The sequence below is a fragment of the Mytilus californianus genome, unplaced genomic scaffold (assembly GCF_021869535.1).
Source record: "Mytilus californianus isolate M0D057914Y unplaced genomic scaffold, xbMytCali1.0.p SCAF_2, whole genome shotgun sequence".
Classification (NCBI taxonomy): domain Eukaryota; kingdom Metazoa; phylum Mollusca; class Bivalvia; order Mytilida; family Mytilidae; genus Mytilus; species Mytilus californianus.
The window spans coordinates 56170953-56375387 of record NW_026262668.1 but is presented as its reverse complement, the minus strand read 5'-3'; the positions used below and the strand labels follow the sequence as shown (position 1 = coordinate 56375387).

The 204435-nt window shown below is 32.7% G+C and overlaps 3 protein-coding genes and 2 long non-coding RNA genes across 8 annotated transcripts; 3 read left to right on the top strand and 2 right to left on the bottom strand.

Moving 5' to 3' along the window:
- Positions 1-23295: 23295 nt before the first annotated feature.
- Positions 23296-24212, top strand: LOC127728999 (galactoside alpha-(1,2)-fucosyltransferase 2-like). The gene has a single exon (XM_052236574.1). The coding sequence runs from the start codon at positions 23296-23298 to the stop codon at positions 24010-24012; it is 717 nt and encodes a 238-aa protein (XP_052092534.1). The 3' UTR covers positions 24013-24212.
- Positions 24213-52988: 28776 nt separating this feature from the next.
- LOC127730081 (galactoside alpha-(1,2)-fucosyltransferase 2-like) lies at positions 52989-126782 on the top strand. Of its 3 annotated transcripts, none has more exons than XM_052238133.1 (4): positions 52989-53055; positions 120269-120490; positions 123301-123336; positions 125367-126782. In XM_052238133.1, exons 2-4 carry the CDS (start codon positions 120388-120390, stop codon positions 126392-126394), a joined length of 1167 nt encoding a protein of 388 aa, XP_052094093.1. In that variant the 5' UTR covers positions 52989-53055; positions 120269-120387; the 3' UTR covers positions 126395-126782. The 3 variants fall into 3 exon arrangements, with proteins under 3 accessions (XP_052094093.1, XP_052094092.1, XP_052094095.1); XM_052238132.1 differs by lacking the exon at positions 52989-53055 and adding an exon at positions 112151-112966; XM_052238135.1 differs by lacking the exon at positions 52989-53055 and adding an exon at positions 113039-113048.
- LOC127730093 (uncharacterized) lies at positions 87330-95621 on the bottom strand. Its single transcript, XR_007994963.1, has 2 exons — positions 95329-95621; positions 87330-88135 (listed from the first exon to the last, which is right to left on the bottom strand). It is a non-coding gene; the product is annotated as an uncharacterized LOC127730093 (long non-coding RNA).
- A 25213-nt stretch (positions 126783-151995) lies between the features above and the next one.
- On the bottom strand, positions 151996-162319 carry LOC127730090 (uncharacterized). Of its 2 annotated transcripts, none has more exons than XR_007994960.1 (3): positions 161490-162319; positions 161005-161148; positions 151996-152537 (listed from the first exon to the last, which is right to left on the bottom strand). It is a non-coding gene; the product is annotated as an uncharacterized LOC127730090 (long non-coding RNA). The 2 variants fall into 2 exon arrangements; XR_007994959.1 differs by lacking the exon at positions 151996-152537 and adding an exon at positions 158589-159130 and having other exon boundaries at positions 161490-162318.
- Positions 162320-168329: 6010 nt separating this feature from the next.
- On the top strand, positions 168330-176736 carry LOC127728998 (myb/SANT-like DNA-binding domain-containing protein 3). The gene is made up of 3 exons (XM_052236573.1): positions 168330-168346; positions 173511-173887; positions 176708-176736. The coding sequence occupies exons 1-3, from the start codon at positions 168330-168332 to the stop codon at positions 176734-176736; spliced, it is 423 nt and encodes a 140-aa protein (XP_052092533.1).
- The last annotated feature ends 27699 nt before the right edge of the window (positions 176737-204435 follow it).

Here is a 204435-nt window from a genome sequence, read left to right as displayed (position 1 = left end):
TCGTCCGAAGACACATTGGTTTCCAGACAATATCTTTAGTTTAAGTGAATGGATCTCTATGAAATTTTTTAAGAAGGTTCAATACCACAAAAGGAAGGTTGGGATTGATTTTGGGGATGATGGTCCCAACCATTTAGGAATTAGGGGCCCAAAAGGGGCCAACAGCAAGCATTTTTCTAGTTTCAGGATATTAACTTGTGTATAAGTATTTTGATTGCTCTGAAATTGTACCACAATGTTTAATACCACAAGTAGAAGGTTGGGATTCATTTAAGGAGTTATGGGGCCAACAGTTTAGGAATTTTTTTCAAATTTTTTTAAGGAATTCATATTTTTTTTCAAAAATTTTTAAATTTCAAATTTTTGAAAAGTTTAAAGAAGAAACTTTGAATTGCGCAGTATTGGGCAATAGATTTGTAAGATCTTTGACCACATTTATTTTGTGTCAGAAACCTTTATTATGTCAAAAACTTGATCACAATCAAAATTCAGACAGTATCAAGCTTGAATATTGTATCCAAATTTGCCCCAACTGTTTAGGGTTGGACCACTGCGGTCGTATCAGGCTGCGCTCAGCGAAGCATTTTATTTATATTTTCTTTACGGTTGCAACAATCATTTAATATTTATACACCATAATTTTTATACGACCGCAAAAAATTTTTGCGGTCGTATATTGGTATGACGTCGTCGTCTGAAGACACACTGGTTTTCGCACTCTAACTTTAGTTTAAGTGAATGGATCTCTTTGAAATTTTACCATAAGGTTAAATACCACAAAAGGAAGGTTGGGATTGATTCTGGGGGTTATGGTACCAACAGTTAAGGAATTAGGGGCCAAAAAGGGGCCAAAAATAAGCATTTTCTAGTTTCCAGACAATAACTGTGGAATGGTGTATGGATCTCTCTGAAATTATACTACAAGTTTCCATACCACAAAGGGATGGTTAGGATTTGCTTTGGGGGTTATGGCTCAAACCGTTTAGGGATTAGGGGCAAAAAAGGGGGAAAAACAAGGTTGTCCTGGTTAATGGACAAATACTTTAGTACAAAACATAATTTAAAGCAGTGTAAGGGAGATAAATCAAATACATCATTGAAATTATCTCCCTTACACTGCTTTTAAATTATGTATAAAGTAATGGTTAATGAACAATTAAGATAATTTAAAACAGTGTAAGGGAGGTAATCCAAATACAACGTTTTGGTTACTTCCCTTACACTGCTTTTAAATTATGTTTAAATAAATGCATATTTATAAAGGAAGACCAGTAAAAATATCTGCAAATGTTGCATCTTTTTTTTTTTACAAAAAAATCCATATGAAAGATTTGACACTTTATTTTAAATTCTATTATAAAATAGATTAAGTTAGCACTATGGTAAATTTAAATGGGTAATTATGGTTGCAAACTCCATTGGAAATTTGAATTGAGATTATGACCATATCTTGAGGGAAAGAATTTTTTGGGGGAAAAAAGGGGAGGGGTAAAAAGAAATTGTGGGGGGTCAATTTTTTTCTCATTTCAGATTTCAGAAATTAAAAAGAATTATTCTTCAAATATTATTTTTTTTTCAAATTTCAAATATTGAAAAATTTCAAGAAGTAATCTTTAATTGCACAGTATGGCGCATTAGATTTGTAAAATCTTTGACCACATTTATTTATTTGTTATGCCGAATCTAACTGTGTATTTAGATTTTTTAATTTTGGGTCCAGTTTTCAAATTGGTCTACATTAAGGTCCAAAGGGTCCAAAATTAAACTTTGTTTGATTTTAACAAAAATTGAATATATGAGGTTCTTTGATATGCTGAATCTAAACATGTATTTAGATTTTTGATTTTTGGCCCAGTTTTCAAGTTGGTCCAAATTGGGGTCAAAAATTAAACTTTGTTTGATTTCAACAAAAATTGAATATATGGGGTTCTTTGATATGCTGAATCTAACCATGTATTTAGATTTTTTATTTGTGGACCCTGCTATCAAATTGGTTCATATTGAGGTCAAAAGGGTCCAAAATTAAACTTCGTTTGATTTCATCAAAAATTGAATTATTGGGGTTCTTTGATATGCCAAATCTAACCGTGTATTTAGATTTTTAATTTTGGGTCCTGTTTTTTAAATTGGTCTACATTAAGGTCCAAAGGGTCCAAAATTAAACTTAATTTGATTTTAACAAAAATTGAATTCTTGGGGTTCTTTGATATGCTGAATCTAAACATGTGTTTAGATTTTTGATTATGGGCCCAGTTTTCAAGTTGGTCCAAGTTGGGGTCCAAAATTAAACTTTGTTTGATTTCTACAAAAATTGAATATATGGGGTTCTTTGATATGCTGAATCTAAACATGTATTTAGATTTTAGATTTTTGGCCCAGTTTTCAAGTTGGTCCAAATTGGGGTCCAAAATTAAACTTTGTTTGATTTCAACAAAAATTGAATATATGGGGTTCTTTGATATGCTGAATCTAACCATGTATTTAGATTTTTTATTTGTGGGCCCCGCTATCAAATTGGTTCATATTGAGGTCAAAAGGGTCCAAAATTAAACTTGTTTGATTTCATCAAAAATTGAATTATTGGGGTTCTTTGATATGCCAAATCTAACCGTGTATTTAGATTTTTAATTTTGGGTCCCGTTTTTTAAATTGGTCTACATTAAGGTCCAAAGGGTCCAAAATTAAACTTAGTTTGATTTCAACAAAAATTGAATATATGGGGTTCTTTGATATGCTGAATCTAACCATGTATTTTGATTTTGGACATTGGACCATAATAGGTAAATTAAAAAAATTCAAGTACTTAGACCACATTCTTTCTGTGTCAGAAACCTATGCTGTGTCAAATATTTAATCACAATCCAAATTCAGAGCTGTATCCAGCTTGAATGTTGTGTCCATACTTGCCCGTTCGACCTCTGCGGTCGTATCAAGCTGCGCCCAGCGAAGCATTTCATTTAGACTATTACACATAAATAATAAATAAAAGTGATGTTTCACAATCATTGGGCGCTACATTTTGTACTTTAAGGTTTATTTGTTACAATGTTTTCTTTCACGTCCGCAATTTTGTGGAAAGTTTTGAAGCTAAAAATAGAGCACAAATCCTTAAATAGACACATGTATAAATAGTACATGTGTATGATTTGAAGAAGTTATGCATGACATATTTTCCTAATAAAAGAACATTCAGGGGATCCTAAAAGGGTTTTCTTAGTGTTGATTCATATGGTTGTCTCCTCGAAGGAAATTGTTATATATATGGTTAAAAAATTATGTACCCAAAGTTGCATCTCAAATATAGAATAGATCTGTTCTCAATTCTATTTAACTCCTAAAACTTTAAAGATCGAGAACGAGATTCTATTGATATCATACTATTCTACTATGTAAAAAAATTAATGTGCACACACACTTTCAGTACCCAAAGTAAAATGAAAGTCACGTGGGGATTCAGTGCTACTAAACAACACCAGGCCACAAAAAAAGGAAAGACATCTAGTGATATCCATTTGTGCATATGGACTTTAACAACAGAACATTTCTAGCTAGCCACTAAGAAAATTGCACCATACTCATTTTCAGTGGGAATATGTTACACAATCTGTCAGACAGTTGAATTCGATGAATAAAAGAATGGCTTTGTTCATTTTACCGGCATCAATTTTATCAAAAGGAATGGTACGAAAAATGGCTAAAACTGGACTGGAACAGCGTCACCTAACATTGGCGTATGAATTAACGTGAGGGATCTGATGGTGTTGCCAATCTCCTCTCTGAACTTTTTTTTTTAAAACCCAGAGTCACAAAAGACAGAAAAATTAGAGCTTCAGTTACATCTTTTTTTTAAATCAGGACATAAGAATGATTTCTTTTTGATTTTATTACTATTTTTATGTTCATTAACCTACAAAGTCTTTCCGTCTAAAATAATTAATTTATACATGTATATCTATATTGAACATATCGGTTTTTTTTTTATATAACTTATACTTTCATTTGAAATACAAGTCCATGAAAGAGGGTCTGGTTGGGGTTTACAGAATACAGAATAATGGACAAAAGGTGCAGAATATTAGGCAAATACAATAGAAAATAGAAAAAAATAGAGAATAATGGGGTGCTAAAATGTAACGAATAGAGAATACTGGTAATAAAAAATAAAGAATTAATAAATGAAGAACCCCTACAGAGGCGGATCCAGGGGGTGGTCACCCGGTGCACGTGACCCTCCTGGGGATGCCAAAATTTGTGCACCATGTATATTTTATTACATAATTTTGATTAATTTATCAAATTGTCTATCACTTGATTACATGTTCTTTGTAAAATCATACATGTTTAACGATCGTTAATGCAATTACTTTTTCGATTCCTTTGATGTGTAAGTGTGAAACTGAAGACATAGTCCTCAGTCTTAGATGTTTTCAGTTGGTAGGTAATCATTTTACTTATATAAAGTTTAAATTTGTATGGCAACTTTTTGACTATTCATGGTTTTCTACTGTGATGTCAAATTTCAAAATATTCAAAATAGTATTTTTTCGTTTTTGAGTCTTGATTTACATTCTTAATCCTATACCCCTCTTCTATCAATTGTCTAAATATTCGGGCATTTTACATTTTTTGTAACCTTTACCCTCTGTCCTTCAGGAAACGCCACGAATCAGCCCCTTCTGAAGTACGAACGACTCGTAATAGACCTAGCTTTGATACGAGCAATAATGGTGATATAATATTTTGATATATGTCCCTGAAATAATCGACATTTTTTAATCACATATTCCGGTGAAGCAACATTAAACCCTTGATTATTGTTAAGCATATCACCTCTTCGTATATGTACTCCTACTAAAAAATTTTATAGCTGATACATTGTTGAATTTATGGAGACTTTTGACTTCATTTTTTCTGAACATTGTTCACAATTTCTACACGAAACGAGTGTTGCTCTATCATGTCGTTTGTATAAGGAAAGAAATATTTCAATGATTGTAAATAACGCCGCAATTTTGAAATTTCCTTTTGGTTTAAAATTTATAAGCTGTTATCGCATTTACATGGACGTCTTTCGTGTTGCTTGGGCCAAATAAATATATGACTTCTGGTATATCTGTAGACTTTATACAAGACAGTGCTGTGGCGGCTGCGCCCTCAGGGGAATAACCTTTCAGGATAAACAGTTCCGGATATTCACCTACTGGCCATAATTGTATATTATACACATGTTATAAATAACACGAATTTAATATGTTATGCATTGATTGGATCATGGCCTTATTAAGAAAATAAATGTGGTCTTGCTTTTAAACAAACCAAAGAACAAACAAGATCTACGCTGTGAAGTTTTAAGGAAAGGGGAAACTAACGCATTCTGTTTACACAAGCAAACTTTAAGGTCATATGCATGTAGACTTATGGTCACTTAAACTTCTCCAGTCTCGTATTTGGAAGGGTGTCTGTTTTATACACACTCACGTCTTATCGAAATGCGAACATTCATTGAATGCATTATCCAGTCCCTTGTATGTTAACGTCTTAATGTGGGCGAAATATTTGACACTCGACTTAATAAAGCTAGTAGTCTACACTAGTAACATGGAGATGGAAATCCGTATGATTAATTCGCCCGCCACCAAATCTTCGGTTCATCCAAGTAAATATTACGTCAGTACTTCGATTAAACAACCTCTTAATAATATGATGAGTTACTTGTACATGTAACCAGACTCAAGCTAGCGAAAAATATAAGCCAGCGAACAATAACATGTATCAAGCTAGCGAACAATAAGCCAGCGAAAAATAAGAAAACGCGCCAACCTGATCATGCCTAAAAACCGAAGACTTGTAATAAAATGAAACGTCCTTTGAAATCTGACGACAATCATTTGCAGTAGGAAGACGAAATGCAATTCATTTTAACAAATACAAAATTTATTAGTTATTTGTTTATTTAATACAACTTTTGTTTAAAGTCGGGCATCTAAAATTCCTTTTAGCTTACCCGTTCCCTTTTTAGTGTTCTCTAATTAGAGATAGGTTTGTCGTCTTTATTACAGTGAAACAATTAATTACAATATTAGTTCATACTAAACTAGTGTAACGATAAAATTAAATCTTCTAGCTTATATATGCGTTTAAGGAAAAGAAAAATAAACCAGATTTATATTGGAAAGACTTTAAGTCAAGTATTTTTTGTCAGATTTTCAATTGAAATAAAAGCTGATAACTATATACGCAGTTTTCTTTTTTTTATCAAGGAACAAGTCACTTTTTTAAATTATTCAAAAGTATGTCAAACTGGTAATTTATTTATTATATTTCGATAGGGAGGGTGATTAGTGTAAGAGTGACACACAAATAGAACGAAAAATGAATTGATTAAAGATGTTGGTTAGTCTAAACGACAAAATTTAATGAATCTAAGATTATTACAACTTTTCAAATAATCACAAATGATAGGCAATGGCCTAAGGTTGCCTGGACCCAATGACCTAAGTGGGTTAGATTACGGATCTTCTACAACTGAGGTCAAAAGTTCGGGTATTGAGACCCTACCCCCTTCCAATTTTAATTCGTTAAAAATTCCCTACGGCAAAGCTTTTGTACACACTTGGAACAAATGATAGACAATGGTCTAAGGTTGCCTGCACCCAAAGACCCAGGTGGGTAAAGTTACGGATTTTCTACAACTGATGTCCACAGTTTGGGTATGGAGATCATACCCCTCCCAACTTTAATACGTAAAAAAATCCTTACGGCAAAGCTTTTGTCCACACTAGGTTCAAATGATAGGCAATTGCCACAAGGTTGCCTGGACCCAAACACCCAGGTGGGTAAAGTTACGGATCTTCTACAACTGAGGTTCAAAGTTTGGATATGGAGAACCGACCCTCTGACAACTTTGATATGTAAAAAAATCCAGGCAACCTTTGGCAATTGCCTATCATTTGTACCTAGTGTGGACAAAAGCTTTGCCGTAGGGACTTTTTTATGAATTAAAGTTGGGGTAGGGTGACCCTACCACCTCCCAACTTCGGAGATGAACCGTTCCCCGATTATCGTTGTCATGTTAATCTGAAATAGTTTATATTGTTATGATTCCACCCTGTTCTTGTAAATTCGAAGCAGTACAGGCTTAAGGGACTTGCTGTTTTGAAAACCTGTAATAATCTTTGATTTGAACATTTTGTCGGTTAAATTAGCCAAAATCTTCATATCAATTCATATATCGTGCTTCTTGTATGTTACTGTCACATAAAACACATTTCCTTTTGAAATGTAATAGACAAATTGCAAGTTTTCAATCGTACCAAAACGAAAACTGTGGATATTTATTAGCTTTTACTTCAACTTATAAAATTCTGAATGCAAAATTCTGTACTTGACGGTCCAAAAACGGTATGTATCAGCATGTGGTTTAATTTCATCTTTACACTAGATAAGTATGGTCTACTTTTATTATTTTTTTTTCATTATTATAAAGACAAGCCGTTTGTTATCAAAGGTAATCAAAAGGGAGAGGAGTAGTAAAAATCAATTTTGAAAATCCTATAAGAGATGCTCGGCTGTCAAGAAAAATTATGTTGTTTTAAATATATATATGAATAAAAATTCAATTTTGTCTTCGTGAAAATGTATAGCATTTCGTCTTCCTACTGGAAAGGATTGTCATCAAATTTCAAAGGACGTTTCATGTTAATATAAGTCTTCGGTTTTAGGCGTAATCAGTTTGGCGCGTATTTCTTATTGTTCGCTGGCTTATTGTTCGCTAGCTTGATACACCTTATTGTTCGCAGCTTAAGTCTGGTGTTGCTTGTATCATGTATTTTGTAACAGCTTGGTTGTTCAGTACTTATAAATAAGAAGATGCTTATTTCCTTTCATTTGAATACATAAATATATATAATATAGATTATAGATTATAGATTATAGATACAGAAGAATATTATAACATTATACTACTGTTGTGTCTCATTTGGATAATTTTCCTCACAAGGATTTGCGGTATTTGCTGTATTTGCATAAGAAACAGTAAGTAAAACATTTTCTTTAATGATTTCTAGTTGAATATTCAAAATTTGTTACACTAAATGGAAAACTAATCCAGAAAGCAATGAATTAAATGTCCAAATATTTCAGGAATATTGTTTTGTTTTTAGATTGGATTAACGAACCTATGTGATTGTCATTTTAAGGTTGCACATATCGGGAAATGTACTGTAACAAATATCAAAACTATTTTAATCAAAAATTGTTATACTGACTGTCACTACTTGATTCATTATGCTGTTTTGTCTTACTTTGATACGGATTGGCCAACCAAATGAATGATAGCTCATTTGTGAATAAGTCAAGATGCTAGTAAAATAATTTTAAAACTTTTTGGAAATCCCGTTAACATGTTCGACATAGTCAAGTCTGTAACATTTCTTTCATTGTTTTTTATTCGAGTTTTAGTTAGTGAGGAGACTCCGTCTTCTTTTCGGAATATATATTGTTTCCAGTTGCCTGCTTGGTTTAAGAAATGAACATTCTCCAATTCATTCAATGTGCTATATTATACAATTAGAAACCTCTTTGACTCTTTAATAAATTCAAATATATTTTAAATAATCTTTCATTTCCGTCATTAGCCATAGACGAATCACCGGAGGTTAGGATGTTCAAATTTAGTAGAGAGTTCTCTGGTAACCAGTTCAGATTATTATATCGATTGATTCTTATATAAACATAATTAGGACATTAAAAAGCAGTAATATGAATCTTCACGCTTATCACAACATCGACTAGACGGATCTGAAATAATATTGAGTCTTTCAAGATCACAATTAAAAAAAGAAGCTGATCATCTTAGTTCAGTTAAAAGGATGTTGAGTTTACGATTTCGAAATTCATAATATTTGGGTACTTGGGCTTTTGAATTCATTTTAATATTTTCGAATTCAGTTTTAAATTTACATTAAGAGTCAATGTTGCGTGTACCATTGAATGTAAAATTAATTTCTGGAGTTTCAATGTACGAAAACTGCATAACTTCAGTTTTTTTAAGGGTTAAAGGACATCAGCCATTTCTTAGACCAATCGTTCAGCTTACTCAGGTCGTGACGAATAACTGATTTCATTTGTGACGTGTCACGACTAGAGCAGCTGAGAAATGTTTCATCTGCAAATAATCTACACAAAGGGGTGAAATTTTCAGCAATATCATTAATAAAGATAATGAATAAGAACCCTGTGAGATACCAGCTGAAATACTGCAAAGCTCTGACGAAAATTGTTTAATAACTACTCGCTGTTGTCTGTCGTTCAAGTAACTCTTAAACCAATTCAATAATTCCTGTCCACACCGTATGAATTCATTTTATGTGACAATCCTTGGTGCCAATTTTTTTCTCGAAAGCTTTAGAATAATCACAGAAAATAAAACAGCTAATTTCCTTATTGTCGAGTGAATTTAAGATATAGTTGTAAATTTCTAAAAGCTGATGAACCGTTGGACGTTTTGGAGAAAACCAGACTGGCATTCACATATTAATTTTATCTATTTGAAGGTGATTGAAGACATGTTCATAAACAAGTCGCTCCATTATTTTTCCTACACAACTTATAAGCAGTATTGGTCTATAGTTAGATGGTAATGAACTGTCTCCTTTTTTTTAAAAGCTATTACATTTGCAGTCTTCAAGCAGGTTGGAAATTGACAAAATGTGAAACAATTCAAACGAGAAAATCAACGGTCTGATTATGACAAAGCAATAAAACGCAACAAACGACAACCACTGAATTACAAGCTCCTTAAATATGACAGGCACATATAGAATGTGGCGAGGTAGGACATGTATGTGAGCGTTCACCCACCACCTTACCTTGAACAGTTTTGTAACAGCAAAACTTAAGAACATACGGTAACATTCATCAGTTGAAAATGATATGACTCATTAGAATGGCACGAAGCACAACAACAGTTAGTTGAAAGCCAATAACAACTTATAAATAAATCATGTCCTCCCAGACTATTAAAAGTATCAGTAAATGTCCAACAGGGTAAGTGTAAAGACGCCATACAGCATCTGGGAAGAAGCCTGACCATGTGTAATGCCAAACTATTTGTACATAGCATCGACAGGATGTAGGACCATACCTTTTAATAACTACAAGTCAGCATTCAAGGATTTTTCTACTGTGTTAAGCTGGTAATTTTTAAGAATGTGTTTTTTTTAAAAACAAAAATTGCATTTAAACTACGGATTCTATTAACAAAATCACAGTAAAAACTGGGAAATTATAATATCTTTTTTTCAATGGACGCATAAGGTGCCCATATGAAAACAAATCTACTGTCGATAAACGACTACCGAAACGTACATAGATGTCATGGAGAACATAACTGCTTTGATCATCTCATCAAAGTTTCAATAAGTATATCTAACATTTTTATCCTTGTCATTAAAGAGAAATACTGTAGATATTTTTTTAGATTAAATAAGAAAACTTTTTGTTTTGATAAAATTGTGTGGAAGCATAGTGTAGAGAGTCGAAAAGTCATAACTGTCAATCAAATTAAGAGGACAATCAAAATAACGTTATTTATCTAAAAGTTGGATTAACACTCCAAAAATAAATAATTTCATTATTTTCATATGCTTTACTATAAAAGTTAACAATAAGGTTTTTTTTTAAATGGTAGTAAGGAAACTATTAAAAGGAACACAAAGATTAGTTGCAGAACCCTTACTGGAAGCCATGCGCGAAATGAAACTATATTTGATAGGGTTGTTTGTAGTTTAAGTAGCCAATACATAGTAATGACCTTCAAATGTTTAGAGAAAGCTGAGATGTGGTAATTATATGATTGTCTACTATAAATAAACTCATCATAGCTAGATACCACGCTTAAAATTTTGTACGCCAGACGCACGTTTTGTCTACAAAAGACTCATCAGTGACGCTCGATTTAAAAAAGTTAAAAAGACAAAATAAAGTACGAGGTTTAAGATAATTGAGGACCCAAAATTCCGATAAGTTTTGCCAAATACAGCTATGGTAATCTTCCTATGTTAGAAAATCCTTAGTATTTCGAAAAAAAAATTACAAGTTTGGAAACTGTTAATTTATAATTGTAACCATATCAATGATAATTCATGTCATCACGAACGTGCTGGCTACTGGACTGGTTATCTGACTCTCCGAGGAACGTACAGCCTTGACTGTAGAAGAATTATTTATAATTTCGTTCTTTAGAACTTCCAAAAAGTATTCATGTCATACCCCTACCACGTCGCTGGCTGCTTTGTCGACCGGTTTGTGAAAACTTGTAGTTATTATTATCCTATAAATGGGCCTATTATTAACCCTTTTATTTATTACTTTAAAAAAATGATATGCCAGTAACCACAATATTGATACAATTTTCAAGTAAGAATTAAAGTTATAGTTTATGAGATTTCTTCCGTATACACCATTTCTTTAAAGCAGGAAAGAGCATATTAAACGACATGACGAATAAAGTCTACTAGTCCGTATTTCTTAAGAACTGTTTACCCCGTTAGATGGCTCACGTGGATGTTTTTGTTCAATGTACGTATTAAGACTCGCCCCTACACTAATAAAATCGGATATTAACAAAAATCATAGATACAAAAAGCAAATTTTTGAACATAACAAATCTAATTAATGAAACTAATTACGTGTATTTGAAATCATATTGAGCAAAGGAAGGCGTAATAAAACTTTAATGGTAAAGTCGGATTAATTTTTGTTTACATATTTTTTTCTCTCTCCAAAAACGTGTTCTAATGTTTATCTGTAGGAGTATGCCAAAGATACATTGTTGGTATGAACCAAAGTGTTTCATCTTCAATATAAGCCATATAAGAAGATAAATATTTCGTACAGTATTGAGATCACTATATACAAAAGGAAAAGTAGGGTGCATGTCATTTAACAAAAATCAGATATTGATAAATAAGGGGTCATTCTCCGTTTTGCATTTGTGCCAATTATTTTTTTTCATTAAGATTCAAAATGAGAATAATTCATCTGCAACAATTTATAGGTAAACCCATACGAAACTTTAGTTAATGCCTGTTCCGTTTTTTCTCTGTACCCTCTTCCAGCCATTGCCTCAGTTGCTTTCTGTTGGGTTATCTTTTAGAAATTTTTGCTTTAAGGTAGCACTATACAAAGATTTTTTTTACTTCCAATCTCCAACCTTTAAAGTGATGTTACTTTCTTATGACTGCATACAAATTAATAAAAGAGGTATATAAAGATAGATAAAAGATTAATCTTTTAAATGAATGCAATATTTTTGTTATGCAATCATTATGTAATCAATTATTATGCAATTAATGGCAAAATCTTGGTCAGTTCACTTGAATGAATTTAGCTCTGACATCTCTATAACTACACAAGAAATTTAAACGTTATCTTAATCAACACAGCAGGAGCTACAAAAGGGTGTCTCAAATTATCGCTATCGTATTCCATTCTCTCATAAATCTGTAATTAGTGTAAATATCCTTACCACATAAAAGTAGAGATTATTTGATTAGGTGTAAAATTTGATCTATACATTCTATCCAAAATCTGAGACACCCTTTTGTAGATAATGGCTCTAGGAACAACATATTATAAAATCAACCCTCTCGGGGTATCCATGAAGAAGCTAATTTCAATTGAAAGTGGAAATTTCTTGTAAAATTTTGTAGACACAGTTAAAATTATAATTAATTACATAATTGTTGTATAATACTAACATTGTATTAATTTGAAAGAGTAATCTGTTAGCTATCCATAAATACCACTTTTATAAATTTTCAAGCATTATAAAGAAAGTTACAGCATTTTAAAACTGGGGAGTTGGAGGTATACAATCTTTGTATTGTGCTACCTTAAATGAAAAAAAAACCCTTTTGAATAAACTATTGTCGTCTTGAACATTAATCATATATAAATATATAATATGTCTCTGATCTGTCAAACCAAAGAGTCAATCAGGTTCACGATTGCTTTCCTTTAATTGAAGACAACAATTTGTTACCACCTACATGTATAAGTAAATCACCATCGCCACTAATAAACTATTATTATCATCGTGCTTGTCTACATGCACACACACACACACACACACACACACACACACACACACACACATATATATATATGTATATATATTGTCGAAATCCGGATATGGTGTACTAATTTCTGCAAATTTTGGTTGCGGTATACCATCTTTTCCGCAAGTTTATTGTTTTCTGTTTGGTATTAGATTAATAGTTAAGATCCATTTTGTTACATCTGGTGATCCGTTTATATGGCAATCGCCAATGGCAGTCAGCAGGGTTTAAGAACATCCGTTGTTCGACCTGCTAGTCAAATGCGTTTTGTTAAAATATACTTTTCATTTTTTTTTGTCTTTTGGAAAATGTTGTTTGTGCTGTATTTAGACCCCTCTAACAAGAAATTTGTTTTGCATGCACACGTATAAAAATTGAGGTTTTTATCTAACGCAATCATAGGTTTGAACGTTGTTTTCAATTTAGACTTGTTTATATTTTTTCGTTTGGGCTTGTATTATATTTGCCTTAGGGTTTATATGATCCGTTCATCCTATTTTGACTCGTCAAAATTCAAGAGTCTATCCTAAATTGAGGTAAATTGTTGGGCTTTCCAAATACCGTTTCAATTCCTAACATCACTGAAGAGACATTATTTGTCGAAATCCGGATATGATGTACAAAAAACCTTTGCACCTTTTGTTTGTGGTATATCATCTTTTCCGCAAGTTTATTGTTTTCTGTTAAGTATTGAATTTAAAATTAAGATCAATTTATTACATCGGTGATCCATTTATTTGGCAATCGCCAATGGCAGTCAGCAGGGGTTAAGAACATTTGTTGTTCGACCTGTTAGTCAAATGAAATGCGTTTTGTTAAAATATACTTTTTCAATTTTTTTGGTCTTTTGGAAAATGTTGTTTGTGCTGTATTTAGACCCCTCTAACAAGAAATTTGTTTTGCATGCACACGTATAAAAATTGCGGTTTTTATTCAACGCAATCATAGGTTTGAACGTTGTTTTCAATTTAGACTTGTATATACAAGTACAGAAAGCTGGCATTAAAATTAACACAAGCATATCTTTCTAGTTTACAAACCACTTACATACAAATACAAATTTCAAATTCTAATTATATTTTACAACCTTATGTTTTTAAGTTCATATGCTATTACTGGTTGTATTAGAGATTTACGAAAAGATTCGGCACCGACTGTTGACACTGACTTTGACAGCTTAAATGAAAGTGGTCGCCTCAAATGTGAATTTTACGGCGCACTTGATTCATAAGGTTTTTTTGTGCAAATAAAACCAATCTATTGCTCCACAGGTAATAAACAGCAAAAGAGTTTTCTTAATAGCACAATTTAATCTGTTGTATCGTCAAGCTCATAGACATAATATATGACGCCAGATAAGTACTTTTGAATGATTTTCTGCAAATACAATGACATAGTGTACAAAGAGAAAAAAATCCCGTTTTCTGATAGAAATATTTCCTGTTCCACAGATACTAAAATAAAGGGAAGTTTAGTAAACAAGCCGGGAAGGGGGAGCGGACGCATATAATCAGTGCTGATAAAAATTACTTGAAAATGTGTGCCAACCAATTAGTCTAAGAGGCTTTGTGGCCATTCTGACAACCTTCATGGTCTATCGGACACCTTGCAGTTTTGGCGGAGGATCATTCCAGAAACATTTCTACCATCTAATTTCATACCTACATTTCTTAGTTTTTGACGAGATGTCGACCGCTCAAAGGATTTGATGGCAATTTTTAAAATTGGATAGGGCTGTCACATAAAAAGTTTGTAGTGAACCAGAAAAAGAGCATTCCTATGCGGGTCATTTAAAAAAAAATATCGAAATTGCAAAATTGAATAAAAGTAACTATTTTTTAAACCATCCTCTTTATGATGTCTATCCTGTTACTTAAACTATAGTAACAGGATAGACAGTAACAATATAGACACATTTCAATATTTATGAATGCTGTTGTGAATTAACTATACTCCATTTGTTGTAGTGATAATGTTCTTCTTCTGCGGGCTTGGTTTCCAACACATAATTGCACTTTTCACAAGTATAATATTGTTGTCATTTATTTTGTTGGCAACAGCATAGACATGACAAAAGGGTACGCAATTATTTTTTTTACTCAAGATTTTGAATTCTTTTCTCTACATTGTGATGTAAGAAAAGTGTTGTGTACAATTCTAAGTATCTTTGTGCTTTTAAATCATTACTGAATAGTTTAATATCCAAAAGGAAAAATAATTTACCGGTTGATCTACTATCGGTAACAGAAAAGACATGCATTTCATGAACGTCGATTGAAATTAGTTTGTAAAAAAAACGTGTTACATAGAATGATAAAGAAACTGTGATTTGTCATTAAAGTTAATATTTACATTCTGAAATAGTTTATTTTGCAGATTTCAAGGCAATCAGAAAAACCAGCAAAAAAATAATATGAAATTTGTTACCCTGACTCTGCATGTACGCACATACATTACGTATAAAACTTACTTAAATATTATATTTAAATCTCATATCAATGGATCTAATAAATCGTATTTATTAATGATTTAAAGACTCATAAATGCTACAATTTTTCATCTAAACACTTACAACTACGTTTTTCATTCAAAATAAAAACTTTAGACTAGGTGTTCTGATTTTTTTAAATGACCCATACATAAAGTTAGGTTCAAATACTTTTCAAGCCTGAAAAGACAACGGACAACGGATGCCTAGTGATCATGGCAATAACTCGTATACCTTCAAACAAAAGGGGAATACGATTTGTGAAATTGTATTATTTTAACAACTTATTGTTTATTCTAACAGGTATTTGCAACTTTTACCTTGAAATGCAAATTGTTTACTATATTTTTTTTTAATTTTGAGACGACCCCCTTCATTTTTCCTGTCGGAGTTGGTGAAAACAGTCGATACCGAGACTTCCGTAAGGTCGTGTGATTATTTTCCTAAATTGCAACACCAAATTCAAATATGCACAAATATATAGATTGCTAGAATATAGAATTTTATGATCTGTGTGTTATAAAAATTTACAGATCTTTGCACAGTATCTTGTTCTTTTTGTAAATCCATTTTACAAAAAAAAAGTAATTTTGTTGCTATTTGTAACTTGCTTAATTTTTCTAGTTATTTACTTATAATTTATTCCATACAATTCTCTTTAACTTTTGATATTTGTATGATATACACTTCTATTCTCAATGCTCAACGGAAAGATGGACTACATCGTAGTATAAAACAGAGTTCTTTTCTACAAAAAATATAATCGTAGATACAAATTCCTTGTTTTAGGTCATGAAAAACCTGACTTTAAAAATAAACTACACCGATTTCAACAATTAGTGCACCGAGGATAATCTAATCAAAATGCTGAACTTTTTGATCAACAAAACATTTCTTGATTTTGGTGGATTGATATTTCAACAGACAGTCGGTATGCCAATGCATAGTTATTGTGCGCCACTATTGACCGATTTGTTTTGTACTCATATAAAACAGAATTCACACAGAGCCTTCTCAAAAACAAAAACAAAACAAAAAGCATCTTGCAAAGATCTTTAATTTCACTTTCATTGTAGTAATGATGTCCTGTCACTCAATAACCACATTTTAATGAGTGATTACACCTCATATATCCAAGTGCACTTGATATTAAGGATACTGCCGAAAGTAGAATGTGTCCTTCATATCTTGATCTTTTCCTCGATATAGACACCGCTGGTCAACTTCAAACTAGGATCTATGACAAACGTAACGGTTTAAACTTTCCGATTGTCAACTTCCCTTTTGTCAGCAGTAACAAACCCTTTGTTCCATCGTATGGCGTTTATATAACTCAGTTAATGTGTTACGCTCATGCATTTTCACACTCTACGGAATACATTAACAAGGGTGTATTCCTGACATAAACTTTGCTCCCACAGAGTTATAAGGATGACCAGCTGAAATCGACACTAAATAAGATTGAAGGTCACCATTACACATTGGTTGACCGATACGATGTGTCAGTGTCTCAACTCACTAGCGACACGTTTTCGCGGGCTTAGATCTTTAGTTACTAGTATAGTCGTCTGATATGTAATTATACAGATTGTACAATATTCCCGATTGTTACATGCATTTTGACGGAGTAGATTCACATGCAGATGAGGAACGCATATCAGGAGATGCTTCCCCTGTCGACAAGCCCGGTCTCGTTCCTTTGGGAGACCATGCGATTCCATCTGTTTCTTTCTGTTTGTTACCTTGATTTTTCTCTTCTTAGTCGATCTCCGTTATTTGAACACCGGCAAACTACTGTCGTCTTAAATTGGAAAGATATAATATTGTAACAAAGTTTTTATATCTTTTTTAGATTCTAACCAAAAGATAAATACTATTTAAATATCGTAATTTTAAAACTTAATCTCATTCTCTTTTCTGTTTATCATATGACATATATTTATGAAGTATAATATGTAGTCTATAAATAGTATAATAAACTAAACTTTCCCAGTAACAACAATAGTAATGGCTTTATAAATACCAAGACCATCTAATGTTCGACACTTGTTTAATTATTAACGTATACTATAAGTTGATCGCTTCGTGTTATCCGAACACCTGTATTTGTATAGTATTTTCTCTTACATTTTCAGATAATTCAAGTGAATATCCACACCAACCGACAGTAGCAAGTAAAAAATGACTGACAATAAGGTATGATGGTTCTAACATATAAGAAATATATGATAGAAAAAATCAAAACCGTACTCCGCGTTTTATATCACAAACACGTATAAACATAAAATAGTCATGAAATAATAAATGAAAGCTGCACTTCGACCTCTAAAGATATCATTTTTTTCTTTCATTACATCTTTTCAAAGCTCATTTTTTATTACGACTTATTTCTCATAAAAAACTTGACGTATATTCCTCTTTAAAACGACGTTCTTGGATGCAGCGGAACAATCAATTATTTGTACGTTTATGTACTCATACCTCCACTTCCATCCATTTTGTCTTTCAAAAAAGGGGAATTATGTTTTCAGATTAACATTTATTTTATTAACCTTATTGTTCTTTCTATTGTTCAAGAACAAAATTGGACGCTTTTTACAATTTTGATTGGAATTTTCGTTGGTTTTTTGTCTGTTTTTTATTCTTTTCAAAAGAATCTTTTTACTTATTTTCGTAAGTTTTAATGCGATTAAATTTCATTCACATTTATTGACTGACTGTCCAAGTAATCAATTCCCTTGTTCACTCACAACTGTCTTTGATTTAGAGTCTTCTAACAGGTACGGCCTATAACTCGAAAATATATGTATTGCACTACCATGCCGTCTTCAGCAAATTTACTAAATGACGTAAATAATCAAATTGAGCGGTTTTTTTAAATAAGAAAATGTGTAATGATTGCGTATGAGACAACTACTCCCCAAAAGATCAAAAGATCAACGGACAAGAAGGCAAATCACTACATATCAGCGTACTGCTTTGATATATTGAGAAAAACTCATTCCGTATCAAAAGCTTTCAAAGGCTCTGGGTAACAAAATATCAAACAAAACAACAGACAAAACTAACGGTCTGACCTCAGTAAATTGCATTAAACGAAAAACAATAAAAAAAATTCTAATGTTATAAATGACTTACTTTTTAATATTCTAATGATTTGCAGATAATGGAGATTTGCCTATTGCATGTATAGTTTTCGGGTTTAGATTGTGTTCCCATTCAATATTAAAAACTGTATAACAATGCCATAAACAATACCTTATATATCCGAGGTCTATACAAGAAATGGCACAGGTGCAATACAACATTAAATCAACCGTTAAATCAATTAAAAAGGGCTCCATATCTAAACCAGTACTCATAAGCAAGCATAAGGTGTACATAACACATATATAAATGAAGGCAAATAGAAAACTTAGACAACACGAACTCCTACACTGAGGCCAGGTGATCTTGATGAGAAAGTATATCTTGTCTATATTTGAAACTATCAGGAAATCCTGCATTTCTCAAACCAGTCATAGAATAAAAAGTCATTAGACAAAAGGATACAAAAATGACACTGGCAGTTGCCAAAATCATTGATTAATTGAAACCTGTGAGAAGCGTATTCCATGCTGATATTCATTTACTTCACCTTTTATACACAATGAATTCGACGACAGCATACCACTTAAAAAAATATTTTTTAAGATCATCGGAATTTCATAATTAAAGGATTACATCTGAAGAGGTATATCACAAACATGATCCTATCTATAAATGATTAAAAATTTTGTTGCTCAGTCTTTAGTTTTCTGTGAAGAGTATTGTGAACATGTTTTGTAATTTCGTTGTCTTTCGTTTTTTTTGCCATTGCATGGTCAGTTTCTCTCGAGTTTTGAATGTACCCTTGTTATCTCCCGCTTCTTTTTTGTCTTATCTCGTCAATGAAACAACTATAAATACTAAATTTAAGACATTTGGTGTTGATGACATGTAGTTCTAGTATCGGGACGATGAAGCGCTTTACATGTCATAATTTAATTGTATTTTATGCACTTCTCTAGTGTTGAGGACTGTAAGGTTGACACATAATTGTGTCTTTGTTGTGCTGCCTCATTGGCATGTGCTTTACATCTCCTTCAAGTTGTATAATTATTTTGGAATATGCTTTGCTTGAAATAAAATGAAAAATAGACGCTAAGCATTTAAATATAGATCCATTCAATATATTGGGATTAAAGCATGAGACGATATAAGTATTTTATTGCGTGTTTTTTAATGTCTACATCGATGACTGATTGACATATGTTTGCAGAACTTTTTCAAAGTTGTTGCATGGATATTATATATCAATAAATCAAATGCATAGGCCAATGAAAACCTTTATGACAGTATATACAATATAAATGTTCTCGAAAAGAAAGTTTTAATTTAATCTTATAAAACTAACTGAATATTTTGAAAGATAACAATAAAAACGAGGGTTTGATTTTCCATCCATATTAATGAAAACGAAGCATCAACTATGAATCGATTGTATTTAAAAATCAAACCTTAAACAAAACGTAACCTGATGTAGACGAAAATGATAAATTCCATGCGTCCGAAGTGCTTTTCTGGATTCACTTTCATCAGGAACGCTTACAGCCAAGGATGTATAACTACCTAGTAAACAAACGAGGAGCTTAATGACCAAAAGGGACCTACAATAATAGCCAAATCCATCTTTTCAACTTTCCCCGAGGAGGTTAAAAATACGCTCATAATATATAAAATTCATTTTGTAATAAATGAGAATATTTATTAAAATAAATTAGAATTTCGTAGGCTTGTGTTTTGGTGGTTTTTTTTTGAAAAAGTCATATCATATACACTTTATTATATACCTCAAGTAAATGTTTTCACGTGACATGACATAATACATTTAAGGGGTGTGGAAAGGCCTATGCAATCCTGACTAATATCGATATCCTCACGGATGGCTGATACAGCACGATAGCCATTGATCGTATTACACATATAGTTTACCTGTATTTAGCACTAAGTATATAAAAAGAAATACACGACATGCCTTTGACATGTATGGGAAGGTGTCACTTATATAATATTTTGAAATCTGGCATATGAGAAGAGTTTAATTTTCGAATTTAGGTTTGTATATTTCAGAATCTTTGTTGGAACGTGAGCAAAAAACCTTTTGCATGTAAGTTATACTATATAAAGCTACTATTAGTTAAATGTGAATGATATAAAAAATATAAAAAACAACAACAAAAAAACAATCAGAAACATGATTAAAATTTCAACTGTATTATGAACAATTGATAGGTCTTTCCTTTTCATATTGTAAAATGTATGTTTAAATAGACATAAATTGCATTGAAAAGCTTTAAAAACACACATAAAAAACTTTAAAAGGATCCAAAACACAAAACTCGTTATCTAGGACATGACCTTGACATTTGACCTTATGACCTTTGTCAAGGTCAATTGGCCCTGATGTCATTGCAAAAAGACCCAATAGGTCTAGCGCCTTTGATTTAAGAGTTATAACTAAGAATGTTTTTGCGCACACCGTTAAAAGTAAGGGAAAGGTAAAATATCTTCGATCAAAATATAACAAAGTTGCCCCTTAATAACTTGAACATTTTCCACTTTTCAAGACTTCTGTTAGTATAATAGTTTTTGAGATTTTTCCATAATTAAGACATGGTCATCCTAAAAATTTAATCTTGCAGCATTTTCATGGTCATATGAGTTGATGATCATTGGTGATAATCCTAGGTGTTTACGACTAAGTAACCAACCGACATCGGTTAATTGTCAAAGGGGCATAATCCTACCAATGAGTCTTGATTTCCTATCATGATTTCCTTGATAGAGGGTTGCTACTTACAAGGAAGCTATGAATCCAAAACATCCAAGTGGTAAAGGTTAAATCATCCATTCGTTAAATTACGGACGCAATCACGAGTTGGTTGACCGTTATGGAATATCTGTTTCACAGATGAAGACGGATATGTTCCAACTGTCCCCTTTTCCGCGAATGTGACTTAAGAAATCAGAATGATACCAGGTTTGTACTTACATGAGCAACACGACGGGTGTCACATGTGGAGCAGGATCTGCTTACCCTTTTTGTGTACTGTTGTTTGTCTGTTGGTCTTTTCTTTTTTTAGCCATGGCGTTGTCAGTTTATTTTCGTCTTATGGGTTTGAATGTCCCTTTGGTACCTTTTGCTTCTCTTTTTGAATCTTTTCGGTTCAAATGTTACGAGAAACCAGGGTATGGACCTGAACAAATTCCAGTCTTTAGTTTTTTCTACCTATTATGGTTACGGTGTTCATCCTATAGCAAGATTTTTCTGTTTTGGTCAGATAAATCTGTATCGACAACATTTTATGACTCACAGGGTAAGTTCCTCCGGAATCGTGATAGGTATTTGTGACACCGATACAAAGTGTGAACCTGAAAGCGACATGTCTTACGGTTACGCAGGGGAACTTTGTCAAAGTTTGGCAGAAAAAGAGTAATAATAATTAAAAGATATACAGTAAGGTATTTTGTTTTTGGAAAAGAAAAGACCTTAATTATACAATTTTTTTTTATGATTGTGTCGATCAACGGATTACTAATTCTTGGTGAAAGAGTATTTCAATGAGACCGACTTACTGCTATGAATACCCTTATGAATAAATAAGCACAACATGTTGTGATCATTCAATTAGTGTCCTTTTGTAACCAAAAATGGTAACAATGAATTATTTTCCGGTGTTGACACAGACATGTTCAGTCAAAATGTTCGTAATATTTTTGGAAAATATGCTGCTTCTCCGCTAAATCTGAAGCATTTAGGGAGTAAAAAAAGTCGTATCGGTAAGGAGTCGGAATGATTTGGCAGGGATGCTTGATATGGTATGGGTTTTTCTCAACATTGAAGGCCGTACGGTTACCTATAATTGCTTACATCTACTTCAATTTAACTTTGGTGGTCAGTTGTCTCATTGGCAATCAAACCACATCTTCTTATTTTATATTGATGTCTTCTTTCGGAATGTTGCTTTGTTAACTTGCACGTTAAAATCCGGCTCAGCGTGTCGTCGGTCTACTACGAAACAGTGTTCATTCTCATTCCACCTTAATATGTTCCTGTCCTGGTATATGTTTGTAATATTTGCTATTGGACGTTAAACACAAATCTATCATTATTATCATTAAATATTTTTAGTGTGTGTCAAAAATATTCAAAGGCAATTACATGGTAAACTGAAGCATATCACGAGTCATTTAAAATGCAAAACTAATAACCTTTCCTTCACAAAAAAGAGACACGAAATTCATTATGTTACAGATCTTACACTGATGTCAAAACAAGTCAAGATATATTTTTCAGGTTGTGTAGTTTCAGGCGTCATATACATATTGATTGTGAGTGGTATACAACTTTTTAGAAAATTTCCGATTCCATTGATCTTAGCAACAGGGAACAGTTCGCACATAGCGAAACACATAATGCGTGAGGACAAAGAAACCATGTCTTATGAAAGAAACAAAACAACATCCGAAAATGGAGGAACTTCTATAAGTCGTAGAAACTACATTTTGACACATAATGGAGCGTTATGTCCTGTTTTCGAGCAGCGTTTGGGAAATAATATTTTTCAATTTGCTTCTACGTTCGGAATTGCAAAGTCTAAAAATATGACTATCATTCTAAATAAAAATGCAAAGGTAAACAAAGTTTTCAACCTGACTATTGAAGTGAGGAAAGATACAAGCGTTTGCAATAGTTTTAAAGTGAGAAACGAAAAACAGTCAGCTGCATACGATGACAAACTTATAAATTTTAATCCAAAAGAAAGTTTCAAATTACGGCGTTTCTTACAATCATGGAAATATTTTTTTCATTTTATAAAGGAACTGAAAGAGCAACTCACGTTTCGTGTAGAAATTTTGAATAATGTTAAGAAAAATATAGTCAAAATTCTCAATAAATTTAACAATGTACCGAGCTATAAAATAACATTAGTAGGTGTACATATACGAAGAGGTGACATGGTTAACAGTAGAGGGTATAATGTTGCCTCACCGGAATATCTGATAAGAGCAGTCAATTATTTCAAGGACAGATATCAAAATATTATATTTATAGTTGCATCTAACGACATGCCTTGGGCTAAAAAATATATGCCTTCTGATATATCTGTAGAATTTATACAAAACAGTGATGTGGTTGATATGGCAACATTGGCATCTTGCAACCATACGATTATAACAGTTGGGTCCTTCGGTTGGTGGTCTGGATGGTTAGCTGATGGAGAAGTGACATACTTCAAATGGCCAGCTAAATCAGGATCAAGATTTGAGAAAAGAATTAATTACACTGATTATTTCTATCCAGGATGGATTGGGTTGTAACATGTGTCTATTAATTCAAGTATGTATGTATGTTTTTCTAATAACACAATAGGGTACACGAAATGAAACTCATCTAGACAACTAACGATTGCTTTCACGAAGCGTTAAAGGGAGCCTTATTTAAGTTATAAAAAAGAAGACGTTACACTTGTTTTTATTATGTATTGTACTAATTCCAAATTTCATCTCATGACGATATCTACATGATTTGATTCGCTAGAAATTGTCTTTGATTTAAAATTGTTTTCTGAGAGAGAAAAAATGTAGCCAATATAAAGAGGGCACGCTGTAATACTGACTGATAACAATCGACAATTGTATTCACAGTCTGTATAAGATCTCTTATTAAAAGTTACACTTTTAAATAATATGGCTTTCAATAGCTATTTGCTCCGATTTATTATACTCTATTAAATGTGTTGATCTTTATACAACTTAAAATCATTGTGTAATTGGTTGTCCAGGCTAATTTTAAATACTAGTATTTAAACATTAAAAACATGGGAAAAAGTACTAACCGGCAATAAGAAAAACCAACAAGAGAGAGAAACAAAACATTATCATGGCAGATAATAAAAACGACGATAGGGAAGCAAGCCCACAACCCATTTTACGAAAAATTAAAGATTAAGCAACACGAACAGGAAGTGAACTCAGTTACTAACGAATGGTTGGTGATTCTTCTGAAAACAATAAACTTGTAAATTTAACTAACGTATTTGATCGTTATTAAAAGCAAAGTATTGCTTTGCAAAAAACAGGCGTTTGTGACACTTAAAAGTATGTCATAGTTTCTGTACGATTTTTTACGATTTTAATTTTAATTTTGTTACAACTGCCACCATACGTCCTTCCAAAACGGTGTTCATTTTGATTATTTTCTTTTTCTTGATATAGTAATCAGTAGAACACGTTTACCTCATGCATATTTGTAAGGTTCTTTTGGATTTTTTTTTCTTAATTTTAGAGATTTCCTGCTTATTTGTTTGTCACGAGTATACCCGTCTGATATTCAGGAGTATTAATGTCGCCACTGTTCTATGTATTGGATGTTTTCACTTACCCTCGTTCACTGTTTCGCTTTTTATCTTTTTTCGTTATCCGTCTTTTTCTTTTGGCTTTATTTAAGCTCTGAAATTTAATAATAATGTACTTTAAGTACATCGTCATGAAATGGTATAATTACTTTCAGGATAAGAATATTAAAAAATATTCGGAAACTGGCCCAATAAAACTTAGCGATGATTCACAAATTACCACACCACATGGAATAATAGTCACGTTTGTTCAATCCTTAAGGGAATACGATACAGTAGCAGGGGCAGATAATAACGTTTTCAAAACTGTTCGTGTTGTTTTCGCGACGTTGTTAATCAGAACGTTGTAATTTCGCGAAGTTTCTAATAAGAACGATTACATTTCGCGACGTCGTTTTAAATGTAGTCACATTTGCGGAAAATCCAGTGACGTCACAAATCCGGTTGCGCGAATTTGAAAAAAAAGTACCTGCCAAGAAAATCGGCCATATCATGAAAATTGTTATAGTCATTCATTAATATTGAGGTCAACAGTATTAACTTGAAATGTGAAGAAAAAAAATTAAATCCACATTCATACTCTTGTATATGTTTTATTTCATATAGGAAATGAATAACAGATATGCAAATAATGATACGTCGATGAGACAGAGAGATCTATATATAATATCTACACCATTTGGAAAACTGTATGGAGAATTGTGCAAATAAATTTAACAGAGACTATCAACAAAATGACAAAATAACATGATTAATAAAGACAACGCATCATACTGCACCTGACTTTGATTAAGTACATTAAAAAGTTTAACGGCATTTTTAGAATTTAACCCAGTGGAATACATATGTGTATGAAAAAGAACTGTCAGTTTAAAAGACACAGTTATAAGCCCCGTATTATAGACGGAATGACGGACGGACAGACGGACAGGTGTAAAACAATACGCCACCCAACTTTCATTTGCGGGGGTATAAAAATACCCTGAAGACAAATAAACTTAGGCAACTTATCTATTGATACAAAATCATGCAATTTCATGATCTAATACCGACTGCTGTACTTCCTATGAAATGTTAAACTACACCGTAATGGACTTTATTGAGACAATTACGACATGAATTTGCTCGAAACAGCTCTAAATATACACCTTTTTGAACATGTTCAGAGTAGTTCTAAGCTGACCCGAGTTAATTTGGGTATGGTTTTGTGTTCATATAATGCCTATATAGTAGGCCGATAGTTTTCTTGATTGAATTGTTCACATTTTCATGTCTGGGCTTTTTAAAACTGACTAAACAGTGAGGCTTTTTTTTTGGTGAAGGCCGTGCGGTGACCCTTAATTGCGTTTATCTTCGTAATTTGAAATATGGTTGATAGTTGTCTCATTGGCAATCATACCAACTGTCCTTATTTTTATATTATCCCACTTACTTGATAATTGTTTCATATTTTGTCTTGTTGGGACCTTTTGAATAATTAAAAATATGCCCAAGCTGTGTTGTCTGCATGAGTTCAAGGACTAATGTCGGACTGAGATGCAAATTATTTTTTATGCCAACGCCGTAGCGGAGGGGGCATTAAGTTTTACCCTTGTCCGTCTGTACGTACGTACGTACGTCCCAAAATTGGTTTCCGTTCTCTAACTTTAGTTTGCCTCAACCAAATGTTATGAAACTTATACACAACGCTTATTACCACAAAACACAGATCAAGTTTGAATTTTGGTGGCGTCACTCATTCTAGAGTTATGCCCCTTTACAAATGGAAAAATTGCTGAATTTTTCGTTTCCGTTCTCTAACTTTAGTTTGCCTCAACCAAATGTTATGAAACTTATACACAATGCTTATTACCACAAAACACAGATCAATAGATATAAGAAGATGTGGTATGAGTGCCATTGAGACAACTCTCCATCCAAGTCCAAATTTATAAAAGTAAACCATTATAGGTCACAGTACGGTCTTCAACACGGAGCCTTGGCTCACACCGAACAGTAAGCTATAAAGGGCCCCAAAAATTACTAGTGCAAAACCATTCAAACGGGAAAACCAACGGTCTAATCTATATAAAAAACGAGAAACGAGAAAAACTTATGAACCACATCAACAAACGACAACTACTGAACATCAGATTCCTGACTTAGGACAGGTGCAAACAAATGCAGCGGGTTTAAACGTTTTAATGGTACCAAACCTTCACCCTTTTTCCGAAACAATAGTGTAACATCACAACATAGAAAGACACACTATAAAATATCAACTGAAATAGCTTAACTCAATCAAAGGACATATTAACACCATTGAACATACACTGAACAAATAAATTTGACCTATGACACAATGTAAATACAAAATAAATAATCTAAGGGAAGAATAATAAAAGTAACATGTTATATCGGTAAGAAATGTTAAACAATTAAAGAAAAACAATATGCTCGAACAAAAATATCAGCTATTTGCACTAACTTTAAACACAGGTAAATGAAAATAATTTTGTTGTTAGGTATACGTGTATATAGTACCAATGGAGAAAGGAAATATTTTTACAAAATAAATAATTTTGATGTTCATAGTACGAAGTGAAAATTTATAGTTATACCAAACACTTATCAAAGCTGGTATATAGACCAGATATAACCCTGAATAACATTAAATAACAAAAAAGCAATACAATTAGTATCAACAGGTCAAATAAACAAGAAAGTACGATTTGAGAGTACTCGCAGTTACTGACAGCTAGTTAAAAGCCAAAACAATTAATAATAAAAAATCATGCATCAGAGACTAAAATCAACTAAAACACATCCCAGGGATTTAGTATTTTAACGTCATGGACAGTCAAAGAAGACATGAGAAGTTTGAATTTTGGTGGGGTCACTTTTACCGTTCTAGAGTTATGCCCCTTAACAAATGGAAAAAATTCTGAAATATTTGTTTCTGTTCTCTAATTTTAGTTTGCCTCAACCAAATGTTATGAAACTTATGCACAATGCTTATTACCGCAAAACTCAGATCAAGTACAAATTTGGGTAGCGTCACTTTTACAGTTCTTGAGTTATATCCCTTTATAACGTTATATGCAAGCGGGGGCATCATCTGTGTCCCATGGACACATTCCCCATTTATTTTTATTGTTATTATTATATTTTGATTATGAAATATTTATTTTTATCAAATTTATCTTTTTATGTTTCCGAACATTTCTTTTCTAAAAGTAATTTACTAGAATACTTTTTGTATCCAGCATGTCCAAGATTCGTAACAATTCATAAAGGTTTGGCAAATATTTTATGCTATTTTACGAGTAACCAGCTTTAAAAATTTTAATGAATAATATCATTGCTTTCGAAAAAAAAACTTGGCTATACCACTGAACTTGACAGCGTAATCATGAACGGCGGGAATGATTTTACGACGTTATTGCGATTAAAACTTATTTCAACGTAGTTTAGCGCCCTATTGGCAAACGTCCCGTTTGCAATTAAAAATCAAAGTTTATTGCTTTTATTGAAAAATCAAGCACATGGACCCCCAGTTTTTTCTTTTGCAATCAATCAAGTAATATTTAAAGAACACTCCGCCAAAATTTTAAGAAAAAATCAACGATCGATTTTTTTCTGCACTTCTGAATAGACGCAAAAATATTGTCAATTTCTTTATTTCACTAATAGTAAAGTAAATTCAGAAAACAACAATTTTGTTTAACCTTAAACTTGTTACAGCATGGTCATGCCATGGATCAAGGGAACATTTTACAAAAAACCCGGTTAAGTTATGACTGTTCGTTCAAAAGTATTGTAACTTTCTTTAAAAGTCCTTTTTTATGAAATTTCAGGGTTTTCCCTTCAAATATGCAAATTTCAAACCAAATTATCTCAAAAAGTAAGTCATGAAGGTATATTTTTCTTTGCATATTTCAAAAGTACACATCGAAATTGACCTTCTACCAAAATTTCAAGAATAAATCAACGAGGGATCTCTACTGTATCGTATGCCCTTAAATGAATAGTTTTATTTTCTAAATATATTTTTTTGGAAAATATTAAGTTTATCATAAAATTTTAATCACAAATGAAGATAAGAGTTTTACACAGAAATGTCAGCAAATCGAATCAGATATTATATTAGAATGTCGTGATTGTATCTGGTTTTAATCTATGTAATAAATAGGTACCAGGTTTTTACATGTATTATACCTACACGAAATGTGGGTTATCTACATATGTAAATGAGACTCAAACCCAATGACACATAACACAAAATGACATCAAGAGCTAAGGTGCCCTCCTTGCAGATCAGACGGATAAGAACAATGGCTCTAAAAACTTTCAAGATTATGTACAATATAGCTCATGTGTGCTTACAAAATTTGGTGATTGTTAAAAAATCTAAGTATTCTTTCAGGTATGTAAATATTCTGGATGTGCCACAGGTAAAGTCAACCCGTTTCGGTAAAAAATCTTTCAAATTTGCTGCCGCAACTTTAAGGAACAGCCTTCCAAACCATTTCAGGCCTGAAAATAGTTTTTCACATTTTAAAAGTCTTGTTCAGTCCTGGAACGGTTTGGAATGTCGCTGTTCTGCTTGCAGATAACTCTTGAGCTGTTTATTATTTATGTTGCTTTTTGTTGCTTTGGATTAGTATTGATGTATTTCTTCAACAATTTCTTATTTATTTAAATTTTAATTTCTGACACATATTTCCAGAAATTGGGTAATCAATGCATGTTGAAAATATTCTGTTCTTTGAAATTTCTAGATCTCAAAGCATATACTATAGTTCTAAACTTTTTTTATTTGATTTTTATAAAAGTAATCTATTTATTTAAATAGTTACCATATTTTTAATCTAAATTTTTAAACTTTTATATAGGTAAAAAATGTTTTACTTTATTCTGAATTTGTTGCTTAATTTTTATTGTATGCTATGTGTGTGATATTCAACATTGTATTACAGGTTGTATTATATCTTAGACTGTTTTATGTTATGTATATGTTTTATATTCGGTCAAAAGCTCCTTAGAGCTTGTGTTGTATATTTAGCTTATGCCGAATCAAAATTAACTTTTCGTATCTTATCTTATCTTATTTTGGTTTACCGACACTATAATGATCTTTTGTGTAAATTACAGCTGCTATGACGTGAGGCTTCTGGTGAGCTTTAGGTTAATCTAAAATTTCATTTTGTTAATAAGTACTCCATATTCTGTTCTACTTTATATCTGGTGATTAGCCAATAACATTGTTTTGCATTTAATTTTATGATTGCTGATTTGTATTTACTTGTTATCTACATGACAATACAACAATTAGTGATTACAATAGTTCATACAGTAGATAATATATGCAGAGAGATTCATCAAAACATGTAAAAAATACTATATTTATCTCCCTTTGAACTGTAACTTAGGCACATATTGTCATATGTGACAGTCGTGCAGCATTATACATGTATGTATACTATACTTTGTCCCAGATGTGACCAGCCAGACATATACATTTATACTTTTAATTGGCGAAGAGAATACATTCAGTTTGTGGAAGAGAAAGACTACATGTTACTGAAATGGATAAGTACCAAGGATCGATGCTTATCTAGACAAGTTGAATGGTCATTGTGAAAAAGTATATATTGCTATAATGATTAAATTTAATAGGAATAATTTTGTCAGTAGCATGTCTATCTAGTTTTTATGTTCAGGAATAATTTGCAATTGATTAAAGCCGAAAACATTTTTACGTCCTAACTGGAAAAACATGCTTTGGGTTTTTCTGTTGATAGGAATAGAGTCACAAACGCTTGGGGGGGGGGGGGGGGGGGGGGGGGGGGGGTGGACTGTACAACAAATACAATGATGGGTTTTGAATGTACAATTTTCAAAAGTTCTAAGCAAAAGACTAAATATAAAAATAAGAAGATGTGGAATAATTGCTAATGAGACAACTATCCACAAGAGACCACATGACATAGAAATCAACAACTATAGGTCACCGTACGGCCTTCAACAATGAGTAAAACCCATGCCGCATAGTCAGCTATAAAAGGCCCCGAAATGACAAATGTAAAACAATTCAAACGAGAAAACTAACGGCCTGATTTATGTACAAAATAATGAACGAAAAACAAATATGATATACAGCAACAAACGACAACCACTGAATTACAGGCTCCTGACTTGGGACAGACACATACAGAATGTTGCAGGGTTAAACTAGTTTGAAGGTATGTATGTACATCATTCTTTGTCCCAGATGTAACCAGCCAGACAAATACATTTATACTTTTAATTGGAGAAGAGCATACATTCAGTTTGTGGAAGAGAAAGACTACATGTGACTGAACTGGATAAGCACCAAGGATCAACGCCGCAAATTATTTACCATGTGCCAAGTCAGGAGTGTCATAGGGTGTTATATCATTATTCCTTGAAGTCATTTTGGGGAATTGACTGTTAATGGCAGGTCGTCTCTTTTAAATTCATTCATTGTTTTCTAGACTCAGAGAAATACCCCAACAGTCTGACCAATATTCCAACATTTTTCTTAAGTTATGTGGCAGAACAAAGTTTTGCAAAAAACTTACTACTGAGAATAAAATTTTACTAGTCTGAGGCATCGGACCAGTGGCTAATGGTGCAGACTGCCCATAAGTTATAATCCCTTTTTGCAGAAATACCATTTTTGTAAAGAGAAATAAAGCATGCAAACCGAAACAAGATTAGGGTCACAACCATCTTCATTCGGATTTACTATTTTTTATAGAATATTATCATGAACATATCTTTTACATGTCAAGAAATTTCTTATTGATATTGATATCATATGTAACAATTTTTTGAACAAAGCAGAACCAACAGGTTGGAACTTCCCAAATCATGAGCAGTCCATCTTATTAATGTGAAAATTAGGAAATTTTTTGTTGGAACTTCCAAATAAAGAATTATGGATCCAAAAAATAGAGGAGATAAACATGATAAACAAACTAAAATAGAAATTAATGGGGTGCTACGTTGTAAAAGTAAAATTCAGAATGCACACTAGAGACAACATCAAATGGTTGCCCCTCTGACTATATCAAAATTGTAAACTATTAAATCATAAATGTGACAGTTGGAACCATGAAATGGTGGTAGCATGTAAGAGGGTCTGGATGGGGGGTCCTTCATTTCTGTTTTCTGTTTTTCAGACCAATTTTTTCTATACTTTATACTTTTTGCCCATTATTCTCTAATTCTTTATATATTTTAGCACCTAATTATTCTCTATTCTTTATTTTTTAGGTCCACTTTTCTCTATTTTTTACCCATTATTCTCTATTCTGTAAACCCCCATCCACACCCTCATGTAGGATTCAATTCATACAATCTGACGTCGTATTAGATTATAGAATAAGGTTCCAAATCTTCTTCTTTAATACAATGTATAGAGGCGAAAGATACTAAAGGGATATTCAAACACACTGACAATGCCATGGCAAAAAAAAAACAAAAAAAACCTACGAAAAGACAAACAACAATACACAAAACACAACATAAAAAATAAAGACTGAGCAACACAAATACTGGGGGTGATCCCAGGTGCTCCGCAAAGGTAAATATACAACATATATATACCATCAATCAGGCTGATAATAATTAATTACTGCTGCATGCATGGCCTATTTACAAAAAATAATCAATAAAGTAAAATAAAGCAGTTTATGTGTGCTTTAATTAAAGTTTTTTTTGCCATTCTCAAATTTTAACATACATCCAGTTCTTGGATAAGACCTCACATCTTTATAAAAAATATTTGTAACTTATGAAGTACAAAGTTTATGATTTAAAGGGGCATTAGCTACGAGATATAAAACAATAAAAAATAATTTTTTTTTGTTCAATCAATAAAGAAAATGAAATAGTGAAATAATAATTCGGGTTAAGCATCGAGTTTGGTTCAATTTTGTGAAATTAAGCTAAGAAACATCGCTGTTGAATTATTCACTTGCAAGTTAATAATTCGACCTCATTGAATCCTTATTCATATGACCTTCAATTTAACCCTTTAGCTGGAGATGGGTTACGCATGAATACAGCTATCAAAAGGAAAAGAATGTCAACATTGAAAGTGAAACAAGGATGAACCATTTGGTTCACAAAAAATCATCAGGTAAAAACGATGATAAAAATTCTTTTTAACCTACAAGATGAAATCAAACCAGACCTAGAAATCCAATTGCACGTGGTCGCTATCTATTTATATTCATATTTATGTTTATATCGGGTTTTAAGACCGTCTTCGGAGGTCATCTGGTTGGTCAATTAAGTGACGCCTAGACAAAAATACACACGAAATGCTGATATATATTATCGAGTTCATACATTGTTAGTTGTTTATTTTAGCTATAGACTTTTTGTAATTTGGATATATGTTTTAGTATGTTTTAAATCAAATGTGAGAATTTGAGTCAAATCTGTGAACATGAATTTGACAGCTAGTGCCCCTTGAAGAAAATTTATAAAAATATGATTTTACAATTTCATCATTTGATTAGATCTAATGAACAAATAATGATACCAATTTCAATTGAAATACTATTATAGTATTGACCCTTTGCCATGACAATAACTCTATATATTGAAGTTGTATACATGAAGTCTTGGGATTTCAGATATTTTTTTCTAATTTAACTATGTCCATGTCCTATTTTAGGAGTTGTAAAGTTGTATATCATATTCAAATACTTTCAGTTACCGGTAGTTTGATAATTTTTGGTCAACTAGATCTATTTCTATATTCATTACTGTAAATTCAGAAATTATTGTGTGCATTAATTATCGAGAATTTTGTAGAATGGACTAAAATGCAAGATTAATTATCATATATAATTTCATTATAAATCTGCATACAGTTATATGTATCGGAAATAAGAATGCGAAGTCTTATTATTGTGATACTCATTCAGTCGCATTATTCGAATTGATAAAAACCGGCAATAATTTCTGAATTTACAGTACTTTCAATTAAGAATTGACACACTATATAAACAGCTGTCTATCATTTAAGACTGTATGTTGCCCTTTGGAGATATCGTTTGGTTATCTTTGTTGATTGGTTGCTGTTGCAGTGATTTATATACCCACGTCATCTCCTTTTATCCATATAGATATGAAAGTGATAAGGCAATGAGATCAAGTGGATCAACGTCTTCCACATTATTATATATATTAAATATCAATAAGATTGAGAATGGAAATGGGGGGATAAGTCAAAGAGACAACAACCCGACCATAGAGCAGAAAACAGCCGAAGGCCACCAATGGGTCTTCAACGCAGCGAGAAAAATCCTGCACCCATCGGCGGGCCTCAGCTGGCCCCTAAATAAACATGTGTATTAGTTCAGTGAAAATGGACGTCATACTAAACTCCAAAACATTTAAATGAACTAAAATTAAAAAACATACAAGACTTACAAAGGCCAGAGGCTCCTGACTTGGGACTGGCGCAAAAATGCGGCGGGGTTAAACATGTTTTGTGAGATCTCAACCCTCCCCCTATACCTCTAGCCAATGTAGAATAAAGAAACACACAGCAATACGCACAGTAAAACTCAGTTTAAAAGAAGTCCGAGTCCGATGTCAGAATAGGTAACAAAAGAAACTAAGCAAAATGACAATGATACATGAAATAACAAAGGTCTACTAGCAGTTACTGATATGCCAGCTCCAGACCTCAATTAAACTGATTAAAAGATTATTTCTTCATCATATGAAAATCAAGCACAATTCCTTCCGTCAGGGATTTAGTATCATACTAAATATCAATGTCCATATAAATTGTTGTCTGGGTTTTCATTTATGCATGCACGTTCTATTATTATGTTTTAGTTGATTCTTTGGGGCAAAATGTTGTTCCTTTTCATAATTCAGCTAAATCCATTATGATTTGTTACATGTACAATAATATACATTGTACGTGTATATAGTATATATATATAGAAATATTGTTTGTGGTGAGCCAAATTAGTAAAAAAAAAACACCCTGATTTCTTTTATAAGAGTAAGGAGATTTTTGAATGATATTGATACATGGAACCCCAATCCAATCCAATTTTGACTAAAATGTTCAATTTTTCAATGTTTGTTCTTTTCTAAAACCGACCCTTTGTATAATTTATCTTTTAGCATGCGAAATCCCCATCCAAAATATATTATTTCTACAATCATGACAATTATAATTCTGCTGATCTGTTAAAATACTGAAACAATCACAAACAATGAGCCATCACACAATTGCATTTTCTCTGCTTAAAATTAATGCTTTAGTAAAGTTAGTACACCAACTAGGTGTTAATTAATAATGGTCAACCAGCTTACACAAATATAATATTATAATATTTATGCAATGGTTATGTTTGTTTGTATTTTCCCCCCTGAAATATGGTTAATTGAAGTTTTTCCACAGTTTTTGTAAAGCATAGTGTGAAGTAAGTCATCCCTGCCAAATAAATCATGACCATAGTTGTATATATTTAGACAATTAATTTCCATTATTTCGGTAAGCATTATCTCTTAATTTTATTTCGGATCCATCTTGCTATTTGCCAATAACTTATAATTCCTTTTTTAAGAAATGCAAATACTATTTTACCTAAAACAGAAATGATCATGTGACATGTGAAACGAAAAGATTTGGGTGGCCACCATTTTCTTTCGTATTTACTTATCAGATGCGGATCCAGGATTTTGAAGAAGGTGGCCCCAAAGAAGGCAGCTCTAGGAGTTCGACATGTTAAAAGTCTTTGCATTTACCATATATGTAGCTCAATAAAGGGGGAGGAGGTGGGCACCGTGCCCCCCTTAAATCCGCCTCTGCTATTTATCATGATATTTTACGTGGTACTGTGTATCTTTTACATGTTATGATCTTTTTTGTTGATATCATATTGTTACAGGCGAGCGAGTAGGGGTCGAGTGTACTTTTAATTCAGTATAGATTATCGATAGTGTTCCTCTAGATAGTCTTGTTTTAAGTGTAGTTGGTTGAATCCAGCATGATCATATATAAATGAATCCAGCGTAAAAGAATGACTTTTATTCTTGTCCAGTATGTATTTATCTCAATAAATAACTCATATAACAGCAATAACATAGTTAGTATAAATTAGAATAGTAAGATGCTGGCCTTCCGAACCCCAAATGTAACTTAATATACATATATCTGCAATACTTTATCCTATCAATCATACTAGTTCAATAATGAGAAAATGAAATATACTTATTTCATTAAATTACGGAATTATAGAAAGTTGTCAACGTGGTGGGATATCGTATCTATACATCTTGAATAATTGTTATAATTTGCCAAAAACTACTATTGGAATTTGTAAACATTGAACTGGTTCCGCATCTTGTCTAAATATGAAGCCACTTCCTGTTGAAGACCTGCGTAAGCGGGAATATTTGTAAAACGGTATTTGGTTCCTGGAAGTCTTTGATCAAGATTTTGGTTCAATATTCCGAAAGATGTAAAAAGATTAATAATAGCTTGATATAGAACTTGAAATGCTATTGCATAGCCTAAGGTAAAATAGCTTTATATCGAAATGCATCCTGTACCTAGATAGCTTTGTTAACTTGAAGGTTTGTTTGGTTTTACGTTCTGCTCAGCTTGACAGCCAGATACGATATGCCGAAGTGCTAGTGCGACGCTGTATTTATACTTGACGGTGGAATACATGCGCGACTCACAGAACTGAAAATCTATTATAACTTTGAAATGAAAACGAAAACTATGGCTCATGACACGAAAAGGCGTTATAAATCCATAAAATCGCGAAAGTTTGCCTTTATTTCCAAAAGACAAGTGACATATTAAATATAAACCTTAAAATTCCATACTCGTAGCCTTATCACCTACGTTTCTATCTGACGTCATTGAAATCACAAAATAGTTCCTTAACGGCGCTTCACAAAAACGTACTTAACGTAATTATTTCATATTATTCAGCACCCTAAACAATAAAAGGAAGGCCAGCAAGTAATTTGATTATATCTTAATAATATTTTTATGTATTATTATAACTTTATAAAGAAGTACCGTTACCCGGAAGTGACCAATCATTGGAATGGCAACTTCTAGTACGTAAACAAGCACTCGCCACGATGGAATTTAAAGGGAAATCTACCCCAACGATGTGTCAAATTACACTCAGAATGAATGAATAGGTAACAACAAACATGTTTTATAAACCCCTTACCCCCTGAAAGTGTGAAATTAATGTAGACCCGTGAAAATCGTGATCGAAGTGCCTGTTCACTGACAGTTGAATTTACCGCTATTCTAACTTGATAATTTGATAGACGTTATGTTAAATGTTATGTTATCTGATAAAATGGTACAAGTTATGAAAATATGCAATTTGATCTCCCCAAATTGAGTTTGCCAAAGTTGTCTTAGTGTATAAAAATCATCTAAGACCGTTATTTTTCAGGTTTTCAGATATTGATCCCAATAAAATTTTGAAATATAAAATGTGTTGTTTCTTTGTGATAATTATCAATACCCATTTATAACACTTTCCCCACCCAATAAAAAAAGAGTTCTCCCGAATTCTCCTTTGTATTATACAAATGTTAATATATATGCAATGAACTAAAAGCATTCATGAAAACACAAAAGAACAATAACAATATTAAAATTTGACAGTTCTAAGTCTCTCTGGATAATCTTGATCTTTATTCTTCTTACTGATGGTCGTCGTCAATTTCGATAATATGAAAAGTGTCTAAAGTTAATTTAGTATCATTTGTCCTTCTTAACATCTTCTGATAATCTCAGAGGTACATTGTCTAACAGTCTGACTAAGTGGTTTGGTGGTTTCGATTGGGTAGCAGCTTCCAGCATAGTGACCAATTCCTGAGCTTCATTCCCCACAAGTTTACCGAGACATATTTCCTTCATACAGCAGTACCTGGCAAGGGAAGCATGGCATACTTGTCAAGCACGTCCCTCTCTTCTTTGACGGTGTCGGCTCCATGCTCCCTTGCCAAGGTCATGGCGGCAAACCTCCAAGCGGTTAACTTCTGGTCGGCTGTCAGTTTCCTCCAGTCCCTAGGTGGCCAGAACATTGGTGTTGGTTTAATCGAAACCTGTAGCCTTTCTCCAGTCCACTGTCTCCTCCCTGGTGGAAATAGGGGCATCCCTCCTGCCTTCAATAATGTCTCCGCCCTCTCTGATAGTGAAATTTTGGCATTTTCTTTCTCATCTGTTTCTATCTCAAACAACTCTTTTTGGCTCATCATGATAATTCGCTTGTCCGATGTCCCTAATGTTTCCTCCTCTTCCTCCTCGTCCTCGCTCAGCATGGGTAAATAACTAGCAGGCTCTTCATTGTCTGGCTTCTTTAGAGGGTGGTCTTTGGTTGAAACTGGTTTAGGGTTGTTTGATTTTTCTTTTTCTGCTGTAGGTACGTCTGCAGTTTTCTCTGAATGTTCCTGGTTACTGGTGGTGGTCTTGGCTTTTTCTGATTGTTCCTTTTCTTCTGAGTTACTTTCTATGTCATCTACCTCTCCTATGGAGTCCATGATCTCATACTCCGGCTCCTCTCCAATATCTGACTTGCCAGTTTCTTCCCTTGTTGGTTCCTCAGCCTTCATCCTGGACTTAACTTCAAATGTCACTTTTCCCCTAAAAAGCTTCCTGACGTGTCTTTCTCCAATCCCCAGCGCCTTGGTCACCTGATTTAAGGTGTGTTTGGATTCCGACAATTTCAATTCTGATCCAAAAGTTTGTGGCAGCTCACGGTCTATTTTTGAAATCCCCATTCTTCTTACTAAGTTGTCTTTGGCCCTTGAGTCCTCCATGACCCAATGCACCATTTCCACCTTAAACCAAATCTCGGCAGACGACTCCTTCATTCTGAGATATGCGATGTTCCCTCTAGAGGATAAGTCAATCCTGGCCACTGTTAGTTCTGGGAAGTCCACTAGAGGCCTAGATGGACTATACTTCCGTTTCCTGGAGCTGTTGGGCTGCTCACTGGCAACGGCATGACCCAGTGCCTTCTTCCACCCTTCTTCCCATATCTTTTTACACTTGTCTGCTCCCTCCTTCTTGTTGGCTTCCACCCATCCCAAAAGTGATGCCCTGGTCCTGATAGCAATAGTGCTGGTCCATTCTGATGGTTTAATTATCTGTATATAATCCTCTGGCCGCTTGGCCAACCAAAATCCATTCGGCTCTGTAAAAAAATCCCCCTCCAGTAGGTCTAATGTAAGATCGTTATGCTTTCTTTTACTATGCTTAGTCAGCTCTGACATTCTGCCAAACGTCCTCTCACTGTCCACACACCATGGACACACAACTCTGCATACTGAATGTTCTGAGATGGCATGGGTCTTGAGGTCCTTCTTTTTCTCATATGTCTCAGGACACAACCAGCATTTTGTAGAAATCACTGAACTCATTCTGAAATACAAGGAATACTGCTATTAATTCCCTGTATTGTTTATACAATAAGTTAAAATCCTCCCCCCGTCCCGTTCTATAAATGTGTACATGGAAGGCCAGCATCCGTAGGCAAGTAAACTCAACTCAAACCATACAAATAACACCAACAAAACAACTGCAACTCCAAAAATATCTATAACTGTTCATATCCAAAAATAAACTTGACTAGGCTCCTCAGTAGTCAGTCAGGATCCCTATCCTATATCTCAATGATTTGACTAGTGGTTGGCCGGACCACCCCCAAATCTCTCTCCGACAGATCTGTCATAAAAATATATACTGCAGTATATCCCAAAATAAAAGTATGAACAGGTACAGAATGCTGAGGACCTTTAATATTCCTCCAACATTTAGCCAACTGGCTTATCCAATTGCTGGTCGTTATTTGCTTCCTCCAAATCCATCATTCTCCGAAATCCGCTTGCCCACGATGGAACATTCCTCCCTTGATACAGTGCTAAACGATCCACATGATAGACAGTAGACGGCTGCCTCAAGCTTCTCTTTACTCGGTAAGTAACATCATCTATTCTTTTTTCTATTATAAATGGTCCTTTCCATTTTGGTGTTAATTTTGAGCATATTCCCTTTTTCCTTATTGGGTCATAAATCCAAACAGCTTCCCCCCTTTTAAAGTATCTTTTCTTTGCATTAAGATCATATCTCTTTTTCTGATAGATAGAGACCTTTTTGAGTGCGTTTCTTGCAATTGCATGATTTTCTTTTAATTTATTTTGTAGGTGTGCCACATAGTCATCTGGCGACCAGGTTTCTTGTATTTCAGTATATGGCTGTGGAATCACAGCCTGAAGTGGCAAAGTTACTTCCCTTCCAAAGAGCAGGGAATTTGGTGTCCTGGAAGTAGATGCATGTACAGAAGATCTGTATGCCATCATCACCTGTTGCAGATACTGATCCCATTGGTCTTGATTTTGTTTACAGTACATTGATAGCATTGAAGCAAGCGTTCTATTAAACCGTTCCACGCCACCATTGGATTGTGGTCTGAAACTCGTTGTTCTTGTTTTATGAATGCCAAGTAGTTTGCACATTCTCTGGAAAATATCGGCTTGAAAGTTTCTCCCTTGATCTGAGTGTAATTGAAGAGGGGCTCCAAATTTTGTTACAAAGTGGTCAATAAATGCAGTACAGATATTTGAACTTTCCTGATTTGGTAGGGCTATAGCCTCTGTCCACTTGGTAAAAAGATCTGAGATGACTAAGATGTATTTATTGCTTCGTTTTGTTAACGGAAGTGGTCCAAAAATGTCTAATGCTACTCTTTCCATTGGTTCTCCTGAGACGTATGTACCCAAAGGTGCTTTGGTTGATTCTTTCTTGGGTTTTCTTGCAAAGCAACTGTCACATGAACGGCAATATGCTTGAACATATTCCTTCATGTTAGGCCAATAGAATCCATTCTTGAGCTTTTCCAGTGTCTTGTCCATGCCTAAATGAGCAGCTGATGGTACATCATGAAAGTAGTGTAAGATCTCTTGTGTTCGACTCTTAGGAACAATCATTTGTTTTCTGGCTTCTTGACCAATGTTTGTCTCAAACCTCCTGTATAAAACTTCTCCATGCGTTTCTAATCTGTCCCATTGTCCCCAAAGAGTTTTTAATGCTGATGTTCCACTAGAAATTCTTTCCCATGGTGGTTTCTGAGATCCAGCTTCAAATGCAGCAAATACTTTCCCAATATTTTCATCTTCTAATTGTTGTTGTCTTATTTCCGATGATTCCCAACCCCCTAAAAGTGTCTCATTGTCTTTTATTTCATTCTGTTGCTCCTTGAGTTCACTCCTTGTTACAGCTCTGATATTTCCTGAAATTAGCCCTATTATTTCAGTGATATCTGGAGTTTCATCTGCTTCAGTGAGAGGTGTAGCAAGGTGTTCAACTGTCTCTTTCTGTTTTCTACAGGGTGTTCACTTTCCTCCCTAGCATTAACGTTTTCAGCTTGATTTAAATCCTCTTGATGTTTACATGACTTACATGGATTCCTTGACATTGCGTCAGCATTTGTATGTTTCCTCCCTGCTCTATGAGTAACTTTAAAATTATATGTTCCTAATGTCTGAAGCCATCTTGCTACCTGACCCGTAGGATCCTTCAGACTTTGAAGCCAACTGACTGCTGCATTGTCAGTCCTAAGTAAAACTGGTCTACCATAGACGTATGGATGAAAATTCTTTAATGCAATGATTACAGCTAGTAACTCCTTTCGAGTTGTACAGTATGAAATTTCGTGCTTATTGAGTGCCTTGCTCATGTATGCAATAACATGCTCACGACCATCGTGTTCCTGTGAGAGAACAGCTCCTACTGCGTAATTACTGGCGTCTGTGTCCAAAATGAAGGGCTTATCTGTAACTGGGTAAACCAATATTGGCGAAGTAGTCAGTGCTTCTTTTAGTGAGTTGAAAGCAATCTGGCAGTTTTCTGTCCAAATGAATTTTGTCCCCTTTTCGCATGCCTTATGTAAAGGTCTGGATAAATCAGCAAAACCCTTAACAAATTTCCGGTAATAGGAGCAAAGTCCTAAAAAGCTCTTTATTTCCTTTGCATTCCGAGGGACTGGCCATTTTTGAACTGCTTTTATTTTCTCAGGATCGGTTTGAACTCCATGCTCTGAGACTACATGCCCAAGAAATTTGACGCTTTTCTGAAACAAAATGCATTTAGAAGGTTTTAATTTTAAGTTGGCCTCTCTCATTCTCTGAAATACATGCTCTAGCCTAAGTAGCTCTTCTTCAAACGTTGCTCCTGGAACAATTATATCATCCATATACAAGAGACATTCCTCCCACTGTAGTCCTCTTAGTACGTCCTCCATTAGCCTTTCAAAAACTGCTGGGCTAGTGGCTAAGCCAAATGGGGTAACTGTAAACTGAAAGAGTCCTTGACTGGTCGAAAATGCTGTCTTTTCTCTGTCATCTGGATAGAGTTCTACTTGATAAAAACCTTGGTTTAGATCCAGACATCCGAACCATTTGGCTCCTGCTAAAGAATCTAAGCAATCGTCCACACGAGGCAAAGGATAGGCATCCTTATTAATTATCAGTTCATTTAAAGCTCTATAGTCCACACATACTCTTGTACTTCCATCCTTCTTGGCTATAAGTACTGTCCTAAAACTCCAAGGGCTGTTTGATGGTTCAATGACTCCTCGGTCCAACATTTTGACTATTTCCCTTTTTTCTATTTCCCTTTTACCCAATGGTAGCCTCCTAGGTGCTTGTCTTATCGGTAGTGCAGTTCCTGTATTTATCCTATGTTGTACTCTATTAGTCCTCCCTAAATCATCGGCTGATTTTGCAAAAACGTCTGAATATGCCTGAAGAAGTTCCTTTAGTTGTTGCTTTTCCTTTTCTTGTAGATGTACAATACTTTTGTTAAATAATTCCTCAATATGTGATGGTAGCTTGTCTGAACTGGTTCCTTCTGTTCCAATGTGATTGCATACTCCTACAGCTGGCATTTCGTAGTATGACTCACATACCCCTATATGTTCCTTAGCATGGACAGTAATTGGTTCTTGCCTAAAGTTAATTAATTGGACTCTAATGTCTTCTTGATGTGGATCCAAAATTCCCCTAGTTATGTTAAGTTCTGTTTCCTTTTTCTGAGTTTTATCAACGTATCCCAGTGGTCCTAAGTGTTCTGCGTTTTCTATTAATACTGGAATGAGCATTTTAGATTTTCCCGGCAAAGTGACTGTCTCCTTTGCAATGACTCGGCATATAGCATTATCTTCTCCCCCTATCCAGCATTGTATATCTGTATCCTTGGTGGATAGTATCTGTCTCTTATAATCAATCTTGTCTACATGATCCAATAGAAAATCCTGCCCTTAGATCGCATCCTGTTTGATATCACAGACAAGAAATTCTGTGTTAAAATCTGCTTTCCCTAAAGTGAGTTTTTGTTTTAATGTCCCATATGAGCATAAAGGATTGCCATTTACATCAAAAAGTTTATATGTGCTTGGTTCTAGTAATGTGTTTTTCAGTATATCAGCTAACTGTCTGTAAATTTTATAATTTAAGATAGAGGAGGTTGATCCATTATCTATTAATATTGTCAAGGGTAAGTTTTGTAGGTATCCTTTTGCATAAAATCCATTATCCCATATACCACATGTATTTCCCATTTGTCCTATCCTAATATTGTGACTTAATTCCTGTGACCGTAAATTTCCCACTGGTTCCCGGTCTAACGAGCCAATGGGGAACTGAAGTTTCCCTGGTTGATACTTTATGAGTTTCTGTTATCTTGGGCCTTGGAGCCTTGCTGTCCTCCAGCATTGTCATGCCTTGCATTTTCCTGTTTGTACCGGAGATAAAATGGACAATATCTACATAAGTGACTTGTGCTTTCACAAATGAAGCATTTAGCTTGCCTGTTATTTGTATTTCCCCATTGTGACCTTCTGGTATTATTTTGCCAAGAATTGATATTATTCTGTTTTGTACCTTCAAGCTGTGAAATCCGTCTTGTCAATCCATTAATGCTGTCTTGAAACTGGTTTTCTGGAGGTTCCTGAGAAAATTTAGATGCTTCTCCTAAATGGGTATCTGTTGTCATTCTGACACTGCCTTTCTTCTTATCTGAACCATCTCCTATTATAGCTTCATATCTTTCTATTACTTCTACAGCTCCTGCAACAGTTCTACATCCCTGGTTAGTACATTGGTATTTTACCTCAGGTGTAACACTTTTGTACAACTGGTTTAGTGCCAATACTTCTTGAGCCCTTGCATCCAGATCTATATAAGCTCTCTCAGCCATCTGGCGCAGATCGTCCGCCAAAGCCGCTATTGCTTCTCCATGGTTCCTTTTTCTCATTTCAAGACGAGAAAGCCATCTGTTTTGTTGTCTTGTGCTCCCAAATCTTAATCCTAACCTCTGAGTCAAAATACCGTAATCTCGTTTTGCAGTCTGTTCTAAACTAATGTAAAATGTCCTTGCTGGACCTCTTAATGCTGCCGCTAGCGCTAAAACTTTGTCTGCCTCCCGCCATCTCCCAAGTTCGGCACACACCTCAAAATGTGAAATATATTCCTCCCAATCCTCTCCTCCATCATATGGTTCAGGTCTGATAGAGACTGTGTGTGGGTTGTTGTATTGGAATCCGTCAGTATTCACCCCCCTTTGTCCTCTATTTCCAGCCATGCCATATTCTCTATTTACGCCTCCCTCCCCATGTGCATATAAATTTGCTCTGTGTTCTTCTAAAGTTTCATTTGCATCCGCAAATTCGGTATTTCTCTCATGCCTTGCTTCTTTTTCTCTCTCTTCTGATCTAAATCTGATTTCCAGATCTGGCGACTCGGCCATGTTGAGACTTAGACTGCTTTTAACCTAGATTTATATATATATATAACGTACAACAATTATTGTAATAAAATTAAATTTCCACCACGTTAAGATCCATCTTTATCGTACACGTTGACATATTGTATATTGCTATATAGTAGATAGTTGAATTTAAAAATAAATGTGAGGTTCGCATCCTGGATGCCACTTTGGACTGTGACATCCCACATCTGACACCAGTTTGTTACAGGCGAGCGAGTAGGGGTCGAGTGTACTTTTAATTCAGTATAGATTATCGATAGTGTTCCTCTAGATAGTCTTGTTTTAAGTGTAGTTGGTTGACTCCAGCATGATCATATATAAATGAATCCAGCGTAAAAGAATGACTTTTATTCTTGTCCAGTATGTATTTATCTCAATAAATAACTCATATAACAGCAATAACATAGTTAGTATAAATTAAAATAGTAAGATGCTGGCCTTCCGAACCCCAAATGTAACTTAATATATATATATCTGCAAGACTTTATCCTATCAATCATACCAGTTCAATAATGAGAAAATGAAATATACTTATTTCATTAAATTACGGAATTATAGAAAGTTGTCAACGTGGTGGGATATCGTATCTATACATCTTGAATAATTGTTATAATTTGCCAAAAACTACTATTGGAATTTGTAAACATTGAACTGGTTCCGCATCCTGTCTAAATATGAAGCCACTTCCTGTTGAAGACCTGCGTAAGCGGGAATATTTGTAAAACGGTATTTGGTTCCTGGAAGTCTTTGATCAAGATTTTGGTTCAATATTCCGAAAGATGTAAAAAGATTAATAATAGCTTGATATAGAACTTGAAATGCTATTGCATAGCCTAAGGTAAAATAGCTTTATATCGAAATGCATCCTGTACCTAGATAGCTTTGTTAACTTGAAGGTTTGTTTGGTTTTACGTTCTGCTCAGCTTGACAGCCAGATACGATATGCCGAAGTGCTAGTGCGACGCTGTATTTATACTTGACGGTGGAATACATGCGCGACTCACAGAACTGAAAATCTATTATAACTTTGAAATGAAAACGAAAACTATGGCTCATGACACGAAAAGGCGTTATAAATCCATAAAATCGCGAAAGTTTGCCTTTATTTCCAAAAGACAAGTGACATATTAAATATAAACCTTAAAATTCCATACTCGTAGCCTTATCACCTACGTTTCTATCTGACGTCATTGAAATCACAAAATAGTTCCTTAACGGCGCTTCACAAAAACGTACTTAACGTAATTATTTCATATTATTCAGCACCCTAAACAATAAAAGGAAGGCCAGCAAGTAATTTGATTATATCTTAATAATACTTATATGTATTATTATAACTTTATAAAGAAGTACCGTTACCCGGAAGTGACCAATCATTGGAATGGCAACTTCTAGTACGTAAACAAGCACTCGTCACGATGGAATTTAAAGGGAAAACTACCCCAACGATGTGTCAAATTACACTCAGAATGAATGAATAGGTAACAACAAACATGTTTTATAAACCCCTTACCCCCTGAAAGTGTGAAATCAATGTAGACCCGTGAAAATCGTGATCGAAGTGCCTGTTCACTGACAGTTGAATTTTACCGCTATTCTAACTTGATAATTTGATAGACGTTATGTTAAATGTTATGTTATCTGATAAAGTGGTACAAGTTATGAAAATATGCAATTTGATCTCCCCAAATTGAGTTTGCCAAAGTTGTCTTAGTGTATAAAAATCATCTAAGACCGTTATTTTTCAGGTTTTCAGATATTGATCCCAATAAAATTTTAAAATATAAAATGTGTTGTTTCTTTGTGATAATTATCAATACACATTTATAACAATATAGTAAACAAGTGGCTATATGATGAATTTGGCAAAGACAAATCATGATTAATATAGTATCTGAGGTCATCAAATGATTATGTGACATTATGGATCATTATTTTTGTAAACAAACTAACAAGACATAAGTAGAACATCTTAAATCATGTGCAATCCATTTTACTGGTGTTTTTTTTTTGCTATTTGATGATAGTGCGAAAGACAAGAATAACTGAATAACCTCCTCCTTTTTATGTTGTTGTTTGGAACGTTAGAAATTATTTGCAAAAATTATGTTAGGAAATAATGCTTACAATTGTCTACATGATATATAGAACAGAAGATAGAGAGAAAAACAAAAGTTGAAAAGAAGAAAGAATAGAAATTTATGACAGGGCTCCTAAAATTCAGCAAAGGACTGTCACACATTTAATCAGACAAACGGCAACGGCACATTTGACCGACTGAAAACCAGTCAGACCAAACATTTTTGAGGAAAATTTGTTATTGGTATAATCAGAAATTAAATGATATTCCCCAAAACAGGTTCTTAATTATACTCTGTATCCGCTTTTTAGCGCATGTTTGGTAAAAATAAATGTAATTTTAACACAACATTACTATTGACGGTATGATGCCTCCTTACGATATTGAAATTGATTTGCTTTGACAGGACTTCAACCGTTTGAGTCAAGGCAATTTTTCACCTATAGCGCACTAAGTACAGTATGCCTGGATGTATTTTCTCAAAACTTTACATTATTGTTCAAATTGATAAAAGGAAACTCCCTTTTGATTTTTTAATTTTCTGTTTCTCCGCTAAGAGTTACTGGACTTAAACCGTTTAAATTAGGGCAATATTTAACATATTGTGCACTTATTCCAATATGCCTGGATTGATTTTTTTAAAACTGAAATTTATTGTTGAGATTGATAAAAGGAAGCTTTCGAGGTTTGGAATTTTTTGTTTTTCCATTTCAGAGTTACAGGACTTGAATTGCCAAATTTATTACATATTTGTTGGAACTGATGAATATAGCACACCGTTCGATTTGAAAAAGTATCTAATATTTCATTCAAGAGTTATAGGCCTTTGACTGTCTGATGAAAATAGGACATTTTTATAATGTCATGCACTAGATTTGATATGCTCGGATCAAATTACTACAAACTTATCACTCATTGTCATTCCAGAGTTATGGACTTATTAACAACCATAATTGGCATAAAACTACATACTAAAATATTAATTACGTTTTTTGTGAGATGCAAGGATTTATAATCCTTGTGAATTGAAACCACGCAAGTATTTTTTTTTTCACGACCGTTTAAAATTAAGATATTTAGCTAACTTTGGGTACGCATCCCTGCTCATTGGTGCTCATACGTTACATATAATTTTCATAAATGTAATGACTGATCAAACCTGTGAGACATAATGCACGTATACATTACAATTTTAATTATATACTATAATTATTAGGAATAAATTCAGTCTCAGTTTTACCTTAACAATGAATATTCTCTTAGTCTGGTAGTATCTATTAATGAAATTAGATATTTTTTTACAGAAAAATCATTTTGTTTCATTTTCTTTCTGCTTTCCGACCACTGTGTTTTCGACCTTAGATAAATATTTTTAACAGAAATATCGTTTTCTTAATTTTCTTCATTCTTTCCGACATTTTCTAATGCTATGATTGAAATACTAAATATCAAATGATAAACGTTCAGAAATAATCAGTTTATTGTGGGTCATTGTATATCAATAAACTATTCCCAGGTTTATAAAATACAACACACACACAATTTTAACGCGTAGAGGGACCGTCTCAAAACATAAATTATATAATTGCGGTATCATTATACTTGATATTTAATAAACATTCACATTATTAAAAACATATATGTTTTGTCAAAAGGCAAATAGGTTCTAACATATAAATGATTTTAAGAATGCAACCTAGTCTTATTGTTTTACTTTCAAATCTACAAATGAACCGTTTGTCGGATTGTTGAAATATACAATGTCACGTTGTAGCCTATCAATAGAGGGACCGTATCAAAGACATAAATAACTACCTATATAAATGATGGAAAATTTTCGAGACGTTCCGAGAATCGTGATTCCGAGGATATCGAGTGGCCAATAGACACTTCCAAAACTCGCCAATATATAAGCGGGGGTTCACGCAATTATCCCCATTCAAAAGATTAATCTTTCTTCTTTCTTTTGGTTACTCATTTATGAATTTTAGAGCTGGAGGAAAGAAATTACATCAGTTTAAAGTTGTCTGATTGGGGCTGAAAAAATCTGTGTATTGTGCTACCTTAACTTTAAAAAGTTTGTATACATGAAACAAGATACAAACAATAAAGAGGGAATGGCAATGTAACATTTTAAGTTTTTTATTTTTACAAAACTGAAAGTGTTAACTGATGAACCATATTTTATCAAGTTTTACATAGCCCGATGGAAATTGAAATACCTTAATAATGAAATACATAAAAGGGGTTAAATTATTCAAGTTATAGAGGAAAGTAGTCTTTTAAGATGTGATAAATTTATAAGAAATTCAGGTTCGAATTGCTACCAAATATGAGTTTTTTTGTGCTAAAATGATGCTTATCAGGTTTTATAACTGGTCTTAAATAAGTAAAATAGGATATATATATATATAAAATGACTGAATAATAGCCAACGATAAATCTTACGGGGCGTTGGATCATATAAATATGATACAGTACACTACAATCATATATATATATACAAGTCTAAATTGAAAACAACGTTCAAACCTATGATTGCGTTGGATAAAAACCGCAATTTTTATACGTGTGCATGCAAAACAAATTTCTTGTTAGAGGGGTCTAAATACAGCACAAACAACATTTTCCAAGAGACCAAAAAAGTGAAAAAGTATATTTTAACAAAACGCATTTGACTAACAGGTCGAACAACAAATGTTCTTAAACCCTGCTGACTGCCATTGGCGATTGCCAAATAAACGGATCACCGATGTAATAAATGGATCTTAAATATAAATTTAATACTGAACAGAAAACAATAAACTTGCGGAAAAGATGTTATACCGCAAACAAAAGGTGTAAAGGTTTTTGTACACCATATCCGGATTTCGACAATTAATGTCTCTTCAGTGATGTTAGGAATCGAAACGGTATTTGGAAAGCCATACAATTTACCTCAATTTAGGATAGACTCCTGAATTTTGAGGAGTCAAAATAGGATGAACGGATCATATAAACCCGAAGGCAAATATAATACAAGCCCAAACGAAAATATATATATATATATATATATATATATATATATATATATATATATATATATATGAGGCTGGGGTATTTGATGTCTCAGTTGCACACCCCTACCAAAGAAAGATTTTAAGCCCCCCCCCCCCCTAAGTGCTGTTACATCACTCACTGTCCAAATGTTTTGGTTCCGTAAAGTAGATTACATTATTTCTAATATAACCTCCTTGGTACTGTTCAGCACATAGATGTTTAACCGAATTGAACTTTATATGTGCCTGTACCTAGTAAGGAGCCCAGAAATTCAGCTGTGTTTCATATTGGTTATTCGTTTATTACTTTGTATTTAAATCAGGCCACTATTTTTCTCGCTATTTTTCTCGTTTGAATGGTCAAACACTGGTAATTTTGGAGCCCTTAATAGCTTGCTAAAGGCAGTGTGAGCCAAGGCTCTGCATTGAAGGCCATACGGTTACCTACAATTATTTACGTCAGCAGCATTTGGTCTTGTATTGAGAGTTGTCTCATTGGCAATCATACCACATCTTCTTATTTTTATATTGATACATGTACATGTATATTGTAATAAAAATGTACAAGTACATGAAGTTCTGCATATTTAAAAATAAGAGTTGTATAAATTTCATATATGGTTTATATTAAAGAAGAGCTGCTAAATATCTAATACAGTGTAAACATTATGTCATATAATTACAACAGAGACAACAAGTCCAAGATATCTGAATATCATGCAATTGTGAAAAAGTAGTACAAGTTTTTTTGATAATATGATGAGGACTAATTATGTTTTTTATTACACGAGCATGAGCTCAAGGAACTTGTCATTTCCACATTCTCTCAAGAACATTGGATCAAATCTCCTGCTCGATTAATTAAATAAAATGAAGGATTTATTTTTAGATCAATGTAAAAATTTTAATTTCATCCAGAACAATTAATATTAGATATTTTCAGATTATTAACAGTATCATCATTGGATGTACATACACAAAAATCAACTACTTCAACATTATATTTACATTTTGTATGGCTTGAATCATTCCAAATGTGATAATGATATTTTGCCAAATTCATTTCATGTATAAAGACATAAGAGCATATTGTCCCAATTAGAAATCTTAATTTCAAACTTTTAAATGTTAAATTTTTATCATTTTGTACACTTTTTTCACATTTGAATCTGTTTTCTGGTTTTGAATAAAAAATTGCATCGTGAATAAAAAAATGATGGGCTGTTAAAAAGATTAAGTATATTTAACCCAGGTTAGATAGAGAATATATTTTGATTTCAAAAGCAGTGTTTTTGAGGCTTTTAAAGGCCTTTAGCTGCATGTGGATAAAATGTTAAGGTCATTGAGAAAACATCAGTATTTTCCCTATTGGACATAGAAGAGTGAAATTAATTTCAGCAATAAACCGTAGTTATTTTGTTTAACATCATACTTATTGTTCTATTTTCAACACATTTTATTTTATAAACATGTATATGTAAATTAATAAGGAACCGACCCAGGAAAAGTGTGGTAAATAAACGGTCTCGTGCAAAGTTAATTCTGCATTTTTTTTAAACTGATAAAAGGCCTTAATTAGTTTTGAAAAAATACCCCTTGTGGATGTTCATACAATAAAGTTTGTATTTACACTATCACTTCTATTTCAATTGAAATGGAACCCGACATCCACGAATTCCAACATCCTTATATAATTCATATCAACCTTTATTTCAATAAATTGTTGCATGAAAATATTTCATTCATGAGGGCATTAATATGTTCTGGTAAAATACTGGAACTGACTCGATAGATATATATAATTTTTTGCTTCAAACCATGAAAAACCCTAATGTAAGAGCAAAAAACAAGACCGTGATAATGGGTATGGCAGAAATTTCATGGGACCATTACAGTGCAATAGATGCAAAGATAGACATAATTCAAGTTGAGTCGTTAATAAAGGCACTAGAAAAGAGAGGTACCAAATATAACGAAAAACAAACTAAAACCATACAGAGGGGGTAAATACAGCCCAGAGCGATATAAAAGTCCAGTTGCAGAGAATTAAGATGGCAAGGGAAAATTCCTACACGAGTGAAAAGGACAATTTTACTAAAATAACTAATGAAGAAGAGGAACTTTTAAAAATGCAGCATGAACTTCAGAAAGCCACAGATGCATTAAGGAAGGCTTGTGGGGTGAACATTTTAGAAATAAATCAAATTCTCCAGTCTTTGAAAGAAAAAGAAACAGACTCAAATATATACTAGTATATGTTTAGTCAAGAATCTTTTGATGAGGAAATTGAAGAAAACAAATATCGCATAAGTCATCTGGATAAATTCATTGAATAATTTATTAGAAACGGTAAGGTTACAGTGTAACTCCGGAATGTTTTTATAAACTAGAGCTATTTTCAAACAGTCATTTAATCTTAACCATCAATTAAGAATTGATGAAAATCTTACCAAATTACAAAAAATGTATACATGCTTAAAAATTGATCAAAACTTCATTGCTCTTGGTTGAGTATTTAATATTTGAAATAAAAAACGAATAAAAGTAACATTCATTACAAAAAAAAAAAATTCTATTGGAAGTAAAGCGGTCATTTTTTTCAAATATAATTGAATTTGGGTTGCTGTCTTATTGACCTGAATCCAAAAATCATTTTATTCATACTGATAATACAAAGCGTTACATGCCTTTGTCACTGATAAACTAAAGGATGTGAATTGTAGGAATTTATCCCTTTGGGACCCTACATTGTAAAGCAGGTGGAAAATTCCGTAAATTTAAAAAAAATCCAATTGTCGAACAACCTTTGTGATTACGAACATTATGTACATGTACATGTACAATAATTTTATACGTGTAGAAAGACATAACCATTTGATTTTTGTAACAGATGATGTATTTTTTTTCAATGTTCAACTTTGTATACTGCTGTCACTTCTTAAATCGATAAATCAGCATACGTTCATGTATACATTTACTTCTTCATAACAATATTGTATTTCAACGCTCTAACATTTTGAGAGTCTCCGAGAACAGGTAATGCAATTATATATTATTTTGAACATTTTTTTGTTTTTAAAATTAGAAAATGTTAAAATTAGAAAATGTTAAGTGGACATTAATTTTCGATATTAGTTTCTCTTCAACTTCGTATTTGATTCGGCATTTAAACTGTTTTGATTCGAGCGCCACTGACGAGTCATATGTTTACGTAACACGCATCTGGCGTACTAGATTATCCGTCTGGTACCTTTGAAGACTTTTTTTCTGTTACATTTCACAATTGTGGTTATATTAATCTCTTGACTAATGTTTTATAAGATTCACTTTATTTATTCGTTAAAAGACAAAATTTCACAGAAAATACAGACATTTAAGGTACATACTACCAAAATGTGGCTACCATTGTGACCAGGGCAGCCTGTGACAACTAACAAGAATAAAAAAAACCACCACTTTTCAGTATGATATTAAACCGTCTCTAACAGTAAAGTGCTGAATAATATCATAATTATATAAATATACTATGTAAGCTTAGGGAAAAATATTTAGTACATGTACGATTATATACATGTACACTAGAGTAAAAAAAAGGATAAATACAAAACAATTCAGCTGTAATACTGTACAACTGAGTCTGCAATTAAAGATGAAATTTCATCCAGTGTCACTGTCTTTAATTCTACAAGGACAGTCAACATTTACATTGTCATTTCGGGGCCTTTTATAGCTGACTGTGCGGTATGGGCTTTGCTCATTGTTGAAGGCAGTACGGTGACCTATAGTTGTTAATTTCTGTGTCATTTTGGTCTCTTGTGGAGAGTGGTCTCATTGGCAATCATACCACATCTTCTTTTTTATATATGCAGAAGTTCAAAGGACACATGGCGAGTCTGACAAGATCATAAATTTTATCAATTATTAATTTATTAACTGATAAGACTCGAACATATCTGTTTGACCATATATGTTTCTTGTTTACATAAATATAAACACACTAAAATCTGATACTTCAATTCATATGTACACAATGACAACGTAAACTTTCTATTCTATATTGGTTTTTGAAATACATATAACGCTTGAAAAGATTGGGATTAAAGTCATATGAAATTTCAAATTAAAAATAAAGTCGATTATCTTTTATATACTTGAATGGCCAAGTTTTACTATAAAACAAGTGAACGTGAACTTTCTTGTAAAAGAAAATCCTTTATATTATCAGAATCTTCATAAATATACTGCTGTTGAATTATTGTCTTCTCGTAAAATAATTCGCCAACTTTTTCTTGTATGTTGTGACCTTAACTACGAGACCCCTCGTTAGAACATCGGCCACCGCACAGCGCAAGTGCGATAGGAAACCCGTGATGAAAGAATGTAAACAAAAGATAAATAGTAATAACTTATTCTTAAAGAACAAATTTAATACAACAAATCATTTAACAACTGTTAAGGAAAAGTTTAATTAACAAATGGAAACGCATGGGAAATATTAAAAAAAGAATACCATGGCACTTTCAGATCACTTTTTTCACGTGCTTTGTGTTGATTGTTTATCAATGTCACGATCCAGTAAACTTCAGCAACAAACTCGAAAGTTAATTAGCTTGAATTAACAATCACTGAATGAAATATAATTGTAGATAATACGTTATAGATTCGTAATAAATATTAAAAAAGAAAACGTGCATAAACTTTCCATTATCAATTACCTTTGAAAATGAAGTCATGGTCAAATTAACCATGCCAGACCCTACAAACTGACATTCCATACCCAAAATTTAGTGGTTTATAGTATCTGTGAAATAGACTTAACATCCAAACCATGAAAACTAAACATTGCCCAATGAAACATGAAAATGAGGTCATAGTCAGATTTAAAACCTCCCAATCAAACTTGTACATGTCGTACAACTTACAGGGCTCGACAATAACGCTTGTCCGGTACCAGAGGAAAAAAAGGTCGGACAAGTAAAAGCTAGATCAAGGTTGTCCGACGGGACAAGTAAAATCATTTTGTAGAAAATAAATTAAATCCAAGAATGCGCTTTGTAGATAAGGTAACAAGACAGTTCGGCACTGGCATGGAAACCAATCCTTCCATGTTTAATAGACAGTATGGCACCGTAGGAGACAATTCGTGACCAAACCAACCAGTACCTCATTTCCCTACCTTTTCTGTTGCTTATAATAAATATGATAAATTTTATTTAACAAAAATATTTTTTAAAATAAAAAATGAAGAAATTATTGACCATAAAATTCACAGAATCATATTTGATCATATGTAGACAAAACAATACTTGATTGCGTTTGAATAAACATTTTAATATATTAAAAACAAAGCTGTTTGTTGTAAGGCATTAATCATAATAATCAATATTTTAACAACATGAAAGACCAGGATACAAACCAAATGAGTGTAGACTGACAGGCCTACCAGACTGTGCCTCATGTGCAGAGTCTGATGAGACTTTGGCATTGATGAAAACTAGAACCTAAATCCTGTGACATGACTTGATTCAGTTGTTCTCGACTCATATTTTTGAAAAGGATATCAAGAGATATATAAATCAAATTCTATTCTTATGTTCATTGAATCAACTTAAAATGCAAAAAAGGTTAATATTAAGGTGGCTCGGCCCTTTAACAGTGTTCATATTTTAACGCATGTTTCTAACGACGAGCTCCTTGGAAACGGTCGCTTTGAGGGGTTTTCTCAAAAATAGTTTTGACGACATTGGAACGCGGGCGTGTATGAAAGCACCCTTTCCCGATGTCAACAAACCATGCAAAACGATCTACAAAACATGAAATACGTACGGTCAGAACTACAGAGTGGTTTGTTCATTTTTCACATAAAAAGGACAGAATTATACATGATATATTAAAGCATGACATTAAAAAAAAAGAAAATATAAATATTGACATGTACGACGGTATCTGGTGCGTTCGCTCCAACACTCACCCTACACGTTCGCCCCTTAGATCCGTTCGTACTCTATTTTCATTTAAATACTGGTTGAATATAGCAAAAGATATCTTTTAGATGTATTAGTATATATATATATATAAATGTATATATATATGAAAATATTTTGCCAATGACTCAACGTTTAACCGTAAACAAAGGATAGCGATCGATGTAAACAACTGCATGTCACCTTACGGCTTCATTGACGGATCCAACACTTTTTGTAAGGGGTGCCCACTGACTGACCTAAAGGGGGCCGCTCCAGTCATGCTTCAGTGATTCCCTATATAATCAACCAAATTTTTCCCACAAAAGGGGGGGGGGGGGGGGGGGCGGGCCCCCAGGACCTATGGATCCGCCTAAGGGCTTTCAAAAACAAGTAAAACCCATATAGTATGCTATTATAGTATAAAGGCATCGGGGGTTCATCTGCCCGCTATAAATAATAAATAAATAAATAATAATAAATAAGCGTTTTTTAGTGTCGGCAAAGTATACAAATAGAGTCAACATAAGCTCTAATGAGCTTTTCACCGTTTTATCCGTTTGGCGTATTATAACATTTTGTTACTGTCATAAATTTCTTTTTTACTTGAAATATCTTCATTTCCAAGTATTGGTGGGATCTTATTCTGGAGTATGTGAAATATTTTCCCACTGCAAAATTTTGATAATAGTTACGTATTTTTTATTTGCCAAAATTTTTGAACATAACAATTCCGGAGTATGTGAAATATTTTAACACTGCAAAATTTTGATAATAGCTAAGTATTTTTTATTTTCCCCAAAAAGTTTTTGGACATTACAATTTTCAAACAAAGACTAAATACTTGACAGTTACACATAACATTTTTATTTAAAGATTAAAATAGTATTTACTTTATCAAATAATGGGCACGAAAAATACATCTATGGCACGCCTGAACCACTTTTATAGATAATCCTAGATTATCTCAGATAAACTAGGATTATCTCAGATAAACTAGCATTATCTCACTATTTTACATTAAGCTCAGATAAATCGGGATTATCTCGATTTTTTTCAGATAATCCCGGTTTATCTCAGAATTTTAAGATAAACCGGGATTTTCTCAGCTTAATGCATATTTGAGATAATTCATTATATTCCTCACAAAATTAAATAAATAATTAACTGGAGAAAATCCGGGATTATCTGAAATTTCTGAGATAATCCGGGATTATCTGAGAATTTTGAGAAAATCGATTAACTGAAAAAAAGTAGCCAATAGAAAGCCACGACACATTGGAGGAAAATTTCATGGTCATAAGGGATAAGATATAGATACAATGGTGCATCTATACAGATAGAGAAGAAGCAAAGATTACGCTCTTACGGGAAACGTTTTAGAAGTTTTAAATTTCCAAATTTGATAAAAATAACAATAAATTATTCAGGATGTACATGTATGACAAGTGTGTCGATAATAATGAAGATCAGAGGGATCTAGAATTTAGAAGTTTGTCTTGAGAGGGTTTTTTTAAGAGAATTTGAATGTTATATCCGTATTTGTCTTTATGAAGATAGTGAAATATGTTACATAAATCTGGCATCCGCACAATTAACTAGGACAAATAACTAAAATGTTGAAATAAGTTAAGCAAAGTTGAAATACACCATTTCGAAGTTCTAATGAGTTTTCTTTTAGAAAGTTATAATCTTTAAAAAAAAAATATATCACGCGCCGATTTTCTTTCCTTAATTTTCCCTATTTAAAGAGTAAAATATGGTGCAGGAATTTATCATCCATTTATTGCAAAGTGTTACATTTTAGTACTTACTTGGTAAGTTGTATAAAGTGTTTGTTGTCAATTAGATAATCTAATCATGATAATGACAAATGCCCAATACCTGAAATATTTATTACCTTACAACTCTAACCGGGCTGAAGTACATTCACTATTCACTTTTCACTTTTCACTTTTCAAAATTCATGAATAGTGAACTGTGTTTTTTTGCACTATTCACTATTCAAGATTATTCAAATTGAATAACTGTGATATCTACTTGTATATATAAAAAAGAAGATGTGGTATGATTGCCAATGAGACAACTCTCCACAAGAGACCAAATGACACAGAAATTAACAGATATAGGTCACCGTACGGCCTTAAACAATGAGCAAAGCCCATACCGCATAGTGCAGCACTAAAAGGCCCCGAAATCACGAATGTAAAATTAATTTAAACTAAAATACTAACGGCCTAATTAATGTACAAAAAAATTGACGAAAAACAAATATGTAACACAGAAAAAAACGACAACCACTGAATTACAGGCTCCTGACTTGGGACAGGCACATACATACAGAATGTGGCGGGGTTAAACATGTTAGCGGGATCCCCCCTAACCTGGAACAATGGTGTAACAGTACAACATAAGAACGAGCTATAAAAATCAGTTGAAAAAGGCTTGACTCATCAGATGGATACAAATAGAAATACAGATAACAAAAACATAGAGTGAATGTACTTGTATTTGTACATCCCAACAACAAAAAGACACTACTGAGAGTACTTGCAGTTATTGACAGTTAGTTTAAAGCCAATAACAACTAATAAGAAAATCATGCATCTAAGACTAAACTGATTATCAATCAGTACACATGAAACATGGATTTAGTGTTAAGACGTCATAAACAGTCAGAGAAAAACATGACATCGTGCAATGCCAGGATACAGGAATCGACAGATTGAAGATCCATACAATAGGGTCGAAAGATACCAGAGGAACAGTCAAATTATGTATATGTATATAACAATAATATTTAGTTTTTTTTTAATTTACTGATAACAAAATAAATCATAATACACAAAAAAAATATTCAAAGATCTATTGACAATGTTGAATTTTTTATCTTTTAGAAAAAGTTTATTTAAAGGATCGATAGGTTGGTCTTTTTTTTGTAATAATTTTTATAATTCGATTAAAATTCTATCAGCTTAAAACGTTGAGGCCTAGTATTATATAGTATTATGGTTTAACGAGATAGGCTATTTGTTAGCCCTGCCCCTTTTACCTAGAATTATTTATTTTTGATCATTATCAATTGCATCTGAAATCAACTTCGGTCGATGATACATAATACATTTGATGTATATCTAGAAGCTTACGGTACAATTGTCGCACTTATTGTGTTACATATATTTCAAGGGGGTGGGATCCAACTTTTATTCATCAAGCTTTAAAGTGAGCATTCATTTCTTCCAGCATTCCTATATCGGGATGTCCATACTAAATGAAATCCGCCAGCTAAACGGTACACATTGTGCCAGGAGAGGGCAAAAGAACTATTATGTTTCAAAGCGACAATAATTCTTTTCTAAATCTCATTTCCAATTAATAATACTCACATATTTACACACTTAAACATAAAAAACATAGAAAAATATGAAAAGGCTACAAGAATTGATAAACACTAGTAACGAAAGTTTCGTATAAAAAACAAGGGGGGTTTTCCTCAAGAAAAATCTAAAAAAAGCACTAGGCTAGCATATAGAAGATCTATGTTATAGAGCGCCCGAATACAAAAAACGGCCGAACCTAAGAAAAAATACTTCAACAAGCACGTTACGATCGATTTTTGAACCCTTGAATCCCCTAATTACGGGTATATCCTCTATATATCCTAAGAAAGCTAATAGAATGGGGAACAAACCCGTTATAGTGAATATAGGGCACAGATCCGGTTTAAGGGGTAATGGAGCACCCGAATACCAAAAACGGCCGAACCTAAGAAAAAATACTTCAACAAGCACGTTACGATCGATTTTTGAACCCTTGAATCCCCTAATTACGGGTATATCCTATATATCCTAAGAAAGCTAATAGAATGGGGAACAAAACCATTATAGTGAATATAGGGCACAGATCCGGTTTAAGGTGAAATGGAGCACCCGAATACCAAAAACGGCCGAACCTAAGAAAAAGTACTTCAACAAGCACGTTACGATCGATTTTTGAACCCTTGAATCCCCTAATTACGGGTATATCCTCTATATATCCTAGGAAAGCTAATAGAATGGGGAACAAACCCGTTATAGTGAATATAGGGCACAGATCCGGTTTAAGGGGTAATGGAGCACCCGAATACCAAAAACGGCCGAACCTAAGAAAAAATACTTCAACAAGCACGTTACGATCGATTTTTGAACCCTTGAATCCCCTAATTACGGGTATATCCTATATATCCTAAGAAAGCTAATAGAATGGTGAACAAAACCGTTATAGTAAATATAGGGCACAGATCCGGTTTAAGGGGAAATGGAGCACCCGAATACCAAAAACGGCCGAACCTAAGAAAAAATACTTCAACAAGCACGTTACGATCGATTTTTGAACCCTTGTATCCCCTAATTACGGGTATATCTTATATACCCCAAGGAAGCTAATAGAATGGGGAACAAAACCGTTATAGTGAATATAGGGCACAGATCCGGTTTAAGGGATAATGGAGCACCCGATAACCAAAAACGGCCGAACCTAAGAGAAAATACTTCAACAAGCACGTTACGATCGATTTTTGAACCCTTGAATCCCCTAATTACGGGTATATCCTATATATCCTAAGGAAGCTAATAGAATGGGGAACAAAACCGTTATAGTGAATATAGGGCACATATCCGGTTTAAGGGGTAATGGAGCACCCGAATACCAAAAACGGCCGAACCTAAGAAAACATACTTCAACAAGAACGTTACGATCGATTTTTGAACCCTTTAATCCCGTTTTCGATATTCGGGCCCTTCATTATCCCTTAAACCGGATCTGTGCCCTATATTCACTATATAGCTTTTGTTCCTCATTTAATAAGCTTTTTTATGGTATATAAGATATACCTGTAATTAGGGGATACGGGGTTCAAAACTCGATCGTAACGTGATCTGTGGTGTATTTTTTCTTAGGTTCGGCCGTTTTCGGTTTTTGGTCGCTCGTTACCCCTTAAATCGCATCTGTGCCACATATTCACTATATAGCTTTTGTTCCTCATTTTATTACCTTTCTTGTGATATATAGGATATACCTGTAATTAGGGGATACGGGGGTTCAAAACTCGATCGTAACGTGATCTGTGGTGTATTTTTTCTTAGGTTCGGCCGTTTTCGGTTTTTGGTCGCTCGTTACCCCTTAAATCGCATCTGTGCCACATATTCACTATATAGCTTTTGTTCCTCATTTTATTACCTTTCTTGTGATATATAGGATATACCTGTAATTAGGGGATACGGGGGTTCAAAACTCGATCGTAACGTGATCTGTGGTGTATTTTTTCTTAGGTTCGGCCGTTTTCGGTTTTTGGTCGCTCGTTACCCCTTAAATCGCATCTGTGCCACATATTCACTATATAGCTTTTGTTCCTCATTTTATTACCTTTCTTGTGATATATAGGATATACCTGTAATTAGGGGATACGGGGGTTCAAAACTCGATCGTAACGTGATCTGTGGTGTATTTTTTCTTAGGTTCGGCCGTTTTCGGTTTTTGGTCGCTCGTTACCCCTTAAATCGCATCTGTGCCACATATTCACTATATAGCTTTTGTTCCTCATTTTATTACCTTTCTTGTGATATATAGGATATACCTGTAATTAGGGGATACGGGGGTTCAAAACTCGATCGTAACGTGATCTGTGGTGTATTTTTTCTTAGGTTCGGCCGTTTTCGGTTTTTGGTCGCTCGTTACCCCTTAAATCGCATCTGTGCCACATATTCACTATATAGCTTTTGTTCCTCATTTTATTACCTTTCTTGTGATATATAGGATATACCTGTAATTAGGGGATACGGGGGTTCAAAACTCGATCGTAACGTGATCTGTGGTGTATTTTTTCTTAGGTTCGGCCGTTTTCGGTTTTTGGTCGCTCGTTACCCCTTAAATCGCATCTGTGCCACATATTCACTATATAGCTTTTGTTCCTCATTTTATTACCTTTCTTGTGATATATAGGATATACCTGTAATTAGGGGATACGGGGGTTCAAAACTCGATCGTAACGTGATCTGTGGTGTATTTTTTCTTAGGTTCGGCCGTTTTCGGTTTTTGGTCGCTCGTTACCCCTTAAATCGCATCTGTGCCACATATTCACTATATAGCTTTTGTTCCTCATTTTATTACCTTTCTTGTGATATATAGGATATACCTGTAATTAGGGGATACGGGGGTTCAAAACTCGATCGTAACGTGATCTGTGGTGTATTTTTTCTTAGGTTCGGCCGTTTTCGGTTTTTGGTCGCTCGTTACCCCTTAAATCGCATCTGTGCCACATATTCACTATATAGCTTTTGTTCCTCATTTTATTACCTTTCTTGTGATATATAGGATATACCTGTAATTAGGGGATACGGGGGTTCAAAACTCGATCGTAACGTGATCTGTGGTGTATTTTTTCTTAGGTTCGGCCGTTTTCGGTTTTTGGTCGCTCGTTACCCCTTAAATCGCATCTGTGCCACATATTCACTATATAGCTTTTGTTCCTCATTTTATTACCTTTCTTGTGATATATAGGATATACCTGTAATTAGGGGATACGGGGGTTCAAAACTCGATCGTAACGTGATCTGTGGTGTATTTTTTCTTAGGTTCGGCCGTTTTCGGTTTTTGGTCGCTCGTTACCCCTTAAATCGCATCTGTGCCACATATTCACTATATAGCTTTTGTTCCTCATTTTATTACCTTTCTTGTGATATATAGGATATACCTGTAATTAGGGGATACGGGGGTTCAAAACTCGATCGTAACGTGATCTGTGGTGTATTTTTTCTTAGGTTCGGCCGTTTTCGGTTTTTGGTCGCTCGTTACCCCTTAAATCGCATCTGTGCCACATATTCACTATATAGCTTTTGTTCCTCATTTTATTACCTTTCTTGTGATATATAGGATATACCTGTAATTAGGGGATACGGGGGTTCAAAACTCGATCGTAACGTGATCTGTGGTGTATTTTTTCTTAGGTTCGGCCGTTTTCGGTTTTTGGTCGCTCGTTACCCCTTAAATCGCATCTGTGCCACATATTCACTATATAGCTTTTGTTCCTCATTTTATTACCTTTCTTGTGATATATAGGATATACCTGTAATTAGGGGATACGGGGGTTCAAAACTCGATCGTAACGTGATCTGTGGTGTATTTTTTCTTAGGTTCGGCCGTTTTCGGTTTTTGGTCGCTCGTTACCCCTTAAATCGCATCTGTGCCACATATTCACTATATAGCTTTTGTTCCTCATTTTATTACCTTTCTTGTGATATATAGGATATACCTGTAATTAGGGGATACGGGGGTTCAAAACTCGATCGTAACGTGATCTGTGGTGTATTTTTTCTTAGGTTCGGCCGTTTTCGGTTTTTGGTCGCTCGTTACCCCTTAAATCGCATCTGTGCCACATATTCACTATATAGCTTTTGTTCCTCATTTTATTACCTTTCTTGTGATATATAGGATATACCTGTAATTAGGGGATACGGGGGTTCAAAACTCGATCGTAACGTGATCTGTGGTGTATTTTTTCTTAGGTTCGGCCGTTTTCGGTTTTTGGTCGCTCGTTACCCCTTAAATCGCATCTGTGCCACATATTCACTATATAGCTTTTGTTCCTCATTTTATTACCTTTCTTGTGATATATAGGATATACCTGTAATTAGGGGATACGGGGGTTCAAAACTCGATCGTAACGTGATCTGTGGTGTATTTTTTCTTAGGTTCGGCCGTTTTCGGTTTTTGGTCGCTCGTTACCCCTTAAATCGCATCTGTGCCACATATTCACTATATAGCTTTTGTTCCTCATTTTATTACCTTTCTTGTGATATATAGGATATACCTGTAATTAGGGGATACGGGGGTTCAAAACTCGATCGTAACGTGATCTGTGGTGTATTTTTTCTTAGGTTCGGCCGTTTTCGGTTTTTGGTCGCTCGTTACCCCTTAAATCGCATCTGTGCCACATATTCACTATATAGCTTTTGTTCCTCATTTTATTACCTTTCTTGTGATATATAGGATATACCTGTAATTAGGGGATACGGGGGTTCAAAACTCGATCGTAACGTGATCTGTGGTGTATTTTTTCTTAGGTTCGGCCGTTTTCGGTTTTTGGTCGCTCGTTACCCCTTAAATCGCATCTGTGCCACATATTCACTATATAGCTTTTGTTCCTCATTTTATTACCTTTCTTGTGATATATAGGATATACCTGTAATTAGGGGATACGGGGGTTCAAAACTCGATCGTAACGTGATCTGTGGTGTATTTTTTCTTAGGTTCGGCCGTTTTCGGTTTTTGGTCGCTCGTTACCCCTTAAATCGCATCTGTGCCACATATTCACTATATAGCTTTTGTTCCTCATTTTATTACCTTTCTTGTGATATATAGGATATACCTGTAATTAGGGGATACGGGGGTTCAAAACTCGATCGTAACGTGATCTGTGGTGTATTTTTTCTTAGGTTCGGCCGTTTTCGGTTTTTGGTCGCTCGTTACCCCTTAAATCGCATCTGTGCCACATATTCACTATATAGCTTTTGTTCCTCATTTTATTACCTTTCTTGTGATATATAGGATATACCTGTAATTAGGGGATACGGGGGTTCAAAACTCGATCGTAACGTGATCTGTGGTGTATTTTTTCTTAGGTTCGGCCGTTTTCGGTTTTTGGTCGCTCGTTACCCCTTAAATCGCATCTGTGCCACATATTCACTATATAGCTTTTGTTCCTCATTTTATTACCTTTCTTGTGATATATAGGATATACCTGTAATTAGGGGATACGGGGGTTCAAAACTCGATCGTAACGTGATCTGTGGTGTATTTTTTCTTAGGTTCGGCCGTTTTCGGTTTTTGGTCGCTCGTTACCCCTTAAATCGCATCTGTGCCACATATTCACTATATAGCTTTTGTTCCTCATTTTATTACCTTTCTTGTGATATATAGGATATACCTGTAATTAGGGGATACGGGGGTTCAAAACTCGATCGTAACGTGATCTGTGGTGTATTTTTTCTTAGGTTCGGCCGTTTTCGGTTTTTGGTCGCTCGTTACCCCTTAAATCGCATCTGTGCCACATATTCACTATATAGCTTTTGTTCCTCATTTTATTACCTTTCTTGTGATATATAGGATATACCTGTAATTAGGGGATACGGGGGTTCAAAACTCGATCGTAACGTGATCTGTGGTGTATTTTTTCTTAGGTTCGGCCGTTTTCGGTTTTTGGTCGCTCGTTACCCCTTAAATCGCATCTGTGCCACATATTCACTATATAGCTTTTGTTCCTCATTTTATTACCTTTCTTGTGATATATAGGATATACCTGTAATTAGGGGATACGGGGGTTCAAAACTCGATCGTAACGTGATCTGTGGTGTATTTTTTCTTAGGTTCGGCCGTTTTCGGTTTTTGGTCGCTCGTTACCCCTTAAATCGCATCTGTGCCACATATTCACTATATAGCTTTTGTTCCTCATTTTATTACCTTTCTTGTGATATATAGGATATACCTGTAATTAGGGGATACGGGGGTTCAAAACTCGATCGTAACGTGATCTGTGGTGTATTTTTTCTTAGGTTCGGCCGTTTTCGGTTTTTGGTCGCTCGTTACCCCTTAAATCGCATCTGTGCCACATATTCACTATATAGCTTTTGTTCCTCATTTTATTACCTTTCTTGTGATATATAGGATATACCTGTAATTAGGGGATACGGGGGTTCAAAACTCGATCGTAACGTGATCTGTGGTGTATTTTTTCTTAGGTTCGGCCGTTTTCGGTTTTTGGTCGCTCGTTACCCCTTAAATCGCATCTGTGCCACATATTCACTATATAGCTTTTGTTCCTCATTTTATTACCTTTCTTGTGATATATAGGATATACCTGTAATTAGGGGATACGGGGGTTCAAAACTCGATCGTAACGTGATCTGTGGTGTATTTTTTCTTAGGTTCGGCCGTTTTCGGTTTTTGGTCGCTCGTTACCCCTTAAATCGCATCTGTGCCACATATTCACTATATAGCTTTTGTTCCTCATTTTATTACCTTTCTTGTGATATATAGGATATACCTGTAATTAGGGGATACGGGGGTTCAAAACTCGATCGTAACGTGATCTGTGGTGTATTTTTTCTTAGGTTCGGCCGTTTTCGGTTTTTGGTCGCTCGTTACCCCTTAAATCGCATCTGTGCCACATATTCACTATATAGCTTTTGTTCCTCATTTTATTACCTTTCTTGTGATATATAGGATATACCTGTAATTAGGGGATACGGGGGTTCAAAACTCGATCGTAACGTGATCTGTGGTGTATTTTTTCTTAGGTTCGGTTCGTCGTTGTTGGAGATGTTTTTGGTATTCGGGCGTAGTATAACATAGATCTCCTATTAGTGCTATTATTAGACTTTTCTTTAGGGAAACACCCCTAGTTTTTTATACGAAACTTTCATTACTTGTGTATATTACCTCTTCTAGACTTTTCATATTGATAATATTTTTTATATATAAATGTGTAAATTTTTGAGAATTTGAAAAGAATTATTGGCCCTCAAAGACGTATTTTTTTTCACTCCCCTGACACAAGGTGTACCGTTCAGTCGGTAGATTACGTTAAGTGTGGACATCTTGATAGTGAAGTGAGTCTGAAACGAATGCTCACTTTAATGCTTTATGAATAAAAGTAGACCGCACTCCTAGAAATATACGTTACAAACGGAGTGCAACAATTGTACCGTAAACTTCTAGATATATGCATAAGTGGGTTTTAGATGCATGATGCCCTATTTTTATTTAGAATATGTATATGTTACATTTATGAACGAAAATAAATATTTATTAAAATTTATATATATTTATCCCAATTTATGTATATCTATCAAAAGTTAAATACAGAATATTTGAAAAATTTATATTAATTAAATTCTTGGCTGCACTTTTTTTTTAAATTTATAATTACTTTTAAATACTGTTGATTGAATTTTGATTGCTGATTAGGTATAATTTGATGTCTTTGATATCACTGATTGTTGTATGAATTGTCTTTGGAGGATTAATAATGAAAATAACATTTTTCTTAAATAAAATAGTCAGTTTGGATGGGTAAAAGCACTGATGTACAAATAGTAAGGCATGAAAGGGAGATTACATAGATAACTTAGTCTTCAGTTGTTTTATATTAAATACCTTGTAGTCCTGAAATTCACAGAAACGTATTTCCTGGTAGCAGCTAGACAACATAATACATCATAAATAAATATTCGGCGAAATTGTAAACAGACTTCAACATATTCAAATACATACAGATAACTTAGTCTTCAGTTGTTTTATTTAAATACCTTGTAGTCCTGGAATTTACAGAAACTTATTTCCTGGTAGCAGCTAGACAACATAATACATCATAAATAAATATTTGACGAAATTGTAGAAACACTTTAACATATTCAAATATAAACACACAATGCAACATATATATGTAGGACTCAAATCTACAAAAGTGGGACGTCATGTCATCCCAAATCTATGGCAGATTTTTTATAATCCTAATCTATGGCAAGTTTTGTAATTTCCTAATCTATAGGGGTTTTTGTTGTTTCCAAATCTACGGCAAATGTTGTGCAAATGGAAAACAATGCAGTACATATGACCAATGACTTGTCTTAAACAAGTGGAAATGTACGGGAGCATGTCTATAAACATTCCATAATGGTTAACCAAACGTGATGGCAACCAACAAATTTCGTAAATGATGAATTCATATACCTTAATACAGACTTCAAGATTGAAATAAACGTTTTCTTATCTGTGCATGGTACCTGTTTAACCCATTCATTAAACCAACTAGTAAGTCTCTTAACAAACAAGAAGGCAGTTTTTTTATATTAAAGAAATAAATACAAATGAACAGTTTGAATTTTCACATAAATTTGTTTTCATCGTTAATACATCTTTTTTTATTTAATGACGATTTAAATCAAATTGGAATCCGGTAATTTCATCTTTCACTTTATAAACTTTGCCAGCCGTAGACAGTAAAATATTTACTATAACTCCTTTTCTAAAATATCCGGTACTGAAAACAGCGGTACCCTTATTCAACGCGGGTTTCGGCAGGTACAGCACATTTTGTCCTTCATCCAGATAATAGGCCAAATCTTCCTTTAAACCATCCGCAAATTGTCGTCGAGGGAAATACCTTCATCTGAAATGGTGCTCAAATCTATAGGTTCCACCATCGTTAGCGTCGGCGACGATTTAATATGGCGTTATTCAATTGTGACATTTATGTTACTTTTTTCCCCAGATAATTACGCAATTTAAAGATCTGCCATAGATTTGGAGAAAACAAAAATCTGCCATAGATTTGATTTGTTTGACGTTTGTAACGTCACATTTGCCATAGATTAGGAATCTGCCATAGATTTGGAACCCGCCATAGATTTGAGTCCTACATATATAATAAAATAAAAATCAGGGCAAACGAACTCAGGGCGAACAGGTATTAGGGCGAACGGACTCAGGGCGAACAGGTATTAGGGCGAACAGGTACTAGGGCGAACCGGAATCAGGGCGAACGGACCCGGATTCATCAAATGTAATGTTACGTAAAAACAAATAATTCAGTCTAAATATTAAAAAGGGATAGGCCTAACAAATATCTTTTCTCTTTATACCTTAATACTATATAATTCTATAGAGATTTCTACTTACGTTACTTTCGTTTTTGACTGCAAACCTATCTAAATTATCGTTTGCAAAATAATATTTATTTATTAAATGATTTCTCATAAAAAATATTTTAGTTTATGATATAGATTGAAAATATGGATGGGTAAAAGCACTGATGTACAAATAGTAAGGCATGAAAGGGAGATTACATAGATAACTTAGTCTTCAGTTGTTTTATATTAAATACCTTGTAGTCCTGAAATTCACAGAAACGTATTTCCTGGTAGCAGCTAGACAACATAATACATCATAAATAAATATTCGGCGAAATTGTAAACAGACTTCAACATATTCAAATACATACAGATAACTTAGTCTTCAGTTGTTTTATTTAAATACCTTGTAGTCCTGGAATTTACAGAAACTTATTTCCTGGTAGCAGCTAGACAACATAATACATCATAAATAAATATTTGACGAAATTGTAGAAACACTTTAACATATTCAAATATAAACACACAATGCAACATATATATGTAGGACTCAAATCTACAAAAGTGGGACGTCATGTCATCCCAAATCTATGGCAGATTTTTTATAATCCTAATCTATGGCAAGTTTTGTAATTTCCTAATCTATAGGGGTTTTTGTTGTTTCCAAATCTACGGCAAATGTTGTGCAAATGGAAAACAATGCAGTACATATGACCAATGACTTGTCTTAAACAAGTGGAAATGTACGGGAGCATGTCTATAAACATTCCATAATGGTTAACCAAACGTGATGGCAACCAACAAATTTCGTAAATGATGAATTCATATACCTTAATACAGACTTCAAGATTGAAATAAACGTTTTCTTATCTGTGCATGGTACCTGTTTAACCCATTCATTAAACCAACTAGTAAGTCTCTTAACAAACAAGAAGGCAGTTTTTTTATATTAAAGAAATAAATACAAATGAACAGTTTGAATTTTCACATAAATTTGTTTTCATCGTTAATACATCTTTTTTTATTTAATGACGATTTAAATCAAATTGGAATCCGGTAATTTCATCTTTCACTTTATAAACTTTGCCAGCCGTAGACAGTAAAATATTTACTATAACTCCTTTTCTAAAATATCCGGTACTGAAAACAGCGGTACCCTTATTCAACGCGGGTTTCGGCAGGTACAGCACATTTTGTCCTTCATCCAGATAATAGGCCAAATCTTCCTTTAAACCATCCGCAAATTGTCGTCGAGGGAAATACCTTCATCTGAAATGGTGCTCAAATCTATAGGTTCCACCATCGTTAGCGTCGGCGACGATTTAATATGGCGTTATTCAATTGTGACATTTATGTTACTTTTTTCCCCAGATAATTACGCAATTTAAAGATCTGCCATAGATTTGGAGAAAACAAAAATCTGCCATAGATTTGATTTGTTTGACGTTTGTAACGTCACATTTGCCATAGATTAGGAATCTGCCATAGATTTGGAACCCGCCATAGATTTGAGTCCTACATATATAATAAAATAAAAATCAGGGCAAACGAACTCAGGGCGAACAGGTATTAGGGCGAACGGACTCAGGGCGAACAGGTATTAGGGCGAACAGGTACTAGGGCGAACCGGAATCAGGGCGAACGGACCCGGATTCATCAAATGTAATGTTACGTAAAAACAAATAATTCAGTCTAAATATTAAAAAGGGATAGGCCTAACAAATATCTTTTCTCTTTATACCTTAATACTATATAATTCTATAGAGATTTCTACTTACGTTACTTTCGTTTTTGACTGCAAACCTATCTAAATTATCGTTTGCAAAATAATATTTATTTATTAAATGATTTCTCATAAAAAATATTTTAGTTTATGATATAGATTGAAAATATGGATGGGTAAAAGCACTGATGTACAAATAGTAAGGCATGAAAGGGAGATTACATAGATAACTTAGTCTTCAGTTGTTTTATATTAAATACCTTGTAGTCCTGAAATTCACAGAAACGTATTTCCTGGTAGCAGCTAGACAACATAATACATCATAAATAAATATTCGGCGAAATTGTAAACAGACTTCAACATATTCAAATACATACAGATAACTTAGTCTTCAGTTGTTTTATTTAAATACCTTGTAGTCCTGGAATTCACAGAAACTTATTTCCTGGTAGCAGCTAGACAACATAATACATCATAAATAAATATTTGACGAAATTGTAGAAACACTTTAACATATTCAAATATAAACACACAATGCAACATATATATGTAGGACTCAAATCTACAAAAGTGGGACGTCATGTCATCCCAAATCTATGGCAGATTTTTTATAATCCTAATCTATGGCAAGTTTTGTAATTTCCTAATCTATAGGGGTTTTTGTTGTTTCCAAATCTACGGCAAATGTTGTGCAAATGGAAAACAATGCAGTACATATGACCAATGACTTGTCTTAAACAAGTGGAAATGTACGGGAGCATGTCTATAAACATTCCATAATGGTTAACCAAACGTGATGGCAACCAACAAATTTCGTAAATGATGAATTCATATACCTTAATACAGACTTCAAGATTGAAATAAACGTTTTCTTATCTGTGCATGGTACCTGTTTAACCCATTCATTAAACCAACTAGTAAGTCTCTTAACAAACAAGAAGGCAGTTTTTTATATTAAAGAAATAAATACAAATGAACAGTTTGAATTTTCACATAAATTTGTTTTCATCGTTAATACATCTTTTTTTATTTAATGACGATTTAAATCATGCGGCAAATTGGAATCCGGTAATTTCATCTTTCACTTTATAAACTTTGCCAGCCGTAGACAGTAAAATATTTACTATAACTCCTTTTCTAAAATATCCGGTACTGAAAACAGCGGTACCCTTATTCAACGCGGGTTTCGGCAGGTACAGCACATTTTGTCCTTCATCCAGATAATAGGCCAAATCTTCCTTTAAACCATCCGCAAATTGTCGTCGAGGGAAATACCTTCATCTGAAATGGTGCTCAAATCTATAGGTTCCACCATCGTTAGCGTCGGCGACGATTTAATATGGCGTTATTCAATTGTGACATTTATGTTACTTTTTTCCCCAGATAATTACGCAATTTAAAGATCTGCCATAGATTTGGAGAAAACAAAAATCTGCCATAGATTTGATTTGTTTGACGTTTGTAACGTCACATTTGCCATAGATTAGGAATCTGCCATAGATTTGGAACCCGCCATAGATTTGAGTCCTACATATATAATAAAATAAAAATCAGGGCAAACGAACTCAGGGCGAACAGGTATTAGGGCGAACGGACTCAGGGCGAACAGGTATTAGGGCGAACAGGTACTAGGGCGAACCGGAATCAGGGCGAACGGACCCGGATTCATCAAATGTAATGTTACGTAAAAACAAATAATTCAGTCTAAATATTAAAAAGGGATAGGCCTAACAAATATCTTTTCTCTTTATACCTTAATACTATATAATTCTATAGAGATTTCTACTTACGTTACTTTCGTTTTTGACTGCAAACCTATCTAAATTATCGTTTGCAAAATAATATTTATTTATTAAATGATTTCTCATAAAAAATATTTTAGTTTATGATATAGATTGAAAATATGAAAATATTGTGTCGTTAGAAATATATATATATAATATAAGTAAAAAATCATGGATATTTTTGCACTCGTTTAGAAGAATAACAATTATCCCGTTAGTTTTCTCTTTTGAATTCCTTTTACATTTATGATTTATGCAGTATTGGATTTGCACATTGCTGAAGGCCGTACGGTGACCTAAAGCTTGTAATGTCTGTGTCATTGGCAATCATACCAATTTTTTCTAATTTTTATATATACAAGTAGATACTACAGTTATTCATGACAATTTAATAAACTTGAATAGTGAATAGTGCAAAAAAACACAGTTCACTATTCATGAATTTTGAATAGTGAAAAGTGAATAGTGAATAGTGAACGTACTTCAGCCCGGTACAACTCTATTATATTGTTAATCAGTTTGTTTTTTAACGACACGTGGCCAATGCATAATTAACCTTTAAACAAACGCTGTTAAAACGGGGTTTTGATCCCTGAAGGACGCCACACTTTGCAATGAATTAGATCTATATTTGTTAACGTTTTCAAATTAAATAAACTGAATGGATTTCTTAAAATTCTCAAATGGCTTTAATATTATTACAAACATAACGAAACGTTTATTTAACATTTTTTGCAACTTTTATCTTTATTTTTGTTCTAAGAAAACCTTTCTTGCTTGGTTAACTAGTATGTGTTGATTACCTTCACGAATTACTAAAGATAAGTCGACCTAATTAAGTATTTGTATAGACCTAATCAACATGATAATTGGTATCGAATATGATCATCGGTCATGCATGACATATTCCAAATAACGGCGCGTGTTATTAAACACTTCAATAACTTCTGAAATATTCAATTAATTTTATTCAAACAAAAATATTAAGATAAAAAAATAAATAATTTATCGGACGCATACCCTCATCGCCCACTAAAATATCTATTACATGTCCTGAGTGCACTCAGGAGGCCCTGAGCGGTTTTAAAACGTACCGCAAAATTATTACTTAAAATAATTTTTGTTGACTGTTAAATGAAATACATTTCAATTCATGGAGTGTCAGTGAGTTATAATATATTTTACAAATGAGGGCCCCACTTTGGTAGTCCAACTTGAACACATTGAGCGATCGTATATATGCAATCAGGAACAGATGTATCCACGAAATTATATTAACATTTTATGAACTTGCCTGCTTAAATAAATCATGTTTTAGTTATAACATACACTTTTAATGTACTATTATTTATAAATCAATGTTTAAAATTCACATATATGTGCTTAGATTAAAACTTCATGTAATATTTTAATACTTTATTCTTGTAAAATTTTTCATTAATAAATCCTGTTTAAACTAAGATTAAAATTTCATGTGTCATACGGTCATTCCAAGTGTCATTCGGTCATTCGTGTTACGTATCTCCAGTACTTCTCTATGGATAAGAGCTAAAACTACCAAAAACAAGTTCACCAGAATTAATCGAAAACTTCCAGAAAAGCTACTAATAAGCTTATACTCTCATTACCAACTTATGTAGCAGATGTTACTATCAACATCCTAAACGGAATACTACCAGTAGAAGCCCAACTACATATCCGAGTACTTGGACTATTGAACAACATCTGTAATCAGCCCGAAAAAAGAATAGATAAATTGCTAGCTGACGACAACTTAAACTGAAAAATAGCCAAAGTTCTAGTTGCGTGTCGCTATAAAACATATGCCCAAGAAGTACGATCTACAAAATGGTACATGGACAACACCGTCAAAAAAATATTATGGACCTCCAACATCAAGAAAACAGTACAGAGCTACTAGTCTAAGAGTAACTTCAGTAAACAGCAACACTGTATTCTAGCTTCGAAGGCCGTTCGGTGACCTATAGTTGTTAGTTTAAACATATTTTATTGTTCAAAAATGACAAATGGATTAGACACAAGTTTTTCAACTTAGTAACGTCTTCTTCTATTGTTGTCAATTTCTGTGTCATATGGTCTCTTGTGGAGAGTTGTCTCATTGGCAATCATACCACATCTTCCAATGGCATTGCACGATTATAGCCCTATTCACCAGCAAAAGAGACCCGGGTCAGTCATGCCAATCTAGTTTTTTTAAATACCAATAACAAATATTAATTATCATATAATTGAAGAATAATATGAACGTCTTCGTAGCATTAGATCTTTTACGATCCTTTTCACGATCTTCATAAACCAGTACGTGATCTTTCACGATCCGAAATATCAATTTTGTGTAAATATTTCTTTTTTTACCAAGTTTCAGATTATGTTTATACAAAATAACTATGAGAACCATTTGATGCATTCAAATAGAATGCCCTTTTTCGAAGAAAAATAGTTTATTTTATTGGAATTTGTGAAAAAATCATGTTTGTTTACATTTTTGATGTCACTGAAATGTCGAGGAGCAATATGCCTTTTGTTGTTTTGTAAAAACTATGTACTTTTAGAACTGGATTTTCTCACATACTGATCATAATGTTCGACCATTTTGACAGACAGTTTTATTTTGTTGTAAATTTGTCCGTGTAATTAATTAAATTAGATTATTTAATGACTTTTCATATGTCTTCTCGATTAAATTTCTTTCACGATCCGGTACCAGAGCTTTCACGATCGTCTCGCAATACTTGACCTCCGTTAGATATTTTTTCACGATCATTTCTCTCGATAAACCGAATGACACCCGTGTTAGCGAGTACACACACATTTTGTATTCAGACAATGTACATTTATTGTTTATATCCTACAATTAATAACTGGCGCTTTAAGGTTCGTGGCATATAAACTCTTATGTATTTAATTATTTTGAAAACAAAATGAAAATTATGTCTAATGAATAACCATGATGAAATAATGTTTTTTCCATAATTGAATCGTGCATTTGTGTATTGGATTGCTTAGTTGCCTTCTTTCTAGTGCTATTTATTTTGTTTACTGACAAATGACGAAATAACGCAATAGTTAAAATAAAATATTTTACAAAACTTTGTCACGATTAAAAAATTAAAACCGACTGAATGAATTTAAATATGAGAATTCAATGATAATCGATGTCGAAATTAGCCGTCAGTTTGTGTAAAAGAAATAGCTACCAAATTTGTTTATTACGTATGTACAAAGTATATGTATATTGTATATAATCAGCCCTTCTGTATATTACTTGTTTTCATAATTGATTCAACAAATTTCGCTTGTCCAGGTGTCAATAACGGTGATGTTCACACCACGAGTAGTGATAAATGACACAATAACAGCGATCGATCAGTAAAAATTGCGTGCCGTATGCTTAATGTCGCCCCTCCTCTGAAAAGGACTCTAATTTTTATATAAAATCTCGCAAAATTATGACCCATATTTTGGCACATACCCAGTCACCCAATAATAGGAAGTGAATTCGTCACCATCATGGTTTCAAAGAGAAAGTAAAACGTTAAACGCCGGATTCAGTATCGTCCAATTAAAACACTCGTTACATTGTTCTTTTGTATATTTAGAATCCGAGATAAACCTAGATTTTCTCGAGAAATGAGATAATTCATTATCTGAAATTGAGAAAATTAATTATCTGGAGATAAATTAGGATTATCTGAAAATCGATCAGAAATACCTAGATTTTCTTAATATTTTGAGATAAATCGGGATTTTCTCCAGATAATGAATTTTCTGTATTTTCTGAGATAAACTAGGATTTTCTCGAATTTGAATTAAGCTGAGATAATCTTAGTTTATCTGAGATAATCCTAGTTTATCTGAGATAATCTAAGATTAATTAATAAAAGTGGTTCAGGCGTGCCATACATATCTAACACATTTTCTCGTATCATGATTCTATGATTTTTGGAACTCTAGTCATATAACATGAGACCTCGGGGCCAATGTTTTCTATTTATGATATTTTCCATTTACTTATTTCGATATTTGTTAATTTTGCATTTTCTGTTGTATCTTTCAATATGCCAACAGAGTTCGCATTAAAAAAAAAAGATGAAATATCAGCGTAAAATATTTGGTTTGACCAAGTCGGGATTTTGCCTAACACATCCACAAGAATCTCTGATATCTCGGCCTATAACAAAATCAGACTATAACAAACTCGGCCTATAACATAATCGGCCTCACAAAATCGGACTAAAACAAACTCGGACTACTAGAAGAATATAAGTATGATGTTGGATGTTGTTTTCTTTATTGGAAATTAATTATCAATACTTAATTTGCAACTAATTATGATTTACAATTAATTAAATAATCATTTTGAACATTTTAGAAGCGAGTAATATAAATTACGTTAACAAAATATGTATTAAATGAAAAGTAATAATAAATTCATTTAATAATGAAAATCTAGCACTTATTTGTCTTTTCTGTATTATTATTTGTATGTCCCTCTCATTAAGGTCTTTCCTTTCACTATAAGGAAAGACTTTACTGTATTTCTTCTGATTATTATTATTATTATTATTATTATTAGTCTTTCCGTCAAACTTTCAACGACATTTCCCAAAAAAAGTACTCGACATGTTAAAATGATATTAGGTATCTTTTATCATATGCATATCTTATATGATGAACTAGGAATATGACATCATGCCACGTGTATCGTTGACACCTTTTTAATTACCTGAATTTAAACTAACTACTGGCACATGTACTGTTGACACCTATTTAATCACACAAAGTGAGAACAAAACTACCTGTAATTACTTAGCACATACTTACAACTTCTCGTCCAATCAAATTCTTTATAGTTGCCTTCTAATTTTCATAGTACATACTTTTCCTGTGTACTAAGTAACTATGCATGAATGACCACAAGGGTAAGATTTCATTGTATCGTAATCAAGATATTTAAAACAAAAATTGCCACTGGCTATTTTGAAATAAAATGCTGTGTTCCAAATTAAATTAAATAGTTTGTAATTAGTTTTCACGTTGATTTTTAAATATCTTGCTATTAAAATCTTTGGATCTAAAAAATGTTTTTGACAATTGCAAATTTCTTTCATTTAAATAAAGGGTAATACATATGGTTCTTTATACCTTGATTAGAGTACAACGATATCTTAAAATTATGATAATGTATCATCCATGCAATTACTTTGTACACAAAAAATGTGTACTATGAAACCTTGTGAAGGGAAATTAAAGCAACTTGGTGATAATTTTTTAAACTTTCTTAAGGAAGGTGATCTATTTCGTCATGAATTGATTGATTTATTGATTATTGGTTGCTTAATTTCCAGTGGCAAGTATTTCATGCATGTTCAGGACGATGTCGTGAATTGTAAAAATTATGTCTGAAGATAATGTGCCACCTATATATATATATAAACATATTCTGATAAATCTTTTAGTTTTTACTTTCAAATAATAAAAAAAAAAAAAAAACACAAAACCTATAATCTCTGATCTATTGGTAGTTGCTTTTTTATTCCTATCTGCTAGACTATATCTATGGGGACAAACTATCTATATGTTTCAAATTTATTATAGCTTTAGTTTTACTGTGAAATTAAAAAATGTTTTCAAAACATGTAAAGCTTCCACTGCAATTTAATTATTGCCTGCTTTTGCTCAATTTATTTTGTCATCTTACCATGTAAGAAGAACATGTATAGTAAAACACCGCTTTATATCAGTATACATACTTACACCAGCAGCTACCATCTTTTCATTCTGGAGTGAAGGGCCTTTTGAAATCGCATATTTTACAATAATACTAGTGAGTAGATTTACAAAACTTCGTTAATGAACTCCTTTTTACAAACACCTGTGATACAAGTAGTCAGCCAAAATAAACTATCAATAGACCAATTAAAAGGATTACTCGAGTAGTAAATATGTGCTAAATTGGATAGTCTATGAAAAGGTATATACTATGAAATTAAGAGCTCGGGGCAAGCCCCTCGCTCTAAATTTCATAGTATATACCTTTCCATAGACTAACCTAGACATAAAATTGTAATTAACTAAATATCCAATAACTTTGCAGTAGCAGCTTGTGTATAACAATAGATGTAATAGCCATTATGTCTATGGTATAACTGACGGGTTTTTTTGTGTTTTTTTTTAGTTTGATTACAATTCTTATGTAATTATAAGACAGTGTAGTGAATTATATGTTTCTGATCATACTTTTATTGGTAACGGTTGAATCCCAGCGGTTTGTGAGAAAAAGAAATCTCTGTTGTTTTTTCAATTTTACTCCACATCTATTTTGAGAAATATGTATAATAAATGTTTGCGTCAGCTTGCCTTTCTAAAAACATTGTATCTGTTTGATGTGACAATTTAATTTTAAATATAATTACTTTTCCATTAATAAAGAATTACAGATAAGTGAAATTGTAAAGAACCTATTCACTGTCAATCAAATTTCTCTTTGTTGGTATACTAATAATGAACATCAAGGATTAAACACAATACAAACATGCACACACGCCAATCATTAAAACATCTTTTGTCAATAAACATAACAAACGAGAAAATCTCAATAAAATTTCAAATAGAAGTAAATTATCCTCATTCAAAAATATCAAATTCAACTCATATAACACATATTTTAATGATGGATCTACATTTATTTTAATACATTTCTATATATTGTTTTTTTTTAAATATTTATCATTTTCTCATAAATTCGTATATAATTTTTTTATATATAAAGTTGTTTTTTTTTAAAGTCAGAAAAAAAAGTTAACAACAAAATCTACTAATCGTAGTCCGAGTTTGTTCAATATATTTCTGCATATAAATAGTGGTAGACCGAGTTTGTTATAGTCCGAGTTTGTGATAGTCCGATTTTGTGATAGGCCGATTTTGTTTTAGTCCGAGTTATCCAGCAGCGATCCACAGTCTACCGGTCAGTTCAAAACACTACCAGTTAAAGACATTAAAAAACAAAATCTATACTACTTACTAGGTTCAGGAAAAGTTGGCATTGAAATTTTAAAACTCCGAACCAGTACACAGGGACGCTATATTAGTCGGTGATATTGCCAAACTTTAACTTCTGTCTTACTTTTTGACATGCGTTTTTTTTTTCAAAAGGGAAGCTAATAAGGAAAGTTCTCGATTTTAAAAAAAATAAAGTGCAGTGTGTCATTGCGTCAAGAAATATATATGATAACTTTTTTAATGATGTGTGAACACTGGTTTGACCCACCTGCTAGCTGCAAAGAAACGTAATTATCGGCTTATGATGATAATATGGAGATGACTTTTAAATTTGAACTTTGGTGGATAGTTGTCTCATTGGCAATCATACCACATCTCCTTATTTTCATATCGCAGGGTATGGAAATATGACTTCCCTAATCTGACAGATAATCCCTTGCTATGACAGGGTGTTCATACATCTGGATGTATAAATACCTCGGAGGGGAGGGGGCACTTCAATGCTTAATTGATTAGGGGTGCCGCTGGGGACCACCTTTCTCATATAATTTATATTTCAAAAATGTATAACTTTTCATATATTGCGTAAATAAAAATGTAACCTTTTCCCTATAATGCTTGGGTTTCATTTAGTGTAATGTAAGACTAGAATACCAAAATGTTAAAAGAGAAAATTTGGTTGATAAAATCACACCCGGGAACACCAAGAAAGATGACAGACGAAGAAGTTATGGAAACTTTATTGACCTTATCATATATTTTTGATAGTTTTCCCGACCTATTCATATATTTTCAAGCTTGAAAAGGTGACCTATTCCAGCGACACTTCCTATCACCTTGAATATAGGAAGTGACCCCCCCCCCCCCCCCCCCCCCCCGAGATAAATACGCAGCCTCGTAGGGTAAAAAGGAGGAATTTCGTCCATACCAAGCATGCATTGTCCATTCATTTTCTAGTGGCAGCAGTCCATATAATTTTTGTGTTAACAAGAGTGCACAAGCTGAAATGTCTCACCTGCTTCACTAATCATCATTCATGATTGGTTTTATGTTGATAATCCTAAAGATAAAGTTTTACTACAAGTATCAGAAAAAAATAATATTATCAATGATTATGAAAATGATAAGATAAACCAATCCAGGCCAGCCTTACACAATGGCGGAACCAGAATTTTTCATGAAAGGGGTAGGGGGACTGCATAAGAGAGGCTTGCTCCAGTCACGCTTCAATGATTCCCTATATAATCAACAAATGGTCCCTCCCCTAAATCCGCCTCTGTTACAATCAGCCCATCAACCAAATATTTTGAAACATATATATAGTATGCCAGTAACAGACACAAAAGTGCACACGCTGAAATGTCTCGCCTTCTTTTCTAATCATTGATATTATGTTGATAGTCCTAAATATAAAGCTTTATCACAACTGTCACATAAACTTAACATTAACCAAGTAAACTAAACATTGACCAATGAACCATGAAAATGAGGTCAAGGTCAGATGAACCATGCTAGGCAGGCATGTACAGCTAACAATTCTTCCATACAACAAATATAGTTGACCTATTGCTTATAGTTAAAAGAAAAATAGACCAAAACACAAAAACTTAACACTGAGCAATGAACCTTGAAAATGAGATCAAGGTCAAATAAAACCTGCGTGACTGACATATAGATCATAAAATATTTCCATACACCGAATATAGTTGAACTATTGCATATAGTATTAGAAAAAAAAGACCAAAACTCAAAAACTTAACTTTGACCACTGAACCATGAAAATGAGGTCAAGGTCAGATGACACCTGCCAGCTAGATATGTACACCTTACAATCATTCCATACACCAAATATAGTAGACCTATTACATATACTATAAGAAAAACAGACCAAAACACAAAAACTTAACTATAACCACTGAACCATGAAAATGAGGTCAAGGTCAGATGACACCTGCCAGTTGGACATGTACACCTTACAGTCCTTCCATACACCGAATATACTACACCTATTGCTTATAGTATCTGAGATATGGACTTGACCACCAAAACTTAACCTTGTTCACTGATCCATGAAATGAGGTCAAGGTCAAGTGAAAACTGTCTGACGGGCACGAGGACCTTGCAAGGTACGCACATACCAAATATAGTTATCCTATTACTTATAATAAGAGAGAATTTAACATTATAAAAAATCTTAACTTTTTTTTCAAGTAGTCACTGAACCATGAAAATGAGGTCAAGGACATTGCACATGTGACTGACGGAAACTTCGTAACATGAGGCATCCATATAACAAGTATGAAGCATCCAGATCTTCCACCTTCTAAAATATAAAGCTTTTAAGAAGTTAGCTAACGCCGCCGCCGGTTCACTATCCCTATGTCGAGCTTTCTGCGACAAAAGTCGCAGGCTCGACAAAAACCATGAACATGAGGTTAAGTTCAGATAGACCATGCAAGACAGGCATATTTGTTTTTCATTCATCATTTGTACATAAATCATGCCGCTAGTTTTCTCATTTGAATTGTTTTAAATTGTACATTTGTCATTTGGAGGCCTTTTATACCCAACTATGCAGTATAGGTTTTACTCATTGTCGAAGGTCGTATGGTGACATTTAGTTGTTTATTTATGTGTTATTTGGTCTCTTGTGGAGTGTCTTATTTACAATCATATCACATCTTTTTACTTAATATTTCAATATATACATTTAATAATCATACCATACACCAAATATAATAACCTATTGATTACACAATGTAGCATGTTAAAAGAGGACTTACCATTGACCAATGAACCTTGCAAATGAGGTCAATAACAACTGCCAGACAGACATGTACTCCTTACATTTGTGAATCATTGCATACATATAGTTTATCTACTACATGTACTTTTAGTATTAGAAAAAACAAGACAAAAACACAAAAACATGACATTTAAAAATGACTTATTGCTAACAGTATCTGATAAACAACCCTAATCAGGTAACTTTAACCTTGATCACTGATCCATGAAATGAGGTTGAGATCTTTGTAGCAATCTATATCAATTTGAGTGGATATCTAAATTTACAAAACAATATTAATCTGGATCATTGTGATACTGTAAATTTAGAAATTATTGTGAGGTTTTTATTAATGCAAATAATGCCACAGGGTGAATATCTCAATAATAAGAACTTGCATTCTGATAACTGAATTATAGATCTTTATGCAGATTTTTTTTGTAATCGCAATTATTAAACTCGCAATTTAGTCCATTCGTCAAAAATCGCAATAATTTCTGAATTTACAGTAGGTAAAAATGTTGTCAGTTAATAGTGAGACACAAGTTTTCCCAGACAATATATAATTCTTTTGTTTTTTTGTTTGGTTGCTGTCTCATTGAACAAAACTGTATTTTATTTCTCCTTTTATCCAGAAAATGTAACTTTTGAAATAGAAACTGAATAGCATATGGATGGAAAACAAATGCCAAATGATGTAAAATAATTCAAGTTACAATTTAGGTCAGGGGTTGGTGAGGTAAAAGATGAGGCACAGACATGTGCATTTACCACAACTGCCACTTGGTATTATGTTTTCCAAAATTACAAATCTCATTAAAGACAACTGCATATATTGCAGTTTGCATATCATGATTTGTGTTTGCAGCAAAATTCACTACAGACAGCAAAAAAAATTAAAGTGACGCCACCAAAATTCAAACTTGATCTGTGTTTTATGATAATAAGCATTGTGTATAAGTTTCATAATATTTGGTTGAGGCAAAACTTAAGTTAGAGAACGGAAACTAAAAATTTTGCAATTTTCCCATTTATAAAGGGGCATAACTCTAGAACAATTAAAGTGACGCTACCAAAATTCAAATTGATCTGTGTTTTGTGGTAATAAGCATTGTGTATAAGTTTCATAATATTTGGTTGAGGCAAACTCAAGTTAGAGAACGGAAACCAATTTTGGGACATACGGACGGACGGACGTACAGACAGACAAGTGTAAAACATAATGCCCCCTCCGCTACGGCGGGGGCATAAAAATTAATTCAGCTCTATTAAAATTCATTTTTTGAAACATTTTTTATTTTTATTCATCAAATGTCTATGAGATCAAATTTATAAAACATTTATTAGCATTGTTAATTTCAATATACTAGTAATTGTTGACATGTAGGCATCATGTACATGTACAATTATTATCTGATCAGCTCTATATTTTCATTATTTTTATATCAATATTAATCTTCAGTGTTTTTTTATAAGACTCAATAATCTGTATTCATCATTGGGACAGGTAGGTAAAGTAGGTCCTTTTGATCTTGGACTTTTTTTTATGGATTTTGACAGTACCAAAGCATATAGTTCCAAATTATAATTGATCTTGGCTTCCTAAGTGGATTCTGACAACACATTGCAAATAGACACCAAGTGTAGATGATCTTGGGTTCTCTCATATGGATTCTGACAGTACTTTGATTATACATGTAGTTCCAAGTATTGTTGATCTTGGCTTCTAAGGTTGGTTGTTCTTAAGTTTCAGCACTTTACATATAGTTCCCAATTGCAAGACAAGATGATACTGGCTTCTCCTGTAAATTCTATCAGTACTTTGCCAATAGTTTCCAAGTAAAGTTGAACATTCCAGGATCTTTCACAACAAATCACTCCTTCCTCTTACATGTACTTGAAGCCTGAAATTAAATGTCAGAGTAATTCTGTCAGAAAATCAACCATGATTGACATTTAAAAGCACAATCTAATTCATACTTTAAATATAAAATGGAGAATGTGTACATGGGACACAGATGATGCCCCCGCTTGCATATAAAGTTATAAAGGAACATAACTAAAGAACGGTAAGAGTGACACTACCCAACTTTTTACTTGATCTGAGTTTTGTTGTAATAAGTAATGTGTATAAGTTTCATAACATTTGGATGAGGCAAACTAAAGTTAGAGAATGGAAATAAAAAAATCAGCAATTTTTCCATTTGTAAAGGGGCATAGTTCTAGAACAGTAAAAGTGACACCACCAAAATGAAAAAAAAATCAAATTTGATCTGTGTTTGTTGGTAATAAGCATTTTGTATAAGTTTCATAACATTTGGTTGAGGCAAACTGAAGTTAGCGAGCGGAAACCAATTTTGGGACGTACGTAGACAGACAAGGGTAAAACTTAATGCCCCCTCCGCTACGGCGTAAAAAAATGAAGAATTTGTGGCAACAATAATGAGCAAACAAAATAAAAGTACATGCACAGCAAGTGTAAATAGTGATTTTGTTTTTATATGTTATATACAGACTTTTCGGGGCATGCTGTTTCGCTGCCAGGGACAAGTTATTTCTCTGCCTAAAAATTCTGAAATGCAGCGGAGCTACATTTGCACCCCTCGTCAACCAAATCATGCTGAGGTGTCTTGTACCTTGTTTGGAATATGGGATACACAAATTTTGTATTTAAAAATACTAAGCACAAAACAATAATGAATTTTTCAACTCAAATGTATGTGTTATTTGGTAAACAAGATAAGCCCTACGTGTATGCATGGTATGTTTAAACCTGATACTTAACGTTATGAAATTTTTTATACCAAAGAGAGACAAATTGTGATCAAGATAAATTCATCAATAAAATGTTTACAAATTAGGCCATTCATATTCTCAAAAAAACAAACGAAACAACCCCATGAGCGGGTGGACAGGGGTAGGGGAACATGGGATCAAGAAGCGAGAAAAAGGGGTATTATATGCATGTCCGTTAGTAAGCCTGGTCTGAAGTGAAAATAAAAGTAACTAATTTGGTAGAAGTAAATCTAATACAAAAAGCCTTTGATCTCGTGTGAGTCACTTTATTTTTAAACAATAAAAATAAACTTAATATATCTTTATTTCATTGTGTTATCGGTTATAGAACTATACTAACAAAAGCATGATTTACATGATTTAGATTAAAGGAAGGGTACAAACAGACTCAGGGTGCGAATGTAAAACGTGAATTGGAGCGAACATGATTTTGGGTGAAAAGACAAGAATTCGAAAAGAGGGGGGGGGGGGGGGAAATGAATAATCTGGGAAATATATTTTGCCATTTTTTTGTCTGGGAGCAAGGGGGATGGAAGTAGAAGTTAGGGGAGAACATTTTAGAGTAAAAGGGAAGAGAAATAGAGGATGGGGAGTGGGAATAATGTTGGACTACATGAACTCCTGTCGGAGGGAAGTTATGCCTTTATATGGGATAAACCATTTTACTAGTCATTATAGACGTTAACGATAAATATTTTACTCCATTTGACCCTAACGTGGCTATGAAATTAGATTTTACGAATGACGATATAAAATCAAGACTCATTTGACGCTAACGGTAGATGCTGAAAATGACCATGCATCCCCTCCACTTTGTCTTTGACTGTTTGACACCGATATTTTTCAATATAGGCTATACATGTTCAAAACTTGCCAGTTAATAGGTTAAGCGTCAAGTAAACACATCAATAAGATACCAGCCATAACGATTATACATAGAACAGAAATTTAGCCCATGCAAGGTTTCAGCCGCAGTGATTTTCAACAGTAGCGAGTATTTTCATAATTTTGAGATAACCCCCCACTTTGTATTTTTCGTGATACTGATAACATTTGGCTGTCTAATATATTAAAATCTATGTTTTCTTATGTAAAGACTCTACCTTCATCGTTACCTATTCGCCACTATGTCTGTTATTCATGCACATGGTCGTATTTATCAGTGCAGTGTGCTGCTCAGCAATGGCGACCCTGAAATTTCTGTTGTCCGATTATGGCGCCAAATTAGAGGGAAGCAACTCGCGCCAGACAAAATTACCGTATTTCACCAAAATAATCAAAATTTCGCTTTTTTATAACAAACAGTAAAATGTTAATCACATTTATATTCAGCTATCGTTCATTGATATAATTACAAACATTATTTTATTCAAAGACATCAATAAAAATTCACAAGAAAGGAAAGTAATAAATGGAGTGCATTGAAATCAGGCATCATGGGGTAGAGGGGTTAAACAAAAGCTCGTAACTTTTTTAAAAGCCTGGTGACCCCCATTTTATTTTACCTTAAAATGCTCGAAAAAGTCATAGCTTTAACATATCCGTTTTTAAAAAAAATCTACCGGAGAAATTTTACGAAAAATTGATTTAACCAATATTTTTAGCCTTAAACTGAAATTAGAAAATGCCAAATTTAGACATAAATCTGAAAATAAAAGGATTTTAACGTCTAAACAACCAAGGGAAACGTTTACATTTCAAATTTAATTGTTTTTTCACATAATAATCATACTGACATGGTTCTAAAAGTCTTTGAATTTGATGTAGTCGTTATTGTTGTAAGGGTGGAAACGTTTGGAAATAGGGTCAAAATAGCACATTTCGCTTCCATTTGAGGGGAAAACGAGCCTGGTGACCCCCTTTTTTCTTTCCATTTTTGGATTCAGCATAAAAAAATCTACAAAATATGTGAAAATAAAAAAATTCTACCGGGGGTCCATATTGGGGTGAGCCACCTTAAGTTTTTTTTTGGACCAGTTACAATTTCATTCGGACAAGTAAGTTTTGATGTGTACTTGTCCTATCCAATATGCCAAAAATAGTGATCCTATACATGTCATGCATGTACTTGTACATGTAGTTTATAGCATCTGAGAAACATTGGGAAATAGACCAAACCACAAAAACTAAACATTGTTCAATGAACCATAACATTTTCATTGAGGTCAAAGTCTGATGCAAGTCTTGCAGTAAAATATATTCACCTTACAATCATTTCATACACCAAATATAGTTGACCTACCATTCCTACTGCTTGTAGTATCTGAGAAACAAACTTGACAAAGTAACTGAAATAACCTTAATCACTGATCCATGAAATGAAGTCAAGGTCAGGTTAACCCTGCCTGACAGACAATGAAAACAAGGTAAAGTGCAACGGACAAGTTATTAACATGATTAACAGAAACTTCATAACATAAAGAAGTATCCAGGTCTTTAAGCTTCTAAAATGTACCTAGTGAAGCTTTATACAAATAGGTTATGCTGTAGCCGCTGCCAGATTGTAATACCTATTTCTTGCATACTTCAACTTTTGTTGCGCAGGCGGGACAATAAAATTATATTTTGAAGTACATGGTTTATTTGTTTAATATGCTTGGGCACTAATTTAGGTTTTATTTAATTCTAATTCAGACTTAAAGTACAGCAAGCAGTCATTTGACACTAAACAATTGTGACGGACTACGAGAGACCCTCATGGGTGGTTAAGGTCTTTTTACACACCCTGGTGGTAGTTAACAATTGCAATGCCAACATAAACATGCACTGTTTTGTAAATTTCACTGAAACTAGAAATTCACATTATCCAAATTGTTATTATATTAAAATGACTGATTATCCACTAAAGTATTCATGAATTCAGATATGATACACTATTATTATTAACATTCACTGAAACTATGAATTTTCATTATTCCAAATGAATAATTATCCAAGGTATTCATGGAATTCAGATACAATGTATGATTGCACTATTAATATGCACTGAAACTATGAAATCTTGTTATTCCAAATTCATTATTGATATATCAAATGAATAATTATTATGATTATCCAAGTTATTTAGTCATCCAGTACTGTGGTCCTCCTTTAATACAATTTGTAAGTTTCCTATTTGTACAATGCACAATATTTTTCTTGTCCAATTTAATCCTAACATCACAAGGCATCATCATCATGGAATAATGCTGCAAGTGCTATTCATTATTTCCAAAAACAATAAATAACTAGCACAAAATAATGAATTAATCCACTGTTTCACAATGTGCAGCGCTCTATAAGAGTGACTCAGTGACATCTATATTTCCTATGCATCAAAGTGCACATGTAGCAGGCTTCATATTCTAAGTGGGAATCATGCTCAAGCCAATATGAATCTACAAAAAAAAATATACATTGAGACTCAAGTACAGTAAAATTTTAACTAACATAATACTATATACATTGTACGGTACTTAGAAGAAAGTCAATTACAATAACCATGATAACTGTATTTACCTAGATGAAAACTAGCAATCCTCATTTGATTGACAAAAAATTTCTCTGACTTATACAATTATATTTTAAGTCCCAATTTTAAAGAAGAATAAATCTTTTTAGGGGGTCTAAATTCTATATATTGTGTTGTCTTTTTTCCTACAGTAATGATTTTTTCACGTGTGACTGTGTACTTTCATTGAAGGGTTACTGTCTTATTGAGGCTCACACCATACTTTATTTCATCAATTCTTTAAAGTCAGACATCATGGACAAAGTTATTCCTCTCTAAAACACAACAGGTTATTGCTTTTGTTCATGTTAATATGAAATAGATTGATACTACAGAGAAAAGTTTAAGGAATGAAAAAAATAATTAAATAAATAAATGCACTGTTACCAGATTACTATATAGATGCTATTGACTTTCCTTTTGTCAAGTGTATATAATGAATAAACCTTTGTGATGTAAATGTAGAATCTTTGTCCTAAGGTTAATCAGGATAATATATATACTGTTCCAAGGCTCCCTGTTAATGTTTTAAATCCTTGAGTTTAATTTTACATCTTTTGTGTTACTCGGTATACTTTTTACTTATTACAGCTTGTATTAAATAATGCTTTGCAGCTCAGACAACACTTTCTTTATTTTATTTTAGTTATTTACCCAATTTTATTTTGATAAATCAATACTCAGATAACTTTTAAAATATGCATTTTTTGTATCCATAATAATATTATATCCTGCTGTTTCATATTTTTCTTAAATTATAATTTATTTTGAAAAATTTATCAAAATTTTAGAGGACAATTATAATTTGTGAACATCATTATAAAATCATCTTCAATATATACCCATGACAGTTTAAATTCCTCCCCAAGGCAATAAACTATTGTGTCTTAATCTGTATATTAGCTATAGCATGTATATAAGAATTCCTGATTATAACCTATCCAGTGTTAACATCCTGATTATTATCTATTTTAATTTAAACCATTGTGGTGACGTCAGCCTATTCATTTACCGTGGATTCTTTTTCTAGAATCAACGCTGCCTAAATCTGCCTCTGCCGCTGAAATGGACTCACCAAATTATATTCAATTGTTTCCTTTGTGTGCTTAATTGCATTAAGTTTGATTTGGTTAATTTACTGATTTCTGTTCACTAATGGAATTAATTTTAAAACTTACCTTTAATTTTTGTAATTTTTATATGCCTTCACGGGGAATCGAAACCCTTGCTTGAAATCTGTTATTTGTGACTGACATCAACACATCGACGAAACCTCTCGGCTACCAATGGGTTACAATTTAAATGTCTATTTTATATATATAAATAAACATCTGATATACATCGGAATAACGGACACACAGGGCTTGTACCTTTATATATACACATTAGGCAATAGTATAGTATAAGTTGGTAGCCGCAAGGTTAGCATGGTTAAGATCAATAGGGACCTGTCGGTTTAGGTTCTAATCCCTGTAGTCTCTCTGTTGTCTCAATTCTTAAGTTATCCTGATTTGTTTCTAATTTTGCATGTTATAGTGGTTATTTTTGTAATAAAAGCGAGTTTTGCCGTTAATTTTTTGGATTATTATTGGCTATTTCCCATGTTTGAGACAAAATTATTACATTCTAATTGTCAATTTTTGTTTTATAAATATAGTACGATTTCATCTGTTTTACTACATAATTTTACAAATGTTTGATTGCAAATTCCTATGCGAGAAAATTGTGATGTGCCTAGAGAGCTAGAAATTTCGGTAACATAGTGAATATTATATATACTGTTTAAAGTATGCTCTTTAGTTGGGTTGTCGTCTCTTTGACACATTCCCCATTTCCGTTTTCAATTTTATTAGAAATCAGTTCGAATATGTCTTATTTTGTAAAAAAAAAAGATAATATTCAGATTTCTGATAATATAAGATCTTTAACGGTAGAAGTGTTATATTTGTATTTTGTTAACCAATTAATTGTGATTTGAGATTTATCAATGCATTGTTGGACACGATAACATGGTTATTTAAACTCACTTACAATACCTTCTAATTAAGAAAAAGCTTTAATTTTGAAAAGAAATTAACACAATAGTTTAAGTTATAGATACAATGGATAAGCGTAGATTCATAAAAAACAAACCATTCGCCATCCGGGCTCATGGTTTCTTTTTCAAGAATCCACGCTTATCCATTGTATCTATATAACGTCACATTTGCATGGTCATTAATTCATGTTCAGTAAATACATATATTTTAATTATTTATTTTGAATTTGAATAAAGGGTATTTTTAAACTAATTTTTAGACATACAATGCAGTTAACACAGTAAATTTTATGACAACTTACTTGATAATACAATATCTATAAAAAATATTTTGAGCTTCATAAAATACTTTAAAAAAGTTTATACCATGTTTAGATAAAACAAAATATGCTTACAGATAGATTTTTTTTGTTATGTTTTCCCCACATATTGAATGTTAAACATAAAATAATTATGTAGAAAAGGCAAAAAATCTGCAGTCAGATGTGAATGCACATGATGAAAGGAGATGTGGGATATAATTATATATCAATGATGCATCAACCCAACAGTAAGGCAACAATAAAGTAACCAAAACACAATTTAACCCTTACCATGCTGAATTGTTTTCAGAAATTGTCTGAAATGTGGTCCTCAGGTGCAAAAGGCGTCAATTTTGACGTTTTTACGTTCTTTTTCTCGACTTGGAAGTCCGAGGGATGCTAATAGATGCATCCAACTGTAGTTTGCATGTAGGGTGGACCCCAGTGAACACATTAATCACAACAGTTGTTAGGTCGGAGTGAAACTGATCTGGGTACACCAGTCTAAAAAAGGTCATTTGCACCAAAATTCTAAAAATTTCCGACTTTTTCCGATTTTTTACTTTAACTGGACCTGCAACCGGAAGTAGTCGTTGCCTAGGCGTAGTTTGATAATAGACACGATCAGTAGTTATATGCCTTGGGGTTTACACTATTTGTCCAAGTTTCAGGCCTCACAACTTCGTGTTTCAGACCTCGAAGGTAAGCCCACCCCTCCAAATAACCCAATTTTGTCCGATTTCAATTTTCCAAGTTCGTATATGAGCTCAAAATGAACATTAAAAGTGAGAAAGATCACAGGCGCTTGGGTATATGATACAGAAATTTTTTTTAAATTTTTTTTGTTGTTGATTAAAATATTCAATTTTCTATATTTATACTACATATCTATCACTACTGCGCATGTCTCGCCTAGTTTTGAGTGATTTTACCAACTTTGAGACAAACCCCCATTTTACTATCCACACTAAGAAACAAAAAGGCAACTAACTCGACGCCATCTTGTGTGCTATAAATAAATAATAAAATTGACCTACCTGGATTTCCCATCGATTTTTATGGAAAACATGCCTTTCTCGCAGTCCGATCGCAGACGTCGTTTCTATTTATCAAATTGCTACTGTTCGTAACTTTTTTAGTCCATCTCAAGCATATAATAAAAAGATTTTCACTATTTTCACTAAATTCAAATTTACGTGCCCGGAAGTTTACTGTTTATATTCAGGGGAAGTTACTTTTTCCCGAACTTTTGTTAAAGGGAAGTAATATTTTCCCGGACTTTTTCGGAACATCTCTGCAAGTACAAATAAAACAAAGAAAGGGATACGATGATTTCCGAACTATTATAAAAAAGGCGCAACTTTTTCGTTGCTGAAAAAAGAAAAGATTTGTTTTAGAAATAATGGCAAGTCAATCAAAGGAAGAAATTACGAAGGAAAACATAGTTTCATGGTAATTTATGAATATACAAATGCTCACACAAAATTGTCTTATGAAAAGAATTAAAAAAATAATGCGTGGACCATTTGATCTGATTTTTTTTTTATTTGATTTTTTTTTTTTGGGGGGGGGGGGGGGGTTGCACTTACAATCAAATTAAAGGCTTGATCTTGTTCTTCGTCCATCATATCTGTTTGTTTACATTCAGTATTAGTTCGGAAATCATCGTATCCCTTTCTTTGTTTAATGTGTACTTGCAGAGATGTTCCGAAAAAGTCCGGGAAAATATTACTTCCCTTTAACAAAAGTTCGGGAAAAAGTAACTTTCCCTGAATATAAACAGTTAACTTCCGGGCACGTAAATTTGAATTTAGTGAAAATAGTGAAAATCTTTTTATTATATGCTTGAGATGGACTAAAAATGTTACGAACAGTAGCAATTTGATAAATAGAAACGACGTCTGCGATCGGACTGCGAAAAAGGCATGTTTTCCATAAAAATCGATGGGGAATCCAGGTAGGTCAATTTTATTATTTATTTATAGCACGCAAGATGGCGTCGAGTTAGTTGCCTTTTTGTTTCTTAGTGTGGATAGTAAAATGGGGGTTTGTCTCAAAGTTGGTAAAATCACTCGAAACTAGGTGAGACATGCGCAGTAGTGATAGATATGTAGTATAGATATAGAAAATTGAATATTTTAATCAACAACAAAAAAAATTTAAAAAAATTTCTGTATCATACATGTATACCCAAGCGCCTGTGAGAAAGATGACAATTAATGGTGTAAGATTGAGGAAACATGCATACATTTCGAATTAAATGGCATTACGTTGACCTCCAAATGTATGGAGCGCCATTGGTGCCAAATAACGGTGGTCTGGGTACGGCCGTAATATTACGGCCCCCGCATGGTAAGGGTTAACACACAAATTTGACTCATGAATAGAAAGTCCTTTAATCATTTTAATGGTGGAATAAATAAAAAGATCCTTGAATGTTACTACTAGATAACATTTATGGCATAAATGAATTTTGACTAACCATGCTACAGGGCACAATTTATATAAAAATTTCACATGAAAATATATAGTTTAGGTTCAAAGTATTTACAAATGTATAGTGATTTAATATTCTATGTTAAATCTAAAAAGAATATAATTATGATGCTAAATTTGCTCTTTTAATATGTTTTTTTTTATTTCTTTTTATCTTAAAACCATGTAATAAAGCAATTAACATGATGAAATATTTATAGATGTTTTATTCATTGTAATTATTCATTTTGAGAAAAGATGCAACAACCCCCACAACCCTTGTTCAATATGGTAAACGGACAGAAAGTCACAGGACATAAAGTCGCAAATTGGATAGGACAAAAAGTCACAAATAATTTGTTGACAATTGTTGTAATATATAAGAGAAAGATCTTCAAATAATTTCTTTTTTTTTTTACATTTATTCATTTTTAAGTTTAGGAAATTGTTCATAAGCCTTGATAAATGAAAAATTATTAAATTTTAATCATGCAAATGATACATTTCTTGGCACCATGAAGCCATTTAAGTGCCAAACCACTTTGACATTTTGTTATCATAACAATTATTTGATCATCATTGATATTTATTGAATAAATTTTAATTACAAAGTTGCTTCATATATTATAGACAGGTTTTTCCAATTATCTGCCTTAGTTTGTGACGCGACTCCTAGGCGTCGTTGTAGTACGATCGCCATTACAACCGTGAAATAATGTAAACAAGATTTACATCTATTTCCCCACACTGCATATAATTAACGTAAACACCACAGGCGCTTGGGTATACATGTATGATACAGAAATTTTTTTTATTTTTTTTTGTTGTTGATTAAAATATTCAATTTTCTATATCTATACTACATATCTATCACTACTGCGCATGTCTCACCTAGTTTCGAGTGATTTTACCAACTTTGAGACAAACCCCCATTTTACTATCCACACTAAGAAACAAAAAGGCAACTAACTCGACGCCATCTTGCGTGCTATAAATAAATAATAAAATTGACCTACCTGGATTCCCCATCGATTTTTATGGAAAACATGCCTTTTTCGCAGTCCGATCGCAGACGTCGTTTCTATTTATCAAATTGCTACTGTTCGTAACATTTTTAGTCCATCTCAAGCATATAATAAAAAGATTTTCACTATTTTCACTAAATTCAAATTTACGTGCCCGGAAGTTTACTGTTTATATTCAGGGGAAGTTACTTTTTCCCGAACTTTTGTTAAAGGGAAGTAATATTTTCCCGGACTTTTTCGGAACATCTCTGCAAGTACAAATAAAACAAAGAAAGGGATACGATGATTTCCGAACTATTATAAAAAAGGCGCAACTTTTTCGTTGCTGAAAAAAGAAAAGATTTGTTTTAGAAATAATGGCAAGTCAATCAAAGGAAGAAATTACGAAGGAAAACATAGTTTCATGGTAATTTATGAATATACAAATGCTCACACAAAATTGTCTTATGAAAAGAATTAAAAAAATAATGCGTGGACCATTTGATCTGATTTTTTTTTTATTTGATTTTTTTGGGGGGGGGGGGTTGTACTTACAATCAAATTAAAGGCTTGATCTTGTTCTTCGTCCATCATATCTGTTTGTTTACATTCAGTATTAGTTCGGAAATCATCGTATCCCTTTCTTTGTTTAATGTGTACTTGCAGAGATGTTCCGAAAAAGTCCGGGAAAATATTACTTCCCTTTAACAAAAGTTCGGGAAAAAGTAACTTCCCCTGAATATAAACAGTAAACTTCCGGGCACGTAAATTTGAATTTAGTGAAAATAGTGAAAATCTTTTTATTATATGCTTGAGATGGACTAAAAAAGTTACGAACAGTAGCAATTTGATAAATAGAAACGACGTCTGCGATCGGACTGCGAGAAAGGCATGTTTTCCATAAAAATCGATGGGAAATCCAGGTAGGTCAATTTTATTATTTATTTATAGCACGCAAGATGGCGTCGAGTTAGTTGCCTTTTTGTTTCTTAGTGTGGATAGTAAAATGGGGGTTTGTCTCAAAGTTGGTAAAATCACTCGAAACTAGGCGAGACATGCGCAGTAGTGATAGATATGTAGTATAAATATAGAAAATTGAATATTTTAATCAACAAAAAAAAAAATTTAAAAAAATTTCTGTATCATATACCCAAGCGCCTGTGGTCTGTAGGGAGAACAAATGTGCACATTTTCCCTTCAAAATCTTGGATCCATGATTATTCGATAGACATGCTTTAAAATATTGTTCATTTCTACTCACCGATTGTAATTTCCAGCTCAGCTTATATTGTACATGTGGTCTAACATCTGTAGTTTCCTGTGTAAAATATAGTTTGCCGACCTGCAGGTCCAGTTTGCAGGTTTGCCGACAAGAAAAAAAAGATGGTAAATCGTTCACGGTGAAGAATTGTTTTCCGTTTTTAATGAAACTTGACAGATTTAATTAATTATTTTTTTTATCATCGGAAATATCCCTCATGGAGAGTAATTCAAATTAAAACTGTTTTATTATGCTGTACAATATTGTTAACTTAGTCATATTCTTTAAATTTACTTCAGGTCACACCGACGGTTCATTTTCTATTCCTCAGAATTTATCAAAACTTGTTCAAATATAAATTTGAATGAATTCATAAGCATCTTCTCGGGCATCTTCTGCAATAATATTATAACTCCATTTTTAAACGAAGGCTTCTGTACGTAAAACCAGTTATGAACGAATCTGAATAGATAAAATAAAAAGTAAAGATACCTAAAGTAAAGTCAAACGCACATGTCAAAAAAGAACGGACAATGTTATGGCAATAAACGGAAAACGACAAAAGACAAACAACGATCGCAAAATAATTTAAATAAATAAAAAAACAAAACAAGTCAACAACCGCACAATATATGATAATAGTATAAATTATGGGCTATTTCACAACTATATCAAATCTTGAGAGCCGGGTGAATTGAATTTTTTTTACACTGAGTTGCTACCGTGACGCTAAAATATTTGTCGACTGCAACAACCTATGGAATGTTTGTTTTAAACAGTTAACGACTGTAGCAACCTTCTAAAATTTGTAATAAACATTTTATGACTGTAACAACCTTTAAAAAGTTGTAACAAACATTTTACAACTCTCCCAACTCTAAAAACGTTGTAACAAACATTTTTTGACTGCATCAACGTCTGAAAAGTTTAAACAAACAAATTTCAACTGTCCCAACTATTAAAAGGTTGGGACAAACATTATACAACTGCCACAACTTTTTGAAAGACTGTAATAAATAGTATTTGACTGTGACAACCCCGTAAATCACTGCAACAGTCCTTAAATGACTGATGATAACATTTTTTTATTTTCACAACCCATAAAAGTGTTGGGACAGACATCAATCAACTGTATCAGTTTCTTTGACAGTCATCTTCAGTCTTCCACAGACTAAGACAGTCGTACAACGACTGTTACTGGTATGGACAGTTGTTTTTTCGTCCAGTAGCGTTAGTTCAGTATATATGCATCATTGGTTCAATAATTCAAATAACATTAAAATTACCAGAAACTCGTTTCATATGACTTTAATATGTATCGGTTAGTCTATGAAAAGGTATGTTCTATGAAATTTAGAGCGAGGGGCTTGCCCCTAGCACTTAATTTCATAGTATTAACCTTTTCATAGACTATCCAATTTAGCACATATTTACAACTCATGTAATCTTTTAATTGGTTTATTGATATAAAAATAAGGAGATGAGGTATGATTGACAATGAGACAACCATCCACCAAAGTTCAAATAAAGTGGATGTAAGCAATTATAGGTAACCGTACAGCCTTAAACAATGAGAAAACCCATACCGTATAGTCGGCTATTAAAGGCCCCGACATGAAAAAATAAAACAATTCAATTGAGAAAACTAACAAAACAATTTACGAAAAACAAATATGACAGACTTGAACCAACGAGAGCTACCGAACTACAGGCTCCTGACTTTGGATAAACATAGACCGGACGTGACAGTGTATGTATCCATCCCTCATTCCTAAGAACAAAAAGGACACTAAGTACAGATCTGAGAGTACTCGCAGTTACTGACAGCTAGTTCAAAGCCAATAGCAACTAATAAAAAAAATCATGTTTCTAAGACTAAAATATCAATCAGTACACATCCAACTTCCACTGGATTTAGTGTAAAGACGTCATTAACAGTCAGAGAAAAACATGACATTGTGCAATGCCAAAATAAAGGTATCGACAGATTGTAGTACCGTTAAAGTGAATATGTGTATAGCAAAACTATGTAGTATGATATTATTTTACTGATAACAAAATCAATATTTATACCAATAAAAACAATATTCAAAGATCTAATTACAGTGTTCAATTGGGAACCTTTTAGAATGGGTTTATTTAAAGGATTGATAAGTTTACCCGGATCGTATATGAATTTCCGGGCTCGGTAAACAACATCACCGTGAAATTTAGGGTGTGTTATTCCGTCTGAAATAAGTTTTTTACAGGTACAGCCAAACTTGCAAACTAAATGTTTGTATCTATGGAAGAATTTAGTAAAGGTTTTAAGTAATTTGTGGTAACGAAATCCCTGACTTAATAATTTACCAGCAATACATAGATTACGCTCATTAAAATCCAAAACGTCACTACAGACACGAGCATAGCGTATGAGTTGGGATATATAAACACCGTAAGATGGTGCCAGAGGAACATCACCACCCAAAAAAGGAAAATTAACAATAGGGAAGGAAAACTCATTCCTTTTGTCGTAAATTTTTATGTGGAGTTTCTGGTGTAAAACTGAAATATCTAAATCTAGGAAAGGACAGTTATTGCTCTTAACATTTGATTTATTTGAAGTGGGTAAATTTCTGCAGTATACTTAGAGAATTCTTGATTATCTAATGAAATAATATCATGAAGATAGCGGTAAGTGTTATTGAATTTATCAATTAAATGGAATTTTGACGGATCGTTACTTAGTTTGGCCATAAACTGTGATTAATAACAGTGCAGGAAAAAGTCTGCTATTAAAGGGGCACAATTTGTGCCCATAGAAATACCTAAAATATGTCGATAAATTTGATTGCCGAAACGTACATAAATGTTGTCAAGGAGAAAATTTATGGCTTTAATCATCTCATCACACTCTTCAAGTAAGTATATCTAGCATATTTACCTTTCTCGTTTGAGAAAAAGGCTTTATATGAGATCAGATTTATCGAACGACCGTTTAATTAAGCAGGAAAACTTTTGTTTGGTAAGATCGTGTGGAAGTGTAATGTAAAGAGTGGAAAAGTCGAAACTGTCATCCGAATCAGAAGGACCATCAAAAACACGTAATTTATCTAAAACATCCAACGAATTTTTTACACTCCAAAAATGGTTAATTCCACTATTTTCATATGTTTTATTACAAAAATTAGTGATCAGTTCTTTGATAGTAGTTAAGGAACTCGTTAAAAGCACTGAAATTCTAGTAGTAGAACACTTACTAGAGGCCGAGATGAAACGATATTTTACGGTTTTTTGTGTAGTTTAGGTAACCAATACATAGTGGGGACCTTCAAATGTTCAGAAGAGGGCTTAAGCTGAGCTGTGGTTGTGACATGATTATTTACTATATGACACTCTGTGGAGCGTACGGCCTTAAACGTAGTTGAATGAATAATTTCATTCTTAAGGACTTCCGTGTAGTATTTACGTCATACCACCACCACATTGTTGGCTGCTTTGTCGGCTGGTACGAACACAAAACGCTTTGTGAGTTCTTGAATTTTTTTTTTAATCCTAGAAATTGGCGTATTACTTATTCTTTTATTTATTTCTTAATTATTTTTGAAATGTGATATGCAAATATCAACAATATTCAGACATTTATTCAAATAGGAATCAAGTGACTTTTTGTCAGATTTCTCCCGTTTACACCATTTTTTACAATAGGATGAAAGAGCATCTTTAATAACCTGACGACACTCTTCCCAATCCATTTTCGACGGTGGACGATATTTTGGTCCTTGTATTGATAGTTTATTTTGGCTGACTACTTGCATCACAGGTGTTTGTAAAACGGAGTTCATTAACTAAGTTTTATGTTTTGTAAATCTACTCACTAGTATCATAGTAAAATATGTGATTTCAAAGGGCCCTTGACTCCAGAATGAAAAGATGGTAGCTGCTGGTGTAAGTATGTATATTGATATAAAGCGGTGTTTTACTACATGTAAATCTTTACATGGTAAGATGACACATTAAATTGACCATATAAGCAGGCATATATAATTAAATTGCACTGGAAGCTTTACCTGTTTTGAAAACATTTTTCAATTTCGTAGTAAAACTAAAGCTATAATACATTTGAAACATATAGATATATGTGACCATAGCTAGTCTAGCGGATAGGCATTAGAAAGCATATATCAATAGATCAAAGATTATAGGTTTTGTGTTTTTTTTTTCAATTTCAAATAAAAAAATAATAAATTTATCAGAATATATATATATATATACACATAACTTCTCTAAATATCAGCACAACAATGTTAAATCTGCAAATTTGCGGAAACAAATTTTTGTTCTTCTCTCGCCGGGATTCGAACTCATGCTATTGGGATATCGAGACAACACCGCCTGCACTGTGTCCATCGCTCTAGACCACTCGGCCACCTAGACTGAACTAATAACTAGCTTTCCTCGTCAGTAGAATCTAGAGTTGTAACACAGTACATGATATATTAGTCATGATGATGGAGTTGATTGCAGATTAGCTGAATATGTATCGTAAAGGGTCGTATGATATATATATATATATATATATACTCTGGTTGACTGTTTAATAAAAACTATAACACAGTTTCCGTCCATTTCAGCCATTCCGGCCTTCTTCATTGGAATTAAATTACAACATTAAAACAACAATTACATCGCTTAGATAGTCTAGCGGATAGGCATTAAAAAGCAACTATCAATAGATCAAAGACTATAGGTTTTGATTTTTTTTTTTTTTTTTAATTTCAAAGTAAAAACTTAAAGATTTATCCAAGCGCTGAAATTGTTGTTCAAATGTTGTAATTTAACTCCAATAAATCATAAGACAAAATGTGATTATTCATATTGAATATCAATATTAAGTGCATTTTCAGCCTTATTTATTTCCTTTTTTATGCACAGCTTGGACAAATTTTATAACTTTTCCATATATATACAAGGTTTCATAAGATTTCATAGTACACACTTGTTTGTGTACATATTAATTGCATGAATGATAAATTGCCACAATTATAAGATAGCGTTGTACTTAAATCAAGGTTTTCTGGATCATATTTGTTATTCTTTTTTTTTTAAATTGTCAAAAATATTTTTTAATCAAAAGATTTTAAAAACAGGATATTTAAAAATTAATGAGAAAACAGATTACACACTTTTTTTTTAATTTGGGACACAGCATTTTATTCCAAAATAGCCAGTGCCAATATTTGTTTTAATATCTTGATTACAATCCCTTGTGGTCATTCATGCTCAGTTACTTAGTACACGGAAAAAATATGTGCTATGAAAATTTGCAGGAAAATTCAAGCAATTTGCTTGGACGAGAAGTTGTAATTAACGATAAACGATAATTTAATCCGTCAGTTTATTCACTCCGAAAAATTTCAATATACAAAATTCCATTTAAATGTTCATTTTAAAGGCTATCAGTTTAGGATGTGTTTGATTTAAACGGAGTTTTTCAGATACATGTTAATCTATTTTTCGATTGAGCTATTAGAAATTATTCAGCTTGATATTTTTCAAATGAGAAATTTTCTTTCTGCAAAATTACCTGAAAGTGCAGTCTAAAAGTTTACAGGCATATATGGTTGTTTAAAATGTGAATTATTTCCCAACATCTAGGAGGATTTTTTTCAGAGTAAAAGGACAAAAACGATGCCATACCAAATTATGTTAAGCTACACATCTTTATTTATACTGTTAGATGCCAAAATGTCATGTAAATTTATGTGATTTCAAGAAAAATAGCCATACAGGTACATCTCGCCAGTTCCTGCGTATTATTGTGTTACTCACAGTCACGTTATTTGCTTCATGATGAATAAAATTTCTACCAATGGTTTAAATTTATTAAAGGCTAGAAATGTTTCCAACGAACTAACTGCTCCAAATATTTCAATTAAGATTTTATATTTTAGGTCTAAGTCTGATAGTTTGTTCCAACTTTCTAACAGCTACATGTTTTCATTTTAGATCTAAATGTAGACTCTGATAGAAGAAATTTCTTCCAACTTACTAAGTGCAACAAGTATTTCATTTTAGGTCTGTATCTGATAGAAGAACATTTCATTAAAGGTTTGATAGAAGAAATTTCTTCCAACTTACTAACTGCCACAAATATTACATTTAGGTCAGGTTTGATAAAGAGATTTCTTCCAACGAACTAACAGCTACATGTGTTTCATTTTAGATCTAAATGTGGGTTTGATAGAAGTAATTTCTTCCATCAATTAACGGCTTACATTAAATATTTCAATTTAGGTTTGAATCTGATAGAAGAAATTTCTCCAAACGAGCAAATATCTCGAAGTAATTCATATTGCGTTTGAAAGAAGAAATTATTTCCAACGAATTAACTGCCATAAGTATTATATTTTAGGCCTACGACTGATAAAAGAAATGTCTTCCAATGAACTTACTGCTACAATGATTTTATTTTGTATCCAAAAAAAGAAATTTCTTCCATTAAACTGACTTCTCTATGTACTTATTATAAGGTCAAGGAGAAGAAATTTTTGACGTGGAATATTCTCATAAATTGACACAAGTTTCTAATTTTGTTGTTTCTTACAGAGAAGAATTTTTTTCTAACCATTGAAGTTATCAAAAACCGTTTGAAAAAAATAGAAAACAGTTGATGCATTTACACTTTTTTGATAAACTCATGAATTTTGCATATTTCAGTTTTGGACTTCCTGTATACAACAAAATGAAAAATTATCAAGATAAAGATACATTATTATCATAAACATTCGGAGACCTGTTGTTCTCATATAGATAAAGAGTTGTGTCTTTTATTTCCAGTCCTAAAAAAGTAATCTCTATCCCTTAAGATGTAAAGTCAAGCACTGAAGATGTAAAACCTATCGTTGAAGAGATAAACCACAAAGCATATTGAAGATTTTAGTTAAGTCAAGTCCTGGGGTGTGAACTCAGGCAGAGCTGATTTAAACTCCAGCCCTAAAAATCTTTGTAATGCATTAAGAACTCATTCGGGATCTTCGGGACTAATAGGGAATGATCTCTTTATCAAAATAAGTTTCAAGGTTAATTCTCTGCAATCCTCATTCTCAAACACCCCCTCCATCACACCTAAGTAAAATGTCAGACTTGATATATGATACAGTTGTGCAACATGTATTTGTTTTTGGTAAATTTTGTTCTGAACGGACTTTTTGAGTACAAAACTGCTAAATTACATCTTCAGCGCTGGACTATCTATCAGAAAAAATACTAAAAATAAAAAAAAACATATATTTTCAAAGGTTTGCTTCAGACATTATCTCTTAATCATTAAAAAGGTTCTGCTAAAGTTTCATAAAACTCTATAAAGGTTTGACAAAGTAATTGATGTGTAACAAACTTTACCCCCATACTGTATCTACTTGTTAACTGTAAAAAAACTGAGTCCATTTATCAGTAAAATACGGAAAAGTTAAAAAATAAATATTTTCAAAATTTTGCTCTGGATACTGTATCTAGTACATAAACAAGCTTCTGTCCAAATTTCATAAAATTTCATGTAGGTTTGACAAAGTTATTGATGTCTAAAAATCATTTAACCACAGACTGAACCTAAATGTTGACGATGCCGACACCGACGACGAAATTTAGGATCGCTTTGTCTCGCTTTCGCGAAATAAATTTCGCGGGCTCGACAAAAACCATTTATGACAATATTCACAATACAAATATTTTAGAAAAAAGTCTTAATTTAATCTAATGCAAATAACTGAACATTGTGATAGATAACAATTGAAGTAAGGTGTTGATTTCCTATCCCTGTTAATAAGAACCAAACATCAATTTTTAAACGAGTGGTTTATGAAAAATTAAACCTTCAACAAAACGTAACCTTCTGTAAATGAAATTTCACTCCCTTTATAAATTGCATGCGTCCGACATTTTTTTCTGGATTTACCACTACCAGTAACGCTAACATCTAAGGATGCACCAGTAGCAAGATTTAAGTCTTAAACGGTCATTTTGGTCTGATCAAGTCTTAATCGCCTTGATTTACTGCTAGGGAAAAACGTTAAGACCGGTTTAGACTTTCAGACTCTGTTCCGATATATCGTGTTCAGTCAGATCAGACGGGTCAAGATAAACAATACAGATTCTTCTAGCGTTCAAATAAGACTTGATTAGATCACGTTCAGATAAAATAAGACCAAAGGTAAAAAATCTGTTTAGTTGCTGTAAGATCGTGTTCAGTCGTGTTAAGATTTTAAATATTTTAAATAAAACGAGCGACACTTTATCTGTGTTTATCAGGGGTTACTCCCCTTTATGAATAAAATCGGCATAGCTAGGAGGATATTCTTTTGTGGTCTTTTAGTGTAATACTGTATATCTATTTCATTAAATAACGTATGCAAACGTACAATTCATTTTTTCCCGATAGAATTTTTAACATTTAATTGGTTATATAAGAAAAGATTAATTGTCTTAACCGGGAAATGTGTTAGTCATTAAAACTTTGCAGTCGTGCTTTCTGACATAAAGTAGTCCTGTATTTATTCATTCCGCCCGTAAATATATAATGATAAGTAATATATCCCAAAGATGTTCTGAAATTTTCTTATACATTTTTTGTTTCTAATGTAAAATAATAGTTCTGATCCATATAAAATTTGTCAAGAAAAATATATTCTTAGTATCTAATTTACTTTAAATTTTTAAATATTATACAGATGACAGTTGCTTGGTGAAAGTTATTTACATTTCAATAAACGGATTATCTAAGCAGTCAACCGAAACGGGTTGTCATAAACTATCTAAATAATTACCCATGCAACGCTTATGATGTTTTATCTATGGACGTAAAATGAATAAAGTTCCATGTTTTATCTTATATAAGGATTTACCGGGTAAAATTATTACATTGACAAATAAAACATTATTTTTTCAAAAAAAATGCAACAAGAATAAAGAATATTTTAAGAATTTAGTTGACAGTTTATATTTACCATTAGGTACCTATAAAGACCGATTTCGATACCTCTCTTGATTTTTTTTTTATCATCAAGTTTTTTTTAGCAAGAACTAATACAAGAATAAATCATATAGAAAAATATCAAACAACGATTGATAAAATCTTGTGTACGGTTTATATTTCTGTTTCGTATCAGATTTTTTTTATAACACCAGCGTTACTTCTCATTTAAAAAACAGTGAGATGCTTACTTGCTTTTTCGAAATTGACCAAAAAGCTATAGAATAACGTAGCGAAATGACTACATACTTAAAGATTATACCTTTGTTTTTCCATTTTGAATTGTTTTACACTAGTCATTTTGGGGACCCTTATAGCTTGCTGTTCGGTGTGAGCCAAAGCTCCGTGTTGAGGCCGTATTTTTAATCTATAATTGTTTTATACTTTGTAACTTGGATGGAGATGATTATTTGGCACACATACCACATCTTCTTATTTATATTAACCGGGAGCAGTTTATAATATTTTCATTTCGATAAAAAGAAATATGCAATTCAGTAAATCAAATCGATTTGTACCATATTGTTACATTCAAAAGTCTTTAACTGAAGTAAATGACTGATAGAAATACATTATTTGTATTGCATCGCTCCTAAAATAATGTCCAGTGTCAAATATTACACATCGATGATCACTTAGATGTTCAACTGATTCAACCAAAAATTAAACTTAGGACTAGGATCAAATGCAATTCATTACGTTACAATTGTATCCAATATTAATATTGCTAATAACATTCAGTCGAGGAAAAGACACATGTGACATTGATATGCATTGGTTTGTTCTAGCCTGATACGGCGAGCGCGTGTCGACAAAAAAGGTCATGTTAACAAGAGAACAATTGTTGTGAATCAGAGCCAAATTGACCTTTGTTCCAACTTTACTCATAAATAATGCGTGCTTGTGGACAAAAGGTCACAGACGAAAGGTCACAATTCAGTTTCTGAGACTATTTTCTTTGAAAAAGAGAAAATACTTATTTAAAAAAATATATTTTGTATGTATCTTGAACTATTGTATATATAAACCAACTCTGTAAACAAATGTATTAAATGAACAAATAATTGTTTAGTAAACAGACTATCAAAGTGGATTGGTACCTAAACAGCTTCATGGTGCTAAGAAATATTATATCATTTGCATGATTAAAATTTAATAAATCTTCATTTACCAAGGCTAATGAACAATTTCATAAACTGTAAAAAGAATATATGTAATACAAAGTAATTTTTCAAGATATTTCTCTTACATACTTAAACAATTGTCACTTCCTGTCCTGTGACTTTTTGTCCTGTGACTTTTCAGTGTTCGCTTACTGTTAAGAATAGGACCTCTCTTACCCAGGACCTCCCTTACTAATGGAGAGAAAGCTGTCGGGACTACCAATCCTAAGTGTTAGAGAGAATAAAAAGTACATCAGTCATTCTCAATTTTATATGTTTTGCGTAAAACAAAACGGTTTTAAATGTTGAATTAAAGGAATGCTCGGATTTAAAAAAAAAAATCTTTTTCGTTTGCTTTTCGTTGAAATCATCCTGAATATTATGTAATATTGTACGCTGAACATTCAACGATCATGGCTAAGCATGTGTTCTTCAAAATGCAATCTGTAGAAGAAAAAACACGGTTTTAAATCATGTACATTGGAAATCAAGAATCGTGTGTCGTGTTCGACCTATAATCCTTTATTAAATAGTCGAAATTGACTATTAATATATAGTTTTGTTTTGCACCTACGTAACTCTATATATGCATGTTTTTGCCACTTTGCTTGGAAAAATTATCATATATCTTAATCTTAACGTTGTTGCTATTGTTGGCCAGGGACTTTCTATACTAATGAAAAAGTCCATGTGTGTGCTTGTCAGATAGAAATAGACAACGCTTATATTTAAGAATAAAAAAAGTGATGAAAAAGAAATATTACTATGCATTGGATGGATATTTAGACTAATTCACTAGCTGTGTTATACAGACGGAGAAATAACGCCACGTGTAGCCAGGATAAAAAAAAATGATGATTTTAATTATGCTAAAAATGATATATTATCCAATCAAAGGGGAAGCGATATGTCGGCTCCTGAATCCGCCACTGACCAAGCAAATTACGACATAATTAAACAATTAACAACCTTGTAAAAAAAATAATAGAAAAGCGTCTTTTTTATCCCTTATATTTTATGATATTTTGTGGACAATATAAATCTTAAATCAGTGTTTCAAAGTCATATCAGATAAAAAAAAATAATTGCAATTTCTGCCACAAAAAAAACGTATTTTAGAATCACGAAATAATTGAAATCGAATTTGGATTAGTTTTGTGCTCAATGGAATTTATTAAGACTTTAAAATATCTGTTCCTTTATATTCGCTATTTTGAGATCGAATTTAATGAGGTTCATATATAAGTATGTGCCAAAACAGAAAAAATACAGTTGCAAATCAACGGGTACGTCTAAACACTGCCCAGGACCTCCTGAGTGCACTCAGGACATACAAAGTGCACCCAGGACTCTTTTAAAGTCATCGTATATGCACACAGGAAAAATGTTTACATTCTTTTCACGTTGTCTATTTTAGTGGAAACTTTTGTAATATTTTGAAAACGAACTTAAATAGATATTCAATATTTTTATAAAATAATGAGGGCACGTGTCACTGATTCACAACTACTCAGCCGTGAATAATCCAATCAACAAAATTGATTGGATTATCCTAATTGCTTATGAATATTCAGATTCAATATTTTATTAATCTATCTTATGAATATTATGTTATTAAAACAGTGTTTTTTATTAAAATTTAATAATGCGAAATTTTAAAGTTTTTTCGAAATTGATTTATGTAATTAAATACTTTGTGTATTGACTTTAACGATAATGGAGAAAAAAACCTCAAAAGTCCCATTTAATGTATTTTTATACAGTTTATGTGTAATGAGTCAGCTAAATTGATTTTGTTATTATACGTTCTGCAGTTCTAAAGTAAAAGAAATAACAATTGATATTGTTTTATAGTTTGTCTATTATCAGTTCGTTTTTTTGTTTTTCTTCGTGATTTTTTTCTCCTTTCCAACATCAATTAAATAAACGAATATCATATTTTATTTAATATAAACATACAAAGTGTTTTTTGTTGTGTTTTGATAAGTCTAATATCTGGGTAGATTACGTGCTTTTATTGGTTTCTTTCTTTGGTTTGGCTTATGGGCAAGTTTTTGTTTTATCTTTATTTAACATCTGTGCATAAGGACTTATTCGTTGTAAGAACGGACTGAGTATCATTCAACAGTCTGCGAAATAGTCTTTCTCGCTGTTCTTGATTATGAGTCTTGCAAAAACAACATTAAATTGATATGAAATAACATGTTTTCTGTAAGACCAAAAAGTTCATAATTTCTCATGAGCTCGATTTAAAACCAAATCTTACTACCTGAAAATGTTAAGAAAAAAAAACCAAATATGATAAATGACGGGAGTTCAATGTACGCATTATTTTAGCCCGTTTGTGAAAGGGGGTCGGTCTTGATTGGGACAGAAAACTGACAGAAAAATGGAGTCAAATTCATTATTCAGAATTTATTTTCTCATTGAAATTCGTTCAGGCTTGTAATCATGGTAATACTGGAGAAGAACGATTTTAAGGAGAAACAAAACTTTACTGTTTGAGTTTGATTATTTGAAAATCGTATTTTGATAAGTACGGCAACAAATACAGATAAGAACGGGCTTCATTCAAAACCAAATATTGCCTTATTAAAATGTTGATGACAAATTCCTTCTTCAGATTTTATTTCCCTATTCAAACTCGTTTGAGGAATTTATTACTCACTCATCGGTACAGCGGATATAGCTTAATAGGTACTTCGAAGGGTGAAAAGCTATATACCGTACATTCATTTAACTACGCACCGTACAGAAGGATTTATGTGGTCAGCTATACACTGTACACAACGCTTCTTTTCGGAATAAAATATCGAAAAATAACATATGTATGAAAGATTTCAATGCCAATTATTGAAACAGCTATACTTATTACGTATACACAGTGCATGGCCTTCTATCAGAAAAAGAGTTGCAATATTGAATATAGAATCATATCGGATGAGACGAGCGCCAACTTCTTTGACAAGTATTTGCACATGTTTTAGTAAGCGTTCTTGTTTTAAGAAAATAATGAGACTTCTCTAATCATCAACCTACGACCAAATCATTTCTTAAAACAACAATTATGTTTAGATTGAGTACACATTGATATTATGTAAACAAAACAAAGACTTTCTTACCGTGTCAGAAGAAAAATCGATCAGGTTAGTACCTATATCCGCTGTACCGATGATACACGGTGTTACTGGACAAGAACGAGTGAAAAAAGCGACAGTGTCTTGTAAATATGTGGATACACTTTCAATAGTCACACACATATTTTATATACATTTATTTCGGGAATTATTTTTTAATTTATTATGCGCTCTATTGATGCCAGATTTTCCTTTTTTTACTATCAATGTTCAACCACACCTATATATGCATTCTTATATTATAGGACTTTCCTCGTAGATGAAACAGGGGTTTTATCCAAAAAGGACGTCACGTTTTGCAACCAATAAGATCTATATTATTTTTAACGTTTTCAAATGAAATTAATTGAATTGAAAATTTCCCGACTATAGACAAGACAAGACGTATACATGTACATATACAAAGACTTCGTTTGGATGTGACATGTCTTTAAAATTAATACAGTTGAAATAAGACTGAGAATGAAACTTTTTTCTGTTAACTATGTACCATAAATTTAGGTACATCTCTCTACGATTAATCAGTTCAGTTCAGTTCAGTTTCTTGTATATTCCTCCATTAATTGTGGAGCACTACCCATAGGGTATAATTGTAGCAACTATATACACCTTAGAACATAAGGAAACATTTAATTATGTACAGATGACTGAATTTAGGCAATAATAATTACTAAATAATTAATATTATAACTAATTCATAGGATTGTCATCATAAAATTTTAAAAATAATATTCATAATGTGCTGAAGTGTAAGAATAAGTTAAGTAAGAACTGGATATATTTACAAATAAGAATTTAGAATTTAAGTGGTCTTAAATTAAACTTTCTTATAATTGTTAGTTAAAGGTGCTATACGTACATCAGAATTTATAATGAGAAGGTTATTTTATAAGACTTATGTAAAAGGGTTGGGGTTTAGAACGATTCATCATATATACATGTTTTCCTTCACAGTTTAAAGTTACCTTATTTCGGATCTTATCATTATTCTTTAAAGGTAACTGGATATTTTAAAACTTTGCAAAAATTTTTATTTAATTTAGGTCCTAATACGTCATAAAATAGTAAGATGGTAAAGTAGGGAACTACTTTATTTTCAAAAAGTTTACTTATACTTTACTTGTGTTCAAGTTTTTTATCCTTTTTGTTCTCTGAGTATATGCATGGCTTGGGTGAAAGAAAAGCAATTGATCTATACTCATGCAAATAACCCTTTCAATTATGAATTCTTATAAACTGAACAAGTAATAGCTTTTCTAAAAAGCTAGCCGTCTCATAGCTGATGAAAGTGGAAAATGTTTTCTCTTTGTAGTTCAATTCGTTCAAAATTGTATGTAAATTGTAGTAGATAACAAAAATTATAAAAGGCTTATACCTTTTTTTAGATTTACCAATTTTTTATTTGGGGGGGGGGGGGGAAGTATTAAAACTGGAAATTGGGGGTAATGTCGTTTTATCGATTATTTTTTTTCAAACAGATATCGGAGTTGATCGTTGGCTTTTTCTTTGGTTGTTTGCTTGTTTTTTGTGTTAGAAAAGTATGGCCGCTTACACCTGAAAGTTTTTCGTTCATAATAGGCATCGAAAAGTGTAGAGACTAGAGAGTGAAACGTAGTAAAATTTAAACATATAAGAACACAATTAATATATTTCCAACGGTATCTCACATCTTTTCAAAAATGATCCTTAAAATGTAAAGCTTCACATATATGTATGGTTATTTTTGTTGTCGATGAAGATTTTGTCTATTCATTGTAGTTGGACTGCAATGTGGAATGCCCCACGCCTCTTTTTCTATATTTGAATAATGAGTATCCTTAACAATTAAATGTTTCTTTTTTCAGATTATTTGGTTTTATTGGACTTCTTGATTTTATTTTTTGATGAAAAATACTCAGAGTCGTGAGACGGGTAATTTGTTATATAAGACCTATTGTAAGCGCCTGAAAACAAAGTAGTTTCGCCGCCATTTTTTTTCAAATCATAATAGACGTCGTTGGTTATAAAGAAGGTGATAAGTTCTGCAAAGCTACTTTAAGTTCACTATGAGGCCATCAACATAAGAGAATCAACAAATTTGACCAAAACTTAATCAAGCATACAGCTTGATACTGTATCTTTTGTTATTGTTTTACTTGTACATATCTTCATATTTATTTACTATACCATTTAATGTTGGATGACGAATAAGGCCCTTATCATACTTACCCTTAAAAGCTTGACATACTGGATTGACATAATCTTTTGTGGGAGACCGTTCGTATGTTGACATATAAATGTCTTTTTGTTTTATGATCATAGTATATGTATGTTTATACTTGTTTTTACAATTCTTGTAGAAAACATACAATTAAGAATAATCTTTTAAAGTGCCAACAGTATTTTCGTCTTTTAAATTTATAATTTTCTTTTATTTCTCTTTCTCTCATTTAGCATGTCTAGTATAAATAGTCAATAAACCTCAAAACAAACATAAGAAGTTTGTTCCTGACCCTGCTCATAGTTCCAAGTAATATCTGAATTATTTTTTGCTATTAAGATTTTTTTTTGTAACAAAATAAATGTTCCGGCGTGACATTTGTTCCGCTGGAACTTATTTCATAGGAAATATGTTCCACCGGAATTTATATCACAGAACATTTTTACCCGGAATATATATTTTAAGAAAAATATATGTTCCAGCCCTGTAAAATTTGTTCCGGAACTAATTTTTTTACTAAATGTTAAATAAGTTCCGGGTGTTATAGATTTACATGATGCATTAACTTTATATCAAGCAAAACATTCTATAGTTGTACCTGACAAGTTTAATATTCAACATTGAAGTCTTTAAACAGCACGACAACGTTCAAAATAAGGTAAATCTTTGAGAAATTCAAATTAAGTCAGCATATATATTGTACGTAGATAATATGATTAAAAAACAAATGCACAACTATGATTAACAACTGCGATAAATATTTAAAACACAATATTTAATTTTTTGTCTCGCCTTGACGGAGTCAAAAAGCGAGACAAAGGTATGCTGTTTCCGGCGTCGGCGGCGGCGTCGTCGTCAACAATGTATTAGTTTGTGATTAGGTCTAGTTTATGGCGAACCACAAGTGGTAGGTCAATCATATTTGGTATGCAGTTGTATTAGCATTGGCACATCTCATTTCCATGGAGATTATTTGGCCCTGCCCCCTCAGTCATGGTCTATTGACTTTGAAACTTTTGCTTATTTTACATGTATTAGTTTGTGATTAGGTCAGTTTATGGGGAACCACTAGTAGTAGGTCAATGATATTTGGTATGCAGTTGTATAAGCATTGGCATATCTTATTTCCATGGAGATTATTTGGCTCCCTTAGTCATGGTCTATTGACTTTGAGAATTTTGCTAAGTTAACATGTATTAGTTTGTGATTAGGTCAGTTCAAGGGGAACCATTTAGGGTAGGCAAATGTTAATTGGTATTCAGTTGTATAAGCATTAGCACATCTCACTACCATGGAGAATATTTGGCCCCGCTCCCTCAGTCATTGTCTATCGACTTAGAAACTTTTGCTTAGTTTACATGTATTAGTTTGTGATTAGATCAGTTTAAGATGAACTGCTAATGTTAAGTAAACGATATTTGGTATGCAAATTTATTGGCATTTGCAAATATCGTTTCCATGGATATTATATAGCCTCACCCCCTCTTCATGGTATTGACTTTGAAACTTTTACATAGTTTATAAGTTAATGCTTGTGTTTAGGTTTGTTTAAAGGGAACGACTTATAATAATTCAATGGTATTTGGTATGCAGTTGTATTAGCTTTGGCACATCTCATTTACATGGAAATTGTTTAGCCATGTACCTCAGTCATGGTTCATTGACTTTGAATATTTGCATAACTTATGAAACATGTTAAAGTATTGCTATTTTAATTTCAACATTTGCATAATCAAAATTACAAAAGGATGAGACATATTTCTGTGATAACAGTTTATCTACAAATTCTGATATGAAGTAACATATGTTGAATTGCAATATTCATAAATAAATGATTGATCTATAAAAAATTTCTGACGGATTTTTCTTATTCTTCGCTTATCTGCCTCATTAAATTATTGTCATTTGGATATTTTTGTATGGATAATGTAATTAAACATTTTGCTATACTCCACAGAATCCATATTGGATGTTTACACCTTTTATTTATTACATTATCAATATAATACATGTTTTTATAATGTACTTGAATTATAACTTTAAGCTCACTGATAACAATGCTCAGTATAAAAGATAACTTGTATAACCAGTGGAACATATTTCACAGACAAGGAACTTATTTCACCAGGTAAGGAACAAATCTCACAAACCTGGAACTTATTTCACTAGGTAAGGAACAAATTTCACAAACCCAGAACTTATTTCACCAGGTAAATTGTGGAACTTATTTTATAGAGATGGAACAAATCATATAGAAATTATCTGTGAAAAAAGTTCTCCCAGAATATATTTCCTGTGATATTTGTTCCACTGGAACTTTTTTCACAGGAACTAATTTTGGCTCACATATTCACAACTATTCTATATATTATAGTTAGACTTGGGAGGATAAAAAACTTTAAAATGTTGTAATGACATGTCCATTGAAGAAGACCGTAGATTGAACTTTAGAAGTAAATTGTCACGTTTTGTTTGTTGCTTAATTGGGTTGCTGTCTAAATTAATTATGTATACTTCACATCTCCTTTAAAATCATTCATAGAAATTAAACATTGCTTAAAATATGTTAGCATACATCGTCTGAGAGTAGTTTTTTGCTCTTCTTATATTCCCTTTTAGATATATTTTTAGTCTTCTGTTCTTCAACCTCTGCTATATCTTGCTAGGAAGAGCTAGCTAGGTAGATCTAGACAACATCCAACTCAGCCAAACGATTTTGGGGTGTGTGTGGGGGCACTTATTATGTAATGAGTGGAAAGGATGAGTCGCTGGGATAGGTCACTATTTGAAGATTCATGAAATTGCATGAGGTCGAGAAATTTAGGTGAAATATAAGACAAGGTTGATGATTGAATCTGAAACTAATCAGATGTCGATATTTTTTTACAGATGCAATTAAAATCACCAGAGATTGTGTATATATGTCTCTAAAATCACTTTCGTAAATGTTTAAGATATTTGTCAAATCTATTTACTAGTATCTCCCCATGAAATAGCGTAACAATGATAGCTATGTGCAGGTATATATACTTATTGTAAAAAATATATGATAGGTAGGGTAACTGCATGTATGTTCTTTTATCATTCAATATATATAGTCAAATGCGTTTTGTTAAAATATACTTTTTCACTCATTTGGTCTTTTGGAAAATGTTGTTTGTGCTGTATTTAGACCCCTCTACCAAGGAATTTGTTTTGCATGCACACGTATAAAAATTGCGGTTTTTATCCAACGCAATCATAGGTTTGAATGTTGTTTTCAATTTAGACTTGTTTATATTTTTTCGTTTGGGCTTGTATTATATTTGCCTTCGGACTTATATGATCCGTTCATCCTATTTTGACTCTTTCAAAATTCAAGAGTCTATCCTAATTTGAGGTAAATTATATGGCCTTCCAAATACCGTTTCGATTCCTAACATCACTGAAGAGACATTAATTGTCGAAATCCGGATATGGTGTACAAATGTTTGCACCTCATATTTGCGGTATACCATCTTTTCCGCAAGTTTATTGTTTTCTGTTTGGTAATAAATTAATGATAAGATCTAATTGTTACATCTTGTGATCCGTTTATTTGTCAATCGCCAATGGCAGTCAGCAGGGTTTAAGCACATCAGTTGTTCGACCTGCTAGTCAAATGCGTTTTGTTAAAATATACTTTTTCACTCATTTTGTCTTTTGGAAAATGTTGTTTGTGCTGTATTTAGACCCCTCTACAAAGAAATTTGTTTTGCATGCACACGTATAAAAATTGCGGTTTTATACGTGTGCATGCAAAACAAATTTCTTTGTAGAGGGGTCTAAATATATATATATATATAAAGGGTGGGGTATTGGATGTCTCAGCTGCTCACCTCTGCCATAGAAAGGTCGAAGTGCCGCCGCCGCCGCCCCCGCCCCCTGAGATAAAAATTCTTGTGTAAATTAATATTAATCGAACAGAAATTATTTGATATCTCCGTTTTAAAATGTTTGTGTTGCCTTTAGATTATCTTACTGAGTAGGGGGCCTCGGTGGCCGAGTGGTCTAAGTAGTTACTACTGTAATAACTAGCCAGTCAACACTGAGGTTGTGAGTTCGAACCCCGCTCGTGCGGGTGCACTCGACTCCAATCTTAATTGACTAGGATTGTCAGTTTTCCTATCGAAGGTCGGTGGTTTTCTCCGGGCGCTCCGGCTTCCTCCACCAATAAAAACTGGCCGCCACGAAATAGCCCAAAAGCGGTGCTTAAAAGTGGCTTAAAAACACCAAAAATCAAATCAAATCAAATCTTACTGAGTATAAATAAATATAACCTAAGAAAAAGGCATTTTCCTAAAAGTTTTCTTATGTTTTCACGTATAAAATGTACGTAACATGAAATAATCACGTGTGTGTTTACAAATCTTCAGGAGATTTGGCTATTTATAGATAAGTGTTACCTGTGTACCGATATGCATGATTGGTAACCAGGCAAATCTATTTACTAAAATAAAGAGTTCAGATCCGACACTCTACGGGATTAAAAGACATTTACTAGGTTTGAATTGTCCCAACCAATGAACGAAATTTAATTATGACAGCGTCAGTAATATCTTCCAATTAGGTAGTAAGATAGCCTTCAGCCCGCAGACTGTCCATCGTTCAACTCTTAATACCGTCTCCGAGGAGACGGTAATAAAAAGTAATCAAACAGAACTCAAACTATAGGAGATGTGGAATAAACTTCAATTTGACAGCAACCAAACGACAAAAACGCCATAGGTAAATCAGATATGTCTTTGAGTAAAAGCCAATTTCTATTGTTTCACTGTTTTTATTTCAAATAGCGCAATTAAACAATCACTTTTTTCCAAATATATTTTTTCTAACAAAGCATCAAAGAAAAGATCAACAGCCCTTTTATCATTACTACTTAGCAACAAGGAAACATAATTTACCAGTTAAAGATTGGTTGGATCAATTTTCAAGGTGATCAGACATTACACAAGAAGAGCGCGTGCCCGTAAAAATGTTAACTTGTATTTGTAGTATTTGTATTTTTATCCATCTGATGAGTTAAGCCTCTTTCAACTGATTTTTATAGTTCGTTCTTATGTTGTAGTTACACCACTGTCCCAGGTTAGGGGGAGGGTTGGGATCCCGCTAACATGTTTAACTCCACATTCTGTATGTATGTGCCTGTCCCAAGTCAGGAACCTGTAATTCAGTGGTTGTCGTTTGTTTATGTGTTACATATTTGTTTTTTGTTCATTTTTTGTACATAAATTAGGCCGTTAGTTTTCTCGTTTGAATTGTTTTACATTGTCATTTCCGGGCCTTTTATAGCTGACTGTGCAGTATGGACTTTGCTCATTGTTGAAGGCCGTACGGTGACCTATAGTTGTTAATTTCTGTGTCATTTGGTCTCTTGTGGAGAGTTGTCTCATTGGCAATCATACCACATCTTCTTTTTTATGATAACTTTTAAATCTCTTAAGATTTTCGAACCAACTTTGAACATATTTTTTTACATTATAATAATCAATCTTAATTTACAATCTTGGTGCATATTTAACCTTTCCATTCATATCCTTAGTTCAGACGACATAGTACTATTGGCAGAAAGTGCTGATGATTTACAGAAACAGCTGGATTCTTTCAGTGAATACTGTAATATTTGGAAGCTTAAAGTTAACTAAAGTGATGATTTTTTGTAGAGGCAGAATGCCGTCAAATTTACATTTTTATATAGCTATAGACGGCACTGACATTGAAAATATTAAAAGAATTTAACTATTTGGGCATATTATTATCTAGAACTGGTAATACTAAAATAGCACAGAAACACCTAGCAGAAAAAGCCACACAAGCTATGTTTAAGGTGTTGAAATCAGGCCGCATACATAATCTTTCCACTCAGTGTCACTTAGATCTTTTCTATAAAGTTATGAAACCCATACTTTTGTATGGATGTGAAATTTGGGGGCATGGTGATGTTGAAATTATAGAAAGAATCCATCAGAAATTCTGTAAACTTCTTTTGAAACTGAAAATTCCACACCTAGCTATATGGTATACGGAGAACTTGGTAGATATCCTTTAAATTAAAAATAGTATCTTATTGGTGTAAATTAGTATCTGCTAAAGAGACTAAGTTATCTTCTATCGCATATACACTATTAAAAACACTATTTACTGTTAATAATGTATGTACATTTTTTGTGAGTGAAGATAAAAATATATTGGATGAATGTGGTTTTTCAAATATTTGGATTTCTCAATGTTTTGGTAATGATATATGATTAAAAAATGCACTAAAGTTGCGATTACAAGACCAATACAAACAGTTGTGGAATACACAATTTCAAGAGTCTACATAATCAGTAAATTATAGAATTTTTAAGTTAGAATTAAATTTTGAAAAAAAATATTTTGATATGTTGGATATGCACGAAAGTATTATTTTATGTAGATATAGAAACACAAACTACAGACTCTCAATAGAGACAGGGAGGTGGAATAATGTTAATAGAAATGAGAGAAAATGTCATCTTTGTAATATTGGTAGCATTGGAGACGAATTTCATTATCTGCTAGAATGTCCATTTTTTAACGACAGTAGAAAATTATACCTTGATAAGTACTATTTGGCTTATGTTAATACACTAAAGTTTAGAAAATTGATGAGCAAATTAAACAAAAATATAGAGCTAAAAAGATTATGTAAGTTTATAAAGTGTATAAATAAACATGTGGGTCTTCCTAGCTAAAATGTATATTATTTGGAAACCACTGTATTGTATATATGTTTTGTAAATAGATGCATATTCATGTACATATTTTGCACTCTCTCTGTACCTATGTATCTGCAATGGTTATGGGAATAAAGATATTGGTATTAGTTTATATGAACTCGTCAAGCTTCGGTGGATTCAATCAACACTATGATAACTGGACACATTATACAAAAGTCGGCGCGTGCCATGTAAAATGTTTATAACTCTTTCATTTCTAAATACATTTACACCAAAATTTAAATATATGCTCTTTATTTACAACATTATCATACTGAATGACCTAGGTACTTATATGACTGTTCCATCATGGGCTTAGTGCAGTTTTCAGAGCTTAGTGCACCAAGGCGGCCTAGGTGGTGTTTAGACGTACCGGGTAAATCAGTCTTCAACAAGAAACAGGGGCGTGTTTTTTTGTTCTTCGGTAGTGAGCCAGAAGAGGTCCATTTCTGTTTTTTTGCATAGGGAAGATCTTCTGGCCCTCTTCCACCTCTTCGTTTTTGATAGGTAGTTTAGACGGCAGAGGCACATAACAATCTAATTAAAATATAGATCTCGGATTTCGTTATACTACGTTATACTACATACCTCGTATGTAGTATAACTTAGTATAACGAAATCCGAGATCTATATTTTAATTAGATTGAGGCACATAACAAACATGGCGTCGTTTAGTCTAAATGACATTAATAAATTTATGAATGCAGATATATTGGAATGTGAGCTGTGTTATTAACGTTTTTATGGTATGACAGTCTTAATAGGACATCCCTGTATGACGATAAGCTGGATAAATATAAGAACTACACGGACAATAAAAGTTAAGGGACGACTATTTGATATTCTAGGGAAGGGATTTTGATTGATTGGTGTTTAACGCTACTTTCAACACTAAGTTGGGCTATTCCGTGGTGGTCAGTTTAAATTTATAGAGGGCATTATTAACATTTTTAATCTGTCGCTTATTATGCATATTTTTCAGCTCTTAATTACCAGCCCACCCCACTAAATGAATGAATATCAAATGGATTTTCTTCTTATTTAACACAAGTTTAATTGGTTGATTGTTTGTTGCTAATTATTAAGGCCCAGTGACAAATATGTCATGCATGTTCAGGACTCGGTTCAAAACACGAGTTTAAAAGTCAGGTAAATAAATAAAAACGAAGAAATGTATGATTGCTAATGAGGCAACTATCCACCGGAGTTCAAATATGAAGTGGATGTAAGCAATTATAGACAACCGTAATTAAGGCCTTCAACAATGACAAAACCCGATACTGTCAAAAGGCCCGACGTGAAAAGTGTGAGAAACAATTCAAACGAGAAAACTTATATTGTAATTTTTTTATAATTAAAATGTATCATCCACATGAAGGGGCGTAACTCCTAATATCATTCTGACACACTAAACGGATCTTAACCCGATCTGAAAATTTTGAACATTACTTTTTATGTTTGGTCTGAATTCGTCTAAAACCGTCTTAACATATCTTGTTTAACAGCTAGAGCCTTCTGTCTTGTTTATCTTGACATGAATGAACGGACTGAACACGACATATCTGAACAGCGTCTGAAAGTCTTAAAAAGTCTTAACGTTTTTCCCTAGCGGTAAATTCAGATGATTCAGACTTGATCAGACCAAAATGACCGTTTCAGACTGAAATCTTGCTACTAGTGATGTATAACTACCTAAACACATGAAGAGCTAAATGACCTAAAGGACCCAAAATAAAAGCCAAATTCATCTGAGTTCAACTATGCCTGAGGATGTTACAAATACGCTCATAATATATAATTCATGTTGTAACACATCAGGATATTTATTTAAGTAGATCAAAATTTCGGAGACTGTGTTTTTTTTTTTTTTTTTTTTTTTTTTTTTTGGGGGGGGGGGCTTTTTCTTCATTAACATGAATCAGTACAATGTTCAAACAAGTAGTTTTTGAACATATATAAACTGAATAATCTAAAATGATATAAAGAAATAAACAACATGCCTCAGATAGTTATAGGAAGGTGTCACTTGTATGATATTGTAAATACTGGCATCTGAGAAGAGTTCAATTTTTGATTTTACGTTTGTGTATTTCAGAATTTTTTTGCCGCGTGAGCATAAAGTATTTTACATGTAAGCTATTCCATATATAGCTACTAATAGTTAAATGTGCATAGTATAGAATATGAAATTACTATGCAGAAATAGGATTATACAGATTTGTTAGGATTGTGTCGATTAACGATAAATTTTGTTTTGTGAAATAGTATCTCCATGATACCGACCTACTGCTGTGAATACATTTCATGGATAAATATGCACAACATGTTGTGATCATTCAATAAGTGTCGTTTTGGTAATCAAAAATGGTAACAATGGTTGACATATGTTCAGCCTAAATATTCGTAATATGTTTCGAAAATGTGCAGCTTCTCGAATAAACCTGTGGCATTTTTGAGTAAATGCAAAGAGTGTCGGTTCGGAGTCCCAATAATTTGTCCGGGATTGGTGACATGTCTTCTTAGCCAATGATATTGTAAACTGAATTATAGCACGAGTCATTTTAAATACAAAACTAACCACTTTTCCATCACAAATGATAGACACGAGATGCTGTACCATTCTGTTACAAATCTTACACGAATATCAAAATAAGTAATCATATATTTTTCAGATTGTACAGTTTTAGGCGTCATATACATTTTGATTGTGAGTGGTATCCAACTCTGTACGCAATCGCCGGTTTCATTGATCTTGGCAACAGGGAACAGTTCATCCATAGTGAAATACATAATGCACGAGGACAAAGAGACAATGTCTTCTAAAAGACACAAAATACCATCTGAAAAAGGAGGACCTTCTACTAGTCGTAAAAACTACATTTCGACAAACTATGGTGCGTTATGTCCTGTTTTCAAGGCTGGCTTTGGAAATAATATGTTTCAATTTGCCTTTACGTTGGGAATAACAAAAGCGAAAAATATGACTATCCTTGTAAATAAAAATGCAAGAGTAAACAAAGTTTTCAAGCTGTTTGTTAAAGTTAAGAAAGATACAAGCGTTTGCAATAGTTTTAAAGTGAGAAACGAAAAGTCATATGCTAAGATTCAGCATCTTACGAAAGCAGATTGATAAATGTGTCTTGTCTAACCCTAATACATCCGCTAATACAAAAATTGACGAAATATGAAAGATGATGTTGATATTCTAGAACGAAGGCTAAACGAGACATTTACTGGTAGAGAGATCACAGACATTCAAAAAATATATCACACATTACAACATTGAAAAATACAATACAACATTATACAACACTGAAAACTAAAGCAAACACAACACATACCCCTTCGAACAAAACTATGGTTTCAGGAGCTCTTGAAAGGTAAGCAGATCCTGCTCCACTAGTGGCACGCGTCGTATTGTTCATGCTGAGTACAAATTCGGTGATGAGTCTTATTTAGTGATGTCACAATATAGGAAAAGAGGTCGGGTTTGTGGTAACGACAATTGGAATATATCCGTGGTCATCTGACACAGATATTTCATAACGGTCAACCAACTCGTGATGACGTCTGTAAAACTTTCGAAGGGATAACTTCATTTTTACCAATATAACTTAGTTCAATCGCTTCCTGGTAAGCACAGGCAATGCCTATACAAATCCCTTCCCATACAAGATGGATTGAATAATCTGATAGCATATAATATATTTCTGATAATTCAAAGATCATTCATTATTGCAATCCCCCCACTTCTTGAAACATTTTATTGGGTATGCATATATAATAAATAATTATCAGTGAACCCTTACAAGTTCACAACTTGAGATAATAATGTCAGATTTTATACCACATTAAGTAATGTTAAAGAATAAAATAAAATCTTTTAGTGATATTTACTCAAATTCACTAACTCACTGCAACAAAGTTGTTCTATTAATATAAATGATAAGAATTATTGCCCCTTATTTTGCAAAACATAGTAATTAAGTATACCATCTTTTTACAAAGTCAATTAATTTCTTGATTTTTTTTTATAACATAAGTATTAATAGAAAATATGAAATAAAATAATAATAGATATATTTGCAAGAAGATTCTGTCAGAATTAATTATTGTTATTTTGTGTTAAATATTAGATTTGTCTTTAATTAAGACTACAGAGTGGTACACTGTGGTTATGGGCTAATTTTTCTTGAAGATATTGTTGGACATATGTAAATATCTCTCCATCTAAGAAATCTGAAGAGGTATATCACATACATGGTCTTATCTGGTAAATAAAGAGAAAATAGTCTCATTATAAAGGATCAACAATTAAAAAAAATTAAGAGTCTAAAAAAAATGTCTGTTTGAACTAAATTATATGGCCCCTCCTAGAAATAAAAATGGCTGATCAAGATTTTCCTCAATATTCATGATATTTTGCAATATGACTTCCATTATTGTGTAAAAGCTTAGAAATACCCAAATCAATGACAATAAGAAAATAGTTATTGCAAATATGTTACAAAATACTTTTGACTATTTATGACAGGAATACAAATGTATAATAATATTACATACAGCGTTTTATGACAAATAGTGTTCGAAATATCCAAGTAAAGTTTAATTATCACAGTAAACGTATGCTATGTGTAATAAAAATATGTCACTACAAATATCATTTTCATTACACATCAATTGCTTCAAACCTATTTTTATACCAAATCTCTTATTCGCTGCAATAACACAATACATGGTTGACACATACCTTATATATTAAAATATTAGTCCGCAATTTTATTAATTTCCAATTTTATTAGGTTTTTGAAGTTGTCGTAGCTTCATCTTTTAAACTTTATTATTGTATTTTGACATGTTTGTTTTTTCTTAACATAAAAGAGTCTGATAAAACAAAATAGTAAGTATAAGTGCAACAATGAATTACTAGGTCGGAGGGTATCATCAGTTCATTAGTCAGTGCTTCGGTACTGATATGATTTAAAACATACCTTTCTTAAATTCTCCGTTGATTAATTTTAAACTATTAATAAACACAAAGTTCAAACTTTCTTTGGCAAAGTTGATTTTACATAGATTTGGGCATTTTTTTGAAGTCCCTTTTTGTCATTTAGCTCCTCACGTATTCATATACTTACACATCCTTTACCATAAAAATTTTGAGATTGCACGTTCCTGGTGAAGGTACTGTAAACCAACTAATTTTCGCGAGCGATTTATTTTTGCGACTTTCGCGAGTAGAAAAATAACGCGAATATAAATCGTCGCGAATATGTAAAGCTTTGATCTTTCCTTATTTAACTACATCAAGTAAATTAGAAAATCGCGAAATTAAATCGCCGCGAAGTGGACTAGAAAGGACTTAACGCGAAACAAAGTATCCGCGAAAATAAGTTGGTTTACAGAAAATCCTGAAAAATTCGGTTGAAGACATACCTTCGAAAGTTTAACGGACGCCATCTTGTGATGGTTGACTGTTATGGAACTTTGTGACACAAATGACTACGGATATGTTCATATGGTCGTAACCACAATACGGTCCTATTTTCTAGCGTCGAGACTTATCACCGAATTATCATTTAAATGATATAAAGAAATATACAACATGCCTCAGATATGTATGGGAAGGTGCCAGTTATATGATATTGTTAATACTGGCATTTGAGAAGAGTTTAATTTTTGGATTTTCGTTTGTGTATTTCAGATTTGTTTTGCTTCGTGAGAATGAAGCATTTTACATGTAAGTTATTCTATATATAGCTACTAATAGTTAAATGTGCTTCGACAGGTAGTAGGTATTCCTATGGGCACTAAATGCGCCCCTTTAATAGCAGATTTATTCCTGTATTGCTATGAATCTCAGTTTATGACCAAACTCGGTAAAGACACGTCATTGTTACATTTGGTTGATACATTCAACAATACCTACCGTTATCTTGATGATATTTTTTCGTTAAATAATCCAGAGATCTCTTAATATACTGCCGAAATTTACCCAAAGGAACTTACTTTAACTTAATCTAACATAAACAGCAGTAGTTGTCCTTATCTAGATTTAGACATTTCAATTTCTAAAGGGAAACTCCATACTGAAATTTACGACAAAAGAGACGATTTTTCATTTCCAATTGTTAATTTTCCTTTTTTAGACGGCGATGTTCCTTTGGCTCCATCATACGGTGTATATATATCCCAACTCGTTCGTTATGCCCGTGTGTGTAGTGATGTCATAGATTTCAATGAACGTAATCAATGCATCACAGGTAAATTATCAAGTCAGGGATTTTGTAATGTGTAATGTGCTGCTTCTCCGTTCAACCTGTGGCATTTTTGAGTAAATGCAAAGAGTGAAGGCTCGGAGTTTGAATAATTTGTCAGGTATGGGTGACACGTCTTCTTGTGGAATGTTACGTGTGCGTGTATGCGATGGTGAAGGTGCGGGTGTGGGTGTGTCAAAAATAATCTAAGCCAATGACATTGTAAACTGCATCATAGCACGAGTCATTTAAAATACAAAAGTAACCTCTTTTATGGCAAGCCGTTTTTATATTATTCAATTTCAAGATACCTTAGAAAATAAATAAGATATTTGATAAAGTATATAAGGTATCTTGTATTCTATATGAGATATCTTATTTAACTTGAAGTTAATAAAATATCTAATATTCTTTATAAGATATTTTATCAACCTTATAAGATATCTATTTAACTTAAAAAGATATCTTTTAAACTAAATAAGATATCTTATTTAATTAAACAGATATCTTTTCAGCTAAATAAGATATCTTATATCTTTTTAAAGATATCTTTTAAACAAATACGTTATAAGATATCTTGTACAGTTTATACGATATCTTTAAAAGTTTACAAGAAATTTTATTTACTTAATAAGATATCTTATAAGCAATACGAGATATCTTATATAATTGATTTATAAGATATCTTATTTGGTTAATAAGATATCTTTTCAAAACATAAGATATATTTTTTAGTGTTAAATATATCTTCTTTAGTTATAAAGATATCTTATTTAGCTTTAAGATATCAATATTAGTTTAATAAGATATCTTTTAAGTTTATAAGATATCTTATTTGATAAAAAAGATATCTGATTTCATTAATAAGATATCTAATTTTATATATAAGATATCTTATTTCATATATAAGATATCTTATTTTATATAAAAGATATCTTATTTCATATATAAGATATCTTATTAAGTATGTAAGATATTTTTTTAACTTCAAAAAAATAAGATATCTTGTTTAGAATACAAACTATCTTATGTACTTATCTTATTTAGTTTATTAGATATCTTATTTAATCAAAAAGATATCTTGTTTATGTTATATATATAGTAAGTTGATAAGATTTCTTTAAAAGAAAAAAATATATATCAGATATCTTATATGGTTTATTAGATATCTTTATAATCTAATGAGCTATCTTATAACCTAAAAAAGATATATCATTAGCTAAATGAAATATCTTATTAACTTAATAAGATATCTTTTAGACTGTTGAATAAGCTATCTTATTCAATATATAAGATATCTTATTCGATTTATAAAATATCGTATTTAATTTATAAGATATCTCAACTACTTAGTAAGATATCTTATTTATTTGTAAAGATATCTTGAAAATGGAATAAATATAAAAACGGCTTGCCATACACTTTTCCATCACAAATGAAAGACACGAGATTATGTACAATTATGTTACAAATCTTACACGAATGTCAAAATAAGTAATCATATATTTTTCAGGTTGTATAGTTTTAGGCGTCATATACATTTTGATTGTGAGTGGTATACAACTTTGTAGGCAATTCCCGGTTTCATTGATCATGGCAACAGGGAACAGTTCGTTTATAGTGAAATACATAATGCACGAGGACAAAGAAACAATGTCTTATAAAAGACACAAAACACCATCTAAAAAAGGAGGACCTTTTACAAGTCGTAAAAACTACATTTCGTCAAACTATGGTATGTTATGTCCTGTTTTCCATTCTGGCTTGGGAAATAATATCTTTCAATTTGCTTCTACGTTCGGAATAGCAAAGTCTAAAAATATGACTATCCTTGTAAATAAAAATGCAAGAATAAACAAAGTTTTCAAGCTATCTGTTAAAGTGAGGAACGATACAAGCGTTTGCAATAGTTTCAAAAGGAGAAACGAAAAACTGTCAGCTTCATACGATGACAAACTTATAAATTTTAGTCCAAAAGAAAGTTTCAAATTACAGAATTATTTACAATCATGGAAATATTTCTTTCCTTTAAGAAAGGAACTGAAAGAGCAACTCACGTTTCGTGTAGAAATTATGAATATTGTTAAGAAAAATATAGTCAAAATTCTCCATAAATTCAACAATGTACCAAGCTATAAAATAACATTAGTAGGTGTACATATACGAAGAGGTGACATGGTTAACAATAAACAAGGGTATAATGTTGCTTCACCGGAATATCTGATAAGAGCTGTCAATTATTTCAAGGAAAGATATCAAAATATTATATTTATAGTTGCATCTAATGGCATGCCTTGGGCTAAAAAATATATGCCTTCTGATATATCTGTAGAATTTATACAAAACAGTGATGTGGTTGACATGGCAACATTAGCATCTTGCAACCATACGATTATAACAATTGGGTCCTTCGGTTGGTGGTCTGGATGGTTAGCTGGTGGAGAAGTGACATACTTCAAATGGCCAGCTAAATCAGGATCAGGATTTGAGAAAAGAATTAATTACACTGATTATTTCTATCCAGGATGGATAGGGTTGTAACATGTGTCTATTAACTAAAGTATGTGTGTTGTTTTTCTAATAACACAATAGGGTACACGAAATGAAACTCATCTAGACAACTAACGATTGCTTCCACCAAGCGTTAAAAGGAGCCTTATTAAAGATATTAAAAAGGAAGCGTTATACATGTTTTTTTTTATTATTTATTGTACCAATTCTAAATTTCATTTAATGACGATATCTACACGGTTTTGATTCGCTATAAATTGTCTATCAATTAAACTTGTTTTATGAAGACAAAAATGCAGCCAATATAAAGAGGACACGCTTTAATACTGGCTGATAACAATCGACAATTGTATTCACATTCTGTATAAGATCTCTTATTAAAAGTTACACTTTTAAATACAACGTATTAAAATAGCTATTTACTATGATTTATTTTACTCTAGTAAATTTGTTGGTCTTTAGACAACTTAAAATCATTGTGTAATGAGTTGCCCAGGTTAAATTTAAATATTTATTAACATGAAATATTTATTTTAAACATTACAAAGATGGGGAAAAAGTACCAACCGGCAATAAGAAAAATCAACAAGAGAAAGAAAAAAAAACATTATCATGGCAAATAATAAAAACGACGACAGGGAAGCAAGCCCACAAACCACTTCACGGAAAACTATTGATAATGCAACACGAACAGGAGGTGAACTCGGTTACTCTGGAATGGTTGTTGATTCTTCTGTAAACAATAAACATGTAAATTTAATTAACGTATTTGATCGTTATTAAAAGCAAATTATTGCTTTGCAAAATACAGGCGTTTGTGGCGCTTTTTTGATGGTGTTCATTTTGATCATTTCCTTTTACTGGATATAGTATTAAGTAGAACACATACACTTGATGCATATTTGCAAGGTTATTTTGGCATTTTGTTTTCTTAATTCAAGAGATTTCCTGCTTCTTTGCTTGTCACGAGTATAGCCGTCTGATATTCAGGAGTATCAATGTCGCCACTGTTCTATATGTATTGGAAGTTTTCACTTACCCTCGTTTACTGATTTGCTTTTTTTCTTTTTTCGTTATCCGTCTTTTTCCTTTGGCTTTATTTAAGCTCTGAAATAAAATAATGATATACTTTGAGTACATCGTCATGTAATGGTATGATACTTTCAGGATAAGAATATTCAAAAACATTCGATAATTGTCCCAATAAAACGTAATGATTTACCACAGCACATGGAATAATAGTCACGGTTGTTCAATCCTTAATAGAATAGGTTTATTTTCTATATATATTTCTTGGGAAAATATTAAGTTTATCATAAAATTTTAATCACAAATGAAGATAAGAGTTTTACAAAGAAATGTCAGCAAATCGAATCAGATACGATATTAGAATGTCGTGATTGTATCTGGTTTTAATCTATGTAATAAAAAGGTACTAGATTTTTATGTATTATACCTACACGAGATGTGGGATATCTACATATGCAAATGAGACACAAAACACCAAATGACACCCAAAGGTCTGGTTTATCGACACTGTAATGATCTTTTGTATAAAAATATGGAGATGAGGTATAATTGTTTCAATTACAGCTGTTATGACGTGAGGCTTGTCGTGAGCTATTGGTTAATTTAAAATTTCATTTTGTTTATAAGTACTCCATATTGTGTTCTACTTTATATCTGGTGAATAGCCAGTAACATTGTTTTTTAATTTGATGATTGCTAATTTTTATTTACTTGTTATTTACATGACAATACATCAATTAGTGAAAATAACAGTTCATTCGGAAGATAATATTAACAAAACAAGTGATATTTTTTATTTATCTCCCTTTGAACAGTTACTTGGGCAAATACTGTAAACCAATTTATTTTTGCGGATACTTTATTTCGCATTAAGCAATTTTCAGTCGACTTCGCGGCGATTTATTTTCGCGGTTTTCTCATTTTTTTTATGTAATTATATGAGAGAAGACCCAAGTGCTATATATTCGCGACGATTTATTTTCGCGTTATTTTTTCACTCGCGAAAGTCGCGAAAATTTGTTGGTTTACAATATTGTTATAGGTTGGCGCCTATTAAAACGTTTAAACCCGCTGCATTTGTTTGCACCTGTCCAACAATTCAAACGAGAAAACTCACGGCCTGATTTATGTACAAACCAATGAACGAAAAACAAATATGATATACAGCAAAAAAACGACAACCACTGAAGTACAGGCCCTTGGCATGGGACAGGCCAATACAGAATATGGCGGGGTTGAACATGTTTGCGGGAGCATTTATAGATGCATTTATTGATGGCGTCAAAAATGAATGAAAAGTCAAGAGCGGGATTGAAACTACGATGAATGGAGGATATCCCTGGTCAATTGTGATTGACAGTTATACGCTCACCTATCGATCTACAATGTATTGACGGCGATATAAAATCTTTTAAGGTGATGAATTTTATCATTAGACATCATTGGTTCAGTTGATTCCTTGTACATATCAACCCTTTCTCAAGGCAACACATGTTCACTTATATCGTATCAACTTTTATACACTATAAACAGGTGCTGCTTGAATGTTGCTATAAATATATGTATTGTTTTAGGTAGGGTGAAGGTTTGCGCCTATTAAAACGTTTAAACCCGCAGCGCTGCATTTGTTTGCATTTGTCCTAAGTCAGAATGTTCAGTGGTTTGTTGATGTGATTCACAAGTGTTTCTCGTTTTTTATATAGATTAGACCGTTGGTTTTCCTGTTTGAATGGTTTTACAATTTTCATTTTTGGGGACCTTTATAGCTTGCTGTTCGGTGTGAGCCAAGGCTCCGTGTTGAAGGCCGTACTTTGACCTATAATGGTTTACTTTTACAAATTGTGACTTGGATGGAGAGTTGTCTCATTGGCACTCATACCACATCTTCTTATATCTATATATGGAATGTGGCTTGATACATGTATGTATATTATAATTTGTCCCAGATGTAACCAGCCAGACGTACACATGTATAAAATGTAGAATCATTACTAAAGTAATACACATTTATACTTTTAATTGGAAAAGAGCGTACATCCTTTTTGTGGTAAAGAAAGACTACATGTGGCTGAACATGATATACAGCAAAGATCGATGCTTATGTAGAGAAGTTACATGGTCATTGTGAAAAAGTATATATTGCAAACATTATTAAATTTAGTAGGAATAATTTTGTCAGTAGGTGTTTATCTTGCGTGAAGTCCAGGAATTATTTTGTTATTGATAAAAGCCGAAAAAAAATTGTTAGTCCCAAGAAAAAAAACATGCTTAGGGTTTGTTTGTGGAAATGTAGAGGATCACAGGTGCTTGGGGTCATGAACTGCACAACAAGTACAATAATGTGTTTAGAATGCATAATTTTAAAAATTCTGCGCACATGATTAAACGTTGTTTACACAAGTTTCAAAGTTGTGCGATCAAATTATAAGTTTTGCGAACTTTGGAACTTAAGGGGCTCCGTAAAAACTACTACTTCAAAATTGAATACAAAAATGTTCTGATTAACAATGCATTCAAGATCGAAAATTAAATATTGAAGTTGCTGATCGTCAAAACTTCCTACACGTCGAGAAGCTTTGAATCAGTTATGAAAAAAAATCCTTATAATTTTCGGTCCTTTTTTGGAAAGTCTTTAATGATTCTGTTAAAAAAGCAAAATTCAGTAGACACTCCGTCAGTCCAATTTGTCAATTATGTAAAAATGAACCTGAAGATCGTCATCACTTTATAATCAGGAAATTAGGTCTCCGTTCATCGACAAATTGAAATGCTACCTTAAGGACATTATATGTGGAACTTTGTTTGATGAACTATTTCATGAGAGTAACAACTTGATATAACTAATTATTGACTGCTCAAAGTTTATTTTTTTGTCAACTCGACCACATGTTCATATTGTGAATATTAGTGCTGGATTATGTTTTAGGTTGCACCAAAGTTGTGCACCAATTGTATGATCTTGAAGTAGTAAACAGTTATATGTGAAATGGGCAAGATACATATGTGATGACATTTAAGATGCAGTCCCATCAAAAATGATATAGATATAGTGTTGCTGGGATATGTACAGTGTACAGTGTATTTGTTTGATAATTTTATCTATAACTGATTTATAAGTGCACCGTTTTTATTGTGTCCGAGGATATACATATTGTGACAGTTCATAAGGATTCAACGAGAATCTCTACACTGACAAAAGACAACAGTGCCAGTGGTTCATCTGATAAGGGTGGCAAATACAAGATAGGTAAAGGTAAAGGTTAATAAAAGATGCAGATTTTATCAGTAATGTAGGAAATGGATATCTCGGTGGGTTAGTTTATCTTGTCATATTTATTTGAGACAACGTATTATATGATGGCTCAACAATAAAATATACTTCAGCTTGTTCCTCGGGGGAATTCATTTGTTTCCCGCAAATATAACGCGTATAAAACCGCTTTCACAAATAGTCCATTCTATAAAAAAAACAAAGGTGACATCGATTGACTGTTGGTTGCTTAACGTCTAGTGGCAAATATCGAATACAATATGACAGGTGACAGGAAGATAGAAGATATGTTTTTATTTGATCAAATCGGAATGATGCCCTAGGGGAATTTCGCTCAACATAATATGTATATGTAAGAGAATGATAATCCCTTTCTTCATGAATAAGTACGAGCGTTAGCGAGTACTTATCATGAAGTAAGGGATTATCATTCTCTTACAAACTTAGAATATTGTAAAGTGCTCAAGGCTCAAATGATCTATCAATTAGTTTCATTGTCAGTGCAATGTTTATAATTGATGCATGACTTCCTTTTTCGGCATGTCATTTATGGATTAGTTTTAGTGATGTGAGGACTTTCTTATCATTTGGGAAATATTTTAAAAAAAATGCGTTATAGATATTAGGTGACACAACAGTAGAAAGAAAAGGTAGGAATTGTATGTTTCCTGATTGTGAGTATGAATGTAAATCATGTAATATTTTAGTGAGGAATTATCCTTTTTTTTATTTACAGTTTAAATCAATTAATACATTTGAGTTACAACTAAATTTTATTTCACAGCCAATAATTTGGTCCGGCTTTTTACATCAAATACTGTTTCATTATGTCAGGGAAATGTTCAAAAATAATGCCCTTAAAAGAATTTTTAATATGTTCAAAACTAAATTCCTGTTTTTTTTATCGGAATACATGTATTGGAAATAACTATTCTCCCCAACCGCTGATCAAGTAATCAAAGTTTTGGAAAGCTAAAGATTTAGGTTATTTTTATCTGAAAGATTTTTTTCCTTTTTTTTGCATTGCTTTGGTAGTGTTTAATTTTATAGTAATTTGAAGTTATTAATATTTTCATAATAACATTCACGGTACCAATTTTACTGCACCAGTGAACTTCAACTTATTTTGAGATTTTTGTTTGTTTCACAATTCAACTTTTAGTCAGTTTCAATCACTCTGTGATAAATTCTTTCAATCTGATAAATGTGCTTCAGGGCAGTTGTAACTCATTAATAGAAACTCTTTGTTTTGAACTGTAAATAGACCCAAATAATAGGATAATCCCTTACTAAGAACATGATTTACATTCATTCTTCACAATTAAGAGGTATCCAATCCTACAATTTCATTGGTCGACAGTACTTTGCTATATTCTAAATGTATGTTGATGACGCCAAAGGGGAATCTTTTTCCAAATATTAAAACAAGAGTTCCAAGTGGTGAGTTTTAATCATCCCTTCGAAAATTTAACGGACGCCATCACGAGTTGGTTGACTGTCCCCTCCTTTTTTCCGAATGTGACCTACCGAATTAGACTTACCACCAGGTTTGTACTTACATCAGCAACACGACCGGTTCCCTATGTGGTGAAAGATACCCTTCCAGAGCACCTAAGATCTCCCCTAGTTTTGTTTTAAAAGACTTCGTGTTGCTTTTGCTTTCGTTTTAAGTGTTGTTCTTAGTGCTTTTTAATTTTTCTATGTCTGTGTTGTTTGTACCGATAAAAGTCTTACCCTATCATTTGTCATGAAAAACGTTTCAATTCAATAGTTCACACTCAGTCAAGTTTCAGGGTTAGAAAATTTACATTTTCAAGACATATTAAATATAATCCAACGTTTCTAGTAAGTCGTCATGTTATATTAGACTTTTCATCTTTTTTTCAAAATGGCCGCCAAAAAGTGAAAATGGATAGCGCCGTATTTGTCTCAATTGAATAACTCGACTGCATCTGAATATTTGGCCAAACGATTATCTACTAATGTTTTAATGACAGTGGAATAGACTTGTGCCTACATCATGTCTTTTTGAACTTCCTGCATGTGCAGCTTTTTCAAGTATCGTTGTCATACACACAAATTGTTGCGGTTGCTTGTTTAATTGCAACACCAAAATAGTCATTAAACAAAAGAAGCAAGCACCTGCCTTGTTAATTGCCTGGCAAGCCTGACATTACTGAAATTGTTTAGATTATTACTATGTCCTCTTCCTGCTGATCATAAAGAAAACTGTTCTAGTCGAGAGGTATACATTGTAGTTAAATCTAGCTTAAATATTGGAATAACGCCTGTGTTTATACGTGATCCCTCTTTGTAGACTACTGTTCTGCAAGAATAGTACCATAGTTACGATTTTCTATACTTTCCCAACAAATCTTTTGATGTTTGGCTTTAGTATATAAATGTGGCATTCACTTTGTATTATAGGGAACTTAGTTTTACTGAAGGTACGTCAAAACAAAACACTGTGTAATCTTCTAAAAGGGATATTTGTTGATTTTGATATCTTATGGTGGCCATCTTGGAAAAAGTCGCCATATTGAAATTTCAATTTGGTTCCATAGCTAATATTGTCCAAAGCACCCATCACTACTAACATGACAAATTTGAACTAATATAAGGGTTCTTTGTTGATTTTGATATTTTGTGGCAGCCATCTTTGAAATAGCCGCTATATTGAAATTAAAAGGTGGGTCAATAGCTAAAAGTTTTGAAACACCCAGCACTACTACAATGCCAAATTTGACCTTAAATGTGACCTTATATAATTGATATATGTTGATTTTGACATTGTATGGCGCCCATCTTGGAAATAGCCGCCATATAGAAATTTCAAGGTAGGTCCTGACTCCATAGCTTATATTGTTTGAAACTCCAAGAACTACTACCATGCCAAATTTGGTGTTTTTATCATCAAATCCCCAATTGTGTCACCAATATGTAGGACTACATGGAGTTACACAGGAGAAAGTCCGTTGATTAAGAAGATTTTAACTGGTCCGTTGAAATAAATAATAAACAATTACAATTACCACCATAACATTTGTATCTTTTCAATATCATCAGTATTCATTTTGTATTCGTACTCAGTCTAAGGTATCTACAATGTCTTCAGCATACAAAGAAAAACAACGTTAAATTCCAGACTTAAATATAAGTAGTTGCTAATTAAAATGAAAAGATGACAGGAAACCCTTAAAATAAAGCAGTTTATTTCAAAATTTACGATAAAAAGAGGAGCAAAGAGAACGTAGAAGAAATTTTTATCAGTTCTGTAAAACTGACATCAAGATGCATGGTGTTTTTTTTTATTGACATCATATTTTTACGAGTGGTGGACTTTATTTTAACAAACAGCCGGTATTCCTATTGGAACTAACCGTGCTCCTTTCCCCCCCGACTTTTTCATTTATTCGTATACAGTGAAATTCATATAGTAGCTTCTTCAAAGGAATGAAAAGAAACTATCTAACTGTCGTTTAATTTCTCGTTCCGCTATATAAATTACATCCATCCACCAAAGCTTTAAGACTATGTTGATTGCATCTATCCTATTGAATCTGAAATAAGGCTATCACAGATACAGTTCAATCTTGAATAACATATACATGTAGAAATTGACAATGAGGGTCGGTTGAGAACTAAATTTTTGGACAAAAGAGATGATATCAGTTTTCTCATTGTGACCTTTCCGTTTGTATGTATAAACATGGCACTAGCATATGAATACTATACTTCAGGGGTTGCCTTTCCTATCATGAATTCCTGGGTAGCGAGTTGCTGCTTACAAGCAATATAGTGCACTGATGCTTATAAATGGTAGAGTAGAAGTCATCGTGATTTGGCTGACCATAATGAGATATTTTTGTCTCAGATTACAACGAAAATGTTCCAGTTCCGTTGTAATAACGGAAATAAATATTGAATAACGAAATGTGGTTTGATTGCTAATGAGACAAATATCCAACAGAGTGCAAATGACGTGGATTCAATCAATAATAGGTCGCCGTACGGCCTTCAACGATGAACAAAACCGATATCGTATAGTCAGCTATAAAAGGCCCCGACATTTACATGACAAAATGTGAAACAATTCAAACGAAAAAGCTAACGGCCTAATTTATTACAAAACAATAAACTAAACAGAAAACAGATATAATAACAGACAGCAACCAACGACAACCACTGAATTACAGGTCACTGACTGGTAAATATATAACGTTGTGGGGATAAGCATGTTTGTGAGCTTCCAATTCACCTCTAACCTCGAACAATGGTGCAACAGCACAACATACGAACAAATTGTAAAAATCAGTTGGAAATGGTGTGACGACTCATCAGAAAAACTCAAATCAAGGCATAAGGCACAAAGTACCGATTCACAGTACACTCACAGTTACTGAAAGTCAGTTCAAAGTTAATAACAAATAATAGATAAATCTTGTTCTCCCAGACTAAAGTATCAATAAGTATATTTCCAACGGATTTAGTGCAACGACATCATAAACAGTCTCAGAAAAGCATGACATTGGGTAATACCAAAATATAAGTACATAATAAAAACATCATTTCATGCATCTAAGAATGGCATAGGCCTTCCAATCTCTTTTTCAATAATTGCAATCGACGGACTGATTCTCCTATGTACATATATCCAAATGTAGATTAACTAAATGAGTCTCATTGACCAAAAAACGCCTATGAATATAATAAGCTCCAAATCGCCACGTTACATACTTCTCTATTATTAAATACAAAATTCAAATTTCACCGTAATTTGATTTAATTTAGAAATAAGACAGCGTTTGTCGGTATGTCTTACCAAGTATGCACGTAGGCAATGACCTTCACGAAAACTACCTGTTATTTCTTCATTTTCGATTTTATATTACCAAGAACTGCCAATACAACTCCCAAAGTTAAGGAGATATTTCTAAATAAAAAAATCATGCGTAAGGAAGTTTTTTTTTCTCAAAACCTTCTTGAAATTTAAAACTCGTCAAATTCCGTCTTTATTTTTTGAATAAATATCAATTTGCAGATTGTAATATTGATAAATTGATATCATTTCCGTGTATAAGCACTGAGTCTGATAATATATCCGCGACAGTTTACCCGTCAATTACAAAACTATTATAGTAACATGAGTAACTGATGAAAAAATCGTGAATAATACAGTCAGAACATTTCATCGTTTTCTATATTACATGTATAACAAGATTGAATATATCAGCGAGATGTTATGTTTATACAAATTATCTTCATTGTAATTTCAGTTAAGATGAATTTAGAGATAATATTCAATTGATTTTGATTTTGTTGAATTTAGAATAAGATTATATCGTAGTGTACCGTCTGTACAGAAGAACCACACATGCGTTTATAAATTGTATGTTGCTAAATTAATCAAATGTACTAACAAAAAGGTTGCAACGCATTCAACCAAACTTAATCGGTTTTGATAGCTCTGTATGCCTTTTTAAGTTAATATCTCACGGTTTATGCATTCGGTTTTCAAAAATGTTTGTCTGATCCAGTACTTAATTTTTATCTTCCTAAACAACGTATCATGTGACTCAAATCTGTGTCATACTTTCACGTATGAAGAGCTACAGTTTTTAAAGTTGATTTTTTGCGTTGTAACAAAAGTTGTATATATTATTAGTTACATGGTGTGTTAGTGACCTAATACGATATATATGGGGTCAGTAAATTCCATATGGGGTGAGAGCGAAGCTCGAATCCCCATATGGAATTTAATGACCCCATATATATATCGTATTAGGTCACTAGCACACCGTGTAACGAATTTATCTTACCGACTATCTTCATGTGTCAAACACACTGTCTGTTATAAATTTGACGCCATTTTTCCAAAAAAGTTATTCCAATTTGAGATAACAATAAAATTTCAATTTTATTATGGTAGAAAACTCTTTTCAGTGACACCTCTTTAAAGTTGTAAATTTTCAATAACCGTAAGACACAATTTATACAAACAGATGTTCTCTGTTATTATACTTAAATTGTGAAAAGGGAAGCATGCCCTAGACAGATTCAGATTCAATGATTAATTTAGCTTTGATGGAAATTCTCAAACTGCACATGGGGCGTGGACAATAATTTTAATATAAAAAGATATAAGATGATAGTAAATCATCAATATCTTTTTTACCAACATATATCATTATATTACTCGATCAAACTTTTGATATGAAATATTTCTTCCATCACTAAAACAGGTTTTGGGTTTTTTGTGAAACTACCTATTGTAAGACGTGGATTCTATATCAATCAAAATGTCTACAGAGTACAAACAAACATCAAAATGTCTACCGAGTACAAACAAACAAGGCCCTCCTTTTATTTATCGGCAAGAGAACATTTATTATTATTTTACACAATATGAAAATGATGATATCTGGTATGATTGTAAATGAGAAAAAATATCCACCAGACACCAAGAGGACGAGAATCTTAACAACTACAGCCTTCCACAAGTAACCTCATTTCAAATTTTAATCAAGCTTAAAGAAATAATTATTATAATTTGTTTCAAGAAGTATTGGATCTTGATAAAAAAAAAAAAAAAAAAAAAAAAAAACATGTAATTTAAATATTAGTTCTTTGAAACAAACATCATCAGCATGATTTGTCGATTTTTGTGAACATATTTTCAATAGATATCTGAGCCTTTTTAAGGGTATCAATTGTGCTCATCTTCAAATTTACCAATGTATTTATTCTAATGAGGCTTATTTCTTATAGTGTTTTCCTCTGAAGAAGGAAAAACTAGCATTTCAACTTCATGTTCCACTTAATATGTTCTGTTACTTGACAATGTTAATCGCATCTATCTTATTGAATTTGAAAGAACGCTGAGTTTGCTTCATACCATGACCTACACCCAGAAATTGACATTACACTGATAACAGCTTAAAAATTGACCGTTTCGAGAACAGAGATTACTTTTCCTAGTGTAAACTTTTTATAATCATAGAGAAAACTTCTAGCTGCACATACATATTAAATGTGTTTTTTTAAACAATACCCAGGACTTGTATGTCGCACCAGGATATTCTTGAAAGATATTTGCTGCTTATGGAAGCCACTGAACATTGGGTTTTCTGCAAACTCCGAAACAGCGGTGACGTTGCTTTGATAAACTATCACGTAAAGTCAACGTAGAAAAAGACGTTACCACTGTTTCGGAGTTTGGGTTTTCTGAGGCAAAAATGAAGTACACGTGACAATATTGACCTGAATATCCACAACCCTTATAGTTGTCATCTAGTTGACATCTAGTTGACGTATACCTCTTTGTCACCTAATATTCACATTGCGCGATTAGAAAAGGTGTTTACTATTGCAATTATTTGATATCCAGATTATCCTGAAATGAGGCATAACTGTGCCCTACCTGGTAACACTAGATGTATTCCATTTTGCTTTATTACATTAATGTCATAATTTCCTCGATTGTCACTTACTTGAAAATTCGATGATTCAGCGGGTTTTTGGCGTGGAATGAGAACACGATAGGCACCACTCATTAACTTAGGGCTGTTCATACGTCTGAAAAATCTGATTTCACTCATTTTAAAAGTGTATGTGTGATGTTCAATCAGAGCAATCCCGATATTCCGACACCCCATTAATCCAACACCCCAATAGTCCGACATCCCATTTGTTCGGCACCCAAATAGTCCGAAACCCTATTGGTCGTAAATCTCAATAGTCCGACACCCCATTAGTCCTACATTGGAATAGAAATAAAAAGTGTTTATTTTTATACATATATCAGATAGCCAAATAATTAATTATATGGTCGTTCAATATGAAGAGGAGGACCTTGTCCTTCGTGGGAACAAGTGATGCAAGTTATCAAGATACTAGGTTGATTTATTAGGACTAAAGAAGTAGAATTTCATCACCAGCGTAACTTAAAGCACAAAGTACATTGTAAAGTGTTGTCGAATTACTTAGATTCTCTTAGATAAAGGTTAAAATGGACGCAGTAATAAAGAAACAAATGAAGCGTTGCTACTTACACGATGCTAGTATGAGTGAATAAGGCGGGCACGTTTTTTTTCTGTTAAAACTCAAGCGATAAAAAGTTAAAAAAACGGTTGACTCAATTTAAACTTCTTTTTTGAGAATTTTTTTAAAAGGGAGTCTGTATGTTTATGTAGGTACCAATATTTATATTCGGACAGAACACGTGTCTTGAAGTTTTGTGTCGTAATTTCGCTCTTTTTCAAACAATGGGATTATCTGGTTCAATGACTTCCTTTCCAAGTAATACTCTAATCATTGGTTGACGCTATCACCGTGAGGATGCTATTGACTCTTGTGAAAATAACAATACAATGGGGTTATGATATAATTTATTTCATAATTTTCCTCGAAACGACAAACGGTGAGATCATAAGGTTATTGGAGTTTTGTATACAATCAGTATGTTTTCGTGTTGTGAAAAAAAAAGTCAGATCCTAACGGACCAATGACTTTTTATTTCTTAATAGCTGTATATGCCACAACTCCTCATATGTATAAAGCTATAGCCGAGAATTAAAAAAAATAACCAATATCGATTCATTGTTGTTTGTTTTACGTCCAGTGTCAAATAGTGCATGCATGACTAATTAAAACATCTTTAAATACAATAAGCAAGTCATGTAAAGAGGTCGATTTGAATGGTGGCGGGAAATTTGGAATGCCGACGGAAAATGAGGGTATATTGGATAGGTAGACAAATCTGGCCTCACAAAAGGTCAGTGACCGTCACCTTCGGACCCCTCAAAGAGTTGTTGTAAGGGATCTCAAAATGCAAAGAGTGGGGCACTCTCTTTAAATGAGGTTTCGGATTTTAAGTCACCATTCTGACCGGGCGAGGCTGCGAATTTGAATATCCCGCACAGCCAAACGGACGCCCCACTTTGCCAAGGGTTATACTGTCTAGTTGGAAGAAAACCAAGAAATCACAATATTTCTGGTCATCCTATTTTGTTGTCAGAAAGAACTAATAAGAAAATAAACTGATATTAAGCAATTGTTAATAATTATTCTAAAGTTAAGACACCAAGGTAAATTCAGATGAACGCTTTTTGGACATTCACGATGCAAATAAATCATGACATTTCAGGCCCGGACACGCTTACTTGCCAAAATTTTTGTATTTTCACAGAATGGCCCGGACAGACTTATTTACCAAAAACATTAATGATTTTACACAGTGTAAAAGTTGAAGGTGTGCTGGTGGTCTGTACTATAGGATTGTGTATGCGTCTAATGTGGTTAGAGCCATAGGCTCTCTATCACCGCTGGCTAGCATGCTTTGCAGGTGAAAAGAAAGCCGAGTGCGTAAGTCTTTCTGCCATTACATAGCCTCTACACTATTCAAGACTTCTACAATGCCTCCCCGCAACAGCACATAATAACTAGGATCTAGCATCCTAGGCATTATTGTAGAGAATCTCGGAGCAGCAAGGGCCCCAGAGATGCAGTGTGTAGGCCCAACGGCGTGTGGACATGCCCTTGCACTCATCAACCTTGCTCCAGCTATGGGTAAATAACACCGCTGCCTTGTCGTTATATTTGGGAAAATCAAAGGCTATGGGAGCAGACCCAAAAAGAAAAGCCTGGAAGATAGAGCTCGTCAGCCATGGCAGGCAATCGTCTTTAGGAAGGAAACATAGACAACAAAACTCCATCCTATAGGTAGTAGGTTTCTCGTATGGCTAATCACCAGGCAGAGTAAAAAATTGATGATTACGGAAACCCAAGATACATTAAGAAATCAGCATGAGGATAACACCTCTGGTGTACAACATGGTTTGAGAAACATGACGCTGGTGGATGAAAGCCCACGGGAAGTCCACAGCAGACACCCTTGTGTACACCAAAAGAAAATATACTTTTAAGCAGTTGGAATGTAAGAACTATGTATGCCACAGGTAAAACTGCAGAAGTGGAGAGGGAAATGGACAGATACAATATAGAAATACTAGCCTTAAACGAAGTCAGATGGCTAGACAGTGGAAAGCTTACACTTCAAAATGGTAAAGTTTTATTATACTCAGGCAGTAATGATGGATTTCATCAGGCAGGAGTTGAAATGATGCTGTCAAACCGAGCAAAAAAGGCACTGATTGAATGGAAGCCAATCACTGAGAGATTAATGTATGCCAGATTTCACACAACAACCCTTAAAATTAGTATCATCACTCTATATGCATCGACCAACGATGCTACAGACGAAACAAAAGAAAGCTTCATAGAACAGCTAGATAGAGTCAAAGCAGGAACACATAAACATGAAATCCTCTTAGTAATGGGAGACTTTAATGCAAAGGTTGAGATGAACAATGCAGGTCATGAGAACATCATGGGAAGGCATGGAATAGGAAGAAGGAATGAAAATGGAGAAAATCTCCTTGATATTTGTCAAAGGAACAACTTAGTCATTACTGGCACAATCGTTCAACATAAAGACAAACACAAAGTAACATGGATATCACCTAACAAGAAAACAGAAAATCAAATAGACCATATTCTTGTTACTAGACAACACAGAACTTCAATACTGGACACAAGGGCAATGAGAGGAGCACACATTGGCAGCGATCACGAACTCCTCAAATGCAAATTAAGAATACAACTTCAGAAACACAAAATAGTAACAGATACTACAAGGAAGAGATTCGATACCACCAAACTACAACGTCCAGAAGTAAGAAAAACATTTTCAATTGAGCTAAAGAACAAGTTCCAACTCTTAGACAAACTAGAGGACATAGAAACATTCTGGGAAGGAATAATAAAATGCTATAAAGAAACAGCAACTAATACCATAGGTTTCAAAGAGCGTGGGCATAAGCCTTGGATCACCAATGAGTCATGGAAACTTGTAGATGCGAGAAGACAACTAAAGGAAAAAACTTACAACAGTAGATCAGAAAGAGTTAAGAACAGTTTAAATGCCAAGTATAGTGACAAGGACAAGGAGGTTAAGAAAAGTATAAAAAATGACAAGAGGCAATGGACAGACAAATTAATTGAAGAAGCAGAAAAAGCAGCAAACAATGGTATGATGAAAACAGTATATGAAGTTACAAGAACAATTTGCAATGAAAAACAGAAACCACCTCAAGTCATCATAGACAAGTCTGGAAATCTATTATCTAACCATGACGAAAAACTTAAAAGATGGAAAGAACACTTTCAAGAAGTCTTGAACAGACCTGAACCGGAAATACCATTTGACATCAATTTTAACTATGAAATCGAGGAAAGAGAGATAGATACCGGTCCAATTAGGAAAGAGGAAATTACAAAAGCCTTGAAAAGATTGAAAAATGGGAAATCAGGAGGCATAGATGGCATAACAGCTGAGATACTAAAAGCAGATACAATAACAACCACTAAATATTTGCTTAAGCTTTACAATATGATATGGATTGGAGATGAAATACCAAAGGAGTGGAGTAAAGATCTTTTTGTTAAAATAATAAAGAAAGGAGCTCAAACATGTTGCGATAATTATAGAGGCATAACACTACTTTCTGTGCCAAGTAATTTACAAAAATCATCATCCAAAGAATACAGGAAGGAATAGATGAAGAGCTAAGACAAGAACAAGCTGGCTTCAGAAGGGAGAAAAGCACTACCGAACAACTCTTCACTTTAAGAAACATCATAGAACAATGTTCTGAATGGAATGCTCCTTTATACATCAACTTTGTAGACTTTGAAAAAGCGTTTGATTCCATCCACAGGGAAAGCTTATGGTCCATCTTAAAAGCTTATCACATCCCAGACAAACTCATCACAGTTATAAAATTCTTTTACGATTCATTTGAGAGTGCAGTCATAGACGAAGGAATACACTCGGAATGGTTTAAAGTAAAACAGGAGTAAACCAAGGATGCATGATGTCTGGCTTCTTATTTCTGTAAGCCATTGCTCATGTCATGAAGCAAACAATTAATGATCATGAAATAGGAATAGATCGAAATTTACCACCAAACTAGAAGACCTTGATTATGCTGACAACCTAGCACTTCTATCTTCCAAATTCCAACATATACAGCTAAAAACAAGTAAACTTGCCAATAAAATAGGACTAAAGTCAACTAAAACAAAAGTAATGCGGATACACACCACAAATAACAACCCGGTGAAGTTAAACAAGAAAGACCTAGAGGATGTCGATACCTTCATTTATCTAGAAGGAATAGTTACAACAAAAGGTGGCTGTGACAATGGACAACAGGTTCAAGAAAGCTAAAGGCCAATTCAGCAGGTTAAGAAAAATATGGAGATCATCAGTACTGTCATTTAAAAGCAAGGTCAGGTTATTTAACAGCTTAGTCTTATCAGTCCTACTGTATGGATGTGAAACCTGGAAAACAACTGAACAAAACAAAAAGAAATTGAACACCTTCCAAAAAGGATGTCTGAGACAGATACTGAAAATAAGATGGCCCAATACTATATCAAACGAAAACCTCCACATGGATACCAACAGTACATGTTCAGTTGCACTGACATGGAAACCAGAGGGAAAAAAGAAAGTTTGACGTCCCAAAACCACCTGGAGACGGACTGTAGAGACAGAACGAACATCACTCGGATGGAACAGCTGGGCTATAGCAAGAACAGCAGGTAAAGACCGTGTGAAATGGAAAAAAATATATCAGGACCTTAAATGGCGACCGGCATGAAGAGGATAGGTGAGGTGAGGTTAGGGGAAAAGTTGAAGGCTATGCATTAGAAGGGATCACAAGCCACACATTTCTTGTGTTGATATACCCACATTCTAAACATCTAACCTAAATCAAAACATACAGCAGTTTTAAAGCATAAAAAGAATAAGAAGAATTTATTGTAAAACAATATAGTTCCCCTTGTCTGAATAGGAGACAAACTAGTACATTACTTTCTGTTCAGGCTTTCTTTGGCTGCCTTGTCCTATTTTTTTTTTATTTTTTTTTTTAATTTTTGGACAGGAACTCAAGTTCATATTATTTCCATATACAGCCGCACCAGTGGTGTCGTGCTCGTCTCGCGTAGTATAGGAGGACGCCAGGTCAATTTTCGATCGGCTCAAACAAATGACTATGGTATTTGCTACTTCTATGCCAAACAAACGATATTTAAAAGCAGGAGCAAAGACTGGTCGACTCGAAGTCGAAATTATATGCCCGTTATTAGCAGCACGTTAGAAATGCATAAAAATATTGTGTTTGTTACATTTCTGTACGTGTACAAATTTCCTTTTATTTCTGTGTCATTGTTGACCAATAATCTTTTATATGTTTAGATGAAAAAAAACATAACATCGATAAAGTATGATTTTGTTTTTAATAGTTTGATTTTAAATGAATATGCAATAAAAAATTTAAATCACTGCTTTCAAAGTACACTCCCAGACTTTATTACATGATTGACAGAGTTTTGTTTGCTAAACGACTATAGTTTCAAATGTATATATAGTAAATATTCACTGTAAGTCCATTCTGAAGGTATACCATCCGTTTTAATTAAGATTAACAACTTTTATTAAGTATGCAATATAGAACCAAAAAATATCATTTATTTTAAGTTTTCGATCTTTAAATTCAAATTCAGTGTAGATAAATGGAAAACAATATGCTTGGATAAAATTCATCGCAAGGGTAACGGGGTATAGAAATATGTTCACTTTTTGTCTTTTTCCGACTGGCATTAAACACTTGCTAAAGTGGGATGTCCGTTCGTCTGTGCGGGATCTATATAAATACGCAGCCACAATCGGTCAGAATTGGGACGTTAAATCCGATGCCTCGTATATAGAGAGTGCAACGCTCTGTATACAGTACGGATCCGTAATTGGCCTGCTGCAAAGATAAATTTCTGTCCCTCTCAAATATACTCGCATTTCTCAATGGCAGTCAAAATTTCCCGCCATTCACACCGGTCGATGTCCTATTACAGGACTTGTACCTGTTGTATTAATTGTTAACTTGTTCTCGTCCTGAACATGCATGATATATTGGCCACTGGACGTCAAGAAAACAGAAATCAATCAATCAAATTTCCTTTTAGCCGAGTGTTTCTTTAAGAAATAGTTAGATCACACTTTACATTTGTAAATGAAAAATATTACAAGGTTGTAGATTGCCGTATGTTTATAGGATCAGGATATTTCGTACATACCAGAAGGGACACTAGTTCAGATACCACGTCTACTGATTCTATGAATTATATTTCCAATTTCGATCTGTGTCGGAGTATAGGGGTGTCGGACTAATGGGTTGTCGGACCTATGGGTCTCGGAAAAGCGGGGCGACCCCGTTCAATCTTTAGACTGTTTTAAAATTTTAATGTCTCTTTTTTTTTTTATGTTTTTCTGTTTTGCCATTGTCTGTGTTTCTTCAAACATCAATCTCAATTTAAATCTTTGTTGTTTACTTGACATGTTTTCTTTCTCTTAAGTCTAAAATATTAGTCGATTTAAAACATTTGACATTTATGTTTAATGAAGAAATTGCCAAGTCGTTTGGACTGCACCTTGTTGAAAAGGCTTAAACTTATATTATCACTAGGGTTATATATATCGACATATTCATATGATGAAGACATAATCTTTCAATCAGTTTAATTGAGGTCTGGAGCTGCCATGTCAGTAACTGCTAGTAGTCTGTTGTTATTTATGTATTATTGTCATTTTATTATATTTTCTTTTGTTTCTTATTCTGACATCGGACTCGGACTTGTCTTAAACTGAGTTTTACTGTGCATATTGTTGTACGTTTGTTTTTTTTCTACATTGGCTAGAGGTATAGAGGGAGGGTTGAGATCTCAAAAAACGTGTTTAACCCCCGCCGCATTTTTGCGCCTGTCCCAAGTCAGGAGCCTCTGGCCTTTGTTAGTCTTGTATCATTTTTAATTTTAGTTTCTTGTGTATAATTTGGAGTTTAGTATGACGTCCATTATGACTGAACTAGTATACATATTTGTTTAGGGGCCAGCTGAAGGACGCCTCCGGGTGCGGGAGTTTCTCGCTGCATTGAAGACCCATTGGTGGCCTTCGGTTGTTGTCTGCTCTATGGTCGGGTTGTTGTCTCTTTGACACATTCCCCATTTCCATTCTCAATTTTATTATCCTCTTTTCATGGTGATCACATGTATATACACACTGGATAACAAGGGTTTTGATTGGTCTATATGTTAAGGTGAATTTGTAAAACTAATGATTTTATATAATCCTTGCAAGAGTATTGTATAATTACTTAATTGATAAGGGAATTTATAAAACCCCTGGTTTTGGACTAGGAATTTTACAAAATCCCTGTGATATCTGAGAAATTTTTTATAGATTCACTGGTTCAAATCAGGGAATTTAGAATAAAACATATCAATTTTGTTTAAATTACACCTTGGATGCTATTAAATAGATTTTATTTAACACTGACTATCTGGAAATGAGGTAAACCTTGTTAAAGTGGAATTAAATTAAAAATCTAAACTATCAGTAAGTTATTGTCATTTTAGTTTCCTGCATAGGCAAAGTTATGTCTACCCACACAATATTATAATGATAAAGACAAAAGGAGAAAATATCTGTACCAAAATACATACTTCGACATGCATTTTTATTAAATAGACGGGTCATAACAGTTAAAACAAGAATGTGTCCATAGTACACGGATGCCCCACTCGCACTCTCATTTTCTATGTTCAGCGGACCGTGAAATTGGGGTCAAAACTCCAATTTGGCATTAGAATTAGAAAGATCATATCATAGGAAACATGTGTACTAAGTTTCAATTTGATTGGACTTCAACTTCTTCAAAAACTACCTTGACCAAAAACTTAACCTGAAGCGGGCACTATCATTTTCTATGTTCAGTGGACCGTGAAATTGGGGTCAAAACTCTAATTTGGCATTAAATTAGAAAAATCATATCATAGGAAACATGTGTATTAAATTTCAAGTTGATTGGACTTCAACTTCATCAAAAACTACCTTGACCAAAAACTTTAACCTGAAACGGGACAGACGGACTGACGAACGAACGGACGCACAGACCGGAAAACATAATGCCCCTAGCTGGAGCATAGAAATACCAATTTAACCATTAGTAATGTGATTAATTACATGCCAATGAATTTAAATCATATCTTAGATAATGTAAAATATCTTAATCTATTTTAATTGTATGCAAAGATGAAGGGTAATTGTGTAACAGTAGACATCATCCCAAAATAGTTCAACAGCAATTTGTTATCTTTGTAACTGTAAACATGCCTTTTATTCATAATCATTGTCTCTCAAAAAAGTTTTAACAGGTTATCTGATGATAAAAAAGTTCAAATATGTTATTCTTATTTAGAAAAAAGGTTATCGGTTGATAAAAAAGTTCAAACATGCTATTCTGGTTTAGAAAAAAATATGTTTCTAATATATTCATGAGATTTAAATGGATTGAATAGCTAAATTAGATACTAGTATCTAACAAAATCTTTAGCAATATTTTCAGTGATGCTAAGTAATTCTTAACAATTGCAGGGATTTTACCAACTCCCTATAACTATACTATTGACTTAAAAAAATCTCTGATTTTACAAATAAATACGTGTTGTTTTATCGATTTTTGTAAAGATTCAGACAGACAATGACAGTCTCCATAGCTCATTGTGCTTCAAGATTTCGATTTTAAAAGAGTCATATACTTTCAACGCCTAGATATCTTCCATGGTCTAAAAGTAACTGTCAATTGTGTCATAAAGTTAACAAAGCTTTCCATCTTCTCAATGCAAAATATGTTGTAGCTGATGAAAAGCTTTTAAAACCTTCAGACGTTTTCTTCAACAAATGCTTGAAAGTTATTGTTAATATTGAATAATTCAAAGCTATATTTTATACAGATTACAAAACATCATCAATATTAAAACTTGAGAAAAAATACTTTAAATGACGCCTTTTGTGTTTGTTCTATTCGAAAAATTATACAATGTTGTTTGACAACAATATTGCACTGTACAATGATCTACAATACAGAATATACTACATTGATACTAAAATTGTATCTGATCGTGTCGTCATAATGATAATGATGAAGCTTAAATCAAATAACATTCTAGGTCCAAGCTGCGTATTGGATTTCTAAAAAAGACAGAAGATGCCAAAAGATTATCCAAAACGCATTAGTAGAAGAGAAACTAACTGACAACAAAACAAATACGACGAAAGGACAAAACACTACATAGAAAACTAAAGACTCGGGTAATGTCACAGTCGAGGAAGAGAGTAAAAGATTGTTGTAACTAACTTACATGTACACATGCTAAAACAACCTACTTTATTTGAACCTTGGTGGATAGTTGTCATCTCCTTATTTTTATACTTATATATGCATCCAGTTGATATTTCTCTATACGTTTAACTGTTTTACTTACCAGTGCATAAACTGTTTAGCTTACTGATAAGTGATTCATTATGAATTTCTATAAATAAAACATATACTGATGGCTTAAATAATTTGTTCTAATTTTCAAATTTCTGTTACAGCCTGTTAAAATACTACATTCCTCGATGAAATTTAAAGTAAATGTGTGATCAAACAATGTTTACGTCTTTTGGCAATGTATGTACAATGTCTGGAAATTTTGATCGTGGATGCCTCCACAATGTATTCATATCTTTATAGTTTTATAATTCACCAATTTGCTGTTCAACATGATTCTGTATTCAATGTCAAAACGATTAATTTTTCGGCATTTTTTCGGAAAATTTTCCGGATTAAGATTGATCGTGTGTGTTGTAAATGATGTTACTAAAGTGTGGCGATTTGGGTATATTTCATCTCCCAGTAGAACACAATCTTCTTGGAAATATGGCGGACCATCTTTACAAATTTATTGCACCAATATGAAACTGTTTGGCATTAACGGTCAATCGGTTCGAGATGACGACCACAGAACCTACAAAGGGATTACCACAATCGTGGGACAACAAATCCATGTTTGGGTCGGCGGTTGTCGCTGTCTTAAAAGACTCTGTAATGTCAACAAGCTCACTAGTAACGTATGGGTCAGAGATATGAACGCCATGCGCGGGTGCTGCTTGAATATTGCTACAAAGGAACGGGAAGTTTATTCCAAATTGTTCCCCAAATCTAATAAGTAATTATCTCAACATTAACAAGGGTATAATGCAGCGGAAAATACTGTCGCAACAAACAAAACAAAAAAGCTATAATGTGACTTTTGCCCCTAAAAATCAATAGGCTCTCCCCTTATTTTGCCCTTAGAATTGGAAACTTTGTCTGAATGGGCAAAACCAATCAGGTCTCTGATAAAACGTCAAATTCAAAAGTTGAAAAACTGTGTGCGATAAATATGTTGTTGTTCCTGCGGACAAAGCTTCAAATAATATTTTTTTATATGTAAATCGTACTACTACGATTGTCCTGTAAAAGAATTAGGAATAAATGAGCACTCGGATAATCCCACATACAAAAACATATCGTTTGACAAGGATGAGATTTTGACGAATCATAAGTCCTTCATGGCTTCAATGAACATTTAACACTGAACAGTAAATCTGAGGACTTACCTTGTTTGTATGGGATATCTAAACTTCACAAAATTCCGTACAAACAACGGTACATTGTAGGCTCATCTGCATGTTCTACAAAGGAATTGTCCATTAGATTGACAAAAAATATGTCCGCAGTGAAAGAAGATCTTCAGAAATACTGTGAAACTGTTTACTCACGTAGTGGTATTAACCATATTCGGATTCTAAAAGACTCTTAAGAACTTCTGGATAATTTTAATTCCCTATCTTTCTCTGAAATTTATTCTATCAAAATCTTTGATTTTTTTAATTTTTTTTCAACCCTTTATACCACCATTTCCCATGTGAAATTGAAAAATCGTCTTAAAGAAATAATTCACGATGCCTTTCAATATAAAAATGGTAGTATACGCTATACATTTATTGCTTTGGGATACCATACGGCATATTTTGTTAATAGTGAAAAAAAGGTAAAACATGCTACGCCAAGGAACATGTGTTTAGTATGCTGGAGTTTCTGATTTACAAAATATTTGTTGAATTTGGAGGTAGACATTTTCAGCAAATTATCTGCATTCCTATGGGAACGAACTGTCGACCTCTTCTTATTTCTTATGAGTCGGAGTTCATTCATACACTTGTCAAAAACAAAAAGATCAAAGAAGTCAGTTCATTAAATTTCACATTCAGATATATTGATGCAAATGATGTTCTTTCTAATAACAATCCAAACTTTTATGATTGGGATCGATTAATATATCCTCGAGAACTAGAAATTAAAGAAACAACAGGCACGGCTTCCTACGCCTCATTTTTAGACTTGTGCCTCGAAGTTGACATAAGCGACCATCTCAGTACCAGAATCTATGACAAACGAGACGATTTAAAAATTGTAAATTCCCCGCCACCTTAGCAGCAATATACCAACTTTACCTGCATATTGAATTTCAAGAGCTTGCAGGTGCTACTCAGACTTTATAAAATATCACAAGTGTCTGAGCAGAAAGTTGATGAACCAGAACATCTCGTCCTTTCCTAAAAAAGTTCATCGGAAGATATCAAGACCTTGTTGATAAATATTCCGTATCAACTTCACAAATAATACATAATACTAGTAGATTTAAAGTATTGATTCTAGGTACTGACGTTGTTTATCATCTTAATTACGTGTTATAGTGTTCTGTTTATTTGTCTTTGTATATTTTTAACCTTTACCGTTTAGTCCATTTTTTGTAATATCCTTTTGGTGTGGCTCTGTATTTATACTTCCCGCCATTGTATTATTGTGCTATGGTCATTTTCGTATTCTTGTCTTGTCAATGTTGAATGCTGTACCCCAATTTTTGACATTTTTACCTGTTATGTCTGTTTGTTTTAACCACACTTTTTTGTCAATATAATGGAATTCTATGCGAATCTCATACACGTGAGAGTTTTAGCTAGCTGTAAAACCGGGTTTAATCCACCATTTGCTACATAAGAAAATGCCTGTACCAAGTCAGGAATATGACAGTTGCTTTCCGTTCGTTTGATGTGTTTGAGCTTTTTATTTTGCCATTTGATAAGGGACTTTCCGTTTTGAATTTTCTTGGGGTTTGGTAATTTTGTTATTTTACTTTTTATTGAATGTGTACATTAAGTGTGGTGAAGATCGTTTGAGATACGAGCTAAGGAAGCTACCATTTGATTTTTAATGGGAAGGGGTGGGGGGCTAGGATGAAAATTGTGTCCTGCATTTTTTTAGTTGTAATCTCTGTCCTGCCTTTTTATTTTTTCACTCTATTCGGTCCTGCCTTTTTTTATTAGTTTATCCTGACTTTTCTCACATAAATTGTCATCTTGCCTTTTTTTTTTTTTGCAAAGTTGCTCCTCCTGCCTTTTTTTTTTTTTTACTTTTACTCAAAACTCTTGTCCTGCCTTTTTTCAAATTTCATCCTATAACTCCCTAATACAGTTTCAAAAAAAGTGTGGAACGGACGGACGGACGGATGGACAGTCACGTTTCAACATGAAATGTCGTATTACTTGAGATTGAGAGAGAGAGAAAGTACTTGAGATTGAGAGAGAAAAAGACAAGAAAAAAATCGCAAATAGCCGTTTTTTCAAAATAATCTTACACTGTTAAATCGATTATGGTATTATAATCATGAATGTTACTCATGAATGATTTTTGCCTTTCATAGTTCCCCTCTATTTTACATGTAAACTGTAGGTGTCATATGTCGGTGTCGAGAGTTATTGAAAAGGTCTTATCGTAGATGTGTATCAATTTCCGCAAATGCGTAATAGACACCACCAACGATTATTGTCTTAATCATGACACTATGATAATCTGGTAATTTATTTTAAAAATCGAGTATGAAGTGCTAATTTTTTATAAAGTTATTTCAACAACCAGCCGTCTCAACAACTGTGATGTAGTTCTCTGTTTTATTCATACATATCTATTTAAAGTTTGTTTATACCCCAGCAACTGCGGGTTGCATACTTTCTAGTAAGTATTAAAAAGAATCCTGTTTAGAATAATAAAATACCAAAATAAGTACCCTGGCCTTAATTCAAGTTCCACAATGATTATTTATATTAAAAAGAAAGATTAAGGAAGACGTACCTGTACATATATAATATATATATGATTGGTATTTAACGCCACTTTCAGCAGTATTGAAAATATTTGTTCATGTCATTTGTACTAGTTTTCAAAATGACATTTAAAAGCTCTCTTTAGTTTCTTTGAGATAAAATGGAAAAAAATACGTCAGACATGTTTCATATTTTTTTATTTATACATAATGATATAACTGACTAATTCTAAAGCTGGCTGTTAGTATTTTACTGATTATGTAAATGAGAAAGTTTTGCTTCATCGGTTTTTTAGATATTGATTCAATCGACATGGTGGAAAATCGAAATTCTTTGTTTTACGAGCTTTCATGACTCTTTAATTTTTAATTTCTCATTTATTTGGAGCATTCAAGGCAATATAACATGGTTATTAGGTGAATATGTTTCTGCTTTACACTCAGTCTAGTTTGTAATAGCAAGATTAATATCTAAAGCCTGTAACAATATACTCGGAAGCTCAATTACAATATACTGAATCCTAATGAATGCAACGTGCAATGCTTGTTTCGATTGTACTACTGTTTATACAGGTGAAGAAGAGCCTCTCCAATCCAAGAAACTGAAGACTCCAGCGACAAGCATTATAATCGAAGCTATAATCACAAAAATAAACGCGAATCCATAGCTAGCTGAAGACATTTCGGCACCATAAATGATCACACCTAGAAGGATCAGACCAACTGAAATAAGGAATTTGATAAATTATTTATTTATGAAGCTCTGCATCTTATTATAAATCTATGGAGAAAAAAGAATACAACATATTATTTCGCCTTTTCAGAATCTAAAGGACTATGGGTAATATTGTTCGTACACCGAAATGAAAATAACGCTACGTCACAGGTTGAATTTCCATTGTTTATGACGTATTTTAAAAACCAATCACAACGTTTTAGTGTACATTTCAAAATATTACCCGGAATGCTTTAGATTCTAAAACGGCGTGACCTATTGATGTAGCTTGGTTCATTGTGTTGTTGGGTTTTGGTCACACTGACGTATACGCAACATTTTCGATTTGTATGTAAAAATGCACCGACTCTACATAAAGCTAATTGTACTGTAATATATGAGGGTCTGGACCGGGTTTATAAAATAGAAATTCAAAATAATTTGTCAAAACTGCAGAATAAAGGGGGGGGATAAGAATAAAGAAAATAGATCAATACAATTAAGAATAGTGAATAATGGGGTGCTAAAATATATAAGAATAGAGAACAATGGTCAAAATTTATTAAAAAAAAAGAAGACAAATGGCATAAAATCAAGCGGGCACTATCATTTTCTATGTTCAGTGGACCGTGAAATTGGGGTCAAAACTCTAATTTGGCATTAAATTAGAAAAATCATATCATAGGAAACATGTGTATTAAATTTCAAGTTGATTGGACTTCAACTTCATCAAAAACTACCTTGACCAAAAACTTTAACCTGAAACGGGACAGACGGACTGACGAACGAACGGACGCACAGACCGGAAAACATAATGCCCCTAGCTGGAGCATAGAAATACCAATTTAACCATTAGTAATGTGATTAATTACATGCCAATGAATTTAAATCATATCTTAGATAATGTAAAATATCTTAATCTATTTTAATTGTATGCAAAGATGAAGGGTAATTGTGTAACAGTAGACATCATCCCAAAATAGTTCAACAGCAATTTGTTATCTTTGTAACTGTAAACATGCCTTTTATTCATAATCATTGTCTCTCAAAAAAGTTTTAACAGGTTATCTGATGATAAAAAAGTTCAAATATGTTATTCTTATTTAGAAAAAAGGTTATCGGTTGATAAAAAAGTTCAAACATGCTATTCTGGTTTAGAAAAAAATATGTTTCTAATATATTCATGAGATTTAAATGGATTGAATAGCTAAATTAGATACTAGTATCTAACAAAATCTTTAGCAATATTTTCAGTGATGCTAAGTAATTCTTAACAATTGCAGGGATTTTACCAACTCCCTATAACTATACTATTGACTTAAAAAAATCTCTGATTTTACAAATAAATACGTGTTGTTTTATCGATTTTTGTAAAGATTCAGACAGACAATGACAGTCTCCATAGCTCATTGTGCTTCAAGATTTCGATTTTAAAAGAGTCATATACTTTCAACGCCTAGATATCTTCCATGGTCTAAAAGTAACTGTCAATTGTGTCATAAAGTTAACAAAGCTTTCCATCTTCTCAATGCAAAATATGTTGTAGCTGATGAAAAGCTTTTAAAACCTTCAGACGTTTTCTTCAACAAATGCTTGAAAGTTATTGTTAATATTGAATAATTCAAAGCTATATTTTATACAGATTACAAAACATCATCAATATTAAAACTTGAGAAAAAATACTTTAAATGACGCCTTTTGTGTTTGTTCTATTCGAAAAATTATACAATGTTGTTTGACAACAATATTGCACTGTACAATGATCTACAATACAGAATATACTACATTGATACTAAAATTGTATCTGATCGTGTCGTCATAATGATAATGATGAAGCTTAAATCAAATAACATTCTAGGTCCAAGCTGCGTATTGGATTTCTAAAAAAGACAGAAGATGCCAAAAGATTATCCAAAACGCATTAGTAGAAGAGAAACTAACTGACAACAAAACAAATACGACGAAAGGACAAAACACTACATAGAAAACTAAAGACTCGGGTAATGTCACAGTCGAGGAAGAGAGTAAAAGATTGTTGTAACTAACTTACATGTACACATGCTAAAACAACCTACTTTATTTGAACCTTGGTGGATAGTTGTCATCTCCTTATTTTTATACTTATATATGCATCCAGTTGATATTTCTCTATACGTTTAACTGTTTTACTTACCAGTGCATAAACTGTTTAGCTTACTGATAAGTGATTCATTATGAATTTCTATAAATAAAACATATACTGATGGCTTAAATAATTTGTTCTAATTTTCAAATTTCTGTTACAGCCTGTTAAAATACTACATTCCTCGATGAAATTTAAAGTAAATGTGTGATCAAACAATGTTTACGTCTTTTGGCAATGTATGTACAATGTCTGGAAATTTTGATCGTGGATGCCTCCACAATGTATTCATATCTTTATAGTTTTATAATTCACCAATTTGCTGTTCAACATGATTCTGTATTCAATGTCAAAACGATTAATTTTTCGGCATTTTTTCGGAAAATTTTCCGGATTAAGATTGATCGTGTGTGTTGTAAATGATGTTACTAAAGTGTGGCGATTTGGGTATATTTCATCTCCCAGTAGAACACAATCTTCTTGGAAATATGGCGGACCATCTTTACAAATTTATTGCACCAATATGAAACTGTTTGGCATTAACGGTCAATCGGTTCGAGATGACGACCACAGAACCTACAAAGGGATTACCACAATCGTGGGACAACAAATCCATGTTTGGGTCGGCGGTTGTCGCTGTCTTAAAAGACTCTGTAATGTCAACAAGCTCACTAGTAACGTATGGGTCAGAGATATGAACGCCATGCGCGGGTGCTGCTTGAATATTGCTACAAAGGAACGGGAAGTTTATTCCAAATTGTTCCCCAAATCTAATAAGTAATTATCTCAACATTAACAAGGGTATAATGCAGCGGAAAATACTGTCGCAACAAACAAAACAAAAAAGCTATAATGTGACTTTTGCCCCTAAAAATCAATAGGCTCTCCCCTTATTTTGCCCTTAGAATTGGAAACTTTGTCTGAATGGGCAAAACCAATCAGGTCTCTGATAAAACGTCAAATTCAAAAGTTGAAAAACTGTGTGCGATAAATATGTTGTTGTTCCTGCGGACAAAGCTTCAAATAATATTTTTTTATATGTAAATCGTACTACTACGATTGTCCTGTAAAAGAATTAGGAATAAATGAGCACTCGGATAATCCCACATACAAAAACATATCGTTTGACAAGGATGAGATTTTGACGAATCATAAGTCCTTCATGGCTTCAATGAACATTTAACACTGAACAGTAAATCTGAGGACTTACCTTGTTTGTATGGGATATCTAAACTTCACAAAATTCCGTACAAACAACGGTACATTGTAGGCTCATCTGCATGTTCTACAAAGGAATTGTCCATTAGATTGACAAAAAATATGTCCGCAGTGAAAGAAGATCTTCAGAAATACTGTGAAACTGTTTACTCACGTAGTGGTATTAACCATATTCGGATTCTAAAAGACTCTTAAGAACTTCTGGATAATTTTAATTCCCTATCTTTCTCTGAAATTTATTCTATCAAAATCTTTGATTTTTTTAATTTTTTTTCAACCCTTTATACCACCATTTCCCATGTGAAATTGAAAAATCGTCTTAAAGAAATAATTCACGATGCCTTTCAATATAAAAATGGTAGTATACGCTATACATTTATTGCTTTGGGATACCATACGGCATATTTTGTTAATAGTGAAAAAAAGGTAAAACATGCTACGCCAAGGAACATGTGTTTAGTATGCTGGAGTTTCTGATTTACAAAATATTTGTTGAATTTGGAGGTAGACATTTTCAGCAAATTATCTGCATTCCTATGGGAACGAACTGTCGACCTCTTCTTATTTCTTATGAGTCGGAGTTCATTCATACACTTGTCAAAAACAAAAAGATCAAAGAAGTCAGTTCATTAAATTTCACATTCAGATATATTGATGCAAATGATGTTCTTTCTAATAACAATCCAAACTTTTATGATTGGGATCGATTAATATATCCTCGAGAACTAGAAATTAAAGAAACAACAGGCACGGCTTCCTACGCCTCATTTTTAGACTTGTGCCTCGAAGTTGACATAAGCGACCATCTCAGTACCAGAATCTATGACAAACGAGACGATTTAAAAATTGTAAATTCCCCGCCACCTTAGCAGCAATATACCAACTTTACCTGCATATTGAATTTCAAGAGCTTGCAGGTGCTACTCAGACTTTATAAAATATCACAAGTGTCTGAGCAGAAAGTTGATGAACCAGAACATCTCGTCCTTTCCTAAAAAAGTTCATCGGAAGATATCAAGACCTTGTTGATAAATATTCCGTATCAACTTCACAAATAATACATAATACTAGTAGATTTAAAGTATTGATTCTAGGTACTGACGTTGTTTATCATCTTAATTACGTGTTATAGTGTTCTGTTTATTTGTCTTTGTATATTTTTAACCTTTACCGTTTAGTCCATTTTTTGTAATATCCTTTTGGTGTGGCTCTGTATTTATACTTCCCGCCATTGTATTATTGTGCTATGGTCATTTTCGTATTCTTGTCTTGTCAATGTTGAATGCTGTACCCCAATTTTTGACATTTTTACCTGTTATGTCTGTTTGTTTTAACCACACTTTTTTGTCAATATAATGGAATTCTATGCGAATCTCATACACGTGAGAGTTTTAGCTAGCTGTAAAACCGGGTTTAATCCACCATTTGCTACATAAGAAAATGCCTGTACCAAGTCAGGAATATGACAGTTGCTTTCCGTTCGTTTGATGTGTTTGAGCTTTTTATTTTGCCATTTGATAAGGGACTTTCCGTTTTGAATTTTCTTGGGGTTTGGTAATTTTGTTATTTTACTTTTTATTGAATGTGTACATTAAGTGTGGTGAAGATCGTTTGAGATACGAGCTAAGGAAGCTACCATTTGATTTTTAATGGGAAGGGGTGGGGGGCTAGGATGAAAATTGTGTCCTGCATTTTTTTAGTTGTAATCTCTGTCCTGCCTTTTTATTTTTTCACTCTATTCGGTCCTGCCTTTTTTTATTAGTTTATCCTGACTTTTCTCACATAAATTGTCATCTTGCCTTTTTTTTTTTTTGCAAAGTTGCTCCTCCTGCCTTTTTTTTTTTTTTACTTTTACTCAAAACTCTTGTCCTGCCTTTTTTCAAATTTCATCCTATAACTCCCTAATACAGTTTCAAAAAAAGTGTGGAACGGACGGACGGACGGATGGACAGTCACGTTTCAACATGAAATGTCGTATTACTTGAGATTGAGAGAGAGAGAAAGTACTTGAGATTGAGAGAGAAAAAGACAAGAAAAAAATCGCAAATAGCCGTTTTTTCAAAATAATCTTACACTGTTAAATCGATTATGGTATTATAATCATGAATGTTACTCATGAATGATTTTTGCCTTTCATAGTTCCCCTCTATTTTACATGTAAACTGTAGGTGTCATATGTCGGTGTCGAGAGTTATTGAAAAGGTCTTATCGTAGATGTGTATCAATTTCCGCAAATGCGTAATAGACACCACCAACGATTATTGTCTTAATCATGACACTATGATAATCTGGTAATTTATTTTAAAAATCGAGTATGAAGTGCTAATTTTTTATAAAGTTATTTCAACAACCAGCCGTCTCAACAACTGTGATGTAGTTCTCTGTTTTATTCATACATATCTATTTAAAGTTTGTTTATACCCCAGCAACTGCGGGTTGCATACTTTCTAGTAAGTATTAAAAAGAATCCTGTTTAGAATAATAAAATACCAAAATAAGTACCCTGGCCTTAATTCAAGTTCCACAATGATTATTTATATTAAAAAGAAAGATTAAGGAAGACGTACCTGTACATATATAATATATATATGATTGGTATTTAACGCCACTTTCAGCAGTATTGAAAATATTTGTTCATGTCATTTGTACTAGTTTTCAAAATGACATTTAAAAGCTCTCTTTAGTTTCTTTGAGATAAAATGGAAAAAAATACGTCAGACATGTTTCATATTTTTTTATTTATACATAATGATATAACTGACTAATTCTAAAGCTGGCTGTTAGTATTTTACTGATTATGTAAATGAGAAAGTTTTGCTTCATCGGTTTTTTAGATATTGATTCAATCGACATGGTGGAAAATCGAAATTCTTTGTTTTACGAGCTTTCATGACTCTTTAATTTTTAATTTCTCATTTATTTGGAGCATTCAAGGCAATATAACATGGTTATTAGGTGAATATGTTTCTGCTTTACACTCAGTCTAGTTTGTAATAGCAAGATTAATATCTAAAGCCTGTAACAATATACTCGGAAGCTCAATTACAATATACTGAATCCTAATGAATGCAACGTGCAATGCTTGTTTCGATTGTACTACTGTTTATACAGGTGAAGAAGAGCCTCTCCAATCCAAGAAACTGAAGACTCCAGCGACAAGCATTATAATCGAAGCTATAATCACAAAAATAAACGCGAATCCATAGCTAGCTGAAGACATTTCGGCACCATAAATGATCACACCTAGAAGGATCAGACCAACTGAAATAAGGAATTTGATAAATTATTTATTTATGAAGCTCTGCATCTTATTATAAATCTATGGAGAAAAAAGAATACAACATATTATTTCGCCTTTTCAGAATCTAAAGGACTATGGGTAATATTGTTCGTACACCGAAATGAAAATAACGCTACGTCACAGGTTGAATTTCCATTGTTTATGACGTATTTTAAAAACCAATCACAACGTTTTAGTGTACATTTCAAAATATTACCCGGAATGCTTTAGATTCTAAAACGGCGTGACCTATTGATGTAGCTTGGTTCATTGTGTTGTTGGGTTTTGGTCACACTGACGTATACGCAACATTTTCGATTTGTATGTAAAAATGCACCGACTCTACATAAAGCTAATTGTACTGTAATATATGAGGGTCTGGACCGGGTTTATAAAATAGAAATTCAAAATAATTTGTCAAAACTGCAGAATAAAGGGGGGGGATAAGAATAAAGAAAATAGATCAATACAATTAAGAATAGTGAATAATGGGGTGCTAAAATATATAAGAATAGAGAACAATGGTCAAAATTTATTAAAAAAAAAGAAGACAAATGGCATAAAATCAAGGAATACTGAAATGAAGAAACCCCATTCGGACCCTCGTTTATAAATTGGTCGGTAAATAGATTTACTAGTTGACAAATCCACATTTACAGTAAATTTGAACTATGTGCACAACGAATTTACTTAAGAAGCCAGCTTGAATAGTTTGCGATCTAAATCTATAAAAACAAAAACAAAATGTGGGAGGCAGTTCGGTCATCGCTATACCTCGGTTCATTTAAACGCTTTGCATGACAATACCATTGAAATAGTCAGAACGAGACCAAACTTTCTGTTCACAGGCAATGTCCTAGATATAGTATATATGGGAAAAAAGCAGACAGGTGCCTGTATTTCTGTTGCTATAAATACATTAATGAGACATTTGAAATCTATGCCATTAGACATCATGGACATACAGGATTACACAATTCTAGCAAAATCTTTTAATTGTAAAATTGGTTCTAATTACAAGAAATTATCTTAAAAAGTCTTTGATGTTTTCTCCCTACTCAGTTTACCCATGATAACTAAATACACTATCTGGTCTTTGACACTGAATCTCGCGCAATTCGATTGGACGAAGATAATATTTTCTCGAGTTTATCATGTCAGAAAATGGAATTTATAATAAATATAACAATAATTGCTTAACAGTGATGGACACTCTGAAATTTTAAAAAATGAAAAAATACTATTGTCTGTTTTTTGACAATTATTGGTAATGATTTGATATGTTTAGTCTTTCTTCTTAACTAAATGCACAAGTCTCACAAAAAATACTCATTGATTACTAAAAACAATGATCTTATATCGTATGTCATATTTGAACTGTTGAAAGTTCCTTGAAACACTGGACGAGTTTAAATTAATTTTATCATTGAAACAAAAGTTATGAAAGGTCCGATTTGCTAGTTCTTACTTTTCATCCAACTTTCTTTACAAATACTTGTAAATTATGCACGCTTACGAAAGCAGAGACATAATTATATACACATGTGTATATATGTCTCTTTATACGAAAGGTAAACCGCTTGTGTGTTTTAACAGAAAATATAGTCTTTCAGTCTTATTATACTGTTATTACTGAGCTGGAACTGTAAATTGATATGTTGTGTATATGGTTTCATATAACAAAGGGTTCCAATGAAGAGCCTCAATAGGTGGAAATACACACAGTGACACATAAAGGTCGATTAAAATTAAAGTAAAAACATTTTATATGTCAGTGTTCGGTCGACTACATCTTCGTCATACCACGGACCCGTAAGCAATTCACCATCTATTTTAAAAATATAACGTATACAACCTGAAGCAAACTGAAGTATAAAGATGAAAATTGGCAATATCTTCTGCTCTTTCATGACTGTAAGTTTTAGTCCCATAACGATGAGTGCAGCAAGTATTGCTAGAAAGGCAATTGTCTCGATGGCTTGGGCTGCCTCTAACCATGCTAAAAGCAAGAAATTTACGTGTAGATATTTCGCTTTTAAGACTTGTACACAGCTTAATAGTGACCTTTATCACTTTCAAAAATAAATCAAAACTATGTACAATGTACTTAGTTCCATTGGTATTGTAGATCTGAAGCAATTATGTTATTAAAAATGGAAAGTTTAGAGTAGTTTATATTATAGAAAATACTTCAAATGATTTATAAAAATTTCCAACCGGAAATTTGATGCAATTAAAACAAACAGAAATTGTATTTATTTCTTGAAGCTACAGTTATTGCCATAAGTTTGGTTTTTAGATTCTAAAAAAAACATTTGTAGTTGATAAAGGGATACAAACCTGGAAGGAATGAACTACCAACAAAGTCCCCACATATGCTGTCAATGCAACTTTTCCAAAGTCCAGAATGAAAAAGTCCAGACTTAATCCAGTACGGTGCGCCATAACCGATCAAGTGTACAATAAATCCAACAGCAGTCAAAATTGCTGATACAAGAGCAAATTTCGAAATTCCTTCAAATAACCCCATTGTCAGATGTTGATGTCGTCCACACAAAATAATTTAAATACCTAAACGACCTTGTTCGGTAGCTCGTAATATTATTTTAGCTAAGATTAGTCAAGAAGGCAAGCGCCAAAATACTTCCACATGATAGTTTCGTGACCGAGTTTTCCCGTTCATGATAATAATAATCAAAAAGTTGTTGTAGGTTTAGAAAAAAAATATTTGTTTAGATCACACGGATTGCAGTAACAAAAACCTTGCACTGAAGTATACCATAACAAAATAATGGACTGTTTGGTCTGCAAAATCTGTTCCGATTAGTGGTTTGATATTCCAAGGCACAATTTATTTTTGACCAGTTACTACTTAAAAACACCTTGCTCAAGCAGATTTCCAAACGGCAAGACGAATATATTTAGATGATGTCCTCAATATATACAACAACAAACACACAATTTAAATCTGTTCAGGAGGACACACTCGCTTGTTTACAATTCGTATTAACTTACATAAATCTATGAGATCTGTCCTGTTTGTAGCCTGAAGATATAACTTTAGAAAAGAGTAATTATTTGGCCTTTATCTACAATTTTATGGTTTTTTCCTCCTATTCCTACATTTTGCAATAAGGGATGTCATTTGTAAAATATCCATGTAGGAATAGGAGGAATAGTTAAATAAACAAGGAATTAAATCAGATTAGGTTGTAAAAACATAAACAGGGGCGGATTCAGGCGGGGGCGTGGCGGGGCGTGCGCCCCCTAAAATTTACAAAGCATGGGTTGTCCACAGCTTAATAAAGAATCTTTCGATAATTTTACCTCAAAATATTTAAGCCGAGCGGAGCGACGGCGAAAATTCAAGTTTGCGCCCCTAACCTAAAATCCTGGATCCGCCCCTGATAAAGCTAATTAACTTTAGGTGAATATCCATAACACCTCTAGAGATTTTTTTATCAATGTCCAATTTGAAAATAATTAATATTGCTAGTAGAAAATGTTTTTAAAAAGTTCTAATAAATGCATGTTCTTGTCTCATTTATATTGTCCTGTATCCTTAATCTGTTTTATTTTATTTTTCTATCTTTATTCAAAACTCTTGTGTTTGTTTCGTGTAATGAACAGTTTTGGCCATTGAGTGAATCCATTAAATATAAATCAAAACAAATTGGTACAAAGCCCCAAAAGATGGAGTTTACAAACACAATGTAAATAATAAAAGCAGTATTTAAGCACCATATTATACTTTAAGCACATAGTGTCCTATATAAAATATCTTCTTATTCATAAGAGAAAAAAGTATAAAAATTAATAGACAATATAATATGTTTAGATATCAGAATTTTTCATAAAATCAGTCCACATAAAGCAAGAATTTAAGTTCTGAAAGAAGCATGATACATGAACCATGAACAAAATTAGCAAAAATCACAAAATCAGTCTTTATAAAGTCATTGTGATCTTGGACTAATACATGACATGATACCATCTATGGGTCCTAGTTGCGATGCATGGGATGATCTGGGTACTGTGGATCATTTTACTTTGTGTTTTACGAAGTGTGGTTTAAATTTGGCTTTGCCTATTCAACCTTATACTTTTATAGCATTGATCCCATCATCAAGGCTGTCTATAATTAAGATTACATTTCAGATTCTAAACTCCCAGGTATTATTCAATTTGAATTTTTCATTCCTGTATTAAGCCTTTTCTTTCTCATTTCTTTTCATGTTTGAAACATTCGGATTTTCCTTTTATATAAATTCATAATACATTATATTATTCTCTGCAATGCACCCATGTTTTTATCTTTATCATCATAATTCTTCATAAATAATTGAAAAGAGTGTATTTTTTGGTACTTATTAACCTTTAAATCAATTAAATCTAAATTGCAAAAACAACATATTACCTTATAACAGCTATTGTACTTTGTTTGTAGGAATAGAAGGAGTATGTATTTTTAAAATGTAGGAACAGCAGGAAGACACCCATTTGGTTATAAGTATTTCTCTCGTCTAGAAAATGTGGATAATTTATTATAATGTAATGGAATTCATCCCTCATGACTTGATTATGTAATTATCCTTATTTATTTTCCCGTTCTATACTGAACAGATACATATTCTGAATTTTCAAAACGTCAAAAACTCTTTTTCGTCTAAAATATTAAAATATTCTTCAAAACAAAAAACAGTCAATAAATGCACAGTAAAAGTTGTTTTCTTCTCTTCAGAAGTTTAAATCAGAGAATGCAAAATAAAAAAATATCCATAGATATATAATCTTGCCTACAACCACATTGCATGTCATGTAAAATAAGAAAATCGTAAGAATATGTGTTCAAACGCTCGGTCATTTTCGATAGTCAAGGGTTACGTTCCGCCCCGTTCCCCTTCATGAAGATCGTAATCCATGGCTAGCAAAGATGACACTAGGTTAAAACAGTTTACTCAAGCCGCTAACAATGGTTATCAGCCGAAAATATTTAGGATTAATTCTATATTCTTATTCCTAAATATTGGTATAATATTACCAACTAGCCAATTTCCCGTACAAATCCGGTATCAAATACCAAATTGAATAATTTTTCATAAATTACGATAAGTTAGTATGAAGTTGCCTTTATGTGTGCATTTATAGAAGCATCTTCGCCACCAGTTTAACATTTTTCATTTATTTTCATACATTTTGAAATGTCTTCCTATTTTCTTCAATATACATTTCTATTTAGATCATAATTTAGTTGATTAACTCGATCTTAAATCGAGAGGTTGTAAATCACTTCCATTATCATCTTTCGGAGCAGCATTTAGATCCATAAAAGCATCAAAAAATTTCTGTTTGGAGATTCGGTGCTTGTCACGCTTTACTTGGTTATGTACCTATCAAAAATGAATAGTCTCTGGACTTCTTTGTTCTCAATTCTTTCAAACTTTTAAAACGATTCTGCCGGCCGTATGATCTATGATTCTATTTAAAGTTTTCTATATATTTTTTTCCGATTCAGCCAAATTTGTTTTATTGGCTGATGTTCGACTTTTTAAAAGTTTTCATCTAAATTTTCGATAATTTTGTCTGGCAAATTTACAATCTCGGTTGCGCCAAGGTTTATTTTATGAAGGATTTCAGCAAAGATACCAGGCTTATAATTTAATACGCTAGACGATCGTTTCGTCTACCCAAGACTCATCAGATGCGCTCGAATCAAAACATTTGTAAGGACAAAGCGGAAATAAGTAATTGGTATATAAAATCTGTGACAGTTATTTTGTCACTATTGACTTTATAAACTGAGACAAATAAGAAATCAATCAATTTATGATGTTCTTTTTGTATGCGAAAAAAAATATAGTGATAGTTACATTCGTTTTTCGGCAGCATGTTGCGGCATGTGTTCCTTAGATAGTTTTACTAAAACTACTAGTTTCCACATCTGTTGATATGTAGCTCACGTAGCTTATATATAGTTGGTGTTTTTGTTCCGGTCAATCTACCAACATGGCCATCATGTCTTAAAATAAAACATAAGCGTCAAATGCATTAATTTTCTAATATCTTGAAAATCAAAATCAATAGAAAAAATCCGACCTCACTTAATTGCTCAGAATTACAATATCTTCCTACTCTCAATGTCCACTACATAGAAGTAATTGCCTTTAAATTAAGATTTTTTAACTACTTTTATAGTGCTGGTCTATTATCATCTCGAAAACTATAACAGATAAGTAGCAATTGCTATTTATTTTTGTTGTTTACAGTTTCTATATTATTATATCTATTCTAGTTTTCGAGATTATAGAAAGAAACTCCAACATTAAAAAAAATATCATCATTTAAAAGCAATTACTTCTATATGGAGTCTACAATGGTTTTATTGAAGTTCTATTATATAGTCAATTGTATAAATTTACTGTTTGCAAAAGTATGAATTATTCTAAATACTAAGGATTTTCTTATCCCAGACATATAACCTTAGCCGTTTTGGCACAACTTTTTGGAACTTTTGGTCCTCAATGCTCTTCAACTTTGTACTTGTTTTGGCTTTCGAACTTTTTTATCTGAGCGTCACTGGTTAGTCATGTGTGGACGAAACGTGCGTCTTAAATTTTAAACCTGGTACCTTTTGTTAGCTATTATTCGTATGTTTCTCTGTCCTATATGTTCTCCCATTTATTTGTATTGTAGTCCTGTCATGTAATGTTGTCATTTTAATGTTATATTTAACATTGCCATAAAAGCGGGAGTTTGGCTAGCCACAAAACCAGGTTCAACCCACCATTTTTTTCTTAAAATGTCCTGTACCAAGTCAGGAAAATGGCCATTGTTATATTATAGTTCGTTTCTGTGTGTGTTACATTTTAATGTTGTGTTTCTGTTGTGTCGTAGTTCTCCTCTTATATTTAATGTGTTTTCCTCAGTTTTAGTTTGTAACCCGGATTTGTTTTTTTCTCAATAGATTTATGAATTTCGAACAGCGGTATACTACTGTTGCCTTTGTTTAGTCATTCGAGTTTTTTGTAGATTCTGTAATGTGTTGATTAATTTTAAGTTTTTTTTATATTTCCTACCTATCTGTTATAATTTTCGAGATGATTATAGGCAAGCACTAAAAATCTTATTCGATGACTCATTATAGGATTTATAGCCCTTAAATGATTTTCTTTTCGAGTTTTAATTTGTCTTTAATCTCCAAACTACAATAGATAGGTAGAAACTGTAAACAGCAAAAAATAACAGCAATATTAGTTCTACAAAAATGTCCATAAGATCGAAACCATTGGATGAATCGTTATAGGCATGTTCGAGTTGACTGTTTTGTCATGAAAACGTACAAAACAAAAATTAATTATATATCATATCGCTTCAGATAACAGTATTTTTATATATCAAGGTTGAATGTTGATATAATAACATTAAAAATTAACAGTACTGAAAAATCAATTATATATGAATTCCTTTGTAATTAGCCACCACAGCAGAGAAGGTGTGTTTTAATAACGAAAAGATCTTCGTGCTAATACAAATGTTAAAACTTTAAGATTCATATTAACTCGTACTTTTTTTAATTTTAGTACACTCATTTTTAAATGAAGTTTAAACGTTTAATTTATTCATGAAAGTTAATGTACTTGACACAGAAAATTAATGTTCCCTGACATCATTTAATTTTTTGCAAAAAGCACTTGACGAGAAACTTTACTTTTAAATGTTTAAAGTGTTGAACTAAAAATAAACTTTTTTTTGTGTGTGTTATCTAGGTAAGAAAATTTCTAGTTTGCTCTTCATCCGAATATTTAAATTTAAATTTATTGTTTTATTGAACTTTAGAAAATATCCTTTGACAACCAGTCGGGCAAAAACTTTATAAGGACAAAAGACCTAAAAGTGCATTAAATGATGCTTATCAGCTAGAAGAAACATTTTTCCTTTCAACTAAGGTTCGTAATAATGCATTGCTAATAATTCTATCGGTTTTCAAGAGCTAAATCAAAAACGCATCATCCTTATCATGCTTGATAAAATCTGTATGTGTAATGGGAAGACAATTCTGACGAAGGAGAATGATGCACGAACAAAATCCCTTCAATGCAATTTTGAAGAGGGGACTCTTTTTGCAAAATTATGTGATGTATATTACCAGGATCATCACGTCGGGTCACCATAGTCTTTTTGGGGCCCTTTATACCTTGCTGTAAGGTGTGAACCAAGGCTCCGTGTTGAAGGCCGTACTTTGACCTATAATTTTTTACTTTTAACACATTGTGACCGTTGGATGGATAGTTGTCTCATTGGCACTCATACCACATCTTCTTATTTATATCAAGCTAGTCGAGAATCAAGCTGCTGAATAAATTGTAATTTAACCAGCGAACAATACGAAAAACGTGCCTTAAAACCGATATCTGAAGACATTTATTCCTCCAAGGAGGACGAAATTCAATTAATTTTCACACCAAAAAATTGATTAATTATGTATCTATTTAAGCAACTTAATCATTTCTGAGAGAGACATGAAACGGAACAGACACCATTCTGATGGTCAAGAATAAGGCACGGCGAAAGGATATAACGTAAATAAAAACTAAGTGTGATATATAGATGAAAGCAAAGGAAATGCGTAGAAATAAATATATCATTTTGACTATCAGCACTTATTCAACAATATGTGATCCTATAGAAATACATTCATGTATCGGGTCTCTTATACCCATTCATACAGACCATCCGTATACAATTTCTGATCCCCTTCTTGACGTATTCCTAATGTTATAACTCATTCGAGCCTATAAAATCGTAGCCATATCAATATGCAACCAATCAGAAATAACTAAGTAATTATTACAAGATGGCGTGTATATCGACAGAAACTGATAGTTTCGCACTGTGATGCGAAGCAAAATACTTTTCAGTTTTACAAACGAACCATAACTTCTAAATAAAGTTTCTAAAGTGTACGAGGAAAAGTGTGTTTACTTTAAATCACAATATATACTGTTTAACATATAAAGTTTTCAAAACATTTATGCAAGGTGGGATTGGTATTGATCTTTTCTCGATACTGAATTTATAAGGGGACGCCGTTTTATAAATTAAGGAGGGAGGGGGTAATGACAATTTTCTCTATACCTTCAATGTGATAAAAAACTGTATTTTTTGTTCGCACTTGGCGCAATGGACAGGCATTTGATGTAAGGCTTGATTGACAAGAGATTCAGGTGAGCATGTTCACTGAAGGCCAACAACAAAGGTCCTACGTTGGAATCTGACTACCCCCTCCCCTTTTGTCAACACCGAGTGCAAGTAAAATGAACTGGCTAAAATAATCATCAAAGAAGACGGGCTATAATTTTGTACGTCAACAAAAGACTCATCAGTGACGCTCGATTCGAAAAATTTAAAAAAACCTAATAGAGTACGAAATTAAAGAACAGTGAGGACCCAAAATTCCGAAAAGATTTGCCAAATACAGCTAAGATAATCTATTCCTATGGATTGGCGGTCCAAATAACAAGGTGGTAAAATCTCAGAAGGACTACAACTAAGTTTCAATTTTCCTGAGTTTAGGAAAATGCCTGTTCCAAGTCAGGAATATGGCAGTTGTTTTTCACTTGTTCTGTTGGTTGATAGCGTTTGATTTTGTCAGTTTTTATGGACTTCCCTTTTTGAATTTGTCTTGGAGTTCGGTATTTTTGTTATACTTTTTTACCCATTTGGGCCTTTCGGCCCGGCAAACCTTGGACCACGGCCCATGTGCATCTATTGTACCTAGTGTGAACAAAAGCTCTGATGTAGGGACTTAATCAAAATTGGGAGGATGTAGTCTCGCCAGAAAACTTTGGACTTATAAATGCCTGACGTAGTTTATATACCTTGGCCTTTTGTCCAGACTTACCTTAGGGCACTGTCTAGTGTGGACAAAAGCTTTGACATACATATTGTTTTGTACTTTCTCGTAGGATTTTACTGTATCATACAACGATTGATTAAAGTTAGAGAAAATTATGTTTGCCCTACTTATTTCTTTATATCAGTGTGCGCTTTTAAATTCAATATCGATAAAAGAATCTTTATATACCCTTGCTCGTATATATCTATTGAGGGCTTACATGTACACAAGATATCTTACGACTTAAATTATAACACTTTTTGACACTATTTTTTCTACTTCCCTCATAAAAGTGAGAACAGGAAAAGGTTTTTAATAGTTAACATCCATATGGTGTCACTTATATTGGTTTTCATATGTTTAGAAATGAAGTAGCAGATATTTACGATTTTTTCTGTTTCATAACCTTGAAGAAAATTATAGATTAAACACTGTCGAGGACCAGAACAAACTGCCTCGGCTATCGTCACAGCTAAGTCACTTGTTTGTATTCAAGTCTCATTGATCAACACCACTAACTGAAACTATAAGAAATATGATCAGTCTTTACTATTATGCCATGGATTGGAAAGAATGAATATAGAACTATTAGATGCAGAGAGTGACAGATAAGATAGAAACAATCCAGTAGTCAGCACATTTTTGAAGATTAACTGTTTATAAAATGTTAAATTTATCGAAAAACTAAGGTTTTCTGCACTAAGGCATAGATTGCTTTAGTCGTATTTGACACAACTTTTATAAATTTTAGGGTTTTAATGCTCTTTAATTTCGTTTATGGTATGACCTTCTAACAGTTTTGATTCGAGTGCTACTGAAATTCTTTGTCATGTGCTAGAGAAAGTTTGTTATATTATTCGTAATTTATACAGAAAAATGTCTTTTTCAAGACTAAATTATCCGATTTTCTGTAGGAAGGAAGACAACTTTCATTCCCTTATGTATAAATTATTCCAAAAATTCACTTCTAAAGAATAATTCAATATTCCTATAATTGCAATAGAAAAATTATATCTTACCTTTGTAAGGATGGGCTTGTGTTTGGTGTAAGTGTTGAGAGTTTATTCGTCGGACAAAGTGGCATAACTCGGATCTTTATTGATAAAAACTGTATATGTGTTACTACTACGGTTGTGATTCTCCGCGTTGTAACAGATACCCAATAGAGAGAAAAAAATGAATCAAACATGAAAATTTGGATGCCTTTATGATATCCAAAATTTGTGCGAAGTAACAGAATGATAAAGTTTGAAAAGCCACTATGTATTTTCGGTGCAGAATACTTTCTATTATCTCCATTTTGCTATTCCTGTTTGAACATTTGAAAATTTAGTATACTTAATATTTTTTAATACTAAAATCTTAAAATAAGAAATAGATTACCGTGTTTGTTTTCGAGAAAATGAAGTTTTTGTTATTTAGCTGACAGTTTCAGACAAATTTTACATTTTCAAAAATTTAGATGGTTTTAATTCATGTTCATCAGGAAATAAAATAAAATTACATGTAAGTAGTCCTGTTGCATTTCAAAACTTAATTGATTTTTTTAATTGTATGCCAAAATATGTTAAATTCATCGACCTTTGATAAGCATGTTTATAATTTAAAAGTTCTTGTAATGTTATTTTCTTATATCTAATAGGAGTTGCTTGCATTTTTTTCTCTGTATCGATGTAATGCATTGGCTGTATGGTAAAAAAGATATCATAAAGAAAACGCGAAACTTTTTCTTCAGAAGACTTGAAAATTAAATATCCATGGAAACAATTAGTGAATAAGTGTTTGATAAACAATTTTTGACGAGTGAACAAGATATCTATTCAAGATTATTAAGTTGTCGCTATCAATGTGGTTTCATTTTTGCTCAAAGTAGTTCCGAAATGAATAAATAAGAAGTTTGGCATAAAACGGCATCACATGGGTTGCTCTCATCCAATCAAATGTCATGAACTTTGTCAAACACAGGATAACTATGTATTTAACTATGAATGAACACATGTTATAATCCAATCCATCCTGGATAGAAATAATCTTTGTAGTTAATTCTTTTCGCATATCCTGATCCTGGCTTATCTGGCCATTTAAAGTATGTCACTCCCCCTCCAGCTAACCATCCAGACCACCAACCAAAGCTTACAACTGTTAGCTGACAGCTTTTGTGACATATTCCGGTGATGCCACATTAAAACCATTGTCACAGATATTAACCATATCACCTCGTCGTATATGTACTCCTACTAAAGTTATATTACAGCCAGAAATATTTCCAAATTCATTTGCAATTTTCAAAATTTCTTTTCGAAACGTAAGTTGCTCTCTAAGCTGTTTTCTAAAAGGAAAGAAATATTTTCATGATTGTAAAAAGTAAAATCACAAAAATACTGAACTCCGAGGAAATTCGAGTAAGGCATTCTGTACTCTGTATTTTTTCTAGATTAAAATTTAAAAGATTGTCATTGTATTTGGCTGTAAATTTTTCGATGCGTGCTTTAAAACTGTTACAATCGCTTGTATCGTTTCTCACATCAACAGTCACTTTGAAAACTTTACTAACGTTTGCTTTTTTTATTTACAAGGATAGTCATATTTTTGGACTTGGCTATTCCGAACGTAGAAGCAAATTGGAAAATATGATTTCCGAAACCTCCTTTAAAAACAGGACACAATGCACCATTGTTTTTCGGAAAGGAATTAACAAAGATTGCAGAAGGTTCTCCTTTTTCATAAATCGGATATTGTTGTCTACATAATTGTATACAACTGATACTAAAAATGTATAAGACTACTACAACTACACAACCTGAAAAAAAAACATTAAATACATTTTCACGTTGAAATGTAGTTTGCGGAAAGAGGATTGTACTTTTATTTAAATGCATCCTATGAAAAATTGTATTGGTTTGATCTTAGATCTAAATGTTTTCTTATTTTTTTAAGGAGGCACAGAACATTTGTGCAAGAAAAACAAAACGGTTTTTTTTCTCGATTACTTGGTGATATCACCTCTGAATATATACTCATTCTGTCAAAAGAAACTTTTTGTTGCGAGTATATAAATATATTCAAAATAAATTCCTATAAACTTTCATGCAAAAACTTTTATTTTTGGAATGGACATGTGTAAAATAGTAATTATGTATATCCCCATTGAGAGGCCCCTGACATACTGTAATTGCGTGAAGTCATTGTTGTCGACAGCCAGTGATAAACACGATAACATTTAAATATCATGTGTCCTTGTCCACGCTGTTATGAAATTCATTCTATATGTCCACACTGATAAGCCTGCGATATTTGTAAAAGGTTCATACCATGATAAGATGGATTGTTTCAGTAGGATAGATATTATTGAGAGATGAGACTGAAATAAAATATTGAATTGAATTGAAAAATACAAAAAAAAAAAAAAAATTATTGAAAACTTAGGTATTGTCTTGATAGACACCTCACTGTACCAGTAAAACAAACAAAATTTTGTATTTATTTTAAATCTGGGACTAATGAATACATTTATATATGAGTTCCATATAATTATGAATTAGTCTTATTCAATCAGACTAAACGATCATGACACAATGTTTATAATTACTACATTGATGAGTATTTCTAAAATATTAAAATACGATTATTATAAATCAAGCACGTTTATCCCCATTACTTTGATTGAAATAACTTAAGTTCACTGAACAGAAACTATTTTGAATACGAGTTTACAAAACAGAGGTTGGAATTTAAAGAGAATGATTAATTTGACGTAGTTTATTTATGTCATTGTATAGGCATATAAATAATTAAAAATCTTTGAATGTAACAAAAAAATAAAAATGAATGATTATCTACGAAATGTCTACATTATTAAAGTGTCAAAACCAAAGCGAATTTTTTACTGAGTTCAGTTTAGTGGACGACTATTCAATTTTCGGGGAGGGGTGGGGGAGGAAATCCGCTAAAAAATATGCATTCGTAGCAACAGAGGTAAATAAATAGCCAATCCACAAAAAAAAAAACCAGGGGCCGTGTCAATGAAAGTATCCTAAGATATGTCCTAAGACATGTGTTAGGACATTGTTTAGGATGGTCTTAGGACGAGTCTGAGACATGTCTTAGGATGTAAAACAAAGCTATCTTAGGACAGTCCTAACTATGATGGTCCTAAGACCATCCTAACATATTTATTTAATTAATACAATATGTAGTGAATGAAATGAAATAGATTTTGATGCATTTCTTTATATATTCAAAGGTTATTTAATAGTGTTTTTTAGGGGGGTGGTCTCATCTGTTATGAAAAAAATACACAAAATAAAGGTTTTAACATATACTAATACAAGCATTATATAAACTGTAAAAATGAAAGAATAAAATTCTTTCAACGATTAAATTAATTGTCTCAAAACTTTTTAGAGGCTATTATCGTGCTGAAATTTAACTATATAAACTCGATTTAATTTCGTATATTGAATCAGCAAGAGCAAGAAACGATCTCCAAATTTTTCCGAAATCGAAATTCAAATTATGCTGGCCGAAGTTGAAAAACATAAAGGAATACTATTCAGCAAGTTGTCAAATGTTGCGACAAATAACATTAAGAAGAAGACATGGGATGGTATTTGTACTAAGATGAATTCTTCAAATACCCACCACCTAAGAACAGTTGATGAAATTCGAAAGAAATGGACAACATATATGAGCAACGCCAAAAAGAAAGTGGCACACAATAGACGTGAGGCAAGAAAGACAGGCGGAGGTCCTCCCCCAGAAGACATTTCCTCCATGGAAGATCAGGTGGTAGGGATTATTGGAGACACGCCTATAGATGGAATAGACGGAGGAATAGACACAGCATCTGTGATCTGTGTCTGCGTATTAGGGTGTGTCGGACCAATGGGGTGTCGGAATTACGGGGCGACCCCGTTCAATCTTTAGACTGTTTTTAAATTTTAAGGTCAATTGTTTTTCTATTTGTTTATGTTTTTCTGTTTTGCCATTGTCTGTGTTTCTTCAAACAACAATCTATATTTAAATTTCTCTTTGTTGTTTATTTGACATGTTTCTTTCTCTTTAGTCTAAAATATTAGTCGATTTCAAACATTTGACATTTATGTGTAATGAAGAAATTGCCAAGTCGTCTGGACTGCACCTTGTCGAAAAGGCTTAAACTTATATTATCAATAGGGTTATCCTCTTTTCATGGTGGTCGCATGTATATACACACTTGATAATACATGTAATTGTTTTGATTAGTCTATATGTTAAAGTGAATTTGTAAAACTAATGATTTTATAAAATCCCTGACATTTCAAGAGTTTTGTATAATTACTTCATTGATAAGGGAATTTACAAGATCCCTGAAATAACTGAGAACTTTTTTTTATAGATTAACTGGTTCAAATCAGGGAATTTAGAATAAAACAAATAAATTTTGTTTAAATTACACCTTGGATGTTATTAAATAGATTATATTTTACACTGACTATCTGGAAATGAGGTAAACCTGGTTAAAGAGGAATAAATAAAAAATCTAAACTATCAGTAAGTTATGGTCATTTTAGTTTCCTACATAGGCAAAGTTATGTCTACCCACACAATATTATAATGATAAAGACAAACTGGAAATATCTGTACCAAAATACTTGCTTTGACATGCATTTTAAAAAAATAGACGGGTCATAACAGTTTTAAAAAATACCAATTTAACCATTAGTCCTGTGATTACTTACATGCCAATGAATTTAAATCGTATCTTAGATACTGTAATATCTGAATCTATTATAATTGTATACATAGATGCAGGGTAATTGTGTAACAGTAGACATCATCCAAAAATAGTTCAACAGCAATTTGTTATCTTTGTAACTGTAAACATGCCTTTTATTCATAATCATTGTCTCTCAAAAAAAGTTTTAACAGGTTATCTGATGATAAAAAAAAAGTTCAAATAAGTTATTCTAATTTAGAAAAAAAGTTATCTGTTGATAAAAAAGTTCTAACATGTTATTCTGATTTAGAAAAAAAAATATGTTTCCAAAATATTCATGAGATTGAATAGCTAAGTTAGGTACTAGTATCTAACAAAATCTTTAGCAATATTTACAGTGATGCTAAGAAATTCTTTACAATTTCAGAGTTTTACCAACTTCCTATTACTATACTATTGACTTAAATAGTCTCTGATTTAACAAATAAATACATGTAGTTTTATCGATTTTTGTAGAGATTCAGACAGCCAATGACAGTCTCACACAACTATAGCTCATTGTGCTTCCAGATTTAGATTTTAAAAAAGTCATATACTTTCAACGCCTATATACCTTCCATGGTCTAAAAGTAACTGTCAATTGTGTCATAAAGTTAACAAAGCTTTCCATCTTCTAAATGCAAAATATGTTGTAGATGAAAAGTTTATAAAATCTTCAGACGTTTTTTTCGACAAATGCTTGAAAGTTATTGGTAATATTAGATAATTCAAAGCTATATTTTATACAGATTACAAAACATCATCAATATTAAAACTTGAGAAAAAATACTTTAAATGACGCGTTTTGTGTTTGTTCTAATCGAAAAATTATCCAAAGTTGTTTGACAACAATACTGCATTGTACAATACAACATACTACATTGTTACTAAAATTGTATCTGATCATGTCATCATAATGATAATGATGAAGCTTAAATCAAATAACATTCGAGGTTCAAGCTGCGTATTGGATATCCTTGTTCCCGGGACTACGTTTCAGGTATTAGCTGATAGCCATACATAACGACTCGGGTAAAGTCATAGTCGAGGAAGAGAGTATAAGATTGTGGTAACTCATGCTAAAACAGTCTACTTTATTTTAACTTTGGTGGATAGTTGTCTCATTGGCAATCATATCTCATCTCATTATTTTCATACTTATATATGCATCTAGTTAATATTTCTCTATGCGTTTTACTGTTTTACTTACCAGTGCATAACCTGTTCAGCTTACTGATAAGAGATTCATTATGAATTTCTATAAATAAAGCATATACTGATGGCTTTAATAATTTTGTTTTAATATTAAAATTTCTGTTACAGCCTGTTAAAATGCTACATTCCTTGATGAAATTGGGAAAAGCATGCATTTTTTTTTAAGTAAATGTGTGATCAAACGATTTTTACGTCTTTTGACAATGTATGTACAATGTTTGTATTAGATATCTAACTAAAGCTTCACAAAATTCCGTACAAACAACGGTACATTGCAGGCTCATCTGCATGTTCTACAAAGGAAGTTCATTAGATTGACAAAAATTATGTCCGCAGTGAAAGAGGGTCTTCAGAATTACCGTGAAACTGTTTACTCACGTGGTGGTATTAACCATATTCGGATTCTAAAAGACTCTAAAGAACTTCTGGATAATTTTAAATCTCGATCTTTCTCTGAAATTTATTTTATCTAAAGCTTTGATTTTTCAACCCTTTATACCACCATTCCTCATGTGAAATTGAAAAATCGTCTAAAAGAAATGATCCACAATTCCTTTCAATATAAAAATGGAAGCATGCGCTATATTTTTTTGTTTTGTTTTGGGATACCATACGGCATATTTTGTTAATAGTGAAAAAAAAAAGTAATACATGATACACCGATGAACATGACATTGTGAACAGTATGCTGGAGTTTCTTATTTACAGTATATTTGTTGAATTTGGAGGTAGACGTTTAAAGCAAATTGTCGGCATTCCTATGGGAAAGAACTGTGCGTCTCTCCTTGCCGACCTCTTCTTATTTCTTATGAGTCGGAGTTCGTTCAGACACTTGTCAAAAACAAGAAGATCAAAGAAGCCAGATCATTAAATTTTACATTCAGATATATTGATGATGTTTTTTCCATTAACAATTCGAACTTTTATGATTGGATCCATTAATATATCCTCCAAAACTAGAAATTAAAGAATCAACAGACACGGCTTCCTCCGCCTCATTTTTAGACTTATGCCTCGAATTTGACATAAGCGGTCATCTCAGTACCAGAATCTATGACAAACAAGACGATTTTAATTTAGGAATAATAAATTTCCCCCACCTTAGCAGCAATATACCAACTTCACCTGCATATGGGATATACATTTCCCAACTCATTCGGTTTTCAAGATCTTAAATTGCAGCTGCTACTCAGACTTTATAAAACGTCACCAGTGTCTGAGCAGAAAGTTGATGAACCAGAGCATCTTGTTCTTTTTCTAAAAAAATTCATCGGAAGATAACAAGACCTTGTTGATAAGTATTCCGTATCAACTTCACAAATAATACATGATGGTCTTGAAGTATAGATTCTAGGTACTGACGTTGTTTATCATCTTAATTACGTGTTATAGTGTTCTTTTTATTTGTCTTTGTATATTTTTAACCTTTACTATTTAGTCCATTTTGGTAATATCTTTATGGCGTGACTCTGTATTTATACTTCCCGCCATTGTATTATTGTGCTATGGTCATTTTCGTATTCTTATCTTTCATTTTTGCTGATGTGCTTTGTATATAGAGTGTCTATATGCTATTTTGATTTTCTTTGTTGACATAGTTGTTTGTTTTTTATAGTGATTAAGATTATAACACTATGTTGAATGCTGTACCCCAATTTTTGACATTTTTACCTATTATGTCTGCTTGTTTTGCTCACACATTGTTGTCAATATAATGGAATTATATGCGACTGTCATATAAGTGAGAGGTTTAGCAAGCTTTAAAACCAGGGTTAATCCACCATTTGATACATAAGGAAATGCCTGTACCATGTCAGGAATATGACAGTTGTTTTCCGTTCGTTTGATGTGTTTGAGCTTTTGATTTTACCATATGATAAGGGACTTTCCGTTTTGAATTTTCTTGGAGTTTGGTAATTTTGTTATTTTACTTTTTATTGAATGTGTACATTAAGCGTGGTAAAGATCGTTTGAGATGCGAGCTAATACAGTTTTAACATGTGTGTAACGGACGGACGGACAGTCACGTTACATTATCCCCTCCACTTTTTTGTTGCGAAGAGAAAATTAAATATAGAGAAGGAATTCCAAAAAATGAGTTAATTGCTATAGGGAAGTGGCGCAATCTTCCATGGAAGACTCGCACATCTAAAATATTCATAATCATATAATTAAAGATAAAGATAAAAACGGATTCGGATGTGAATTAGTTGCAGTATTTTTGTACATGAATGATTAAAAATTTCAACGTGAAATTTCGTATTACTTGAGATTGAGAGAGAGAGAGAAACAAACAAGAAAAATCGCAAATAGCCGTATATATATATATATCTCGTGCTTAGTTCAGGAATAATTTGTTATTGATAAACGCCGAAAAAAATTACGTCGTAAGGGAAAAAAACACACTTTGGGTTTTTCTGTTGATAGAGAAAGAGGCACAAGCGCTTGGGGCGTGGACTGTACAACAAACACAATAATGTGTTTTAAATGCTCAATTTTGAAAGTTCTAAGCAAAAGACTTAATTTAAAATAAAAATAAGAAGATGTGGTATAATTGCCAATGAGACAACTATCCACCAGAAACCAAATGACATAGATGTTAACAACTATAGGTCACCGTACGGCCTTCAACAATGAGCAAAACCCATACCGCATAGTCAGTAATAAAAGGCCCCGAAATAACAAATGTAAAAAAAATCAAACGAGAAAAAAATAACGGCCTGATTTATGTACTATGACCGAAATACAAATATGATATACACACATGTAGCAACAAACAACAACCACAGAAATACAAGCTCCTGACTGGTGACAGGCACATACAGAATGTGACGGGGGTTAAACATGTTAGCGGGCGCGCCAACCCTCCCCTAATCCTGGGACAGTGGTGTTAACACAATAATCAAAGTTGTGCAATCTTCTTTGGAACGTTAGGGCTCTGTAAAAATCTGCTATTTCAAAATTCAATAGAGGAATGTTCTAATCAACAAAGGATTAAAATTCATTCATGTCATATCGAAGCTGCCAATCGTCAAAAACTTCCTACCATTTGAAGGAATTTTGTAGCTTTTCAAGACTCTTTGAATTAAATGTTATTTTTTTTATCTGATGTTGACTAAAGATGTTCACTTTTTAAGTGATATGTAATAACGATGATTTAAAAACGCCATTTATACCGTCAGAGCACACGTTCAAAGTTCATATAAGTGTTATACATCCAAATGAATACAATTATATGCCCAGGATAATTGATTCTGCAACTTTTGATTCGAAATAAGATTAACGTCTTGTCAAAATTCACAAACACCGTGCTAGTCCCCACCAGCACAATGCCTGGTTTTCTAAGATTTGTATTTAATTTATGAATCACGTTCATGAGAGGGCTCTTTGCACGGTTTCTTGAATAATATGATTTGCTTCCATATAGTTTATCTACGTATAGCAAATTCTTTACAATGAGCCAGGTCAGGAACCTCATAGGGTGATATATTATTATTCTATGAAGTCATTTCGGGAAATTGGCTGTTAATGGCAGGTCGTCTCTTTTAAATTCATTCATTGCTTTTCTAGACTCGGAGAAAATTTTTGAATCGGCATATTGTATGGGCACCTGTCAATTGTTGACCTATAATAGATGTTATTTGTGTCTTTCATATTTGGTTGATTGCTGTCTTATTGACGTCTACCCTTTTGATATTCATCTCTCGAAATACTTTCCGATGCAATTCTATTTCATAACCTTTCCTGTGTAACAGTGTTCATTTTGTGTAGTGTGTTGCGTTGAAGGTGTAGGTCGCGTCGTTGTACATACATGTGCGTCTATGATCTCTCTGTTTAAGTGTGGGCTTAGAGAGCGTATCCCTTTTTTTTATTACAACAACAAATAATTACACCCCTTCCAAAAATCCTGGATGTGCCCCTGTAAAGTGCCAGAGATTTTGTTACCTAATCATCTTATTTGTGAATGCTTCAATATAGATAACTAGACCATTAGCCGTATTGGTACACGGACAAAACGCATTCCGATAGTATTGTACTTTCTTACAAGGTTATATTTAATGTGTCAAGCTCTAAATCACACTGAGTGAAGAAAAGTGTTGAAAGGATTTTACAAATACTATCAAAGAACATTACGTCTAAATTTCTTTTTAATATTTTGAATCTGACTTTTAAAACGTAATTTATTGGGAAGTATCTTATGCTTCAGTGATTCCCTATATAATCGACCAAATTTTTCCCACGAAAAGGGGAGGGGCGGCCCCCCTGGATCCTCCTATGAATGGCATGCAAAATAAATAATATATTTTGAAGATTCAATTGTACAATCGCGTCCTTTATATGACGATTTTAGAAAAAAATATTTGATGAAGCAACACATTTTAATAGTGATTTTATGTCTTTTGATGATAAACAGAAATTAGTGGATATTAATATGATTCGTAGCTGTGCAAAAGCCTGTTATCTTATTTTATATAGACGTAGAAATGTTTTATACTGTAAATAATGTTCTTATAAATATGTTTTATAACAGACGAATTCTCTATAATGTTATAAATGTTATAGTCTTATAATTCTGTACAGAATGGCTCTCTTTTTATATCTATATATTTTTACACTAAATGTAATCAAGGACGTAATGTTGTATTATATATTATTGAGAGTTGAGACTGAAATAAAATATTGAATTGAATTGAAAAATATTAAAAAAATAAAAAAAGAAATTAGTGAAAGCTTAGGTATTGTCTTGATAGACACCTCACTGTACCAGTAAAACAAACAAAATTGTGTATTTATTTTAAATCTGGGACTAATGAATACATTTATGTATATTAGTTCCATATAGTTATGAATTAGTCTTATTCAATCAGACTAAACGATCATGACACAATGTCTATAATTACTACATTGATGAGTATTTCTAAAATATTAAAATACGATTATTATAAAACAAGCACTTTTATTCCCATTACTTTGATTGAAATAACTTAAGTTCACTGAACAGAAACTATTTTGAATACGAGTTTACAAAACAGGGAGGGAATCCGCTAAAAAAATATGCATTCGTAGCAACAGAGGTAAATAAATAGCCAATCCACCAAAAAAAACAGCATATCAAATGACCACCCCTTAAGTAAAATAAGGATCAAGCCATGTAAGAGGGTATGAAAGGAGGTATCCTTAATTTCTATATTCTTTAAGTTTTTATGGCATTTTTCTTTATCTGTAAGAACAACGCTTCTTTTATTAAAATAAGTGCAACTGTTATCTGTGAAAAATGTCTAAGAGCTAAACAACGTGGGAAAATATTTATATTCTGCAGAAAAGGCACGTAATGGTTTATTATTCAAATGCCTTTTATTAGTTTAATATGGCTATATGTCATGCTCCGCTTAATTCTTTCATTGATTTGTATAATTTGTGTGTAAATGTTATATTATGCTGTATATTGTCTATTGGATATTTATATTGTGTAAATCCAATAAACTGTGTTTGCTTACGGAAATAAAGTATTATTATTGTAAAATTCTAACTAAATTAATTTTACAATTAAAATTGTCTGTAATTGGAGGATTTCTTTATTCTGTACCTCGTTCATTTCTCTATACACAATTCTTTTGTTAGTTAGTTATTCAGTTGTTAGACAAATCAATCAGGCCACACAGGCCACACATAAGTACTGCAGTACTAGTATATGTGTTTTCAAAAAAAATAAAACTTAGAAAATAATTAAAGCATAAAACCTAAATCTAAATCAAATCCTACAAACTCATATAAAACCTCACATCTTATAATTAGTTTAGCATCCACCATCTAATATTTAGAAAGCAGAGATATTAATCTTGCTATAAATTTGCTTGCAAAAATAAGCTGGTCTAAAAATAATGCTCGTAAAATGATAATTAAGATCAGTTTTGTTAGCTTTGCTGTTACAATCTGTACAGTTTATATTTTTAAGAGTCATATTTTTACATAGATATTTACAACAAATAGAAAATTTAATGGTCTTTCTGAAATTTGATTTAAAACGTTTATATCTTTATCTTTATAGGTACCTAAATAGACGTGCACGTGTACTGATATTTAACAATTGAGGAAGGATTCCTGACGAAAAAATCGGAAAAAAGATTATAATCAAACTCTTTGTGCCATTTAATATCTTTATCTTTATATGTAACCTCCATCATTTATTTTTTTAAACATAGACGTGCACGTGTTCTGATATTTAACAATTGCGGAAGGATTCCTGATGAAAAATCGGAAAAAAGATTATAATCAAACTCTTTGTGCCATTTACTATCTTTATCTTTATATGTTACCTTCATCATTTATTTTTTTTAACATAGACGTGCACATGTACTGATATTTAACAATTGAGGAAGGATTCCTGATGAAAAAGCGGAAAAAAGATTATAACCAAACTCTTTGTGCCATCCAATCTGTGTTTGTTTACTCTATATTGCTTTTAAAAGCTGGCATATTTGACGGAAGCTTTTATGGCAAAATTTAACAAATACGCTTATTTAAGAAATCATTTCTCGTTTTTAGGGGTTTCACAGAGAAAATTATTTCCAAATGTTTTAAAATAAATAAACTATTTATTTTAGGCATTTTTTTTTATATTCAAAACAATGAAGAAAGACATTTTGTTTGCGTCTTGTTTGAATAATAATAATTATAGCTTCTGTCTGAACAACATTCAACTTTTTCTGGAATATTTTGCAGGCAGGTTCACCTAATAATATTATTTACTGATTATTTACTACATGTTAGCTTATTTAAATGTAGTCTCGATCATCCAGCCGCTTTATTTTTCAAAGTATAATAGCGTCTGGATGACAAACGATATAAAAATGGTAATTTATGACAATCGGAATAGATTCGGCTTTTTTAGCTTGTTTTTAAGGATAATGTCCAAGACGAATAACCAAGAAGTTGGTTATTGACTTCGGAAGAAATGACATTACGATAATATTATTGAAAAGCCCAAGTGTATCGATTGTTGTTTAAAGCTATTTATATCTTTTTTGTGACGAAAAACAAGTCATGGAAAACACCAGACAGCATGGCTTTCATGGCCGCAAAGGAAAATAACAGCACATCCAACCTTGGTAACATGATATAACAACACAAACTGTAACATAAATCTCAATGCAACCTGATACATCGAGTAGTTATATTATTTCATGCATGTCCGTGCTATGCAAACGAGTTAATAATTATACAATAAATGGCAATTTTTGTATTGACTGGGACCACTCGAACAGTCGTACACGCTATAAATACATTTTGGGGTAGATATGTAGTATCTTTAACGTTATAAATACTTGATGGAAAAGTACTATGACGCCGAAATATGACCTTCAAGATTAGTTTGTTGTATCTATCTGTATAAGGGAGTTTGCATCTTGATATGTGTAAAAAAGGGGAGGAGAGATACACAATGATGTACACATTCAAAGGAGGGAACGCGATCCAAAACCACAAGTAGAAGAAAAACAAACAAAGTGTTTCTAGAAGATGCCATTTTGTACATACACCAAACGGTCAAAATGTTTTATACTCGATTTTTGTCGAGCCTTCGACTTTAGTCGAAAAAGCGAGACATAGCGATCCTACATTCCGTTGGCGTCGTCGTCGTCGTCGTCGTCGTCGGCGGCGGCGTCCACAAATATTCACTCTGTGGTTAAAGTTTTTGAAATTTTAATAACTTTCTTAAATTATCCTGGATTTCTACCAAACTTGGACAGAAGCTTGTTTATGATCATAAGATAGTATCCAGAAGTAAATTTTGTAAAAATAAAATTCCTGTTTTTCCGTATTTTACTTGTAAATGGACTTAGTTTTTCTGCCAGGAAACATTACATTCACTCTGTGGTTAAAGTTTTTAAAATTTTAATAACTTTCTTAAATTACCCTGGATTTGTACCAAACTTGGACAGAAGCTTGTTTATGATCATAAGATAGTATCCAGAAGTAAATTTGTTAAAAAAAAAAATTTCATTTATCCGTATTTTACTTATAAATGAACTTAGTTTTTCTGCCAGGAAACAATACATTCACTCTGTGGTTAAAGTTTTTAAAATTTTAATAACTTTCTTAAACTATCCAGGATTTGTACCAAACTTGGACAGAAGCTTGTTTATGATCATAAGATAGTATCCAGAAGTAAATTTGTTAAAAAATAAATTTCATTTTTTCCGTATTTTACTTATAAATGGACTTAGTTTTTCTGCCAGGAAACAATACATTCACTCTGTGGTTAATGTTTTTAAAATTTTAATAACTTCCTTAAACTATCCTGGATTTGTACCAAATTTGAACAGAAGCTTGTTTATGATCAAAAGCTAGTATCTAGAAGGAAATTTGGTTAAAATTTGTACCTGTTTATCCGTATTTTACTTATAAATGGACTTAGTTTTTCTTCCAGTTAACATTAAATACAGTCTGCAGTTAAAGTTTTTAAAACATTTATTAGATTCATAAACTATCCTGGATTTATACCAAACTTTGACAGAAGCTTCTTACAATCAAAAGATAGTATCTAAAGGAATATTTTTATTGATTTTTTTTTCCTCATTTTTGTTGAGCCTGCGATTAACAGCAAAAGTAGGCGAGACACTGGGTTCCGCGGAACCCTTACGAATTTTTTTTTTAAACAAATGCATTTAGCTTATACAATACAGATAAGAAGTGGGACACGTTGTTATGAAAAGTAATTTCGTTTAACTCATATTTCACTATCTAAAAATTTAAATATACTGTTTGTAAACAAAGTCTGGACCGGTCAACTTAAAATAGAAAAATACATTTTTTGCACTTTTATTGCACTATTAAAAGGCATTTTTTTTTCACACACAAAAAAGTTCATAAATGAATAAAAGTGTTGTCAGGGAAGATATCAAGTGGCTATCTAAACCTGTATTTTTTTTTAATGCTGAACAAAACCATGGCACGAGAAAAACAATGAAAATTCGATTTTCTGCTAAACAATAGACAATAAAACAATAGATTCAGCATCAATGAAATGAGGTGTCAATGAGGCAGCAACCGGTGAACCCAATGACATAAATTACAAAAAGTAGACATCAACATGATTAAGAGGTCATCACGTAGACTAAAACAAAAAGTGAAGATAAAAGTACCAAAATGTCAACATTATACAAATAAGGAGATGCGGTATGTATTCCAATGAGACAACTATCCACCCAACTTAAAATGAAGTGTATGTGAGCAATTATAGGCAACTGTATGGCCTTCAACAATGCGAAAAACCCATGCATGGTTTGGATAGAGAATAGAAACAGGGAATGTGTCAAAGAGACACCAACCCGACCAAAGAGCAGGAAACAGCCCAATGTCACCAATGGGTCTTCAACGCAGCGAGAAAATCTCGCACTCCGAGGCAGGATTTAGCTTGCCCCAGGACAATAATTTATACAATATATTTCTATGATGTTTTTTTTCAAACTATTTGTTTTTCATATATGCTATGCAGGTGATCAAAAATTATAATGATTTTTAATATTTACTTTCTTTTGTTGACAAACCAATGATGATTTCTGGACACAGATTTTATGTGAAAAATGTGAAGAATTAAAAAATATATAAATTTCAGGATTTTCATTGTATCATGCTTAAACAGCTTCAATTTTATAAGAACAAGATTCAAAGATTGTTTTTAAATACTGAAGCATCAATCAGTATAAATAAATCACAGAACCAAAAATGTTGGGTAAACATTATTTTGATAGCAACCACAAAGGAAAAAAAGGTACACAGACGTATATTAAGTAAATAAAACAAAAATCAAGAAACACATTGTTGTCAGATATGTCAGAGAATTAAGATTTGTATTAACAAATTAAAAATCATATAAACAATAAAACAGTTAGTTTTCAGGTTTCAATTATATCTCATTTTCATGTCGGGCCCTTTTATCGTTGACTATATGGTATGGACTTTTTTTAATATTGAAGGCCGTGCAGTGACTATATTTGCTTATATCCACGTCATTTGAACTCTGTTGGGTTGTTGCCTCGTTAGCAATAATAACAATCTCCTTATTTTTATATAAAGGTTCACAGGAGAAGTTATTGTTTTTGTGAAGCTGTCCTTTATTGCATGCTAATACATGATGGATATTATAATAGTTGGAGAAGTAGAATACACTTTTGAGTTATTGTTTTTTTTTACAAGTTACCATGCAGTATGGGATAAATCCCATTCCATCTTCTCCATGTGCATGATACAAACATGCATTTAAAGAGTATTGGGTTTCATGAATGACTGGTTAAGTTCTGTATTTCCTTCATAGACACGGGGTAACGCTGGCAAAGTGGTATTGTGTGAAGGTTGGTTCCTAAATATTTTCTTCCCAAAAGGATTAGGCGATATAGATTATTGGTGTAACAGCTAAGAAATATTCAGACTATTCTGTCGTTTGCAGTTAAGATCAGTTAATTTTGTAAATGAAAATTGAGTTGGCTCATTGTGTGATCTCACTGATCTGCCGGTAATAGTCGTTAAGGAAGTTTTTCTACATTGCAATCTTGTATGAGTTATTTTTCTTTACATAGACGTAACTTGATGTGTGCTTTTTTTGTAAGGTAAGTGTATCAGATATCTGAAGGAATATATAAAAAGGACAGCATAAATTATAACAGAAATTTACAGAAATGAGAATAATGAGACAAAACAAAGAAAAATGGATAAAAAAAAGAATAGAGACTAATGGTGTGATACAATCTAAAGAACAGAGAATAGTGGTGTGCTATATTATGAAAAATAGAGAATAATGGTATTTTATAGTACGAAGATAAGAGAATAACGTGGTGTGCTATAATATACGAATAGATTGATTGTGGGTTGCTTGGTTATCGTCTTGTGGTAAATAGTGGTAATGTTCAGGACGAAAAGAAATTAACAATAAATATAAAAAGGAGGTCCTGAATTATAGGCCGTTCGGGATACAGATCGGAGAAATTATGACTCACTAGAAAATTAGGTTTTTTTTGTATTGGGGCACACATTTAGCTTTAAGTACAACTGACGGTCCAAATACGGACCCCTCTCTTGGCGCGCAGAGAGCGTGGTATCCTCTATACACGAGCAGTGGCGGATCCAGAACTTGTTATAAGGAGGAGGGGGCCGCTACAGTCATGCTTCAGTGATTCCCTATATTATCAACCAAATTTTTCGAAAAGGGGGGGGGGGCTGGATCCGCCTATGACGAGTGCTATAACATTTAGACAGGGCCGTAACTAGGCCTCAGAATCAGACGAGGCAGGTGTTTGGGTGCCGCCGACTGAGGCACCCAGGTAAAGGGGAACCAGGGGCACACCCCACCCTCCCGGCCGAAAATTGCAATATTAGGGGTCGAAATATACCTTGTTACATCCGTTTTTGTATCATATTTTACATTTTTGTTTCATATTTACCGTAACGAGGAACTGCATTAGGCTATCAGAGCAGATTGACACATATTTGCCTCGAATCTTGTTCCATCAAACATGTATCCATTTACAGAAGAGGTTCATGTTTGATAGTAGAAAAAGCGGGACAAGTGTGTGTGGTCAACGCTTCTTTAAAATTAACACAAATTTTCAATAACACTTTATAAAGCCCAAAGAGTGGAACCTAGTCACTGTCTGTGAATGCTAGTTCGACCTTTCTTTACCAATTCATTTTTTTCTTCTAAAAAAAAATGTACATGTACAAAATTCAGGTAAAAAAGAACACCGTTAATTACAGTTTTTAATCGTTTTTTTTTTTTAGAAATTTAAGCTAGAAAGTAGTTTATGATAAAGTCTTAGATAAAAATCATGACAAAAAAACTTATAAGTACTTTTAATCAACGAAAAAAATGTCCGAAATCTGAATAAGTACGGCCAAAATCTTTATTTTGACTATAGATCTTTATTACATGTTTATAAATCACTGAGACAAGAATACGTGTGAAATGGTATTTGAAGCCGTTTTATTTATTTGACATCACGTCTCTATTAAAATTGCCCATCATCAAGTTGGGCAACATATGGTGAGCTACAAGAATGTCAGTTTTATTAATCACATATACATATACTAGTACACTGCTTACTGTTTTTTTTAAATTATTTTGGGGATAACGGAAGTGCTATTTATAGATAAGTTCTATATTTAATTATTTGTTACGCCCCCTATAAATATCTGACCAGTCCGGTTAATCACCCCAGACGCTATATATATTTATATATGCGTCTGGGTAATCGAGACTAATTTAAATGTCAATTACTAACAAGAACCGTACGTGTTTCATATGTCTATAATGATACATTGATTTTAATAAACGAGATAATCTGTTTGGTTAACGAAAATTAGATAGCGAGTCAATATCAGAAATAATTAAAAAAAACATCTAAGAGGTCAACATACGGTTTACAACAATGCAAAATTATTATGTCAAGATCTTAATCGCACCGAGTCTTGAATAGTTGTAAATAAATTAGTCCCAGATAGGCCATCAATGTCCTAAAGGATTAAAGTATGAACTCCGTTGACTTATATATGAATGTAGACCGGTTGTATGTAGTTATATAGGAAAAAGTCAGTTTATCAACCATTTTTTTTGTTCGTTAAAAGTTTGTTAATAGAAAAACACAGGATATAGGGTATGAATTCAGCACTTTGACCTCGACGTCTGTATCTAATGAACGCAAATTGGATAAGACACATGTCAAACAGACATATATCATTTTTGGGGCCCTTTATAGCTTGCTGTTCGGTGTGAGCCAAGGCTCCGTGTTGAAAGCCGTACTTTGACCTATAATGGTTTACTTTTACAAATTGTGACTTGGATGGAGAGTTGTCTCATTGGCAATCATACCACATCTTCTTATATCTAATTATTGAATCTTCTCCACATCTTAGTTATACGGAAACCGGTTAGTGTTAGGGTGCAGTTTTCTTCCAAGTCGTTATAACGAGTTAGCTAAGTTATTAAAACGGATAAGCTAAGTCGTTTCAACGAGTTACTAAGTGGTTATAACGACTCAAATAAAAATACACCCTGACACCAACCGAATTTCGTATAGCTAAGCCTCAATCGTCGCTTATTTAGAATATAGAAATATTAATATTGCTCTAAATTTGTATCCAAAAATAAACTTTCAAAATGTTCGTAAAATGATACTCAAGATCCTATTTGTTCGCGTGACTGTTACAAACTTCAGGCAAATTATACTTAAAGAGACATAATTATGCATTACATAGGTATTGTGATATTTTTTTTCAAATTGGTATCGGCCTTGAGAAATACCGTTACTGCTATAAATTTAATATTTAATACATTAACCCCTTGCATGACTTACATAGACGTACACATGCACTACTGTCTAACAATTAAGGAAGAATTCCTGCTGAACAAAATGGGATACAGATACTCATTGCTTGATTGTATCTATATTTGTTTCATCTATTTTACTTCAAAACTTTACAGCATATAAATGTGACGGAAAGATTTATAGCACATTTTAACAAAAAAGTCTTGGTCAAATAAGAAAAAGGTTCATAAATCCTTTGAAGGGGATTTTACAGGGAAAAAACATCCAAAACACTTTTAAAAAACCTGCTCGTTTAGGCCAGAAACAATGTTTTGACTTAAAATATTAGAAACATTATTTTGTTTTGATTTTGTCTGGAAAACAATTCTTGGACAATCAGTCTGCGTTGAACAGCAAATACGATTTAACAATATCATTTAATATTCCTTTACTATGCTTGCTAAGAGTTTTATTACTTGAAAGAATTGTATGTGTTGCATATATTTCATGATAATTGATATAACTTAAAGATGGCTATTGCTAAACTATTGGTAAACGTCAATGAAATAGTAACCAAACGACATAAAATAATCAAATATACATGTACATGTCAACATACGGTTTTCAACAATAATCAAATGTCTATACTATATGATGTGCGAGGCTCTTCATCGCCCCTAGTCTAGATAAGTTGTGATTAGATTTAATAGATACTATCCTTTCATATCCTATCAGTATCAAAAGTTCTAAATGACTAAAAATTAAACATTAAGGGTGAATTTCTTTCTAACCTAAATTTTGTAAACGTTGTGTGGCATTTGTTATCGTTTGCTGAACGCTAAAAAAGTAGAAACAAATACATCGTTTAATAAGTGTTTACTGACCCTATTTGAACTTTCAATAATGCATGCAAATGTTGTTGGTAAATACTAAACAGACTTATTTTGGTCATAATTAAATGCGGTTCCTTCAACCAACATACCTAATAAATCTCAAGTTAGAAACAAATGTAGCGTTTGCACAAACAAACGATGAACGACAAACTGTAGACGCATTTTTAGCGAGTGCATAGTTTGTCAAAGTTTATGTAAACTTTGCAAACGTATGTTAGAAACAAATGATCAAAACATGTGCGCGCTTAGCCGTTTGCATCGTTTGAGTTAGAAAGAAATGCACTCTACCAACTACGCAGTCCGTTCACTTACATTTGTTTGTAGTAACATAGGTGAAAAGTACGTTGATTGAGAAGAATTAAACTGCTTCATTGAAAAACTAATAACAAATTACAAGTACCAAAATAACTTTTATCTGTATTCATTTTTGTATTCTTACTCAGTCTTAGGTTTCTAGAATGTTTTTAGAATACAAAAATAGAACAACGTTAAATTCCATTTTTTAAATATAAGTAGTAACCGAATAGAATGAAAAGACGATAAGAAAAGCTTTCATTAAAACAGTTTATATAACAAATTTTACGATTAAAAGAGGAGCAAAACAATGAAGAACGTAGAAGAAATTTTTGTACGGTCTCTTAAACTGACATCATCAAGATGCTTGGTGTTTTTTTTTTGTTTGGTTTTTTTATTGACATCATATTTTTACGATTTGTGGAGATTTTTTAACAGACAGCCAATATTCCTATGGGAAGTAACTGTGCTCCTGTTCTTGCCGACTTTTTTCTTTATTCGTATGAAGTAAAGTTCATACAGAATCTTCTTCAGAAAAATGACAAGAAACTATCAAGATCGTTTAATTTCACGTTCCGCTATTTCAATTACAGCCCTCTATCTATCCATTAAAGCTAGGTGACTATGTTGATCGCATTTATCCCATTAAACATGAAATAAAGTATACCAAAGATACAGTTCATTAGTAATATCTAATTTACTTCGAGTGTTGTATTGGTATAATTAGTTACACAGTGTGCTAATGACCGTATGCCATGTATATGGGGGTCAGTAAATTCCATATGGGATGAGAGCGAAGCTCGAACATCATATGGCATTTACTGACTCCATATATATATCGTATTAGGTCACTAGCACATTGTGTAACGAATTTATCTTACCGACTATCTTATCATGTGGCATTTAGACTAGTGGCCTATCAAAGTGAGTCTTCAATATATATGTATCGTATAAGGTCACTTAGCACACTTCGCTCTCACCCCATATGGAATCAACTGACCCAATATATGTCGTATTATACATCACTAGCACACTGCTTAACTAATAATATCTTGAATTACATCTAGAACTTGACAATGAGGGTAGGTTAATAACTAAAATTTTGAACTATAGAGGTGATATCAATTTTTCCCTTGTGACCTTCCATTTGTATGTATAAACATTTAAGTGGCACAAGCATATGAGTATATTTCGCCATGCTGATACCATATTTTGGGGCTTGCGTTTCCCATCATGATTTTCTGGATAGAACGTTGCTGCTTACAAGCAATCTAGTACACAAATGGTTATAAATGTTAAAGTGGAAGTTATCATGATTTAGCTGACCGTTATGAAATATTTGTTTCTCAGACTGCAACCGAAATGTTCCAGTTCCGTTTGTTGCTGTGGTAGTCGACGGCTTTTTTAATATCTCTTTTTTGCCTGAATTTTTAAAATATGAAATAACGAGATATGATTTGATTGCTAATGAACTATCCAATTGGGTCCAAATGACTTGGATTTAAGCAATTATAGGTAATTATGTACGGCCTTCAACAATGAGCAAAATCGATATCATATAGTAAGCTACAAAAGGCCCCGACATTGACATGACAAAATGTGAAACGGCCTGATTTATTACAAAACAATAAACTATAAAATAGAAAAAAGATATAATAACAGAGAGCAACCAACGACAACCACTGAATTACAGATTCTTGGCACACACATACATATAATGTTGTGGGGATCAAAATTTTTGTGAGCGCTCAATACATCTCCTAACCTGAGACAATGGTTTAACAGCACAACATAAGAACAAACTGTAAAAATCAGTTGAAAATGGCGTGACAACTCTTTAGACCGGCACGAAGCACAAAAACAACTAAAATAAAGACAAAAGACACAAAGTTACTGAAAGCTTGTTCAAAGTCAATAACAACTAATTCTAGATAAGTCATATTCTCCCAGACTAAAGTATCAATCGGAACATTTTCAACGGATTTAGTACAAAGACGTCATAAACAGTCGGAGAAAAAGCATTACCATGTGCAATACCAAAATATAAGTATATAATAAAACATTTTGCATGAATATAAGAATTACATATGCCTCCCAATCTTGTTTTCGATAATTGCAATCAACGGAGTGATTCTATTTACATCCATTCAAATATAGATTAACGAAATGAGTGTCTTTGACCAAAAGACGTCCTTGAATTAACTAAGCTCTAAATCGCCACGTTGTATAATACTTCTCTATTATTAATTACAAATTTCAAGTTTTACCGTGATATGATTTAGCACGTAGGCAATGACCTTCACCTTGATTTTATATTACGTTTTAAGTAAAATCCATATAGAATCTTCTTCAGAGAAAACAAGTTGCGTTCTTTAAAAAAAGAAAAGCAATACGTGAATCTTAGACCGCTGACTGTCGGGTCACCAATAGATTGTTGCTGATTTTTTTTTTTTGCTTTTGAATTGAAACAATTGACTGTGAATAGAAGAAGATAATGATAATGTTAAAACACCTTTATTAATAATATGCATATGTGTACATTCACAAGTCAGCTGAAAATGTATATCATCGTCCCATGGGTTTTCGTGCTATTAAGAATGCATTGTGACGTCACCACTTTCATTAAAAAGCATGCTTAATACAAATTCATATGACGTACGAAAACATAAGGTTTGACCATATATACAGCTACTATTTGAATATAAATTTTAAAGCTCGACTATTTTATTTTTTACTTGGGAATGTATATCACTTTTTCCGATAATAACACTTTTGCAAATCCCAATTTTTACAGACCGGATGTCCTATGCAAATTGCACAAACCAATCGCAATATAGATTTAAGCACTCAGTTTGCTTTATACTCTGGATGCATTTATTTTATCTATCATATCTTTATATTTTGTTTCCTGCATGGTTTGAACTTTCCTTCATATTCTCCAGTGGGATTTCCAGTGACACTAGAACAATAGAACAGTGGCTCTTCTTATGAAAGAGATAGAAAAGGTAAAAAAAATAAACACATACAACTCGATATGCATAGGGATGAATATATCTTTAAACACAAAACCATGAAATAACTTTTATACAAACACTATAAATAAAGTATATTTTAAAGCTGAATTCATTAATATATGATTTTTTAGTTGCCAAATATGCTGTTAATTGAACAATTTATTGCCCAACATAGGTCTCAACATAGGGTGTCTAAAAAAACTGCCAATCTTGAAAAAATATATATCAAACCTTAATAATGTAGCTCTATCAGGATCCAATTTTTAACGTGTTCCAAAATGTAGTTTCGCCACAAGAATTTTTCAAAGTTCGGTCATTTTGTCTATGAATGTCGGCAAATTTGTATGCTCGAGCACACCGACAAACGTATTGTTACGGACAACTCGATATTTTTGTAATCAATATTCCGGACAAATTATTCTTGGCGCAAGGCCACAAAATCTTACATTTTGTTATTTTGTTATTTTACCTAATGTGAAGTGTATTTAAAACATTTTAAAGAAATCATCATAATATAAATGACATATTATGTTTGAAAAACATGTGATCCAAAGTAACCACGTGTGTTAAAGAACATAGACTTTGCACTTTTATGATGTGCAGGTATGCGCATCTTCCATTGAATTCAAATCTGTGGGAAAAAAATGAAAATTGAAATACGTACACACTACGCAATAGTTTGTAACATTGTGTAAAACAAATTATTTGTCTTTTTTCTGATATCATAAGTGTTTTTATTTGGTATTATAACGTGTTTGGCTTATAAACTATCTGTTCGTATCCGTTTTCACAGAATCTGAGATACTCCAATATCAATTTTTTAATTAACTCAAAACCTAACTACAACTTGGAAACTTTACTAAAAACTACGAGACCAACCTTTAAACTTTGAAACTTAACAAAGAAACAACAGAATTACACACAATTAACGTTGTATCAAAAAGTAGTCTAAAACTATAACTTCAATTTATCCTTAATCCTTTAACTGAGTCCGAGGTTCCAACTTTATTTGCTAAACAATTATAACCTTTCAAAACAAGCTTCAAAATCATAAGTTCATGAGACACTTAGTTCCTGAGACACCTAGTCTCCGAGACATCTAGTTCCTGAGACACCTAGTCTCCGAAGCACCGAAGTCACCAGACAATTACAAGCTACCTGTTCGAGGGACTGCGACCATTCCCGTAGGAAATTACAGTTTCAGAACTACCGGGTAGCTTGCTACTATCGTAAAGACTTCTAAACTGCTTGCTTCAAACCACAAGTTTTCAACTCGAACTTCTAAGTTAGACCTTCTTTATTTGCTGGTATTCTCTTTCCTATGCTTAAACACCGACATCCAAATAAGAAATGAACGAACCCGCACAATGTATACCAATAGCGCGGACCTCGAAGAGAGCACCCTAGCAACAACGAGTCTCATAGCAACCCAGGATAAAGGGATAATTTTCAATGTAGTTTTCGTTAATGTATTGTATTGTTCTAACGATTAATTTATGATGAATTACAATTACACATTGAATTACAAAATCAATTGTCTTATGCATCAACTGCATTTTTGTCACAGTATTTCTTGGATATAAATATACTCATTTCTCTAACTTTGATTTATGTTTATTGTCAGTTCATATAATATGTTGGAGTGTGTGCAAAAGAAAATAATATCCATAAAATTAAAAATGCATTAATTTTTCTTTGCGTAAAATTGAACAACTTTTTTTTGATTTAAAAGTCCGCATGTTAAATCTTTAACGTGCCTATTAAAGTTTAAACAGTGGCGGATCCAGAAATTTTCATAAGGGGGTACCCACTAATTGCGTAAGAGGAGGCCCGCTCCAGTCATGCCTCAGTGATTTCCTATATAATCACACTCCCCCCCCCCCATTATTCGACTCTGATAAAAGTTTGTAAATCAGGCAAGTAGCATGAGAGGAGCTAATTTTCGAATAACTTGGCAAGTCCGAGATTACTCTGACGTCCAACGGCTGTTTTGCCAGACAAGCACGGTCCCAGCTTGTCTGGCAAAACAGCCGTTGGACGTCAGAGTAATTTCGGATTATAACTTGGCATGTCATATCAATAAACAAATTTAATCCTTATTTTGTCATAAACTTTGTGAACTACCATGTCATGCAAATTGAAACCAAAAGCCCATCCTTGAAAAATTTGTCAAGAATGAAGAGTGTGCCAAATGAGGAATTAAGACCGTAGACGGCAAACAGATCGTATCATAATATGAACAAGCCAGTAGAGTTTTTAAGTTGGTTACAAGACAACCATAGCTTAGGACCCTTGTACTGTTTCTGTTCCAGTTGTAATATTTCTTTAGAATGCAAATATGTCAAACCCCCTCCTCCAAAAAAGAGAAGGTCGGACACTTGTCAAATATGTCCCAATATAGCTAAAAAATTCATGAAACTTTGGGTTACAATTTAAACTGCAGCCTTATAATAACTGTCGGTGATGCCAAAACATTTGATCTGTTAAAGTTAAAAGTTGAATATACAGATGAACTTTCGTGGGTCTTACCTTTCCCTGGTGACTGGCATATTCTTAAAAATACCCAGCCAGTTCTTTTGAAAACATACTTCGATGCTGGATTGAAAGAAATTGCTAAATTAACACATAAAGAAGATACATGGCCTCATAACAGTTCTACAGCAATGCACAAACTTTAGAAAAACTCATTTATTTCATCTTGACATGTGGGAATCTTTCAACAAAGTTCAGTTGCTCAGTGTCTTTGATCATGGAAATTCAAAACATTAGCTTTCAGAATTTACAAACCACAAACAAAATATTGAAAGACATGGTTTTACTGACAAAATATCAACAATATTGATAAAATAGTATAAACCTTCAAGATTTACAAAACTTTACGGACAAAAGACTTCAGTTGGGCAATCTTAAAGATGACTTTTTTGTTTTTACTGATAAATTATGCAACACTGATGACACCTTTAAGTTTTGGCATGATTTTATCGCATTGATGTACATTTCTTTGTTCTTGTCTTTTCGGAGTTCAAATTGGGAATTACGAATTGCTGCATGAAAGAGACTAGCTACACTTTTCCATGTATATGATTGTCATATGTACTTGAGAATCATTCCATAAAACATTCGTTTGATATCTTTTCAATGCCTAAAACTGTCTATTACCCAGCTGAGAGCTAATGGTTTTTCTGCCACAATTACAGGGGAAAACTGGCAACAACTTGCACTGGATGAAGCACATGAATTTTACATCGATCTATATGTTAAACAGTCAGTTAAAAGACCCCCTACGGAACTGTCGCATTTTATGGCAGTCTCCCTTCCATACAGAGCATCGCTGCAAAATAATTTGAACATTCAATTAGGTGATAATAATACCGTTTCCTCTTCTGATCAATTTAATCAAAATTTTTATTACGAAATAAGTTTTTGTTATTTAAAAACTGTGGCAGATAGCAATGTTTTCAAGAATGACTTGGGTGAAAATAGGGGTCTATATAATTACTTACATCCACTTCATTTGAACTTTGGTGGAAAGTTGCTTCATTGGAAATCATACCACATCTCCTTATTTTTATATTCAGATATAACATAAAGAAAATCTGGGACTAATACATTGAAGGAACTTAAAACTTTTACTAAATACTAGTATTAAACTTGTTCAACAATAACTAAATTTTTTTCAGTATCCTGTGGTAAATAATAAGAAATGTTAATTTACTTGTATCTTTTGAGGATGATCTATATTTTAAAATTATTCTGTAAATAATGTCTCAAAGAAGAACAATTATGGATTAATATGATGTAATTTTTTAAAAGAGAGATGAAAAATATAGTCTTTTAAAACAAGTTGCTTTCTTTAAAAAAAAAGAAAAGCAATACGTGAACCTAAGACCGCTGACTACCGGGTCGCCAAAAGATTGTTGCTGAATTTGTGTTTGCTTTTGAATTGAAATAATTGACGGTGACTAGAAGAAGTCAGTTGAAAGTGTATATTTACATCTACTATTTGAGTATACATTTTCATTTAGTACTTGGGAATGTACATAATTTTCCCGATGATAACCCTTTTACAAATCCTAATTTCTACAAACCGGATGACTTATGCAAATTACACAAACCAATCGCAATATAGATTTATGCACGCAGTTTGCTTTATAATCTGGAATTCTGCATGCATTTATTTTATCTATCATATCTTTATATTTTGCTTCCTGCATGGACCTTCATGTTCTCAACTCGTTATTGAAGCTGTCTGTACTCGTGGTAGATGTTAATTGTATAGATAAATATAAAGTCCAATTTCCATGTGCAATGAAACCTGTGGCATGCAACTGATTGGGACATCTTATAAAGAGACTTTTTTTGGTCTAATAAAACATCTCAAGTTTTAAGGATTTCCTGGTTTTACTTAAATCAATTCAAATATTCTGTAGGGAAACTTGGTTTTGCTGAAAATATCTTAATTCAGAAATTTTATGAATACCTGTACATACCCTCAAAATAACCAATTTATATAAAAAGTATGTAGATATAAAAAGATACCAGAATTAAAATGATGTTCGCCAGACGCCAGTCTACAAAAAAGCATCAGTGACACTCGAATGACAAAAGTTAAAAGGCCAAATAAATTACAAAGTTAAGGAATCTATTCCTTGGGTAGACAATCCTTAGCCTTTCGAAAAGTTCAAAGTTTATTATAGGACAGTGGTCAGAATACCGTAAGTAATAATAATCGTGCATGAAAGTCTCATGTCAATCTCTTACAGCCGTGTCATAAATTTAGATAAGAAAAACGAAAATGCGCATTCACGAGTGAAATTAGTATTATTGGAATTTTTGAGAACGCAAACCGATAGTGTGATTTTGAAATGTGATCTATAATGTGAATGAATCAAGACGTGTAGGATAGTTGGGCGATACAGTGAAGACAATTTTCAAACCCGTACCATAGTACAAATATGTAGATGTTATAAGGTTAAACTATTAAAACAAACAAACAAAAATAGAATTGAAATTTTATAATAAACATACGTTCCTGTTAGTAATTTTTTTCCGAAAATTTTTAATATATATACATGTAGTATCAATAAACAGAAACGTCAAGTATTTATGGACGGACATTTTATTTATCAAATGAATCTATTTTTAAATTCTACCATTCCACTATTTAAATAGATTACTATACAAAATATAAGCAAAGACTTATAAATCCATACTAAAATAGTACAAAAAAATTAACATTATAATAGTACTTAATTAAATTTTGTTATGATTATTGTAAATTATAATTAAGTTTTTTTTGTGAGCTGCAAGGATTTAAAATCTTTGTGAATTGAAAACACACAAGTATTTTTATTCACGACCGTTTAAATTTAAATATTTAATTAATTTATCTTACTTTCCGTTTTATGGATTTATTACAATACAAAAAAATAAATAACAATTACTTATAAAACCTTACTAAAACGGTAGGAAATTATTAACGTAGAAATATAATTATTATTGTTTATGAACATTTTTTTGTATGATGCAAGGATTTATTCAGATTTAAAGATTATGTATGTTTCATTTACAAATGAATATTTATAAAAATACCAAAGCAGAGTATCTTGTCATATAAATACTTATTTCTTAATTGCAACTCTAAAAATATTCTGACTTCAATTTAATATTTAGTTTCTACAGAAACATAAATACAGTATATATTTTGTAAATATTTCTTTGATTTCTATTGAATTAATTAAATTGAATACTTTTGATATTAATATTATCTTTCTGTTTTCCGATCTAATATACACATTTAACCCAGAATGTTCTCTCCTTAGTCTATGATGAAAATACACACGTGGTTAAATCTTCAGACATAATTAGTTTACATGTTATCATGACAATGCATAATACCACGTTATAATTGACCTAGATACACACAGTGTACAGGGGTTGTTTTAAAACAAATATAATTGCGTTGTCATAATATTTGTTTAGAAACTTTCACATCAAAGCGCTTATAAACATTCACATTATTAAAAACACATATGTTTTGTGAAAAGGCAAAAAGGTTCTTATATTTAAACGATTTATCGACTGCAACCTAGCCTTATTGTTAACTTTCCAATTTACTTTGATGATGTAATGTCACGTGGTAGCCTAGCCATAGAGGGACCGTATCAAAGACGTAGATAACTACCTGTATAAATGATCGAAAACTTTCGAGACGTTCCGAGAATTTTATTCTGACTTCCGGCCGAGAGATATCGAGTGGCCCATAGACACATCCAAAACTCACCAATATATAAACGTGAACCCCTCAGGGGGTTTCACGCAAAAATGCAAGTAGTGTCTATTTAACATGTAAATCTGTGCTGAATTGATCAGTAAATAATCATTGAAATTGGTTCACAATTACCAGTGCTATACTTGAGACAATATAGAATATGTAAAAACCATACTCCTAAGATTAAAGCATTTGAAAAATTTGCTATGAAACTTAAAATTCTCCATCTTGTACAGTAGACAATAGAAAACAACTTAATAATGAAATTATGGATATGAAAACTAGCTCTCCGCACCCTACATTCATTTTTCTTCAATGTCATTTATTTTTGTTCAATATCATTAGGCAATCCAAAGAGAACTTGAAAATATTAAACCAATGTTTGAACAGAGAAATGCCCCCAAAAACAGCCATTTTGCTAGACAATGAAATTGAAAAACTAGTTAGTTGCATGTCCCTTTATCGTTAGTTCTAGTTAAAATTAAGTGTAGATCAGATCATTGGTTCTTGCCAAAATTTTAAATTACTATTTGGTATTCCAGTATTGTGATTGCCAAATTCAGTTGCCCCCCTGAAAATCAAATGGTTGTTACCACAGAAAAAATAATATAAATTTTGCTAATATATTGTACTGACACCCCCACCCGCCTTTTTTTCAAGGTATGATGTTTTTACCCGGCCCTTTTCGGCTTTCAGTGTGTCGTATTATATTTTTAATGAAAATTGCATAAAATAGAAGAAATTTCTAGTAAATTTCTACGATATTCTTTATCATTTGACAAAATACTATGCATCTGAATTAAATTGTTTACTATTTGAAAAAGCGCGCCTTCTTTACTTTAATTTACCTCTCTTTATTTCACGTAGCAACACAAATAAAAAAGTTCCAATCTTTGTTGCATATCAATTTTTTTCCCCGATAAAAATATATGTCCTGCAACATAATCAACTTTACCAATTGAGAGAAAATCAAGGTGTTCCAACCATTGGTTAGTATTTAAAAAGAATAATGAAAGGATGGCATGTTTACAAGTTTAAATCGCTTAAAATCGAAAATTCACAAATTTGCCTATCATATGAAGATACGATAAGGTGATAAACTTAACAATTAAAAATTTACCTGATTCATTATCATATTCACATTATGTTGGTTCGTCTTAGTTCGTCTGTGCTACCTCATTTCAAACAAGCAAAACAATTACAGCATCATCCGTTTATCTTTACCGATCGCCTCTAGTCAGAAGAGCGCACTGTTTACAGGGGAGGTAATATTTTGTCACCAGTTCGCCTGCTGTCTCTGCAAGTTTATTGTTTTCTGTTTAGTATTAAATTAAATATAAGATCCATGTTACATCTGGTGATCAATTTATTTGGCAACCGTCAATGGCAGTCAGCAGGGTTTAAGAACATCATTTGTTCGACCTGTTAGTCAAATGCGTTTTGTTAAAATATGCTTCAGGTTTATGCTCTTATAATATACTAGATTATGGAGTGTGTGTCCGAGCGAGAACTTCTCTATGTTAATTACTTTAGGAATATTTATCAAAAAGTAGTATTTCACATTCAGCCCCATTCTTCTATTTAGTCAGACGTCAGTCGCTACCCTGATATACTCTATCTTTTGTTTTATTTTTCGGGTAATTTATGACGGATAGCGTTTGACGTCTTTAGCCGAACAGTTTTATCATATTCACATAATTCAATTTATTGTGTGCTGGTTCATATTCTAGACGCCAGTCTTTGCTCCTTTCTAATAAAATCCACATAACAAAAAAAAACAAATATGAAGCTTAGAAATGGAAAAATATTAAATACTAAACTCGTTCAAAAGGGTATCTACAAGTCTCAATTTTCAAAATCGCTTATCTAAAAACACTACCATCGCTAACATTTTTAACAATAAAAATCATGGTTATCCTTCCATCGATAAGTGTCATGCCAAAAAATGACTTACATGTCCCCGTCTTTCTACCAACAATACGGTAAGGTCTACATTTAATGGTCGCACATTTTCTTTAAATTTTGAAACTGATATAACTTGAAAAACAAACAAAAAAAAAAATTTATTTACTCACATGAAACAAACCGGGATGCGGTATTCAGTACGTAGGTGAAACTGGACGATATTTATCTAAACGCACGCAAGAACACCTGTATCGTTTTAAAATACCCAATAAATTCAAAAGTATCATTTATCAACATCTTAAAAAGCACAATCATCCTATTAAATATTTAACAGTTCAACCTTTAGAAGTAGTAAATAAGTAGCCTGGTGAATCTCATTCAAAGTTTGTACGATCACGGAAAATAATTGAATTAAATTGGATTAAAAAATTACAGACAGTCTACTCTCTCGGTCTTAATGATAATATCATGGGAATTGGTAATATATCAAGAACCGATTCTGTTAACATTTTGAATATAGTTTCTAAAACTGTTCGTAAAAGCGTTCTCATGGGCGTAGAAAAAATCGCAATCAAAGAAAATTTCGGACCAACCATACAAATATTTCGGACCTAATTTCTATTTCAAAAAACAACGGCAGTCATTATCTATTAACCAAGCTCTGTTCTTTACCTATAAATGAATTAAATAAAATTTTAGAGGATTGCAATACAATTTCATATTGCAGTCCTAAGTATGAAATCGTTCAAATAATAATGGCATATTGTTATTCTAAACTGTTTCCCAAAATTGATCGCCCTGAAGATCATAAAAAACATTTTATTAAAATAAAGTATGTCAATAAAGCTTTTGATTTTGTAAATATTGCCGGTATTTTTAACGACCATTCTGTTAAAGAACAAATTCCTGGATATTTTGATAATACTGAACTCCCTCTTATTTCTTATATTTACTAGAAATCTACCCGAAAATTTGTGTTTAATTATAGCCAAGTCTGTAAAGATGTAAATATCAGTGAAAATACACCTCCGTCATGTAATTGTAGTAATTCCGAATACACTTATGGCTCCATTTCCCATGTTATAACAGGAGACCTTAACATCGTTCGCGACCGAGAGTTAAAATCATTCCTCAGTAAAGGACCTAAATATCGTCCATCGTCAATTATTAATTGGAATGAGTGTCGTAATAACATCCACGACTCACTTCGTGCTTACTATTTGAGATGGATAAAACGGGAAAAAGCTGACAAAAAATCTTTGGACTCTTTTTTTAATTCAGTAATGAAGATAGTTGATATACGTATACAACATTTTAAAGAACATTTTACTCTTAACAACAACCATAAAAATCCTATTTCTCGTATCAAACATAAACTAAAAGAACTAGCCAAGGAATTTGTTTTTGTCCCGGCTGATAAAGCTGCTAATAATATCATTATAGTTTGACGTAAATATTACATTGAGGTTCTGCAAAAGGAAATCGCGAATTCACCAACATTCCAACTGACTTCATTTTCAGAAAACGATATCTGTAACAAACATAAACTATAAGCTACTTCTTTACAATCAGAACCAAATACAATGAAAGTCCCAACTATGTACTGGCTTCCGAAGCTACACAAATCACCTTACAAATATAGATTTATTTCGTCTTCAAGTCATTGTTCCACTTCTAAATTGTCTATTCTACTTACTAGTACACTTGGTACAATCAAAAACCTGATAATAAATTGTTCAAATAAGGCCTTTGAAAATAGTGGAATTAACTACTTTTGGAGTGTCAAAAACTCGTTGGAAGTACTTGATAAATTGCATGCATATATTGGTGATTTTGAATCTGTTCAAAGTTTTGATTTTTCTACCCTATATACCACTTTGCCTCATATTCTTATTAAGTAAAAATTCACACACCTAATTAAATGGGCATTTAAAAAGTCGGAATGCGAATACATATGTTCAAACTCTTTTAGGTCAATTTTTAGTAGCAACAAACAAAAGAGCTATGTCAATTGGACATGCTTTGATATTATATCTGCCCATGAATTTTTACTTGATAACATTTTTGTTCTCTTTGGAGATTCCGTATATCGTCAAGTTATCTAAATTCCAATGGGGACTAACTGTGCACCACTTATTGCGGACCTGTTTTTGTATTGTTATGAGTTACAATTTATGACTAAAATCAGCAAAGACCCATCGAAACAACATCTGATACAAAAATTTAACAATACTTTTAGATATTTGGATGATATATTGGCTCTCAATAATGACGACTTCAGTATGTATACTAAAGAAATTTATCCTGTTGAACTTACTTTAAATAAAGCTAATACTAACAATGACCACTGTCCTTTCCTCGATCTTGATATCTATATCATTAAGGGAAGCTTAATACAAAAATTTATGATAAAAGAGATGATTTTTCATTTCCTATGGTTAATTATCCATTTTTAGATGGTGACGTTCCCTTGTCACCATCTTATGGTGTTTATATATCTCAACTTGTACGATTCGCTCGTGTATGTAACAACGTATTAGATTTTAGCGAGAGAAATTTATGTATTACTGAAAAATTATTACACCAGGGTTTTCGATATCATAAACTAGTCAAAACATTTACTAAATTTTATCATCGGTATAAGGACATCATTCGTAAATATAACTCAACATGCAGACATCTTATACGTTCGGGTATTTCACATCCAATCTTTTATGGTAATATTCTTTACAAAGCACAAAAATGTCAGTAATCACCTCAAAAG

What these genes read in the sequence shown, in the direction of transcription:
- LOC127728999 (XM_052236574.1), top strand. Translation starts at nt 23,296, where the DNA reads ATGACTATCATTCTAAATAAAAATGCAAAGGTAAACAAAGTTTTCAAC.
- LOC127728998 (XM_052236573.1), top strand. An exon ending in AGACGGAGGAATAGACACAG is followed by an intron (nt 173,888 to 176,707) that starts CATCTGTGATCT and finishes TATTTACAGTAT; the next exon opens with ATTTGTTGAATTTGGAGGTA.
- LOC127730081 (XM_052238133.1), top strand. Translation starts at nt 120,388, where the DNA reads ATGCACGAGGACAAAGAGACAATGTCTTCTAAAAGACACAAAATACCA. An exon ending in CTACATTTCGACAAACTATG is followed by an intron (nt 120,491 to 123,300) that starts GTGCGTTATGTC and finishes TGTGTATTTCAG; the next exon opens with ATTTGTTTTGCTTCGTGAGA. An exon ending in GAGAATGAAGCATTTTACAT is followed by an intron (nt 123,337 to 125,366) that starts GTAAGTTATTCT and finishes TATATTTTTCAG; the next exon opens with GTTGTATAGTTTTAGGCGTC.